Below are 288358 nucleotides of genomic sequence, written 5' to 3'. Positions count from 1 at the left end.
TGTTGTAACCTCCGTTCTGGTATCATGTCTATGTAGTAAGCTCCGTTCTGGTATCATTTCTATGTTGTAAGCTCCGTTCTGGTATCATGTCTATGTTGTAAGCTCCGTTCTGGTATCATGTCTATGTTGTAAGCTCCGTTCTGGTATCATGTCTATGTTGTAAGCTCCGTTCTGGTATCATGTCTATGTAGTAAGCTCCGTTCTGGTATCATGTCTATGTAGTAAGCTCCGTTCTGGTATCATGTCTATGTAGTAACCTCCGTTCTGGTATCATGTCTATGTAGTAAGCTCCGTTCTGGTATCATGTCTATGTAGTAACCTCCGTTCTGGTATCATGTCTATGTAGTAAGCTCCGTTCTGGTATCATGTCTATGTTGTAAGCTCCGTTCTGGTATCATGTCTATGTAGTAAGCTCCGTTCTGGTATCATGTCTATGTAGTAAGCTCCGTTCTGGTATCATGTCTATGTAGTAAGCTCCGTTCTGGTATCATGTCTATGTAGTATGCTCCGTTCTGGTATCATGTCTATGTAGTAAGCTCCGTTCTGGTATCATGTCTATGTAGTAACCTCCGTTCTGGTATCATGTCTATGTAGTAAGCTCCGTTCTGGTATCATGTCTATGTTGTAAGCTCCGTTCTCGTATCATGTCGATGTAGTAAGCTCCGTTCTGGTATCATGTCTATGTTGTAAGCTCCGTTCTGGTATCATGTCTATGTAGTAAGCTCCGTTCTCGTATCATGTCTATGTAGTAAGCTCCGTTCTGGTATCATGTCTATGTAGTAAGCTCCGTTCTCGTATCATGTCGATGTAGTAAGCTCCGTTCTGGTATCATGTCTATGTAGTAAGCTCCGTTCTCGTATCATGTCTATGTAGTAAGCTCCGTTCTGGTATCATGTCTATGTTGTAAGCTCCGTTCTCGTATCATGTCGATGTAGTAAGCTCCGTTCTGGTATCATGTCTATGTTGTAAGCTCCGTTCTGGTATCATGTCTATGTAGTAAGCTCCGTTCTCGTATCATGTCTATGTAGTAAGCTCCGTTCTGGTATCATGTCTATGTAGTAAGCTCCGTTCTGGTATCATGTCTATGTAGTAAGCTCCGTTCTGGTATCATGTCTATGTAGTAAGCTCCGTTCTGGTATCATGTCTATGTAGTAAGCTCCGTTCTGGTATCATGTCTATGTAGTAAGCTCCGTTCTCGTATCATGTCGATGTTGTAAGCTCCGTTCTGGTATCATGTCTATGTAGTAAGCTCCGTTCTCGTATCATGTCTATGTAGTAAGCTCCGTTCTGGTATCATGTCTATGTTGTAAGCTCCGTTCTCGTATCATGTCGATGTAGTAAGCTCCGTTCTGGTATCATGTCTATGTTGTAAGCTCCGTTCTGGTATCATGTCTATGTAGTAAGCTCCGTTCTCGTATCATGTCTATGTAGTAAGCTCCGTTCTGGTATCATGTCTATGTAGTAAGCTCCGTTCTGGTATCATGTCTATGTAGTAAGCTCCGTTCTGGTATCATGTCTATGTAGTAAGCTCCGTTCTGGTATCATGTCTATGTAGTAAGCTCCGTTCTGGTATCATGTCTATGTAGTAAGCTCCGTTCTGGTATCATGTCTATGTAGTAAGCTCCGTTCTGGTATCATGTCTATGTTGTAACCTCCGTTCTGGTATCATGTCTATGTAGTAAGCTCCGTTCTCGTATCATGTCTATGTAGTAAGCTCCGTTCTGGTATCATGTCTATGTTGTAAGCTCCGTTCTGGTATCATGTCTATGTAGTAAGCTCCGTTCTGGTATCATGTCTATGTAGTAAGCTCCGTTCTGGTATCATGTCTATGTAGTAAGCTCCGTTCTGGTATCATGTCTATGTAGTAAGCTCCGTTCTGGTATCATGTCTATGTAGTAAGCTCCGTTCTGGTATCATGTCTATGTAGTAAGCTCCGTTCTGGTATCATGTCTATGTAGTAAGCTCCGTTCTGGTATCATGTCTATGTAGTAAGCTCCGTTCTGGTATCATGCCTATGTAGTATGCTCCGTTCTGGTATCATGTCTATGTTGTAAGCTCCGTTCTGTTATCATGTCTATGTAGTAAGCTCCGTTCTGGTATCATGTCTATGTAGTAACCTCCGTTCAAAATATATATAAAATATAATGATTATTAGACAATGTAACCAGCGGTGTAGATTCCAAAATGGGGTCACTTTTTAACTTTAAAGTAACACAGGTCAGATTTGCAAAAAATGGCCTGGGCATTAAGGTGAAAACAGGCCTGCGGCCCTAATGGATTAAATGAATCGTAGTGCGGAAAGATCTGCAGCATATGAACAACGGTGCAGCTTTTAGTAGAATTAGGATGCTGAAATGATGCAGATTTGGAGTGGGATATACGTCAAAAGAACCCATGGTGTAATTCCGCGGTCTCAAAGCCTAAATGTTGAGTTGTACATTACTGTAGGTGGGCCCCTAAAATTAATTCCCTTGGTGGGCCCTAGACACCCCAGTCCGACCCTGCCTGGAAGCCACGTCAAGGCATTTCTCGTTTTCCAGGTCCCTATCCTATGCCAATCCTCACTATGACTGTAGTCTCCATCTGAATGGGAACCTATGAAAAATCCTCTGTTAGGACTGAAGTCTATATCTCTGTGGAGGGGAAATGGCCCTGGTTTGATTAAAACCGCCTACAGCTAACAGGTGGAATGCTCAGTCAGAAAGTAAATGAATACAATTTCAAAAACTGACCGTCACATCAGGGCCATTTCCCCTCCACAGAGATATAGACTCCAGTCCTAACAGAGGATTTTTCATAGGCTCCCATTCAGATGGAGAATACAGTCTTAGTGAGGACTGGCATAGAATAGGGACCTGGAAAACGAGAAATGCCTTAACGTGGCTTCCAGGTACACATAACTTGGCCATTTTATGCGCTAAACTTTCTCAATTTTTCATACTTCTAATGCAGTAATGCAAGTCATTATTCATTTTTCATGTTTGCATGGTTTGGCGCTACAGTGTGCTTCCTTTTTTGCTTGAGATTCCCTTTAAGTCACATGCTGTCCATTTCCTTGTGATCCTCCTTGAGATGGTTCTACTCCTTCACTGGAGTCCGGATGGGTTATATTAAACTGATATAAAGAAAAACATACTGAGGTATCACTTCTGCGCTGCTGAGATGGAATATCCTTAGAATAAAACATTTTTAGAACAGGTTAAAAGTCAACGCGTTTCGAGGTCACGCAGGACCTCTTCATCAGGACAAACCTGGTCCTGGTGTGTTTTATTTATTTTATTAAAAGTCTTTATTCTTAATGTGTGTGTGTTTTTTAACCCTTTTAGACTAGTGGATTAATAATGGATAGGTGTCTTATTGACAACTCTCCATTATTAACCAGGCTTAATGTCAACTTACAATAGCAAGGTGACATTAACCCCTTATTACCCCATATGCCACTGCTAAAGGGCAAAGGGAAGAGAGCGGGTAAGTGCCTTTTCTGGGAAGGCTGGGGGCAGGTTTTTTTAGCCAGGGGGGCAAAAACAATGGTCCCTCTCTAGGCTATTAATTTCTGCCCTCAGTCACTGGCTTGCCCTCTCTGGCGGAGAAAATTTCGCGGGAGCCCACGCCAGTTTTTTCCATGAATTAATCCTTTAATTTAACATCTACAACGCCCAAAATTTACACACTTACACTACTAACATTATTAGTGAGGGACATATAAAAATATAAAGGATATGCAATGGTTTACTGTATGTAAACCATGTCTCGTATCCTGTCGGGTTCTGTAATGATTTTACAGAAGCCGACAATTTAGTTATCGGCTATTTTGATATCTACCTCTGTACGAACTATAAATACATGTATATGTGTGTCTCACTATATATAGACTGTATATATTTTTCACGAATATTTGAGGCTATTATATGTCCATTATGCAAGTCGGTGAGAAAATCTCGCTGTATGGATGCCATACGGATGTCACATGGATGCTTAGATGCGAGAAAATCGCATCCTCGCATTGCGCATGGATGACATACGGATCAGGGAACATTTCTGCAATTCTCATCTGTTTAAAACGGACCGTATTTTTATGCGTTGTGTGTGACTCCAGCCTTAGGCTACTTTTACACATGCCGAGATTTTTGCGGCCTGTTTTTACGGGCCATATTGCCATGACTTTTGCGTTCTACTGCAAAAACGGGCCACAAAAAACCTTCTTGAATCGCCGTTTTTCCCTGTTGTAACAAATTGTAGGGAAAAAACAGCGATTCGTAAATACAGTGTACAGCAAAAACAAGTTACCGTCGTTTTTGCGGTACCATTGTTTTAAATGGAGGCCATGTACGTGAGACTTGAAAAATATCGAGCAAGCTCGATATTTTTTCACTGCCAAATATACGGCCCTCACGGCCAAACAGCACATGGAGCTCCTATGAATCTTTGCGGGACATTTTTGTAGCCCCGTAGAAATCTATTGGGGACACAAAAACGGCCCGCAAAAACACAGCAAGTGAAAAGCAGCCTTAGGCTTTCTCTCAGCATCTCTTCTTCTGGTGCCATTTTTCTGATGTGTTCCTGGATACTCCTTGTTTCATCCATGATGGTGGCCTGGATGCTTATCAAGCCTCGACCACCCTCTTTTCTGTTGGTATACAATCTTTGGGTGCTAGACTTAGGGTGGAGACCTCCATGCATTGTGAGGATCTTTCGTGTCTTCACATCTGCAGCTTCCATCTCTTCTTTTGGCCTGCACACAATGCCAGCAGGGTATCTGATAACTGGCAGGGCATATGTATTGATGGCACGGATTTTATTCTTCCCATTGAGCTGGCTCTTCAGGACCTGTCTTACCCTTTGATGGTATTTGGATTTTGCTGCTTTCCTTGACTCCTCATCATAGTTACCGTATCCCTGTTGGATACCGAGGTACTTGTATGTCTGTACATCTGCTACGTGTCCTGATGGTAATTCCACTCCATCAGTCTTGACTACCTTGCCTCTCTTTATTACCAATTTGCCACACTTCTCCAGTCCGAAGGACATCCCAATGTCTTCACTGTAGATCCTTGTCAGGTGGATCAGTGAATTGATGTCTCGTTCGTTTTTCGTATACAGCTTGATGTCATCAATGTAGAGGAGGTGGCTGATGGTGCTTCCACTCTTGAACTTGTATCTATAGCTAGACTCTGTAATTTTCTTTCTGAGGGGGGTTAAAGCCTATGCAGAACAGCAATGGGGACAGTGCCTCGCCTTGGTATATGCCGCATTTGATCGTCACTTGTGCTAGTTGTCTTGAGTTCCAGTGTTGTTCTCCATAGCCCCATTGAGTTTCTGAGGAATGTTCTTAATTTCATGTTGACATTGTAGAGAGCCAAGCATTCACAGATCCATTGGTGTGGCATTGAGGCATAGGCTTTCCCGTAGTCAATCCAGGCTGTGCTGAGATTGGTCTGTTTGGATCTTGAGTCTTTAGCCACTGCTCTATCTACTAGGAGCTTGTGCTTAGAGCCTCTGGTGTCGGTCCCAATGCCTTTCTCAGCTGGATTCATGTACTGGTTCATATGGTTCTGTAGCTTGGTGGCTATGATGCTTGACAGGAGTTTCCATGTTGTTGTAAGGCAGGTTATTGGGCGGTAGTTGGATGGAACTGTTCCTTTGTGAGGATCCTTTATGATCAGCACTGTTCTACCTTGTGTTAGCCAGGCTGGGTGGTGGCCTGCTTCTAGCATTTGGTTCATCTACTTTGCCATTTGTTCATATACTGGTGTTAATTTCTTTAGCCAGTAGGTGTGGATCATGTCTGGGCCAGGTGCTGTCCAGCTCTTCATGTTCTTGACCCACTGTTGTATGTCTGTTTCTGTAATGGTGACTGGTTCTTGCTCTAGGTGGTGGCTACATATATATGTGTGTCAGCCAGATACCCTTAGTTAAATAAAAGACACACCCACACAGAAAATTTGCATGAAACACAATATCTGTATATTATTCAAAAACTTTTTTTTTTTTTAAATTGCGTGGGTTCCCGTGTAATTTTCATAACCAGCAGAGGGAAAGGCGATGGCTGAGGACTGATGTTAATATTCCTGGAAGGAGCCAATAGTCAGAAAGATTCCCAGGCTATTAATATCAGTTCACAGATGTTTGCTTAGTCTTTACTGGCAAGTTTACAGGGCAACCCCCCAAAAAATTGACATGAGGTCTCCCTATAAAATCGAACCAATAAAGGCTAGGCAGAAAGCTGTGGGCTGATATTAATAGCCTGGGAAGGAGCCATGTATATTGGCACCCCTCAGGCTAAAAACATCAGCTCAGCCGCCCCAGAAATGGTGCATCTTATAGATGCGCCAATTCTGGCACTTAGCCTCTGTTCTTCCCAATTGCCCTGTAGCGATGGCAAGTGGGGTAATATTTGTGGGGTTGATGTGACCTTTGTATTGTCTGGTGACATCAAGTCCACAGATTAGTAATGGAAAAGCGTCAATAAGACACCTATAGTTATATGGTAAATAAAGACACAGCCCAAATAAAGTCCTTCATTTGCTATAATCACACAGATTCCTTTATTGAATCTTAATTTACCGTATTTTCTGCATCCACTAATCCCCGAATCCCTCTATCTCCTGCAACAAAAATAAAATAATAAACCAACACAAATACTTCCTGTCCGACGTAGTCCATTTACTAAGTGTCCCACGACAATCTCACATGTAGAACAGCCACATCAGGAGATGTGACCGCTCTCCACAGCTCCGGTGATACACTGACAGGAGATAATGGCTCCTGCAGTGCATCACTGAGAGTTTGTGCCCTCACTTACGGCACTACTGGTGTGTGAGAACTCTGGTGACCTCTGACGGTGACGAATAGATACAATGCGGGAGGATCACCTCCTGTCAGTGTGTCACCGGAGCCGTGTAGAGCGGTCACATCTCCCAAAGATCACCGTGGGACACTCATTATTAAATGGACTACGGCAGAAAGGTAAGTATATGTTGGTTTATTATTTTATTTTTGTTGCAGGAGATCGAGGGCTTCGGGGATTAGGTGTTTGGTGAGTATAAATGTGTTTTTTTGTTTTACAAGTGAACACAGTCGCCGAATGATGGGACTACTACTGTCCCATCATCGGCTCATGCTGTCACTGTAGCAGACATAGCTGGATGGGAGTAGTAGTCCCATCAGACGATGCCTGGCTACTAGTGTTGAGCATTCCGATACCGCAAGTATCGGGTATCGGCCGATACTTGCTGTATCGGAATTCCGATACCGACTTCCGATATTTTTTCAATATCGGAATTCGGCATCGGAATCGGAAGTTCAGTTGATTGACGGCCTGACGTCATCATGATGCGCGGTGTGTGCGCATCATGATGCGCCGTCATTTCGGGCCTTCCGGGGGTCTCTGCCGGCCTGCCGGGGGGCTGTGCCGGCCTGCCGGGGGGCTGTGTGGACTGCCCGGGGTCTGTACCGGCCTGCCGGGGGGCTGTGCCGGCCTGCCGGTGGTCTGTGCACCCTGTGGGGGTCTGTACCGGCCTGCCGGGGGGCTGTGCCGGCCTGCCGGGGGGCTGTGCTGATGTCCGGGGGTCTGTGCAAGCATCGTCCGATGGGACTACAAGTCCCATCGGGCGATGCCTGCTACCATGACAGTGATTGACACATTAGCCAATGATGGGACAGTAGTAGTCCCATCATCCGGCTAATGTGTTAAATGTTAAAAAAAAAAAAAAAAAAAAAATACTACATGCATGCTACATGCATGCTACATACATACTACATATATACTACATACATGCTACATACATACTGCATGCTACATACATACTACATACATACTACATGCATGCTACATACATACTACATATATACTACATACATACTACATACATGCTACATACATACTGCATGCTACATACATACTACATACATACTACATGCATGCTACATACATACTACATGCATGCTACATACATACTACATACATACTGCATGCTACATACATACTACATACTACATGCATGCTACATACATACTACATGCATGCTACATACATACTACATACATACTACATACATACTACATGCATGCTACATACATACTACATGCTACATACATACTACATACATACTACATACATGCTACATACATACTGCATGCTACATACATACTACATACATACTACATGCATGCTACATACATACTACATATATACTACATACATACTACATACATGCTACATACATACTGCATGCTACATACATACTACATACATACTACATGCATGCTACATACATACTACATGCATGCTACATACATACTACATACATACTACATACATACTGCATGCTACATACATACTACATACATACTACATGCATGCTACATACATACTACATGCATGCTACATACATACCACATATATACTACATACATACAATACATTCATACAATACATACATAGACATACAGTACATATAACATAGAGTAACATACTTACCAATACTTGTCACATTGTTCCCCGAAGCCATTGTCTTTTCCGGGATAAATATTAACATAACAAACCACAAAAATACTCACCCACGATCCGAAGCAGTCCACGAGTGTGTCCCACGACGATCTTGGGTAGAGAACTGCAGCATCAGATGATGCTGCCGTTCTCTACGGGCTGCAGGAATCCAATGACGGAAGGTAGGTATCCTTCCGCACTGTATTCCTCCGCCACTTAAAAAAAAAAAGTCCCTAGTCTCACTTTATGCCATTGCTGTGTGGGAATTTCCCACACAGCAATGGCATAAAGTGAGACTAGGGACTTTTTTTTTTTTTAAGTGGCGGAGGAATACAGTGCGGAAGGATACCTACCTTCCGTCATTGGATTCCTGCAGCCCGTAGAGAACGGCAGCATCATCTGATGCTGCAGTTCTCTACCCAAGATCGTCGTGGGACACACTCGTGGACTGCTTCGGATCGTGGGTGAGTATTTTTGTGGTTTGTTATGTTAATATTTATCCCGGAAAAGACAATGGCTTCGGGGAACAATGTGACAAGTATTGGTAAGTATGTTACTCTATGTTATATGTACTGTATGTCTATGTATGTATTGTATGAATGTATTGTATGTATGTAGTATATATGTGGTATGTATGTAGTATGTATGTAGCATGCATGTAGTATGTATGTAGCATGCATGTAGTATATATGTAGCATGCATGTAGCATGCATGTAGTATGTATGTAGTATGTATGTAGTATATATGTAGTATGTAGCATGCATGTAGCATGCAGTATGTATGTAGCATGCATGTAGTATATATGTAGTATGTATGTAGCATGTAGTATGTAGCATGCATGTAGTATATATGTAGTATGTATGTAGTATGTAGCATGCATGTAGTATGTAGCATGTAGTATGTATGTAGCATGCATGTAGTATATATGTGTTATGTATGTAGCATGTAGCATGCATGTAGCATGCATGTAGTATGTATGTAGTATATATGTGGTATGTATGTAGCATGCAGTATGTATGTAGCATGCATGTAGTATGTATGTAGTATGTATGTAGCATGTAGTATGTATGTAGCATGCATGTAGTATATATGTGTTATGTATGTAGCATGTAGCATGCATGTAGCATGCATGTAGTATGTATGTAGTATATATGTGGTATGTATGTAGCATGCAGTATGTATGTTGCATGCATGTAGTATATATGTAGTATGTATGTTGCATGTAGTATTTATGTAGTATGAATGTAGCATGTATGTAGTATGTAGTATGAATGTAGCATGTATGTAGTATGCATGTTGTATGTATGTAGCATGTAATTTTTTTTTTTTTTTTTTTTTTTTTTTTACATTTAACACATTAGCCGGATGATGGGACTACTACTGTCCCATCATTGGCTAATGTGTCAATCACTGTCATGGTAGCAGGCATCGCCCGATGGGACTTGTAGTCCCATCGGACGATGCCTGCACAGACCCCCGGAGCCTGCACAGCCCCCCGGCAGGCCGGCACAGCCCCCCGGCAGGCCGGCACAGCCCCCCGGAGCCTGCACAGACCACCGGCAGGCCGGCACAGACCACCGGAGCCTGCACAGACCCCCTGGCAGGCCGGCACAGCCCCCCGAAAGGCCCGTACAGACCCCAGAGAGGCTGTACAAGGGCAGGAAAGGGTTTTTCTTATTCCGATACCGGAAGTCCCATAGACTTGAATGGGACTTCCGGTATCGGAATCGGCGATACCGATACTTTTTTTAAAGATCGGCCGATACCATCCGATACGATACTTTGAAGTATCGGACGGTATCGCTCAACTCTACTGGCTACACACAAACACCCGCAGACAGACACTCACACAGACACAGACACCCGCAGACAGACCCACACACACACACAGACACCAGCACACAGACAACTGCAGACAGACACCCGCAGACAGACACCCGCACACAGACACCCGCAGACAGACACACACAGACACCTGCAGACAGACACCCGCATATTCTCCACTCACACATATTTTCCGCTCTTCCTCCTTCCTTTCTGCAGCGTTTTTGGCACGCAAATCCTGACTCAGTGTAAGTCAATGGGTGCAGAAACGCTGCAGATCCGCAAAAAGAATTGACATGCTGTGGAAAATAAAATGCTGCGAATCCGCGCGGAATCTTCCGCAGCATGTGCACACTAATTCTGGATTCCCATTGATTAACATTAGTTGGGCGCTATATTACGGATTTGGTGCAATTCCATGAGGAAAAAACGCGGCGGATCCGCATAAAAATCAGCAACGTGCGCACATAGCCTAAGAGATACAATGTGTGGGGGTCATACCCTGTATTTGACAGGGCGCACAGTGAGGGGCTTACTAACAAACAACCCTTATAAAATATAACTTCTAAAAAGTAAAATTAAAAATCCGACCCAAAATAAGGTGAAAAGTGCAACGTGCAAAACACATAAATATATATATACGTATGTAGAGGGCTGCCGCTGATATTTTTAATGGTGTTGTGTGGGGATGCGCTGCACAAGACTGGACTAGATGGGAGTCTGCTGTGGATGTGAAGAAAATAATGGAGAAGAAAATAAGGAGACTGACTCCAAACAGAAAAGATGTCACCTCTAAGGTACCTGGATGTAAATGTTTATTTGTGATACTGCCTGTGTCTCATCAGTTTTGTGGTTCTTGCACGGTCCATAGTCTGATAACAACAAGCATCTGCTTATTAATGTCCAGGGAATTCTGGGAATTGTAGGATCATGCAATACAATTGTCATGATACCAGTGCTGGGTGACCGGCACTTCAGGGGTTAATGTTCTGATCTCATTTCCCTACTTCGGGGGCCTCCACAGGCATGGGCTTTCTCTCTGTCTTCCTCTGCTCCTGAACGCATGTCTGTGAATTTGCTCTTTGAGGCTCTGGGGCACATTTATGATGAACCTGATAGAGTGCGATTGGCAGAGGACATGGTGATGAGTGTCTGTCAGGGGAAACACTCAGCTGAGTGGTTTTGTTCTGAGTTCCGCCGCTGGGCAGCAGAGGTCTCCTGGAACGATGCCGCACTCCGAGGACTCTTTCGCAGAGGCTTGTCCGAGCGGCTGCAGGATGCCTTGGCGTTACATCCCCCACCTAACTCTCTCGAGGACGCCATGACCCAGGCCGTCCGGATGGACCGCAGACTGCGGGCCAGAGGGGTGATGCAGGTGGAAACTCCATTGTTCCTCAGTGGAAAAGAGCTCATGGATGTAGGCGCCCTCTCCCTGAAGGATACGGAGAGGAAACGCCGGAAGGACAAGCAGTTATCCTTTTACTGCGGTAAAACGGGACATTGGAAAAGGGAGTGCCCGAATTGCCCGTCTTCAAACCCAGTCGGCGGGAAACGACTAGGTCTGGGTAGTCAACAGGGAGACTGCTCAGACCCTCAGGTACCCTTTTCCTCGTTTTCTAAAGTGTTACTGCCTGTGGAACTGTTTGTGGACGGTAGTTCTTTCTCCTCTACAGCCTTCGTGGATTGCGGATCATCGATTAATCTCATTGACTCCCAATTGGTCACACACTGCAAGATAGGGACAGTTAGGCTCAAGGTTCCGATCAAGGTGATGGCCATTGACTCATCTCCCCTCACTAAGGAGGGAATTTGCTTTATGTCTGATGTGTTTTCGCTCAGAGTGGGCGCTACTCATGTGGAAAACATAAGTTGTTTTGTGCTGGACAATCTACCTGCAAGGTTGGTGTTGGGCATGCCCTGGTTACAACGCCATAACCCAGTTATTAACTGGAAAACGGGGGAGATTGTTCAATGGGGGTTTAATGATTTTGAGTTATGTGATAAATCCGCACTGCTGGTTGAACCTGTTAAATCTGTGTCTGTATCATCTGTCGAGCTGGAAGGTATTCCGGAATGCCTGAAGGACTTCGAAGATGTATTCTCCGAAAGCGAGGCCGAGACGTTACCGCCACATAGACCCTTTAACTGCGCTATCGAGCTGGTCCCGGGGGCTAAATTACCTAAAGCCCGTCTGTTTAATTTGTCCGGTCCTGAGCGTTTGGCCATGAAGGAGTACATTGCTGAAAGTCTGCGAAAAGGACACATACGTCCTTCAGTCTCACCTGTTGCGGCAGGTTTCTTTTTTGTAAAGAAAAAAGATGGCGGGTTACGTCCCTGTCTCGACTTACGGGAGCTTAATCAGATTACTGTACGGAATATGTACCCCCTTCCGTTGATTCCCGATTTGTGTAACCAACTATCAGGGGCAAAGTGGTTTTCTAAACTGGATCTTCGGGGGGCATATAATTTGATAAGGGTCCGAGAGGGGGATGAATGGAAAACCGCGTTCCTCATGACCGAGGGACTGTTTGAAAATTTAGTCATGCCGTTTGGTCTTACCAACGCCCCCGCCATATTTCAGAATTTCATCAACGTGGCATTCTCAGATCTCATTGGTCGTTTTGTCGTTATCTACTTAGATGATATTTTGATATACTCCCCCGACAAGTATTCTCATTTGGAACATGTACGAACTGTTCTCCAAAGACTGAGAGAAAATCATCTGTATGCCAAATTGGAGAAATGTGTATTCTGTGTGCAAGAATTGTCTTTTTTGGGGTTAATTGTATCCGGTGAGGGTTTTCGCATGGACCCCAAGAAGGTGCAGGCCATTGCGGATTGGGTGCAACCCCGAGATTTTAAGGGTCTTCAGCGCTTCTTGGGGTTCGCCAATTATTACCGCAAATTTATCCAGGGGTTTTCGCAAGTGGTCAAACCTCTCACGGATCTAACATGCAAAGGTGCGGATGTGAGAAATTGGTCCTCGCTCGCAAAAGAGGCCTTTGCGACGCTGAAAAAATGTTTTATGTCTGCTCCTGTCTTGATACAGCCAGATCCTTCCAAACCATTTGAGGTGGAGGTGGACGCCTCCGAGGTGGGGGTCGGGGCGGTGTTGTCCCAAGGGCCTGCCACTCTAACCAACCTCAGGCCATGTGCCTTCTTTTCCAGGAAGTTCTCTGCTGCTGAAAGAAATTATGATGTAGGCAATAGAGAGCTTCTTGTGGTTAAGTTGGCGTTTGAGGAATGGAGGCACTTTTTGGAGGGGGCCAGTCACCCGGTTACTGTGATCACTGATCACAAAAATTTGTCTTACATCGAGTCTGCTAAAAGATTAACGCCCAGACAGGCCCGTTGGTCACTTTTTTTTTTTTTCTCGTTTCCAGTTTACTATTACATTCCGTCCAGGGTCAAAGAATGTCAAAGCTGATGCCTTATCTTGTAGTTTTCACCCTGTGTCTGTCACTGAGCCACCGTCCTCCATTCTGCACCCTGGGGTGGTGTTAGCAGGGATCTCGTCTGAATTGGAACGGGAAATTGAGGGGGCCCAGTCGCTGGCTCCTGCGGCCAAGCCAGCGGGCAAGTTGTTTGTCCCAGAGCAACTTCGCCTTAAACTCTTGCAAGCGTTCCACGAATCCAAGTTGTGTGCTCACCCTGGTATATCAGCCACGCGACTGGCGTTGGCTAGGATCTTCTGGTGGCCTACTCTGGGTTCTGATATAAAGAAATTTATTTCTTGTTGTGGGATCTGCGCTCGTTCTAAAAGCTCCCATAGCCGGCCGGCGGGGGAGCTGATGCCCTTGGAAGTTCCCGAAAGACCGTGGACCCATCTGTCCATGGATTTTATTACCAATCTTCCCTCTTCCAGGGGTAATACGGTGGTATGGGTAGTGGTGGACAGATTTTCTAAGCAGGCTCATTTTTTACCCCTTTCGGTTAAAAGATACATGGGCAGAAGTCCAGCGGCGTATATCTAGGTCTTAAGGCAGGTATAAGTTTTTCGCGGACAGGAGACGAACACCTGGTCCCATGTTTCGGGTGGGAGAGAAAGTTTGGCTCTCCACGCAAACCATTAAGTTAAAGATTCCGTCAGCCAAGTTGGGCCCCAAATTCATTGGCCCATACAAGATTGTGGAAAAAATCAACCCAGTAGCGTACAGGCTGTGCCTTCCACCCTCTTTCAAGATCCCTAACGTATTCCATAGATCTCTACTGAAGCCGTTTGAAGCAGTCCGGGGAGAATCCGAGTCCGCTGCTCCTCCGGTTTCAGTTGAGGGACATGTGGAATATGAGATTGGTCACATCGTAGATTCTAGGTTGGTACGGCGCTCAGTACAGTACCTAGTTCATTGGAAGGGGTATGGGCCGGAGGACAGGTCCTGGGTGCCGGCCCGATTGATGCATGCGGATCGTCTGGTTTGAGCTTTCCATGCTAGGTACCCGGGCAAGCCTGGGGGTCCAGAGACCCCCGTTGAGAGGGGGGTACTGTCATGATACCAGTGCTGGGTGACCGGCACTTCTGGGGTTAATGTTCTGATCTCAGTGCAGACTCTCACCTGCACACCTGGGACCTATTATGGTGGCCTCTCATAGGTTCTGGGGAGGCTTCTTATAGCCTCAGGACGCTCCCATCCCCGTCGGTTATACTTTCGCCCTTGGCATTGTGTGGTGACCCCTGAGTGTGTCTGTGCTGTGTTCTGGTTGCTTGATTCTCTGTGTATGACTCGGTCTGTTCTCTGGATATTGCTTTGGATTCTGCCTGGTATCTTCTATGTCCGTTTGGTTTTGATCTCTGCTTGGCCCTGACTATCCATTCTGTCTCATCCCTGGTGCTGTATTGATATCTTGTGTATGACCTTTGGCTTTGTCTGACCTCCCATCTGTTTATCCCTCCTGTACCTCGCTGGTCTGTACTGTGCATGACCTCTGCTTTGCCTGACTCTGAGTTCTCTAGCTTCTCTGAAAGCAGGACGCTAAGCCTTGCAGTCACATGACCATAGGTTCTATGCCGGCTTGCTGAACTTCAGCATCCACAGGTCCTGTGCATCGGTACTTTCTGGCTGTACCTGACCCCGGTACCCCTACATTGCGGGTGAGTCCCTGCTCAGCGGAGGCTGCACGCCGGCGCTGACAGGATCCTGACACTCAGGACACGCGCACTGGCTCAGTGAGCAAGTACAGTGCGGTGTTCATGACAACAATTGCATATGGAGCTGACCTGACATTACAGTTGATGTCTGTAGTAAGTTTGGTGCTGTATTCATGTACTGATGGTTGTTTTGGTGATGTTTTTCTTTTCTGATGCTGGTTCTTTTGATGTATTTCTGTACTGAAGGTGGTACTGATTACGTAATCCTGAACTGATGGTGATTCTAATGATGTATTCTTGTTATGATAGTGACTCTGGTGATGTATTTATGTACTGATGGTAATTCTTATGGTGCATTTCTGTATTGCTGGTGGTTCAGGTAATGTATTCATGTACTGATGGTACTGGTGCGTTGATGTACAGTATTCCTGTACTAATGGTGGTTCTGGTGATGTATTTTTGTGCTGTTATTGGTTCTGATTCTGCATATATTTAATAATCCATAACTTGTAAAATTACTTGATACATCGCTGTTATTAAAGTCTTGTGCTGCAGTAGTAGCATGAAGTGATTTTCTATGTATATAGAGGAGACAGTGATACTGCTGCACATTTGCATGATGCTCCTGCACCTGGCGACTGATGCTGACAGTGGACAGTTCACAGCTGTGATGAATGATGAATTGGCTGGTGACAGCGATTGTTCTCCTTTGTCTACTGATCATCGTGTGTCTTCTGCACCAGGAGGGGGCACAATCTCAGGTGGGTACAGCCTGATGAAGGCTGCTATAACATCTAAAGGATGGAGGGTTTGGGCTTCGTAACATTTACATATGGGATCGGCTGTAATGATGTAACATAAGATTCAATATCCTTCTCATGGTGCGTATTGTACTGATAGTACGGGAGCTTTACATTATAATGTCTGTGTTCATTCCCACACAAAATAGTCTGTCGTAGCAAATGAGTCCCAACTACATTTTTTAAAAACTGAAAAACAGTGAAAGCTCTAAAAAATAGTTTGGGAGCATAGTGGCTCAGTGGTTAGCACCGTATGAAGACTTGGCGGTTAGCACTGTATGGTGGCTCGTGGTTAGCACTGTAAGGTGGCTCATTGGTTAGCAATGTATGGTGGTTGGCACTGTAAGGTGGCTCTGTGGATAACACTACATGGTGGCTCAGTGGTTAGCACTGTATGGTGACTCAATGGTTCGTGCTGTATGGTGACTTGGTGGTTAGCACTGTAAAGTGGCTCTGTGGATAACACTACATGGTGGCTTAGTGGTTAGCACTGTATATTGGCTCAGTGGTTAGTGCTATATGGTGTCTTAGAGGGTCACACTGTATGGTGGCTCAGTGGTTAGTACTATATGGTGGCTCATTGGCTCACACTGTATGGTGGCTCTGTGGATAGCACTGTAAGGTGGATCAGTGGTTAGCATTACACAGTGTCTCAGTGGTTAGCACTGTAAGGTGGCTCTGTGGATAACACTACATGGTGGCTTAGTGGTTAGCACTGTATATTGGCTCAGTGGTTAGTGCTATATGGTGTCTTAGAGGGTCACACTGTATGGTGGCTCAGTGGTTAGTACTATATGGTGGCTCATTGGCTCACACTATATGGTGGCTCTGTGGATAGCACTGTAAGGTGGATCAGTGGTTAGCATTACACAGCGGCTCAGTGGTTAGCACTGTAAGGTGGCTCTGTGGATAACACTACATGGTGGCTCAGTGGTTAGCACTGTATAGTGGCTCAGTGGTTAGTGCTATATGGTGTCTCAGAGGGTCACACTGTATGGTGGCTCAGTGGTTAGTACTATATGGTGGCTCATTGGCTCACACTGTATGGTGGCTCTGTGGATAGCACTGTAAGGTGGATCAGTGGTTAGCATTACACAGCAGCTCAGTGGTTAGCACTGTAAGGTGGCTCTGTGGATAACACTACATGGTGGCTCAGTGGTTAGCACTGTATAGTGGCTCAGTGGTTAGTGCTATATGGTGTCTCAGAGGGTCACACTGTATGGTGGCTCAGTGGTTAGTACTATATGGTGGCTCATGGGCTCACACTGTATGGTGGCTCTGTGGATAGCACTGTAAGGTGGATCAGTGGTTAGCATTACACAGTGGCTCAGTGGTTAGCACTGTATGGTGGCTCGGTGGTTAGCACTGTTGCTTTGCAGCACTTGTGTCCTGAGTAACAGTCCCATCAAGGACAACATCAGCAAGGAGTGGGCTTCTTCCCATGCTCTAAAGACATACTCATAGGGAATGTAGATTGTCAGCCCCAATGGGGACAACTTTTCTTCCCCCAGAGCTCCGATGCCAGTGGCTTAAGGAGGAGTTTTCTTCATTTATTGATCTCTGTATCAGAGAAATGGAGCTCGCAGAGTTGTACCTAAAAAGATCATAATCTGCAGAATAGACGGACAGATCCTAGAGAAAGCTTTGTTTCATTACACCAAAATATACAGCAAGATCCAAAACCCGGGAAAATCTCTGATCCGACTGATTAAAGAGGATCTAACATCTATAAAGGAGACGAGAAATACTGTAGCAAGAGATTCATGGTTAGAGCCCACAAAGACATAGTAAGATTTAAGGAAAAACATTTATAGAAACCTATATATACTTTTAAAATGTTTAAGAGCAGAAACAACATATTATTTATTATTATTATAGCGCCATTTATTCCATGGCGCTTTACATGTGAGGAGGGGTATACATAATACATACAAGTACAGTAATCTTACACAATACAAGTCACGACTGGTACAGGATGAGAGAGGACCCTGCCCGCGAGGGCTCACAATCTACAAATGATGGGTAAGGATACAGTAGGCGAGGGTAGAAGATTAATGACGACCAATGCTTATACTAGTCTCACAATCCCTGTGCGGTTCAGAAGACTTTTCAGTACTCTCATTATCAGCACAGACAGCATTACAGTGACTAATAACACAGGATCCACCATTCACAAGGTGATGTCACAGCTCACCTCCTCCTCCTGTACAATGACTGATAACACCTCTATATACAGTAGATAACACAGGATCCACCATTCACAATAGGTGATGTCACAGCTCACCTCCTCCTCCTCCTGTACAATGACTGATAATACCTCTATATACAGCAGATAACACAGGATCCACCATTCACAATAGGTGATGTCACAGCTCACCTCCTCCTGTATAATGACTGACAACACCTCTATATACACTAGGTAATACAGGATACACCATTCACAATAGGTGATGTCACAGCTCACCTCCTCCTCCTGTACAATGACTGATAACACCTCTATATACAGTAGATAACACAGGATCCACCATTCACAATAGGTGATGTCACAGCTCACCTCCTCCTCCTCCTGTACAATGACTGATAACACCTCTATATACAGTAGATAACACAGGATCCACCATTCACAATAGGTGATGTCACAGCTCACCTCCTCCTCCTCCTGTACAATGACTGATAATACCTCTATATACAGCAGATAACACAGGATCCACCATTCACAATAGGTGATGTCACAGCTCACCTCCTCCTGTATAATGACTGACAACACCTCTATATACACTAGGTAATACAGGATACACCATTCACAATAGGTGATGTCACAGCTCACCTCCTCCTCCTGTACAATGACTGATAACACCTCTATATACAGTAGATAACACAGGATCCACCATTCACAATAGGTGATGTCACAGCTCACCTCCTCCTCCTCCTGTACAATGACTGATAACACCTCTATATACAGTAGATAACACAGGATCCACCATTCACAATAGGTGATGTCACAGCTCACCTCCTCCTCCTCCTGTACAATGACTGATAATACCTCTATATACAGTAGATAACACAGGATCCACCATTCACAATAGGTGATGTCACAGCTCACCTCCTCCTCCTCCTGTACAATGACTGATAATACCTCTATATACAGCAGATAACACAGGATCCACCATTCACAATAGGTGATGTCACAGCTCACCTCCTCCTGTATAATGACTGACAACACCTCTATATACACTAGGTAATACAGGATACACCATTCACAATAGGTGATGTCACAGCTCACCTCCTCCTCCTGTACAATGACTGATAACACCTCTATATAAGGTAGATAACACAGGATCCACCATTCACAATAGGTGATGTCACAGCTCACCTCCTCCTCCTGTACAATGACTGATAACACCTCTATATACAGTAGATAACACAGGATCCACCATTCACAATAGGTGATGTCACAGCTCACCTCCTCCTCCTCCTGTACAATGACTGATAATACCTCTATATACAGTAGATAACACAGGATCCACCATTCACAATAGGTGATGTCACAGCTCACCTCCTCCTCCTCCTGTACAATGACTGATAATACCTCTATATACAGCAGATAACACAGGATCCACCATTCACAATAGGTGATGTCACAGCTCACCTCCTCTGTATAATGACTGATAACACCTCTATATACACTAGGTAATACAGGATACACCATTCACAATAGGTGATGCCACAGCTCACCTCCTCCTGTTCAATGACTGATAACACCTCTATATACAGTACATAACACAGGATACACCATTCACAATAGGTGATGTCACAGCTCACCTCCTCCTCCTGTACAATGACTGATAACACCTCTATATGCAGTATTGGACTGGGGTACCAAGGGCCCACCAGCAACCAACTCCAGGGCCCCACTTTTCAGCTTCATACAAATGTTACATTATTCTTAATCACAAATTTATATAACAATGAACTGGGTAGATTGATAAATGAAAAATCTGCTGCCTCTGTCTGTACATAGTGATTCAAGTATATTATGCCAAGTACTGCTCATATAAGAGAGTGATGGCCTACTCATGCACAGGGGCCCACCGGTGAATTCTCCTGTTCTCCTGTGGTTCAGTCCATGCCTGTCTATATACAGTAGGTAGCACAGGATTCACCATCCAGAACAATATCCTCAAAAATACAATACATGATTGCAGTAATAGTATCCCTTAATTAGCCCCTACAGTAATAATATCCCCCATCCTGGCCCCCGTGTGTCTCATTCCTGGCTCCAGACATATGTTCTCTCATCCTGGCCCCATATGATCTCCCTATCCTGCCCCATCTGCCCCACGATACTGTCCCATCTGTCCCATGATCCTGCCTCATCTGTCCCATGATCTTGCACCATGTGTCTCCATCCTGCCCATGATCCTGCACCATCTATCTCCAACCTGCTCCATCTGTCTCATCCTGCACCCTCTGTCTCCACCCAGACCCATGATCCTGCACCATATGTCTCCATCATGCTTCGCAAACATATTGTGGCTTGCCACTTTCAATATAATAATAAAAAACACCTTTTACTTACCTGGCCATGGTTCAGCGACAATGTCCTTTCCTTGTATTTCAAGCGTGTACTCGCCGGCAAATGACAATGACTATTGCATTGCGGGACCGCAGTAATGCCCTGATGGCGGCCCTGCGTGTGTTCACAGCATAACAAATCAGAGGCCTGTTGTGTTGATACTGGTGCTGAAGCTGAGCCATCATACTAACAGACCTTCTAAGGCCTAATCATTTGTACCACATACAATCTGCATTTATCCTAGGGAGGGAGAGAGAGTTGCAGGAGCAGGAACAGTGACAGAATCCAGTCTATAGACAGAGATTAGGCCTGTGCAGTCCATTGGCAAATATATAGCTGCAGCTTTACTTGCGGGGGCTGGAAAAATTGAATACCGTATATAGTGCCTTCCAAAAGTATTCACCCCTTGGAACTTTTCAACCTTTTCCCACATATCATGCTTCAAACATAAAGATACCAAATGTAAATTTTTGGTGAAGAATCAACAACAAGTGGGACACAATTGTGAAGTTGAATGAAATTTATTGATTAATTTAAATTTTTGTGGAAATTCAAAAACTGAAAAGTGGGGCGTGCAATATTATTCGGCCCCTGTAACTTTCAGTGCAGCAAGCTCACTCCAGAAGTTTATTGTGGATCTCTGAATGATCCAATGTTGACCTAAATGACTAATGATGATAAATATAATCCACCTGTGTGTATTCAAGACTCCATATAAATGCACCTGCTCTGTGATAGTCTCAGGGTTCTGTTTGAAGCACAGAGAGCATCATAAACACCAAGGAACACAACAGGCAGATCCGTGATACTGTTGTGGAGAAGTTTAAAGCCGGATTTGGATACAAAATGATTTCCAAAACTTTAAACATCCCAAGGAGCACTGTGCAAGTTATCATATTGAAATGGAAGGAGTATCATACCACTGCAAATCTACCAATACCCGGCCGTCCCTCTAAACTTTCATCTCAAACAAGGAGAAGACTGATCAGAGATGCAACCAAGAGGCCCATGATCACTCTGGATGAACTGCAGAGATCTACAGCTGAGGTGGGACAGTCTGTCCATAGGACAACAATCAGTCGTACACTGCACAAACCTTACCTTTATGGAAGAGTGGCAAGAAGAAAGCCATTTCTCAAAGATATCCATAAAAAGTGTTGTTTAAATTTTGCAACAAGCCACCTGGGAGACACCAAACATTTGGAAGAAGGTGCTCTGGTCAGATGAAACCAAAATCGAACTTTTTGGCAACAATGCCAAACGATATGTTTGGCGTAAAGGCAGCACAGCTCATCACCCTGAGCACACCATCCCCACTGTCAAACATGGTGGTGGCAGCATCATGGTTTGGGGCTGCTTTTCTTCAGCAGGGACAGGGAAGATGGTTAAAATTGATGGGAAGATGGATGGAGCCAAATACAGGACCATTCTTGAAGAAAATCTGTTGGAGTCTGCAAAGACCTGAGACTGGGACGAAGATTTGTGTTCCAACAAGACAATGATCCCAAGCATAAAGCTAAATCTACAATGGAATGGTTCACAAATAAACGTATTCAGGTGTTAGAATGGCCAAGTCAACGTCCAGACCTGAATCCAATCGAGAATCTGTGGAAAGAGCTGAAAACTGCTGTTCACAAACCATCTCCATCCAACCTCACTGAGCTCGAGCTGTTTGCCAAGGAAGAATGGGCAAGAATTTCAGTCTCTCAATGTACAAAACTGATAGAGACATACCCCAAGCGACTTGCAGCTGTAATCGCAGCAAAAGGAGGCGCAACAAAGTATTAAGTTACAGGGGACGAATAATATTGCACGCCCCACTTTTCAGTTTTTGAATTTCCACAAATATTTTAGTAACCAATAAATTTCGTTCAACTTCACAATTGTGTCCCACGTGTTGTTGATTCTTCACCAAAAATTTACATTTGGTATCTTTATGTTTGAAGCATAATATGTGGGAAAGGTTGAAAAGTTCCAGGGGGCTGAATACTTTCGCAAGGCACTGTATTTTGATCCATCAAGTATTACGCGCTTTGCGGTCCTTTCTTGGTTTATCGTATTTTTCGGACTATAAAACACACTGAAACATAAGACACACCCCAAATTTTCAGAAGGAAAATAGGGAAAAAAATGAATGCGTCAAATGGGGGTCCGTCTTACAGTCTGAATTCAGCTTACTGGGAGAAATCAGTAGCGTTGATGGAACATGGTCCGACGATGCTATGACTCCCATCCCAGACCGGTGCGGCAGGTTTTGTGGTGTGGGGGCTCTGCTGACATTTTCTGAAAGCCCAGAGCTCCTGCACATCCATTGCTGCAGTGGGGGCCTCCGGGAAATCCCATCCCAGGCTGGTGTGGCAGGTTCCTTGGTGCTCAGGGGTGCGGGGGCTCCTCCAACATTTTGTGAAAGCCTGGAGCCCCGCACATCCCCACAGCTGTGATGCGGTGGCCTCCAGGAAAATGGTCACTGGGTCGGTGCATCTGCAAACTGAGATCTCGGCACCGAGATCTCATCTCCCGAGATATCAATCTGCACTTGCGCCGATGCGGCAGCCATATTTCCAGAGGCCATTTTACCATTTTAACGAAAAAAAAAGCATTTAAACATTTTTCTAGATTGAATTTGATTGTCATTCATACACTTTTGCGTTCTTTCTGTTACATTACAGTTGCATAAACCCACAAAAACCTCATTGATCGCTGCAGGTGACCAATTTTTTATTTGTATTAAAAATAAACTTGGTTTCCAGAGACCTAGTAATTACAAAATGCGTAAGACATGCATTAGGAGATGGGGAAGTGGAAGTGCTGATGATGGTACACGCAGATGCTGAGGACGTGTAGCAGGTGCGGCTGCGCCTGTTGCTGGAGCACAAGAAACACGCCCATACGTGACACGTAGGTTCCTGTCCCACTTTGCAGGGAGGCATGGGATACCACTTCTGAAGCCAAACCAGTGCAAACAGGTGGTCGGTAGGACAGCAAATAATGCTTCCAGCAGGCCTGGCAGCACCACCCAGTCTTCCACACTATCAAGTCTCACCAGCCTAAAGTCTGGAGAACTTAATCCTCACCCTGATCCTCCTTCTTCCCACCATGTTGAGTCCCAGGAGACTAGTGATCCCACATTAGGATACACTCCGAGGAGCTGTTTACAACATCATGTCTTGATTGTGGATGCTCAACCTGCATGCTCCAAGAGGGACAGGAGGACATGCTGTTTAGTGATGCATAAAACTTACAGCTGCCACTGCCACAAGAACATGATGGTGGGGAATGGCAGATTTGGGATAAGGAGGAATATGATGATGACACACATTTGCTGCTAAGTCTTGTTATTGTCAAGTCACAAAGTCAGAAGGACAGGGTGGCGGCGGTGGAAAATGAGGTGGTGGATGATGTCACTGACCCAACCTGAGAAGCTGGAATGCAGAGTGAGGACAGCAGCATTGAGGGGGAGAGAAAGATTGACAGCACGGAGACAGGAAGAGGCAGTGAGGTCACCAGAGGGAGAAGGTGGGAAACTGTTCAGCAGAGCACATACACTCCTGAATTTCTGTGTCAAAGTGTTAGGTGTTCACCAGGCAGTTTTTGAAAGAGAGTTCTGAGACAAAATGGCCATTTGCAACCTGTGCCATTCCAAGATCAGCTGGGTCCTGACCACTAAGAACCTCACCACCAACAGCATGATCAGGCGCATGTCAACTAAGCACCTGACTCAGTGGGCCGAATGAGTCACAGGACTGCAGCTTCCCCTCTGCTAGGAGCTTGCCAATCCCCTGTCCATGACACTGGTGCAGATGCCTCCTGCCCTACACCTATCCTTGCACATTCTGAAACACCATCATCAGGCACTTCCAAATCCTTGTTGCTGCATAGCATTCAGCTGTTCCTACCCCAGGGCTTGGAATTTAAAAGAAAGTTCTCAGCCACCCACCCATAGGCCCAAATGCCAAATAGGCATATTTCCAGGCTGCTTGCCACAGAAATATTACCATTTAGGTTGGTAGACACGTAGGATTTCCGACGACTCATGGCGACAGCTGTCCCTCGGTACTGGGTTTCCAGGCGCCACTTTTTTCCTGTTGTGGTGTCCCCCTTGTGCCAGCATATGTCCAGGAACATCACCCGTGCCTTTACCAATGCAGTTACTGGCATTGTCCACATTAATGACCGACATGTGGACAAGCGCTTCTGGCCAGGGACGCTACATTTCCCTAACGGCACACTAGGTGAACATTTTGGAGGTTCAGGCCAAGTCACACCCTGGCATGGCACGTGTGCTGCTGACGCCAAGGATTGCTGGCCCTACTTCTATTAGGGTTTCCTCCACCCCCTTCCTGCATCCCTTGCTGCTCCTATTGATCCTCCATCTCCGATGTGGTATTGTAAAGGGGAAAGTAGTTCTATGCAGTGAGTAACCGGAGACAGAGAAAGGATTAGCAACTATTTACGAAGCAATCAATAACAGTAATACTCCTTACAGGGAGGTAAAGGAAATGGCAAAAGATTATACAAGATAAACAAAACACTTATCGGTTGAAGTTCTGACAAGGGGAAGGCTGCGATTTCTCCCGACGGCGTCTCAAACGGTGCACAAAGTCTCTGGCTCTGCTACGAAGAAATGAATAACACTGCCACCTGACAATGCCGAAGGATTCAGTCCTCTTTGTCTTTGGTACTCTGGAACGTGGAAACAGTCCTTTGCGTGAATGTCCCAGAAATGGCGCCAGGCACGGGTCACGAGCTCGAGCACTAGCCGCAGCAGTCTGCAGTTTTTCGGAGTAGTCATTAAGCTGTTGTTCCGGTATCTTGGGCAAAACAGGGGCAGTAAGCGGTACAGATACAGACAGTAATTCAATAGCATCAAGTGTATTCTCAAAGTCAGCACGTGGAGGTCTGGGAACAGAGGAGTTGTCAGTAGGAGCTGTGGAAAGGGAGTCAACCATCTCTTGTCGCCATCCCACCAAGTCTGACCCGTTCCCCGTGCTCAGGCCGCCTTAAGTACCCCGTGCCCCCTGCTGTCTGATCAGATGGTCTTTCCTTCTCAGAGGAAATCTCCCTCGCTAGCAGTGGTGACAGCCCGATAGTTCCAGCCTTAAAGGGCACCGCACACCACTGACTCTGTCTTGTCAAACCTCCTTACAGTATCACAGAGCACATCGCTCACATCACTCAGAAGCTGGAAGCTCTGCAGTGCTGCCTCAGCGAAGTGGCAACAGGCTCTGCTGAAACTAATTTATCTAGGAGACAAACCGCACACTGCAGCAAACTTACTTAAAGGAATAACAGACCAGACAGATCTGTGGTTTTTGCCTCTAAACCTCCAACTAGGCATGGTCATGTGTAATAATGGGCGTAACCTAGTGGCGGCTGTGAGGCTTGACAATCTCACAGACATAGCATACTTGTCACTTGTGCTTATCTTGGTTGTTAAGCGGTTTCTGAAAGCATACCAAGATCTGCCAGTGCTTCTGGTCAAGGTACGCCACATCAGTGCCCAAGTCGGCTATGGCTGCCACCGCTCTGGCACTGGTGCAGCAGTGCATGCAAGTGCCAGCTCACCGACTGGTGAGCGATGTGACCATGCGCTGGAACTCCACACTGCATATGGTGGCAAGGCTTTGTGACAAGAAGTACCACTCCAACACACTCATCAGAATTCTGGTCAGCCTCCGCACATAACAGTGGGCGTGGCTGTCTGATTTGTTTGATTCTCCAACACTTTGAGGACTCCACAAAGATGGTGAGTGGCGATGACGCCATAGTCAGAGCAACTATCCAGCTTTGGTGCTTACTTAAACAGTAGCTGCTAACCACTAAACATGAAGCTTTGCATGCAGATAAGGTGGGGATGGACGAAAACATAACACAGAGAGATTGTAGCCAGCCCAGACTCATCTCATCTGCTCTGTACGGATTTGGTATCTATGAGGAGATGGACCCTGAGGAGGAGGAATAGGAACTGGTGGCTAACTCAACAGAGGCTAGTAATGACACAAACTTCGACGCTTCTCTCCTACGTGGATAGGCTGAGGATGGGATGAGGAGGAAGAGATGGAGGAGGAGGTGGAGGAGATGGAGAGTTGTTATCATTGTGGAGACAGGGAAATAGTGGCTGTTTGGAGCTTGGCACATATGGCTGACTTTATTTACCGCTGCCTTTCCCGTGACCCTCGTATTACATTCATCTTGGCCAAATGAGAGTACTGGTTGTTCACCCTGTTCGACCCATGCTACAAGGAGAACTTTGCATCTCTTCTTCCTAAGGGGGAGAGGTCATCTAAAATGGTGCTATACCATAAGGCCATTGTGGAAAATATGTTGAAAAAATTCCCATCAGACAACGCTAAGGGCAGGTGACAAGCTTCCTTGCCCAATCAAGGAGCAGAGGTGAGGGAGACACACAGCAGAGGCAGGAGTAAACTGTTAAAGGTGTGGGCCAATTTCATGACACCAGCCCAGTGCCCAGGGCCTGATGATGGGTATTTTTGTCAAGGAGGAAAAAGTTTTTAAAGATGGTCAAGCAATATCTGGTTACTCTCTAATTCCTCTGTGACTTTAAGCTATTGGGTCTCAAAGCTGGACACCTGGCATGAGCTGTCTCTCTATGCCTCAGAGGTGTTGTGCTGCCCTGCAACTAGCATCTTGTCTGAGCGGGTTTTTAGTGCCACCTGGGGGGTCATAACAGTAAGGTGCTTTCGCCTGTCAACAGAGAATGCAGAGAGGCCCACGCTCATAAAAATTAGCAAAGTTTGGATTAAACCCGACTTTTCCACACCACTAGATGACAGCAGCACTTAAAGTGTTCATGTTCAACATTTTAAAGAGGTCTGCCAGTTGTTGCCTTTCAGGTGGTCTATGGATGATCCTCCTCATAATTTCTATCTGGCTTTGCCCTTTCTGCAAAGCTTTTATGACTGCATAAGTATCAACTACACTTTCAAAATATTTTCATTCAGCATTTTTTTATGAATTCAATGACTCATCCATACTGTTTAATACTGTTATTGTATTATGGTGGTATGTAAAATGTACAAAAAGCGTACAAAAAAATAGCTCAGGATTACTCATCCATACAGTATTGCATACTTTATGTCACATTTCTGTGGTATATAACAGTAGAAAAAAGCGTGTGAAAATTTTGCTTGTTTCTTCACATTTTTCACCCATACACTATCCTGTGTTCTGGGGTACATTTTTGTGATGTATAACATTCAAAAAAAGTTTACAAATTTTACTGGGTTACATTTCTCAGCCATACAGAATTACGTGTTCTTGGGTACTTTTTATTGGTATATAAGCCTCAAAAAACTTGTTCAAAATTTATCAGTATTATATTTCTCACCCATAGACTATCCCTTGGTCTGGAGGACACTTCCTTGGTCTATAACCCTCAAATGTGCCTAGTCTTTATGAGTCTAGGAGACCAATACATGACAATGTGACCAGAATGCGCATGACGCCTCCTTTATGTCTAAAGCAGGGTGGATCTAAGTTGCTTACTTTTGGGACTTCTTGTTTTCGTCATAAACTAAACTGAAATTTCCTATTTTTTAATTAAAAAAAAACAATTACTTAAATTATATATTTTTTAAAATCCTTTCAAAATTTTGCCTTATATACAAGTCATTATTCAGTAAAGAACGTTTCTTAAAATTTTTTTTCCTGTATAATGCAATTTCTCGTCATTTTGGAATGTTTTATTGTCGCTCTTTAACCCCTTAACGACCAAAGGTATTTTTGTTTTTGCATTTTCATTTTTTGCTCCCATTCTTTGAGCGACACCATTGGTTTTAATATATCATGTACTAGAAAACGGGGAAAAAATTCCAAGTGCTGTGAAATGGAAAAAAGTGCAATCCCACACTTGTTTTTGTTTTTTTTAAACCATGTTCACTAAATGCTAAAACTGACCCGCCACTATGATTCTCCAGGTCATTACATGTTCATAGACACCAAACATGTCTACGCTCTTTTTTATTTAAGTGGTTAAAAAAAAAAATTCCAAAGTTGGTTAAAAAAAAAAGTTGCAGCCATTTTCCGATGCCCGTAGCGTCTCCACTTTTTGTGATCTCGGGTTGGGTGAGGACTTATTTTTTGTGTGCCGATCTGACTTTTATTAATGATACCATTTTGATGCAGATATGATTTTGTGATCGCCCGTTAGTGCATTTTAATGCAATGTTGCGGTGACCGAAAAAACTTAATTTTGACTTTTTTCTCATTACATAGTTTAATGATAGGGTTAATTCATTTTTTATATTGATAGATCGGGCGATTCTGAATGCGGCAATACCAAATATGTGTAGGTTTGATTTTTTTATTGTTTTATTTTGAATGGGGGGTGATTTGAAGTTTTATTTTTTTTATTTTATTAATATTCTTAAAAACATTTTTTTACTTTTTGGCATGCTTCAATAGTCTCCATGGGAGACTAGATGCTGCCATAACTCGATCGGCTCTGCTACATACAGGTGATAATCAGATCGCCTGTATGTACTGTAGCAGAAATGCTCACTTGCTATGAGTGCCGTCCACTGGGTGCTGCTCATAGAAATCTGGCTACGACAACCATAGAGGTCTGCTGGAGACCTCTGGTGGTCCTGCCAACCCACTGATGACTCGCGATCACGTGACGGGGTCACCGATGGGCAGGATTTCCAGTGCGTTCGCCGGAAGCGAGAGTTAAATGCCGCTGTCAAAGATTGACAGCAGCATTTAACAGGTTAACAGCCACAGGTGGATCGCAATTCCACCCACAGCTGTTGCAGGCACATCTCAGCTGTATATATCAGCTGTTATGTGCCCAGAAAGGTGCAAGCTCAGCGCCGGAGCCTGCACCAAATGGGGGGCCAACATCGGCGTACTATTACTCCCAATGTCGGAAAGAGGTTTTTAAAATGGAGTAAAAGAGTGACCTCATTGTTCTCAGCAGCAATCTGGGGGTCAGAGATGCTTCCAGGGGTCTTCTCAATGCTGTTCTCCTCCCATTCAGCACTTTTTCCATCCATTTGAACATTTTCACTGCCCCCCCAGACCTCTTTGTAGGGTCTACCGGAAAAAAGCTTGGCTTTCCCATTGACTCCCATTATACTCGTTACTGGAAACGAACATGCGAGTATTAAGAATTGCTCCGTTCAAGCAACGAGCGCCCAAACATTTTAGCGCTCGCTCATCCCTAATTGTAACCTCATCTTGGAAAACCCTAAAAACCACCTCTACTGCCAGCTGGTAATTTTCAGGCCTGATGAGGGTGATTGTTATTTATAATATTCATTCTTTCTCTTTATCTTATAGGACAATTTTGGTTTAGTAATGAAGCCCCCCTGGGATTTCCAGCAGCGGAGTCAGAGAGCTGCCTCCTGTAAGTGCAGAAAACGTCATTTATGGTCAATATACATCTCTTCCTTTTGTTCTTTTCCCATAAGACATGTACTCGTATCATAGTAGAGTCTGTGGGTCGAGGTCGACCATACAGGTGTGCAACTAGGAGGTTGGGGGCGCCTCAGATGACCTGGCGTCCAAGGCGTGTGATCACCCGCACTTTTTAACTTTATGGCTGTATTACCTCTACATTATTACAGTTTAATATTTAGCAACTGTACGGAAGTTGATTTTATCAAAAAATGTTTGCAAATTCTAGGGCTGTATGTTGTCGAGCACCGATAATTAGGCACAGAAGGATGTGGTTGAGTGTGCACTATATGACCATACACCACGTGTACAGGGCACGATACAACTGCAGGAGGGAAGGGGAGCTACGGATTACAGGAACGTTGGAATATGGGTCACTTTTTCCTTCTTGAGTTATTGGACTGGCGGCAAAAAAATGTGCAAAGAGAACAAAAGAGAAGACATACAGTCATGGCCAAAAGTGTTGGCACCCTTGAACTTGTTCCATGAAATGAAGTATTTCTCCCAGATTATTACAATTCCACATGTTTTGTTATACTCAGGTTTATTTCCTTATTGTTTATTGGAACAACACAAAAAAAAACAGAAGAAAAAGACAAATCAGTCAAAATTTCACACAAAACCCCCAAAATGGGCCGGGCAAAATTGTTGGCACCCTCAGGTTAATATTTGGTTGCACCCTTGGGAATAAATAACTGTAATCAATCACTTCCTGTAACCATCCACAAGTTTCTTGCTCCTCTCAGCCGGGATCTTGGGCGTCTTTTCTTACAATCTGCTCCCGGTCTCATATTTCTCCTTCTCCCGATAGCGATTGTAAGATCTCTCCACAGGTGATCACTGGGATTTAGATCCGGACTCAATTGCTGCCACTTCAGAGCTCTCCAGTGCTTTGTTTCCATTCATTTCTGGGGGTTTCTTGAAATATGTTTGGGGTCATTGTCCTGCTGGAAGACCCATGACCCAGGATACAAACTCAGCTTTCTGACACTGGGCCCTACATTGTAATCCAAAATCCTTTGGTAACCTTCAGATTTCATGATGTCTTGTACACAGTCAAGGCATTGGATGCCAGAGGCAGCAGAGCAATCCCAAAACATCTGTTACCCTCCACCATATCTGACTGTAGGTACTGTGTTCTTTTCTTTGTAGGCCTCATTCTGTTTTCAGTAAACAGTAGAATGATGTGCTTTACGAAAAGCTCTATCTTGGTCTCTTCTGTCCACAAGATGCTCTCCCAGAAGGATTTTAGCTTAATCACATACATTTTGGCAAACTGCAGTCTAGTTTTTTTTATGTCAGCAGTGGGTCCTCCTGGGTCTCCTGCCATAGCGTTTAATTTCATTCACAGTTCACGCTGACTCTGATGCCCCCTGAGCCTGCAGGACAACTTGGATTTCTTTGCACCTTGATTGGGGCTTATCCACCATTCTGTGTTGTAACCTTTCGTCAGTTTTTCTCTGCTGTCCACATCCAGGGAGATTAGCTACAGTGCGATGAGTTGTAAACATTTGGGTTATGTTGTGCACCATGGAAAAAGGAACATATAGATCTCTGGAGACGGACTTGTATACTTGAGATTGTTAATATTGTTCAACAATTTTGGTTCTCAGACAATTCTCTTCTCCTCTTTCTGTTCTCCATGCTTAGTGTGGCACACACAGACACACAATGCAAACATTGTCAACTTCTCCCCTTTTTATCTGGTTTCAGATGTGATTTTTATATTGCCCACACCTGTCACTTGCCACAGGTGAGTGTGAACGAGCATCACATGCTGGAAACAAAGTTGTTTACCCAAAATTTTGGAAAGGTGCCAACAATTTTTTCAGGACCATTTTTGGGCTTTTGTGTGAAATGATGTCCAATTTGCCTTTTTTTCCTCTTTTTTGTGTGTTGTTCCAATACACACAAAGAAAATAAACGTGTATAACAAAACTTGGGGGATTGTGATAATTGTCCTGGAGAAAAAATTAACTGGAACAATTTCAAGGGTTAAAACACTTTTGTCCATGACTGTATTATCTCCACCCGGGGCAGACCTCGGGACTATATCTGCAGCCTTGTGGATGGCTTGTCCAGTTTTTAGACACACAATTATTTCAAGTATGGAACATATTTCCAAGTGAAGCAGGGAACATTACTGCAGCTGCAGACCAGGCTCTGTCTCCTGTGCAGGCATTCATATTGTTTTCTGTTAGGTAAAGACGGCCATTAAAATTGAAGGACAGATATCCTAGTCAACAGGCTGGTTCTGAAGAGCAAGTGGAAAATGTGATATTACATAATGGTCTAAAACTGTCTAGTAATGGTCATCTTCAAATTAGAAGGATCGAACTTGATCCTGTTGCAATGTATGGAAGAAAAATGACAACACAATGAAGGTTCTGAAGGTCATCAACGTTGGGTTTCAGTGGAGTGCACTATTTTAGGGAAGATCACTAGAGTCTATGACTTTAGAAAGGTTCTCTGGAGTCCATAACTTTAGAGAAGATCACTGGAGTCCATAAATTTAGAGAAGATCACTGGAGTCCATGACTTTAGAAAGGTTCTCTGGAGTCCATAACTTTAGAGAAGACTACAACACTGCAAATCATGACTTGAGAAAAGATCACATCATCGGAGTTTATAAATTGTGAGATCACTGGAATTTATGACTTGTGAGATCACATCACTGGAGTCCATGTTTTGTGTGAAGATCACATCACTGAAGTCTATCGATTATGAAATCACTGGAGTCCATGACTTGTGAGAAGATCACATGATTGGAGACTATGAATTATGAGATCAATAAAGTCCATGACTTGTGAAAAGATCCCATGTCTTTGGAAAGATCATATCGATGAGTCCATTAGTCATGAAAACTATCAACCATTCCATTATGGAAATTTCTATATGGGATTAGAGTGCTAAGGAAGAATTTTTTGGTGATACCAATTGTTGTTGATGCCCCCTGTGGTCTCCTTGGGTTGGGAAACAGCGAAGACTGTAGTCCACCAACCCTCCCAAACACTTTTATGTTCAGAGACTTCTAGAATATGCCAGTATGGGTTGAATCTTCATGTTATTTGTCTTTCCAACTAGTCATCAACAAAATTGAAGACTTTTTTTTTTATTTTCAGCAAAGCCTCCTGCTTGTTACTTCCCGTTTATTGCTAATGGAGTCTCCTTCAGTGCATGCACTATGGAGGGTCAGACCCGGAGCTACTGGTGCTCCACCACAGAAAACTATGACAGAGATGGGAACTGGAGCTGGTGCACCGGCCCAGGTGAGACACATCATATTCTTACACGTAAATTTCAATCTGCTTTCCTTAGGTCCAATGTGCTGTGGTCACTTACATGTGGTTGACGGTTACTTACCGATTTCCGCCAGTGTGCCACCTGACTCTTATTTAGTAATGTGGTCATGTCTGTGCATAGAGGGAATAATGCCTGGGAACACATAGTATCTATAATATAATAAACCCGAGAGCTAACTGTAAACCAGCATTATTGTGATCTCAGTATATCCATAGGTGCTGGGAATGATCAGAGGAATGTCCGCGCTTCTTAGATCTTAGGTCTATGGATTTGCGACTCTGGATCTTGGCATCATCATCATGTTTGTGTCTTGCAGGAACCAGCAGCTACTTAGCCTGTGTATTTCCTTTTCTGTATAATGGGGTGCAGCAGACACAGTGTGTCCTGGACATCAAGGGGTACACCTGGTGCTCCTCTACAGCCAACTACGACAGGGACGGCAAAGCCATCTACTGCCTGGAAGTCGGTACAGTGTACCCAAGCAGATTCTAAGGACCAGATGCTCCCCGCCTGGATAGAAGAACTGTCAAAGCTGACTGATTAGCGCTTACGTTACATGAGCCTTCCTTCTTCACTTCCTTCCTTCTTATTTTATCCTCCATTTCTCCATTTAATCAAAACCTCTTTCATTTCACATTTATTTTCTCTTCTTTTATCTCTGTACTCCCTTCTGTTTTCTTTCAATAATATCTTCATTTTTTCCATTTTTCATCCATTATGTTATGTTTTTTTCTCCTTTCTTTTACAAGTTTCCTTTTTACGTTCCTTCTGTTTTTTTCTTTCTTTCTGTTATCTTTTCTTTTTTCCTTCCCATTGTTTTACTTTTATTCTTATTCCTCTTCTCTTTCTCCACTTCCTCACACTTTCCCTCTTTTAGTCTTGTTCTCCTCTTTACGCTCTCTTTAATCCTTTCTTGCCTTTTCCTCACTTGCTATTTACATTTAGCCAGCATTCATCTTATCTTTATATTTTTCCCTCGCTCCTTTTTTCTTACTTTCTCATTTATTTTTCCATTTTTCTTATTTCCATCCTGCCTTTCCTTTACCCCATGACTTCCTTCTCCTTCTTTCCTTACTCCCTTCCTTTTTTTGTCTCTTTTCTTCCAACACTTTCTTCTTCATTCTTTCTTTTTCCAGTTTTCTTCCATCCTTCCCTTTTCCTTCCTATATTTTTTCTTTTCATTTCTTTAGTTTCTATCCTTGCCTTCTACTCTCTTATTCCTTCCCCTTTTCTTTCTGCCTTTTTTCTTTTTTCATTCCTTCTTTCTTAGATTCTTTCTTTCTCACTCTCTCGCGTTTTACGCCTCTATTTCCTTGTTTCTCTCTCTCTTTCTTTGTCTTTTTCATTTTTTATAACTCTTCTTTCTTTTTCTCTACATTTTTTTCTTTAATATTCTCTTTCTTTCTTTCTTTGTCTTTTTCTTTCTTTCTTTGTCTCCCGGTTTTTTTCTTCTTTTTTTCTCTTTCTTTCCTTTTTTTCCTTTTGTGCTCTCTCTTTTTCTCTCTTTCTTTCTGTTCTTTCTTTCTTCCCTTTTACTTTCTTTTTCAGTCTATTTTCATCTATACTTTATTTTTTCCTCCTTTATTACTTTCCTTCTTCCATTCTTTTTCTCTATTTTTTCTTTTTATCTTTTTCTTACTTTTTTCCTTTCCTCTTTTTCTTCTTTTTTCTCTTTTTCTACTTTCTTTTTGTGTCTTTCTTTCTTTCCTAATCCTTCCTTTTGCTTTCTTTTCATTCTATTTTCTTCTACACTTCTTTCCTCCTTTATTTCACTTTCCTTCTTTCATACTCTCTCTTTTATCTGTCACTTTCATATCTCTCTCCCTTCCTTCAGGTCTTCATTCTCCATCCTTCTTCCTCCTTCTCACTCCTCTCATTTCAGTCCTCCCTTCTCTATTCCTTTCTCCTGTAAAGTCTTGTCATCACTGTGTGATGGTCAGAAGAACTGGCAGTGATTTCTGGATGATATTTCCAGATATTTCCCTCATAGATTAACCCTTTGTTGTATATGCATTTACAAGAAATAAAGACTTTCTGCAGCTGCAGACGTTGGCGCTGACAATCAGCGGCAGTCGAGGAACTGCAGAAAAAATGGCCGGAGGGGAAAATGATTTACGTTGTATTTCAGAAATACAAAATAATTATTATCTAAAAGAATAGAGTGTAACAATGGGACTCCTCGAGCTCTGAGTCTTTACAGATGTCTACCTATCTTCCTGACCTTTCTTTTACATTCCTTTGAAGATTTCAAGCTATCCACTGCCACCATATCGTCTGGCACCCTTGGACCGGGCATTCTGGCAGAAACGAGTCCTGTGGCCACTGAGTCAGACACCCTGGCTACTGCAGATTTGGACACAACCACAGCCTCACCTGGGACCACCCTGAGCGAGACCCACCAGGATGTCTCAAAATCAACATCACCAGCCCTGAAAACAAGTCCAACTACTGCCCAGACAACACTGCAGGGTTCCAGTCTACGGCCCATCCCAAGCACTTCCCAAGACTGGGGGTCCACTGACTCCCAGAGCACAGGGGGATCCTCCGGTAAGAGACGTCCTTTGTCCTATCGCCTTGTGTGGAGTGGTTACAGCCTTCAACAATCCCAGGACGGTCCTCTCCTGAAACACTCTGTGCCACTCTATATAGCTACATTATGAATGGGGTGAGGCCCAGAGATAGGTATTTTGGGAATTTGGAGGATATTTTACTTTTTTTTTTTTAATTTTCTTTAATGCAGGTATGACATTGGCAACAACGAATTCAGCTCAGCCAACAGGTAAGTGACGTTATATACTCACCTCCCAAACGGACAGATTTTTGTGCAATTGTCCTGACCTCAGATGGGTCTCATCCAAATGTGTCCTTTTTGAGATAACGAGAGGTAAAACACGTTTTAGGACAAAGTCAAGGACAACACATTACATATTTCACCCCTCTTGGGGAACCTTCCTCTCTGTACCTGCTTTTACCCCCCCGTATACCTGTGATATATTGTAATACTCTAATGTCAAGAATTATTTTGTCAGGACTTTATTAATCACACAAATTCACAATATCCCAGCCCGGGAAGGTCGCGAGTACCACCCACGGTGATCTTTGGCGCGAACAGCTCTCTGCGGCCCCCTATCGTCCGAACAATTACACGATTGACCAACGATGAACGGATAAGGACACAGCCTGTTTGCACCACTAGGACGGTTATCGGAAAATTAACCATGAGTGTATGGCATATACACCTCCGGATTCCAACACCTGGAATATGTATATACACCCCGGCACGGTCAACGCTAACTCTCCGATAACCCCAGACTACTCGCCGCCACCACCACTCTGTTTTGGCTAATTGGAAACCACTTACGGTAGCTTATGGCTTTGAGACGTACTTTACAGAACAGAAGGAACAGAACTATTACATTTTATATCTAATCCAAAGGGAGGTAGTGTTTATGAAAAAAATACAAAAGATGTACAAAGGGGAACAAAACAATACAGCATAAACAGTTAAATGAAATAAAAGGGATTAACAGGAAAACTCACTATACCGATCCCAGGGACGATTCAGTTTAGCCAAAGGAGAGCGCTTCGCTGGGGGCAGTCAACAAACTGGATTCATGCCCTCACGGGTGTGCAACTCTCTACAGGATCCCAGATCATAATTGAGCTAGATCTTTTATCAGACCCTGAGTCCCACCCACAACCTTCCCCCCGGTGATGACCTCACATGGGCCCGGTTGTGGGCTGGTCGCAGCCCTTCATGATTTTAGGAAATCCCAAATTATGCAATAACTCCTGTCGCAATTTCTTTTGCGGGGACAATGATTTCTAGTGTACATGTAAAATTTTTCCCTTGAGTGGACAGTGTATTTCCTGCGGTCAAAAGGTTTCCATCACTTTGTTATTTACGTGTAAATACCGGCATCCTTTTGTTGTCCAACTCCTTGAAAAAGACTTCTTCTGCCTTAATGACACATTCTGATTTAGTCACCTGGGCAGAGAGGACTCCTTGCATGTTAATTAAGATGGTTCACATCTCTTTGTGCACTGCAATATTACATAACGGCAGCTTTGAGTGCTATCTCCTATTTCCTTATGGCAAATGGGAGAGGGGAGAAAAAAGGGAAGGATGGGGGATATGAGTGACTTAGGATGGGGGATATAAGTGACTTCAAGGATTTTTAATATTTTCTGTGACATCTAAGATTAGGTATAACTAATGTACCATAATATTTAGGTTCCACCGGATCCTCCTCCTACAATTCCAGCGACAAGAGACAGCTGATGGAGTGGTTAAATCACACAACTACGGTAAGTCGTCAGTGGGGCCAAAACTGTTTAAAATTTGCAACTTGAACATTCTCAAATATTTGCAGACTTTGGGCATATTTATTCAAGTCCCCTCCAGCTAAGACAACCTTTTGAAAAAGTTTATTTGAAGAAATAGGTTAAGGACAGGGGCTCTATGGAATAAATATAGGTGGTGTACCATCGACTGGTCTTCTTAAATCTCCCCCTTTTTTGTCCGGGTTCCCATTGTATTCCTTACTGAATGAAGTAGTCATGTATAGCTGCTGTTCGAGCTTTCGGTCTTATGTCATCAGATGTTCTCGAGGAGCCACCACAATTCTGAATACTTTTATCTCTTGGTCTTACAGAACATGTCTACAGAAATGGGATTGGGCATCATTCCGGATTTACAGACATACGTCACTTCCATTGGCCCTTCTGGATTTCAGAAAAATGAGGAGGAATTAATCGTGTATATTCTAGGGAACATAACAGAAAACATTGCCCAGTCTAATCTGAGCTTTCCCTCAGGCGCTGTGATGGTGAGTAATGAAATTCCCAAGAGGAACAAATAGAATATGTTGTAAAGGTGCTCAGAAGATGCTGGGCCAAAATCGTACACAATGTGAAATGTCAAAAAGATGCAACCACATATGGACAATGGATATGGTTCCCCACCACTGAAATCTGGACAGTAGAACAAAGAGGTCTAAGGATGGAAAATTTCTTGTCCACCACCGATGGTGTGAAGAGAACTTCATGTCTAAGATGGAAAAACAATATGTTATTATGCAACAGGTCTACAGAAATCTATTCTTACCACGGTGATAGCGTTCCATCAAAGATCTGCTCACCTTGTAGATGTTGCCAATAGTAGATACTTGTATTCCATATAACACAGATGTTAATAACTGTCGGCCAGTCTTACTCATTGATTTTTTTGGTTTCTCGTTTCTAGGACATCCTGTACATTGTCAATGAAATACTCAACGAAACATCTTGGAAACAAGCATCCACCATGCTCAGCCCAACACTTTTACGCTGCTTTGAAAATCTCCTAGAAAGCATGGAGTTGGTGAATGCGTCTTATAATGTGTCCTACGAAAACATTGAGTTCCATTGCTTAGTAGCCCCTTGCGTGAACATGAGTAATGAGAATGCCCTTAGTATTAATCCTCATATCAGTTTAGCCCTGGCCCAGGAGGACAGTCAGCAAACCTTTCATCCAGCTTGTTTGGTCAACATTTTGTTATTGTCCTTCGCGACCCTGAATATGGACTTCCCAGGTCAATATGAAGCAGAAGAGCAATCTATTTACCAAGTAGACAGTAACATCATAACCAACGTCTTGCGAGTCCATGATAAAACTTTCCACAACCCGAATATCAACTTGACCTTCCAATGTTCCAATGGAAATTACTGTGACCCTACGACTATTTGTGCTTTTTGGAACTTTACCAAGAGCATTTGGTCTTCAGAGGGGTGCACCACTGAAATTGAAGATGGAGAAACCCACTGTTACTGCCATCATCTCACATCATTTTCTGTGTTGATTGCAAAATACATCCCCAGTGCCCTGAAGAACAACTCGGCACTTGACTACATCACCATGGCAGGTCTTGTTATCTCCATTCTCTCTCTCGTGTTGTGTATCACGTTCCAGGTGTACCTTCTAAAGTTTCCCATGAACCTTGTAGCTTATTACAGACATACCGCCATACTCAACGCTTCCATCTTTCTTCTTCTAAGCTACATCTCATTTATTGCCGCCAGTTATATCACACCTAAGCAATATCTCCGGCTTTGCGTAGGACTAACCTTCTGCACCCATTTTTCACTCCTAGCTTTCTTTTGCTGGACCTTAGTCCAAAGTCTGTTTCTTTTTTGCCGTTTGGTGTTTGTGTTCCATCATATCACAAAGAAGGAATTCATGAGTGTTTCTATTGGTCTTGGTTATGTATGTCCCAGCCTCATTGCCGTGGGAACCTTCTTGTACTACTCTCCTACCAATGATTATAGGAGGGACAATGTTTGCTGGCTGGACACTGATTCAGGGGCTTCAATGGCTTTTAACATCCCAACCATCATTATTCTGTCTGGAAACTTCCTCGTCCTTCTTGTGGTAATTCGTAAACTTCTCAGACCGTCCATTTCAGAAGGCTGCAATGAGGATGAAGAGGTCATCAAGAAACTGGTGAAGGCTGTAGTCTTCTGTACACCTCAGTTTGGATTGACCTGGGCTATTGGAATCCCATTATTGTCAGATGGGAGCTGTGTGGCGTTACACTATTTGTTTTGTATTCTAAATCCACTTCAGGTCAGTGTTTGCCAATTTTCTTTCTTGAAATTAGATTAGACATGTGTCTGAATTGGTGCAGAGAAGAACAGGAAGAATAATATGTGAAGAAATTAGTGAAGGTTCGAAAAGACTAATGTTCAAAGATGAAAATATTAGATGTCATTCTGACTGACCAAGAAAGAGCATTTTAAAATTCAGGTGTAGCACAGGAGGAGTATTACAGATATCAGGAGATTTACAGAAGACGGAGAAGGGTCTTGGGTTGTTGGTAAAATGGAAGGCGTGGGAGAGATGGTGAAGTGAAGGGGGCAAAGCTGAGAATTACTTTGTGGATATTTGGAATTGTGTAATAGTGATTGATATGGAGTCGATGACCTCCTAGTGAAAGAGTTAGAAGGTAAGAAACACCAGGCTGATCCATTCTGGATGGATTGAGATAGGTTTTGGCATTTAAGTATTATTGTTATTGTTTAAAAAATGTTGAATGTGAGTCTGGAATGAACCCAAGTCAGAACACCTTATTATTATTATTATTATTATTATTATTACTTATTTATATAGCACCATTGCTTCATGGTGCTGTACATGAGAAGGGGGGGTTACATACAAAGTACAGATATCACCTACAGTAAACAAACTAACAATCACAGACTGATACAGAGGGGAGAGAGGACCCTGCCCTTTCGGGCTTACATTCTACAGGATGGTGAGGAAGGAGTCAGTAGGTTGGGGGGTTGCAGCAGCTCCAGTGTTGGTGAGGCGGTAGCTCCAGTAGTGGTGAGGCAGCGGGGTCATTGCAGGCTGTAAGCTTTCCTGAAGAGATGGGTTTTCAGGTTCCGTCTGAAGGATCCGATTGGGGTTGATAGTCAGACGTGTTGGGGCAAAGAGTTCCAGAGGATGGGGGATATCCGGGAGAAGTCTTGGAGGCGGTTGGGTGAGGAGCGAATAAGTGTGGAAGAGAGAAGGAGGTCTTGGGAGGACCGCAGATTACGTGAGGGAAGGTATCGGGAGATTAGTTCAGAAACATATGGAGACAGGTTATAGATGGCCTTGTAGGTCAGTATTAGTAATTTGAATTGGATACACTGAGGGAATGGGAGCTAGTGAAGAGACTTGCAGAAGGGAGAAGCGGAGGAGTAGCGAGGAGAGAGATGAATTAGTCAGGCGGCACAGTTAAGGATGGACTGTAGAGGTGCGAGGGTGCTAGCAGAGAGGCCACAGAAAAGGATGCTGCAATAGTTAAGGCGGGAGATGATGAGGGCATGTACAAGCATTTTAGTAGAATGAGGGTTGAGGAAGGGACGGATTCTGGAAATATTTTTGAGCTGGAGGCGACAGGAGGTGGAAAGAGATTGGATGTGCGGTTTGAAGGACAGGGCAGAGTCAAGGGTTACTCCGAGGCAGCGGACCTCTGGTACGGGGGAAAGCGTGATGTCGTCAATTGTTATAGATAAGTCAGGTAAGGAAGATCTGTGAGATGGGGGAAAGATGATCAGTTCAGATTTGTCTACATTGAGTTTGCGAAAGGGAGAGGAGAGGAAGGAGGATATGGCTGATAGACACTTCGGGATTCTGGACAGCAGAGAGGTGACGTCTGGGCCAGAGAGGTAGATCTGAGTATCATCGGCATAAAGGTGGTACTGGAATCCATGGGACTTTGAGTTGCCCCTGGCCAAGTGTATAGATTGAGAAGAGTAGGGGTCCTAGAACAGAGCCTTGGGGGACTCCAACAGAGAGAGGGTGGGATGAGGAGGTAGTGTGGGAGTGGGAGACGCTGAATGTGCGGTTGGAAAGGTATGAGGAGATCCAGGATAGGGTGAGGTCTTTGATGCCAAAGGAGGAGAGGATCTGTAGTAGAAGGCAGTGGTCAACTGTGTCGAAAGCAGAGGACAGGTCTAGAAGGAGGAATATAGAGTATTGTCCGTTAGCTTTGGCTGTACAGTAAGTAGGTCGTTGGTAATTTTGGTCAGGGCTGTCTCAGTGGAATGATGGAGGCAGAAACCAGATTGTAGATTGTCAAAGAGCAAGTTAGATAAGAGGTGGGAGGAAAGGTCAGTGTGGATGTGCTGCTCCAGGAGTTGGGAAGCGAATTGGAGCAGCGATATTGGGCGATAGCTGAACATGGCTATTGGGTCGAGAGTTGGCTTTTTGAGGATATGCGTGATTGTGGCATGTTTGAAAGCAGAAGGGGAGGTACAAGAAGTAAGTGATAGGTTGAAGAGGTGGGTTAGGGATGTGATAAGAGTGGTGGTGAGGTTGGGGAGGAGGTGGGATGGGATGGGGTCGAGTGCACAAGTGGTGAGGTGTGATTTGGAGAAAAGATGAGCAAGCTCCCCTTCAATGATGTTAGGTAGGGAGTAGAGTTGAGCGACTTTTGCTTTTTTAGGGTCGTGTTTCGTTTCGTGAAACCCGACTTTTCCAAAAGTCGGGTCGAGCAAGATCGTCCGATTATAGGGAAAAGTCGGGGTCGTCCCGAAACACGAAACCCAATGTAAGTCAATGGGGAATAAAAGTCGGCAGTGAGAGGAGGACAGGAAACACACCTACAGTGCCCATTTGAATGCCAAAAGCATCAATTCTTCTTACTTAAGCTTGTCAACCTTAATTAACTTCATAATACAAGTTACGCACTGAAAAATGGGGGTTATTTGGCTAAATTTGTGGGGGGGAGGGCTGGCTGCAGGTTTTCATGTGCCCTGGGCGAAAGAGCGCCCCTTTAACACATACCACAACTCATCATGCTCCAATACGGCAGAGAAATAGCGGTATAGTACAATGAAAAATACCTCACTTTTTACATCTCATGACGAGGCCCATCTATTTCTCCATACAGAATCATTGGTCCCATATAATGTTTGAAACAGTATATGATGAGCTCCACATAATGCTACAGTATATGTTGGTCCCCATGGATGAAGCTCCACTGTCTTATGGGCCCAAATAATGCTCCAAACATAATGGGCCCCATTTCTACTGCTCTAGTGTATAATGGGCCCTGTAAATGCTGCTCCAGTGTCTGATGTCCACCTTTGGAATGTTCCAGTGTATGGTGGGCCCCATCTATCATTCTCCAGAGTATAGTGCTCCCCAAAAATTGCTGTCCCAACATAGAAAACAATCAAATAAGTCTCCTCGCTAGGGAATCCCTGTACTTGTCTGGACAGGTGCTGTAGCTTGCTTAACAGCTCGCCAGCCGTTCTCACGCCCAGTATGGATTGCACGTGATTGCACAAAGGTTAGAAAGGGTACCGTATCCCTGGATAACATGTATGGATAGCGTACACATTCAAAATATATGTCTATACAGCATGAGGCAGGCTCAGACGGTGTTAGGCCCAGTATGGATTGCACGTCATTGCACAAAGGTTAGAAGGGTTACCGTATCCCCGGATAACATGTATGGATAGCGTACACATTCAAAATATATGTCTATACAGCATGAGGCAGGCTCAGACGGTGTTAGGCCCAGTATGGATTGCACGTCATTGCACAAAGGTTAGAAGGGGTACCGTATCCCCGGATAACATGTATGGATAGCGTACACATTCAAAATATATGTCTATACAGCATGAGGCAGGCTCAGACGGTGTTAGGCCCAGTATGGATTGCACGTCATTGCACAAAGGTTAGAAGGGGTACCGTATCCCCGGATAACATGTATGGATAGCGTACACATTCAAAATATGTCTATACAGCATGAGGCAGGCTCAGACGGTGTTAGGCCCAGTATGGATTGCACGTCATTGCACAAAGGTTAGAAGGGGTACCGTATCCCCGGATAACATGTATGGATAGCGTACACATTCAAAATATATGTCTATACAGCATGAGGCAGGCTCAGACGGTGTTAGGCCCAGTATGGATTGCACGTCATTGCACAAAGGTTAGAAGGGGTACCGTATCCCCGGATAACATGTATGGATAGCGTACACATTCAAAATATATGTCTATACAGCATGAGGCAGGCTCAGACGGTGTTAGGCCCAGTATGGATTGCACGTCATTGCACAAAGGTTAGAAGGGGTACCGTATCCCCGGATAACATGTATGGATAGCGTACACATTCAAAATATATGTCTATACAGCATGAGGCAGGCTCAGACGGTGTTAGGCCCAGTATGGATTGCACGTCATTGCACAAAGGTTAGAAGGGGTACCGTATCCCCGGATAACATGTATGGATAGCGTACACATTCAAAATATATGTCTATACAGCATGAGGCAGGCTCAGACGGTGTTAGGCCCAGTATGGATTGCACGTCATTGCACAAAGGTTAGAAGGGGTACCGTATCCCCGGATAACATGTATGGATAGCATACACATTCAAAATATATGTCTATACAGCATGAGGCAGGCTCAGACGGTGTTAGGCCCAGTATGGATTGCACGTCATTGCACAAAGGTTAGAAGGGGTACCGTATCCCCGGATAACATGTATGGATAGCGTACACATTCAAAATATATGTCTATACAGCATGAGGCAGGCTCAGACGGTGTTAGGCCCAGTATGGATTGCACGTCATTGCACAAAGGTTAGAAGGGGTACCGTATCCCCGGATAACATGTATGGATAGCGTACACATTCAAAATATATGTCTATACAGCATGAGGCAGGCTCAGACGGTGTTAGGCCCAGTATGGATTGCACGTCATTGCACAAAGGTTAGAAAGGGTACCGTATCCCCGGATAACATGTATGGATAGCGTACACATTCAAAATATATGTCTATACAGCATGAGGCAGGCTCAGACGGTGTTAGGCCCAGTATGGATTGCACGTCATTGCACAAAGGTTAGAAGGGGTACCGTATCCCCGGATAACATGTATGAATAGCGTACACATTCAAAATATATGTCTATACAGCATGAGGCAGGCTCAGACAGTGTTAGGCCCAGTATGGATTGCACGTCATTGCACAAAGGTTAGAAGGGGTACCGTATCCCCGGATAACATGTATGAATAGCGTACACATTCAAAATATATGTCTATACAGCATGAGGCAGGCTCAGACAGTGTTAGGCCCAGTATGGATTGCACGTCATTGCACAAAGGTTAGAAGGGGTACCGTATCCCCGGATAACATGTATGAATAGCATACACATTCAAAATATATGTCTATACAGCATGAGGCAGGCTCACACGGTGTTAGGCCCAGTATGGATTGCACATCATTGCACAAATTTTAGAAGGGGTACCGTATCCCCGGATAACATGTATGGATAGCGTACACATTCAAAATATATGTCTATACAGCATGAGGCAGGCTCAGACGGTGTTAGGCCCAGTATGGACTGCACGTCATTGCACAAAGGTTAGAAGGGGTACCGTATCCCCGGATAACATGTATGAATAGCGTACACATTCAAAATATATGTCTATACAGCATGAGGCAGGCTCAGACGGTGTTAGGCCCAGTATGGATTGCACGTCATTGCACAAAGGTTAGAAGGGGTACCGTATCCCCGGATAACATGTATGGATAGCGTACACATTCAAAATATATGTCTATACAGCATGAGGCAGGCTCAGACGGTGTTAGGCCCAGTATGGATTGCACGTCATTGCACAAAGGTTAGAAGGGGTACCGTATCCCCGGATAACATGTATGAATAGCGTACACATTCAAAATATATGTCTATACAGCATGAGGCAGGCTCAGACGGTGTTAGGCCCAGTATGGATTGCACGTCATTGCACAAAGGTTAGAAGGGGTACCGTATCCACGGATAACATGTATGGATAGCGTACACATTCAAAATATATGTCTATACAGCATGAGGCAGGCTCAGACGGTGTTAGGCCCAGTATGGATTGCACGTCATTGCACAAAGGTTAGAAGGGGTACCGTATCCCCGGATAACATGTATGGATAGCGTACACATTCAAAATATATGTCTATACAGCATGAGGCAGGCTCAGACGGTGTTAGGCCCAGTATGGATTGCACGTCATTGCACAAAGGTTAGAAAGGGTACCGTATCCCTGGATAACATGTATGGATAGCGTACACATTCAAAATATATGTCTATACAGCATGAGGCAGGCTCAGACGGTGTTAGGCCCAGTATGGATTGCACGTCATTGCACAAAGGTTAGAAGGGGTACCGTATCCCCGGATAACATGTATGGATAGCGTACACATTCAAAATATATGTCTATACAGCATGAGGCAGGCTCAGACGGTGTTAGGCCCAGTATGGATTGCACGTCATTGCACAAAGGTTAGAAAGGGTACCGTATCCCCGGATAACATGTATGGATAGCGTACACATTCAAAATATATGTCTATACAGCATGAGGCAGGCTCAGACGGTGTTAGGCCCAGTATGGATTGCACGTCATTGCACAAAGGTTAGAAAGGGTACCGTATCCCCGGATAACATGTATGGATAGCGTACACATTCAAAATATATGTCTATACAGCATGAGGCAGGCTCAGACGGTGTTAGGCCCAGTATGGATTGCACGTCATTGCACAAAGGTTAGAAGGGGTACCGTATCCCCGGATAACATGTATGGATAGCGTACACATTCAAAATATATGTCTATACAGCATGAGGCAGGCTCAGACGGTGTTAGGCCCAGTATGGATTGCACGTCATTGCACAAAGGTTAGAAAGGGTACCGTATCCCCGGATAACATGTATGGATAGCGTACACATTCAAAATATATGTCTCAGGAGGCAGGCTCAGACGGTGTCAGGCACAGTATGGATTTGACGGCCCAGATTACACAGCGGAGGAGCAGGGAGAGGTAAAGATTGCAAATGCTGGGGCCCTGGCCAAGCAAGGGGGGCCCACTCGTGGGCGTCGGTACTGGCACTGGGCCCCTCATAGTACAGCGGTGTGTCTGACGGCGGGTGTGCACCACCACCGTCAGAGACACTTGATTGCACTATGAGGGACCCTGTGCCAGTGCCCGCGCCCAAGAGTCGGCCTACCCACCTGTCCAGGGCAACGGCACTCGCATGGTGTCGTGCGCTAGGTGGTGACCCCGGCCATGGGGGGGAGGCAGCACAGTTAGGGAGTTTTAGAAAGTGGCATATGTTGATGTTGGACATTCAACTGATGCAAAAGGCGAAATAGGTGAAGTACCAGGAAGAGGTGGACCAAAGCAAGCCATTTTTCTGTCACCCTATGTGTCATCAGGGGAAGGTGGGACAAAATCCTTGGAAACCCATGCGTGGTTCATTTTAATGAAGGTTAGATCATCCACATTTTGGGTTGACAGACGGGTCCTTTTTTCTGTCAGGATTGATCCAGCTGCACTGAAGACTCTTTCCGATAGCACACTTGCAGCTGGGCAAGCGAGCTCCTGTAAGGCATATTGGGCCAGTTCAGGCCAGGTGTCCAGTTTAGCGGCCCAATAGTCAAAGGGGAATGACCTGTGTGGGAGAACATCGATATGGGAGGAAAAGTAGTTTGTAACCATAGTTGACAACTGCTGTCCCCTGTCACTTTCCATCGATGCAGTATTACCAGTTGTGTGAGCGGTATTTGAAAAATCAGTCCACAACATTGTCATGAAACCCCTGTCTCCAACGCCACTTCTGCTGTGTGCACCACGAACACCTCTGCCAAGCTGCCCCCGGCCCGTACGGCTCGTGTGAGAACCATCACCGCTGCTGTTTGCTGGGAATGCCTCAAGCAACCGATTTACCAGAGTTGCTTGTTTATTAGCCAATATTAGGTCAAGGTTCTCCTGTGGCATGATGTTTTGTAATTTGCCTTTATAGCGTGGATCCAGGATGCTGGCCAACCAGTAGTCGTCATCGTTCATCATTTTGGCAATGCGGGGGTCCCTTTTTAGGATCCGCAAGGCATAATCTGACATGTGGGCCAATGTTCCCGGTGTCAATGATGCACTGCGAGTGCTGGGTGGAGGAGCACTTTCTGGCAAATCCACATCCCTCCAGTCACGCACAAATCCTGTACCAGACCTTGCCACGCCAACATTTTCACTTGCCCCACGAGATGCATCCTCCTCCCCTAAGTAATCATCCCCATCATCCTCCTCCTCCTCCTCCTCTTCTTCCTCCACCTCGTCCAGGAGAGGTCCCTGAGCAGACAATGGCTGAATGTCATCAAGGATTCCCTCCTCCTCTTCCTCCTCATCAACATTGGCTGCAGACGCCTGCTCCTTAAGGTGCGTCAAAGTTTGCATGAGCAGACGCATAAGTGGGATGCTCATGCTTAGGATGGCGTCGTCTGCGCTTACCAGCCGTGTGCATTCCTCAAAACACTGAAGGACTTTACAAAGGTCTTTCAGCTTCGACCACTGCACACCTGTCAACTCCATGTCTGCTCTCAAAGTGCCTGGCCGTGTATCCTCCCACAAATGCATTATGGCCTGCCTCTGCTCGCACAGCCGCTCCACCATGTGCAGGGTGGAGTTCCACCTTGTTGCAATGTCGATAATGAGGCGGTGGTTGGGAAGGTGGAGCAATCGCTGCAGCTTCTGCATACGAACGGAGTGTACAGGCGACCGGCGGATGTGCGCGCACAGTCTTCGCACCTTCTGGAGCAGGGCTGTTAACTCCGGATAATTTTTGAGGAAGCACTGCACCACCAGGTTCAAGGTGTGAGCCAAGCAAGGTATGTGGCTGAGTTTTGAAAGGGCTATGGCTGCCACAAAATTACGGCCGTTATCACTAACTACCTTGCCTGCCTCAAGATGTACACTGCCCAGCCATGACTCAGTTTGTCGCTTCAAGTACTCGGCCAGCACCTCGGCGGTATGTCTGTCGCCCAAACACATCATCTGCAACACAGCCTGCTGACGCTTTCCACTAGCTGCTCGATAGGGGGACACATCGTGTGCAACAGTGGCAGCTGCAGATGGAGTGCTCGTACGACTGCGCTCTGTGGACGAGCTGTCGCTTCTGGAGGAGGAGGAGGATGAGGGTCGAACGCCTACAGCCAACTGTTTCCTATACCGTGGGCTAGGCAGCACTGTCCCACCACCGCTGTCCCCTGTGGACCCTGCATCCACCACATTAACCCAGTGCGCAGTGATGGACACGTAACGGCCCTGGCCATGCCGACTGGACCATGCATCAGTTGTGAGGTGCACCTTTCCGCTCACTGACTGCTTGAGTGCATGGACAATGCGGTCTTTCACATGATGGTGGAGGGCTGGGATGGCTTTGCGAGAGAAGAAGTGGCGACTGGGTAGGTCATAGCGTGGTACTGCATAGGCCATGAGTTCGCGGAAAGCTGTGCTTTCCACCAACCAAAAGGGCATCATCTCAAACGAGATTAGTTTGGCAATGTGGGCGTTCAAACCCAGTGTACGCGGATGAGAGACTGAGTACTTTCTTGACCTACTCATAGTGTCTGGGAGGGTGAGCTGGACTTGAGAGCTGCATATGGTGGAAGTAGCGGTGGACAGGGCGGACTGAGAGAGGGTTGATGATGGTGATGGAGTTGGTGTTCTTTCTGATGGCCTAGAATCAGTCTTTCGTTGATATAACAGTGGGATTCCCTGACTGCTGTGGCCTTGCAACGACACCTCAACATTTGCTGCTGTGCTAACCGGTGGGCTTACAGTGGGGGAAACAATGTAGCGTTGCTGACTACCTTCGTTGTGATCAGTTGCACATGTGGCACTTGAGGTTTGGTGTTGTGTCCACGCTTGCAAGTGCATGCTGGTTAAATGTCTAAGCATGCAACTGGTATTCAAATTTTTCAGATTTTTCCCTCGGCTAAAGGTCTTTGCGCACTTCTTACAGATAACCTTGGCCTGATCATGAGGATTTTGTTCAAAAAAGTGCCACACTGCACTCTTCCTACTTTGGCAGACATTTTGCGGCCTAGCACGCTGTGATCTTTTGACCCTCTGGACAAGCTGTCCAGCAACTCTTTTGATGTTTGGAACCTGTCTTTGGAGTGCTCCGGGCCTGCCAGATAACAGCTGTTGCGATGTCGATGTCTGCTGTGGATGCTCCTCATCTGAGCTATTGGAAGCAGCACCCTCTTCCCCCAATGGATGCCAATCTGGGTCAACAACTGGGTCATCCATCACCTCCTCTTCTATGTCATGTGCACCTTCCTCTGTGTCACCGTGTATGGTGGTATAGTGTGCGGGAAGGGGCACCTGAGTCTCATCAGGGTCAAAATCTGGCTCTGTACACTGCGATGACAATGTAGTGCTCTGAGTGAATGTACCAGCAGAATCATCCATCAGCGGCTGTGCATCAGTGCACTCCATGTCAGATTCATCTTGGCCTGGGTAATTCACCATTTGACTTGATAATCCAGGCATGGTATGCGAAAACAGCTCCATGGCGTAATCAGTAGTATGGCCTGCGTCATCCTTCAATCTTGGTTGGGGTGAAGGACACAAGGAAAGGTGTGGTTCATGAACATGAGCCTCCAATGACGACTCAGTGCTTTTACTTTTTACAACTGAAGAAGAGGAGGCGATAGAGCTGGAGGCTGAGTCAGCAATGTAAGACAAAACTTTTTCCTGATGCTCTGCCTTTAAAAGCGGTTTGCCAACTCCTAGAAAACTAAGCGTTCGAGTCCTTATGTAGCCAGACGATGACGCAGGGTCAGCACCTCCTGCATTCGGTCCTATTTTGCTCTTGCCACTACCATCAGATCCACCACCAACACCATCATTACCAGCTGCCAACCCCCGCCCAATTCCACGGCCTCTTCCACCAGCCTTCCTCATTTTTGGTAGAAATGTAGACAAAATCCAACAAACTATATAGTAATGTAAAACAAGGTACAAGGTGTCTATAGGACAGGGGAGATTTTGAATCTCTGCGTACACTTGTGGACAGTGGACACTTGTGGATTGTGTGCGGCCCACTGATATTTGAGCGCTATGTGACACGCTCGATGGCACAGCTGCCTGTGACCAAAGTGACGAGAGGATAATGGAGATTTTGAATCTCTGCGTACACTTTTGGACAGTGGACACTTGTGGATTGTGTGCGGCCCACTGATATCTGAGCGCTATGTGACACGCTCGATGGCACAGCTGCCTGTGACCAAAGTGACGAGAGGATAATGGAGATTTTGAATCTCTGCGTACACTTGTGGACAGTGGACACTTGTGGATTGTGTGCGGCCCACTGATATCTGAGCGCTATGTGACACGCTCGATGGCACAGCTGCCTGTGACCAAAGTGACGAGAGGATAATGGAGATTTTGAATCTCTGCGTACACTTTTGGACAGTGGACACTTGTGGATTGTGTGCGGCCCACTGATATCTGAGCGCTATGTGACACGCTCGATGGCACAGCTGCCTGTGACCAAAGTGACGAGAGGAAATGGAGATTTTGAATCTCTGCGTACACTTTTGGACACTGGACGCTTGTGGATTGTGTGCGGCCCACTGATATCTGAGCGCTATGTGACACGCTCGATGGCATAGCTGCCTGTGACCAAAGTGACGAGAGGATAATGGAGATTTTGAATCTCTGCGTACACTTGTGGACACTGGACACTTGTGGATTGTGTGAGGCCCACTGATATCTGAGCGCTATGTGACACGCTCGATGGCACAGCTGCCTGTGACCAAAGTGACGAGAGGATAATGGAGATTTTGAATCTGCGTACACTTGTGGACACTGGACACTTGTGGATTGTGTGCGGCCCACTGATATCTGAGCGCTATGTGACACGCTCGATGGCACAGCTGCCTGTGACCAAAGTGACGAGAGGATAAGGGAGATTGGATTGCTTTTAAAAAAGCAGTTTGCGGAGCAGTGGGTAAACAGCAATGCCAGCGTGTCAGGAAGCCTTAAAAGGCAGCCCAACAACCAACACCACTGATACACCACAATATAGCCTCCCCTTGCACTGCACACACAGTGACTTGTGTGTTGTGCAGGCCAAATCGCTAGCAGCAGAAGCAGTTTTTTTGTCTTCTTCCCTGCCTAACGCTCTCCCTACAGAATCAGCAGCAACCTCTCCCTATACTAAGATCGGCAGAAGTAAGATGGCGGTCGGCGTGCACGCCCTTTTATACCCCCTGTGACGCCCACCAAAGCAAGCCAATCACTTGCATGCCCTTCTGAAAGATGGTGGTGACCCGTGCCTATGTCATCACGTTGCCCACAGTGTCCGTGGATCCTGATTGGCTGAAAAAGAGCGCAAAACAAACTTTTGAAACGCGACCTCGTGGCCGACCTCATCCTAGGGTCGGGTTTCGTTTCATGAAACCCGACTTTGCCAAAAGTCGGCGACTTTTGAATTTTTTCGACCCGTTTCGCTCAACTCTAGTAGGGAGGTTATGGGGTTTGTCTATCTTGTGTTTGAAGTGCGTGGCAAAGTCCTCAGCAGAGATTAGGGAAGTTGGAGGGGGCAGTGGTGGGCAGAGGAGGGATTTAAAAGTATTGAACAACTGTTTGGGGTTGTGGGATAAGGAAGATACAAGGGATGTGAAGTAGGCCTGTTTAGCAGAGGTGAGGGCAGATTTGAATGCATGTGTTGGTTGTTTGAGTGCAGTGAAGTCGTCTTGGGAATGCGTTTTCTTCCTGCGCCGTTCAGTAATTCTGGATGCTTGACGAAGCTTTTTAGTGGTGTTATTGTGTCAGGGTTGTCTACTGATTCGTCGCACTCTGCTATGCATGACGGGGCGACTGAGTCGATGGCTGATGCAAGAGTGGCATTGTAGAAACTAGTGGCAGTGTCAGTGTCATGGAGTGAAGCTATGGAGGACAGTGGTATGATAGAGTCAGAGAGTATGTGGGTGTCTAGATGTGCTAGGTTTCTGCGGGGGTGTGGATGTTGCTGGACATGGGTGACGGGTGAGGAGGACAGGGATGAGAAAATGAGTAGATGGTGGTCAGATAGAGGTAGAGGGGAGGTTGTGAAGTTAGATAGGGAGCAGAGACTGGTGAAGACCAGGTCTAATGTGTGTCCGCTTGTGTGGGTGGCTGAGGAGGACAACTGAGTAAGTCCAAAAGATGAAGTGAGCCACAGGAGTTTTGCGGCTGCTGACTGGTGGGTGTCAATGAGGATGTTGAAGTCATCCATGATGATGGCGGGAATGTCAGCAGAGAGAAAGTGAAGGAGCCAGGTAGATACTTGGTCAATGAAGGCAGTGGTCGGGCCTGGAGGTCGGTATTTGACGGCCACTTGGCGGTTGTAGGGAGAGTAGATGCGGACAGAGTGGACTTCAAAAGAGGGGAGGACAAGGGAGGGAAGAGGTGGGATTGGGTTGAAGGTGCAATTGTAAGAAAGGAGAAGGCCCACTCCTCCACCATGTCTGTTGCCAGGGTGAGGAGTGTGGGTGAAGTGGAGGCCACCATAGCATAGCACAGTAGGGGAGGCGGTGACGGAGGGTGTCAGCCATGTTTCCGTGAGGCCAAGGAAGGAAAAATTGTGGGAGGTAAAGAGGTCATGAATCACATGGAGTTTATTGCAGATGGAGCGGGCATTCCAGAGTGATCCAGAGAGAGGGAGCAGGGTGGTGGGCTTCAAGGGCAAGGATTTGAGGTTGGAAAGCTTTCAGGTGTTTGTGTTGGTTTGGGAACGATAGAAGGGGGTAATAATGGGACGTATGAGCTGTGGGGGTCCAGAGTTGGGAGATATGTTGCCAGCAGTGAAGAAAAGCAGAGAGAGGCAGAGCAAGTGGGAGGATGAGATTGGGTGATTACTTGTGTTATTAGGAGAGATCTGAGGTTGAGGAGGAGGTCAGCGGATGAGGTTAGGTGGGGGGGCAAGGGAAAAGAAGAGATTATTATTTGGTTAGAAGGTGCTGGGGTCTGTGGATAGCGAAGGAGAGTCAGGAGTAATGGAGCCAAAACCATTAGAGCATATGTCAGCATGGTGAGAGTAAGTGTGGAGCTGACAGAAAGAAATTTTGTATATTTTAACAGAGGTTAGGCGTACCTTCTGGTCACTTCTGGCTCATGTCTGAAGTTATCCTTATAAAAGACATCCTTGCAAAAGACAGCCCAAGGTCTCTGAATTTATAGCAACTTAACAGCACATGAAAAGGCCCAGGTGTGATCCAAAGGGAGGAGCAGCAGGAAGACTGGACACAAACACAGGAGATGATTAATTAGGAGTCAGAAGCGAAAATGCAAAAGGAGATTGATTCACATGGACAGATAAGGCCAAATTGTGTGTTAGAATCAAGGAAATAAGGTGAGAAAGCAGCCAGTGGACATACCAGTAATAGATACAGGGTGATTGGGATCCGGAAAGATGGGTTATAAAGCTGAAGGTTATCAGTGGTTGCTGCAGCTGTTGGAAACATTGTGATTTGATGACATTTTAGGGTTCATGTAACAAATATTATTTCAGATTTTCTTGGTTCATTTCTGTTCTGTAGAACCGAAAAGAGGGATCCAAGTGTTATAATTGCGATATGGATCCTAAAATGCTTCCTGATCTAACCAATTTGACCTATGCTCCTTACATTATTGACTAAGGATCCTTAGACTATTGTTGATGGGAATCAATGGGATAAAAAAAAACCACATCTAATCTATTTCATCGCAAGTTATACCTACATCCACCCAACCAACCACTGATCACATGAAGCTGATCAGGTAAAGTCCTGGCCAAAAGTCTTGAGACTGACAACAAGTTTTGGTAACCACATTTTGCCTCCTCCGTGTTTTCACTCTTTTAGGCGTTGTTTCTATGGTTACTGAAGTACAATTATAAACATTCCGTTCATTGTTACACTTTTCTTGACAAATCAATAAAGTTTCTGTAAAATTTCAATATTTCCAGCGCTGCCCCTTAGTCTCCACACTTCTCCTTCACCCTCCTGGCAGCTGGATATCGACTTCTAGGCAGATCCTGACTGTTGGCCGCCTGTTCTTGTCTCATCAATGCTGGAAGGTTATCACTCTTTCTGGGTTTTTTTGGATAATTGACCTCAGGTTCTCAATGAGACTGAGATTTGGGGAGTTTCCCAGCCGTGGACCTAAAATGTCAATGTTTTTTTCACCAAACCAATTAGTTCTCACTTTTGTCTTGTGACGTGGTCTACATTACATCATGCTGGAAAAAGCACCTTCACCACATTGTCCCCCCTATTTTTTAATAACCATCCAAAGGAAAGCAGACATATGTGAGCTAGCCAATATCCATGGACCTTCCCAGCCTATTAATATCAGCCCCAGCTGTCTGCTTTGCCTTTTGTTGGTTATTAAAAATGAGGGTACCCTAAGAAAATGATGTGGCATCCCCTCTATTTTTATAACCAGCTAAGGCAAAGCTTACAGCAGGGGGCTGATATTAATAGGTTAGGAAGGACCATGGATATTGGCCCCTTCCATGCCTAACAAAACCATCCTTCAGGCACCCCAGAAAAGGCTCATCCATTAGATGGCCAATTCTGGAGCAATATCTCGCCTCTTCCAGATTGCTCTGATGCGGTGTCAATGGGGGTAATGGGATTGTGGGATCAGCAGCAGGTGTTAACATCAAGCCCATGATTTAGTAATGGAGAGTCGTCTGTCAGACACCCTCAATACTAACCCAGTAGTCAGAAGAAATAAACACACACACAAAAAAATCTTTATTGGAAATCCATCCTATCTAATGAATGCACTATTTCTGGGGTGGCTGAGGGCTGGTCTTGTTAGGCTGGGAAGGGGCCAATATTCATGGACTTTCTCAGCCTATTAATATCAGCCTCCAGCTGTCTGCTTTGCCTTAGTTAGTTATTAAAAATAGTATTTCATAACCAGCAAAGGCAAAGCAGACAGATGGGGCAGATATTAATAGGTTGGGAAGATCAATGGATATTGGCTCTTTTCCCAGCATTTTAATACCAGCTCACAGCTGTCTGTTTTCCCTTGGCTGGATATTAAAAATAAGGGGACCCCCAAATCGTGTTATTTTTCATTCATTCATTTATTTATTTATTAGCAAGTTAAAATCTGTACTAAAAACATAGCAAGAGTGAATATTTATGTTATTCATTGGGAAATTGGTTAACAGCTCATCAGACCCTAAGATGTAAATACTTCACCATTCTATCTGCAAATGTAACCGATCGACGTTCCTGACTTTATGGAGATCTGTCGTCCTGATCTCTTCTTCTCTCCTGCAGGGGTTTTTCATATTTATTTTTGGCTGTTTGCTTGATAAGAAGGTAAGTGGCCTTATGTGATCTACTTTTACCTGTTTTACTTGCTGTATATTGTACTGACTTTCAGTTGTATCATGTTTTAGGCTCTAGTCATTCAGTGCCAAGATTATCATTTCATCACCTATCCATCCTTCTTCCCCATTCTCCAAATTATATTTTTGGAGTTTAACCAAAGCTCTTGATCATCTCTCCACCATGGGACTGCCAGTCTCTATGGCGCACACTTCAACAATACATTCCACTAGATTAATACTATAATAAATTAGATTAACCCCTCTCTGACATTAGACGTCCTATTCCGTCCCTGTGACCTGGGCTTTACTTCGCATGGACAGAATAGTACATCATAGCAATCGGCCGTGCACACGGCACTTTAACCCCGGCACACTGCGATCAAACATGATCGCAGTGTTCCGGTAGCATAGGGAAGCATCGCGCAGGGAGGGGGCTCCCTGCGTGCTTCCCTGAGACCCTCAGAACAACGCGATGTGATCGCGTTGTTCCAAGGGCCTCCTCCCTGCAGGCCTCCGGATCCAAGATTGCTGCGGGGTCCTTCCGGGCCCTGCAGGGAGGCGGCTTGTCAGTGCCTGCTGAGAACAGACACAGTCAAGCCTCCTGCAGTGCCTGTCAGATTGCTGATCTGACATAGTGCTCTGCAAAGTGTCAGATTAGCGATCTGACACTATATAGTGATGTCCCACCCTGGGATAAAGTAAAAAAGTAAATAAAAAAAATTTAACATGGGTAAAAATATATTTTTTTAAATTCCTAAATAAAGAAAAAAAATATTCCCCAATAAATTAATTTCTTTATGTAAATAAAAAAAAACAATAAAACATTAAAAGTACACAGTCCGTAACGACCCGCCCTATAAAACTGTCCCACTAATTAACCTCTTTAGTGAACCCCTTAAAAAAAAAAAAGGGGCAAAAAAACATGCTTTATGATCAAACCGCCAAACAAAAAGTGGAATAACATGCGATCAAACAGACGGATATAAATAGCCATGGTACCGCAGAGAGCGTCATCTTGTCCCGCAAAAAACGAGCCGCCACGCAGCATCATCAGAGAAAAAATAAAAAAGTACTAGCTCGCAGAATAAAGAGATGGAAAAATAATTATTTTTTATAAAATAGTTTTTATTGTATAAAGGCGTCAAAACATAAAAAATAACATAAATGAGATATCGCTGTTACCGTACCGACCCGAAGAATAAAACCGCCTTATCAATTTTACCACACACGGAACGGTGTAAACTCATCCCCCCAAAAGATATTCATGAATTGCTGTTTTTTGCTCAAAAAATGTCACGTGCCCCAAAATGGTACCAATAGAAACGTCAACTCGTCCTACAAAAATAAGACCTCACATGACTCGGTGGGTCAAAATATGGAAAAATTATAGCTCTCAATATGTGGTGATGCAAAAACTATTTTTTGCAATAAAAAGCGTCTTTTAGCGTGTGACATCTGCCAAACATAAAAACCCGCTATAAAAATCCACTATAACTAGTAATTTAGTATAGTATTTATTTCCATTTTCCCATTAGAGTTAGGGTTGGGATTAGGGTTAGGGGTGTGTTGGGGTTAGGGCTGAGAATAGAGTTAGTGGTGTGTTGGGGTTAGGGTTGGAGTTAGAATTGGGGGTTTCCACTGTTTGGGCACATCAGGGGCTCTCCAAACACGACATGGCGTCTGACCTCAATTCCAGCCAATTCTGCATTGAGAAAGTTAAACGGCGCTCCTTCCCTTCCAATCTCTGCCATGCACCGAAACAGTGGTTCCCCACCACATATGGGGTATCAGCGTACTCAGGACAAATTGCACAATAACTCTGGGGGGTTCAATATCTTACAATTTGGAAAATAAAAAATTGGGGGCGAAAATATAATTTTTGTGGAAAAAATATGATTGTTTTATTTTTATGGTTCTACTTTATAAACTTCTGTGAAGCACTTGGGGGTTCAAAGTTCTCACCACACATCTAGATAAGTTCCTTGGGGGATCTAGTTTCCAAAATGGGGTCACTTGTGGGTGGTTTCCACTGTTTAGGTACATCAGGGGCTCTCCAAACACGACATGGCGTCCGATCTGAATTCCAGCCAATTTTGCATTGAAAAAGTCAAACGGCGCTCCTTCCCTGCTGAGGTCTGCCATGAGCCGAAACAGTCGTTCTCCCCCACATATCAGGTATCAGCGTACTCAGGACAAATTGTACAATAACTTTTGCAATCCAATTTCTCCTGTTACCCTTGGTAAAATAAAAAAAATTGGACCTAAAATAATTTTTTTGTGAAAAAAAAGTTAAATGTTCATTTTTTTTAAACATTCAAAAAATTCCTGTGAAGCACCTGAAGGGTTAATAAACTTCTTGAATGTGGTTTGGAGCACCTTGAGGGGTGCAGTTTTTAGAATGGTGTCACTTTTGGGTATTTAGACCCCTCAAAGTGACTTCAAATATGAGGTGGTCCTTAAAAAAAAATGGTGTTGTAAAAATGAGAAATCGCTGGTCAACTTTTAACCCTTATAACTCCCTAATAAAAAAAAAAATTGGTTCCAAAATTGTGCTGATGTAAAGTAAACATGTGGGAAATGTTATTTATTAACTATTTTGTGTGCCGTATCTCTGTGATTTAAGGGCATCAAAATTCAAAGTTGGAAAATTGCTAAATTCTCAAAAATTTCACCAAATTTCCATTTAAATGCAAGTTATATCAAAGAAATTTTACCACTGTCATGAAGTACAATATGTCACGAGAAAACAATGTCAGAATCACCGGGATCCATGGAAGCGTTCCAGAGTTATGACCTCATAAAGAGACAGTGGTCAGAATTGTAAAAATTGGCCCGGTCATTAACGTGCAAATCACCCTTGGGGGTGAAGGGGTTAAACAAGACCAATCAGATTAGACTAAACTGCAAAGTAATTCAGATTAACGTTACTGCACTGGATACAATTAGACTAGATTAAATTATGCAAAACTAGATTAAAAAAGATTACATTAAACTTTTTTTCGTGCCAGACAACATTGGATTACCTACACTACTTGAAATAAAAATTAGACTAGACTAAAATAGACTAGATTACACTAGATTTCTGTAAAACACCCGGGATTACCTTGTGCCAGAACAAAGCAAAATACAACAGTTTAGACTATATTATGTTTATAGAGAAAACTAAACTAAAGTAGAATATATTTAACTAGACTAAGTTTAGATAACAACAGATAAAAAACAAAGTGGATTAAGTTAAAAAAAAATTCACTGAATTAGGTTAGACGAGGTATAAAATGTCATGATTCAGGTTGGATTATGACAGGTTTTTGTATAAGTAACCTTTTTTTTACATTGAGAAGTTTGCTCAGGGTTGGTTTTGCCCCTGGTGGCCATTAGAGTTATGCTCTCGTCTGGTTTTTGACCCTCGGCTCTCCTTTGACTACATCTACTTTCTGTGCCTTGTACTCCGCGTGCTCAGTTGCCTTCCCTGTACTCACGTGCAGTGACTCTGCCCCCTGGTCACGTGACTGCTTAGTTCCAGGTCCTGTGCTCACTGCTTAGTCTCAGGTCCTTGCGCACAGCGTACCTTGTTCCTTCACTCCCTGTGCTCATTCACGTGCCCCCTGATAACGCCCCCTAGGCTGCGCCAGAGACACCATTGGTGTCATCACACCGCCTATTTCCTTTCATTGTTCCTTTGGCTGAGCTTCATCAGCAGGACCGCTACTCGACACACAGATTTCAGCCTCTAATATCGGATGACATGGCGTGGTGAGCTTCAAAATCCCCCCTCTCTAAGGCTGGTTTCACATTAGCGCATTTTCAGCGCGCGCACGGCCGGGGGTAGCTCCGCCCCCGAGCCGGCTCTCTGCCCGGCGTGCCCGCCCCTTGCTTGTAGCGCCGCCTACTAGCGGACAGCGGCGCCTGCGATCGGCGCACCCTATCTTTAGCATAGGGTGCGCAGATCGTGCGCAGGCCGTGCGCTAGTTGCGCTTTGACCTGCGCTGCGCACTTTTGACGGTGCGCCGTGCGCGCCAAAATCAAACTTTTCGGATTTTGGCGCGCACGGCGCACCGTCAAAAGTGCGCAGCGCAGGTCAAAGCGCAACTAGCGCACGGCCTGCGCACGATCTGCGCACCCTATGCTAAAGATAGGGTGCGCCGATCGCAGGCGCCGCTGTCCGCTAGTAGGCGGCGCTACAAGCAAGGGGCGGGCACGCCGGGCAGAGAGCCGGCTCGGGGGCGGAGCTACCCCCGGCCGTGCGCGCGCTGAAAATGCGCTAATGTGAAACCAGCCTTAGATATTTTTTATAACCCAACCCTGACTTGTACTTCTCTGCAATTTTGTTTCTGCTTTGTGTGGAGATCTCCTTGGTCTTCACGGTGTTGTTTGGAGATTTCCTTAGTCTTCGTGGTGTTGCTTGGAGATCTCCTTGGTCTTAAATTTGCTGATGACACAAAGCTAGGAGGGATAGCTAATACTAGAGAAGAGAGAGAGAGGATTCAAAAAGATATAAATAAACTGGAGAAGTGGGCAGCAACTAACAGAATGGTTTTTAACAGGGAAAAATGCAAAGTACTACATCTGGGCAATAAAAATGAAAAAAGCATATACAGAATGGGAGGAATAGGGCTAAGTGACAGCACATGTGAAAAAGACTTGGGTATACTAATAGATCACAGACTGAATATGAGTCAACAGTGTGATGCAGCAGCAAAAAAGGCAAATGCAATTCTAGGATGTATTAACAGAAGCATACAGTCTAGATCACGTGAAGTCATTATTTCCCTATACTCCTCTTTGGTCAGACCTCATCTGGAATATTGTGTCCAGTTTTGGGCACCACATTTTAAAAAAGACATCAACAAACTGGAGCAAGTTCAGAAAAGAGCGACCAGAATGGTGACCGGTCTGCAAACCCTGTCTTATGAGGAAAGGTTGCAGCATTTGGGAATGTTTAGTTTGCAAAAGAGAAGACTGAGAGGAGACTTAATAGCTGTCTACAAATATCTAAAGGGCTGTCACATTGTAGAAGGATCAACTTTATTCTCATTTGCACAAGGAAAGACTAGAAGCAATGGGATGAAACTGAATGGGAAGAGACACAGATTAGATATTAGAAAAAACTTTTTGACAGACTGATCAATAAGTGGAACAAGCTACCACGAGAAGTGGTGAGTTCTCCTTCAATGGAAGTCTTCAAACAGAGGCTGGACAGACATCTGACTGGGATGATTTAGCGAATCCTGCTTTGAGCAGGGAGTTGGACCAGATGGCCCAGGAGGTCCCTTCCAACTCTACGATTCTATGATTCTATGATTCTATGATTCATGGTGTTGTTTGGAGATCTCCTTGGTCTTCATGGTGTTGTTTGGAGATCTCCTTGGTCTTCATGGTGTTGTTTGGAGATCTCCTTGGTCTTCATGGTGTTGTTTGGAGATCTCCTTGGTCTTCATGGTGTTGTTTGGAGATCTCCTTGGTCTTCATGGTGTTGCTTGGAGATTTCCTTGGTCTTCATGGTGGTTTTTGGAGATCTCCTTAGTCTTCATGGTGTTGCTTGGAGATCTCCTTAGTCTTCATGGTGTTGTTTGGAGATCTCCTTGGTCTTCATGGTGTTGTTTGGAGATCTTCTTGGTCTTCATGGTGTTGTTTGGAGATCTCCTTGGTCTCCATGGTGTTGTTTGGAGATCTCCTTGGTCTTCATGGTGGTTTTTGGAGATCTCCTTAGTCTTCATGGTGTTTGGTTAGTGGTGCCTCTTGTTAATGGCGTTGCAGCCTCTATGGCCTTTCAGAAAAGGTAAAGTGTATATACTGACAGACATGTGACACTTAGATTGCACATAGCGGGACATCCTGACACTAAGTATGGGACTTATGAAAGGAATTGCTTGAACCAGAAATTTATAGAGACTTCATCACAAAAGGGGTGAATAAATATGCACATGCCAATTTTGTGGTTATTTTATCCCATACATTTAATTTTTGCCTATATTTTTCTCACTTCACTTCACCAACTCAGATTACTTAGTGCTGATGCATCACACACAAATCGGATCACAAAGATATTTGCACACAGGATGTAATGTATTAAAATAGGTAAAAAGTTAAGGTGGGGGTGAATACTTTTGCACATATACTGTATAACATTAGTTTATATATGTCTACCAAAACTACACTAAATTACTCTAGATTAAGATAAATTACACTACCTTACACTAGACTACATTAGTCTAGAATAGACTGGTCCATATTAAATTAAACTAGACTACATTAAAAGACTAGACTTTACAAGAGTAGACCAGACTAGAATATACTGGTCTGTATTAGATTAGATTAAACTACACTAGATTTGACTAGATTAAAATGCACTAAATCAGGTTATCTTGATGACATTAGGTGATATGATATTACATTCGAATATATTATGCAAGATTGCACTAGACTAGTTTGGATTATCTTGTGTACACTTGATAAAAAAGCCTATACTACACAACATTAGACTAAACTATATGACACTAGACTAGACTGTACTAGATCAGATTATATTTGACTAGATCTGATTATCTTGGCTACACTTGATAAAATAAGCCTAGACTACACTAAAATAGACTAGATTATTTCAAAGCAAGACTAGACTACAATAGATCAGACTAGACGATATCAACTATATTACACTATATATAATAAACCTAGACTACATTAGGTCAGATTATGCTAAATACCCTGTATTATACTAGCCTACACTAGTTTAGACTAGATTACACTAGATTAGACTAGAATATATGTTTTTATTTTATTTAAACTTTTTTTAAAGATGAGATTACAATCAATTGATCTAGATTATACTAGATTTATCCAAATGATGTCACATTAAACTAAAGTATTTTAGACTAAACTAATTTAGTCTAGACTAAATTAGATTACATTAGATTAAACTAGATTATAGAACACTAGATTAGGCTACATTTTATTAATTTGTGCAGAAATAGCTAGAAATTAGGACGGACTGGAGGACCATGGTGACGGTCCTTGATGTGGGCGGAACTCCCAATACAATTATAACAATGAAAAAGAACATACGGAAGACATGTACCCCGAAATTAATGGAAACAGTCAAAAAGAAAACAAAAAACAAACCTTGAATATCATAAAATTTTGAAATTGTATTAAAATAATCTAAATATATGTAAAAACAAGTTTCCATAATGCAAAAGTATGAGGGCAGTTAAAAAAAATAATGTATTATAAAAATTGTAATGAATAGTTATGAAGAAGATACCTAGCAGGAAAAGAAAACAAGAAAAGGTAAAACAAAAATTGAAAAAAAACAGCATAAAATGAAAAAAATGTAAATACATAGACCAATGCAATGTAGCCAGAAATGAGGTGAGCAGCCCAGCAGCGTGTTGCACGTATGGTACACAAAAATAGCAGTAAAGGCAGGTAAATACCCATGTAACAAGGTACCTGAACATGCACCACGGGGGCGCTGCATGTATAACCCAATTTATTGAAGGAGCACCGGTCTGTGAACAAAGATAAGGAGAGGAGATGATGGTTTTTCTTACATAAAGTGCAGATGTGCCTGTGTGCATCAACAAAAGCCCCGACGCGCGTTTTGCATTGCCTTCCTCTGGAGGGGGAGGAGGGAGTATATTTTTCCTTAAATAATTTTCTCTTTTTGTAATTTTTAAAATGTAAAAGATGAAGATGTATATATTTTCTTTTACCAAAATACAAAAGAAATGTGGTATCTTTAACTTTAGGGTTTTTTTTAGAGATCATTTCATCTTTAATTTGCTTAACTGTTCACATTAACAGTCATTTTGACCAGGGGCGCCCAGACTTTTACACGCTTATGTACTTTAGACATTTTTATTTTAATCGAACAAAATAAAACTAGATTATATTAGACTAGCGTATATTGGATTAGATAAGAATACATTAGATTAGCGTATCGAAGGCATTCTTATCTAATCCAATATACTCTAGTCTAATATAATCTAGTCTAAATTAGTTCAGTTAAATAATCAGGTCTAGAGTACACCGGCATGTAAAAGTTTAAATTAAAATAAACTAGGCAACAGTAGTTTGACTAAACTATATTTATTAGACTAAATTAGACGAGACTATATTAGATTGGAATACACTAGATCATAATATACTCAATCTGATTTTTTAAACTGCACTATATTAGGCCAGATTTTATGAGACTAGTCTATCTTAGGTAAAATTAGACTGTATTAGATCATATGATACAAGACCTGTTTGTTTAACTGCACTAGATGAGACTAGATTATGTTAGACTAGACTACACTAGATTAGCCTAGTCTATAGTGGATCAGACTAGACTACACTAGATTAGACTAGTCTATAGGGGATCAGAGTAGATTAGACTAGTCTATAGGGGATCAGACTAGACTACGCTAGCTTTCGTTGCCTACGCAGTGATATGGTTATTATATCTCTGAGTTGTATGGTTTTTGCAATATGACTTGTTTTAATACTTCCCATATACTGGCATCCAGCCTCGGCCAGAACAAAGAGATCTTTTCCCCCTAGCTGTTCTTCGAGAGGAAATGCCCGGTATCAGGTTTCAGATGCCGGCAGAAAGCACACACACAGACAGCTGCTAAGGGGGGCAAAAGGAGGGGGCTGTAAGGGAGGGGGGAAGTGCTGCCAGCTGACAGTGGACAATGTCCTCAGTAGTGTGAAATGGGAGATTTCTAGAAGGTTCTAGAAACATCATACATTATAGACATTTTACATTACAGGCATCAGACTAGATTAGACTAGTCTATAGGGGATCAGACTAGACTACACTAGATTAGGCTAGTCAATAGGGGATCAGAGTAGATTAGACTAGTCTATAGGGGATCAGACTAGACTACGCTAGATTACATTAGTCTATAGGGGATTAGACTAGATTAGACTAGTCTATAGGGGATCAGTCTAGACTACACTAGATTAGACTAGTCTATAGGGGATCAGTCTAGACTACACTAGATTAGACTAGTCTATAGGGGATCAGACTAGACTACACTATATTAGACTAGTCTATAGGGGATCATACTAGATTAGACTAGTCTATAGGGGATCAGACTAGACTACACTAGATTAGACTAGTCAATAGGGGTTCAGAGTAGATTAGACTAGTCTATAGGGTATCAGACTTGACTATGCTAGATTTGACTAGTCTATAGGGGATCAGATTAGATCAGCTTAGTCTATAGGGGATCAGACTAGACTACAATAGATTAGACTAGTCAATAGGGGATCAAACTAGACTACACTAGATTAGACTAGTCTATAGGGGATCAGACTAGACCACACTAGATTAGACTAGTCAATAGGGGATCAGAGTAGATTAGACTAGTCTATAGGAGATCAGACTAGACTACGCTAGATTAGACTAGTCTATAGGGGATCAGACTAGATCAGCTTAGTCTATAGGGGATCAGACTAGACTACACTGGATTAGACTAGTCTATAGGGGATCAAACTAGACTACACTAGATTAGACTAGTCTATAGGGGATCAGACTAGATTAGACTAGTCTATAGGGGATCAGACTAGACTACACTAGATTACACTAGTCAATAGGGGATCAGACTAGATTAGACTAGTCTATAGGGGATCAGAGTAGATTAGACTAGTCTATAGGGGATCAGACTAGACTACACTAAATTAGACTAGTCTATAGGGGATCAGACTAGATTAGCCTAGTGTATAAGGGATCAGACTAGAATACACTAGATTAGACTAGTCTATAGGGGATCAGACTAGATTAGACTAGTGTTAGGCGTCGGGTTCCTGCAGCTGCACAGCAGGAATCCAGAGCCATGCAGCCAGTGGTCTCCCATTCTACTCCGACCCCTCAGGGACCTGCACAGCAATCTCGGCGATCTAGACTCTGCTCAGACCAGCTCTCTGGGTCTGGTTGTTGCTGCCACCTCTGGACCAGCAATGGTAGCGCAGCCTGCTCTGCAGGGAACCACTCCAGAGGCTAAGTCCTCTCGCCGCGCTACTGGGCATGCCCACGAGACGATCTCCCAGTGGAGATCGGGAGTCACGTGCTCAGGTCCTGCTCCTGATCTAATTGGTCCATCCCAGAGATCTGGAAGGTCCCAGAAGCACACGGCTATAAAAGGCCCGCATGGCTGCTCGGCCATGCACTAGTATATTCTCTAATTGCTACTGTGTGAATGATGATGGATGCATGTACCTGCGAATGACTCATTAAGATCCCCTCCCTCTGATATTACGTGTGTGGATAGGGACTTAACTTTAGAGTCAGCGCCAGTCAGTGGCGCGCCACAGGCCACAGTGCATATCATCACGGTACTAGCCGTTCAACAGTGTGCCAGCTACCGGGCATTGTCGTATAGCGGCAGTGTCTGTCGCCGCGCTGCAGTCAGCAGCACTTGTGGGCGTCCGCAGTAGCGACACCGCACGCACGGTAGGTTTAGACGGACACCGACCCTGTGCCTTGCGCCCGAGTCCTGTGACCATATACCGCATATACCATTGTAATGCGCACGTATGCGCAGAAAAAGCATGCGTTTTTTTCATGCGTTTGTGTGCACAAAAACGCGCAGCAAAAAAACGCAAGTGTGAAAGTAGCCTGAGACCTGTGAGGTCAACAGGCTCGGCATTTATGTTTATGCCTTAAGGCGCCTCTGTGAATATAACAGAGTGCGCCCAGTGCACACCAGGTGACGTTCATCCCGTGTGCGATATACCGCCATATTGTGCGTCTGCCATTATATAGCAGCAGTTTAACACCTCTGCACGGTGGACCCCGGGTGGTGAACGCACTTTCTATTTTTTTATATTTACTGCGTTCTGCAGTCCCTAACAACTAGTCTATAGGGGATCAGACTAGATCATCTTAGTCTATAGGGGATCAGACTAGACTATAGATCAGACTAGATTAGCCTAGTCTATAGGGGATCGGTCTAGACTACACTAGATTAGACTAGTCTATAGGGGATCAGACTAGATTAGACTAGTCTATAGGGGATCAGACTAGATTAGACTAGTCTATAGGGGATCAGACTAGATTAGACTAGTCTATAGGGGATCAGACTAGATTAGACTAGTCTATAGGGGATCAGTCTAGATTAGACTAGTCTATAGGGGATCAGACTAGATTACACTAGTCTATAGGGGATCAGACTAGATTACACTAGTCTATAGGGGGTCTGGCTAGACTACAATAGATTAGACTAGTCTATAGGGAATCAGACTAGATTAGACTAGTCTGTAGGGGATCAGACTAGATTAGACTAGTCTATAGGGGATCAGACTAGACTACACTAGATTAGACTAGTCAATAGGGAATCAGACTAGATTAGACTAGATTAGACTAGTCTATAGGGAATCAGGCTAAACTACACTAGATTAGACTAGTCTATAGGGGATCAGACTAGACTACACTAGATTAGACTAGTCTATAGGGAATAAGACTAGATTAGACTAGTCTATAAGGAATCAGGCTAGACTACACTAGATTAGACTAGTCTATAGGGGATCAGACTAGATTAGACTAGTCTATAGGGGATCAGACTAGACAACGCTAGATTAGACTAGTCTATAGAGGATCAGACTAGATTAGACTAGTCTATAGGGGATCAGACTAGACTACACTAGATTAGACTAGATTATTAGATTAAACTACACTAGATGTAATGACATTAGACTTCACTTAATTAGTTTAGGTTAGATTTGCTCAGGTTTGAGTAGAGTTAGACTAAAAGAGAATGAAAAATATTTAGTGTAATGTACATTTTATGTTCCAGGTGATGGATATGATAAAGAAGAGGATGTCAAAGACCCCCATATTCAGCAGCATGGTAAGCAAGATACTGATCCAATGTCAGACCCGGGGGGATTCTGAAAGAAATAACAATGAGTGAAATAAAGTATCACTATTCTAGTGGCTGCAAGTTCTCCGCGATATCATAGATGTGCACCCACCTCCCTCCAAGGGCCACATGTCACACCAGTGGTGGTTGGAGGTGCGCTTGTAGCGACATTGTATCTCGTACTGATATTTTTGTGACACTTTTTCCTCGCAGGCTACAACCGTCAGCTCATATTAAGGATCCAGGAGACGGTAAGAGAACCTCAATATACCACCCTCCCCCCTAAAATAATACAGAGGTGGACGTCCAGAAAGATCAAGAGATGCGAGAAGCTAGAGTTGGCATCCTGTGATTTCTTGGAAACTTTGTAATCCGAATTGATATTTTACTAGAACATTGACCTCAGTGCTTTTACTCCATCTCACTAAGGGCCAATAATGTTTAAGTCCCCAACAAACAGCGCCCCATGTCTCAGCTTCCCGGAAGTCCATGGGTACAGAGTGAGGACAGGTGGTTAGCTGGTGCAGATATTTCTGAGGTTTTTGGTGGTGTTAGAACCTAAACTAAAAATCCATGAAATGCTATATTCAGGAAGTCACCCACCCCTTCACCATCCACCCTTCACCATCCGCCCTTCACCATATGCCCTTCACCATCCGCCCTTCACCATCCACCATCCACCCTTCACCATCTGCCCTTCACCATCCGCCCTTCACCATCCGCCCTTCACCATCCGCCCTTCACCATCCGCCCTTCACCATCCACCCTCCATCCTTCACCATCCGCCCTTCACCATCCACCCTTCACCATCCGCCCTTCGCCATCCGCCCTTCGCCATCCGCCCTTCACCATCCGCCCTTCACCATCCGCCCTTCACCATCCGCCCTTCACCATCCGCCCTTCACCATCCGCCCTTCACCATCCACCCTTCACCATCCGCCCTTCACCATCCACCCTTCACCATCCACCCTTCACCATCCACCCTTCACCATCCACCCTTCACCATCCACCCTTCACCATCCACCCTCCATCCTTCACCATCCGCCCTTCACCATCCGCCCTTCACCATCCGCCCTTCACCATCCACCCTTCACCATCCACCCTTCACCATCCACCCTTCACCATCCGCCCTTCACCATCCGCCCTTCAGCATCCGCCCTTCACCATCCTACGTCCATCTAAAATCCCAATCTCTAAAATAAATGACCCTCCACCCGTGGGCCATCACCCTCTCCAGTATTTGCTAATATTGCAATATCTGTGATCAAAGGTGGGAAAGGTCTTAATCAAAGCCCGCTTCTCTTTTCCATACAACCCATATCTACCAAATGGGAAACTTCATGCTCCTTTCCCATCACTTAAAGCCAGCAGGAAGCGATGGCTTATTCTGCACCGAGGTGGGTGGGCAGGCAGTGGCGGGATCCGCCGCGTGTAGTCAGGCGGCGGCGGCGGGGGTCCTGGCGGGGGTCCGGCGGTGGGTCCAGCGGCGATAGCGAGGGGGAGGTCCGGTGTGGGTGTCCCGGCAGTGTCCCACTGGTGTTACTGCAGAAGGGCCTGGTACCCCAACGGGTGCCATATTGGAATACCCATCACATGGGTATTCCAATATGGCAGTCGGCAAACTTCCAGTGCAGCGAGTTGGATTGTGGGATTCGAGGACGTCCGGACGGAAGTGGATGACGGACAATTTTAGGTAAGTATGTAATAGATACATTGACCTAGGACATATTGAGCAAACATTGGGGTGTCAGGATTAGTGGCTACAGACTAAACTGAAATTAGATTAGACTAAAGTAGATTAGAATAGATTAGTCTAGACTACATTAGGTTAGACAAGCTTATTCTAGACTACAGTAAGTTAGAATAGACAAAACTAGAGTAAGTTAGAATAGATTAGTCTAGACTAGAGTAGGTTAGACTTCACTAAAATAAATTAAAACAGATGATGCTACAGTATGATATAATAGCTAAACTAGAGTAGGTTAGCATAGATTAGACTAGAGTGAATTAGAATATGTTATACTGCAGAAGGTTAAATAGATTAGCATAGACTTGGGTAGACTAGAATATATTACACTAAACTAGAGAAGGTTAAATTACTCTAGACTCGAGTAGACTAGACAAGCTTATACTAGACTACAGTACATTAGAATAGATTGCACTACATTACGATAGACTACTATAAATTAGAATAGATTAGGCTAGACTACAGTAGGTTAGAATAGATTAGACTAGAGTAGATAAGGCTGCTGTGTCAGGAAACAGTTTAGATTGATTTATTTTATTATTAGGGTTGTGGGCTACATACCCCCACCACTTTTGCTTCCACTTTCAGTTCCGGTTCGGAACTTGCAACTCTTTGGCACCCACCTTACCCTCAGGTCAGTCAGGGAACTGCACCTAGGATAAGTAGTCGCTGAAAAGGGTGCCTTGTCACATACTGGCTATCGGGCACTCTGCAGTGAGGGCGGTATGTATATCACCAGTCTCAGGCAGGAAATACACACATAAACCTCTGATTAATCACCAACAGGGTTTCCCAATACCACAGGACACTTTGCTACCACCAGTTCCTAGTTTGATACAAGGTCAGGAACCAACCCGCAGGTAGCGTAATTTAGCACAGAGTATGTGTCGGTTCGATCATAGAGCAAGGAAAACTAAGCTAGTAAATTTTTAAGTTTACTCCAGAAAATATAGGCAGTGTTTACAAAAATATAAAAGATATTACAAAAGGAAACAAAATACAGTATATACAGACAGTTACATATTAAAGGGATTAAAATAAGAAACTTACTCCATCTCAGTCACAAATATGACGTGTTGATAAAGGGAAAGAGAACCTTCCCAGGGCAAAGGGTCCTTCACCACAGCATTATGTAGCTGATTCTCCAGGTATCTGACACCTCCCTCATTGAGCGTCTGAGCTTTATGCTTTTCTCTTGCTGACCTCACTAGGTGGGCTGAGTTGGAGGATCTATGCCCCTTTTTTAAAAGTTCTTAAAACTTCTGCTTGCCATATCTCTGGCTGGAGAGCTCACAGAGTGACGATAGGAGTATTATATTTTCTATTACAATATTATCTTTCTTTTGAGACCAAATATGACACGTCTGCGTGTCACTGGGGGGCAGAAACCATTTCCCCCGCTTTCGGATGGGCGCGCAGGCTGCAAAGCATTGTTGTGTGTAACCTAAATTATACTGATTCTGAAAATATATGTTTCCTGTCTCTAGGATTAATGTGTGTTATACAATTCGAGCTTGAATAGACAAAGTAAGTTTTAAATCTTGGAGAGAGAATCCGCTCTGAAGTGGTCTGAGTAATGACCAGCTGCTGGAGGGGGAGGGTGGATAGGGTTTCACACAGGTAGAGCGAGAGAGAGGGGAAGTTTTTCAGCACTGTGGCTGCCTGTTCAAATACAGAAGTATAGTGCACAAACCAACTGGGTGTAGGGCAACAGGCAGCGCCAGAAGTGTACTTAGGACATTTAGGAAGTAACTCATATTTTCCTGACATACTGTAAAAAAGAATAGATTAGTCTAGACTAGAGAAGGTTAGAATAGATTCTAATAGAGTAGATTAGGCTACAGTAGGTTAGAATAGTCTAGTGTCAGGATCCTGTCAGCGCCGGCGTGCAGCCTCCGCTGAGCAGGGACTCACCCGCACTGTAGGGGGGCCCAGGGTCAGGTTGAGCCGGAAAGTACAGATACACAGGACCTGTGGACTCTGAAGTTTAGCAAGCAGACATGGGACCTACAGTCATGTGACTGCAAGGGGGCGGGGCTTAGCATCCTGCTTTCAGAGATGGCAGGACACTATGCAGAAATACTCAGAGTCAGGAAAAACAGAGGTCATATACAGAGATATCAGTAAAGTACCAGGGATGGGACAGAACGGATAGTCAGGGCCAAGCAGGGGTCAAAGCCAAACAGACATAGAAGGTACCAAGCAGAATCCAAAGCAATATCCAGAGAACAGACCAAGTCATACACAGAGAATTAAGTAACCAGAACACAGCACTAACACACTCAGGGGTCACCACACAATGCCAAGGGCAAGAGTATAACTGACGAGGATGGGAGCGTCCTGAGGCTATAAGAAGCCTCTCCAGAACCAGGGAGAGGCCACAATCATAGCCCCAGGTGTGCAGGTAAGCCTGCACTGGGATCACAACCTTTAACCCCAGAAATGCCAGTCATCAGCACTGGTTCCAGACATTAACCCCACGTGTGCGAGTCAAACCCACACTGAGATCATGACTTCTAGACTAGCAAAAAGTAGGATAGAAAATTTTAGACTAGACTATTATAGGTAAGAAGGTTGGATGGCTGGAGAACACTTCACTAAACTACTCTGAATTAGATTAGATTAAGCGATTCAACTTAAACTAAATCAGGCTGGGCTGAATACAATGAACTACACTAGATTAGGCAAGACCGATTGATTGAAAGGGAACTGGACTTTAAATAAACTTTGTATAAATCAGTAGTATACGTGAATATAAGAAAAAAGTAATAAATCTTATGTCACGCACTAGGGAAGCGGGGTGTGTAGACCCCTAGGCAGCTCTAACATCACCCTGTCTGTCCTAAGAGACCCTAAATAGGTTCCACACCTATCGCCGAGCAGAATACCTAATCCCTGTCAGACTCTAGCAATAAGCCCTGCTTAGGAAAGGAAGGGGTGGTGCACGCTGGTTGAACCCCACTAACACTAAAGACAGCTAAGATAAATGAAACAAAGGAGACACTTAGCTTGAGTAGACTCAGAGAGAAATGCCGACACCCTCCAGACTCCGAAGAGGACGCTAGCCGACTGCTACAGCACGAAGCCTCAACAGGGATGTGCAAATAGAAAATATCACCTGCAACTCCCAACAGAAAGTTGGGAGACGAGTTATAAACCACCAGATCCAGGTGTGGCCTTTAGCCGGGGAAGGTGACCACTGGATCTTAGCGTCAAAAGGACCAGGCAGAGTGTCTGCAAAACAAACTGCTGAGACCTTCTGCAGACAGATGCAGTGCAATGGTCTGCAGTCTCTGACACATCCATGACATCTTAACAGTGAAATCTGCTTCTTTCTGTGAGACACTTTTGTGAGACATTTCTTCCCCATCTGACTCCTGAACTTGAGGTGGCAGATTTTATAGTGTTCCTACAAGGAGGAGAGGCGAGCAGAGTAAGAAAACAAGCAGAGGGAGACAAACAAAGATCATGCTGAGCTTTCTAACAAGTGTTTTACCTAATGGATTCACATCTACACTGCTCAGTGCTGCTGTGTAATTTTCTCCATACTCCTTCTGCTTCTCTCTCCCTTATAGACCGGACGACTTATTCTGAAAAGTTACGATTTAGATTAGACTGGTCTGGACAGTTTTACATTTTGAGCCTTCTTACTATTTTTTTCTCTCCCCCCCTCCCTACAGGTTCTGCAGAGTGCACAGACCACAGCTCATTACAAGAGCACAGCTTTAACCCCTGTTCCTCAGGATTAGATGCTGCCACCCAGATGCTTGTCACATTGTCTCCATTTTGTCCAAGGCTCACTCTCTGCTACATACCTATACTGGAAAGGAGCAGCCTAACAAATTCACCTGGCACTGGGCACTAGGGTGACTGCAGATTGGTTCCTTGTCTTATCTTTGGTAATGGTGTCCTTCCCATAGGAGGTCAGGACAGCGCAATAAGGAGATGGGGACCATGGGAGGAACAATTTACCTTCAGCAGCCATTACAGTGCCTCCTACCCTCAGTGGGCACTGGCATACCTTTCTTGGCAATGGAGGAAGCTCCACGTTGTAACCTTTGTCATTTCACCCCTTATTTCTATCTCTGGCTATATATTGTTGAGTAGATTGTAAGCTCAGTGGGCGAGTCACCTCTATCCTTGTCTTGTGTTTCCAGGTTGTGACCTCTTTGCTGTAAATAAATCTATACAGACTCATTGTGACTTCTCCTTTCATTACATAAACCTTTTTTGACAATTTCATCCAGGATTTGTGTAGGTGGCCATGATATATTGGGAATGGCTTCCTACACCCCCTGCATTGTGCCTCTTGTGCCTTGAGGACTCGCTCTTTTACCTTGCCCCTCACTTTGGTCCCTCGACACAACAGATCATTATGCATGGCCAGATGCGGAAGCAATTATTGGCTCCTGGGGAACATCATTTAACACAGTTACATTTTCCAGAGTACGTATCACCGTTACATCCCTGCTGTAGGCAGCCCATACGTGTCCTGGGATTCCTCCAGGTCAGGGATATTGGCTTCAAGGGAGTCTTCTTCATCCTCCTCAGCCAGTAAATTGAACGGAATTTCTCCAGTCATGTGTTACCATAGCCAACTCTGGATGCCATACCGGACTACTGGGTGCTGCTACAGCTTCAGCCCATAAGTCCCAGAACAAAGGAAACTCTCAACCGATAACAGAAGCAAGAAACACGTGGACTCAATGTTTCATCATACAGTTGGCATCAAGGATCTCCTTGGTCTTTTGTTTGGTTCCAGGCCTCACCAAATGCAGCCATAATTGCTTAACAAAAGATAGAAGACAGGAGAACAAGAGAGGGCGGAGGGGTGTAAGGCCGATTTCACATTTGCGTATGGAGGGGCTGCGGACTTCTTCCGTGAAGCTCTGCCCACGGCCACACCTCCTTCGATCAGCTCCACCTCCATTGGCATGCGGACTGCGTACCCTATCTTTAGCATTAGGTACTCAGGCCGTGCCAATGTATGCGGATGCCTCCGCATGCGTCTTTTTGACGGTGCGGCGACCGCACCAAAATTCAACACGTTGCATTCGGCGCAGGTCGCCGCACCGTCAAAATGACGCATGCGGAGGCATCCGCATACATCGACATGGCCTGCGTACCTAATGCTAAAGATAGGGTACGCAGGCCGCATGCCGACGGAGGCGGAGCTTACCGGAGGAGATGCGGCCGTGGATGTAGTTTTACAGAAGTCCACAGCTCCTCCATACGCAAATGTGAAACCGGCCTAAATGCTATATGTACAGTATTGTTCCAGCTAAAAAAATAAAACACTGAGTCTGATCCTCAAAACTCTGCACAGAATCCTCTAAAGGACCATACAAGTTTTCAGTGACGAGGATGATTTCCCAAACCAGAATACTGATACTCTGTAATATCCCACCGCTGCCACCAATTGTCATAGATACATAGTTGGGAAGGGTCAAGCAGGCCCCACCACTGTTACCACTTGTCAAGGGAACGCAAGTCACTGCCTCCAATCGTCAGGACAATTATGCAATTGTTTGACAAGTGATGAACGAAGCCGCGGCTGCTTCCACTTGGAGAAATACCAGTGAGCGTATGGTATATACACCTCCGATTTCAATGCATGGAATGTAGCTATACACCCCATTACGGTCACTGTGACAGTAATACAAAGAAACTACTAGCTGCCACCACCAATCATTTATGCAGGCCTATTTGACACCTGTTGCAAGTAGCTTTAGGCTTCAGAGGTGCGGTTTAAAGAGCAAAAGGAACAGAGCTATTTAATTTTATATATTTAATCTAGAAGGCTAGGCAGTGTTTGCAAAAGAATGTACAAGATGATACAAAATGGAATAAAACAATACAATATACACAAAGATAAAAAGGAATAATGAAAGAAACTTCCTAAACCTGGTCAAAGTAATGGCTCACAGCTTAGCGGAGGAGGGCACTCCAATTGGAAAACGGGAAGAACCTACAGGGGACTATGCCTTCAAACTACTGACAATTGACTGTTATGAATGAGTCACCGTAGGAGGCAAAAACAGAAATACTAGCTAAGTCCAGAAAACCAGAGAAGTTGGCAGCTATCGGATTGCAGACCCCTGAACCTATCAACAACAACTAGCAGTAGCCGTGGGGGGTTCCTACGGTGCCCTAGACCCCTTGATCACAGCCAGAGAACTAAATAGCCTAAAGACAGAAAGGGAAATCTAAACTGCCCCAGAGCAGACCCCAAAGCAATAGGCAGCCCCCAACATATAATGACGGTGAAGCAAGATGAAAACACTCACACAGATAGAAAGATAGGCTGAGCAAATGATGGGGCCCAAGCTAACTAAATAGGACAGGATAGAAAACCTGCTGTCTGCAATCCGCCAAAACCCTATCAAAACAAGAGCCAACAGACTGATAGGGAAAAAAGCCCTGAAGACGCTAGGCTTCAAAAAGACTATATCAGTACTCAGGTATTTTCTGAAGACAGAGCAAAAAGGAATTCAGCTCACCCCAGCAGGGAATGGCAGAAATCCAGAAAAACAAGGCAAAACAAAACCAAAACACAAATGCAAAAAGCAGAGCAGAAAACTTAGCTTTTGAGGAGCAGGAATCAGACTGGTCTCCTAGAATCCCTCTGAGAAATCACCAGCAAGGCAGAAGGGAGTCGGCTGCCTTATATCCATTCAGCAATTCCAGTCACCCAGTCATCATCATCCTGCTCAGGTGCTTGGTAATCAGCCTCACTACCTTCCTTCACCAGAAGAGGGATTTCATCAGACCTCAATGGTGAAGGGGAAAATAAACTCACAACAATTGACCCAGACCCAACGACTGATTTTATTTGCAAACACATCTCCCCTTCATGAGCTCATGTGGGGGCAGATTGTAGGATGTGCAGGGTCTGCTAGAATCTTATGAGATCCCCAACTTGCAGGATATCTTTGCCCCTGAAAGTCCCCAGTGGTAGATATTGCCATGATACAGTGGGGAAATAAGTATTTGATCCCTTACTGATTTTGTAAGTTTGACAAATGAACAGTCTATAATTTGGTAGGTTAATTTTAACATTCAGAGATAGAATATATATAATTTAATGTGTGTGTGTGTGTATCACCAACCAATCACAAAGCATCTTTCATTTCACCAGAGCTGTTTAAAAGAAGCTGAGCTGTGACAGAAGTAGGGAAAAACCTGCTCTGGATGTGTTTGACACAGATTGCAGTATGATAGTGTTGCAGTCTGTTCCATTCCGGATCTAGGTTTTCCATGTGGCTGAAAGCTACAGGTTTCTGTGATAAAAGCCCTGCAGGAAAGGGTTAGTGAGATCTGAGGAGGTCTGAGTGAGTGCTTAGTCTCAGGTGTGTCAGGGCCAGAGTGAGGCCTGGCAACCCGCAGTATACACAGAGATGCAAGTCGTCCATGGTGATTGGTCTCAGATGTGGACAGTCCTGTGCCTGGAGGTGGATGTCCTGTGCCCGAAAGAAGACTGGCTTGTAATGATTGCAAAGCATATGGATATGGTGCCCGGCTGTGATCCGGAGGATATCCTGGACTGTGTATGGCTGTGTGAGTAAAGAGACTGTGATGCAGCGGTGCAAGACACCCACGAAACTAGTCAGAGGAGGACTAGTGTCTGCAGTGCCTGTAACATGTAATGCTGTGTGAATAGAGTCTTGGATACGGCGCATAGTCACCCACGGGAACTAGTCAGAGGAGGACTAGCGTCTGCAGTGCCTGCAACATGTAATGCTGTGTGAATAAAGTCTTGGATACGGCGCATAGTCACCCACGGGAACTAGTCAGAGGAGGACTAGCGTCTGCAGTGCCTGCAACATGTAATGCTGCATGAATTTAGTCTTGGATACGGCGCATAGTCACCCATGGGAACTAGTCAGAGTAGGACTAGCGTCTGCAGTGCCTGCAACATGTAATGCTGTGTGAATAGTCTTGGATACGGCGCATAGTCACCTACGGGAACTAGTCAGAGGAGGACTAGCGTCTGCAGTGCCTGCAACATGTAATGCTGTGTGAATAGAGTCTTGGATACGGCGCATAGTCACCCATGGGAACTAGTCAGAGGAGGACTAGTGTCTGCAGTGCCTGCAACATGTAATGCCATGTGAATAGAGTCTTGGATACGGCACATAGTCAACCACGGGAACTAGACAGAGGAGGACTAGCGTCTGCAGTGCCTGCAACATGTAATGCTGTGTGAATAGAGTCTTGGATACAGCGCATAGTCACCCACGGGAACTAGTCAGAGGAGGACTAGCGTCTGCAGTGCCTGCAACATGTAATTCTGTGTGAATAGAGTCTTGGATACGGCGCATAGTCACCCACGGGAACTAGTCAGAGGAGGACTAGCGTCTGCAGTGCCTGCAACATGTAATGCTGTGTGAATAGAGTCTTGGATACGGCGCATAGTCACCCACGGGAACTAGACAGAGGAGGACTAGCGTCTGCAGTGCCTGCAACATGTAATGCTGTGTGAATAGAGTCTTGGATACAGCGCATAGTCACCCACGGGAACTAGTCAGAGGAGGACTAGCGTCTGCAGTGCCTGCAACATGTAATTCTGTGTGAATAGAGTCTTGGATACGGCGCATAGTCACCCACGGGAACTAGTCAGAGGAGGACTAGCGTCTGCAGTGCCTGCAACATGTAATGCTGTGTGAATAGAGTCTTGGATACGGCGCATAGTCACCCATGGGAACTAGTCAGAGGAGGACTAGCGTCTGCAGTGCCTGCAACATGTAATGCTGTGTGAATAGAGTCTTGGATACAGCGCATAGTCACCCACGGGAACTAGACAGAGGAGGACTAGCGTCTGCAGTGCCTGCAACATGTAATGCTGTGTGAATAGAGTCTTGGATACAGCGCATAGTCACCCACGGGAACTAGTCAGAGGAGGACTAGCGTCTGCAGTGCCTGCAACATGTAATTCTGTGTGAATAGAGTCTTGGATACGGCGCATAGTCACCCACGGGAACTAGTCAGAGGAGGACTAGCGTCTGCAGTGCCTGCAACATGTAATGCTGTGTGAATAGAGTCTTGGATACGGCGCATAGTCACCCATGGGAACTTGTCAGAGGAGGGCTAGCGTCTGCAGTGCCTGCAACATGTAATGCTGTGTGAATAGAGTCTTGGATACGGCGCATAGTCACCCACGGGAACTAGTCAGAGGAGGACTAGCGTCTGCAGTGCCTGCAACATGTAATGCTGTGTGAATAGAGTCTTGGATACAGCGCATAGTCACCCACGGGAACTAGTCAGAGAAGGACTAGCGTCTGCAGTGCCTGCAACATGAATTGCTGTGTGAATAGTGTCTTGGATACGGCGCATAGTCACCCATGGGAACTAGTCAGAGGAGGACTAGCGTCTGCAGTGCCTGCAACATATAATGCTGTGTGAATAGATTCTTGGATACTGTGCATAGACACCCATGGGAACTAGTCAGAGGAGGACTGGCATGTTTAGTGTCTGAAAAAGGATGCCATATAATATATATTTTGGAAATGGTGAAATGGATACTAGTTATATGCACTGAAGTTATAGGCACTTGTGTGGTTTGGACCTTTAATGCTGTGAGGAAACACATTAAAGAGACTTTTGTGGGTCACTGCCTCTCCACTGCGTACGGTGCTACCGCTGCCTTACACTCCATAATAACAGTGATATCCACGGTGTCCCCATAGCGGTGTCAAACATGCTGTAATTTTAACCTATTATTCCTTATGGCAGTACAATATTACACTGCTCTGTGCGGCGCAGACATTTGATCCCTTCCTGTTATTATTTCATCCTGGTGTCTGATATTCAAATGATCCGGACTCCCAGTATCTCCCGTCCTGTGACTCTCACTGTCTGCACTGACCAGGATGAAGGTATCCAGATCCCGGCTCCAAATAATCCTCCTCATCTGCTTCATACCTTCTGCAGTAAGTATCAGCATTCATACAGAAAGGCAGCATGAGTGGGCTGAGAAAGTTATCACTGTGTTATCTGTGGTGTTACATAGGACTGCAGGTGACATCTACTACATTATCTGTACTCAGAGAGTTATCACTGTGTTATCTGTGGTGTTACATAGGACTGCAGGTGACATCTACTACATTATCTGTACTCAGAGTTATCACTGTGTTATCTGTGGTGTTACATAGGACTGCAGGTGACATCTACTACATTATCTGCACTCAGAGTTATCACTGTGTAATCTGTGGTGTTACATAGGACTGCAGGTGACATCTACTACATTATCTGTACTCAGAGAGCTATCACTGTGTTATCTGTGGTGTTACATAGGACTGCATGTGAAATAAATTACATTATCTGCACCCAGAGTTATAACTGTGTAATCTGTGGTGTTACATAGGACTGCAGGTGACATCTACTACATTATCTGTACTCAGAGCTTTATCACTGTGTTATCTGTGGTGTTACATAGGACTGCAGGTGACATCTACTACATTATCTGTACTCAGAGCGTTATCACTGTGTTATCTGTGGTGTTACATAGGACTGCAGGTGACATCTACAACAGTATCTGTACTCAGAGAGCTATCACTGTGTGATCTGTGGTGTTACATAGGACTGCAGGTGACATCTACTACATTATGTGTACTCAATTACATGATAAGATCTTAAATTAAAGAGATAAAAAAGTAGGAAATGGCTCTGCTGTAGAAATGAAGGTGTATAAGATATCTTCAAACACTTTTATTAGGCTATAAAAAGTATGGAGAGGACAACAATATGATCTGATGCCTTACTTTGGTCAGTGTACCTGGTCTGTAGCCACCACTAGGGGGAGCTCCCTGTATACAGATATACATGATAAGATCCTGTCTGCAGTCACCACTAGGGGGAGATCCCTGTATACAGAGATACATGATAAGATCCTGTCTGTAGCCACCACTAGGGGGAGCTCCCTGTATACAGAGATACATGATAAGATCCTGTCTGCAGCCACCACTAGAGGGAGCTCCCTGTATGCAGAGACACATGATAAGATCCTGTCTGCAGCCACCACTAGGGGGAGCTCCCTGTATACAGAGATACATGATAAGATCCTGTCTGCAGCCACCACTAGGGGGAGCTCCCTGTATACAGAGATACATGATAAGATCCTGTCTGCAGCCACCACTAGGGGGAGCTCCCTGTATACAGAGATACATGATAAGATCCTGTCTGCAGCCACCACTAGGGGGAGCTCCCTGTAATGGGATGTATACGGCTCCTAATAAACTCTGTATTCTAGTTGCTGCTGTGTCCCATTAGGTAGAGCAGTTGCGGTCGCACGCCAGGACTTAGGTTACCGTACTTGTAATGTTTCTGTTCTGTAAGATACGGACAGTCACAGTCCTGTCATTAAGATGATGGTTTTGCAGATGCAAATGATCTGTGAGTGTCCTCGGATATACAGTGAAGAGTAAATACAGGCATTTGTACAAATCCGTTCTGGAGGTTACAAGGCTTCTCCGGTTTCATTGACTTTTTGAGATGCAAATCAAAGTCATTACCGAGAAAATCCCCGACCTGTGTGTGCCGATCATTGGGTGCACACGGTGCGGACATCGCGCCTTCCCCATCAGCTCCAGGAGGGGTGTACTAATGATAGGACACAGGTGGAGAACATGGAGCGTCAGGATAAAGTGCAGCAAGTAAAATGGGGGATTATATTCTGCACGCACCGGATGGCGCTGACACATCGGATATTGTGCGGTTTAAGATGTATGTAAGAAAGCTCAGGTCAGCGCCGGCGCCATTTCACGGAGCCATCAATAGTCTAGAAAACAATATAAGGTCCATATGTCAGATCCATAGGTTCCTACAAGAAGGGATAATCCTCCGCACGGCTCCCTGTGCCCATAGTGACTGGAATGTCCTGTCCCCGACTCTTGTCGCCTTGTAGAGGCAAAAACAGACATTAAGATTGCTCGGATAATTGGTTTCCTAAATTAGGGTGGGTTTCAAATCCAATCTCCCCAAAATACTCGCAGTCACCTACAGTGGGTGCGGAAAGTATTCAGACCCCTTTAAATTTTTCACTCTTTGTTTCATTGCAGCCATTTGGTAAATTCAAAAAGGATTCATTTTTTTCTCATTAATGTACATTCTGCACCCCATCCTGACTGACAAGAACAAGAAATTTAGAAATGTTTGCAAATTTATTAAAAAAGAAAAACTGAAATATCCCATGGTCATAAGTATTCAGACCCTTTGCTCAGACACTCATATGTAAGTCACATGCTGTCCATTTCCTTGTGATCCTCCTTAAGATGGTTCTACTCCTTCATTGGAATTTCTTGAGTTCTCAAGGTTCCTAAGAGCACAGTGGCCTCCATAATCCTTGAATGGAAGAAGTTTGGGACCACCAGAAGTCTTCCTAGACCTGGCCGTCCAGCCAAACTGAGCAGTTGTGGGAGAAGAGCCTTGGTAAGAGAGGTAAAGAGAAGAACCCCAAGATCACTGTGGCTGAGCTCCACAGATGCAGTAGGGAGATGGGAGAATGTTACACGAAGTCAACTATCCCTGCAGCCCTCCACCAGTTGGGCCTTTATGGCAGAGTGGTCCGACGGAAGACTCTCCTCAGTGCCAGACGTATGAAAGCCCGCATAGAGTTTGCTAAATAAAAAAAAAATGAAGGACTCCCAGACTATGAGAAATAAGATTCTCTGGTCTGATGAGACGAAGATAGAACTTTTTGGTGCTAATTCTAAGCGGTATGTGTGGAGAAAACCAGGCACTGCTCATCACCTGCTCAATACAATTCCAACAGTGAAACATGGTGGTGGCAGCATCATGCTATTGAGGTGTTTTTCAGCTGCAGGGACAGGACGACTGTTTGTCATTTTATTTACAAAATTACTAACGACCTACTTACAGCCAAAGCTAATGGACAATACCCTATACTCCTTCTAGACCTGTCCTCTGCTTTCGACACAGTTGACCACTGCCTCCTACTACAGATCCTCTCTTCCTTTGGCATCAAAGACCTCGCTCTATCCTGGATCTCCTCATACCTTTCCAACCGCCCATTCAGCGTCTCCCACTCCCACACCACCTACTCATCCCACCCTCTCTCTGTTGGAATCCCCCAAGGCTCTTTTCTAGGACCCCTACTCTTCTCAATCTATACACTTGGCCTGGGACAACTCATAAAGTCCCATGGGTTCCAGTACCATCTTTATGCTGATGACATTCAGATCTACCTCTCTGGCCCAGACATCACCTCTCTGCTGTCCAGAATCCCAGAGTGTCTATCAGCCATATCCTCCTTCTTCTCTCACCTTCTCAAACTCAATGTGGACAAATCTGAACTCATCATCTTTTCTCCATCTCACAGACCTTCCTTACCTGACCTATCTATCACAATTAGCGACATCACGCTTTCCCTCGTACCGGAAGTCCGCTGCCTCGGAGTAATCCTTGACTCTGCCCTGTCCTTCAAACCGCACATCCAAGCTCTTTCCACCTCCTATCGCCGCCAGCTCAAAAATATTTCCAAAATCCGTCCTTTCCTCAACCCTCAATCTACTAAAATGCTTGTGCATGCCTCATCATCTCCCGCATCGACTACTGCAACATCCTTTTCTGTGGCCTCTCTGCTAGCACCCTCGCACATCTCCAGTCCATCCTTAACTGTGCCGCCTGACTAATTCATCTCTCTCCTCGCTACTCCTCCGCTTCTCCCCTCTGCAGATCTCTTCACTACCTCCCATTCCCTCAGTGTATCTAATACAAATTACTAATACTGACCTACAAGGCCATCTATAACCTGTCTCCCCCATATGTTTCTGAACTAATCTCCTGATACCTTCCCTCACGTAATCTGCGGTCCTCCCAAGACCTCCTTCTCTCCTCCACACTTATTCGCTCCTCACCCAACCTCCTCCAAGACTTCTCCCGAATATCCCCCATCCTATGGAATTCCCTGCCCCAATACATCCGACTATCAACCAAATTCGGATCCTTCAGACGGAACCTGAAAACCCATCTCTTCAAGTAAGCCTGCAATGACCCCGCTGCCTCCTCACCACTATCGGAGCTACCCCCTCACCAACACCGGTGCTGCCGCCCGCAACCCCCCACCCTACTGTCTCCTTGGTTACCATCCAGTAGAATGTAAGCCCAAAAGGGCAGGGTCCTCTCCCCTCTGTATCTTTCTGTCATCGTTAGTTTGTTTACTGTAATTTGTTTGTAACCGCTTCTCATGTACAGCACCATGGAACCAATGGTGCTATATAAATAATAAATAATAAATGAAGGAAACATGAATGCGGCCAAGTACAGAGATATCCTGGATGAAAACCTCTTCCAGAGTGCTCTCGACCTCAGACTTGGCCGAAGGTTCACCTTCCAACAAGACAATGACCCTAAACACACAGCTAAAATAACAAAGGAATGGCTTCAGAACAACTCTGTGACCATTCTTGACAGGTCCAGCCAGAGCCCTGACCTAAACCCAATGGAGCATCTCTGGAGAGACCTGAAAATGGCTGTCCACCAACGTTCACCATCCAACCTGACGGAACTGGAGAGGATCTGCAAGGAAGAATGGCCGAGGATCCCCAAATCCAAGGGTGAAAAACTTGTGGCATCATTCCCAAGAAGACTCATGGCTGCACTAGCTCAAAAGGTGCTTCTACTCAACACTGAGCAAAGGGTCTGAATACTTATGACCATGTGATATTTCAGTTTTTCTTTTTTAATAAATTTGCAAAAATTTCTACATTTCTGTTTTTTTTCAGTCAAGATGGGGTGCAGAGTGTACACTAATGAGAAATGAACTTTTATGAATTCACCAAATGGCTGCAATGAAACAAAGAGTGAAAAATTTTAAGGGGTCTGAATACTTTCCGTATCCACTGTACATCCATCAAATATGGGAAGGAAGATTCACCCATGGGAGTTAATGTTGCAGTAGAGCCGAGATAATTTTTTTTTCTAAAAAAAAAAGTCCTGAAAATGTATTTTAATTTGTCTATATTTCTATTTGTTTGCTTTTTTCAGGTGGAAATTACAGAGAAAATTACTGAGAGAAGAATAAGGAAATCATCAGGTAACTAAGTGACAAAGTTGTGGCCAAAAGTTTTGAGCCCGACACCAACTTTGTATTTTGCCTTTTGTTGTTTTCACTCTTTTAGTCAAATGTTTCTTTGGTTTCAGAAGTTTTTATACTTTTATTGACAAATCCATGAAGTTTCTGTGATGCCGTAATATTCCCGGCACCCTTGTTCTCAACGCTCCTGCCCCTTATTCTCCAGGCTCCTGCCCCTTATTCTCAATGCTCCAGCCCCTTATTCTCCACGCTCCAGCCCCTTATTCTCCACACTCCTGCCCCTTATTCCCCACACTCCCGCCCCTTATTCCCCACACTCCTGCCCCTTATTTTCCACACTCCTGCCCCTTATTCTCCACGCTCCAGCCCCTTATTCTCCACACTCCTGCCCCTTATTCTCCACACTCCTGCCCCTTATTCTCCACACTCCCGCCCCTTATTCTCCACACTCCCGCCCCTTATTCTCCACACTCCCGCCCCTTATTCCCCACACTACTGCCCCTTATTCCCCACGCTCCTGCCCCTTATTCCCCACGCTCCTGCCCCTTATTCCCCGCGCTCCTGCCCCTTATTCTCCGCGCTCCTGCCCCTTATTCTCCGCGCTCCCGCCCCTTATTCTCCGCGCTCCCGCCCCTTATTCTCCGCGCTCCCGCCCCTTATTCTCCACGCTCCCGCCCCTTATTCTCCACGCTCCCGCCCCTTATTCTCCACGCTCCCGCCCCTTATTCTCCACGCTCCCGCCCCTTATTCTCCACGCTCCCGCCCCTTATTCTCCACGCTCCAGCCCCTTATTCTCCACGCTCCCGCCCCTTATTCTCCACGCTCCCGCCCCTTATTCTCCACGCTCCCGCCCCTTATTCTCCACTCTCTCGCCCCTTATTCCCCACGCTCCTGCCCCTTGTTCTCCACGCTCCCGCACCTTATTCTCCACGCTCCCGCACCTTATTCTCCACGCTCCCGCCCCTTATTCTCCACGCTCCCGCCCCTTATTCTCCACGCTCCCGCCCCTTATTCTCCACGCTCCCGACCCTTATTCTCCACGCTCTCACCCCTTATTCCCCACGCTCCTGCCCCTTGTTCTCCACGCTCCCGTACCTTATTCTCCACGCTCCCGCCCCTTATTCTCCACGCTCCCGCCCCTTATTCTCCATGCTCCCGACCCTTATTCTCCAAGCTCCCGACCCTTATTCCCCGCACTCCTGCCCCTTATTCCCCACGCTCCTGCCCCTTATTCCCCACGCTCCTGCCCCTTGTTCTCCACGCTCCTGCCCCTTATTCCCCACGCTCCAGCCCCTTATTCTCCACACCCCTGCCCCTTATTCTCCACACTCCTGCCCCTTATTCTCCGCATTCCTGCCCCTTATTCTCCGCATTCCTGCCCCTTATTCTCCACGCTCCCGCCCCTTATTCTCCACGCTCCCGCCCCTTATTCTCCACGCTCCCGCCCCTTATTCCCCGCGCTCCCGACCCTTATTCCCCGCGCTCCTGCTCCTTATTCCCCGCGCTCCTGCTCCTTATTCCCCGCGCTCCTGCTCCTTATTCCCCGCGCTCCTGCTCCTTATTCCCCGCGCTCCTGCTCCTTATTCCCCGCGCTCCTGCTCCTTATTCCCCACGCTCCTGCCCCTTATTCCCCACGCTCCTGCCCCTTATTCCCCCAGATGGGAAAACATTTTAAAGGCAAAAATGGAAAACCAAAATTGTTCTCTTTAACTTCTGTTCTTTTAGTTTACATTATGAATAACTTAGACTTCCAATGTAAAACCTCTCTGGGATGATGGGTAAAATTAAGGACCTCACCTTTAATAATAATGCATGTTTTTGAACAAACGCAGCAAAACTAATATAATTACTATAAAGGTCGTAGATAATGAGCCTGAAGGGATGTGTGAAGGTCAAACTGACAGAATGAACAATGTATAGGGAAAGTCAGGAAAACTTATCAAACGTTTTAGAAATAAAAAAACACATAAAAGGTCTGTACTAGTAATACGGTACTGTAATAGTTTAAAAACTAGACAAATAAGCAATAAATCCCAAACAAAAATGTAAAAGAGCTGGAATAATACAATTGCAATTGTCACACTAATAAAACCAGCATCAAGCATAGGAAGCAAAAAAGTATTGGAGGGTTGGAGCGAAAAGGAGAAAATAACGAGGGGAAAAAGAAGGAGGGCAGGAGTAAAGGTGGAACTATTAAGTAGGCGAAAAAGGAGGGCAGGAGTAAAGATGGAAGAATAAGTAGGGGAAAAAGAAGGAGGGCAGGAGCAAAGATGGAAAAATAAGTAAGGGGAAAAAGAAGGAGGGCTGAAGCAAAGATGGAAAAATAAGTAGGGGAAAAAGGAGGGCAGGAGCAAAGATGGAAGAATAAGTAGAGGAAAAAGAAGGTGGGCGGGAGTAAAGAGAGACAAGGAAGGCGGGCAGGAGAAAAGGGGAAAAGGAGGGCAGGAGCAAAGATTGAAAAAGAAGTAAGGGAAAAAGAAGGAGGGCAGGAGTCAAGATGGAAAAATAAGTAGGGGAAAAAGAAGGAGGGCAGGAGTAAAGATGGAAGAATAAGTAGGGGAAAAAGAAGGAGGGCAGGAGCAAAGATGGAAAAATAAGTAAGGGGAAAAAGAAGGAGGGCTGAAGCAAAGATGGAAAAATAAGTAGGGGAAAAAGGAGGGCAGGAGTAAAGATGGAAAAATAAGTAGGGGAAAAAGAAGGAGGGCAGGCGTAAAGATGGAAAAATAAGTAGGGGAAAAAGAAGGAGAGCAGGAGTAAAGATGGAAGAATAAGTAAAGGAAAAAGGAGGGCAGGAGTAAACAGAGACAAGGAAGGTGGGCAGGAGAAAAGGGGAAAAGGAGGGCAGGAGAAAAGGGGAAAAGGAGGGCAGGATCAAAGATTGAAAAAGAAGTAAGGGAAAAAGAAGGAGGGCAGGATCAAAGATTGAAAAAGAAGTAAGGGAAAAAGAAGGAGGGCAGGAGAATAGAGAGGTAAAGAAAGAGGGCAGGAGAATAGAGAGGTAAAGAAGGAGGGCAGGAGAATAGAGAGGTAAAGAAGGAGGGCAGGAGAATAGAGAGGTAAAGAAGGAGGGCAGGAGTGAAGCGGGAAAAAGAAGTAAAAATAAATCAATTGAGTGCCTATAAACTTGCCCTCAAAGATAAACCCTATAGTTCACCTTAACGGACCACAGAAGTTAGCACCCTAAAAAAGACACACAAAAAGGCTCCCCCCTCTTACGTCATCTCACCCTGGGAATCCCTAGGGGACCCTAATTCACATAAGTACCAGTATAAGAAAAATGTCCCATGCTGAAAGGAAGAAGAGCAAATCACAGAGGAAAGATGTGTAAATTGCCTCTTCACAGACAAAGAGGAATAGAGCTCTATAGTGCCACCTGTTTGGAAGATCACACTGCAAGAGTCGTTAAAGGGTCGATAGTCACTTGTAGGATCTTGAAAAAATGGGAAAAGGGAAATAGATTTGTGCTCACCAAAAATAGTTCTGTAAGCCGGTCGTGCCTATGGATCAAATGGCTCCTGCCCCTTATTCCCCATGCTCCTGCCCCTTATTCCCCACGCTCCTGCCCCTTGTTCTCCACGCTCCTGCCCCTTGTTCTCCACGCTCCTGCCCCTTGTTCTCCACGCTCCTGCCCCTTGTTGTCCACGCTCCTGCCCCTTATTCTCCACACCTCTGCCCCTTATTCTCCACACTCCTTGTCATGGTCACGTGTGTCAGGTCGCAGATGATGCCGCAAGGCGAACCCATAACACACGTGACCCTGGATACACCGCCTCCAGTGGGGCGAATTTAAATAATAGAACGTGCAGGTGGATACACCGCCTCCACCCGGCGAATTTAGGTATTACACGTTATAAATATATTTCTGGAAACACCGCCTCCAGTAAGGCGCATTTAAATAATAAGGGGGGAACCTGGGAAACTTTAACAATGGTGGGCCCTGCGATAGGGAATGGGGACATGGAGACCTCCTAAGCTCCCCTGAGCCAGTGTCCCTGCACTCCTAACATTCCCCAAACAGGCTCCGCACCTGTCGCCGCACGCGTACCTTAACGCCCTTGCTCACCCTGACCCTAAACCCTCACTAGGGAATGGGTCGGTGCGGAGACTAATCCCACCACTGCACTAACAACACACATGAGGAAAGAGACAATACAGGGGAAACACCACTCAGCTTTGCTCTGTTGCGTACGCTCCTAGCAACAGAGCCCACCACCTGTGTGCATCTTCTCCTCCACCCTGATCCATCACCATCGTGCAGCCTGGGAGCAGAGTCCATCACCACTTGCAGCAGTCCAGTACACAGAGTCCCAAGATGAGTCCAGCCTCTGCCAAGAATCCAAGCATGCTCGAGTCCAGTTCTCAGCAACCAAGTCGAGCATGCTGAGTGCAACTCTCTTCCTAGTCGCCACTCCTCTAAGCCATGCCCGCACTTCCTGCCGACACCATAAACTGCGACTCCACCAAGCCATGCCAGTCCTTCCTGCAGACACCATTAGCTGGCACTCGTTCTCTCTGGCTGACTGCGCAGGACTCCAATCCAGCTCCATCCTTCCACAAGGCTCTCCAACAACTCAGCAAGAAATATCACCAGCAGTGAGTGAACACCCTGAGACCCATTTATAGAGTGTCACACCTGCACCATAAATAAGTGCAACCTAACCTAAGGTGCAATACCACAACCACCACCGGGGACAGTCAAAACACCTTTGAACTTAAACAAAGTAAAAAAAGTTCACTTTGTGCTTTTAATACCGCCAGATCCAACACTGGATCATGACAGTCCTGCCCCTTATTCTCCGCATTCCTGCCCCTTATTCTCCACGCTCCCGCCCCTTATTCTCCATGCTCCCGCCCGTTATTCTCCATGCTCCCGCCCCTTATTCTCCACGCTCCCGCCCCTTATTCTCCACGCTCCTGCCCCTTATTCCCCGCACTCCTGCCCCTTATTCTCCACACCCCTGCCCCTTATTCTCCGCAATTCCTGCCCCTTATTCTCCACGCTCCCGCCCCTTATTCTCCACGCTCCCGCCCCTTATTCTCCACGCTCCCGCCTCTTATTCTCCACGCTCCCGCCTCTTATTCTCCATGCTCCCGCCTCTTATTCTCCATGCTCCCGACCCTTATTCTCCACGCTCCCGCCCCTTATTCTCCATGCTCCCGACCCTTATTCCCCGCACTCCTGCCCCTTATTCCCCACACTCCTGCCCCTTATTCTCCACACTCCTGCCCCTTATTCCCCCAGATGGGAAAACATTTTAAAGGCAAAAATGGAAAACCAAAATTGTTCTCTTTAACTTCTGTTCTTTTAGTTTACATTATGAATAACTTAGACTTCCAATGTAAAACCTCTCTGGGATGATGGGTAAAATTAAGGACCTCACCTTTAATAATAACGCATGTTTTTGAACAAACGCAGCAAAACTATTGTGTCCACTTCAGAGGAATATAACTAATATAATTACTATAAAGGTCGTAGATAATGACCCTGAAGGGATGTGTGAAGGTCAAACTGACAGAATGAACAATGTATAGGGAAAGTCAGGAAAACTTATCAAACGTTTTAGAAATAAAAAAACACATAAAAGGTCTGTACTAGTAATACGGTACTGTAATAGTTTAAAAACTAGACAAATAAGCAATAAATCCCAAACAAAAATGTAAAAGAGCTGGAATAATACAAGTGCAATTGTCACACTAATAAAACCAGCATCAAGCATAGGAAGCAAAAAAGTATTGGAGGGTAGGAGCGAAAAGGAGAAAATAACGAGGGGAAAAAGAAGGAGGGCAGGAGTAAAGGTGGAAGAATAAGTAGGTGAAAAAGGAGGGCAGGAGTAAAGATGGAAAAATAATTAGGGGAAAAAGGAGGGCAGGAGCAAAGATGGAAAAATAAGTAGGGGAAAAAGAAGGAGGGCAGGAGTAAAGATGGAAAAATAAGTAGGGGAAAAAGAAGGAGGGTAGGAGTAAAGATGGAAGAATAAGTAGGGGAAAAAGAAGGAGGGCAGGAGCAAAGATGGAAAAATAAGTAGGGGAAAAAGAAGGAGGGCAGGAGTAAAGATGGAAGAATAAGTAGGGGAAAAAGAAGGAGGGCAGGAGCAAAGATGGAAAAATAAGTAAGGGGAAAAAGAAGGAGGGCTGAAGCAAAGATGGAAAAATAAGTAGGGGAAAAAGGAAGGCAGGAGTAAAGATGGAAAAATAAGTAGGGGAAAAAGGAGAGCAGGAGTAAAGATGGAAGAATAAGTAGAGGAAAAAGGAGGACAGGAGTAAAGAGAGACAAGGAAGGCGGGCAGGAGAAAAGGGGAAAAGGAGGGCAGGAGCAAAGATTGAAAAAGAAGTAAGGGAAAAAGAAGGAGGGCAGGAGCAAAGATTGAAAAAGAAGTAAGGGAAAAAGGAGGGCAGGAGCAAAGATTGAAAAAGAAGTAAGGGAAAAAGAAGGAGGGCAGGAGAATAGAGAGGTAAAGAAGGAGGGCAGGAGAATAGAGAGGTAAAGAAGGAGGGCAGGAGAATAGAGAGTTAAAGAAGGAGGGCAGGAGTGAAGCGGGAAAAAGAAGTAAAAATAAATCAATTGAGTGCCTATAAACTTGCCCTCAAAGATAAACCCTATAGTTCACCTTAACGGACCACAGAAGTTAGCACCCTAAAAAAGACACACAAAAAGGCACCCCCCTCTTACGTCATCTCACCCTGGGAATCCCTAGGGGACCCTAATTCACATAAGTACCAGTATAAGAAAAATGTCCCATGCTGAAAGGAAGAAGAGCAAATCACAGAGGAAAGATGTGTAAATTGCCTCTTCAAGAGTCGTTAAAGGGTCGATAGTCACTTGTAGGATCTTGAAAAAATGGGAAAAGGGAAATAGATTTGTGCTCACCAAAAATAGTTCTGTAAGCCGGTCGTGCCTATGGATCAAATGGCTCCTGCCCCTTATTCCCCACGCTCCTGACCCTTATTCCCCACGCTCCTGCCCCTTGTTCTCCACGCTCCTGCCCCTTGTTCTCCACGCTCCTGCCCCTTGTTCTCCACGCTCCTGCCCCTTGTTCTCCACGCTCCTGCCCCTTATTCTCCACACCTCTGCCCCTTATTCTCCACACTCCTGCCCCTTATTCTCCGCATTCCTGCCCCTTATTCTCCACGCTCCCGCCCCTTATTCTCCACGCTCCCGCCCCTTATTCCCCGCGCTCCTGCCCCTTATTCCCCGCACTCCTGCCCCTTATTCTCCACACCCCCGCCCCTTATTCTCCACACTCCCGCCCCTTATTCTCCACACTCCCGCCCCTTATTCTCCACGCTCCCGCCCCTTATTCCCCGCAGTCCCGCTCCTTATTCCCCGCACTCCTGCTCCTTATTCTCCACACTCCTGCCCCTTATTCCCCACGCTCCTGCCCCTTATTCCCCCAGATGGGAAAACATTTTAAAGGCAAAAATGGAAAACCAAAATTGTTCTCTTTAACTTCTGTCCTTTTAGTTTACATTATGAATAACTTAGACTTCCAATGTAAAACCTCTCTGGGATGATGGGTAAAATTAAGGACCTCACCTTTAATAATAACACATGTTTTTGAACAAACGCAGCAAAACTATTGTGTCCACTTCAGAGGAATATAACTAATATAATTACTATAAAGGTCGTAGATAATGACCCTGAAGGGATGTGTGAAGGTCAAACTGACAGAATGAACAATGTATAGGGAAAGTCAGGAAAACTTATCAAACGTTTTAGAAATAAAAAAACACATAAAAGGTCTGTACTAGTAATACGGTACTGTAATAGTTTAAAAACTAGACAAATAAGCAATAAATCCCAAACAAAAATGTAAAAGAGCTGGAATAATACAAGTGCAATTGTCACACTAATAAAACCAGCATCAAGCATAGGAAGCAAAAAAGTATTGGAGGGTAGGAGCGAAAAGGAGAAAATAACGAGGGGAAAAAGAAGGAGGGCAGGAGTAAAGATGGAAAAATAAGTAGGGGAAAAAGAAGGAGGGCAGGAGTAAAGATGGAAGAATAAGTAGGGAAAAAAGAAGGAGGGCAGGAGCAAAGATGGAAGAATAAGTAGGGGAAAAAGAAGGAGAGCAGGAGTAAAGATGGAAGAATAAGTAGGGGAAAAAGAAGGAGGGCAGGCAGGAGTAAAGATGGAAGAATAAGTAGGGGAAAAAGAAGGAGGGCAGGAGCAAAGATGGAAAAATAAGTAAGGGGAAAAAGAAGGAGGGCAGGAGCAAAGATGGAAAAATAAGTAGGGGAAAAAGAAGGAGGGCAGGAGCAAAGATGGAAAAATAAGTAGGGGAAAAAGAAGGAGGGCAGGAGTAAAGATGGAAAAATAAGTAGGGGAAAAAAGAAGGAGGGCAGGAGCAAAGATGGAAAAATAAGTAGGGGAAAAAGAAGGAGGGCAGGAGTAAAGATGGAAAAATAAGTAGGGGAAAAAGAAGGAGGGCAGGAGCAAAGATGGAAAAATAAGTATGGGAAAAAGAAGGAGGGCAGGAGTAAAGATGGAAGAATAAGTAGAGGAAAAAGGAGGGCAGGAGTAAAGAGAGACAAGGAAGGTGGGCAGGAGAAAAGGGGAAAAGGAGGGCAGGAGCAAAGATTGAAAAAGAAGTAAGGGAAAAAGAAGGAGGGCAGGAGCAAAGATTGAAAAAGAAGTAAGGGAAAAAGAAGGAGGGCAGGAGAATAGAGAGGTAAAGAAGGAGGGCAGGAGAATAGAGAGGTAAAGAAGGAGGGCAGGAGAATAGAGAGGTAAAGAAGGAGGGCAGGAGAATAGAGAGGTAAAGAAGGAGGGCAGGAGTGAAGCGGGAAAAAGAAGTAAAAATAAATCAATTGAGTGCCTATAAACTTGCCCTCAAAGATAAACCCTATAGTTCACCTTAACGGACCACAGAAGTTAGCACCCTAAAAAAGACACACAAAAAGGCGCCCCCCTCTTACGTCATCTCACCCTGGGAATCCCTAGGGGACCCTAATTCACATAAGTACCAGTATAAGAAACATCTCCCATACTGAAAGGAAGAAGAGCAAATCACAGAGGAAAGATGTGTAAATTGCCTCTTCACAGACAAAGAGGAATAGAGCTCTATAGTGCCATCTGATTGGAAGATCCTACGTCACACTGCAAGAGTCGTTAAAGGGTCGATAGTCACTTGTAGGATCTTGAAAAAATGGGAAAAGGGAAATAGATTTGTGCTCACCAAAAATAGTTCTGTAAGCCGGTCGTGCCTATGGATCAAATGGCTGACCACCATGTGTAACAAATGTAAGAAGAGAAGGAAGATCTGGCACTGAAGACTTGATAAAATCCACAGGAAACTTTATTCACATATTTTCATAATAAAAACAGAAAGGGGAAGAAGACCCCCACGCCTTACGCGTTTCGAACCCCACAACACGTTCTTCTTCAGAGGCATAAATTTATTTTTTGCTTTTATTATGAAAATATGTGAATAAAGTTTCCTGTGGATTTTATCAAGTCTTCAGTGCCGGATCTTCCTTCTCTTCTTACACTTGTAGGATCGCTGCTTCCAACAGGTGGCGCTATAGAGTTCTAGTCCTCTTCCTCTGTGAAGAGGCAATATGTATATTTAATTTCCCTGAGGAGCATTGCACAGTGAATAAGTCTCCTTACACTGGCATGTCACTCTCCACAAGGAGAAAGGTTACCCCTTAGATTATAGGAAAGATAGTAAGTGACTATTCCCTAAACTTAAAGCCAAAGATACATTGAGTACTAATATATATACAGATAGTTCCTAAATGCCAATTTTGATACACGTGACATCACAGCTACTCAGTAATTCCTTGGTGCCTTAGACAATATCATGGCTACTCAGTGATGGCTTGTTGGCCCGACATCAAAAGCATAAGTAGTCATTGGAAATTAAACATCGTGTATGTAATAAGACATAAAAGTGTCACTAGAAGTAGAAACAGATCGCATATAGCTACCAATCCAATGCAACCTCAACGCGTTTATCAGGTGGTAGTAATACATAAAAAGATGAAATGATGACGCATGGGTATCAGCGTGAAATATATACTTTTTATATATTTTTTTTCTGACGTCTGAAGTTCCCGGATTTCTTGAGGATGGTCCATAGAGACCTCTGATAGCGACTTATCCCATTGATGAGTTTTAGATTACATTAAGTCAAGGTTTATATACATTGAAAATTGTGCATATGATCCTCGTGTGACTGGTGTTTCCGCAGGTGGATCTACTGGGATGGCTTATATACAAGTCATCCCACTGGATGAAGCAGCTGACGACCTGCATCTGGTGAAGATGGTCCTGACAAGTGAGACCTTCCCATATAGAGGACCATTGGCTGAAATTACCAGTATAGCGGCCACCACAGGTCCGAGCCTTACTAGATCTGTATCGTATCAACCTACACATAGCAATAAGTCAGCAATCACCTAGACCATAAGACCCTATAAGAACATTGATAACCTATCTCTACTATACCCGCTCTGTCCTTTCCTCTACGTTGGCCCTCTGTCTGATGCTTTGTTCAGGCACATTGCTCCATGCTGTTCCCCACTTATTGTATGAGTTTTCACTACACCATTTCTATTACACTTTGTAATAAAATTATATTTGCTATTTACCTTTGAGTTATTATTTATTTCTTTATAGGCTTTTAGATCTCGACATACAATAGTGACTTCCCAGTCTTGTGTTCATAGGGCCCCCATTTTGGGAACACCAAAAACAATGCAGCAGCTGCCCGCATACTCCACCAAATGTTACAGGAAAATGTCCATGGTACAAGTCTACTCATATAAGTTAGATGCTGAAGCCTACTAGATACCTAAGGTTAACTAAGCCAACATCATCTGCTTTAGATCCCAAACCTTCTTGTCTACATTTTTCTGTATAATTTGGTGGAGTATGCGCGCAGCTGTTGCTTTGTTTTTACTCTTCTCATGGGCTCTAATGAGGGCCCTGTGAATACAAGACTGGGAAGTCATTATTATTTGTCAAGATCTAATAGCCTATAAAGAAATAAATAATAACTCAAAAGGTAAAGATCAAATATAAATTTCATAACGTAGTGTAATAGAAATGGTATAGTAAAAATTCATATAGTAAGTGGGGAGCAGCACAGAACAAAGCGTATGAAAATAGCATGAGGTAGGAGGACCAACGTACAGGGCAGGACATGAGAACACTAGAAACAATGAAACAGCTGCCCGCATACTCTACCAAATCATACCGGAAAATGTACACAACTAGGACTGGGACCTGAAGCAAGTGTTGTTGGCATAGGTACCCTAAGGTATATAGCAGACTTTAGCATCTAAATTAGTCATGGCCGAAAGTGCTGGAAAATTTCTGAAAATGTTCCAGAAAATGAAGTATTTCTCCCACAAAATTATTACAACTGCACATGTTTTGTTATACCCATGTTTATTTCCTTTATGTGTTTTGTAACAACACAAAATGTAAGAAAAAAATAGGCAAACTGGACATAATTTCACACAAAACCCCAAAAATGGGCCAGACAAAATTGTTGGCATCTTTCCAAAATTTTGGGTAAACAACTTTGTTTCAAACAAGTGAAGCTCGGGCAAACTCACCTGTGACAAGTAACAGGTGAGGGGAATATGAATATTAACTTGCAACCAGATAAAAAAGGAAGAAGTTGACTCAATCTTTGCATCGCATGTCTGTGTGTGCCACACTAAGCATGGAGAACAGAAGGAGGTGAAGAGAACTGACCGAGGACTTGAGAACCAAAATTGTTGAAAAATGTCAACAATCTTAAGGTTACAAGTCCATATCCAGATATCTTGATGTTCCTTTGGGCATGGAGCCCAACATATTCAAAAAGTTTACAACCCATGGCACTGTAGCTACTCTCCCTGGACGGCAGAGAAAAATTAATGAAAGGTTGCAATGCACAATAGTCTGGATGGTGGATAACCCCAATCAAGTTCCAAAGAAATTCAAGCTGTCCCGCTCAGGGGCCATCAGTGTCAGTGCGAAGTATTCGTCCACATGTGAATAAAAAGAAACGCTATAGCCAGAGACCCATGGGGACCCCACTGCTGGCACAGAGAGATAAAAAAAAAAAGCTAGACTGCAACTTGAAAAAAATGTACGTGAGTAACCAAAATCCTTAGGTGAAAGTGTCTTGTGGACAGATGAGACCAAGATAGAGCTTTTTGGTAAAGCACATCATTCTACCTTTCCGAAAACGAAACGAGGCCTACAAAGAGGAGAACACAGTACCTACAGTCAGATATGGTGGAGGGTCACAGATGCTTTAAGGTTGTTTTGCTGCCTCTGGCACTGGGGGCCTTGACTGCGTAGAAGGCATCATGAAATCTGAAGATTACTAAAGCATTTTGGGACACAATGTAGTGCCCAGTGTTAAAAAGCTGGGATTGTGTCCTTGGTCATGGGTTTTCAGCAGGACAATGACCCCAAGTATACTTCAATACACCCCCAGAAATGAATGGAAACAAAGCACTGGAGAGTTCTGAAGAGTCAGCAATGATTCCAGATCTAAATCCCAGTGATCACCTGTGGAGAGATCTTAAAATCGCTGATGGGAGAAGGCGCCTTCAAGTATGAGAGACCTGGAGCAGATTGTAAGAATAGTCATCCGAAATTCCATCTGTGAGGAATAAGAAGCTTTTTGATGGTTATAGGAAGCGATTGATTGCAGTTATTTATTCCAAAGGGGGTGCAACTAAATATTAAGCTGAAGGTGCCAACAATTCTGTCCGGCCCATTGCTGAATTTTTTGTGTGAAATTATGTCCAATTTGCCTTTTTTTTTCTCTTTTTTTTGTGTTTGTTCCAATAAACACAAAGGAAATAAACCAGTGTATAACAAAACATGAGGAATTGTGATAATGTTCTGGGAGAAATACTTCATTCTCTGGAACAATTTCAAGAGTTTTAGCCAGGACTGTATAAGAGTAGGCTTACACCACGGGCCATTGGAGTTTGGAAAGATTTACCTTAGTGGAATCAGAGCTTGGGGGGCTGTAAGCTGCCCCATAACGTCAATGCCACATTGGTTAATACAGACTTGCTGGTTTGACATGTGACCCTCAGCAACAACATGAACTGACTAATGTGCCATTCATTTAATGTACCGTATCATTTATTAGCGTGCACCAAGAGTGAGCGGAACATACAGTGCGAGTGCGAGCCCGGATTCGACTTTGACTTGGAGCAATGCAAATCCCACCCCTCGTGCTACATCCCAATGGATATTGAATCCTACTGCTTTTGCCCTCACCTGGATGCAAACAGCACAGTGTACTGCGAAGAGCCTCCAACAAGTAGGTGACATCCCAAATCCTCATGTATGTTTAGCCACAGTCATATCCTATAGTGTCATGTACGGTCCTCATCTTTCCATCTTCATCCTTCCATCTTTCTCTGATAGCACCAGTGGTTTCCATCCTAATGTTTTGCATTGCCCGAGTGGTCGGGATCCTAGGAACCTAACCAGCCTGTGTTGGATGGAGATGAAGTCTACTACACATCAGACACTTATTCCATTTTCCGTGATTTACTATCAGAACCATGTTTAAGGAGGCCCATTACGTCTCGTGTAAAGTGAAGGTCGCCATAAAACATTTTTACTCACGTTGGGTGGGGTCCAAAGTAGCAAAGGTCTTCAGAAGACAACCCTGTTAAGGAATAAAAGCCACTCAAAAGTTTCCATTTTTATCAGTTTGACAACTTAAATTTAATAATAGTCTCCATGAATGTGGGAATCGAAATTTCTGCATTTCTTTCATGAGTAACTGCTATAAAAACACAAGGAGTTTCTTGTTCCTTGGCTCTTTTCTTAACTCTTGGGTACTTTTTAGGTTTGGGCTAAGGCAAGAAGTGGACACTTTATTTGCATCTATCAGAATAGTTTAGATCTGTAGAGATAAACAAAAAAAGTGTCTTTTGGTTGTGGTGGAAGGTGGAGATGTCTCTCCTTCCAAGAACCCATAATTCTGGTAATTCATTTGTTTTTTCTATTTTCTTTTAGTTCCAGGTAATCTAACCTCATCTCCGGATCCAGCCAGAGTGGGGAGCGATCTCGTCTTGGAGTTCACATCAGTGGAGGATATCACGAACGTCCAGTGGATGCTGGTTGACATCTTATCCAATACGATGATGGAGGTTCACAATGGCACCAGAGCCACAGTGGTGACATCCAACAGAAAATCTACTCTAAGCATCAAGAACGTTCCCCGATACTGGGGAGGTAGAGTGACCTCTTCTATAATTTTCACATCATTGTTCATCCGACAGTTCTGTTATCTATGGTGCCTCTTAGTGTCCAGCAGTTTTGTTGTAATGGGAGTGGTGGAACCACTGTGCCACGGTCTGAGGAAAGCCTGGAGGGGTGTAACTATGTGAGCATCTGACTTTTCACTAGGTGTGTGCGGCTCCTTTAAGGAGGCAGCACGCACCCTAAGCACAATGCCCAGGGATCTGCGCGCCATGCGGGCACCCCAGGCAGCAGCCAACATTGAAGTAGGAAGTGTGAGACAGGGGGCGCAGTGGTGAGTGATTCGGCTTCAATGCCGGTCTACATTTATTACTCAGTATCTGGTGCTTAGTTATTTATTATCTCAGTCTCTAACCACTACTGGTTCTCTCTACTAGTCCTGGTTCCGGTGGTTGATTACCCAAGTCCATACTGAACATTGGTTTAGTGTCCTAGTCCCCATTCTCTGGAGTTCAGTCCTTTTAGAGTTCCATTCCCAGGTCTCTAATGGTTCTCTAAACCAGTCCAGGTTCTTGTGGCTGGTTTCCCCAGTCCATATGGTCCATTGCATTAGTTTAGTGACCTAGTCCCCATTCTCTGGAAATCAGTCCTTTTAGAGTTCCCTTCCCAGGTCTCTAATGGTTCTTTTAACCAGTCTTGGTTCTTGTTGTTGTTTTCCGGAGTCCATATGGTTCAATGATTTAGTTATCTAGTCCCCATTCTCTGGAGATCAGTTCTTTCCCAGGTCTCTAATGGTTATCTTCACCAGTCCTGGTTCCTGTGGTTGGTTCCCCCAGTTTATGGTTTCTATCAGGTTAGTTCCAGTTCTCTAATGGTTCTCTTCACCAGTACTGGTTCTTGTGGTTGGTTTCCTCAGTCCATATGGTCCAATGATTTAATGACCTAGTCCCCATTCTCTGGAGATCAGTCCTTTCCCAGGTCTCTATTGGTTATCTTCACCAGTCCTGGTTCCTGTGGTTGGTTTCCCCCAGTTCATGGTATCTATCAGTTTAGTTCCAGTTCCAGGTCTCTAATGGTTCTCTTCACCAGTACTGGTTCTTGTGGTTGGTTTCCCTAGTCCATATGGTCCATTGGTTTAGTGATCTAGCCCCCATTCTCTGGAGATCAGTCCTTTCAGAGTTCCAGTCCCAGGTCTCTAATGGTTATCTTCACCAGTCCTGGTTCCTGTGGTTAGTTTCTCCCAGCCCATTGTTTCTATCAGTTTAGTTCCTATCATCTAGAGATTTGACTCCTGATGTTGTGGGGTTCCATCATACAATGTCTTACACTCTGGTGTCTAGTGTTTTTATTAGTCCTGAGGACTTGTGATTTGATTTCCCAGTTGTTTAAGTACCACATACATATTAAATGAAAATGGCCTGACAAATAATCGGTTGTATATGGCACCAAACACGTCACAGACTACAATGGTCGTTAATTATTTTTTTCAGCCGATGTTGCAACCAGTGCTGGTCTTGACCGGATAGTAACGATTGTGGATCAGTTTGAGTTTTACCTAATGTGTAAGGACTCCCGTGCAACTGCAGTCTCTCCTATCCAGTGGTTTAGTTTCTCGGTCTTTGCTGTCTCCTGGTGTCCAGGAGACCAGACCACTCATACCCGGGACCTCGTGTATCCATACTCCTACATACAGGGTCCTGGTGTTCAGTGGTTGGATTGTCCTATCCTCAGCATTTCCTGGTTTGGTCCCCCAGTCTCTGGTCTCTAATGGTTTCATGTAGCGTTCCTGGTGTCCAGTTGTTCCTTATCCCAGTTTACTGTTCCAGTTCATAGAGTTTAGTGATAAAATTCACAATTCTCTAAAAATCGCGCCTTTAGAATAGTAGTCCTTAGTCTCTAGTGTGTATGATGACAAGGTAAATGATGTCCAGTTGTATAGGCTCATGGTCCCAGGTGTCCTGCAGTTCTGTGTACTGCTACCTGTCCTACAGGGATCATTTAATGCTTTTTTGCCATGGTTTCCATTGGATCATTGTTCCATCTTTTGGTTCAAGAGAATCCAGCGTTCCGGTGCTCTACAGTCCGGTGTCCGTGGTTTTAGTGGTTTATGTTAAAGAAAAGACATAGTGATGGAAGAAATGTCACCCATTTTATAGAAAGCCAGAAATCTAAGACGGGGAGCAGTGTCCCGACCGTACTAATGATTACCATTCTATGCTCTTCTTCCAGGATTATATTTGTGCAGATTTCTCTACCGGAATATTCATTGGCAGGTGAGACATCTGCTGGAGTTTCCCCTAAACGCCTCAGATATCATCCCAAACCCATCCTGGGTCTTTATATGGAATAACGTCACCAAGTTTCCTGGGATCATTGTGGAGTGCTGCATCCCGGACGATGAGGAGTCATACTATGTGATCTGGGAACCCGGACATGTCACCTCAGGTCAGAAGAAATGGAAATCGCATAGAGACATTAAGGGGATAAAAAAGCACCACTGTATGCCCCTATGAACTAAAATACTGCCCCTATGTACAAGAATATAACTACTATAATACTGCTCCTATGTACAAGAATATAACAACTATAATACTGCCTCCTATGTACAAGAATATAACTACTATAATACTGCCCCTATGTACAAGAATATAACTACTATAATACTGCCTCCTATGTACAAGAATATAACTACTATAATACTGCCCCTATGTACAAAAATATAACTACTATAATACTGCCCCTATGTACAAAAATATAACTACTATAATACTGCCCCTATGTACAAGAATATAACTACTATAATACTGCTCCTATATACAAGAATATAACTGCTATAATACCGCCCCTATGTACAAGAATATAACTACTATAATACTGCCCCTATGTACAAGAATATAACTACTAAAATACTGCCCCCTATGTACAAGAATATAACTACTATAATACTGCTCCTATGTACAAGAATATAACTACTATAATACTGCCCTTATGTAGAAGAATATAACTACTATAATACTGCTCCTTATATACAAGAATATAACTACTATAATACTGCCCCTATGTACAAGAATATAACTACTATAATACTGCCCCTATGTACAAGAATATAACTACTATAATACTGCCCCCTATGTACAAGAATATAACTACTATAATACTGCCCCTATGTACAAGAATAAAATTACTATAATACTGCCTCCTATGTACAAGAGTATAACTACTATAATACTGCCCCCTATGTACAAGAATATAACTACTATAATACTGCCCCTATGTACAAGAATATAACTACTATAATACTGCCCCCTATGTAGAAGAATATAACTACTATAATACTGCCCTTATATGCAAGAATATAACTACTATAATACTGCCCCTATGTACTAGAATATAACTACTATAATACTGCCCCTATTTACAAGAATATAACTACTATAATACTGCTCCTATGTACAATAATATAGCTACTGTAATACTGCTCCCTATGTACAAGAATATAACTACTATAATACTGCTTCCTATATACAAGAATATACTGTAACCACTATAATACTGCTCCCTATGTACAAGAATATAACTACTATAATACTGCTTCCTATATACAAGAATATACTGTAACCACTATAATACTGCTCCCTATGTACAAGAATATAACTACTATAATACTGCACCTATGTACAAGAATATAACTACTATAATACTGCTCCTATGCACAAGAATATAACTACTATAATACTGCCCCCTATGTACCAGAATATAACTACTATAATACTGCTCCTATGCACAAGAATATAACTACTATAATACTGCCCCCTATGTACAAGAATATAACTACTATAATACTGCCTCCTATGTACAAGAACATAACTACTATAGTACTGCCATCTATGTACAAGAATATAACTACTATAATACTGCCCCCTATGTAGAAGAATATAACTACTATAATACTGCCCCTATGTACAAGAATATAACTACTATAATACTGCCTCCTATGTACAAGAACATAACTACTATAATACTGCCCCTATGTACAAGAATATAACTACTATAATACTGCCCATATATACAAGAATATAACTACTATAATACTGCCCCCTATGTAGAAGAATATAACTACTATAATACTGCCCCTATATGCAAGAATATAACTACTATAATACTGCCCCTATGTACTAGAATATAACTACTATAATACTGCCCCTATTTACAAGAATATAACTACTATAATACTGCTCCTATGTACAATAATATAGCTACTGTAATACTGCTCCCTATGTACAAGAATATAACTACTATAATACTGCTTCCTATATACAAGAATATACTGTAACCACTATAATACTGCTCCCTATGTACAAGAATATAACTACTATAATACTGCACCTATGTACAAGAATATAACTACTTTAATACTGCCCCCTATGTACAAGAATATAACTACTATAATACTGCCCCCTATGTACAAGAATATAACTACTATAATACTGCCCCCTATGTACAAGAATATAACTACTATAATACTGCCCCTATGTAAAAGAATATATCTACTATAAGACTGCCCCTATGTACAAGAATATAGCTACTATAATACTGCCCCTATTTACAAGAATATAACTACTATAATACTGCTCCTATGTACAATAATATAGCTACTGTAATACTGCTCCCTATGTGCAAGAATATAACTACTATAATACTGCTTCCTATATACAAGAATATACTGTAACCACTATAATACTGCTCCCTATGTACAAGAATATAACTACTATAATACTGCACCTATGTACAAGAATATAACTACTTTAATACTGCCCCCTATGTACAAGAATATAACTACTATAATACTGCCCCCATGTACATGAATATAACTACTATAATACTGCCCCTATGTACAAGAATATAACTACTATAATACTGCCCCTATATACAAGAATATAACTACTATAATATTGCCCCCTATGTACAAGAATATAACTACTATAATACTGCCCCTATATGCAAGAATATAACTACTATAATACTGCCCCATGTACAAGAATATAACTTCTAAAATACTGCTCCTATGTACAAGAATATAACTACTATAATACTGCCCCTATGTACAAGAATATAACTACTATAATACTACCCCTGTGTACAAGAATATAACTACTATAATACTGTTCCTATGTACAAGAATGTAACTACTATACTGTTCCTATGTACAAGAATATAACTACGATAATACTGCCCCTATATACAAGAATATAGCTACTATAATACTGCCTGTATGTACAAGAATATAACTACTATAATACTGCCCCTATGTACAAGAATATAACTACTATAATACTGCTCCTATATACAAGAATATAACTACTATAATACTGCCCCCTATGTACAAGAATATAACTACTATAATACTACCACCTACGTACAAGAATATAACTACTATAATACTGCTCTCTATGTACAAGAATATAACTACTATAATACTACTCCTATATACAAGAATATAACTACTATAATACTGCCCCTATGTACAAGAATATAACTACTATAATACTGCCCCTATGTACAAGAATATAACTACTATAATACTGCCCCTATATACAAGAATATAACTACTATAATACTGCTCCCTATGTACAAGAATATAACTACTATAATACTGCCCCTATGTACAAGAATATAACTACTATAATACTGCCCCTATATACAAGAATATAACTACTATAATACTGCTCCTATGTACAAGAATATAACTACTATAATACTGCTCCTATGTACAAGAATAGAACTGTGAAGAACAGGCGGGCCGCTGCTACCAAATTGTGATGGACAGCGGACCCTGCGCCACCAATAGGTCATGATCCCACCATCGACACGGGTTTGTCAGCGGACGGAGGGACGTGACGCACTGCCGGCACACGGCTATTTCGGGCACAGTGGGGGCTTATATTAGTTATCCCACCACTGGCACCATGTAGCAAAAACACAGCAAGCTAATCTTGCTCTAACAATTTATCACAGGGGGGTATTTTGGTTGCCCCACCACTGCTAACAACCTTCCAAGAACTGCGGGAATTTATGTATATCCCACTTTCTAAGTTCCTCTTTGGAACGCGCAGCTCTCTGACGCCCCCCTTACCTTCAGGTCAGTCAGGGAACTGTACCTAGGATAATTAGTCGCCGGACGGGCTGCTTGTTGTGCACGGACCGCTAGACAACTTCAGTAAGGGAATTATCAATGCTGTGGCCTCAACCACTCATTCAGCAATATAAGACCCTTCTGTACTGCCAGCTAGCCTCGCCAGCCACACACACCACGCTGCCACCAGCTCCTGGTTTCTCCACTTAAGTTATAGACTTAATGGAGGGGTTCGAAGCCAACCCGAACAGTAGCGTAATTATCTAAAAAAGGCGCATAGTTTGTTTCTTAGAGCATGGAGACAGAGCTAATAGATTTTATCATTTATTCCCAAAAGAATGCGGGCAGTGATTACATAGATAAAAGTTGCTATAAAGTTGAGACATTACATATGTACAATACAAATATAACATAAAGGGGATTAAAAAGACAAAAAGTAACACTCACATATGCTTAGTCGGTATCAGGCAGACCATGTGGCTGGGGAGAGAAGGCGGAGCCACACGTCTCCACTCATCTGGTCATCTGGGTTCTGGTCGGCACAGACGCTGTAGCTACCACTTACTCATTGTAAGGGAGGGGTGCCTTATAGCCCAGGGTCTGTGACATCACGAAAGGGGCAGTCTGCAGAAGTTCATCCCCCCTTTCTCCAAGTTGCCAATTAACTAAAAAACTTATGATAACCATATCTCATCGAGGGAAGCTCGTATCAACACACTGAGGGCCTCATAGGTTGTAGTTCATCGAATGTAATAAAGCAACATCAGACATGCCATACTTAGGACACTCCGTTTGGGAGCAATCCATATCTCAGGATCTGGCGGTGATAGAACTTTTCAAGAGCCACCGTAGGGAAGCGGGGTCCGTGCAGATCACAGAAATGTCCATTTCGTTTTTCTGTCGTGATCGGAGCCCATGCTAGCCTATTTTAATATCTCTCATAGTTTTATTTCAGACAAATGAAATAGAAAACAAAGGACTGCCTTTAGCTCAACTAATTAACATTCCTTTCTGTGGAGATGGGCCAAATGCTATAGGGGAAGTGTCCTATTACCAGTGCGGACACAGGCTGTTAAGGAGGGGGAAGGAGGGAAGCTGTAGGAGCTGACAGGCTGTATTTCTCATCAGAGTGAAGTGGGAGATTTCTAGAAGGTTCTAGAAACATCATACTTTATAGACGTTTCACATTACACCTCCCCCTTTTAGAGGGCGTACGGAGGCATTACCTCTCGGTAATCGGCCATGCGCACCTCAGCGGGTTCTCCCCGGCTGGACAACCCATCGGCATTTCTATGTTCGCTGCCCTTTTTTGTTGTACTGTAAAGTCGTACTGTTGAAGGGCAAGGCTCCAGTGGAGCAACCTTCCATTGGTTCCAGACACTGTGTGCAACCAGCTCAGAGGGTTGTGAATGGTAACCACCGTGAAGGTGCGCCCGTACAGGTAGGGCTGCAAACGTTGCAGTGCCCACACCAAGGCCAGACACTCCTTCTCGATGGTCGAGTATGCTACTTCCCTTGGCAAAAGTTTCCGGCTCAGGTACAACACAGGGTGCTCCTGGTTCCCCGAGTCGACCTGGCTGAGCACCGCACCGAGGCCAAACTCGCTGGCGTCGGTCTGTACCAGAAATGGGCGTCTGCTGTCTACTGTTCTTAACACTGGAGAGTTGCACAGGGCTGCTTTCAAAGCTTGGAAGGCCGCCTCACAGTCATCTGTCCAGTTGACTGTTTGGGGTAGCCTCTGCTTGGTGAGGTCACTCAAGGGTTTTGCAAGGGCGCTATAGTCCTGCACGAACCACCTATAGTACCCTGCAGTGCCCAAGAAGGACTTCACCTGTTTCTTGGTCCTGGGGGTGGGCCAGGACACGATTGCATCCACCTTTTCTGGCTCCGGACTCATGGAACCCCCGCCTACCCGGTGCCCCAGGTAGTGGACCATGCCCATCTGGCACTTTGCCGGCATGATAGTTAGGCCTGCCTGGTGAAGACGCTTGAGCACCTCCTGGAGGTGCTGAAGGTGTTCCTCCCAGGTGGAACTGAAGATGGCGATGTCATCCAAGTACGCCACTGCGTACTCATCCAGTCCCCGGAGCAGGTGGTTGACCATCTGCTGGAAAGTGCAGGGGCATTTTTCATGCCGAAGGGCATGACTGTGGACTCGTACAGTCCAAAGGAGGTGATAAAGGTGGATTTCTCCTGCGCCTCAGGGCTCAAGGGAATTTGGCAGTATCCCCGACTCAGATCCATGATGGATATGTACCATGCTTTTGCCAACCGCTCAAGCAGATCCTCGATGCGCGGCATTGGGTGGCCATCAGAGGTTGTGATGGCGTTGAGCCCCCTGTAGTTCACGCAGAACCGGGTGGTTCGATCCTTTTTAGGCACGAGGACTACAGGTGAGGCCCACGCGCTTTTTGATCATCGAATCACCCCCAGCCTTAACATCTCCTTGATCTCTTGGCACATGACTTGTTGCACCGCCTCAGAGATCCGATAAGGTGTTCGCCGTAGTGGGGCGTGATTCCCGGTGTCCACCTCATGAACCACTAACTCCGTCCTCCCAGGTCGGTTGGTGAACACGGCCCGGAAGGGTTCCAGGGTTTCCACCAACTGCGACCGCTGGGATACAGTTAGCAAACCACTTATCTCCATGTCCTCAATGGACCCATTGGCCTTGGCTTGGGCCAGCATGTCCAGGAGGGGATCTTCCTCCCCATCCTCGGGCAGGTTGCAGACCGGTAGGACGCAAGCTTCACGCTCGTGGTGCGCCTTCAGCATGTTGACGTGAAAGGCCTTGCGCCTACCCCGAGCATGGTCAAGCATGACCACGTAGGTGACCGGGTTGAGCTGTTGGTGGACGACGTATGGGCCTTCCCAGGCTGCCTGAAGCTTATCCGTTGGTACAGGGACCAGCACCCACACCTTTTGACCCACCTGGTAGGTCCGCTCCCGGGCGTTCTGGTCGCACCAGTGCTTCTGGTCAGCCTGAGCCTGAGTCATGTTGTCATGCACCAACTGCGTCAAGGTCTGCATCTTGTCACGGAAGCGCATGACATAATCCACGATGGACACTTCTGTGGGGTTTGGCTCATCTTCCCAGGATTCTCTTATCAATCCAAAGGGTCTCCGGATTCGCCTGCCATACAGGAGCTCGAAGGGGGAGAACCCGGTCGAGGCCTGCGGAACTTCTCTGTAAGCGAACAGCAGGTGTGGGAGGTACCGCTCCCAGTCGCACCCTTGGGTCTCAACCAGCATGCGGAGCATCTGTTTGAGGGTACCGTTGAAGCGTTCACACAAACCATTAGTCTGTGGGTGATACACACTCGATACCAGGTGATTCACCTGCATTTTCTCACAGAGAGCCTCCATTAGGCGAGACATGAATTGGGTCCCTTGATTGGTAAGCATCTCCCTGGGAAATCCTACCCTGGAAAAGACTGTCACCAGTGCGTCAGCCACCTTATCTGCCCTGGTTGAAGACAGAGCTACTGCCTCTGGGTACGGGGTAGCGTTGTCTACCACGGTGATAATGTATCGCTTTCCAGAGCTGCTGGGGACGGCCAGCGGGCCTACAATGTCCACCGCAATTCTCTGGAAAGGCTCCTCTATCACCGGCAAAAGAATAAGGGGAGCCTTAAGAGCAGGCCCCGCCTTACCCACTTGTTGACAGGTGTTACAGGAGCGGCAGTATTGTGTTACATCTGTCCCCATCTTGGGCCAATAGAAGTGTTGAGACAGCCATGCCTTTGTTTTGCTGATCCACAAGTGTCCAGCGAGTGGAATCTCATGGGCAATCCGCAACAACTCAGTTCTGAACTGTAGGGGGACGACTAGCTGTCTTTCCCTCAACCACTCCTTTTGGGAATCTCCGGGTACTGTCTCCCGGTACAACCTTCCTCGTTCCCAGAACACCCTCTCCTTATCAAACTCGGAGGTGGGCGTCTTAGCGAGGTATCTCAATTTCTCCAGGCTGGCATCTGAGTGCAGAGCAGCCTGGAACTCCTTGCTGGAGGCTGCCAGAAGTGACATCAGGGTTCCTTCCTTACTGGGACCCTCTGGAACCTGCTCTGGGTTCACCTCTGGTTCAGTCTCTTCTGTAGCAGAAGAGGGTCCAGAAGGCAGGGCGCTACCTGCGATCTGGGCACTCTGACTGTGTGTGACAGCTGCTATGTATGCTGTTTCCCTGGGGATTTCTACAGACCGACCAATCGGCGCTGCTATGGGCCCTACCTCCCCATCCACCCCCAACACTCCAGGAGCAGTGCTACTTATGGGCCAGTTACCTTCCTCGGTGGCACTGGTCAGTTGCATGGCATTACCTTCCTCATGGTCCCCATGCACTTCCCCATTTCCTTGAGCACCGTTGCTTGCTCCTGCCAGGGGTTCCTCAGCCGTCTCACTCCGCAGAGTGACGGGGCTGAGCACGCACTTCGGTACCTGTGGATACATCTACAGTTTCAAAGAAAGGGTTAACAGGTTCAGTCGGCACAGATACAACAACATCATCATCATCATCATCATCATTCCTAGGAAAAGAATGGTTATCAGGTTTCTTTGGTACATTTACATCACCATCAGCATCATTCCTGGGGAAAGAATGGTTGTTAGTTGCATCATTACTCATCAAGTCATTAGCCGGTAACACATTGTTTCCCATCATCATCATCATCACCAGGGTTAACGTTACCCTTATTATCAGACTGGGGAGGGGTGTCAGGGACGTAGTATGCAACCATCCTCCCCAAGTCAGTCCCCAATAACACATCAGTGGGCAGGTTTTCAGACACTCCCACTTCCCTCACCCCCGCTCCCAGCACCCCAATCAAAAAATACCCGGGCCACTGGCAAGGGACAGCGGGTACCCCCCGATCCCGGTGACAGTCAGGGTTTTCACCTCAACAAACTCTTCAGGGGTCGCCAGTCCAGGACGGAAGAGGGTTCGTTCAGCCCCGGTGTCCTTGTGGCCTGTAGTAAGACGGGCCCCCACCTGGACGGGTTGAACGTTGTCGTCAATCCTCCCAACCACACCTCCCACCAAAAGAACAGAGGCGTTGGGCCCAGAGGCCTTGGCTGGGGGGTTCTTCAGCTTTTCCGCACAGGTGTAACTGAGGTGACCAGGCCGCTTGCAGTGGAAACACAGGCGACTGTCAATAGTAGGCCTGGTGTTGGCAATAGGGACAGGGCCTCCGGAGAGACGGCTAGCTGGGGCACTGGGGTTGGTTGCAGGCTTACTCCCTCTCTAGCAGGTGGTGACTGGCCTCCGCGTCTCTGGCTTCCGGTTGGCCTCGTATTTGTCGGCGATCTGCGCCGCTTTGTTCGCGTTCGTTGGTTCGCGGTCCAGGATGAACTGTCGGACCTCAGCTGGGCAAAGATGCAGGAACTGGTCTTTGATCATCAGGTCCCGTAGCTGCTCAAAGGAATCAACGGACAGTCCATGGATCCACTGGTCAAAGTGGGTCCTGAGTCCTTGCACCACATCACTATTGCTATCGTGTGGGCCACGTTGGAGGTTCCGGAACTTCTTTCGGTATACCTCAGGTGTCAGCCGGTATTTGGCGATCAGAGCCTGCTTGATAGCATCATAGTCGTCGTCTTCTGACGGCAGAGAAGCAAACGCCTCCAGAGCTTTGCCTTTTAGTCCTGGGGTCAAGTACCTGGCCCATTTGACTTTATCCAGCCGGTACTGTCGGCAGGCTTTCTCAAAGGCTCGCAGAAACTTGTCCAAGTCCCCGTCCTTTTCCATCACGGGAAAATGCTCTGGCCGGGGTTTAGGAGTCTGGACGCTGCTGGGCTCACTGCTTCGGGCTGTGGGGGCAATCCCCCCCGGTGGAGCACCTCCAGTTCATGGGCGCTCTGCGCCTTGCGCTCGGTGCTCAGCTCTCTCCGCCTCCCGCTCGGCTCGCTGCTCCGCTCTCTCCCGAGCTTGCAGGATCAGTGTCATACGTCCCTTGCGGTCTTCGGCAGGGAGTGCGTCCAAGGCCGCTTGCAGGCAGGGGTCCAGCGTGCTCTGGTTGAATGTGGGGCCAGCGCTCAGGAGTGGAGCCTCTGCTGCAGTCCCATTGTCACTTGGGCCAACTTCTGCACCCGCTGGACTCTGGTCGTTGTCCAGCTGCACCAGAGCCGCGATCAATTGATCTCTGGTTTTGCTTGTGACGTCAATGCCTTGGTACGTGCATACTGCAGCAAGGTTTTCCTTTTTCCGCTGTCTGTACCAGGGTTCTCCTTTTGCCGCCATGGTTGCCAAGTAAAAGATCAAAAAGAAACACGAAGAAAAGGGAGGGAATACTTGTACGTACACAAAAATGTCTCAGGACTAGTAACCACTGAGTCTGTTATCCAAAACCTATGAGGCAGGATTCCCGCAGGAACCGTGCAGGTCTTTAGTGAGAGGAATGATTGCTCAAACCAAATCACTAATGCTCTAGGATTATCCCACCGTTCTGCCACCAATATGTGAAGAACAGGCGGGCCGCTGCCACCAAATTGTGACGGACAGCAGACCCTGTGCCATCGATAGGTCACGATCCCACCGACACGGGTTTGTCAGTAGACGGAGGGACGTGACGCACTGCCGGCACACGGCTATCACAGACACAGTGGGGGGCTTATCTTAGTTATCCCACCACTGGCACCATGTGGCAAAAACACAGCAAGCTAATCTTGCTCTAACAATTTATTGCAGGGGGGTATTTTGGTTGCCCCACCACTGCTAACAACCTTCCAAGAACTGCGGGGATTTATGTATATCCCGCTTTCTCAGTTCCACTTTGGAACTCGCAGCTCTCCGGCATCCCCATTACCCTCAGGTCAGTCAGGGAACTGCACCTAGGATAATTAGTCGCCGGACGGGCTGCTTGTTGTGCACAGGCAATTAGACTACTGCAGTAAGGGAATTATCAATGTGTGGCCTCAACCACTCATTCAGCAATATAAGACCCTTCTGTACTGCCAGCTAGCCTCGCCAGCCGCGCACACCACGCTGCCACCAGCTCCTGGTTTCTCCACTTAAGTTATAGACTTAATGGAGGGGTTCGAAGCCAACCCGAACAGTAGCGTAATTATCTAAAAAAGGCGCATAGTTCATTTCTTAGAGCATGGAGACAGAGCTAATAGATTTTATCATTTATTCCCAACAGAATGCGGGCAGTGATTACATAGATAAAAGTTGCTATAAAGTTGAGACATTACATATGTACAATACAAATATAACATAAAGGGGATTAAAAAGACAAAAATTAACACTCACATGTGCTTAGTCGGTATCAGGCAGACCATGTGGCTGGGGAGAGAAGGCGGAGCCACACGTCTCCACTCATCTGGGTTCTGGTCGGCACGGACGCTGTCGCTCCCACTTACTCATTGTAAGGGAGGGGTGCCTTATAGCCCAGGGTCTGTGATATCACGAAAGGGGCAGTCTGCAGAAGTTCATCCCCCCTTTCTCCAAGTTGCCAATTAACTAAAAAACTTATGATAACCATATCTCAACGAGGGAAGCTCGTATCAACACACTGTGGGCCTCATAGGTTATAGTTCATCGAATATAATAAAGCAACATCAGACATGCCATACTTAGGACACTCCGTTTGGGAGCAATCCATATCTCAGGTTCTGGCGGTGATAGAGCAAGAGCCACGGTACGGAAGCCGGGTCCGCGCAGATCACAGAAATGTCCATTTCGTTTTTCTGTCACGATCGGAGCCCATGCTAGCCTATTTTAATATCTCTCATAGTTTTATTTCAGACACATGTCCCAGAAAGCAAAGGACTTCCTTTAGCTTAACTAATTAACATTCCTTTCTGTGGAGATGGGCCAAATGCTATAGGGGAAGTGTCCTATTACCAGTGCGGACACAGGCTGTTAAGGAGGGGGAAGGAGGGAAGCTGTAGGAGCTGACAGGCTGAATTTCTCATCAGAGTGAAGTGGGAGATTTCTAGAAGGTTCTAGAAACATCATACTTTAAAGACATTTTACATTACAATAACTACTGTAATACTACCACCTATGTGCAAGAATATAACTACTATAATACTGCCCCTATATACAAGAATATACCTACTATAATACTGCCCCCTATGTACAAGAATATAACTACTATAATACTGCCCCTATGTACAAGAATATAACTACTATAATACTGCCCCTATATACAAGAATATACCTACTATAATACTGCCCCTATATACAAGAATATACCTACTATAATACTGCCCCTATGTACAAGAATATACCTACTATAATACTGCCCCTATATACAAGAATATACCTACTATAATACTGCCCCTATGTACAAGAATATACCTACTATAATACTGCCCCTATATACAAGAATATAACTACTATAATACTGCTCCTATGTACAAGAATATACCTACTATAATACTGCCCCTATATACAAGAATATACCTACTATAATACTGCCCCTATATACAAGAATATACCTACTATAATACTGCCCCTATGTACAAGAATATACCTACTATAATACTGCCCCTATATACAAGAATATACCTACTATAATACTGCCCCTATGTACAAGAAAATAACTACTATAATACTGCCCCTATGTACAAGAAAATAACTACTATAATACTGCCCCTATGTACAAGAATATAACTACTATAATACTGCCCCTATGTACAAGAAAATAACTACTATAATACTGCTCCTATGTACAAGAATATAACTACTATAATACTGCCCATATGTACAAGAATATAACTACTATAATACTGCCTCTATGTACAAGAATATAACTACTATAATACTGCCCCTATGTACAAGAATATAACTACTATAATACTGCCCCTATGTACAAGAATATAACTACTATAATACTGCTCCTATGTACAAGAATATAACTACTATAATACTGCCCCTATGTACAAGAATATAACTACTATAATACTGCTCCTATGTACAAGAATATAACTACTATAATACTGCCCATATGTACAAGAATATAACTACTATAATACTGCCTCTATGTACAAGAATATAACTACTATAATACTGCCCCTATGTACAAGAATATAACTACTATAATACTGCTCCTATGTACAAGAATATAACTACTATAATACTGCCCCCTATGTACAAGAATATAACTACTATAATACTGCTCCTATGTACAAGAATATAACTACTATAATACTGCTCCTATGTACAAGAATATAACTACTATAATACTGCCCCCTATGTACAAGAATATAACTACTATAATACTGCCCCTATGTACAAGAATATAGCTACTATAATACTGCTCCTATTGTCGGGGTCGTAAACGACAATAAATCCTCATTCACCAGTCATTCCAAATCATTGTGCGAGCGCAGAACATCTGGTACCAATTAAGAATGACTCAGACACGCAGCTGATTCAGTCTTAGCTAATGTCCCGCATCCACACCTGTCAGGGGCAGTACAACAACTGGCTTTATTTACAAATACACAATACTATATTGAGTGTTAGGGGAAGGCGTGCATTAGGCGGGGTTTATGCAGTATACATCTAGTGTCCAGTCTCTCTCTGATTCGTCAAAAAGTCTCCCGATGGTTACTTCTTCTTCACATTCCTGAGTTATCTTTTTTTTAGGAGAAATGAAACTTAACTTAACTCTTTAGACACTGAATTTAAGTGAAAGTGAACACTGGCAGCCATCTTTAATACAGTTACATTTGCATTAGCAAGCAATTAGGAAAAACTTATTGTTTCACAGTATAAAAGTATAAAAGTTATATAAGAAAATATATTTTCACCTTGACAATCCCCCCTAAACACTAAGTTTTTCCCTTAATGAAAGATCCTTCGAGACTGTCCATGCGATGGGAAAAGGGGAGGTGGATTTCTTCATCCAGACACCTCAGAAGCTCTCCCCTAGCGAGAGGCCTCCAGGCAGCTGAACCCTTCACTAACCTCACATGGAGTTCTCCCGCTGTCCCTAAACTAAGTCTCTTAACATCATCTGAGAATGGGGGGTTTTGTCTACTCTCTTGAGGGGAATATACTTAGGGATCTCCCCTAGATCAGTACCATCGTACTCTGGTGGGTCTACTTCTTGATTGAGGAAGGTGCCAGTCGGAGTTGCTTTGGCAATAACCTTTTTATACAAGGGAATAACACAACAAAGAGTTATCGATCCAATTACAAGGAGGGCAATCAGTACTATACAAGCTTGTTGAAGGAATCCCTTGAGTCCACCCAACCAGCCGGAAAAGAAAGATGTGTCTACTCCAGCATTAGTTTTCAATTCTGCTGCTAACCCAGTTATCTTTTTAAGGGCTATCATGGTTTTTCCATTCACTCCAGAGTTCTGAGGGATATAGGTACAACACTCCTCTCCCACCATCCCACAAACTCCTCCTTTCTCAGCTAATATCATATCAAGGGCTAGTCGATTTTGGAGTGTCATTCTAGTGTTAGGGCCCAATTCTTCAACTATACCTTGGAAGGCATCTTGGCTGAAATTGACAAACCTTTGTTCACTGTAATATATGTAATTGATCCATTCAACATTTTTATTAATCTGCACCTGTGGGATTATAGAAGCAAAGCCAGCATAGATCTGGTTCTGGGCTTTAAATTGGTCAGGCACCCCCCTTGGCACTCCAATAGCATCAATATATACTAGTGGATCTTCTTCATAACTCATATGGAGCTGATCGAGGCTTCTCCTTTTCCTGGTAGGTTCATCAGGTATCTTTGGATCCCAGGGTAGAATCTTGAACTGCATAGCTAGTTTAACAAGGGTGCATTGGCCTGTCCAGGCATTTGGCAACCTAGGACGGAGCTTACCATCTCCACATAACCAATAAATGTCATACATATATTGTGTATGTTTGATTAACAAGTCAGTATCTAGAGAACTATTCTCTTTGCAGAAACCTGTCTCGAAGATCCCTACTGGTGTACCTGTGGTGTCGTGGGAATTATAGCAGGTGTAATTGTCAGCTAATACAGTTACTTCTCCTGGGACCTTTAGTTTGGGTTCCTTATGAATTAGTGGGACGTAATCTGGGCAATCAGTGGGCTTCAAACCTTTCAACAAATTCATGACACAGGCAGTGGTGTTGTCATCAGGGAAAAGCAATGCATGTGTGTATAGGTGTGTATTCGCAGCAGCACAAGCAATACATCCTACAGAGATATTCTGGACTTTTACATTGTACCTCACCCATTCTAACCACAAATTTTTCCTTGGGGCTGTTTGTGTTTCTATGGAGAAAACCTCTTGCCAACTGAGACCTGGAATGGGGATCACTTCATTAACTACATTTTGCAAACGCTCACCTGGGCCTATTTTAGGTGTACTGGTAACGGGGGCCTTGGTTGGTCTGAAGCTAATATCCTGAAGCCGTATATGGCCTAAATACGCATAAGGTCCAGCACTAAATACATAATTATAATGCCTTCCTAGTACGAACGTCTGCAGATCAGCAGATTGAGGGCTTTCAAGATTTAGGAGAAGGGGGTGACAGCTTCTACCCCATTTACAGCCCCTAAATGGTTGCAGAAGGGCTGTTAGATGCATTCTCTCACGAAGACTCCTACCCGTCCCATCCTTGGGGAACATGGCTTCGCTAGGTTTATATCCCCAATCATTCCCCGTACTCCAGGCAGCATCTGTCCAATAATGACAATTATTGTTGTCTTGTCTGGTAACACACATATAGAACTGGATGATCCCCTCTACCACCCGTTCAGTCTCAAGGCACTTGACTACATCACAGAAATCAAATCGCCAGATATTCACCGGGGCTGTCAGGTTTACCCAGAGAATAAAGGGACCAGAATTCTTATTTACAATAGGGGCCGAAGAGGTAGGGGCGAGGATGGCCCCCAGTCCCAAGGTCAAAAACAACAGCAACATTTCCCTTCAGTCACTACTGTGACTAAACACTGGTTCGGTCTCTTTTACAGTGTGAAGCATGAATCCAGGTGCTCTTTCCTTCAAGTTTTACTGCAGTGGGGGTGACCAGGATCACCGTGTGGGGTCCTTCAAATCTCGGCTGGAGACAATCTCTGCGCACAAACTTTTTCACATACACCAGGTCTCCTGGCACAAAGTCATGGACCACGTCACCTGTGGATTCTGGAAGAGAAGCAGAAACTGTAGAGTGGGTGTTAGACAGTTCCTTAGACAATGCAATCACAAATTGTACAACTTTATCATTTGTCTCAGACAACTCTTGTGGCCTAATGTCTCCTATTTTAGGTGGAGCACCAAAAAGAATCTCAAAGGGAGTCAGGCCGTGTTTTCCCTGTGGGGTGTGTCTGATATGGTATAGGACCACGGGGAGCAAATCTGGCCATGGGAGTGGGTGGTCCTGGCTCATTTTAAGCAACTGGGTCTTAATTGTGGAGTTCATTCTCTCAACTTTGGCTGAACTGGAGGGGTGATAGGGGGTGTGCAGACCCAAATCTGTCCCTAACATGTGCCACAATTCCTCGTAGACATTGGCAGTGAAGGCTGGGCCTTGATCTGATTCAACAACTTCGGGAATTCCAAATCTGCACGAAATTTCAGTGATGAGCTTCTTAGCTGTAGTTTTGGCAGTCATGTTGGTCACTGAGTAGGCTTCGGGCCATCCTGAGAACATATCCACAGCCACTAGGACGTACTCATACTTTCCTGACTTGGGCATCTGAATATGATCAACCTGGATTCTCTGCCAAGGGTAGTCTGGTTTGGCAAGATGCTGAAGTGGAACCTTGGCGGTGGCTGTTGGGTTACAGATGGCACAGACTGGGCAGGCTCTTGAGTAGGCTGTGACAGTGGTAGAGATTCCTGGGGCCCAGTAGAGCTTCTTGATACAGGCCAGAGCTTGGTTCTTTCCTCGATGAGTTGATCCATGAGCCCATGCTGCAACGGCTGGATACATTCTTTTGGGTAGACAGGGTTTCCCATCCACCTTATAGAGTCTAGGAAATTGGTATTGTCCGGCAGAACTACGATTCCCATGAATGGCTCCTGCAGCTTCCCACTGCTTCTTTTCTTCTTTAGAGGTCAACTTTTGTTCTTCCCACAATCTCTCTTCAGGTGGTCGGGCTGGCTTCCAGACAGATCCGGTGGCAGGGTATTCCATTTCCATGTCTTCTATCAACTCCCTCTTCTTTCTTCGGGCTTCGGACTTCTCAAAGTCTCGTTCTTCTTCGGCTTGGGTAGCTTCTTTGGTTGCCTGTTCTCTTGTTTGTGCTCTGGTAAGCACAGGCATCACAGGTGTATCAGTGCCTTCCCAACAGGGTTTTTCTGGTGCTGTTTCTTCTTCTTCCCACTTTGCTGAGACATTCTTTATGGCAGCAGCTTTGGCAGCTTGATCTGCTAAATGGTTTCCTCTAGTCTCCTTCGAATTGACTTTCCCGTGAGCTTTGACCTTGATCACGGCAATTTGTACAGGTAGCTCCAATGCCTTCATCAGGGCTTTAATCCTTAGTGCATGTTTAACAGGGGTTCCTGTAGCCGTAATGAACCCTCGGGACTTCCACAGGAATCCAAAATCGTGACAGATTCCATAGCCGTATCTTGAGTCAGTGTAGACATTGGCCGTCTTCCCTTCTGCTAGATAACATGCTTGTTGTAGGGCCACAAGTTCGGCTTCTTGAGCCGAAAGGTGAGGTGGCAAGGCTTCAGCCAGAAGGACTTCTGTTTCAGTGGTGACCGCATATCCAGTGTGGAACTTGCCATAAGAGTCTGCAAATCGAGATCCATCAGTCCATAGTTGCAAATCAGGGTTGAGAAGTTCTTGAGTTACCACATTTTGTGGTGCAGAGGCTTCTTGTTCCAGTGCTTTTACACAGTCATGCGGGTCATCAGGTGACCTCCCGTCTGGTAAGTCCTTATACCCGTCAGGGAACTCCCCCCTAGAATGTGGAAGCAAAGTGGCTGGGTTGATGGTAGTACATTTCTGGAAGGTGATGTTGGAGGGCAGAAGTAGAGAGCACTGAAGTCTGAGATGTCTTTGGCTCGTTAGATGCTTAGGAGATGTTTGTTGGAGGACAGCAGAGAGATCATGTCCAGCTTGAATGACCAAGTCATGACCAAGTGCTATGTCAGCAGACTTATCCAGAAGAACATGGGCTGCATGCACAGCCTTGAGGCAGGAAGGAGCAGTTCTGGCAACAGGGTCTAGCCTGGCTGAGTAGTAGGCCAGAGGACGGAAACGATCAGCATGTTTCTGTGCCAGCACACCAGAGGCATGTCCTTCAGATTCTGAAACAAAGAGATGAAACGGCTGAGTGTAGTCAGGGAGACCCAGAGCAGGGGCGCTGACAACAGCTTCCTTGAGAGCCAGGAAACAGTCCTTTTGCTGAGCATAGATATACGGATTTTCAGCATGATCCCAGTCCGGTCCTCCAGTCTTGAGGCAATCATACAAAGGTTGCATGAGTCTTGAAGCATCTGGAATCCACTGTCTGCAGTAGGTAATGAGTCCTAAGAAAGACTGCATAGCAGAGTATGTCTTTGGATAAGGGATATCCTCGATTGCATGTTTTCTGTCCTCGGTGAGGTGTCTCGAGCCTTGAGAGATGCAGTGTCCGAGGAAGACGACTTTCTCTTTGCACCACTGGACCTTGGCCTTTGAGACTTTGCAGTTGGCAGAATGAAGAAAAAGGAGCAAGGACTCAGAAGCAGCAAACAGATTCTCTTCAGTTCCACAGAGGAGTAGGTCATCAACATATTGGAGAAGCGTGACATGAAGATTCTGTAACACCCACGGATCCAGGGTCATCTTCATAGCATGAGTGAACTGGTTAGGGGAGTTCTGGGCACCCTGTGGTGTCCTGGCCCAGGTCAGCTGAGATCCTTGAAACGTGAAGGCAAATAAAAACTGTGAGTCTTCATGAAGCGGAACACTGAAGAAAGCATTAGCCAGGTCAATAACGGTGAAGAGTGTTGCTGAAGTAGGCACTTGAGAAAGCAAGGTGTTTGGGTTGGGTACCACAGGAGTTTCCAAGATGGTGGCTGAATTGACTGCTCTGAGGTCCTGTACAAGTCTGTACTTCGGAGGGTCTCCAGGAGCTGTCTTCTTCTTCACTGGAAACAGGGGTGTGTTACAGGGTGAAACACATCTGATTAGCACTCCAGAATGTAAGAGGGAGGTAATCTGAACTCCAAGGCTCCGCTCTTGGGCAGCCTTAAGCGGATACTGAGGTAGTCTGGGGTATGGGTGCCCAGGTTTGAGGTGGACTTTTACTGGAGGCACTTTGAGCAGACCCACATCCTCAGGTCCAGTTGACCACAGAGTGGTAGGTAGATTGGGCAAATCCGGGGAAGGTGTCGTTTGCAGAGTCATCATCATCAGAGGGAAAGCCTTAAGGACACAACGATCTTCAGTGCCTTGTTGTGAGGCAGGATCTTGTAATTGCAATTCCATCCCTTGATCACCGAAGATGATGGTAGCGTGAAGCCTTTGAAGGAGGTCAGCTCCTAAAAGGTTGACGGGGCAGGTTTCAGACACCAGAAATTTGGCAAAGACACCAGAGAATGGGCCAGCTGGGACGGGAACAGTGAGTGGTGATGAGGTTTGTTGACCTTCAACTCCAATACATGTGAGGAAATCTGAAGACAGGGAGATTGTAGGAGGCAGCTGAGATGACGAGATAACAGAGGTGGCCGCCCCAGTGTCCACTAAGAACTTGAGAGGTTGATTGTCCACTTCCAGGGTCACTGTACCACAAGACGAGGAAGTACAGGTGGCGGGAAAAGTGGGCACCGGTTGGCCTGAACTTCATGAGTGTGGAGGAGGAAGAGGTCTCTGAGGGTGCCCCCTGCGAGGACAACTTCTTCTCATATGACCAGGGCTGGCACACTCCCAACACAGAGGTCTCCCTTGGTCATCACGAACTGGTCTGTCCCTGTAGTTTTGGCCCTGGGACCCTCACGGCCTCAAGCGTGGTGATCCATACCGATCCTGAGCCTGATACACCATAACAGGTACTTCTGAGGCTTCTGCCATATACATGGCTGGTTTCTTCTTGCCTTTGTCCTTCTGTGCTTCCTTCTCTGCTTCCTTTTCTGCTTCTTTTTCTTCCCTTTGAAGCATTTTCTGATAACTCTTCACAACAGTGAGGGCCTGTTTTAGGGGACCATCAGGTAATTTGGGACGAAGCTTCATGACCTTATCCTTCAGTGGATCTTCCAGACCATCAATAAAAGCACGGACCAACAGGGCTGCCTGCGTCTTCACATGAGTTGAATAACCCAAGTCTTCAAACTGCATAGTTAGTCTGGCAGCGTATTTCTCCACAGCTTCACCAGATTCTTGTTGTATATCCTGTATTGATCCTGCTTCGTCACAGAGACGATCCTGGGCCCACTTTGTGAGTTGAGCGATAAACTCCTTTCCAGACTTGAACTTGTTGAGAGGTCCTGCTTTAGTGGGGTCCAATTCCTTCATGATGGTGGGGAGAAAATATTCGGAGGCTTTGATTGAGGTGATGCCTGATAGATCAGACCATGTAGCCCCGTAGATGCTCCTAGTCTGTTCCAGTTTCCTTACATACTGCATGGGAAATTTGTCCGGGTCAGGTAACTTGTTAACAATAGCATCAATTTGTACCGGAGTGAAGGGTTTGTATTTCAGCTTCAGCCCTTCTTCTTCTTCGTCATGTGTCACTGCCTCATCCTTCGGGGCAGTTGGGGGTGCTGTGGGTATTACCTCATCCAGGGGCTTTATACCTGTGTGCATCAGTGGTATCATGTATTCAGCTACCAAGGGCATGATGCCCTCTAATCCGGATTCATGGTAACAGACGATCCTAACTTCTTGTAAATCGAGATCTGGGGTTGATTGGAGACAATTCTTGATGACTTCAACGTGTTCCTTCATACAGGGGCCCAGTGGGTATCCAAAGAGTCCTGAAGATATCAATGGTATAGCCAAAGTTCTACAAGGAAGTGTATCTCTCCCTAGCCGTCCTGCAAAGATAAGCACTGTCTGTAAGGCGGTCTGCAATATTGTACGGCAATGCTCGGGTGTCCTGTAATCATATATAGGGCCTGCAGTGTGTAACACTATATCACAGGGCAAATTCCCTCCCTGGGTGGACATAGCGTCTCCTGGATGCAAGGGGCCATAATTGGTAAGGTAGGCCTGACACTCTTGGGTTATGGCTGGGCCTCCCTTTTTAGCTATCTGTTGGGCCAAACCACCTCTATGCGACAGGGTAGAGTTAGCTGGGTTCACTATGGCTCCTACCTGGTGGGTAACTATGTCCCCATACCCCACTGAGAAAAGAACCTGGGAGCCCTGAGGTGTGATGTAATAGCGTGAATGACAGGGGAACCAGATTTCAGGGTCATGGGGCAACCTAGAGGATTTGTTGAGAGGGGTAGGTAGTGGGCTCCTTCCGGGCCGGGGGGATTCGAACGGACCTAATAGCAGTGGCGGGGCAGGGGGAATTGTAGCAACCTGATTGTCAGAATCTTCTGATCCCTCATCATCTCCGATAGCTTGGCGCCTCATACGCATTACGGACCGGAAAGCCGTACTGCCGGTCAGGGCATCAAGAGTGAAGGGACCTTGACCAGGTGTATTTACAAATATCACAGTGGGTTGCACCGGGAGACTAGGCCCAGAGGCCGGAACAGAAACAGGAACATTAGAGGTGGGAACAGCATCGGTCGGTGCCGGAGGTTTCTCAGGAAGTGGTGGTCCCTGATAGTACTCGCCGGAAAGTGTTACCAGCGGACATAGTGGCTGGGGAGGAATTCCGGGTGCACCAAGATGGCTGCCGGTGGAGGCGTGGCATGCCCCACTTCCGTCCATGGTCTGGGCGGAACCCCAAGGACGGCCCGCCCCACACACACGGCAGGTTTCCACCCAGGTTGGATTCTGCACGCCACAAACAGGACACACCCACGCTTCTGGAGAGCTCGTCTTGTCGCCATTATAGGGCGGTGGTTGGGACTGCATTTTCATCATCAGTGGCACGGCGGCCATTTTACAATCTATAAGATCACAGTTCAAAGGCATTTTATAACCAAACACAGGTTCCGCATTGTCTGATCCTCCTTCCCCATCAATCTCTTTCCATCCTTCATTCTTCAAGCCTCGCGCAACTCGCAGATGAGCTTGTGCTTGTTCTAACAATCCTTTATCTTTCAACATGCCTCGTTTGTTCTCTATGAGATTATGCCACATAGCCGGCTGTAATCTCCCTGACGAGGGCAATCCTACATGCTTATACAATCTCTCAACATTCTTGACTGCCTTCTTGCCTTCCCGTGACGCTACTATTGCCATGACCTCCACAGCATCCTCATCTAACTTGTGGGGCACAGACTTCTTCTGCTTTAAGATACGCAGCATGACTCTTACAGAATACTATGGTTCTCTGCAGAAAAACCACTGGTAGCGATATCAACACTGATGTTCCACAGTACGGAGCCTCACGTTCGACGTACTAGGAAAAGAGCCTCGCGCTCAATATTTCCTTTCCCTAACCTTGAACAGCAGTGATTAACAGATTATCCTGCCACGATATTCCAACAGTCGGGAGGCGGTCTCCTAGTGAGAGCCCTCCACAGAAATACAGGTGGTCCCTTCTCGGGACGTCTTAATTACCTAGCTGGTACAATATCACAGAGGCTGCGTCTCCTATCCCTTCCTCTAAGTTGCCCCACAATCTGCAACTAGCTCAATTTATCACTCCACTTCACTACTAGACAATAGTCACGGGTAGGGTGGTTAAATGGAGTACAATGACCGGTGGAGGAGGTGTGGTGTACACGAGGACGCGCAGAATGCGACGTCTCTCAGTTGCTGGTTCAGAGCGTGGCACAGGATCGCACTCAGTCTCACCACTCGACCGGTCACCCCTCAGACCCAAGGAGACCACAGACAAACCAATAACGGCTGAGACACTAGCAAGTGTGACACATACAGTGTATATGATCTCACTTACTGTGTTTTGGAGGGTGATCAGTCCTCGAGGTCAGCCACTACAGGTATCATCCACAGACATCCAGGCATGGGTCCAGAGGAGCCTCGGATCACTGTCCACGCCCCACGTTGGGCGCCAAATTGTCGGGGTCGTAAACGACAATAAATCCTCATTCACCAGTCATTCCAAATCATTGTGCGAACGCAAAACATCTGGTACCAATTAAGAATGACTCAGACACGCAGCTGATTCAGTCTTAGCTAATGTCCTGCATCCACACCTGTCAGGAGCAGTACAACAACTGGCTTTATTTACAAATACACAATACTATATTGAGTGTTAGGGGAAGGCGTGCATTAGGCGGGGTTTATGCAGTATACATCTAGTGTCCAGTCTCTCTCTGATTCGTCAAAAAGTCTCCCGATGGTTACTTCTTCTTCACATTCCTGAGTTATCTTTTTTTTAGGAGAAATGAAACTTAACTTAACTCTTTAGACACTGAATTTAAGTGAAAGTGAACACTGGCAGCCATCTTTAATACAGTTACATTTGCATTAGCAAGCAATTAGGAAAAACTTATTGTTTCACAGTATAAAAGTATAAAAGTTACATAAGAAAATATATTTTCACCTTGACACTATGTACAAGAATATAACTACTATAATACTGCTCCTATGTACAAGAATATAACTACTATAATACTGCCCCTATGTACAAGAATATAACTACTATAATACTGCCCCCTATGTGCAAGAATATAACTACTATAATACTGTCCCCTATTTACAAGAATATAGCTACTATAATACTGCTCCTATGTACAAGAATATAACTACTATAATACTGCTCCTATGTACAAGAATATAACTACTATAATACTGTCCCCTATTTACAAGAATATAGCTACTATAATACTGCTCCTATGTACAAGAATATAACTACTATAATACTGCTCCAATGTACAAGAATATAACTACTATAATACTGCTCCAATGTACAAGAATATAACTACTATAATACTGCTCCTATGTACAAGAATATAACTACTATAATACTGCTCCTATGTCCAAGAATATAACTACTATAATGCTGCCCTATGTATAAGAATATAACTACTATAATACTGTCCCCTATTTACAAGAATATAGCTACTATAATACTGCTCCTATGTACAAGAATATAACTACTATAATACTGCTCCTATGTACAAGAATATAACTACTATAATACTGCCCCCTATGTACAAGAATATAACTACTATAATACTGCTCCAATGTACAAGAATATAACTACTATAATACTGCTCCTATGTACAAGAATATAACTACTATAATACTGCCCCCTATGTACAAGAATATAACTACTATAATACTGCCCCCTATGTACAAGAATATAACTACTATAATACTGCTCCCTATGTACAAGAATATAACTACTATAATACTGCCCCTATGTACAAGAATATAACTACTATAATACTGCCCCTATGTACAAGAATATAACTACTATAATACTGTCCCCTATTTACAAGAATATAGCTACTATAATACTGCTCCTATGTACAAGAATATAACTACTATAATACTGCTCCTATGTACAAGAATATAACTACTATAATACTGCCCCTATGTACAAGAATATAACTACTATAATACTGCCCCTATGTACAAGAATATAACTACTATAATACTGCCCCCTATGTGCAAGAATATAACTACTATAATACTGTCCCCTATTTACAAGAATATAGCTACTATAATACTGCCCCCTATGTACAAGAATATAACTACTATAATACTGCCCCCTATGTACAAGAATATAACTACTATAATACTGCCCCCTATGTACAAGAATATAACTACTATAATACTGCCCCCTATGTACAAGAATATAACTACTATAATACTGCTCCCTATTTACAAGAATATAACTACTATAATACTGCCCCTATGTACAAGAATATAACTACTATAATACTGCCCCTATGTACAAGAATATAACTACTATAATACTGCCCCCTATGTGCAAGAATATAACTACTATAATACTGTCCCCTATTTACAAGAATATAGCTACTATAATACTGCCCCCTATGTACAAGAATATAACTACTATAATACTGCCCCCTATGTACAAGAATATAACTACTATAATACTGCCCCCTATGTACAAGAATATAACTACTATAATACTGCCCCCTATGTACAAGAATATAACTACTATAATACTGCTCCCTATGTACAAGAATATAACTACTATAATACTGCCCCTATGTACAAGAATATAACTACTATAATACTGCCCCTATGTACAAGAATATAACTACTATAATACTGTCCCTATGTACAAGAATATAACTACTATAATACTGCCCCTATATACAAGAATAAAACTACTATAATACTGCCCCCTATGTACAAGAATATAACTACTATAATACTGTCCCTATGTACAAGAATATAACTACTATAATACTGCTCCTATGTCCAAGAATATAACTACTATAATGCTGCCCTATGTATAAGAATATAACTACTATAATACTGTCCCCTATTTACAAGAATATAGCTACTATAATACTGCTCCTATGTACAAGAATATAACTACTATAATACTGCTCCTATGTACAAGAATATAACTACTATAATACTGCCCCCTATGTACAAGAATATAACTACTATAATACTGCTCCTATGTACAAGAATATAACTACTATAATACTGCCCCCTATGTACAAGAATATAACTACTATAATACTGCCCCCTATGTGCAAGAATATAACTACTATAATACTGTCCCCTATTTACAAGAATATAACTACTATAATACTGCTCCTATGTACAAGAATATAACTACTATAATACTGCTCCTATGTACAAGAATATAACTACTATAATACTGCTCCTATGTACAAGAATATAACTACTATAATACTGCCCCCTATGTACAAGAATATAACTACTATAATACTGCTCCTATGTACAAGAATATAACTACTATAATACTGCCCCCTATGTACAAGAATATAACTACTATAATACTGCCCCCTATGTGCAAGAATATAACTACTATAATACTGTCCCCTATTTACAAGAATATAACTACTATAATACTGCTCCTATGTACAAGAATATAGCTACTATAATACTGCTCCTATGTACAAGAATATAACTACTATAATACTGCTCCTATGTACAAGAATATAACTACTATAATACTGCTCCTATGTACAAGAATATAACTACTATAATACTGCCCCTATGTACAAGAATATAACTACTATAATACTGCCCCCTATGTGCAAGAATATAACTACTATAATACTGTCCCCTATTTACAAGAATATAGCTACTATAATACTGCCCCCTATGTACAAGAATATAACTACTATAATACTGCCCCCTATGTACAAGAATATAACTACTATAATACTGCCCCCTATGTACAAGAATATAACTACTATAATACTGCCCCCTATGTACAAGAATATAACTACTATAATACTGCCCCCTATGTACAAGAATATAACTACTATAATACTGCTCCCTATGTACAAGAATATAACTACTATAATACTGCCCCTATGTACAAGAATATAACTACTATAATACTGCCCCTATGTACAAGAATATAACTACTATAATACTGCCCCCTATGTGCAAGAATATAACTACTATAATACTGTCCCCTATTTACAAGAATATAGCTACTATAATACTGCCCCCTATGTACAAGAATATAACTACTATAATACTGCCCCCTATGTACAAGAATATAACTACTATAATACTGCCCCCTATGTACAAGAATATAACTACTATAATACTGCCCCCTATGTACAAGAATATAACTACTATAATACTGCCCCCTATGTACAAGAATATAACTACTATAATACTGCTCCCTATGTACAAGAATATAACTACTATAATACTGCCCCTATGTACAAGAATATAACTACTATAATACTGTCCCTATGTACAAGAATATAACTACTATAATACTGCCCCCTATGTACAAGAATATAGCTACTATAATACTGCCCCCTATGTGCAAGAATATAACTACTATAATACTGCCCCTATGTACAAGAATATAACTACTATAATACTGCCCCCTATGTACAAGAATATAACTACTATAATACTGCCCCCTATGTACAAGAATATAACTACTATAATACTGCCCCCTATGTACAAGAATATAACTACTATAATACTGCCCCTATGTACAAGAATATAACTACTATAATACTGCCCCTATGTACAAGAATATAACTACTATAATACTGTCCCTATGTACAAGAATATAACTACTATAATACTGCCCCCTATGTACAAGAGTAGGTAATGTGTCACCAGTCACCACTATGCCAGATTTCAGGCCCTTTTTCTGATGTCTTCACAGTGTCCATGGTAGATCTAATGTCTGGGAAACGTTTTTACGCCTTCTCCTACTGATCACTTTCCACACTGAGATCCTTTGCTGTGTTGTCAGCTGTTTACTGACCAGAAAATGGCAGGAAAATCCACCTGGAGCAGCGACACTTTCTCTGGGGATAATCAGAGTTACTGTAAATGACGGCGGTCAAGCGCTGACTACTATGTAACATGGGGGGAAATGATTCGGAACACAACCACATCCCCAATTATAAGAGGGCGCTCACACTTATGCAACTACATTATTATAGTTTTGTCCTTTTTATTTTCAACTCGATATGGTTTGTTTCTCCCTGGATTTGTACAGATTATGGCGACATTAAAGGGTGGGGGGGGGAGCTCTGAATTGATTCTCCTGTGTAGTATTTTTTTTTTACATGACACAAATCTTACATTGTACGAAGGGGTGTGTAGACTTTTGATATCTACTGTATGTATAAACATATAATATTGTAACACTGCCCCACGTTCGGTTGTGTAGATGACGGTGTTTTTCCTGTAGATCCGGTGGACAGAGGTTATTATCGTTGTTATCCCTTATCTGTTAACGAGATTCCAGTGAACGACACGGATTACCGCTGCCTTTTCCAGGGCGACTTCGGTCCTGCGGTGGAGTCGAAGGTCCGGGTTTCTCTAATGAAAGGTGAGACATTTATGATTACTGACGTTGCTGGAGTTTTTTATGTCTTCTTCTTATACAATCATGGGTGGAGACTCCATTCAAGTCATTTTCATTTGACATCATCATGAGGCTTGGACGGCTTTTTGGTTTTTTTTTCTTCCATGCTTTACACTGCAGCTCTTCCTAATCGGACTGGCAGAGGGCGTCAATCGTGTTCCGTTTAACCTCGTGTATCTCTTGTGTTTTCTGTCCAGATACAGATAAGTTCTGTTCTGAAGACAATGATGCAATGTGGAAGGCGACCAAAGCCGGATACGATGCCGAAACCCTCTGTGAGAGAGGGAAGACCGGAAGAATTACCAGAAGATGCTCAACGAATGGTCAGTGGGCAACGCCAGAGTCCTCCTGTGTGGACACCAGGCTGCAGATGCTTCTAGAGCAGGCGCAGGTGAGAAAGAAGCCAGATTACTGTGGAGTAACACATATACTAATCTGGAGTCACATCCAGGCTTCATCTCCAGTCACATCCAAAGCTGCATTCACATGGAATGTGCTGACGGATACGGGTTAGCTGAGATCCCATGATGAGCTAAACTCTGTTACACTACACTACCATTCAAAAGTTTAGGGTCACTTAGAAATTTCCTTATTTTTTAAAGAAAAGCACAGTTTTTTCCAATGACGCTAACATTAAATGATTGAGAAATACACTCTATACATTGTTAATGTGGTAAATGACTGTTCTAGCTGCAAACGTCTGGTTTGTCATGCAATATCTTCATAGGTGTATAGAGGTCCATTTCCAACAACCATCACTCCAGTGTTCTTACGATACTTTATGTTTGCTAACTGTGTAAGAAGGCTAATGGATGGATAGAATACCCTGAAAACCCTTGTTGCAAGTATGTTAGCGCAGCTGAAACCAGTTTGGCTGATTAGAGAAGCTATAAACCTGACCTTCCTTTGAGCTAGTTGAGAATCTGGAGCATTACATTTGTTGGTTCCATTAAACTCTCAAAATGGCCAGAAAAAAAGAACTTTCATGTGAAACTCAACAGTCTATTCTTGTTCTTAGAAATGAAGGCTATTCCATGCGAGAAATTGCCAAGAATTCCTACAACGGAGTGTACTACTCCCTTCAGAGGAGAGCACAAACAGGCTCTAACCAGAGTAGAAAGAGAAGTGGGCGGCCCCGCTGCACAACTGAGCAACAAGACAAGTACATTAGAGTCTGTAGTTTGAGAAATTGACGCCTCACAGGTCCTCAACTGGCAGCTTCATTAAATAGTACACGCAAAACGCCAGTGTCAACGTCTACAGTGAAGAGGCGACTCCGGGATGCTGGCCTTCAGGGAAGAGTGGCAAATAAAAAAGCCATATCTGAGACTGGCTAATAAAAGGAAAAGATTAATATGAGCAAATGAACACAGACATTGGACAGAGGAAGATTGGAAAAAAGTGTTATGGACAGATGAATCCAAGTTTGAGGTGTTTGGATCACACAGAACATTTGTGAGATGCAAAACAACTGAAAAGATGCTGTAAGAGAGCCTGACGCCATCTGTCAAGCATGGTGGAGGTAATGTGATGGTCTGGGGCTGCTTTGGTGCTGGTAAAGTGGGAGATTTGAACAAGGTAAAAGGGATTTTGAATAAGGAAGGCTATCACTCCATTTTGCACAGGACAATCACCCAAAGCACACCTCCACATAATGCAAGAACTATTTAGGGAAGAAGCCGGCAGCTGGTATTCTATCTGTAATGGAGTGGCCAGCGCAGTCACCAGATCTCAGCCCCATTGAGCTGTTGTAGGAGCAGCTTGACCGTATGGTACGCAAAAAGTGCCCATCAAGCCAAACTGACATGTGGGAGGGGCTTCTGGAAGCATGGGGTGAAATTTCTCCAGATTACCTCAGCAAATTACCTGCTAGAATGCCAAAGGTCTGCAATGCTGGGATTGCTGCAAAGGGGCATTCTGTGACGAAAGCAAAGTCTGAAGGAGAAAATTATTATTTCAAATAAAAATCTTTTTTTCGAATCTTCTCAATGTCTGGATGAGATTTTACATTCATTTGGCAACTCATTGATTAATAAAAGTATGAGTTTTCATGGAAAACACAAAATTGTCTGGGTGACCCCAAACTTTTGAACGGTAGTGTATATTATGAAGACATTCTTTTACATTAAAAAATGCACAGGAAAAAATCTCACCCAAAAAAATCAAATAAAAGAAATCTATGGTTCTTGGCTATTGGCACGTTCCATGTCCTTCTTACTGTTCTGCGCACGGGTGCAGCAGGAGCCTCCTCCTTTAGCCTTGTTTGTAGTCAGAAACAAAGAAAGTGTCCTCGTCCAGACGCCCTCTTTTTTCCCAACTTTTCTGTCCTCTTTTCTTCCCTCCTCTCCTGTCACTTTTGTCCTCATCCCGAGTTTCCTCTTCCCTCCAGACTCTTCTGTCCTCTCCTAGAGTTTTGTCTTCCCTCCCGATTCTTCTGTAGTCTTTCAGAGAGTTTTCTTAACTCACCTCTTCTGTCCTCTTTTAGAGTTTTCTTGTCCCTCTCAACCCTCCTGACCTATTCCATTTTTTTCTCTTCAAATCTTGATTCTTCTGCCCTCTTCCAGAGTCTTCTATTCCCTCCCCACTTTTCTGTCCTCTTTCAGAGTTTTCTCTTCCCTCTATTTTGATACAGGGAAAGTATAGATTTTTGTACCGTGATAACCAGTAGATAGAATTTGAGAGTCCTCAGTGGTTGATATCTTTTAATGGCTGAGAAAATGGTAACAAATTGCAGCTTTCGAGACTCCTCGGATCTCTTCATCAGGCAAAAAATAATACAAAATGTGAAGAAACACATTTATACATAATAGGACACAGGAATAATGCATTAGATAAGACAAGTGACGTGAAGAACTATAGATTTACGGCCACAACGGTTTATCCCTCTCCTTTAATGATAGTTCTGCTTCACCCCACTTGTCTAATTTATTGCATTATTCCCGTGTTCTATTATGTATAAATATGTAACCTCAGATTTTGCGTTATTCAGTGCCTGATGAAGAGACCCTAGTAGTCTCGAAAGCTCTTCTCTCCAGGCTCTTGTCCTCTCCCATGGCTTCCTCTTCCCTCCAGATTCTTGTCCTCTCCCATGGTTTCCTCTTCCCTCCAGATTCTTGTCCTCTCCCATGGTTTCCTCTTCCCTCCAGATTCTTGTCCTCTCCCATGGTTTCCTCTTCCCTCCAGATTCTTGTCCTCTCCCATGGTTTCCTCTTCCCTCCAGGCTCTTGTCCTCTCCCATGTTTTCTTCTTCCTTCCAGGCTCTTATCGTCTCCCATGGTTTCATCTTCCTTCCAGGCTCTTGCCCTCTCCCATGGTTTCCTCTTCCCTCCAGGCTCTTATCCTCTCCCATGGTTTCCTTTTCCCTCCAGATTCTTGTCCTCTCCCATGGTTTCCTCTTCCCTCCAGGCTCTTATCCTCTCCCATGGTTTCCTTTTCCATCCAGATTCTTGTCCTCTCCCATGGTTTCCTCTTCCCTCCAGATTCTTGTCCTCTCCCATGGTTTCCTCTTCCCTCCAGGCTCTTATCCTCTCCCATGGTTTCCTCTTCCCTCCAGGCTCTTATCCTCTCCCATGGTTTCCTTTTCCATCCAGATTCTTGTCCTCTCCCATGGTTTCCTCTTCCCTCCAGATTCTTGTCCTCTCCCATGGTTTCCTCTTCCCTCCAGGCTCTTATCCTCTCCCATGGTTTCCTCTTCCCTCCAGGCTCTTGTCCTCTCCCATGGTTTCCTCTTCCCTCCACATTCTTGTCCTCTCCCATGGTTTCCTCTTCCCTCCAGGCTCTTGTCCTCTCCCATGGTTTCCTCTTCCCTCCACATTCTTGTCCTCTCCCATGGTTTCCTCTTCCCTCCAGATTCTTGTCATCTTTCAGACATTTTTCTTTCCTCCACTCTTCTGTCCTCTTCCCGAGTCTTCTATTCCCTCTCTATCCCTCTGACCCGCTTTCAGATTTTTGTCTTCAATCTCGACTCTTCTGTCCTCTCCTAGAGTTTTTTCTTCCCTCCCGATTCTTCTGTAGTCTTTTGTTGATTTTTCTTACCTTCACTCTTCTGTCCTCTTCCAGAGTCTTCTATTCCCTCTCGACCCTCCTGACCTATTCCAGATTTTTCTCTTCAATCTCGGCTCTTCTGCCCTCTTCCTAGTTTTCTCTTCCCCCCGACTCGTCTGTCCTCTTCCAGAGTTTTTTCTTCCCTCTAGCTTCTTCTGTCTCTCTCTAGATTCCTTTGTCCCCACCAGACTCCTCAGCTTCCAACAAAGATCTTTTTTACCCATCTGACTCCTGTGTCGTTTAGACTCTTATGTTTCTTCCAGCCTTCCCTGTCCTCAACCAGACTCCACATTCCCTTTCTACACTCCTCTGTCAACTCCAACCTTGATGAAGAGATTTGACATGTTGAAATTCAACTGGACCATTTTTCTCTTCCTCCTTTTCTCCTGCCATTGGGAAAATCAAGAGGCCCCTATACACCTGGTGCTTGGTCAGTCAGACAACTCAGGGAAAAATGAAGATGTGTTCGTACGTGAAGCTAAGATTTTCCTAAAGCATTGTGTCTTTGATCTCCCCTTTAGAGGCTCATTGATGGATTGGGAACACCAGATTGGGATATTCCGGTAACGATGGAGACGTTAAGGAATTACACTATGCCGAGCCTAAACTTTATCAGCCATCCATCCGATATGATTATTGTGGTGGAAACCATAAAGGTGCTCTCCATGACAGCTGTAGATAACAACATACAGCTCCAGACTGATACTATGGAGGTAAGTATGGAAAGGATGATACGATATATATACAGTCATATGTTAAAGTTTGGGCACCCCTATTAATGTTAACCTTTTTTCTTTATAACAATTTTGGTTTTTGCAACAGCTATTTCAGTTTCATATATCTAATAACTGATGGACTCAGTTATATTTATGGATTCGAATGAGGTTTATTGTACTAACAGAAATTGTGCAATCTGCATTTAAACAAAATTTGACCGATGCAAAAGTATGGGCACCCTTATCATTTTCTTGATTTGAACACTCCTAACTACTTTTTACTGACTTCCTGAAGCACTAAATTGGTTTTGTAACCTCATTGAGCTTTGAACTTCATAGCCAGGTGTATCAAATCATGAGAAGAGGTATTTAAGGTGGCCACTTGCAAGTAGTTCTCCTATTTGATTCTCCTATGAAGAGTGTCATCATGGGCTCCTCAAAACAACTCTCAAATGATCTGAAAACAAAGATTATTCAACATAGCTTTTCAGGGGAAGGATACAAAAAGTTGTCTCAGAGCTTTAACCTGTCAGTTTCCACTGTGAGGAACATAGTAAGGAAATGGAAGAACACAGGTACAGTTCTTGTTAAGCCCAGAAGTGGCAGGCCAAGAAAAATATCAGAAAGGCAGAGAAGAAGAATGGTGAGAACAGTCCAGGACAATCCACAGACCACCTCCAAAGACCTGCAGCATCATCTTGCTGCAGATGGTGTCACTGTGCATCGGTCAACAATACAGCGCACTTTGCACAAGGAGAAGCTGTATGGGAGAGTGATGCGAAAGAAGCCGTTTCTGCAAGCACGCCACAAACAGAGTCGCCTGAGGTCTGCAAAAGCACATTTGGACAAGCCAGTTACATTTTGGAAGAAGGTCCTGTGGACTGATGAGACAAAGATTGAGTTGTTTGGTCATACAAAAAGGCGTTCTGCATGGAGGCTAAAAAACACAGCCTTCCAAGAAAAACACTTGCTACCCACAGTAAAATTTGGTGGAGGTTCCATCATGCTTTGGGGCTGTGTGGCCAATGCCGGCACCGGGAATCTTGTTAAAATTGAGGGTCACATGGATTCAACTCAGTATCAGCAGATTCTTGACAATAATGTGCAAGAATCAGTGACGAAGTTGAAGTTACGCAGGGGATGGATATTTCAGCAAGACAATGATCCAAAACACCGCTCCAAATCTACTCAGGCATTCATGCAGAGGAACAATTACAATGTTCTGGAATGGCCATCCCAGTCCCCAGACCTGAATATCATTGAACATCTGTGGGATGATTTGAAGCGGGCTGTCCATGCTCGGCGACCATCAAACTTAACTGAACTGGAGGGGCGTGGCCTGCTTGCTAATGGCACCGGTCACTTAGCTGCTGAGCTCCAGCCACTTCGACTCCTAACCGGCTCACTGCGGCTTGCCAGCGGCACCAGTCTCTCTGCACACGGGGGGGGGGGGGGGTGCTGCGGAGGTATCCAGGATCGTGGCATGCCAAGGGGAGAATCCCAGAAGAAGCCGTCCCCGGCGAAAGTTACGGACTTCTTCTCCAGCACGGGGCGAGGGAAAGTGGCGGCAGCATCCTCCTCCACAGCTTCCTCACGCTCATCCAGGAGGGGATCCACAGCAGGCCCAGACTTGGACACAGACGCTGCAGATATACCGCTTACCAAAGGTACAATGCAGAAACTGCTCAGTGCCCTCCGCTCATCACTGCAGCAGGATTGGAAAGATATGGTGGCTGAGCTGAGGGGAGATATCACTGCCATAGGCAGCCGCACAGCACATATTGAATCTAAAATGGGGGAGCTGACAAAGTCACACAATAGCCTCATTGATGCCAATGCAGCACTGGAGGAACAAGTGCAAAAGCTCCATACCAAGGTCTTGGATTTAGAGGACAGGTCCCGCCGAAATAATATAAGAATCAGAGGAATTCCAGAGGCCATACCAGACAAGGGGCTGCAGAGTTTTCTGGGCTCCTTGCTGCAGGAGCTGCTCCCAGACCTGACTGCAACTGATTTCCTGGTGGACAGAATACACAGAGTCCCTAAGCCTAAATCCCTCAGTGCTGATGTCCCTCGGGACACTTTAGCTCGCCTGCACTTTTACAAGACCAAAGAAGCCCTGCTGCAAGCCCTGAGAAAGAGACCCCCTCTGTCTGAGCAATTCCGGCACCTGTCCATTTTTCCAGATCTGTCTGCAGGAACCCTGGCAAAAAGGAGGGAATTTGCTCCTTATACCAAAGTTCTCAGGGATGAAGCTATATCCTATAGATGGGGTTTCCCTGTAAAGATCCTGCTTTTCCGAGCAGGAAATACCCACGCCTGCCATTCCCCACAGCAGTTGGCAAAGCTCCTATCCTCATGGAACTTGGCAAATCTCCCGGCCAGATCTCCAAGAGCTACAGGATCATCCCAACAGGATAAAGTGAATGAAGATTGGTCCGTCGTGTGAGTTATGTGATATGTTTGAGTCGCGGCTGAGACTTAGTTGCTACTTTTAAGGTCCGCTGGTTCTGTTCAACCAGGACCCTGAACCCCCATGGCGGTAAATTTCCACCATACCGCAGGCCCCTTTTTTGGGCTTTTTTCTTTGTGGACTGATGCTCCCTACATCAGTAATGTTAGTGATGTCAATATTGTTAGTGTTATCTCTTTCCTGCCTGACCTTCCTTTTCCCCCTGCAGCTCTAGGCAAGAGACTTTTTTTTTCATGTACAATGGTACTGAACTGTATGTCTATAAATGTTAGGGGTCTGAACTCGCCAGCCAAGAGATCCATGTTTTGGCGGGAAGTGGTTAAATCCAAATGTGATGTAATATGTGGTCAGGAGTCTCATCTCCTCCAAGGGGACTCGCACAGGTTAAATAATGCTAAATTTCCTTTCATACTGCTGGCTTGTGGGAAAAAAAAAAAGGCTGGAGTATTCATTTGTGTAAAAAATACTGTTGCGTTCACACTACATTCACAACATTTAGACCCTGACGGTAGATACGCCATTATTAATTGCTCCATAAATGGATCTAAGTATACTATCGCAACCGTTTACGCCCCCAACTCTGGTCAGATCAGCTTTTTGCGGAGGTTTCTTTCCAAGCTTTCATCCGTTAAAGAGGGTAAGCAAATAATCTGCGGGGATTTTAACATGGTAATGTCCAGCACTCTGGATTGCTCCAATACTGCTGTAAAGAGGAAGGAGATGAGCACAATAATTTCAGAAAGGCATCTCCATGATATATGGAGATACCAACATGCAAATGAGAGGGACTACACATTCTTCTCGCCTCGGTTCACCTCTTACAGCAGATTGGACTACTTTCTGGTTGATAGCTCACTTATTATGGATTGCTCAGATTCAAAAATTGGACTTATAGCTTGGTCGGACCACGCCCCCATATACCTGACAGTTCAGGAGCAAAACCGCGCGCCTGTTTTTAGCCGGTGGCGCATGAATGACTCCCTCCTAGCCTGTAGACAAATCTCTGAGGAGTTGCAGGCCGACCTCGCAGAGTTTTTTAACTTTAATGATAACAAGGAGGTGACAGAGGAAACGCTTTGGTCTGCACACAAGGCCTATATTAGGGGGTCATTCATCAAAATTGCCACTAGGGAGAAAAGGAGGCGTCAGGCAACTTACAAAGCTCTACTGTCCCACATAGTACTTTTGGAAGCCCACAATAAATCTGCCCCAAACTTGTCGACATCTGACGAACTCAGGAAACTAAGAACACAGCTCCGCCAGGTGTTGATGGCAGACTATGAGAAAAACTTAAGATCCCTCAAACAGCGGTACTATGTGATGGGTGACAGGGCGGGTGCCTTACTAGCCAGGAGGGTTAAAAAACGAGAAATGCAAAATAAAATTGAATACCTCGTGACGGGTTCTAATGCCACAATACGCAACCCAACGGAAATAGCCAACGCATTCGCTGACTTTTACCAGTCTCTCTACAACCTTAAAAATGACCCCACTGCCCCAAAGCCTACCCAAACGGCAATTAATTCCTTCTTAAACAATATTAATCTTCCTCGGTTATCTGCAGTACAGCTGGAGCAACTAAATTCCCCTTTTTCTCTGGAAGAGGTTCGCCAGGCGGTGACCACAGCCAAAAGAAATTCAGCTCCAGGCCCAGACGGCCTCACTAACTCCTATTATAGGCAATTCACTGAAACCCTGTCTCCTTTCCTCCTGAGACTTTTCTCCTCTTGGCGAGCCACAGCAGATATTTCACCAAATAATCTAGAGGCCATTATAGCTACCCTGCCAAAACCAGGAAAACCCCCTATTTCACCAGGAAACTTCAGGCCAATATCCCTCCTAAACTGCGACTTAAAATTGTACGCCAAAATAATCTCAGCTAGAATACATAAAGTTCTTCCATCACTGATTTCCCCGGATCAAGTGGGGTTTGTGGCGGGGAGGCAGGCGAAGGATGGGACGAGACGTATGCTGGATCTGATTGCGGTGGCTGAGGGGAGGAATATCCCCAGTGTATTCCTGTCCCTGGACGCAGAGAAGGCGTTCGACAGGGTGCACTGGGGATATCTGAAATCTGTTCTGGGCAAGTTTGGTTTCAAAGGCCCCATACTTAATGCCATAATGGCGCTGTACTCTAACCCTAACGCCAAAGTTCTGGCATCCGGATTTATATCTCGGAGTTTTGAATTAACCAATGGGACACGCCAGGGGTGTCCGCTCTCCCCTATCATCTATGCCCTTGCTATAGAGCCTCTGGCGCAGACTATCCGTGAATGCCCTCGGATCTCGGGGATTCGAGTGGGGAGTATAAATCATGTGGTCAGTCTATATGCAGATGACGTGATTTTATCTTGCACTAATGTAGAGGTGTCCCTACAACACGTAATGGAGATCCTGTCCTCCTTCGCTCAAGTCTCGTATTACAAGCTTAATATTACCAAGTCCTTAATTTTTCCGCTCTTCTTGCCAGCCTCTACCAGAGCCACTCTTTCTCATCTTTACCCTTTCAAATGGGAAGACGAGGGAATCCCCTACCTGGGTATTATACTGGCCCCGCTACACTCCGTGATCCGGAAAAATCTGCTGACCCTGCACACCTCATTGGATAAAGAACTTACTCGCCTTTCTCTTCTCCCGCTCTCTTGGGTGGCGAGAATGCAGACTTTTAAAATGATCTGTCTCCCAAAAATTATCTACTTACTTCGGTGCCTGCCCCTAACAATTCCGCAACGGTATCTCACCAAAATTCATTCGCTAATGAGTAAATTTATATGGGCTGGGAAAAAACCTAGAATAGCCCTGAGATGTATGCATGCCCCGTTCAGTGGTGGAGGAATGGGTATTCCTAATATTCTAACATATCACAGAGCTGCTATCCTGGAACCGGCTCGAGATTGGTGGAAGAATGATTCAGACTTGAGATGGTTACAGATTGAGTACACCTGGGCACAGGCCCACTCCCCTAAACAATTCATAGACTCCCTGCTCCTAACCCCTTCGCCCCCCGGCGATCTTCTACCCACCACAGCAGCTCTAAAGAAAGCTTGGTCCTTATGGAGCAAGCCAGTGTCACAGGCTCTAGGTCCCAGCCTTCCCCTTAGATCGCTGGAAGCCTTCATTCCGAATTTGAATCTTGCCGCCTGGACACGTGGAGGTCCAATTACCCTAGCAGATCTCTATAGAGAAGGCGTCCTACTCCCGTACTCAGAAATGTGTGTTAAATTTAACCTCCCCCGACACAGTTTATTCCAGTTTTTTCAAATACGTCACTTCCTTCAGTCCGCTCCTCACCTACCGGTTCCCACAACAGCCGACCACGCCGCAATTAAAAAATTCTTTCAAAATAGCAAAATCAAAGGCCTTTCATACATCCATAACCTGCTAAACTCCCCGGAACCGGACAAACAATTGCCGTATATGCTCAAATGGGAAAAAGATCTAGCCTCTCAGCTTCCGTCGCAAGAATGGTTCGCGGCCTCAAAATGGATCCACAAATTCTCTTCATGTCTCAATCACATAGAGCAATTAAAAAAGGTTCATCTGCGGTGGTACAACTCCCCTACTAAACTGGCTTCTTTTTCCCCACATATGTCACCTTTGTGCTGGAGGGGATGCAACCACAGGGGCACCTTGTGTCATATGTGGTGGTTTTGCCCTAAGTTATCTAACTTCTGGCAGGAGGTGTTCAATCTAATCCATGAGGTTACTAGTCTCCGTCTTTCCCCAAACCCAACCTTAGCGGTGCTACACATTGGCCTAGATGGGATCCCGGATCTTTTAAAAAACATCATTTCTCACATTCTCATAGCCGGCAGGTACTGTGTGGCATACAAGTGGAGGTCGGTGAGCCCCCCTACAAAAACAGAACTAATTGAGAGGATCAACCTACACTGGCTATACGAAACCAACTTGACCCCCAATCTAGAGAAGAGAACGGTGAGACTTAAACAATGGCATCCGTGGGCCACTTCCCTTTATGCAACGGCCCTGCCCCAGATACAGACACCTACACCATAAATAAATTGATTGTGCCTAAGAATGCCATGCATGTAGAGCTGCTTCCCCTTCCCCCTCTCCTATGTTCAAGTTGTTGTTGGAAGGGGTATTTAATGTCCCAGATTGATATCCTAATAATGGCTCGAGGTTATTCCACCTCTTGCTACTCATTGCTCCTGTTCTTGATGTTTTTGTATGAGAAGTTTGTATTTTTTCTGAAAACTCAATAAAACCTTTATGATTAAAAAAAAAATTTAACTGAACTGGGATTGTTTTGTAAACAGGAATGGTCACAAATACCTTCATCCAGGATCCAGGAACTCATTAATAGCTACAGGAAGCGACTAGACGCTGTTATTTTTGCAAAAGGAGGATCTACGAAATATTAATGTCACTTTTATGTTGAGGTGCCCATACTTTTGCACCGGTCAAATTTTGTTAAAATGCAGATTGCACATTTTCTGTTAGTACAATAAACCTCATTTGAATCCAGAAATATAACTGAGTCCATCAGGTATTAGATATATGAAACTGAAATAGCTGTTGCAAAAACCAAAATTGTTATAAAGAAAAAAGGTTAACATTAATAGGGGTGCCCAAACTTTAACATATGACTGTACACACAGCCATTCTCTGAATTATTGAGTTGAGGGATTCCAGCTGCACGGGTCACAAAAAAGCTGTATATCATCAAGCACAAAGCCACGTAGACAAATATTGGTAGCAGTAGGGCCATAATGAATAAAGAGCTCATTGATTAGGAGGCCTGGCACAAAGTCGTCATTGCTGGGCAATGCATACAAGCTACTTATCAGAAGAATCACCAGGAATACCGGCAGATTGGCCAGATCCCTGCACGACACCTCCTAGGGCTACAGACTACCAACATGGCCACTGAAGGAGGTTCCTGTGAACATTTTTTTGTTCAGCTCTAAAAGGAGGCTACACACATTAGACTAAGGGTTTAAGGACCAGTTTGGCCAATAGGTGTCTGGAGAAGATCGAGGTCTCTGGTAGCAACAGCTTATTCTTCTTTTCCTGCTGAACACATTCGGATTTCTGCAGTTGAGGGATGTAGACAGATTTCCTGAGACTACATGCTGTGAGAGGAGAGAGGGAGCAGCTGAAATCTGAACCAAAGTCAGTGCAATTAGAGAAGTAGAGTCTGCCCACTGTATCAGCAGTCCCCTTCCCTCATTCAGACAAAGCTTTCATGTCCAATATTTCTATAAATTTTATTGTAGTTTTTGGATATCACTGATTGAATTTTCTCACTTCTGCTCACAGGATCTTGTTACTGTGTATAGTCGACTTCTCAGTTTTAATATAGAGACCTTCTGGACACCAGCTCTTGCAGGAGAACCTTCTCTCGGCTCTACGTTTCTGCAGTCAGTGGAAACAATTTCCAAACTTTTTGAAGTCGATTCAAAGTCCTTCGAGCTCAGCCAACATAATTTCCAAATGAGCGCCGAGGTCTTAGACCTTTCGGCATGGACTAACTACAACAGATCCTTCAACATGACTCCAGACATCGAACTTGTCTTAAAAAATATAGAATTGAGAGACAACCGTAGCAATGTCACTGTAATATCCATGGTCCTTAGGAACTTAGGCAGGATCCTACCTAAGAATTTCGGAGACAGCGTAAAAGGATACGGCCACAGTGTGGAAAGTCATATTGTAATAATCACCATTAAGGCTGGAAACCAGACAGTGAAACAAGTCAATCTAGATATGGTCTTCGATCGCATGAGAGAAACCAACAGGACGAACATCGGTACTGCTCAATGTGTATTTTGGGATAACAGTCTCTTTGAAGGAGTTGGAGGATGGTCAACAGAAGGATGCAAGACATTCAGAGTCAATGAAAGTGTTATGTGCAGATCTAGAAAAGATGGGGCCTTTTCGGTCTTGTCATCATCTGGCGTTTTCAATGACATATTGGAGAATAAGGTTTTGGAAGATGGTGTTTTGAAGACTGTCAGCCAGGTTGGATCTAGTTTGTCTATCTTGAGTCTAATCATTTGCATCATAGTCTACATCATAGAATGGAAGTCTGTGGTGAAGGACGACATTACCTTTTATCGGCAGGTGACCTTGATCAACATTTCTGTGTCCAGGCTCATTGCTGATGTTTGGTTCTTCGCCTCTACCTTCATAACCAAAAGTCATGCCAACAAGCTGTGCATCTCTGCAGCCTTCTTCCAGCACGTCTTCTATCTGGCCAACTTATCTTGGATGTTGGTCCAAGGCTTGATTCTCCTCTATGAACTTGTCTTCACCTCCCACGAGCTCAACAAAGTCGCTGTCCATGTGGCTATGGTAGGAGTTGGCTATGTCTGTCCGCTCATCATTGCCAGCGTGACGATAGTTATTGATTATCCTAAAGAAGCATACATTACAGACGGAGGTTGCTTTTTGAATCGAGAAGATGGAGCCGTTTTTGCTTTTTCAGGACCTGCTATTCTGGTTTCAGCACTGAACTTCCTCACTGTTGGTGCAATGGTATGGAAATTTTTACAACCTCCTGCCCCTGAAGAGACAGAGCAAGACATGAAATCCTTGGTGGCCAAAGCTCTTACCATCCTAACATCGGTGTTTGGTATAACATGGTTTCTGGAGACGGGAACATTGTTAGACAACGCGCATCAGTTCATTCATTATGCCCTTACATTCTTTAATTCTTTCCAGGTAAGGTTTGCTGAACCCACGAAGAGAAGGAATTGAATGTTTTCCTCAGTTTCACCTTAGTGATTGTAGATTTTTGTTATGTCTTGCGCCATTGGTTCCGATCATAAATACCATAAAAATGATACTTTTCATTATGTAGCTCTAAGGAACCGAGTCTATAAGAATTTTGCTCTTGCTAAAATTCACGTGAGTTAGAAATTGTAATATTGTGCAGATCTCTCAGTGACTGCATAGGCCACCTTTGTTCTTGGAAGTGCAAGTGATATTTACACAAGAAGATGCAGCACCAAGAGCAATGATCTTTTGGGTTGCACCTCCAAGAGCAATGATCTTTGCGCTGCACCTCCAAGAACGATAATATTTTGGGCTGTACGGCCAAGAGCAATGATTTTTTTGGGCTGCCTGCCCAAAGCAACGATCTTTTGGGTTGCACCTCAAAGAGCGATGATCTTTTGGGCTGCATCTCCAAAAATGATAATCTTTTGGGCTGTACAGCCAAGAGCAATGATCTTTTGGGCTGCCTGCCCAAAGCAACGATCCTTTGGGTTGCACCTCCAAGAACGATGATCTTTTGGGCTGAGCCTCCAAGAATGATGTTTTTTTGGGCTGTGCAGCCAAAAGCAATGGTCTTTTAGGTTGCTCTGCCAAGAGCGATGATCTTTTGGGCTGCACGGCCAAGAGCGATGATCTTTTGGGCTGCACGGCCAAGAGCAATGATCTTTTGGGCTGCACCACAAAGAGCGATGATCTTTTGGGCTGCACGACCAAGAGCAATGATGTTTTGGCTTGCACCACCAACAGTGATCTTTTGATCTGCACCGCCAACACTGATCGCTGCACAAAAAGATCATTTCACTCGATGAACAAGTACTTTGATAGGAAGATCAGCAGACTGTTTGCATTGAAAGATTATTGTGAAACGCTCTTTCACAATTATCTTTCAAGTCTCCGTTCATCTCCACTACAAGTCCCCTTTTGATTGTCCATCACACAATAAGTCCAACTGAATATCCTCCCGCTATTTTACTAATCCTTATCAAAGTCAACTTTTCTCTAATTTTAAGAACCCATCCCACGTGCAACCTGCGCTTTACCAAAAGCACCTTTTGGCATTCTTCATACTAAACTTCTCCGGTCTTCGGGAACTCTTTCACTCCTTCCATCATTCTTCCACCTTACTAATGTTCACTAACAACTTCTTACAAGTGTATAATGTACAAGCCTTAACCACCATCGGTATTCCAACACTACATCTACTGGAGATGTCTATAGCGGCTTACTCCATCCTCTTGTATTAAGTCTTTCGACACTATAAACTCATAAACTTGCAAAAATCAGTTAACTCGTATGTACCATATCATCATAACGTCATGTCTTTCATCCTCAGGGAGTGATCATCTTGATCTTCGGATGCCTCTTGGATAAAAGAGTAAGTGGCTAAATTGACTCGTTGAGATCATGAATTACATTTATCGACGTAAAACTGTGGATATTCAGCATCTCATTAATCTTTTCAGATTCGGGAAGCTCTGGCCAAATGGTTTCAAAAGCTTCGGTCTATGTTCTCATCTCCAGCCTGCTGTGAACACGGCTCGTACAACGTGGTAAGGAAATGGTCATCATTGAGGTGGGATAATGAGTGCGGGGGCACAAGTATTGTATCAGAGAATCTTTAATATATTAGTTTGGAGTTCATGGTCTTATGAAGTGCAATTGCACTTGGCAGTGTTTTGTAGATCCTACAAAATCCAACGACAACTAGTTACACACACGAGGTGTTATCGAATTCCTCTCACTCCATCACAAGACGACAGTCGTCTTCCAAGTATCAGCAGGTCATGTTAATGGCCGGCAGCGTCGGCACGTATTATTCAAATTATTAGGACAGGTGCAAGTGGGACCTTTATAATAATAATAATAATAATAATAATAATAATAAATTTTATTTTTATAGCGCCGACATATTCCGCAGCACTTTACATTTCAGAGGGGATTTGTACAGACAATAGACATTACAGCATAACAATAATCACATACAGTAGATTATAACAAATACCAAGAGGAGTGAGGGCCCTGCTCGCAAGCTTACAGTCTATGAGGAAAGAGGTAGACACGAAAGGTGGGTGGTAACAGTTGCCCTGATTGTATGGACCAGCCATAATGTTAAGTGTGTAACAGTACAGACACAGAGGGCTAATGGATGCATAAAGCATGTGGGAACATGATGCTGGGAACCTGGTTATGGTAAAATTTTTGGCTCTGCCACACAGGGATAGGTTAGGTTAATGTGTTGAGGCGATAGGCCAGTCTGAATAAATGCGTTTTCAGGACACGCTTAAAATTGTGGGGACTGGGGACTAATCGTATTGACCTGGGAAGTGCATTCCAAAGAATTGGCGCGGCACGTGTAAAGTCTTGGAGACGGGAGTGGGAGGTTCTGACTATTGAGGATACTAACCTCAGGTCATCAGCAGAACGGAGGGCGCGGGTAGGGTGGTATACTGAAACAAGGGAGGAGATGTAGGGTGGTGCTGAGCCATGGAGGGCTTTGTGGGTGAGGGTAATAAGTTTATACTGAATTCTGGAGTGGATGGGTAGCCAGTGTAATGACTGGCACAAGGTAGAGGCATCGGTGTAACGATTGGTGAGGAATATGATCCTGGCTGCAGCATTCAAGACAGATTGGAGAGGGGAGAGTTTTGTAAGAGGGAGACCGATTAGAAGAGAGTTACAATAGTCGAGACGAGAATGAATAAGAGAAACAGTAAGAGTTTTTGCAGAGTCCAAAGTAAGAAAAGGTCGAATTCTAGAAATGTTTTTGAGGTGCAGATGACAAGAGCGAGCCAGTGATCGAATGTGGGGGGCAAAGGAAAGCTCGGAATCAAGTATGACCCCAAGACAGCGGGCATGTTGCTGGGGAGTAATAGTGGAACCACAGACGGAAATGGCAATGTCGGGTGTAGGTACATTAGTAGCGGGAGGAAACACAAGGAGTTCAGTCTTTGATAGGTTCAGTTTCAGATATAGTGAGGACATGATATTAGACACAGCGTTTAGACAATCGCCAGTGTTTTCTAGAAAGGCTGGCGTGATGTCAGGAGAAGAAGCGTATAATTGGGTGTCATCAGCATAGAGATGGTACTGGAAACCAAATCTACTGATTGTTTGACCAATAGGGGCAGTGTACAAGGAGAAGAGGAGGGGGCCTAGAACCGATCCTAGAGGAACCCCAACAGTAAGAGGAAGGTGAGAGGAGGAGGAACCGGCAAAAGAAACAGTAAAGGAGCGGTCGGAGAGATAGGAGGAGAACCAGGAGAGAACGGTGTCCTTGAGGCCAATGGAACGGAGCATAGTGAGGAGGAGCTGATGATCCACAGTGTCGAATGCTGCAGAGAGATCCAAGAGAATTAGCATGGAGTAATGACCATTTGATTTAGCTGTTAGCAGATCATTAGAGACTTTAGTGAGGGCAGTTTCAGTGGAGTGTAAAGAGCGGAAACCGGATTGGAGAGGGTCGAGAACAGAGTTTTCTGAGAGATAGCGGATAAGACGGGAGTGGACCAGGCGTTCCAGGAGTTTAGAGATGAAGGGAAGATTAGAGACAGGTCTATAGTTAGCGGCACAGTTTTGGTCGAGGGATGGTTTTTTAAGTAGTGGATGTATGATGGCATGCTTAAATGAGGAGGGAAAAATACCAGAAGAGAGAGAGAGGTTAAATATTTTAGTTAGGTGAGGGGTGACAGCAGGGGAAAGGGACTGGAGGAGATGTGACGGAAATGGGTCACTGGTGCAAGTAGTTGGGCGAGAAGATGCAAGGAGCCTGCTTACTTCTTCTTCTGTGACTGGTTCAAAATCAGAGAGTGAGTTAGATGCAGTGGGGGAGGGAGGACAGTGCATGGTATGAGGGGATTTGGAGATAATTTCCTGTCGGATCTGGTCAATTTTTTCTTTGAAGTAATTGGCCAGATCGTCAGCTCGGAGCTCAGTGGTTGGGGCCTGTACTCTTGGATTGAGTAGAGAATGAAAAGTGTCAAAGAGACGTTTCGGGTTATTGGACAGTGAGGTGATGAGGGTGTTGAAATAGGTTTGTTTGGAGAGGTGAAGGGCAGTGTTGTATGTTCTAAGCATAAACTTAAAATGGATGAAATCTTCGTGTAGATTGGATTTTCTCCACAGACGTTCGGCGCACCTGGAGCACCGCTGCAGGAAACGTGTTTGCACCGTGTGCCAGGGTTGTCGCCGTCTGCGTTGTGGTGTTCTATTTATAGGGGGTGCAAATTCATCCAGGGCAGTTTGAAGTGTTTCATTGTAATGCTTCAATGCAGAATCAGGACATGAGAGGGAGGAGATAGGGGCCAATGAAGACTGCAAGTTCTTCAGAAGTTTCTGGGTGTTAATGGCCTGTGTGTTTCTATAAGTCTGGACAGTGGGGGTGACCTGAGCAGCCTGGCAGTTCTTTATAGAGAATGAAAGAAGATTGTGGTCAGAGAGCGGGAGAGGGGAGTTTGCAAAATCATCCACTGCACAAAGCCGAGAGAAGACCAAGTCGAGGGAGTTTCCGTCTTCATGCGTTGGAGAATTAGTAAGCTGCGAAAGGCCAAATGAGGAGGTTAGAGATAAAAGGTGAGTAGCAGATGGGGAGAGGGGAAGAGCAATGGGGATGTTGAAATCTCCCATGAGGAGGGTAGGGATGTCACAGGAGAGAAAATGTGGAAGCCAAGTGGCAAAATGATCCAGGAACTGATGGGAGGGGCCGGGAGGACGATATACCACCGCCACTCGCATGGAGAAGGGGGTGTAGAGTCTGACGGCATGGACCTCAAAAGAAGGGAAGACAAGTGAGGGTAGTTGAGGGATAACCTGAAAGGTACATTTTGGTACATTTTAAGACCTTTAATAAAGGACTTGCCCTGCCCTCTTAATGCCATGCCTTCAATCAAGCCACTATTGGGAGTGACAAGGGTCATTTGACCACCGATCTGTTGAGCATATCCTAAAGCTAGCCATGCCCGTGAGAGATCGCTCAGCCAACTTTCCCATACACATGAGCATCGGCCATGAGTTTTTCAATGTGCGGAGAGGAGGAAGCGCTACCATGAAACCAATAACCTCATGCATTGGCATACCAACAGCTTGATCACCCCCGATAACAGTCTGAGAGTTGGTCGGCCTCCGTACATATAAGATGGTCACTTTTATAATACTGGGGAAGTGTTGAATTTGCGTTTGGTTGCGGTTCATAGGAATACTCAAGGTGCCGTCTAAGTCAGGGTTCCCCAACTCCAGTCCTCAAGGCCCACCAACAGATCATGTTTTCAGGATTTCCTTAGTATTGCTCAGGTGATAATTGCTTCACCTGTGCAATACAAAGGAAATCCTGAAAACATGACCTGTTGGTGGGCCTTGAGGACTGGAGTTGGGGAACCCTGGTCTAAGTGACTGTCAATGCAAAAGAGAGAGCAGAAAAATAATAATGTGCTACATTCGTAAAAAGGAAGCAAAGTCCCGGAGAACTCATCAATATGAAAAGACGCGGAACGACAAAAAAACCGGACGATCGCAGAATTCTCTGCTCCACAACATCAGGACAAGTTAGATGCACACTCGAAATAAGAGTATCATCATGAATGGCTACAATCAAGAGACTCCATAGATGTGAATGCCGAGAGATTATGTCACAACGTGACCACTGGTAATACTACGGAAAGAAAGCCACATCAGACTAGGAAGCTAAAAAAAAGCCGCCGCTTGTGGAATGAGCCTCAATGAATGGAAGAAAGGAAACCGGACTTGTGCCAGACTGGTGGGAAGAGAGTAGTGTAAAGGAGTGAAGGCTCCTGACCAGAAGCTACTCCATGTAATCGATCACATGCGGACAAGGTGATGTTTTAGTACGGACATGTGTGTGTGGTGGCAGCGGTGTCTGGAGATTACGAATGATGTGCCTATAGATAAAACTTGCAGGATAAATTTCGAAGTGAACAGAGAGAAAAAAAAAATTATATATATATATATATATATATATATATATATATATACAGTACAGACCAAAAGTTTGGACACACCTTCTCATTCAAAGAGAATTCTTTATTTTCATGACTATGAAAACTGTAGATTCACTCTGAAGGCATCAAAACTGTGAATTAACACATGTGGAATTATATAATTAACAAAAAAGTGTGAAACAACTGAAAATATGTCTTATATTCTAGGTTCTTCACAGTAGCCTTTTGCTTTGATTTCTGCTTTGCACACTCTTGGCATTCTCTTGATGAGCTTCAAGAGGTAGTCACCGGAAATGGTCTTCCAACAGTCTTGAGTGTGTACTGTGTGCATGTATGTATGTATGTGTGTGTGTGTGTGTGTGTGTGTGTGTATGTGTATATATATATATATATATATATATATATATATACACACACACTAGCTGAAGAGCCTGGCGTTGCCCAGGCATAGTAACTAAATGCCGTTCCCATCTCCCTCCACAGCACCGCTCTCCGCTCACCATCCTGCTCTCTCCCTCCGCAGCCCCGTTGTCTCCCTCCACCATCACGCTCTCTCCTTACGCAGCCCCACTCTCCAATCGCCGCCCCGCACTCTACCTCAGCAGCCCGTCTCCACCCGCGTCCCGCTCTCTCCTTCCGCAGCCCTGCTCTCCGTGACCCGCTCTCCCTCCACAGCCCCGCTCTCCACGTGCTGTCCTGCTCTATTCTTCTGCAGCCCTGCTCTCCATGTCCCGCTCTCTCTCTCACAGCTCTGGTCTCCACCCGTGTTCCGCACTTTCCCTCTGCAACCCCGCTCTCCAGCCGCCATTGTGTGGTGAAATGTGTGCTGAGGGTGGTATATGTGGTGAAGCACGTGGTAGTGTGTGGCGCATTTTGTGTGTGTGTTCATATCCCCGTGTGTGGCGAGTATCCCATGTCAGGGCCCCACCTTAGCAGCTGTACGGTATATACTCTTTGGCGCCATCGCTCTCATTCTTTAAGTCCCCCTTGTTCACATCTGGCAGCTGTCAATTTGCCTCCAACACTTTTCCTTTCACTTTTTACCCATTATGTAGATAGGGGCAAAATTGTTTGGTGAATTTGAACGCGCAGGGTTAAAATTTCACTTCACAACATAGCCTATGACGCTCTTGGGGTCCAGACGTGTGACTGTGCAAAATTTTGTGGCTGTAGGTGAGACGGTGCGGATGCCTATTCCGGACATACACACACACAGCTTTATATATTAGATATATACATATACTGTATACACACACACACACACACACACACACATGTACATAGGTACATACACACGTGGTGAAAATTGTTGGTACCCCTCGTGTAACGACAGAAAACCCCATAATGGTGACAGAAATAACTTGAATCTGACAAAAGTAATATATCAAAAATCTATGAAAATGAACAAATGAAAGTCAGACATTGCTTTTCAGCCAGGCTTCCACAGAATTTAGAAAATAAAACCCATGAAATAGTCCTGGACAGAAATGATGGTTCCCCTGAAAATAATGTGACAAAAGGGACATGTTACATCGCGGTGTGTCCACTAATTATCATCACAGGTGTCTACAGTCCTGGAATCAGTGAGTGGCCTATATAGAGGCTACAGATCCTCACTGTGCTGTGTGGTGACATGGTGTGTAACACACTCAGCATGGACCAGAGGAAGCGAAGGAAAGAGTTGTCTCAGGAAATTAGAAAGAAAATTATAGACAAACATGTTACAGGTGAATGTTATAAGACCATCTCCAAGCAGCTCGATGTTCCTGTGACTACACATATTATGTAAGCTCCATGTGACTGTAGCTGACCTCCCTGGACGTGGCCGCAGGAGGAAAACTGATGACAAATCAAAGAGACGGATAATACGAATGGTAACAAACGAGCCCAGAAAAGCTTCTAAACAGATTAAAGGTGAACTTCAAGCTCAAGGAACATCAGTGTCAGATCGCACCATCCGTCGTTGTAGGAGCCAAAGTGGACTTCATGGGAGACGACCAAGGAGGACACCATTGTTGAAAAAAAATCATAAAAAAGCCGACTGCAAATTTGCCAAACTACAAGTTGTCAAGCCACAATGCTTCTGGGACAATGTCCTATGGACAGAGGAGACAAAAATGGAACTTTCTGGCAAGGCACATCAGCTCTATGTTCAGAGACGAAAAAATGAAGCATATCAAGAAAAGAACACTGTCCCTACTATGAAAAATGGAGGAGGCTCTGTTATGTTCTAGGGCTGCTTTGCCTCATCTGGCACAGGGTGTCTAGAATCTGTGCAGGGTACAATGAAATCTCAAGACTATCAAGGGATTCTAGAGAGAAATGTGCTACCAATTGTGTTGAAGTGTCAATGCGACCCTCTTCTCCCACTCTTGACACACTGATAGCAACACCGCAGAAGAAATGCTAGCACAGGCTTCCAGTATCCGTTGTTTCAGATGCTGCACATCTCGTATCTTCACAGCATAGACAATTGCCTTCAGATGACCCCCAAAGATAAAAGTCTAAGGGGGTCAGATCGGGAGACCTTGGTGGCCATTCAACTGGCCCACGACAACCAATCCACTTTCCAGGAAACTGTTCATGTAGGAATGCTCGGACCTGACACCCATAATTGATGGTATAGTGTGGTATATGGGGTTCAAAGATAGTGAGGCCATTCGTCATCCATGGAAACCTCAATGCCACTGGATATCTGAAATTGCTCCATGATGTGTTGCCCTCTTTATGCACTGAAGATAGTGCGTTCCCTGAGTTTTTCCAGCAAGATGGCGCACCACCACATTATTGGTGTCAGGTCCGAGCATTCCTACAAGGACTCTGACCCCCTTAGACTAGCATTTCTTCTGTGGTGTTGCTATCAGTGTGTCAAGAGTGGGAGAAGAGGGTTGCATTGACAATCCAGTTGATATCGCCAACCATTCCCATTTTAGGTGTATCCATATAAATGGTCCACCCTGTATAATGTCATATACTGGAAACCCGATCTGATTCACCACATAGATGGACAATGATCAAGACAGGACAAAAAGCCACAAACAAGCAAGTGAAGACGCCTGCAGTAAAAGGCACATGGAGGATAGTCAAGATTTGTTAAGAATTAAGACCCATTCATTCAAGACCTCACAAGTTCTACAAAAACTAATTGTTACTCAATTGTCTCTACTCCAGCGCTGGGTTTTACTTCCTTCCCCTATGAACGGCTGCTACTGTGCTAGTCCATGCCGGGTTGCTCCGGTAGTCCACCAATGATAACATTATTCTAGGTTTTTTCAGATGAATTCATACGGCAAACAACCAATTTAATACTCAGGAAGTAAAGCACCTGGCTAACGTGCATTTTCAAGAGTTAACTTGATCTTCCTGTAGGAACCTGATGGAGCAGAATAGCATCTTCCCAGCTACTCCAATCTGCAATTTAGCAACTCCTATTATTTCTAAGCTCAGTCCAGCAATTCCTGGTACTACTAAACTCTCAGCTCTCCGTCAAGTTACTTTAACTGCACCTCTGCAAGCAAGTTACCAATTTAGTAGTGTGAAGTCACTATGACTGATTGCCTGCAATCTGGCAAAGAAATCACCTTAGGCCTGTTTCACACATCCGTTTTTCTCCATCAGTCAAAATCCGCCGTTTTGCAAAAAAACAGAACCGCCATTTTTCTTGGCGGATCAGTTTTTTTCCCCATTGACTTTCATTAGCGGCGGATTTTGACTGATGATTGTCCGTATTTGTGCGGATCCGCAAAAATGTTGGCGTCCGCTGAGATGACCGAACGGACCATGCAACTTTTTTTTGCTGTCCGGATCCGCATTTTCCCCTTTTAACCCTGAATCAAGTCTCACTGCTGGATGAAAATTCATTCTCTCTCATCGCGAGATCTCCTCCCTCATGGTCTGACATCACGCGATCTTTCACGTCTCTCATCGCGCGATCTCCTCCCTCATGGTCTCACATCGCACGCTCACCCCCATCCCGCGAGATGATCGCTCACCGCAGATGCCCGCTCTCTTCCGGATACCACTAGATCCACCGGTATTAATTTTTTATTTTTTCCCAGGCGCGGTTCCTTTAAATTTTTACCATCGGCGGATCCGTACATCCGCCGACCCCCGTTTCTGTCAGTCCGCCTGTGGATACGTTTTCCGCTATTTTGGCGGATTTAGACTGACAGAAAAAACTGATGTCTCAAACAGGCCTAAGCTAGAAATGTAACCTGTTATTATTGTACTCCCATAATGAATCAAAATGGAGGAAACACCTTGGTAGATAGAGTAATGGGACTCTTCCTGTATTTAATGAGACTGTTACTTGTGGTGACAATGATAGTTTATTTTCTTCCCTGAAATTACTTAGCACATACAAATGATACCAAATTTATGCGGCTCATCTCTGCTTTTCCTGTGCTATCCGCTAGTGCTTTTAACTCCACTAGACCATCTGTCATCCTGCAATACTAATTCACATGTCACCCAGAAAATAACGCTCCATTGCATCGTCGCCTCTGGTCCGTGCTGCTCACCTTGCCCTACGGCTTAGAAAATTCACCTAAGCAGTTCAGCCCATAGCACTAATCATATTATATGGATGTGGGATTTCCAAATTTCTTTTGGACTGTGAAGGGACCAGGTAATGCTTAATACAATAATTTACTAGATCACTTGAATTAATCCTAAAAGTCTCCACTTCACATCTTGCTAGATTTGTTTCAATCTATTGTACAAATTATACAGTGGTGAAATTATGAAATTTGGTCACTATCAAATACTTTTGGGGCCAACTATGGAACCAAAACTTTTCTAGGACATTATATCTATCTGAGTAATGGAGGGGAAACATACTAGTTCATCGATGTGATGCTCCTCATTTAGGCTTAATACTTTTAAGCAAGGTTTCGGGTCTTCTTGTAAAGTGTCCAGAAAAGCTTCAGTCTCGTCATGATTAGAAGAGGAAGATTTGATACTTTCCTTGTGGTTCCAAGTGCTATTGCTAAGAAAGCAGGGAACCGCTATGGGTTCCTGCATATCTCCAGATTCAGGAATATACAACAGAGAAGCTAGTGGGACTTGCCAAGTGCTTCTGTACAAATCACTCTCTAATTTTCAAGTTTGTAGACAAAGTAACTAAGAAAAAAAAATTTAAGTTCTGCAAAGCGAGGAAAAATATTCAGGATTGAGAGTCCTCAGTAGTTGATACCTTTTAATGGCTAACTGAAAAGATGGTAACACATTGCAAGCTTTCGAGACTACTCAGGTCTCTTCATCAGGCTAGACTAATACAAAATCTGAAGTCACATATTTATGCACAATACAGCCTAGAAAAAATGCAATAGATAAGACAAGTGACGTGAAGCAGAACTATCAATATGGGAGAGGGAGAAACAAATATAAACATTGGACCAGTTCATAGATAAGGAGTAAACTTGAGCTTAAGAATGCAGCACGCTTCAGAAAAAGAGGGGTACTTGTCACTCAAAGTTATCACCTGTAGAACTGGTAGCCCCTCTGCAAATTGTCAAATTGCAGCCAAATGTAAAATAAAAAAAAGCCGGATTACTTACCGGTAATGCTCTTTTAATGAGTCCACGACAGCACCCACTGGAGGTATCGGATCCGCCCATTTGGAACAGGAAACCCTACAGGAAAGATAAAAGGGGCGGTCCGCCTTTCCTCCTCAGTTTTACGTTTCAGAGTACCAGAAGGACCGCCAAGGATTAGGCAATGTTCTCTTATTTTAACATCTTTCTTATCCATTATTTGGTAATACTTTAACTATTGATATCTTTAGGGGGGGAAGTGAACGGGTGCTGTCGTGGACTCATTAAAAGAGCATTACCGGTAAGTAATCCAGCTTTTTACTCTTCGCCACGACAGCACCCACTGGAGAGATTCCAGAGACCATCACCTGGGTGGGACCACCGTGCCAAGGATAGTCCTGCCAAAGCTTAAGTCAGAGGTTGATGAAAGATCAAGTCTGTAGTGGTTATAGAAGGTAGAAGGGGATGACCAAACTGCCGCCTTACATATAGTTTCAATCGGAACATCTCCCTTTTCCGCCCAAGAGGTTGCCATTGCCCTGGTGGAATGCGCCCTGATGTTCCCTGGAGGATCTTCGTTTTTTGCGGAGTAGGCTAAACGAATGGCCTCTCTGATCCACCGGGAAATGGTGCTCTTCGTGACTCCATACCCCTTCTTACAGCCCTGAAATGAAACAAATAGGGCCCTACTCTGCCTCCAACTGTTGGACCTCTCAATACATTTTAGGACAGTTCTTTTGACGTCCAGAGTATGAAACCTCTGCTCTTCCGGAGTAGAGGGATTTTTATAGAAGGTTGGGAGGAGTATCTCCTGAGATCTATGGTATTTTGTTGCCACTTTTGGCAGGTAGGCAGGGTCTGGTTTTAATACCAATCTGTCTTGGTATTCTTGAAAAAAAGGTGGATCTATTGACAAGGCCTGAATATCACCCACTCTTCTAGCTGAGGTTAGTGATACTAAGAGGGCCATTTTAAGTGCTAAGTATTTGAAGGGTATTGTGTCGATCGGCTCAAAGGGGTCTACCGTTAGGGCGTCTAAGACCAGATTTAGATCCCATGTAGGGACGGAGGGTATGTGGATTGGAGTTATTCGTTCACATGCTGTAATAAATCGAGTTATCCACTTGTTGCCTGCTATATTATGGCCATATAGTGCTCCTAATGCCGATATTTGTACTCTCAGTGTATTTACTGCTAAGCCTAAGTCTTTCCCCTTCTGCAGAAATTCCAAGATTGGGATTATCGGAACTTCTGTTGTATGAGGTACTGTATGGAATTGAAGAAATTTTTTCCATATTCTAATGTAAATCTGGGTCGTGGACTGTTTTCTACTTTGTAGTAGTGTAGCAATTAAGGACTCCGAGAATCCTCTTGTCCTCAATAACTGCCTCTCAAATTCCACGCCGTCAAGTGCAAGCTGAGCACTTGAGGGTGGAAAAAGGGGCCTTGGGAGAGTAGATTGGCAGTCGGAAGGACCCAAGGATCTGTTATCGACATAATCTGCAGCCACGAAAACCACGGTCTTTTTGGCCAGAACGGTGCTATTAAGATTATTCTTGCTTTGTCGTCTCTGATCTTCCGAATTACTTGAGGTAGGAGGATCAATGGAGGGAACGCATACGCTAGGTTGAAATTCCATGGAACTAGAAAGGCGTCCAGTATGTTTGGGTGATCTGACGGAGATAGGGAGGCAAAGGTTTTTATCTGCCTGTTCTCCCTTGTGGCAAAAAGATCCACCTCGGGTTGTCCCCATGCGGCTACTATGTCCCTGAAGACCTTCCGATTGAGGCACCACTCTCCTTGTCGTAGAGTGTGACGGCTTAGGAAGTCTGCCTTTTGATTGCTCTCGCCTCTTATATGAAGGGCCGAGAGGGACAAAAAATAGTTTTCTGCTAAGTTTAAAATTTTTGCCGCTGAAGACATCAGAGTCTCTGATCGAGTTCCTCCTTGTCTGTTTATATATGCCACTGTGGTGGTATTGTCCGACAGGATCCTTACATGCTTCTGTTGGAGCTGCAGAAGGAAGTTGTATAGAGCATAGAACACTGCAGTCAGTTCTTTTAAATTAGATGAGTAATCACATTCCGCTTTACTCCACCTTCCCTGATAAAACCCATTCTCCATGTGGGCTCCCCAGCCCTGGGGACTGGCATCGGTGGTTACAATACAGGATGGAACTATAACCCATGGGACTCCTGAACATAAATGGTCATCGTCTAACCACCACTCTAGGGAAGTCAAGACTTCTTGTGACAGGGTTATTTTGCTCTGTAAATGACCACTATGTCGCTTATCCTCCTGGAGGATCTGGTGTTGTAGTGTACGGACATGGTACTGGGCCCACCGGACTGCCGGGGTGCAAGAATTTAGTGATCCTAATAGTGACATTGCTCCTCTTAAGGATACACGTGGTTTATCTATAGCTGCTTGTATTTTTTGTTTTGTGAGGATGATTTTTACCTGGGGTAGTAGACATCTCTGGGTCAAGGAATCTAGTTGAAATCCTAGAAATGTCTGGAGAGATTGCGGATCGAGTCTGGACTTTTGGATATTGATGATCCAGCCAAGGCTCTGAAAAGAGGAGACTGCGTCAGTCACGCGTTCAGTACATTGTTTGACTGAATTCCCAATTACTAGGAAGTCGTCTAGATATGGTACAATTAGTGTGTCCTTTTGGCGAAGGTAGGCCATCACTTCTGCCATCACCTTGGTAAATATTCTTGGTGCCGTGGAAAGCCCGAAGGGCATGGCCGCGTATTGGAAATGACGAATCCTGCCCTCGACTTCCACTGCGACTCTTAGGTATTTCTGGAATCTATTGTGAATAGGGAGATGATAATAAGCATCTTTTAAATCAATCCCTGCCATTACGCAATTTGGGAAAAGAAGCTTTATAGTGGATCTAATCGATTCCATTTTGAACTTATAATTTTTTATAAATGAATTTAGCTTCTTTAAATTAATAATGGTTCTAAATGTACCGTCTGGTTTAGACACCAAAAACAGGGGAGAGTAAAAGCCTCTACCCTGTTGTTCCTCAGGGACGTCAACTAAAACTTTTTTAGCTAGCAGGACTCGAATCTCGTCTTCGAGAGCCTTTTGCTGAAGTGAGGAATTAAGGCGAGTTATAACAAAGAACTCATAGGGGATTCGAAGGAATTCAATCTTTATTCCTTCCTTGATTATATTCAAAATCCATGGGTTTAACGTAATTTGTTCCCATTTGGTAAAAAAAAATTTTAATCTGCCCCCAACCGGTGGGTCTAAACTTTTAATTTTTTTCTCTCCTATATGTTGGCCCTCTGAAGATGGTACCCTTCTGCTTTTCGTCTTTCGTGGCCCATCTCGTTCTGTCCGATTGTCTTCTTCTCCCGAATGGCCGTCTTTTAAAGGTTTTCCTATAAAACGGAATGGGAGAATCACTGAAGGCCTTTTTTCTTTCTTTTGCCTTGGCGAGAATTTCGTCTAAGGCTTTTCCGAAGAGGAACTCACCCTCGCATGGGGTTGCACTAATTTTGGATTTTGATTGTGCATCCCCTTTCCAGCTTTTTATCCAAAGCGCGCGTCTGGCGTTATTCACCAGGGCTGCCGACCTTGCTGCAAGTCTTAGGGTGTCCGCTGAAGCGTCTGCCATAAAGGCAGCTGCCCCTCTTATCAACGGGATGGCTGCACGCAGTTTCTCCCTTGACACTCTTTGCTCAATCTGCTGGTCTAATTGATCTAGCCATACCAGCATTGACCTAGCAGTACATGTGCTGGCTATTGCGGGTTTGAATACCCCGGTGGTGGACTCCCAGGACCTTTTGAGCGAGGATTCAGCCTTTCGGTCCAATGGGTCTGCTAACAATCCTGCGTCCTCGACCGGGATCGAGGTTTGTTTGGAAGTGGAGGATATGACAGCGTCCACCTTTGGTATTTTAGACCATTTTAATAGATCTTCATCAGTGAACGGGTACTTCCGTTTTGAAGCGGATGGGAGAAAACCCCTCTGGTCGTGTTTTTCCCATTCCCTTTTGATGAGATCTTTAATTGCCGGTATTACTGGAAATGATCTCCTCTTTTTTTCTGCCAATCCCGCAAACATAATGTCCTGCGCGGTCTGGGCTCCCCTTTCCTCTTCACACCCCATAGTATTCCTAACCGCTTTTACCAGGTTATCTACGCTGTCCAGAGGAAAACATGCGCGTCCTTCCACCTCCGAGGATGATGATGAGGACGTGGATGCGGAGCCTGAGTTTAACCCCTGTTCTTCCTCTGACTCTGAACTAACAATAACCTGTTTTCTATGCCTGGACTCTGCGGGAGTGCTGGCGCGGTTGATGGCTTGTATTTCCTCCCTAATTATGGCTCGGATATCCTGAGAAGATATCGTCGGCCCCTGCCTGGTCTCTTTCATGCATTGTTTGCAGAGTTTTTTGGGGTAGGAGTCAGGGAGAGGCTCTGAACATAATGCGCATTCTTTATGTTTTGTTTTTCCTTTTTTCTTTGACTGAAACGGGAGGTCAAAGGTAAAGAGAGGGGGGAGGAGAGGAGGTTAGCTTAATAGGTAGAGCATATGCTTTGCACACTCACCCAGTGAAGCTTAATACCGGTTCAGATGGCTGAGACGGTTTGGATCGGGTTTCTGCTGCCTCGCTCCTGCGGGCAGTCTCCGTCCTGGCGCTGCGGTCCCTGGTGGAGTTGCCCCCAGCTGAATCCCCTGCTGGGGTTTGCGACTCTGCGGGGGACGACATGTTCCAATGTTGCAGCGCTGTTTTATCTGTATCGTTGCCCCGGAAGTCGCCCTGTCACAGGGCGCATGCGCCGCGTCATCGCCATCTTACCCCGGAAGTTCAACCATTACTTCCGGGGTATGGGAGCGTCGGGCGCCGGCCTGCTCCCGCGCCACCGCTATTAACACACGCGGCTCGCGCGCACATGGCCTCACCATCCACGCTATACCCCCACCGATGGGAATGGGGGGGGGGGGGGGGGGGGGAAATCTCCCGGATGCCAGACCGGCGCGCTCCCTGGTAAGACCGGGCGGCCCTCCCCGGACCCGGCCATTACCACTATGCCACCAGACGAGGGGGGAGCCGTCAAACGGAGTCTCCCCCGACGCTGCCTCCGGACCGCAGCCCCTGCCGTTCCCGAAGAGACCGCACAGGCGGATGCATGGCCCAGGTAAGATCCTGCAGGATCCTGCTCCATTTGGAACAGGAAACCAAAACTGAGGAGGAAAGGCGGACCGCCCCTTTTATCTTTCCTGTAGGGTTTCCTGTTCCAAATGGGCGGATCCGATACCTCCAGTGGGTGCTGTCGTGGCGAAGAGTAAAAAGTTAGTGCTGATTATCTTCACATATCATAATACCCCAATTATTTGTGTCTTCTAGGAGCAGATCAATGAAGCAGAAGTTATAGAGGCCTACAGACAGATCTTTCACAAGTCATGTAATGACCGCCTCACGCTAAATCCCCAAACACTTGCTCTTCCCATCTTTGCTTCAAAACATGGAGGGGGAGAGGGTGTGTGTGAAGGAAAAATGCAACAGCTACATACCGACTGTAAATGTATTAACACGGTGAAATTATAAATCAGAACTTGGCTGTAAATCATCCTCAATTACATCACGTGGTCTAGCTACTCCATTCACATCCAAAGTCTTGTTAATAATTCAGCCTACTCTGACAGTGGAGCCTCCAACGATACCCTCCTGTCTCTTTGGTGTCCTTTGCTGCACTACATGCTCTCAATTATTAAATTAACATACCACAGTGCTAATAGACTTTATTGTATGTGCCAGGAATATTGATGGAAAAAAGTGACAAATTTATGCTCAAAAACTTAGACAGTTTTTTTTCTCTCATTTCTTTTTATTAATCCATGAAAAAAAGTCAGCTTCTCGCTTCACTTTCTCATTTACTCTCAGTCACAGAATTATTTTTTTTTCCTACAAGCTCTGAAAGCTTCTGCTGTTACAAGGGAACAAGTAGTTCTTTTGTACACTAATAATTGCTAAGTCCTTATCAAAAACACAGGGAACCGCAACGGGCTCTTGTTTAATCCCATATTTGGTAATACACGAAAGAGAAGCCAGTGGGATTTGCCATGTTCTTTAGTACTAATCACGTATTTCCAAATTTGCAGACAAGGCAACTAAGAAAAAAAATAGTTATTTACAGTGCTGCAAAATTGGCAAAAGACATTCTTAGGTATTAGTGCATTGCTCTGATGTGTTTGATGAGACAGTTATTTATTGAGGTCACATTACTGAGGATAGGCTTCCACAATCATTCCATGGCCCTAAAGGAGAGAAAATAGAAATGAATGATGGTATGCAAATACAAGTTGGTTCCAGGTAAGCCTTGGTGAATTCAACTAGTCTAGTTAGTCTACATTAAAAGAAACAAAAAAGTTTTCATAATTGAAAAATACACTGAAGGACATAAAACTGACATCCTAAAATAAAATAATGGAAATATTCATGACAAAAAATAGAGATCATGCAGAATATGTTTGATACATTATATTGCCAAATCCTTTAAATGACAATAGCATTAAGTCTTGAAATGGCAAAACGAGACCAATTTTGGAAGGCCGCTGCAGGGTAAAGAAAGCATCTTACCATGTCCTGTTTAACCCCTTAAGGCTATGTGCAGACGTATTTTTTGGAGCTGCAGACTTGTAGAAATTCGCAGGTAAGTTTCAGGTCAAAAGACCTGCGGATTAGGCTGCGGTTTTGCCCTGCGGTTTATCACCTCTACAATGGAGGAGATGGTAAACCGCAGCAGAATCCACAGAAAAGTAGTGACATGTCATTTCTTTCTGCGGATTTGAAACCGCAGCAAAACCGCGCGGCATGTGCACAGCGGTTTCCATTTTACGTAAAATGGTACTGTACAACGCAGCAGATTCTGCTGCGGACGCGCAGGGTCAGAAACACTGCGGATCCGCAGCAAATTCCACAACGTGTGCACATAGCCTAAGGATTTTCGTTCTCTTTTTTCCCCCCTCCACTTCCCGTCAAACTTTTATTTTTCCCGTCGGCTGTATGAGGGCTTGTTTTTTGAGTGACAAGTTGTAGTTTGGATTGACACTAATCATTTTACCATATAAAAAAAATAAAAAGATGAAAGCAAAAAAAAAAAAAAAAAAATTTCCATAATTGCTTTTTGGATTTTAAGCTGTTTATTATGCACTACAAAACAAACAAAAATGACCTGGTATCGAGATTGTCCAGGTCACTAGTCAGCATCTGTAGTAGTATAATAAACCGCGGTCAAAACGGAGCGCAGGACCTAGATTAACCAGGATTAAAAATAACCATCTTTAATTTTAATCCACAACACGGTTTGATGGTAGAACACAGTCCTTCATCAAGTGCAGTGCCACCTGAGGAAGTCTGTGTTCTACCGTCGAAACGCGTCGTGGATTAAGACTAACCAGGATTAAAAATAACCATCTTTAATCTGGGTCCTGTGCACTCCGCTTTGACCGCGGTTTATTATACTACTGCATTCTTTCCTCCATTGGAGGCACCCGGCTGGAGCTGCAGTGGACTTTCCCCGCACTAATTTCTTGTGGCCGCAACCTCAGCGCTCCCTTGTGACTGTTTACCCCTTTGTTCTTTACTAGTCAGCATCTGGGCATGCTGGGATATTATGTTAGAGTCCCTGCAGCTGCATGATTTACGGCTGTTAAAGCAATCACCGCACTTGTTGAGGCTGTCTGACAGCTGCAAGTTATGCAGCTGCGGGGACGTGAACATAATATACGAGCACGCCCTACGACTCGGATAAGATGTTACCAGAGCACGTTCGCTCATCACTAATCAGTAGCTTAAAAAAAAAAAAAAAAAAAAAGTCAGGACTGAAAAGGAATTTGGTCTGTGTTACAATTTTTCAAGATGTGCAATTTTTTTTCCTGCAGTTGGAGCTGTTTTTTTCATTTGCATTGCCATCTTCACCACCTTTCCTCGCAGGGTTAAACAATTTTAAAGTTACAATTAATCCATGATTAATGATGGGGTAAGTCTGCGTGTGTGACAAGTCTGTACTCGCCTGTCCTCCCGCTGCGCACGCTGCCACTAGTCCGTACTGTCCTCCCTCCTTCTTCAGTCGATGGGCGGCAGCCATGACGAGGCGGCAGCCTGTAGCTCCGAATGGGTGACCCAGTGACAGCGACCCACCCCAAGAGTTAAACTTCTCCAGGGCAGGAGCTCCGACCTGAAACACAAAACGGGTCACAAAATCCGGCCTGAAAAATTCCAATAATCTGGCGTTGTGCTGGATGGTCAGAATTCCTGAAGCGTCAGATGCTTCTACAACCACAGGTAGGCCTCTCACTGACGTGGGCACCGTGCACATAACAGGTCTCCTCAAAGTCATAGGCAAGTCTGATATGGGTCAACTCCTGATATTCCAGAATCTAACAGTGTTATTCTGGATTATCAGCATTTCTGCCAGTGTAGGAAGTTTTTCATTGCACATTGTAACCTATGAAGGTCACACTCACCTTTGCCTTCCGTCCCATGTAATTCTGTGCAAACCAGTCGGACTCCATTGCTTTGAGGTTGGCGAGGATCTGTCCCTGCAGAGGACACAGATTAGGATTACCCCCGTCATATGAGCGCACTGACCTCACACTATGGCGGCTGCCTGTGCCGGCAGAAGGCTGTACAATCCGTACGAGGACAGAACCAAAAGGAGAAATCGCACACGGGACGGATTTTGTTGCATATTTGTGCAAGGAAAATCCCCATCAGAATCCCGCGATGCGCGGGGACGGCACATTTAGCAGATCAGACGTGAGCACGCTGCTGTGATCTTTGTGCGGATTCCCTCCGGATCCGCAGGAAAATTCACAAGAGAATTGGGGACAATAAATCCAGACGATCTGCAGCAGGCGGCCCCTCTGACCAGGCCCCTCGCACCCGTCTCTGCAGCCGGCGGCCCCTCGCACCCGTCTCTGCAGCCGGCGGCCCCTCGCACCCGTCTCTGCAGCCGGCGGCCCCTCGCACCCGTCTCTGCAGCCGGCGGCCCCTCGCACCCGTCTCTGCAGCCGGCGGCCCCTCGCACCCAGCAGACTGTTCCGCTTTACATAGTAATTACCCTGAGCAAATGGATATTTTGTTCAAATACACGGCGGAGCCCAATGTGCCGTCTGTACCCGTGACCTCGCCACAACCTCACATTTACCTAGGTATACAGCTGCTTCGTATGGAAATCACGGGGGTGACTGGGAGAGGTTGGGGCTGCACAGGAAAACAGTCTTGTGTATTGCTTACTGTGAACCTGTGCCATCTAGCGACATCCACTGGCAAAAAACACCAGAAAAGCAAAAATTCTCTCCCTAATACAATGTAACACACACACAGCTGTGAACAGCACGGTCAGCGCTGAGCAGCTGGGGGAAAGCAGTGAGGATTTTGCCATTTTACATTTTTTGCTATTTGGAGTTGGAGAACCCATTTAAGGTTTTTAGCCTCCAGAAGTAACTAGGAAATACTGACATTTGTCTCTGATCAGCAGTAGATGGCGACACAAAGGGTGCTCCGCGCTATAACCTCCATGTAATGGAGAGGGAGATGCAGCAGAGGGAGAGCAACGCCGGCAATAGACAGTGAGGGGGGAGAACCATGAGAAGAGCGACGCAGGAACCGCAGAATAAGGCGAGCAAAGGAAACAAGCCAACAAGGGAAGGAGAGGAGACGAAGCGAGAGAAGGGAGATGTGGGGGGAGAGCAAGTAAAAGATGAGGAAGGGAACCACGGGAGAACGAGCAAGGAGAGCGCAAGTAAAGGAGATGAAGGGAACTACATGAGAGCGAGCAAGGAGAGAGCAAGTAAAGGAGATGAAGGGAACCACACGAGAGCGAGCAAGGAGAGAGCAAGTAAAGGAGATGAGGAAGGGAACCACATGAGAGCAAGTAAAGGAGATGAAAGGAACTACATGAGAACGAGCAAGGAGAGAGCAAGTAAAGGAAGAGAGGATGAAGGGAACTACATGAGAACGAGCAAGGAGAGAGCAAGTAAAGGAGATGAGGAAGGGAACCACATGAGAGCAAGTAAAGGAGATGAAGGGAACCACATGAGAGTGAGCAAGGAGAGAGCAAGTAAAGGAAGAACGGACGATGGGAACCGCAGGAGAGCGAGCAAGGAGAGAGCAAGTAAAGGAACAGAGGAAGAAGGGAACCGCAGGAGAGCGAGCAAGGAGAGAGCAAGTAAAGGAGATGAAGGGAACTACATGAGAGCGAGCAAGGAGAGAGCAAGTAAAGGAGGAGAGGACGAAGGGAACCGCAGGAGAGCACAAGTAAAGGAGATGAGGAAGGAAACCACATGAGAGCAAGCAAGGAGACAGCAAGTAAAGGAGGAGAGGACGAAGGGAATCGCAGGAGAGCGAGCAAGGAGAGAGCAAGTAAAGGAAGAGAGGACGAAGGGAACCGCAGGAAAGCGAGCAAGGAGAGCGCAAGTAAAGACGATGAGGAAGGGAACCACATGAGAGCGAGCAAGGAGAGAGCAAGTAAAGGAAGAGAGGACGAAGGGAACCGCAGGAGAGCGAGCAAGGAGAGCGCAAGTAAAGAAGATGGGGAAGGGAACCACAGGAGAGAGAGCAAGGAGAGAGCAAGTAAAGGAGATGAGGAAAGGAACAGCAGGAGAGCGAGCAAGGAGAGAGCAAGTAAAGGAAGAGAGGATGAAGGGAACCGCAGGAGAGCGAGCAAGGAGAGAGCAAGTAAAGAAGATGAGGAAGGGAACCATATGAGAGGGAGCAAGGAGAGATCAAGTAAAGGAAGAGAGGACGAAGGGAACAGCAGGAGAGCGAGCAAGGAGAGAGCAAGTAAAGAAGATGAGGAAGGGAACCACATGAGAGCGAGCAAGGAGAGAGCAAGTAAAGGAAGAGAGGATGAAGGGAACCGCAGGAGAGCGAGCAAGGAGAGCGCAAGTAAAGAAGATGAGGAAGGGAACCATATGAGAGGGAGCAAGGAGAGATCAAGTAAAGGAGGAGAGGACGAAGGGAACCGCAGGAGAGCGAGCAAGGAGAGCGCAAGTAAAGACGATGAGGAAGGGAACCACATGAGAGCGAGCAAGGAGAGAGCAAGTAAAGGAAGAGAGGTCGAAGGGAACCGCAGGAGAGCGAGCAAGGAGAGAGCAAGTAAAGAAGATGGGGAAGGGAACCACAGGAGAGAGAGCAAGTAAAGGAGATGAGGAAAGGAACAGCAGGAGAGCGAGCAAGGAGAGAGCAAGTAAAGGAGGAGAGGACAAAGAGAACCGCATGAGAGCAAGCAAGGAGAAAACAAGTAAATGGGGAAGGGAACCGCAGGAGAGCGAGCAAGGAGAGAGCAAGTAAAGGAAGAGAGGCTGAAGGGAACCACAGGAGAGCGAGCAAGGAGAGAGCAAGTAAAGGAGATGAGGAAGGGAACCACAGGAGAGCAAGCAAGGAGAGAGCAAGTAAAGGAGAAGAGGAGGAAGGGAACCGTAGGAGAGCGAGCAAGTAAAGGAGAAGAGGAGGAAGGGAACCGTAGGAGAGCGAACAAGGAGTGCAAGTAAAGGAAACGTAAGCGCAAGAGCAAACGCAAGTCAGAGGAGGGAGCAGGAACCTTCCATGGTAACAGCAGGTACGGCAGCTTCTTTCAGGACGCTGCCACTCATATTACAGCAGGTCTTAGGGCTGGAGAAAGATTTCATACTAACTTATAATGGACATTTACAATCACTGCAGCGCTACTGACTATGGTGGATTGTCCTGATATCACAGTCCATCTGCCATAAATAACCAGTGTAAAGTGAGATTTCAGTATCCACACCGTATTATATCTGATGGTTCATACACCGGCCCTCAAAAAGCCTGCAGACCACAATCCAATGCAGAACATCACCCTGCGCCCTCCCTATGTGCACACATATATACAGCAACTTGTGTCTTACTGCAAAGGCTTCATGGAACTCAAAGACGTCGATGTCAGCCAGGGTGAGGCCGGCCTTCTCCAGCACCTTGGGAGTAGCGTAGGTTGGGCTGAAACGTAGAACAAACATTTATCCTATCAGACGCAGGCTCTGCTGTTAGTCATATGGGTGCAGAATAGACACTGCAATATCACAGATCACCTGCAGGTTTCACTACAATACACCAGCAGAACAGTGAGCGCAGCTATGGCTCGCTTGCTCTGTAACGGACCTGCCTATCTTCGGTGTATTTTGCCACTGTGCAGTCAGGCGTACTCACCCCAGCAGGAGCTGATCTTTGGGGTCCTGTGATACGTACACAAAGTCCCTGTGGAGCAGACACAATCAGTCACTGGCTTCGGATCACTAGTTTCCCCCCTCTTGCTATACATAATAGGGGGGCACTTACCGCAGATAGGCTTTAGGTTTGTACCCCAATGCCAGGGCCTTCTCCTCAGACATAATTAGCACAGCGGAGGCTCCGTCAGTCTGAGGACGGGAAGCAAAGCACAAGTCACTGCACTGCTGCACTCAATCCCTCCCCAACAGCGCAGCCTCTCCCACCCAAAGACCGGAGCATTGACGATCAATGATGATTCTTACCAAGAAGGAAGAATTAGCCGCGGTGACCGTGCCGTGAGGTTTGATAAATGCCGGCTTCAGCTTTGCCATCTGTTCCATGGAGGACGGACGAATTCCGTTGTCTTTATCTATGGTGTCTCTACCTGGAATCAAAGTAGTCATTGATCCGGGGGTCTACGATAAATCCTCCAAAAATAACTAAGCTAAGACAAACAACATGGAGGGAAGCGTCCTAGAGCCGCATCATGAAAACATCAGATGTGCACAGAAAAATGATGAAAGGACGCGCCGCATGTCAAGCAACACAAAGCTGGCGACAGATGTAGAAGATGCTCATGGTTTGCGCTGGACCCTGCAATCTCTGACGCCTGCGGAGGAGCCGCGCTTCATCTATACCTACCTGGTACTTTAAAGGGGATGACGTCTGACAAGTGACCTGCGTTTTGTGCCTTCTTGGCCAGGGTGTGAGATCGCAGGGCGTACTCGTCCTGTTCCACGCGGGACACAGCGAAGGCGGCTGCCAATCTGTCCGCAGAGTGACCCATCGTCTCGCTGGTAGAAAATTCGGCCACTGCTGGGAGCTGGGGAGAGTGAAGGCACCCGATGTTACATGTATACATACAAGGTGTAAGTGTGATACACACCGTATCAGGACTCGGCTCTGTCCATCCCGACCTGTGGACAAACAAGGGCTGCAGGCACCGACCCCGATGAAAGGGGGGGGGGACGGACAACTAGCCCCCCCACTGCAGACTATCCACTCCAATTACAAGCTGAGGCCGGGAAGAACATCGATGCCCCCCAGAGCTGCTCCTCGTGGTAATCACTGACCGATGCCCACACAGGAGGTTAGAGGCCCAGTCTCAACGTACAGGGTTTGTCCATGACTAGGAACCTGGTACAGCACCACATCAGTCAAAAAAACAGCAGATAACCCAAGTGTGGACCCCGCAGAGTCGCCTACCTCTGGAGCAAAGTAGTTGGGTCGGATCCTGGAGATCACAGACAGCCTCTGTGCGAGGGTCTTGGCTTTGTTGAGGCTCAGCATGGTCTTCCTCATCTTCCTGCTGTGACGGATGGGAACGTCGGACATAAACTCCACCCCGCCGGCCACCACCACGTCACACTGACCGGAGGCGATAAGACCGACCGCTGCACACAAGACACCATGAAAGTCAATGCATCGTCACACCGAGGTGCTGGGCTTATTCACATGGCTCCATCACATCCAAAAATATGCAAAGCTTACAAATAACGCATGAACATACAGGGTGTGTGAGCGATAATGGATGGGTTCCGTGACTGAGAATGGAGGGTGTAACAGACAAGGTGGGTGAATGAGAATGGGGGTGTGTGAGACTAGGGGGGTCCAAGTCCTTTGTGTGAATGAAGCAGTAGTGAGTGAACTGCTGCTCCACTCACTGTCATATGGTGGCAACGCATGCTCACTACTGACCCCTAATGATCATACATGAGACACAAATTCAGAAATGAATCAAATTTTAAAGAAGCTCTGCAGCAGCTCTGGTTTGTTTTGGTCACATACCTGTGGTCATGGCTTGGTTTGAGGAAATGCACGCCATGGTTACTGTATGAGCCGGCGTCTTATCCGAGAATCCGGCACCAAGCGCAGCCTGGAGGACACAACGAGGGTCAGCAGACCATTCACTCTCTGCACGCTCGCCTTCAACGCCGCGTACCTGCCCGCACGCTCGCCTTCCCCGCCGCGTCCCTGCCCTGCACGCTCACCTCCCGAGCAACATTGCTGGTCTTCACCTCCTGGATGACGGTGCCGTACACGATGTAATCAACCAACTCACGGGAGATGTTTGTTCGGTTCAGTAAACCCCTGATTGTATCAATGACAAATGATGTAACGTGGAGCAAAACACAAAGAAGGCACAGAACAGGTTCAATCTACCTATGAAATATGCTCTAGTCACATTCAGATCTGCAATCACACCTGGCTCCCTGCTGTAGCCTGCAGGAGCTGGCATCTTGCTGCATTTCCCTCCATATGGTTTCTTACATGCTGCAGTCGATGAGGGTTAGTGTGTGAACTGGCCGAGGCATTGTAAATTGGGGGTGCGATGATTAGAACTGCCAACAGACAGGAACAATACAGATGGCGACTTACTGTAGAGCCGTCCTGGCCAGGTCATGGGGCATCAGATCTGCATACCTGCGGGCAGAACACACAGGGTTAATACGACACAAACAATCAGAGGTACTGCACAGAGATGAAACTCTGCTGTCAGCACTGAGGTCACCCTGACTCTTCGGAGCCCAGGTCGAGCAGGTACGTCACAAATCTCCAATATCTCTATTAAACCTTTAGTTTGCAGGTAAAATTACGCAGAATTTCCAGAAATCAGGAGCACAAACGACCAGCGTAATCCAGTGACTGAGCAACTGTGTCCTCATCTGTGGTGTAGCTACAACTCTCAGCATGTCCCGCGTCTGCTGGGAGCTGCAGTTCCCCACCTGCTGGAGCCGCACGGTGTGCGCCGCTGCTCTACGATTCACAGCTGGGGACAGCGGGGAGGAGGATGGCTGCGATGAATTGGCGGTCGTGCCGCTCTGCAGGGAGCCCCTATAGGAATATAAAGATGGAACAACACATTGCTGACTTACGTGGTTCCAGAGAGCAGGAATGGGGTGCGGACGCCATCTACAACCACCACGTTCTTTACCCCAGGTTTGGTCAGGGATTTCTTAGTCTTCGCCTGGACGGCTGGAACATGGAGAAAAAAACAACCGCAAATGGAAACTACATGGGCAGCAGCGAACAGCGCACCTTCACGAGCCACACAGGGACCACCAGCAGGGAGCAGCGCGCCTATGGTCAGATCGAGCCTGTGCTACCAGTAAGAGGGGAGCGAGCCACACGGGGACCACCAGCAGGAAGCAGCACACCTATACACCTGTGCTACCAGTAAGAGGGGAGCGAGCCACACAGGGACCACCAGCAGGGAGCAGCGCGCCTATGGTCAGATCGAGCCTGTGCTACCAGTAAGAGGAGAGCGAGCCACACGGGGACCACCAGCAGGAAGCAGCACACCTATACACCTGTGCTACCAGTAAGAGGGGAGCGAGCCACACAGGGACCGCCAGCAGTGAGCAGCGCACCTATACGTGCCTGTGCTACCAGTAAGAGGGGAGTGAGCCACACAGGGACCGCCAGCAGTGAGCAGCGCACCTATACGTGCCTGTGCTACCTGTAAGAGGGGAGTGAGCCACACAGGGACCGCCAGCAGTGAGCAGCGCACCTATACGTGCCTGTGCTACCTGTAAGAGGGGAGTGAGCCACACAGGGACCGCCAGCAGCGAGCAGCAAGCCTATGGTCAGAGTGAGGGGAGCGAGCCACACAGGGACCACCAGCAGCGAGAAGCACCTATGGTCAGAGCGAGCCTGTGCTACCAGTAAGAGGGGAGTGAGACACACAGGGACCGCCAGTAGCCACAACTTCCCTCACACTAGGATCGCACAGTTGACATTCAATGTGCTTGATCCGACATCATGAAGGTCAAACCACAGCAAAGTGCAAAGCCGGCATAAGGGTGGCATCAGAGTTGTGTACTGTCTGCTGTGGAACTACAAGTCCCAAAGAACTGATGTAACTCGCAGAAGGTCTGGACAGATTGAATGAAGTGACGTAAATTACCTGGAGACTGCAGAGGAGGAGAGCAGCTGATGGAGCGGATTGCTGAAAGACAAGGAGCACAATCACAAATGGCTGCCCAATGCAAACTGCAGGCCTGGCAGGGGAGAGAAGGGGCTGCCAGACACAGGTGATGCAATGCATGCTGGGAAAAATTATAGGACCGGACCCGAACAGTGGCCAAACACACAAGATCAGCCACCAGCTCGGTCGACCTCATACCATACCCACCACTGTGTTGCGCTGCATTGTGGGAGATGTAGTTTTTTTTCCGCTAGTGTTTGCCATTAAAGTTACATCTCCCACAATGCAGTGCAGCACGAGCCACAGAGTAAATATGGCGGTGTCCTCACCTAGTCTGGACGTCGTGGGCAGGAACCGGACACTTTCTCTCAACATGAAGGCCATTGTGAATCCTGCAAGAGGAGAGAGAAGGAGGTCAGAGAATACAGCGTTCCTGCGGGGCATGCTATGTACACACTGTGGGGGGAATGGAGAAGAGGAGCCAGCACTATCTGTGATGGTTAAGTGCAGCCCGCTCCGCTCTATGAGGACACAGAGCGCCAGGTCACCATGTGCTATGTACTCCTCTCCCAGCACATGAAGGGTTAATGGTGTCAGGAATGGACGACGTCTCCCCTCCCCCAGCCGGGATTATAATTCCTCCACTCTCTCCATAACCTTTCCCCTAATTCCAGGAGGATCTGCGGCTGCACGTGGGGCACTAATTGTGCAAGGACGGCGGGAGGCAAGGTCAGTGTGCTGTACCCACTGCTACCTAAGGGCAGGCACAACCCCCCGGGCACCCCCTGCCACTCCCGATGTACACAGGCACGCCACCTTGGGCACCAACCAGCACGCCCTTACACCCAGAGGCACGCCACCCCCTGCCGCACACAGGTACAGCCCCCCGGGCACCCCCTACCACTCCCGATGCACACAAGCACGCCACCCTGTCGCACACAGGCACAGCCCCCCCGGGCACCCCCTGCCACTCCCAATGCACGCAGGCATGCCACCTTGGGCACCAACAAGCACGCCCTTACATCCAGAGGCACGCCACCCTCTGTCGCACACAGACACAACCCCCCGGGCACCCCCTGCCACTCCCGATGCGCACAGGCACAACCCCTCAGGCACCCCCTGCCACTCCCGATGCACACAGGCACGCCACCTTGGGCACCAACAAGCACAACCTTACACCCAGAAGCATGCCACCCCGTCGCACACAGGCACAACCCCTCAGGCACCCCCTGCCACTCCCAATGCACACAGGCACGCCACCTTGGGCACCAACAAGCACGCCCTTACACCCAGAGGCACGCCACCCCCCTGCCACACACAGGCACAGCCCCCCGGGCACCCCCTGCCACTCCCGGTGCACACAGGCACGCTACCTTGGGCACCAACAAGCACGCCCTTACACCCAGAGGCACGCCACCCCTTGCCACACAGGCACAGCCCCCCGGGCACCCCCTGCCACTCCCGATGCGCACAGGCACGCCACCTTGGGCACCAACAAGCACGCCCTTACATCCAGAGGCACGCCACCCTCTGTCGCACACAGACACAACCCCCCGGGCACCCCCTGCCACTCCCGATGCGCACAGGCACAACCCCTCAGGCAACCCCTCAGGCACCCCCGATGCACACAGGCACGCCACCTTGGGCACCAACAAGCACAACCTTACACCCAGAGGCATGCCACCCCCTGTCGCACACAGGCACAACCCCTCAGGCACCCCCTGCCACTCCCAATGCACACAGGCACGCCACCTTGGGCACCAACAAGCACGCCCTTACACCCAGAGGCATGCCACCCCCTGCCGCACACAGGCACAGCCCCCCGGGCACCCCCTGCCACTCCCGGTGCACACAGGCACGCCACCTTGGGCACCAACAAGCACGCCCTTACACCCAGAGGCATGCCACCCCCTGTCGCACACAGGCACAACCCCTCAGGCACCCCCTGCCACTCCCGATGCACACAGGCACGCCACCTTGGGCACCAACAAGCACGCCCTTACACCCAGAGGCACGCCACCCCCTGCCGCACACAGGCACAGCCCCCCGGGCACCCCCTGCCACTCCCGGTGCACACAGGCACGCTACCTTGGGCACCAACAAGCACGCCCTTACACCCAGTGGCACGCCACCCCTTGCCACACACAGGCACAGCCCCCCGGGCACCCCCTGCCACTCCTGGTGCACACAGGCACGCCACCCCAGGGACCCACAGACATACCACCGTGTGCACCCACTCTGAGGGCATCTTAAAAGGAACTCACAGGTCACCCTCAGTGTTGTACCATTACCCTCCTGTGAGCGCTGACACCGGGCTGTGTGACCCCCGCGTTATCACTGTGGGGTCATTCTCTCCGCTTGCTATCAGTGAATGACAATTTTGCTTTCATCCAGAGAATAAAAACCTGCACAGACCGGATACATCTCCCAACTGAGGGTTTGTTACAATGCATCTGTGCAGACATCACACACCTCCTGTTATGACACTTCTGACATGTGGGAGGAATGTAAATACGAGTGACCCAACCAGGGGGATGAGACCCCACGTCACATGACCGGCAGGAAGCAGAACCTTTCCCCTACATATGGGAGCAGACGCCAGGCAGAGCGCCAGGAGAACGCCCGGCCCACACCAACGTCACAGCTGCAGCTCCGCTACACTAGCATGAAGACAGCCGACCTTCAGGAAATGGAAAGAACTCATCAGAGGACGGTGGCCCCCCCCTGCACACTACATCACCCCCATGCTCACTCACCACCTGCTGCAAAACCACAAATACCAGCATGTCCTGACAACCTGCTAGGAGTTGTGTCAGCCCCAGAGGGAGCGCCCGGGGGGGGGGGGGCAACAGTCAGCCCCAGAGGGAGCGCCCGGGGGGGGGGGGGGGCAACAGTCAGCCCCAGAGGGAGCGCCCGGGGGGGGGGGGGGGGGCAACAGTCAGCCCCAGAGGGAGCGCCCGGGGGGGGGGGGGGGGGCAACAGTCAGCCCCAGAGGGAGCGCCCGGGGGGGGGGGGGGGGCAACAGTCAGCCCCAGAGGGAGCGCCCGGGGGGGGGGGGGGGGGCAACAGTCAGCCCCAGAGGGAGCGCCCGGGGGGGGGCAACAGTCAGCCCCAGAGGGAGCGCCCGGGGGGGGGGGGGGGGCAACAGTCAGCCCCAGAGGGAGCGCCCGGGGGGGGGGGGGGGGGCAACAGTCAGCCCCAGAGGGAGCGCCCGGGGGGGGGGGGGGGGGGCAACAGTCAGCCCCAGAGGGAGCGCCCGGGGGGGGGGGGGGGGCAACAGTCAGCCCCAGAGGGAGCGCCCGGGGGGGGGGGGGGCAACAGTCAGCCCCAGAGGGAGCGCCCGGGGGGGGGGGGGGCAACAGTCAGCCCCAGAGGGAGCGCCCGGGGGGGGGGGGCAACAGTCAGCCCCAGAGGGAGCGCCCGGGGGGGGGGGGGCAACAGTCAGCCCCAGAGGGAGCGCCCGGGGGGGGGGGGGGCAACAGTCAGCCCCAGAGGGAGCGCCCGGGGGGGGGGGGGCAACAGTCAGCCCCAGAGGGAGCGCCCGGGGGGGGGGGGGCAACAGTCAGCCCCAGAGGGAGCGCCCGGGGGGGGGGGGGCAACAGTCAGCCCCAGAGGGAGCGCCCGGGGGGGGGGGGGCAACAGTCAGCCCCAGAGGGAGCGCCCGGGGGGGGGGGGGGCAACAGTCAGCCCCAGAGGGAGCGCCCGGGGGGGGGGGGGCAACAGTCAGCCCCAGAGGGAGCGCCCGGGGGGGGGGGGGCAACAGTCAGCCCCAGAGGGAGCGCCCGGGGGGGGGGGGGCAACAGTCAGCCCCAGAGGGAGCGCCCGGGGGGGGGGGGGCAACAGTCAGCCCCAGAGGGAGCGCCCGGGGGGGGGGGGGGCAACAGTCAGCCCCAGAGGGAGCGCCCGGGGGGGGGGGGGCAACAGTCAGCCCCAGAGGGAGCGCCCGGGGGGGGGGGGCAACAGTCAGCCCCAGAGGGAGCGCCCGGGGGGGGGGGGGCAACAGTCAGCCCCAGAGGGAGCGCCCGGGGGGGGGGGGGCAACAGTCAGCCCCAGAGGGAGCGCCCGGGGGGGGGGGGCAACAGTCAGCCCCAGAGGGAGCGCCCGGGGGGGGGGGGCAACAGTCAGCCCCAGAGGGAGCGCCGGGGGGGGGGGGCAACAGTCAGCCCCAGAGGGAGCGCCGGGGGGGGGGGCAACAGTCAGCCCCAGAGGGAGCGCCGGGGGGGGGGGGCAACAGTCAGCCCCAGAGGGAGCGCCGGGGGGGGGGGGGCAACAGTCAGCCCCAGAGGGAGCGCCGGGGGGGGGGGGGCAACAGTCAGCCCCAGAGGGAGCGCCGGGGGGGGGGGGGGGGCAACAGTCAGCCCCAGAGGGAGCGCCGGGGGGGGGGGGGCAACAGTCAGCCCCAGAGGGAGCGCCGGGGGGGGGGGGGGGGGCAACAGTCAGCCCCAGAGGGAGCGCCGGGGGGACTGTTGGTGAATAAATGAGTCCACAATGGAGCAAAAGTGCCCCTGGTAGTCAGTGACTGCTGTTTCGGATGCTAGGCAACATGGCCATCCCGGAGTGACAAGGTAGGAAGGTTATGGGGCCATCGTGCTCTGCAGCTTTGTAAGATAATTAGCTACAATTCCTTATCAGACACATGGGAGCTGTCAGTGACAAGACATTCGTAGTCACATCTGCCAGGACCCCACAGTCGCTGCTGCTCTCTCGGTCTGATATGAAGCCCACCTTATGACTGAGTTTCATACGAGAACAATGAGGCTATATGCCCACGTTGCAGAAATGATGCGGAATTGTCCACAGCATTTCCGCAACTCCCCACCGAGGGTAAAACGCATGTGGAATTGGCATGCGTTTTCCCGCAAAACACAAGCGTTTTCAGCTTGCAGAATGCTTGCGCTTTTCCAAGCGATCTGTAGCATCACTTGGAAATGTGATTGACATGTTGGTCACACTTATCAAGCATTGTGCCTGACAACTGTGACCAAGTTTTTACTATTGATGCTGCCTATGCGGCATCAATAGTAAAAGATAGAATGTAAAAAATAATAAAAAAAATAAAAAATATGGATATATTCACCTCCGGCGGCTCCCAATCTCCTCAGATCTCGGTCCTCAGCAGCGCTGCTGGCAAGTTCTGTTCCCAGGCGTGCTTTGCGAGAATGACCTCTGATGACGTAGCGGTCACGTGACCGCTACGTCATCAGAGGTCATTCTCGCAAAGCATGCCTGGGAACGGAACTTGCCAGCAGCGTTGCTGAGGGCCAGGACGACTCCAGGGGCCGATAGAAGGTGAGTATATCACTATTTATTTTAATTATATTTTTTACAGGAATATGGCACCCAGGGCATGGGGGACAGTCTCCTCTCCTCCAGACCCTGCGCACCATCCGCACATGAAGCGCTCACTTTACGCATGGTGGGCATAGCCACTTGTGTAAAGTAAGCGTTTCAATGCAATCCTACGGCGGCGGCATCGCCGCGATTCCGCAGAAATAATGAACATGCTGTGGATTTTTCCGCTATGCGATTCCGTAGTGGAGAAATCCGCAGCATGGGCACAGCAACTGCGGAATCCCATAGGATTGTATGGGGATGCGGTTTTTTAAGCATTTCCACAGCGGCGGAAACGCTTAAAAAACGCAACATGGGCACACAGCCTAACTCTACACGCTGCGATAATGGGGTACAAGTGTACATCGAGCAAGTGATCAAACAACGCAGGGTCAAGTCTCAGAGGGGAAAGGAACAAACAAAAGAATTTAACCAGAACTGTTGATTTATCAGTTGCTGCAGCCCTGAGAGAAGACGCTGCACGGACCCCAACATGGCAGCAAAGAAGACCGCGGACCACCCAGCAACACACAAAGGGGAAACACCCCACGCACCCTACACAGGGGCCACACAAATGTACAAAAAAAAGCAGATAGAACTTTTTTCTTTACCACTAAAACATAAACCCCCTCTCCCCAACTTTGGTGTCTCTGATCGGGGTGTCGGGCGTCAGACGGTTCAACGCCCAGCGATCGCCATAAAACAAAAACCTGATATTTTCTCCCCATTTTTCATCCACAACTCGCCCCCCAATAATTAGGACTCACAGAGCCCCCCCCCCCCGATGAGGCCTCAGCGAGCCCCTCCCCCCCGATAATGAGGCCCCACACTTCCCCCCCCCCCGATAATGAGGCCCCACACTTCCCCCCCCCCGATATTGAGGCCTCACACTCCCCCCCCCCGATAATGAGGCCTCACAGAGCCCCCCATAATGAGGCCTCACAGAGTCCCCCCCCGATAATGAGGCCTCACACGTCCCCCCCGATGAGGCCTCACAGAGCCCCCCATAATGAGGCCTCACAGAACCCCCGCGATAATGAGGCCTCACAGAGCCCCCGCGATAATGAGGCTCACAGAGCCCCCGCGATAATGAGGCCTCACAGAGCCCCCGCGATAATGAGGCCTCACAGAGCCCCCGCGATAATGAGGCCTCACAGAGCCCCCCCCATAATGAGGCCTCACAGAGCCCCCCCCCATAATGAGGCCTCACAGAGCCCCCCCCATAATGAGGCCTCACAGAGCCCCCCCATAATGAGGCCTCACAGAGCCCCCCCCCATAATGAGGCCCACACGACCCCCCCGATAATGAGGCCCCCCACCCGATGAGGCCTCACAGAGCCCCCCATAATGAGGCCCACACGACCCCCCCGATAATGAGGCCCCCCCACCCGATGAGGCCTCACAGAGCCCCCCATAATGAGGCCCACACGACCCCCCCCGATAATGAGGCCCACACGACCCCCCCCCGATAATGAGGCCCACACGTCGTCCCCCCCCGATAATGAGGCCCACACGTCGTCCCCACCCCGATAATGAGGCCCACACGTCGTCCCCCCCCCCGATAATGAGGCCCACACGACCCCCCCCCGATAATGAGGCCTCACAGAGCCCCCCCCCCCCGATAATGAGGCCTCACAGAGCCCCCCCCCCCCGATAATGAGGCCTCACAGAGCCCCCCCCCCCGATAATGAGGCCTCACAGAGCCCCCCCCCGATAATGAGGCCTCACAGAGCCCCCCCCCCGATAATGAGGCCTCACAGAGCCCCCCCCCCCCGATAATGAGGCCTCACAGAGCCCCCCCCCCCCCGATAATGAGGCCTCACAGAGCCCCCCCCCCCGATAATGAGGCTTCACAGAGCCCCCCCCCCGATAATGAGGCCTCACCCGACCCCGGGGGGGGGGGGGGTGTCGGAGTTACAGAACTTGGAAAAGTAGAAAAAAATTTTTAACAGCCCCCCCCGGGTCTTTACAGGGTTGACAACTAATTAACATCCTGCACCAACTGTCATGGCGGCCCAGAAGAGAGGCGTGGCCTCCTGTCACCGGTCACGGCCCCGTGGGGCATGCCTGAGGCCCGTACACACTGCTCGGACGCGTGCTGCCGGTATCTCCGCCCCGTTCCTCCCTGGTTACCCGCGGTCTCACTCGTGTCTCCGGCCCCGCGCTCTCCTGCACAGTCCCGGCTCTTCTCCGCAGGAGTCTGTCAGAGGCTGGTGACGTCACTCAGGCTCAGGCCCCCGAGTCTCCTCCTTCTCAGGCTGTCCGCCGCGCGCCTGTGTGTCCTCGCCGTCCCCACAGACGGTCTCTCGCCCTGCACGTGGCGGTGGTATCCATCATTGTCCCGTACCCGGGTTTATCTCTCGGTCCGCCTGCTTCTATCAGGCACTTTGCGTCAGGCAGTGCAGCGGACACCCCGGCGGCTGATAGGAGGAGGCCCGGCGGCAGCTCGCGGCCCGTCAGTGTCACCCAGGACAACATGGCGGCTGTGAGGAGCGTGGGAGCGCTGGCCCGGCTGGGCGGGAGCACAGGTACCCCGGGGGGCGCAGGCACCGGGGACGGCGGGCGGGATAGATGGGCCGACAAAGCTCACCCCACTACACCGCGTCCTGCCGGTCACCATTGGCCCCAGCAGCGGGGGCCTCTACTGCAGCCGGCTCTGAGGAGGCGTCACTCTGCAGGAGGGCTGTGTACCCTCCAGAGAGGACCCTCCACGGTGCCCCCTGCTGGCCTCTATATGCTCCCTATGACAACCCTTCCTGTCACATCTTGTCTGGCAGTGCCATAGGAACAAACCTCACTGATGCTGAGGAGATGACCAGAAGTGTTGTCATAGGGTCTGCACGTAGAAGACAACTCCGGATTAGAGGTGATGATTTGTGCTGTAGATCTCTTAGGTGGTGATACGGGGTCACGGACCGCGGCCGTCAGATTATAGGGAATCCGTCAGCAGGCTTCACTGTGTAATCTGAGGGCAGCATGATGTCGGGGCAGAGAGCCTGATTCCAGACGTGTTACTTGCAGGACTAGTTGTCCTGTGCCTCCTGGTCCAACCACATCCCCACCACCGATAGTGTGCGCAGGAGGCGGCCAATCGGTGGTGTGGGGGCGGGGTTATACACAGCTCAGCATTCTGAGCACCGCCTGATCTGCAGCAGAATGCGTTTTCTCGATCACAGCTGCTGCAATCAGGGTCTCTGCCCCCACATTGGGCTGCTGTCGGATTACATAGCACAACCTGCTGACAGATTCCCTGTAATCCAGTCTGCGGCACCATTCGCATCAGCTGACTACAACTCCCAGCATCTAGACCGAGCAGAGGATCAGATCGGTGACTTCTCTGGTGACCTGACGGGGGTTGTCGGCCTCCTCTGTCCTCATCTGTGACATTGCTGAGTGGTCAGCGGCAGGAGCTGCGCTGCCCCCTGCAGGCAGCAAGTGAAATGGATAAGAACCATTATCGCTTCCATTTCTGAGAACATTTATTAGGCTATGTGCCCACATCGCAGAAATGCTGCAGAATTGTCCGCCGCATTTCCGCAACTCGCCGCCACGGGTAAAACGCATGCGGAATTTGCATCCGTTTTCCTGCAAAGTACAAACGTTTTTAGCTTGCAGACTGAGCATTCCACGTGATTTGGAGCATAAGTTGGAAAAGTGATTGACAGGTTGGTTACACACAAGCATATGCCTGACGAGTGTGACCAACCATTTACTATTGATTAGGCGGCATAAATAGCAAAAGATAGAATGTAAAAAATAATCGGGATATACTCCCCCTCTGATGCCCCCGGAGTCCTCCGCGGCGCTGACAGCATCTCCGTTCCCAGGGATGCCTTGCACGAATGACCTTTGTGATGACGCGGTCGCTTGATGCTGTCATCAGAGGTCATTTATACATATTTTACAGGATTATGGTACCCACAGCCCGGAAGACAGTCTCCTCCTGACCCTGGGCACCAGCCGCACATGAAGCGCTCACTTTACACATGGAGGACATAGCCACATGCGTAAACTGAGCGTTTCAATGCAATCCTATGGTGGCGGAGTAGTCACGATTTCGCAGAAATAATGGACATGCTGCGGATTTTACCGCTATGCGATTCTGCAGCGGAAATATCTGCAGCATTGACACGGCAACTGCGGAATCCCATAAGATTGTGTGGCGGAACTGTGGCGAAAACGCGTAAACACAGCGTGGGCACACGGCCTGACCTTCCAGCACTTCTTCCTCACCGGCCTAAAACTTTAGTACAGAATTATAGATGAATAATTTCCAGTTCAGGACCGCTGAGCCCCGGACCCCCCCATGTTATGGGACCGCTGAGCCCCGGACGCCCCCCCCCCTCTTCTCTGCCCCCGCCTTCTCCTTGGCTTCTGCTGTGGCGGTGCAGCGAGTGTGTGCTACTGTTTAGCCTGCAGGGGGCGTCTACTCCTGTATGTAGAGGAAAGGTCCTGCTTCTCACATGGCGCGTTCCTCCTGGCTCCCCGGTATTATCGGCTCTGCTGTGCCCTCCAGGGCAGAGTGCAGCTGTGTGCGTCACCTGCTGTATGACAGAGGGCAGAGTACAGCCGGGACTGGGGGCAGCGCATCCGTGATCTACAAGCTCCGTGACTTCTGAGGAGGTGCGCCCCCTGCTGGCGGTGATTGCTGCTTCTTGTATCTGTCACTGATAATGGGGGCTGACCGGGGCATAGATCAGAGAGCGGTGACTGCACCGAGCGCGGAGGATGATGGGGGCTGACCAGGGCATAGATCAGGGAGCGGTGACTGCACCGAGCGCCGAGGAGAAGCTTCTATAACATCTTTCTGTTTTGCAGGTTTCACATCCAGGTCTTTCTCCATGTCTTCCGCCGTGCTGTGTAAGTAACGTCACCTGTCAGAGCGCAGCTTCTGCTCCAACTTATTCCCACTCGCCGTACAGATCCAGAGATCCGCGCCTTTATATTCAGTGCTTCATTTGTCTTTATCAAGGGGGCAGTGCAGCCTAGAGACATGACCCCTTCATAAAGAAAGGGCGTATGTATGTACAATGAGTGCAGCACTGGGGTATAATACAGGAGATAACTCAGGATCAGTATTGTATGTACACAGTGACTGCACCAGCAGAATAATGAGTGCAGCTCTGGGGTATAATACAGGATGTAACTCAGGATCAGTAATGTAATGTATATACACAGTGACTGCACCAGCAGAATAGTGAGTGCAGCTCTGGGGTATAATACAGGATGTAACTCAGGATCAGTAATGTATGTACACGGTGACTGCACCAGCAGAATAGTGAGTGCAGCTCTGGGGTATAATACAGGATGTAACTCAGGATCAGTAATGTATGTACACAGTGACTGCACCAGCAGAATAGTGAGTGCAGCTCTGGGGTATAATACAGGATGTAACTCAGGATCAGTAATGTAATGTATGTACACAGTGACTGCACCAGCAGAATAGTGAGTGCAGCTCTGGGATATAATACAGGATGTAACTCAGGATCAGTAATGTATGTACACAGTGACTGCACCAGCAGAATAGTGAGTGCAGCTCTGGAGTATAATACAGGATGTAACTTGGGATCAGTAATGTATGTACACAGTGACTGCACCAGCAGAATAGTGAGCGCAGCTCTGGATTGTAATGGAACACGATGGTGACCTGCTGTATTGATTGATCAGTTGTGATGCTGGCAGTCGGACCACAACATGTCTGTAATTTGTGGTCTGTGTCCTTGGGGTTTTCTGATCAGTGTCACAGTTCCAGATTTCATCTTTTTGTGTCTTTGCAGCGAGGACTCACGTGAACTACGAGGTGAAGAAAGATGTCGCCGTTGTCCGATTCAACTCCCCAAACTCTAAGGTTCGTTCCTAGTTCACTCTTGAACAAATGTACCCAGGAATTCACCCTGCTCTGGGCTTGTATACTTGTGCCTTGGTCACTGGACCTCCCTGCGTGGGGTGCATATACTTGTGCCTTGGTCACTGGACCTCCCTGCGTGGGGCGCATATACTTGTGCCCCAGTCACCGGACCTCTCGCTTCTGCTCCCTACAGGTGAACACATTGTCCCGACAGCTGCAGAGCGAGTTCACCGATGTGATGAACGAGATTTGGGCAAATGACGCGGTGAAGAGCGCCGTCCTCATCTCCGCCAAACCCGGCTGCTTCATCGCCGGAGCCGATATCAAGTGTGTAATACCGTGCAATAACCTGGGCGTTTAACCCCTTCCTGCTCGCGGTTTGTGCCCCGTGTGGTCTGAGCAGCTCAGACAATGACTTTTCTCTCCCCCCAGCATGATCGAGGCGTGTACGACATCCCAGGAGGTGACACTGCTCTCACAGTCCGGACAGAAGATGTTCGAGAAGCTGGAGAAGTCCCCGAAACCCATCGTGGCTGCAATCAATGGCACCTGCCTGGGCGGGGGGCTGGAGGTGCGTGCCTGGGGAGGGCGGGGGGCTGGAGGTGCGTGCCTGGGGAGGGCGGGGGGGGCTGGAGGTGCGTGCCTGGGGAGGGCGGGGGGGGCTGGAGGTGCGTGCCTGGGGAGGGCGGGGGGGGCTGGAGGTGCGTGCCTGGGGAGGGCGGGGGGGGCTGGAGGTGCGTGCCTGGGGAGGGCGGGGGGGGCTGGAGGTGCGTGCCTGGGGAGGGCGGGGGGGGCTGGAGGTGCGTGCCTGGGGAGGGCGGGGGGGGCTGGAGGTGCGTGCCTGGGGAGGGCGGGGGGGGCTGGAGGTGCGTGCCTGGGGAGGGCGGGGGGGGCTGGAGGTGCGTGCCTGGGGAGGGCGGGGGGGGCTGGAGGTGCGTGCCTGGGGAGGGCGGGGGGGGCTGGAGGTGCGTGCCTGGGGAGGGCGGGGGGGGCTGGAGGTGCGTGCCTGGGGAGGGCGGGGGGGCTGGAGGTGCGTGCCTGGGGAGGGCGGGGGGGCTGGAGGTGCGTGCCGTGCCTGGGGGGGGCTGGAGGTGCGTGCCGTGCCTGGGGAGGGCGGGGGGGCTGGAGGTGCGTGCCGTGCCTGGGGAGGGCGGGGGGGCTGGAGGTGCGTGCCGTGCCTGGCGAGAGCAGGGGGCTGGAGGTGCGTGCCGTGCCTGGCGAGAGCAGGGGGCTGGTGGTGTGTGCCGTGCCTGGGGAGGGCGGGGGGCTGGAGGGTTGTGACATGCCTGGGAGGGGCGTGCCCGGGGAGAGGGCTGGAGTTGTGCCCCTTTGGAGAGGGGCGTGCCCGGGGAGAGGGCTGGAGTTGTGCCCCTTTGGAGAGGGGTGTATGGTTGGCCGGAGGCGCAGGCCTGGAGGCGAGAGGGGCTGGAGGTGCGTGCTTGAGCTATGGTACCTAGTTTTGGGGGGGTTTAATGACAGCAAGCAGAGATTTTACGTGTCCTGTCTCGTTTCCAGGTGGCCATCGCCTGCCAGTATCGTGTGGCTACGAAAGATAAGAAGACTGTCCTAGCGACCCCAGAGGTGCTGTTGGGTCTGCTGCCTGGGGCGGGGGGCACACAGAGGCTCCCTAAGATGGTGAGTGGTCTCCGGTGAGACCCCCGCCTGCTCCGCTCATGGGTCCGGTTCTCATCTCCTCTTTCCCCCTGCAGTTGGGTCTTCCATCTTCCTTCGATATGATGCTGACCGGCAAGAACATCCGTGCTGATCGGGCCAAGAGGATGGGTCTGGTGGACCAGCTTGTGGACCCCCTGGGTGAGGGACGCAGAGCCGTGAGGCACAGGGAATGAGGAAGCTGACGGACGAGCTGAATGTCTTCTGTAACCGACAGGTCCCGGCCTGAAGAGCCCTGAGGAGCGAACTATGGAGTATCTGGAGGAGGTGGCCGTCAGCTACGCCCGAGACATCGCCGACAAGAAGATCTCCCTGAAGAAGCCGAAGGGGCTGATGGCAAGTAGGTGTCTCCGCCGGATTATAGGTTGTCTTCTGTATATGCTGCCCCCCCCACAAGGAGATCGCAGCGCTCCCATTTCTTTCCATGGGAGCCTGATGAAAGCCGGCTGTGTACAGCTGTAGCATTGGCACTGCATGGGGCACAGTTGGCTACAGTGGGTACGTCATGTATTCAGACCCTTTACATTTTTCACTCTTTGTTTCATTGCAGGTGAATTTAAAAAAGTTCATGGTTTTTCTCATTAATGTGCACTCTGCACCCCATCCTGACTGAAAAAAAAAAAACAAATGTAGAAATTTTTTCAAATCAAGAAAAACTGAAATCTCGCATGGTCATAAGTATTCAGACCCTTTGCTCAGACTCTCATATGTAAGTCACATTGTGTCCATTTCCTTGTGATCCTCCTTGAGATGGTTCTACTCCTTCATTGGAGTCCAGCTGTGTGTAATTACACTGATAGGACTTGATTTGTAGAGGCGCACACCTGTCTATATAAGACCTCACAGTGCATGTCAGACCAAATGAGAATCAGGAGGCCAAAGGAACCGGCCAAGGAGCTCAGAGACAGAATGGTGGCAAGGCGCAGATCTGGCCAAGGTTACAAAAGAATTTCTGCAGTACTCAAGGTTCCTAAGTGCACAGTGGCCTCCATAATCCTTACATGGAAGAAATTTGGGGCCACCAGAAGTCTTCCTAGACCTGGCCGTCCAGCCAAACTGATCAACCGTGGGAGAAGAGCCTTGGTGAGAGAGGTAAAGAAGAACCCCAAGATCACTGTGGCTGAGCTCCACAGATGCAGTAGGGAGATGAGAGAAAGTTCCGCAAAGTCAGCTATCACTGCAGCCCTCCACCAGTCGGGCCTTTATGGCAGAGTGGCCTGACAGAAGCCTCTCCTCAGTGCCAGACATATGAATCCCCGCATAGAGTTTGCTAAAAAACACATGAAGGACTCCCAGACTATGATGAATAAGATTCTCTGGTCTGATGAGACGAAGAACTTTTTGGTGCTAATTTTATGTGGTATATGTGGAGAAAACCAGGCACTGCTCATCACCTGCCCAATACAATCCCTACAGTGAAACATGGTGGTGGCAGCACCATGCTATGGGGGTGTTTTTCAGCTACAGGGACAGGACGACTGGTTGTAACTGAAGGAAACATGAATGCGGCCAAGTACAGAGATATCCTGGATGAAAACCTCTTCCAGTTGCTCAGGACCTCAGACTTGGCAGAAGGTTCACCATCCAACAAGACAATGACCCAAAGCACACAGCTAAAATAACAAAGGAGTGGCTTCAGAACAACTCTGTGACCATTCCTGACTGGCCCAGCCAGATCCCTGACCTAAACCCAACTGAGCATCTCTGGAGAGACCTGGAAATGGCTGTCCACCATCCAACCTGACGAAACCGGAGAGGATCTGCAAGGAAGAATGGCCGAGGATCCCCAAATCCAGGGGTGAAAAACTTGTTGCATCATTCCCAAGAAGACGCATGGCTGTACCAGCTCAAAAGGTGCTTCTTCTCAACACTGAGCAAAGGGTCTGAATACTTATGACCATGTGATGTTTGTTTTTCTTTTTTAATAAATTTGCAAAAATTTGTACATTTCTTTTTTTTTTTTTTTTTTTTTTTAGTCCAGATGGGGTGCAGAGTGCACATTAATGAGAAAAACATGACCTTCGTTTCATTGCAGCCATTTGGTAAATTCTATAAAGAGTGAAAAATGTAAAGGGGGGTCTGTGCTCCATAGAGTATACAGGACTCCTGAAAGACTATTAGGGCAGGACTGAGACAGACTTCTGGATGCCTCGTTGTCAGCCTGATGGGGCCGGGGATCTTACACACGTTGTGACAGTGCTCCAGACTGGACTCACACTGGACAGTGGTTACTAACACTATGGAGGGGGGGTATGACTGTAGAATGGAGTGGGATCCTGGGGTCTGTATTTCGGGTTATGTGGAGGAGATTCAAAATCAGTTCAAATTGGCGGCTAGTCTGTTATACATTGCACGAGAATTAGTAGGGAGGCACTGAATGAATGAAGGCCCGCCGGCGATACAAGGATTTATTAGACAATCAGACTCTATTGTAAATATGGAAAAAGGTATTTATGCCAAAAGAAAAAGGGGAAAAACGTTCAATTTATTGTGGACACGGTGGGTGGAGAGACGATGATCCCGAAAGGAGGAAGCACGGCCGGCTATGTACAGCTGTAGCGCTGACACTACAGGGGCACGGCCAGCCTATGTACAGCTGTAGCGCTGGCACTACAGGGGCACGGCCAGCCTATGTACAGCTGTAGCGCTGGCACTACAGGGGCACGGCCGGCTATGTACAGCTGTAGCGCTGGCACTACAGGGGCACGGCCGGCTATGTACAGCTGTAGCGCTGACACTACAGGGGCACGGCTGGCTATGTACAGCTGTAGCGCCGACACTACAGGGGCACGGCCGGCTATGTACAGCTGTAGCGCCGACACTACAGGGGCACGGCCGGCTATGTACAGCTGTAGCGCCGACACTACAGGGGCACGGCCGGCTATGTACAGCTGTAGCGCTGACACTACTGTGGCACGGCCGGCTATGTACAGCTGTAGCGCCGACACTACTGTGGCACGGCCGGCTATGTACAGCTGTAGCGCCGGCACTACAGGGGCACGGCCGGCTATGTACAGCTGTAGCGCTGGCACTACAGGGGCACGGCCGGCTATGTACAGCTGTAGCGCTGACACTACAGGGGCACGGCCGGCTATGTACAGCTGTAGCGCTGGCACTACAGGGGCACGGCCGGCTATGTACAGCTGTAGCGCTGGCACTACAGGGGCACGGCCGGCTATGTACAGCTGTAGCGCTGGCACTACAGGGGCACGGCCGGCTATGTACAGCTGTAGCGCTGGCACTACTGTGGCACGGCCGGCTATGTACGGCTGTAGCGCTGGCACTACTGTGGCACGGCCGGCTATGTACGGCTGTAGCGCTGGCACTACTGTGGCACGGCCGGCTATGTACGGCTGTAGCGCTGACACTACAGGGGCATGGCCGGCTATGTACACCTGTAGCGCTGGCTCTACAGGGTTACGGCCGGCTATGTACACCTGTAGCGCTGGCACTACAGGGGCACGGCCGGCTATTCATTAGATAGAGGATCGCTGTGGGTCTGACTGCTTGAACCCCCAGAGATGACGATAACGGTGCTGGCCCTCCCTCCAGTCATTGTGGATGCCAGAAATGGTGGTGCGCTGAGCTCTGCTTTATCCCGCAGTCCCATAGCGCCATGAGAGCGCACACATCCAAGATGGTTCTCAGCATCTCTGGGGGTCTCTGCGGTTGGACCCCCAGTGGTCAGCACATTATCCCCCACGCTGTATATATGGAGTCACTTGCAAGCTTTGGGGACCACTTTATGGGAATATTCTCGGACATTGATGGGTGGGATCCATGGACTGCGTCCCCTTCACACCGAGGGAATTGTGGAAATCCAGTGAGTCGCTCCTCACCCCGTCACCTTCTTTACGCTTCCAGAGATCACAGACTACGTCATGTCCGTCCCATTCGTAAGACAACAAATCTACAAGATGGTGGAGAAGAAAGTGATGAAACAGACGAAGGGCTTGTATCCTGCCCCCTTGAAAATCATCGAGGTACTGGGGCGTTCATACCCGTTGTACAGGGGACTGGTCACACTGGGGGGTCCTATCACATCACTTGTTCTCCCAATGTCCCCTCACAGGTGGTGAAGGCCGGCGTGGAGCAGGGCTCGGAGGCCGGGTACCTGGCGGAGTCTCAGGTATGAATTGTCTATTATGGAGAGTCTCACGTGGCGCCACCTGGTGGCTTCATTGTGCTATTGCATCACTTGGTGAAGATAGAATTTTAGGGCTTAAAATCAGTGCAGAGGTGCACCCCCATGCGTCAGGGCAATGCCCCCGCGATCTGTATCGTATCCTTACCATCGTGTCTCTGGCTCCTCTTTCCCTCTTCCTGGCAGAGGTTTGGTGAACTGGGCATGACCAGCGAGTCCCGAGCGCTCTTCGGCCTCTACCACGGCCAGGTCCAGTGCAAGAAGAACAAGTTTGGGACTCCACAGAGAGAGGTCAAGTGAGTGGATCACGGCAATCTGTTGTCTGTCTTGAAGGGATCTTGCGATCAGATTTATGGGGTGGACAGGGCCGGGTGACCCCTGTACTCTCTGCAGGATTTTATGACTCTTCCAGGAGCGTCATGGGCGGCTATTGCACTTCCTATTTATAGGTGCGCTGTTCCTTTAAGACCTCATCCTGAGATATGTGTACTATGTTGAGGCCATAAGTGATCCTCTGTAGCGCCCACACATACTGCAGCTCTGCACTCCCAGGGGGCCGCAGTCTCCCCAAATCCTCTGTTATTTGCCCCCAGCTCTTCATTTCCCCGACTTTCCTTGCAGGACCCTGGCGATCCTCGGCGCCGGGCTGATGGGGGCCGGAATTGCACAGGTCTCTGTGGATAAAGGTTTTAAGACTATCCTGAAAGACACGACGGTGGAAGGTCTGGGCCGAGGACAGCAGCAGGTGTTCAAAGGGTGAGGACGCTGATTGCTGTCAGTGATTGGAGTCAGTAAAGGCGGCGTCCTGTTTCTCACTGCTGTGATGTATGATGAGCTGCACGTCCCATTAGCTACAGCGCAATGAGTGCTGCAAAAACAGCGTAAAAGCGCGGCCTAATCTCACTACTGTTACTGCAAGTAAAATATACCAACCGGACACAACGGTAAGAAAACGGAGGTCTGACGCTCATGTATCATGGGCACTACAGCGACACAGCCGGCTATGTACAGCTGGGACACAGGCACTACAGCGGCACAGCCGGCTATGTACAGCTGGGACACAGGCACTACAGCGGCACAGCCGGCTATGTACAGCTGGAACACGGGCACTACAGAGGCACAGCCGGCTATGTACAGCTGGGACACGGGCACTACAGGGGCACAGCTGACTATGTACAGCTGGAACACGGGCACTACAGGGGCACAGCCGACTATGTACAGCTGGGACACGGGCACTACAGGGGCACAGCCGGCTATGTACAGCTGGAACACGGGCACTACAGGGGCACAGCTGACTATGTACAGCTGGAACACGGGCACTACAGAGGCACAGCCGGCTATGTACAGCTGGAACACGGGCACTACAGGGGCACAGCTGGAACGTGGGCACTACAGCGGCACAGCTGGCTATGTACAGCTGGGACACGGGCACTACAGCGGCACAGCCGGCTATGTACAGCTGGGACACGGGCACTACAGGGGCACAGCTGACTATGTACAGCTGGAACACGGGCACTACAGCGGCACAGCTGGAACGTGGGCACTACAGCGGCACAGCTGGCTATGTACAGCTGGGACACGGGCACTACAGCGGCACAGCCGGCTATGTACAGCTGGGACACGGGCACTACAGGGGCACAGCTGACTATGTACAGCTGGAACACGGGCACTACAGAGGCACAGCCGGCTATGTACAGCTGGGACACGGGCACTACAGAGGCACAGCCGGCTATGTACAGCTGGGACACGGGCACTACAGCGGCACAGCTGGCTATGTACAGCTGGGACACGGGCACTACAGCGGCACAGCCGGCTATGTACAGCTGGGACACGGGCACTACAGCGGCACAGCCGGCTATGTACAGCTGGGACACGGGTACTACAGAGGCACAGCTGGAAACAGTGGTACTACAGAGGCACAGCCGGCTCTGTACAGCTGGAACACTGGCACTACAGCGGCACAGCTGGAACGTGGGCACTACAGCGGCACAGCTGGCTATGTACAGCTGGGACACGGGCACTACAGCGGCACAGCTGGCTATGTACAGCTGGGACACGGGCACTACAGCGGCACAGCTGGCTATGTACAGCTGGGACACGGGCACTACAGCGGCACAGCCGGCTATGTACAGCTGGGACACGGGCACTACAGCGGCACAGCCGGCTATGTACAGCTGGGACACGGGCACTACAGCGGCACAGTTGGCTTTGTACAGCTGGGACACTGGCACTACAGGGGCACAGCCGGCTATGTACAGCTGGGACACGGGTACTACAGAGGCACAGCTGGAAACACTGGTACTACAGAGGCACAGCCGGCTCTGTACAGCTGGAACACTGGCACTACAGCGGCACAGCTGGAACGTGGGCACTACAGCGGCACAGCTGGCTATGTACAGCTGGGACACGGGCACTACAGCGGCACAGCTGGCTATGTACAGCTGGGACACGGGCACTACAGCGGCACAGCCGGCTATGTACAGCTGGGACACGGGCACTACAGCGGCACAGCTGGCTATGTACAGCTGGGACACTGGCACTACAGGGGCACAGCCGGCTATGTACAGCTGGGACACGGGTACTACAGGGGCACGGCCGGCTATGTACAGCTGGGACACGGGTACTACAGGGGCACGGCCGGCTATGTACAGCTGGGACACTGGCACTACAGGGGCACGGCCGGCTATGTACAGCTGTAGCACTGGCACTACAGTGGTACGGCCGGCTATGTACAGCTGTAGCACTGGCACTACAGTGGTACGGCCAGCTATGTACAGCTGTAGCACTGGCACTACTGTCGCACGGCCGGCTATGTACAGCTGGGACACGGGCACTACAGGGGCACAGCTGACTATGTACAGCTGGAACACGGGCACTACAGAGGCACAGCCGGCTATGTACAGCTGGGACACGGGCACTACAGAGGCACAGCCGGCTATGTACAGCTGGGACACGGGCACTACAGCGGCACAGCTGGCTATGTACAGCTGGGACACGGGCACTACAGCGGCACAGCCGGCTATGTACAGCTGGGACACGGGCACTACAGCGGCACAGCCGGCTATGTACAGCTGGGACACGGGCACTACAGCGGCACAGCCGGCTATGTACAGCTGGGACACGGGCACTACAGCGGCACAGCCGGCTATGTACAGCTGGGACACGGGCACTACAGCGGCACAGCCGGCTATGTACAGCTGGGACACGGGTACTACAGAGGCACAGCTGGAAACAGTGGTACTACAGAGGCACAGCCGGCTCTGTACAGCTGGAACACTGGCACTACAGCGGCACAGCTGGAACGTGGGCACTACAGCGGCACAGCTGGCTATGTACAGCTGGGACACGGGCACTACAGCGGCACAGCTGGCTATGTACAGCTGGGACACGGGCACTACAGCGGCACAGCCGGCTATGTACAGCTGGGACACGGGCACTACAGCGGCACAGCCGGCTATGTACAGCTGGGACACGGGCACTACAGCGGCACAGCCGGCTATGTACAGCTGGGACACGGGCACTACAGCGGCACAGTTGGCTTTGTACAGCTGGGACACTGGCACTACAGGGGCACAGCCGGCTATGTACAGCTGGGACACGGGTACTACAGAGGCACAGCTGGAAACACTGGTACTACAGAGGCACAGCCGGCTCTGTACAGCTGGAACACTGGCACTACAGCGGCACAGCTGGAACGTGGGCACTACAGCGGCACAGCTGGCTATGTACAGCTGGGACACGGGCACTACAGCGGCACAGCTGGCTATGTACAGCTGGGACACGGGCACTACAGCGGCACAGCCGGCTATGTACAGCTGGGACACGGGCACTACAGCGGCACAGCTGGCTATGTACAGCTGGGACACTGGCACTACAGGGGCACAGCCGGCTATGTACAGCTGGGACACGGGTACTACAGGGGCACGGCCGGCTATGTACAGCTGGGACACGGGTACTACAGGGGCACGGCCGGCTATGTACAGCTGGGACACTGGCACTACAGGGGCACGGCCGGCTATGTACAGCTGTAGCACTGGCACTACAGTGGTACGGCCGGCTATGTACAGCTGTAGCACTGGCACTACAGTGGTACGGCCAGCTATGTACAGCTGTAGCACTGGCACTACTGTCGCACGGCCGGCTATGTACAGCTGTAGCACTGGCACTACAACGGCATGGCCGGCTATGTACTGCTGTGAAACGTAGGTTTGATATCCATCTCCTGACGACTTCTTTCCTCCCGCAGCCTGAATGACAAGGTAAAGAAGAAGAGTGTGACCTCATTTGAGCGGGACAGCATCATGAGTAACCTGACTGGTCAGCTGGATTACGGAGGGTTTGGGGCCAGTGACATGGTGGTTGAGGCAGTGTTTGAGGACCTGAAGATTAAGCACAAAGTCCTGCAGGAGGTGGAAGCCGTAAGTGTCTCCTGCAATACCTGCTCCCATACTGTGCATAAGGCCGGGGTCAGACTTGCATAGACATATATGCGGCCGCACGCTCCGGTCCTCAGTGCCGGGTATTGAGATGCGAGACTCGTGCGAGTTTCTCGCAAGTGTGACCCCGGCCTAGCACTGACACAACTCATTCTATAATATATGAGGACTGTTGCAACTAATGGCCAGTTATTGGAGAATGGACAGTGACAGTGAAGAGGGTATGGTATACAGTTGTGCTCAAAAGTTTACATCCCCCGGCAGAATTTTTGCTTTCTTGGCCTCTTTTCAGAGAATAGGAATGATAACATTAAAACTTTTTCTCCACTCATGGTTAGTGGTTGGGTGAAGCCATTTATTGTCAAACTACTGTGTTTTCTCTTTATAAATCATAATGACAACCCAAAACATCCAAATGACCCTGATTAAAAGTTCACATACCCTGGTGATTTTTGGCCTGATCACATGCATAGAAGTTGACACAAATGGGTTTGAGTGGCTACCTAAGGTAACATCCTCACCTGTGACCTGTTTGCTTGTAATCAGTGTGTGTGCATAAAAGCTGAGTGAGTTTCTGGGATCCAGACAGACTCTTGCATCTTTCATCCAGCCACTGACGTTTCTGGATTGTGAGTCATGGGGAAAGCAAAAGAAATGTCAACGGATCTACGGGAAAAGGTAGTTGAACTGTATAAAACAGGAAAGGGATACAAAAAGATATCTAAGTAATTGATAATGCCAGTCAGCAGCGTTCAATCTATGATTAACAAATGGAAAATCAGGGGCTCTGTAAAAACAAAACCACAGTCAGGTAGACAAAAATGTCGTCCACAACTGCCAGGAAAATTGTTGGGGATGCAAAGAAAAACCCACAATTAACATGAGCTGAAATACTGGACTCACTGAAAACTAGCCGTGTGGCTGTTTCAAGATGCACAATAAGGAGGCACTTGAAGAAAAATGGGATGCATGGTCAAGTCGCCAGAAGAAAGTCATTACTGCACAAATGCCACAAAGTATCTCACCTATAATACGCAAAACAGCACAGAGACAAGCCTCAAAACTTCCGGAACAAGGTAATTTGGAGTGATGAGAGCAAAATCGAACTTGTTTGCCACAACCATAAACGTTACATTTGGAGAGAGGTCAACAAGGCCTATGATGAAAGGAACACCATTCCTACTGTAAGGCATGGAGGTGGCTTGCTGATGTTTTGCAGATGTGTGAACTGCAAAGGCACAGGAAACTCGGTCAAAGTTGGAGGAAATATGAATGCAGCATGTTATCAGCAAACACTGGAGGCAATTTGCAATCATCAGCCCAGAAGCTGCGCATGAGACTTACTTGGACGTTCCAACATGACAATAATCCAAAATACAAGACCAAGCCAACCTGTCATTGGCTACAGCAGAACAAAGTGAAGGTTCTGGAGTGGCCATCTGTCTCCTGACCGAAATATCATTGAGCCACTCTGGTGAGATCTCAAGCGCACAGTTCATGCTAGACAGCCCAGGAATCTACAGGAACTAGAGGCTTTTTGCTAAGAAGAGTGGGCAGCTTTACCATCTGAGAAAATAAAGAACCTCATCCACAACTACCACAAAAGACTGCAAGCTGTCATTGATGTTAGAGGAGGCAATGCACGGTATTAAGAAATGGGGTATGTGAACTTTGATCAGGGTCATTTGGATATTTTGAGTTGTCATTATGATTTATAAAGAGAAAACACAGCAGTCTGACAAATGGCTTCACCCAACCACTAACTTGAGTGGAGAAAAAGGTTTGGTGTTATCATTCATATTCTCTGATAAAAGGCCAAGAAAGCAAAAAACACAACTGTATAACCTCCAATTCCAAAGCATGGTGTGTGTACAGTATATGTATATACATAAATATATATATATTTATACAAGCTGCCTGGCGGCCTGGTTCTGGTGGCGTATGTCTTTGAGGGGTGGTTTACAGAACAAAAGGAACAGGACTATTACATTTTATATTTAATCCAGAATGATAAGCAGGGTTTGTACAATCTTTTCTATATTTTTTGTATAAACGGGACAAACCATACAGCATATACAGTTGCATAAAATAGATTCAGAGAAGCGTATTATGCTGGTCAGAGATGGCTCAGCTTAGTAGATGGAAGCTATCCGATTAAAAACGTCTTGTTAACATGGATCTAGCCTACACTGACCTGCATCTTCCTTAGCATTGAAAACCGATCCTAATTCGCCTTGTCCTTTTTATCAGCACCCAAATTACACTCGCGCACCTCCCTGTGATGACTCGCAACAGGGCTGGTCATGGGATGTGGGTTTTGTTTCTTAAAACTGATATTCCCAACATTCATGATATCTTCACTCCTGACGATTGCAGGAGTTCGATATCGCCGCCATATTTTTTTAAAGGGATTTTACCTTTCCATAGATGGTAAATATGGCATGGCTGTTGTCATTGATCTGGCCACTATTGATTTGGGGCTAATAGGCAGGTGTCGCCGTTACGAGAAAATATACATGTTCTTCCCCTATTAGTCCTGAAATTGAAGATTTCTGTCCCATCACTAATCAGATCTATACAAACGCCAATATTCATAACTTTCCATCTGAAAGACAAAGCATGGGGAAGTTCTTTCATCATAGCGGCTGATCCTGGAGGGGCGCCTACTGATCCTCTAATCAGACAAATGCCAGACATCATGTCCGTTCCCACCATAGATGTCCTTCCTTAATTGTTTGTTCACCGTAGGCCATCCTGGCTTAAAAGGGGGTTTAAATTATTTTGTCATTCCCAGCCATATGTAACTTCAGCTTACCTATGTTAAACTAGATAATTCTACTACAAGGAGTGTTCTCTCTTGTCCCTCTATAGCGATTCTGTGTGAGAGAGGAGGGGGGTGAATGCCCCTTTCCTGGAGCGGTCTTGGGGGACTTTTATTTATTTTTTTTATGACAATATGACACTGATACAGCTCTGCTCCTCCTCTCCAGGTCATCCCTCCACACTGTATATTCGCCAGTAACACGTCTGCACTCCCAATCTCTCAGATTGCTGCTGTCAGTAAGAGACCAGACAAGGTAAGCAATGATGATGATTTTTTTTTTTTTTTTTTTTGACGTTTGGTGGTCATGTTGCGTTGCTCCAAGTTTAATCTCCACCTGATCGTTAATTTTTAGCCCCCTTAGTCATCCAGCCATGTACAGGAGTTGTATGGACTCTGCCGCTGCACAGCCGGCCATGTACAGAAGTTGTATAGACTCTTCCACGGCACAGCCGGCCATGTGCAGAAGTTGTATGGACTCTGCAGTTGCACAGCCGGCCATGTGCAGGAGTTGTATGGACTCTGCAGTTGCACAGCCGGCCATGTGCAGGAGTTGTATGGACTCTGCAGTTGCACAGCCGGCCATGTACAGAAGTTGTATAGACTCTTCCACTGCACAGCCGGCCATGTGCAGAAGTTGTATGGACTCTGCAGTTGCCCAGCCGGCCATGTGCAGGAGTTGTATGGACTCTGCAGTTGCCCAGCCGGCCATGTGCAGGAGTTGTATGGACTCTGCAGTTGCACAGCCGGCCATGTGCAGGAGTTGTATGGACTCTGCAGTTGCACAGCCGGCCATGTGCAGGAGTTGTATGGACTCTGCAGTTGCACAGCCGGCCATGTGCAGGAGTTGTATGGACTCTGCAGTTGCACAGCCGGCCATGTGCAGAAGTTGTATAGACTCTTCCACTGCACAGCCGGCCATGTGCAGGAGTTGTATGGACTCTGTAGTTGCACAGCCGGCCATGTGCAGGAGTTGTATGGACTCTGTAGTTGCACAGCCGGCCATGTGCAGGAGTTGTATGGACTCTGCAGTTGCACAGCCGGCCATGTGCAGAAGTTGTATAGACTCTTCCACTGCACAGCCGGCCATGTGCAGGAGTTGTATGGACTCTGCAGTTGCACAGCCGGCCATGTGCAGGAGTTGTATGGACTCTGTAGTTGCACAGCCGGCCATGTGCAGGAGTTGTATGGACTCTGCAGTTGCACAGCCGGCCATGTGCAGAAGTTGTATAGACTCTTCCACTGCACAGCCGGCCATGTGCAGGAGTTGTATGGACTCTGCAGTTGCACAGCCGGCCATGTGCAGGAGTTGTATGGACTCTGTAGTTGCACAGCCGGCCATGTGCAGGAGTTGTATGGACTCTGCAGTTGCACAGCCGGCCATGTGCAGGAGTTGTATGGACTCTGCCGTTGCACAGCCGGCCATGTGCAGGAGTTGTATGGACTCTGCCGTTGCACAGCCGGCCATGTGCAGGAGTTGTATGGACTCTGCCGTTGCACAGCCGGCCATGTGCAGGAGTTGTATGGACTCTGCCGTTGCACAGCCGGCCATGTGCAGGAGTTGTATGGACTCTGCAGTTGCACAGCCGGCCATGTGCAGGAGTTGTATGGACTCTGCAGTTGCACAGCCGGCCATGTGCAGGAGTTGTATGGACTCTGCAGTTGCACAGCCGGCCATGTGCAGGAGTTGTATGGACTCTGCAGTTGCACAGCCGGCCATGTGCAGGAGTTGTATGGACTCTGCAGTTGCACAGCCGGCCATGTGCAGGAGTTGTATGGACTCTGCAGTTGCACAGCCGGCCATGTGCAGGAGTTGTATGGACTCTGCAGTTGCACAGCCGGCCATGTGCAGGAGTTGTATGGACTCTGTAGTTGCACAGCCGGCCATGTGCAGGAGTTGTATGGACTCTGTAGTTGCACAGCCGGCCATGTGCAGGAGTTGTATGGACTCTGCAGTTGCACAGCCGGCCATGTGCAGGAGTTGTATGGACTCTGCCGTTGCACAGCCAGCCATGTGCAGGAGTTGTATGGACTCTGCAGTTGCACAGCCGGCCATGTACAGAAGTTGTATAGACTCTTCCACTGCACAGCCGGCCATGTGCAGGAGTTGTATGGACTCTGCCGTTGCACAGCCAGCCATGTGCAGAAGTTGTATGGACTCTGCAGTTGCACAGCCGGCCATGTGCAGGAGTTTTACAGACTTGTTCTCCAGATAGTAGATCTCCACCTATAGTAAAAGTACAACTCTCAGAATGCAGTTATAGACTGAGTGCACACTGAGCGTATTACTGGTATTCGACAGCTTGCATAACTCCTGTCCTCTCCTTCCAGGTCGTAGGAATGCACTACTTCTCTCCTGTGGATAAGATGCAGCTATTGGAAATCATCACCACAGATAAGACGTCTCAGGACACGGCGGCCTCAGCTGTAGCTGTTGGGCTCAAGCAGGGGAAGGTCATCATTGTGGTCAAGGTAAGTTTCCCTGAAAATGAGGATGGATTTGAGATCGGCCAACAGGTCTAAGCTCCAGGCGCCTGCAGATGTGCAGTAACCCTTTACCTCCCCATGGTGGAATAGTACTGTGATAAGGCTCCTGTCTCTCCTCTTACAGGATGGGCCAGGATTTTACACCACCCGGTGCTTGGCTCCTATGATGGCGGAGGTTGTGCGCGTCCTGCAGGTAAGTGACATCACAGCACCTACTTGGATATCACCTGTGGGTTATACACCTGATCAGTGGGGCTCTACTCTGTTTTTAGGAAGGTGTAGCGCCAAAGAAGCTGGATGCCCTCACCACTGGCTTTGGGTTCCCAGTGGGCGCCTCCACTCTGGCTGACGAGGTGGGCATTGACGTGGCTGCCCATGTGGCCGAAGACCTGGGCAAGGCTTTCGGGGAGAGGCTCGGAGGAGGCAATGTTGACTTCCTGAAGGCAATGGTGCAAAAGGGATTTCTGGGTGAGTGGTTGGGAAACTAACAGTGCGGATGTGGACACTCGGTCATCCCTCCATCTGTTGCTCCCGGTTATCAGCCATTTCTCTTTCAGGAGAGGCTGATTGGGTCCCTGCACATTTAGGAGATGTGCCTCTGCTTGAAATTTTGAACGTTTTTCTTTTTTCAGGACGTAAATCTGGGAAGGGTTTCTACGTGTACCAGCCGGGGCAGAAGGAAAGAACTGTGAACTCTGGAGCCGAGGAGATCCTGGAGAAATACAAGCTGCAGGCCAGACCTGATGTGTAAGTGCTCTGCAGGTGGGAGCGTCCATCGCCCGTCCTACACACCAGAACGTTTTCATTCACTGACTGCAAGCATAGATTTTAAGAATGGAAAATTGAAGTTATAAAAAAAAGACCTCCTTACTTGTAGCTCACATTGCGGGCCGTATGACTGCTACTATTGGCATTATTTTGGCAAGACGTGGTCAGGGCTCGTACTTCCATGCAAGAAGTCACCCTGTTTGCATTCGATGCTGTGTGTCACGTAACTTTCTCGTTTTGGGTACGCAGTTCCTCTGATGAAGACGTCCAGATGCGTCTGGTCACCCGATTTGTGAATGAAGCCGTCCTATGCCTGCAGGAGGGGATCCTTAGTAACCCGGTGGAGGGCGACATCGGAGCAGTGTTTGGGCTCGGCTTCCCGCCGTGTCTTGGAGGTGAGTGGATCGCCCACGAGTTGATCGGCTCCAGACAAGATCACCAAGTTGCCGCATGTGGGGCCGAATTAATTTAAGAAAGTTGCATCTCTTAGAGCGACAACAAATATCGATCACCGTTCTGCTTTTCGTCTGTCGGATTCCTCCGTGGCTTTTGTTCTGTTTTCTTGCTCCAGTTTTCTGTCCTCTCCTCGTCTCATAGGTCCCTTCAGATACACCGACTTTTTGGGGGCAAATCGCATTGTGGAGAAGATGAGGAAGTATGAGAGCGTGTATGGGAGCCCCTTCACCCCCTGCCAGCTGCTGCTGGACCACGCTAAGGACCCCAGCAAGAAGTTCCACCACTAGTCCCCGCCGCCGCTCCCCGGTGTTGGAGCACTGTGAGACCGGAGAATGTACAGAGGAGTAGCGGCGGTCTGCATCGCCTCGTGTGCCTTAGAACTACATTGGCACGGAGTTCCCGCCATGTCGACGCTTTCGTGAAGAGTTTATTTTTTTGCACTTAACGCTCAGAGACTTTTTAACTCTTTAATGTCCCGTGGACAAGCAGACAGCGCTGCAGCAGCGCAACCATTCCTCTGTCACATGGATGTCATCAATAAACTGTTTTCAGACATCTGTGTCGCTGCCATGTAGTTTTTTATAGAGTGTGTGTGTGTGTATATGTGTGTGTGTGTGTATATGTATGTGTGTATATATATATATATATATATATACACGCACATACATACGCTGAAGAGCCCGGCGCTGCCCGGGCATAGTAACTAACTATGGTTAGTTGTAGCAAATTATAATTATCCTCCATCCCATAGTCCAATGCCCATATTCCCATCATACATATCCTCCATCCCATAGTCCCGTGCCCATATACCCATCATACATATCCTCCATCCCATAGTCCCGTGCCCATATACCCATCACACATCCACCATCCCATGCCCATACACCCATCATATTCGCCATCCCATAGTCCAGTGCCCATATACCCATCATACATCCTCCATCCCATAGTCCCATGCCCATATACCCATCATACATATCCTCCATCCCATAGTCCCATGCCCATATATCCATCATACATATCCTCCATCCCATAGTCCCGTGCCCATATACCCATCACACATCCACCATCCCATGCCCATACACCCATCATATTCGCCATCCCATAGTCCAGTGCCCATATACCCATCATACATCCTCCATCCCATAGTCCCATGCCCATATACCCATCATACATATCCTCCATCCCATAGTCCAGTGCCCATATACCGTCACACATCCTCCATCCCATAGTCCCGTGCCCATATACCCATCACACATCCACCATCCCATGCCCATATACCCATCACACATCCACCATCCCATGCCCATATACCCATCATACATATTCGCCATCCCATAGTCCCGTGCCCATATACCCATCATACATCCTCCATCCCATAGTCCCATGCCCATATACCCATCATACATATCCTCCATCCCATAGTCCCGTGCCCATATACCGTCAAACACATCCTCCATCCCATAGTCCCATGCCCATATACCCATCACACATCCACCATCCCATGCCCATATACCCATCATACATATTCGCCATCCCATAGTCCCGTGCCCATATACCCATCATACATCCTCCATCCCATAGTCCCATGCCCATATACCCATCATACATATCCTCCATCCCATAGTCCAGTCCCCTTATACCGTCAAACACATCCTCCATCCCATAGTCCCATGCCCATATACCCATCACACATCCACCATCCCATGCCCATATACCCATCATACATATTCGCCATCCCATAGTCCCGTGCCCATATACCCATCATACATCCTCCATCCCATAGTCCCATGCCCATATACCCATCATACATATTCTCCATCCCATAGTCCAGTGCCCATATACCCATCATACATCCTCCATCCCATAGTCCCATGCCCATATACCCATCATACATATTCGCCATCCCATAGTCCCGTGCCCATATACCCATCATACATCCTCCATCCCATAGTCCCATGCCCATATACCCATCATACATATCCTCCATCCCATAGTCCAGTGCCCATATACCGTCAAACACATCCTCCATCCCATAGTCCCATGCCCATATACCCATCACACATCCACCATCCCATGCCCATATACCCATCATACATATTCGCCATCCCATAGTCCCGTGCCCATATACCCATCATACATCCTCCATCCCATAGTCCCATGCCCATATACCCATCATACATCCTCCATCCCATAGTCCCATGCCCATATACCCATCATACATATCCTCCATCCCATAGTCCCGTGCCCATATACCGTCAAACACATCCTCCATCCCATAGTCCCATGCCCATATACCCATCATACATATCCTCCATCCCATAGTCCCATGCCCATATACCCATCATACATATCCTCCATCCCATAGTCCCGTGCCCATATACCGTCAAACACATCCTCCATCCCATAGTCCCATGCCCATATACCCATCATACATATCCTCCATCCCATAGTCCCATGCCCATATACCCATCACACATCCTCCATCCCATAGTCCCATGCCCATATACCCATCACACATCCTCCATCCCATAGTCCCATGCCCATATACCCATCACACATCCTCTATCCCACAGTCAACATGAGCGGCGGCGGGGCTTGCGACCTATGATGACATCAGCGTCGCCATGGCAACCGTTGTGACATCCTAATGAGGGGCGGGGCTTGACACGCACACACTTTTTCCCCAGTATGTAGATAGGTCCCGGACATACACACACACACCCCCCACACACGATGGCATCTGGGATTCATCACACCAGGCCGTAGTGGTCTAGTGTCCCGTAGGTCTAGTTTTGATGCTCGTGCCCATTGTAGGGGCTTCCTCTAGCGTATATGGGGTGTAAGGTAGCACTTATTGTTCGTGCTGGGGGACACTCGGCAGCAGATTAACAAGGTCCGGCATGGTTTTTTCACATAAATAGTCCATACGGTTTATTTTTATACGGCATAAGCCATGGAAGCATGAAGAAAAGTCAGTCTTAGACAGAAGAATGTTCATACTAGAGCTCCGCTCTTAGCCCTGTGGTTACACAGGCTCTGCTATGTCCAGCAACCTGGCTCTATAGCCTCAGCACAGTTATTTCACCCTGTCCGGGGTTACGTCTTAGGAGCTCCTTATTCAGGATGTCCGTCCAACACACACACAGGCCTCACCGTGTCCAAAGTCTCGCCACGTTCTCCAGGGATCCGATCCTCCTTCCAGGATCTCCCAGCACAGGCCTTAGAGGACCTTGCAGTCTGCACCATTCAGGTACACACACACTCTCCATGTGACCCACCCTGGTCACATTATATGGTCCATAACCACACCCACAGGTGAGATATGGATCACATGGTCATGACCTCACTAAAGGTCCTATTCAACACAGCCACACACATACAGGCTTTACTTTGGGCGTTCAGACACACACCCCTGGGTGGGTTTGTAGGTGACTGGTCCCACCCATCTCAGTCACCTGGAAGCTTCCCTATTGTAAACAGAAACCATCAGCAGTACCTCTGCTGATCAATACACATTCCAGCTTCCGTCACAGGGACACCAACCCTGTGATACATATCGGTCATTTAAAAATCCTGCCGCTCATAATTTCCCCATCACAATAATGGAAACGCCTGTATGCATGTCCTGGGAGGCCCATACAGCGCCCCCTAGCTGTCACAGGGGTCACTGCACCACAGGGGTCAGTATGATCTTTCTAACTATGCTGTGACTAGACAGCCTCAAGCTCTGTCCTGACCCCCCTACAGTGGCAAAACTGACGCTCTACGCGCCCTGACCCTTTTCTGTTGCTGCTCCGCACACCCTGTCCTTTTTTTTTTTTTTTTTGCCTATCGCCATCCTGCGTGCTGACCTGCCCGTCACCGCTCTGCATGCTGACACTTTTTTTTCTGCTTGTCGTTGCTCTGCGTGCCCGACCCTTTAGCCTGTCACCGTTCTGCATGCCCTTACTTTTTTTTCTCCTGATGCCGCTCTGCGCGCCCTGACCCTTCTGCCTGTCACCTCTCCGCGCCCTCACCAATTTTTTTTCTTGATGTCACTCTTCACACCCTGACCCATTTGCCTGTCGCCGCTCTGTGCATCCTGCCCTTTGGCCTGTCTCCTCTCTGCGCGCCCCCGACCCTTTGGCCTGTCTCCTCTCTGCGCGCCCCCGACCCTTTGGCCTGTCTCCTCTCTGCGCACCCCCGACCCTTTGGCCTGTCGCCACTCTGCGCACTGTCATTCTGTGGCATCAGACCAGAAACCCTTCACCCTCTTTGGATGGTGACGGCCTTCGGTGATTTTCTGTCTGTTCTTTTTTTTTTTTTTTTTTTGAGGGGGAATATCTTTTTCGTTGGTTAGACCCCAAATACCGTATGGCCCGCCGCTGTAAATGCTTTCATGCTTGTCAGTTACTCAATTTTCTGCTCCAAACCCTAGAAATTCTAATGTTCTGTCACCTGGGTAACTGCCCTCAGCCCCTGGCATCCATGCCTGCCCCTCAGGCACCTGGGTGTTCCTCTTCAGACCCTGGCACCTGTACCCTCCCTCACTCGGGCACCTGGGACATAATTGCTGGGGAACTTCAGTTTTTCTGCACACTTTGCCTTCAGCACTTTCAGCTCTTGTCCTTATGTTACTTCTACATTGTCACCTACAGGCACTTCCCACTGTGCGACTTGCGTACAACCTCTATTTATGTCGGCTGAGGCCAGAGAAGCGAGTGCGATTGTGTATACCAGTAGTTGTGACACCTGCCCACCTGTGTACTGATGTCAGTGATGGGTAAGGGGCCATTAACAACCTTTGTTCCTCCCTGCAGGGGCTGGAGTCTGCCTGTGACATGGCCTCTCCTGGGCGTTCATGCACACTCTGAGATGACTTGTATGTGGCCAGACATCCCCCGTGACGTCCGGCCGGGCCCCTTGGGACCTCGGAGCTACTGCAGGCATCATGCTGTGACAATAGAAGTGTAACGAGGCAAATTCATGATAAAACATAAGACGTGAGTTGACCCCGAGCTGTGAATTTATACATTTATTACTCAGCTCCCATACTAAGCTTTCCAGCAGATCATCACGGGACCTTAGTGTTATAACTCTGTGCAAATTGTGCTATGTGAAGTGTGGACGGGATCTATCCAGAATCGAAAAGAAACCCAAAAAATAGAGAGTTCATGGATTGATAAAAAATAACCCTGAAGTCTCTGGCGCAGGCTCATCTTCTCAGACCTCAGGCACTTGCCTTCGATCGTTAGATCTTCGGCCTCCAACCTTTTATGAACTGCATAATCTTCTTGACTTGGAGCTTGGTCAGCTTGAAGTCGTCCAAAAGGATCTCCTCCGTCAACTGTACAAAGATGCTGCCGTCTATACGTTCCCTAACGAAGAAAGTCACTACGTCTTCCGAAAGACCAATGAACCTGAGACACCTTGAGACCTCTTCTACAGACAGAGCCGAAAGATCAGGAGGAGGGTGCCATGCACTAGGGTCTCCCACCAGTCCCCTGGGACCTCCAGGTGTGTGAGGAGAAGAGGCATCTATGGTGCTTCTGGATGAGATTGGTGGCACCTCAATGACTCCTTGTGTGAGGTATACTCTGGTGATGCCACCTTCTGCCCCCCGTACAATGGTGGGTGATAATGGGGTTGTGCTTCTGATTACAATATTCTCAGTCTCAAACCCTTTGGTCTGTCGGGGTGTAGGGGCCGGACACGTCCCTGTTCCTCCACCACTTTTGAATATGGACTCGGGCATGAACCGCAGCTCAGACCCAATGGAGGAGGAATCTGGAGATGTGCCTTGACTGTTAGTAACATCAAAGGGGTCAAGAACATCAGAGACGGGGGATGAGGATGATTTTAGCTGCTCTGGTGGGTCTAACCAATCCCCGGAAGATGAGGGAGTGGAAGCGAAGGCCGCGTTGGCAAATGGGTTCAAGGCTCCGAATGGGGCAAAGCGTTTTTGGGTATGAGGAGGCTTCAACCTGGGACAACTGTAATAAGTCTTAATGGTGGTGTCTGTGCTGAGAAGAGGAGTGGAGTGCCCAGTGGCCACACTTTGCCCCTTGTCCGCGTAGGCCCAAGAATCTGACCAAGACGTCTGGGTGGGTTGAGCTGTGGAGGCCATACTGCTAGACATCTGACGAGTCGATGCGTCTCCAGATTTGCAGTCTCCCCATGTACAAGGATAGCAATATAAGGAGTAGGAGTCTGGGGAGGGGGAGCAGCTGCCACTGCGGTTTCCTGATCTGTAAGGAAGAGAAGATCGTGAGAGGAGACTGCGTGGTCGGAGGTGTCATGTCCCAGCATAGGAACGTAGTTCCAATGGGTGTAATCTAGGAGCCTCATGTAACTGGTGAGAATAATCTCTAGATTATGATTCACTAACGGGCACTTTACAGATCTTAACCAAAAATGGAATAAGTTCTGCACGTTAGGTTTCATTTTTTACTATTTTTTATTAGATCCGCGATTGCTCTCAGGAAATTACTTACATGTCATGGAGTCCCGATGAGTAGTAGGACAGACCTGAGCTCGGAGTTTGAGTTTGAGGGAGCTGGGATTTCGGGAGGCGAGGCGGGACTGGTGGGCTGGAAGATGAAGAAAAGTATCTGCCACCACGAGGAGGAACAGGAGGGGCATTGAGGAGACGACATTCCTCCCTCACCTGCAAGACACAAAAGCTACTATCATCCAGGGGCGAGCAATCACCAGTTATTGGCTATAGAGTCTCAGTGACCCATTTATCCAGAACTCCCCAGTCCACAGAACTTGTTCCACCACTAAATGCTACATGTAGCAAAGATTTCCCTCTGAGCACCAGGTCAGACTGGAATACCCAGGCTCCACACATAATGTCATGGCCCTGCCGTGTGGGGCCCACTGAACGTGACGAGTTGTTGAGGGCGGGCGAGGAAATCTCCTCTTCAAAATTCTACTTCCTATCAATATTGACTTTAGATTGTGAGATATTATAATCTCCAACCCAACTCCGCCAGGGAATGTCTACCTACAAATATTCATAATCTGCACCCACCCCTGAGGTCTTAAGTCCAATCCCATATTTGCTTATTTTCTTACTGACCTAATACTGAAGCATCACCGAATCTGAAGAACCACAACACCTCATTTCAAAGAACTTGTAAAACCTTTTACGTTACTTTTGATTATAGAATTTCCATATAACAAAACATTGTTCCTGGATATTCCCCGGCCCTCAGAGTGAGAAAGAACCCACCTTTCTCAAGCATTTGAAACTCCTGTACCCTAGCAATCTGCAAAGACTCTGGACTGGATGGTCCTGTAGTGATGGAGATTATAGGGAGCAGAAGGTGCAGATCCTGATGAAGGTCTGGACTTACCGCTTCTGATTTGGGCGGAACTGGTGGCGGTGTGTCTGTCTTTGCTTCTTCAATAGTTAAGGCTGGAGGAGGAGAACATGATTTCCCCTCTAAGGGAGAAGGAGAGGAGGCGAAGCAGATGAGGTCTTGCTGAATTTTGTTGCCACTTTCTAAGCCAACGGGCTTACTGCTGGGCTCGGAATAGTTCTCAAAGTTCTGGTTTGTCCAAAGCTCTTCATACGGTATCTCTAATTGTTCCTGAGTCCTAAAATCATGGTCCAGCCAATCTGGGGTCATGTACTCTCTGTCTAAGTCTGAGTTATCTGAAGAGGACCCCAAGACTTGGGTTGAAAGCTCGTTGGGGCTCGTGTCCCCAGGGATGGTCCCACTGTAAACACACAAGGAAAGTCGCTGTAGACCTTGGCTGAGCTCCTCTCGGGTGTAGTTGATGGAGCCGGCTGAGAAGCCTTGCAAACAGACACGGATTTTCCGTGGACTGGCGCACTCCTCTGTAAAATCTGTCTTGGTCTCTCGGACGGCCTTGGAATAATCATCAGGGTTGAATCTTTGCTCTTGGCAGTAATGAGCACAATCTCTCACAAGCTTGTCAAAATGAGGGTCTCCACACAGAAGACCCTCGGGTAGAGAGAATCGAGGCATGTCTGTCAGTAGCAGAAAGTGGAAGGGGTTCACCTCCTCCTTACGTAGAAGACAACACAGAACCACAGTCTTTGAAATGATACTGACCAGCTTGTACCGATGTCCTTCACGGATAACATGAAGGTCGTAGGGGTTGCGAGGAGGACGGGTGGGGACCACAACATTGACGGGTAGGCGCACCTTCTCGATGATGCTTCGGATGGTGTGCTCTCCCTCCTGCATCTGAAGCTCCAGGGGGCTGCGCGTACTAAAGCTGCCCTTACACTGGAAGGGGAGGCTCAAGCTCTCGTTTGTGCGGTGGTTCATGCAGATGAGGCAGGGCATTTTACCCTTCACCTGCTTGCCCAGGGTGCCGGTTTTACCTAGCTTTCTCAGGATAGTGTTAAATCGCGATTTCTCCTTGACAGTCTTAGCGCACAGGATCTCTGCCTGTCCCATAAGCGTCAGTTCATCCCCAGTATGGAGGGTGAAGTTATACACTTCGCTGTCCTCACTGAACTCCCCCGAGACCACCTAGAATGAAAAGACACAAAATACCAGATTAGAGATACCCACTACTATTAATCTGTGAGTTTCAAAGTCAATTCATTTAATGTATGTTTCATCTGCCATTAGATCCTGTCTGCAGTCACGACTATAGGGAGCTCCCTGTACACAGAGATACTTGATAAGATCCTGTCTGCAGTCACCACTAGGGGGAGCTCCCTGTACACAGAGATACATGATAGGATCCTGTCTTCAGCCACCACTAGGGGGAGCTCCCTGTACACAGAGATACTTGACAAGATCCTGTCTGCAGTCACCACTAGGGGGAGCTCCCTGTACACAGAGATACATGATAAGATCCTGTCTGCAGCCACCACTAGGGGGAGCTCCCTGTACACAGAGATACATGATAAGATCCTGTCTTCAGCCACCACTAGGGGGAGCTCCCTGTATACAGAGACACATGATAAGATAGATCCTGTCTGCAGCCACCACTAGGGGGAGCTCCCTGTATACAGAGATACATGATAAGATCCTGTCTGCAGCCACAACTAGGGGGAGCTCCCTGTATACAGAGATACATGATAAGATTCTGTCTGCAGTCACCACTAGGGGAGCTCCCTGTATACAGAGATACATGATAAGATCCTGTCTGCAGCCACCACTAGGGGGAGCTCCCTGTATACAGAGATACATGATAAGATCCTGTCTGCAGTCACCACTAGGGGGAGCTCCCTGTATACAGAGATACATCTACCTATTGTACCTATACCTGACCCCATCTCTTCCAGCCGTTCCCCATTACAGACCCCAATTCTGACCTTAACACTGAATGTGATCGCTTCCATAACAAAGATCCGATCTGGGAAGACACTCGCCACCTCCTCCACACTGCTGAAGTACTGCACCGGCTCCCGCACGTCTCGGTCCTGATCCAGAAGTTTAAACTTCCCTGGAGAGAAGAGGAAAATAACGTCACTGACCATCGGGTCACACAGATCACGGCACGGATTACTACTGAGCCCGAAAGCAGAGTAGCACCGGCTGCAGAGCAACCCCGGGGGCAAGAGCAGCACCGGCTTCCAGAGCAGTACCATCCGCCAGAGCAACATCCGACGCCAGAGCAGTACCGTACGCCAGCGCAGCATCGGACACCAGAGCAGCATCGGACGCCAGAGCAGCATCGGACACCAGTGCAGTACCGGACACCAGAGCAGCACCGTACGCCAGAGCAGCATCGGACGCCAGAGCAGCACCGTACACCAGAGCAGCACCGTATGCCAGAGGAGCATCGAACGCCAGAGCAGCATCGGACGCCAGAGCAGCACCGTATGCCAGAGCAGCATCGGACACCAGTGCAGCATCGTACACTAGAGCAGCACCGTATGCCAGAGCAGCACCGTATGCCAGAGCAGCATCGGACGCCAGAGCAGCACCGTACGCCAGAGCAGCATCGGACGCCAGAGCAGCATCGGACGCCAGAGCAGCACCGTATGCAGAGAGCAGCATCGGACGCCAGAGCAGCATCGGACGCCAGAGCAGCACCGTATGCCAGAGCAGCATCGGACACCAGTGCAGAATCGTACACTAGAGCAGCACCGTACGCCAGTGCAGCACCGTACGCCAGAGCAGTATCGTACGCCAGAGCAGCACCGTACGCCAGATCAGCATCGGACGCCAGAGCAGCACCGTACGCCACAGCAGCATCGGACGCCAGAGCAGCACCGTACGCCAGAGCAGCATCGGACGCCAGAGCAGCACCGTATGCCAGAGCAGCACCGTATGCCAGAGCAGCATCGGACGCCAGAGCAGCATCGGACGCCAGAGCAGCACCGCCAGAGCAGCACCGTACGCCAGAGCAGCATCGTACGCCAGTGCAGCACCGTACGCCAGAGCAGCACCGTACGCCAGAGCAGCACCGTATGCCAGAGCAGCATCGTACGCCAGAGCAGCATCAGACACCAGAGCAGCATCGGACGCCAGAGCAGCACCGGACGCCAGAGCAGCACCGTACGCCAGAGCAGCATCGTACGCCAGAGCAGCATCGGACACCAGAGCAGCACCGCATGCCAGAGCAGCATCGGACACCAGAGCAGCACCGTATGCCAGAGCAGCATCGGACGCCAGAGCAGCACCGTATGCCAGAGCAGCATCGGACGCCAGAGCAGCACCGGACGCCAGAGCAGCACCGTACGCCAGTGCAGCATCGGACACCAGAGCAGCACCGTACGCCAGAGCAGCACCGTATGCCAGAGCAGCATCATACGCCAGAGCAGCATCGGACGCCAGAGCAGCACCGTACGCCAGAGCAGCATCGGACGCCAGAGCAGCATCAGACGCCAGAGCAGCACCGTATGCCAGAGCAGCACCGTACGCCAGAGCAGCACCGTACGCCAGTGCAGCACCGTACGCCAGAGCAGCACCGTATGCCAGAGCAGCATCGTACGCCAGAGCAGCATCGGACACCAGAGTAGAATCGGACGCCAGAGCAGCACCGTATGCCAGAGCAGCATCGTACGCCAGAGCAGCATCGGACGCCAGAGCAGCACCGTACACCAGAGCAGCACCGTATGCCAGAGGAGCATCGGACGCCAGAGCAGCATCGGATGCCAGAGCAGCACCGTATGCCAGAGCAGCATCGGACACCAGTGCAGCATTGTACACTAGAGCAGCACCGTATGCCAGAGCAGCACCGTATGCCAGAGCAGCATCGGACGCCAGAGCAGCATCGGACGCCAGAGCAGCACCGTACGCCAGAGCAGCATTGGACGCCAGAGCAGCATTGGACGCCAGAGCAGCACCGTATGCCAGAGCAGCATCGGACGCCAGAGCAGCACCGTATGCCAGAGCAGCATCGGACGCCAGAGCAGCACCGTATGCCAGAGCAGCATCGGACGCCAGAGCAGCACCGTATGCCAGAGCAGCATCGGACACCAGTGCAGAATCGTACACTAGAGCAGCACCGTACGCCAGTGCAGCACCGTACGCCAGAGCAGCACCGTACGCCAGAGCAGCATCGTACGCCAGAGCAGCACCGTACGCCAGATCAGCATCGGACGCCAGAGCAGCACCGGACGCCAGAGCAGCATCGGACGCCAGAGCAGCACCGTATGCCAGAGCAGCATCGGACGCCAGAGCAGCATCGGACGCCAGAGCAGCACCGTATGCCAGAGCAGCATCGGACACCAGTGCAGAATCGTACACTAGAGCAGCACCGTACGCCAGTGCAGCACCGTACGCCAGAGCAGCATCGTACGCCAGAGCAGCATCGTACGCCAGAGCAGCACCGTACGCCAGAGCAGCACCGTACGCCAGAGCAGCATCGTACGCCAGAGCAGCACCGTACGCCAGTGCAGCACCGTACGCCAGTGCAGCACCGTACGCCAGAGCAGCACCGTACGCCAGAGCAGCACCGTACGCCAGAGCAGCATCGGACACCAGAGCAGCATCGGACGCCAGAGCAGCACCGTATGCCAGAGCAGCATCGTACGCCAGAGCAGCACCGTATGCCAGAGCAGCATCGGACACCAGAGCAGCACCGTATGCCAGAGCAGCATCGGACGCCAGAGCAGCACCGTACGCCAGAGCAGCACCGTATGCCAGAGCAGCATCATACGCCAGAGCAGCATCGTACGCCAGAGCAGCATCGGACGCCAGAGCAGCACCGTACGCCAGAGCAGCACCGCCAGAGCAGCACCGTACGCCAGAGCAGCATCGTACGCCAGTGCAGAATCGTACACTAGAGCAGCACCGTACGCCAGTGCAGCACCGTACGCCAGAGCAGCACCGTACGCCAGAGCAGCATCGTATGCCAGAGCAGCACCGTATGCCAGAGGAGCATCGGACGCCAGAGCAGCATCGGATGCCAGAGCAGCACCGTATGCCAGAGCAGCATCGGACACCAGTGCAGCATCGTACACTAGAGCAGCACCGTATGCCAGAGCAGCACCGTATGCCAGAGCAGCATCGGACGCCAGAGCAGCACCGTACGCCAGAGCAGCATTGGACGCCAGAGCAGCATCGGACGCCAGAGCAGCACCGTATGCCAGAGCAGCATCGGACGCCAGAGCAGCACCGTATGCCAGAGCAGCATCGGACGCCAGAGCAGCACCGTATGCCAGAGCAGCATCGGACGCCAGAGCAGCACCGTATGCCAGAGCAGCATCGGACACCAGTGCAGAATCGTACACTAGAGCAGCACCGTACGCCAGAGCAGCACCGTACGCCAGAGCAGCATCGTACGCCAGAGCAGCACCGTACGCCAGATCAGCATCGGATGCCAGAGCAGCATCGGACGCCAGAGCAGCACCGTATGCCAGAGCAGCATCGGACGCCAGAGCAGCATCGGACGCCAGAGCAGCACCGTATGCCAGAGCAGCATCGGACACCAGTGCAGAATCGTACACTAGAGCAGCACCGTACGCCAGTGCAGCACCGTACGCCAGAGCAGCATCGTACGCCAGAGCAGCATCGTACGCCAGAGCAGCACCGTACGCCAGAGCAGCACCGTACGCCAGAGCAGCATCGTACGCCAGAGCAGCACCGTACGCCAGTGCAGCACCGTACGCCAGTGCAGCACCGTACGCCAGAGCAGCACCGTACGCCAGAGCAGCACCGTACGCCAGAGCAGCACCGTATGCCAGAGCAGCATCGGACACCAGAGCAGCATCGGACGCCAGAGCAGCATCGGACGCCAGAGCAGCACCGTATGCCAGAGCAGCATCGTACGCCAGAGCAGCACCGTATGCCAGAGCAGCATCGGACACCAGAGCAGCACCGTATGCCAGAGCAGCATCGTACGCCAGAGCAGCACCGTACGCCAGAGCAGCATCGGACACCAGAGCAGCACCGTATGCCAGAGCAGCATCGAACGCCAGAGCAGCACCGTACGCCAGAGCAGCACCGTATGCCAGAGCAGCATCATACGCCAGAGCAGCATCGTACGCCAGAGCAGCATCGGACGCCAGAGCAGCACCGTACGCCAGAGCAGCATCGGACGCCAGAGCAGCACCGGACGCCAGAGCAGCATCGGACGCCAGAGCAGCACCTTACACCAAAGCAGCATCAGATGCCAGAGCAGCACCGTAAGCCAGAGCAGCATCGTACACCAGAGTAGCACCGTAAGCCAGAGCAGCATCGTACACCAGAGCAGCATCGTACACCAGAGCAGCATCGTACACCAGAGCAGCATCGTACACCAGAGCAACATCGGACGCCAGAGCAGCATCGGACGCCAGAGCAGCACCGTACACCAGAGCAACATCGGACGCCAGAGCAGCACCGTACGCTAGAGCAGCACCGTACGCCAGAGCAACATCGGACGCCAGAGCAGCACCATCCGCCAGAGCAGCACCGTACGCCAGAGCACCATCGGATGCCAGAGCAGCACTGTACGCCAGAGCACCATCGGATGCCAGAGCAGCACCGTACGCCAGAGCAGCATCGGACGCCAGAGCAGCACCGGACGCCAGAGCAGCATCGGACGCCAGAGCAGCACCTTACACCAAAGCAGCATCAGATGCCAGAGCAGCACCGTAAGCCAGAGCAGCATCGTACACCAGAGCAGCACCGTAAGCCAGAGCAGCATCGTACACCAGAGCAGCATCGTACACCAGAGCAGCATCGTACACCAGAGCAACATCGGACGCCAGAGCAGCATCGGACGCCAGAGCAGCACCGTACACCAGAGCAACATCGGACGCCAGAGCAGCACCGTACGCTAGAGCAGCACCGTACGCCAGAGCAACATCGGACGCCAGAGCAGCACCATCCGCCAGAGCAGAACCGTACGCCAGAGCACCATCGGATGCCAGAGCAGAACCGTACGCCAGAGCACCATCGGATGCCAGAGCAGCACTGTACGCCAGAGCAGCACCGGACGCCTGAGCAGCATCGGACGCCAGAGCAACGTCGGACGCCAGAGCAGCATCAGATGCCAGAGCACCACCGTACGCCAGAGCAGCATCGTACACAAGAGCAGCATCGGACGCCAGAGCAGCATCGGACGCCAGAGCAGCATCGGACGCCAGAGCAGCATCGGACGCCAGAGCAGCACCGTACACCAGAGAAGCATCGTACGCCAGAGCAGCATCGTACGCCAGAGCAGCATCGGACGCCAGAGCAGCATCGTACGCCAGAGCAGCATCGTACACCAGAGCAACATCGGACGCCAGAGCAGCATCAGACGCCAGAGCAGCATCAGAGGCCAGAGCAGCACCGTACGCCAGAGCAGCACCAAACACCAAAGCAGTATTGGATATAGAGCAGCACCACCCACCAGAGCAGAACTATCCGCCATAGTAGCACCATTCGCCAGGGATGCAACAACCATCATCCACCCGAGAAGCCGACAGCAAGCAGCGATACAATGTAACATCCCTCATCTGCCCGAGACACTGACAGCAAGCAGAGATACAATGCATAACCATAATCCACCCGAGACGTCGACAGCAAGCAGAGATCCGCCTGAGACGCCGACAGCAAGCAGAGATACAGTGTAACAACCCTCATCCACCCGAGACACTGACAGCAAGCAGAGATACAGTGTAACAACCCTCATCCACCCGAGACACTGACAGCAAGCAGAGATACAGTGTAACAACCTTCATCCGCCCGAGACACTGACAGCAAGCAGATACAGTGTAACAACCTTCATCCGCCCGAGACGCTGACAGCAAGCAGAGATACAGTGTAACAACCCTAATCCACCCGAGACACTGACAGCAAGCAGAGATACAGTGTAACAACCTTCATCCGCCCGAGACGCTGACAGCAAGCAGAGATAGAGTGTAACTACCTTCATCCACCCAAGACACTGACAGCAAGCAGAGATACAGTGTAACAACCATCATCCTCTTGAGACGCTGACAGCAAGCAGAGATACAATGTAACAACCTTTATCCGCCCGAGACACTGACAGCAAGCAGAGATACAATGTAACAACCATCATCCATCCGAGACACTGACAGCAAGCAGAGATACAATGTAACAACCCTCATCCACCCGAGACGCCGACAGAAAGCAGAGATACAATGCAACAACCCTCATCCACCCGAGACACCGACAGCAAGCAGAGATACAATGTAACAATGCTCATCTGCCTGAGACACTGACAGCAAGCAGAGATACAGTGTAACAACCATCATCCTCTTGAGACGCTGACAGCAAGCAGAGATACAATGTAACAACCTTCATCCGCCCGAGACGCCGACAGCAAGCACAGATACAGTGTAACAACTTTCATCCACCCGAGAAGCTGACAGCAAGCAGAGATACAGTGTAACAACCTTCATCCGCCCGAGACACCGACAGCAAGCAGAGATACAATGTAAAACCCTCATCCACCCGAGACGCTGACAGCAAGCAGAGGTACAATGTAACAACCCTCATCCACCCGAGACACCGACAGCAAGCAGAGATACAGTGTAACAACCTTCATCCGCCCGAGACCCCGACAGCAAGCAGACATACAATGTAACAACCTTCATCCGCCCGAGACGCCGACAGCAAGCACAGATACAGTGTAACAACTTTCATCCACCCGAGAAGCTGACAGCAAGCAGAGATACAGTGTAACAACCTTCATCCGCCCGAGACACCGACAGCAAGCAGAGATACAATGTAAAACCCTCATCCACCCGAGACGCTGACAGCAAGCAGAGGTACAATGTAACAACCCTCATCCACCCGAGACACCGACAGCAAGCAGAGATACAGTGTAACAACCTTCATCCGCCCGAGACCCCGACAGCAAGCAGAGATACAATGTAAAACCCTCATCCACCCGAGACGCTGACAGCAAGCAGATACAATGTAACAACCATCTTCCACCCGAGACAGTGACAGTGACAGCAAGCAGAGATACAATGTAACAATCCTCATCCACCCGAGACACTGACAGCAAGCAGAGATACAATGTAACAACCCTCATCCACCCAAGACGCTGAGAGCAAGCAGAGATACAATGTAACAACCCTCATCCACCCGAGACAGTGACAGCAAGCAGAGATACAGTGTAACAACCCTCATCTGCCCGAGACGCTGACAGCAAGCAGAGATACAATGTAACAACCCTCATCCGCCTGAGACGCCGAAAGCAAGCAGAGATACAGTGTAACATCCCTCATCCGCCTGAGACGCCGACAGCAAGCAGAGATACCGTGTAACAACCTTCATCCACCCGAGACACTGACAGCAAGCAGAGATTAAATGTAACAACCCTCATCCGCCCGAGACGCTGACAGCAAGCAGAGATACAATGTAACAACCTTCATCCACCCGAGACACTGACAGCAAGCAGAGATACAATGTAACAACCCTCATCCACCCGAGACACTGACAGCAAGCAGAGATACAGTGTAACAACCTTCATCCACCCGAGACGCTGACAGTAAGCAGAGATACAATGTAACAACCATCATCCACCCGAGACACCGACAGCAAGCAGAGGTACAATGTAACAACCCTCATCCACCCGAGACACTGACAGCAAGCAGAGATACAGTGTAACAACCTTCATCCACCCGAGACGCTGACAGTAAGCAGAGATACAATGTAACAACCATCATCCACCCGAGACACCGACAGCAAACAGAGGTACAATGTAACAACCCTCATCCACCCGAGATACCGACAGCAAGCAGAGATACAATGTAACAACCCTCATCCGCCCGAGACACCGACAGCAAGCAGAGATACAATGTAAAACCCTCATCCACCCGAGACGCTGACAGCAAGCAGAGATACAATGTAACAACCCTCATCCACCCGAGATACCGACAGCAAGCAGAGATACAATGTAACAACCCTCATCCGCCCGAGACACCGACAGCAAGCAGAGATACAATGTAAAACCCTCATCCACCCGAGACGCTGACAGCAAGCAGAGGTACAATGTAACAACCCTCATCCACCCGAGACACCGACAGCAAGCAGAGATACAGTGTAACAACCTTCATCCGCCCGGGACCCCGACAGCAAGCAGAGATACAATGTAAAACCCTCATCCACCCGAGACGCTGACATCAAGCAGAAACAATGTAACAACCATCTTCCACCCGAGACAGTGACAGCAAGCAGAGATACAATGTAACAATCCTCATCCACCCGAGACACTGACAGCAAGCAGAGATACAATGTAACAACCCTCATCCACCCGAGACGCTGAGAGCAAGCAGAGATACAATGTAACAACCCTCATCCACCCGAGACAGTGACAGCAAGCAGAGATACAGTGTAACAACCCTCATCTGCCCGAGACGCTGACAGCAAGCAGAGATACAATGTAACAACCCTCATCCGCCTGAGACGCCGAAAGCAAGCAGAGATACAGTGTAACATCCCTCATCCGCCTGAGACGCCGACAGCAAGCAGAGATACCGTGTAACAACCTTCATCCGCCCGAGACACTGACAGGAAGCAGACATACAATGTAACAACCCTCATCCACCCGAGACACTGACAGCAAGCAGAGATACAATGTAACAACCCTCATCCACCCTAGACACCGACAGCAAGCAGAGATACAATGTAACAACCCTCATCCACCCTAGACACTGACAGCAAGCAGAGACAATGTAACAACCCTCATCCACCCGAGACATTGACAGCAAGCAGAGATACAGTGTAACAACCTTCATCCGCCCGAGACACTGACAGCAAGCAGAGATACAATGTAACATCCCTCATCCGCCCGAGACACTGACAGCAAGCAGAGAGACAATGTAACATCCCTCATCCACCCGAGACACTGACAGCAAGCAGAGATACAATGTAACAACCCTCATCCACCCGAGAAACCGACAGCAAGCAGAGATACAGTGTAACAATCATCATCCGCCCGAGACACTGACAGCAAGCAGAGATACAGTGTAACAACCTTCATCCGCCCGAGACGCTGACAGCAAGCAGAGATACAGTGTAACAACCATCATCTGCCCGAGACACTGACAGCAAGCAGAGATACAATGTAACAACCCTCATCGACCAGAGACGCCAACAGCAAGCAGAGATACAGTGTAACAACCTTCATCCGCCCGAGACAGTGACAGCAAGCAGAGATACAATGTAACAACCTTCATCCGCCCGAGACGCTATCAGCATGCAGAGATACAATGTAACAACCCTCATCCACCCGAGACGCCAACAGCAAGCAGAGATACAGTGTAACAACCTTCATCCGCCCGAGAAACTGACAGCAAGCAGAGATACAGTGTAACAACCTTCATCCGCCCGAGACAGTGACAGCAAGCAAAGATACAATGTAACAACCTTCATCCGCCTGAGACGCTGACAGCAAGCAGAGATACAGTGTAACAACCCTCATCCACCCGAGACGCCAACAGCAAGCAGAGATACAATGTAACAACCTTCATCCACCCGAGACACTGACAGCAAGCAGAGATACAATGTAACAACACTCATCCACCCGAGACACTGACAGCAAGCAGAGATACAATGTAACAACACTCATCCACCCGAGACACTGACAGCAAGCAGAGATACAATGTAACAACCCTCATCTTCCCGAGACGCCGACAGCAAGCAGAGATTCAGTGTAACAACCTTCATCCGCCCGAGACGCTGACAGCAAGCAGAGATACAGTGTAACAGCCTTCATCCGCCCGAGACAGTGACAGCAAGCAGAGATACAATGTAACAACCCTCATCCACCCGAGACACTGACAGCAAGCAGAGATACAATGTAACAACCCTCATCCACCCGAGACACTGACAGCAAGCAGAGATACAATGTAACAACCCTCATCCACCCGAGACGCTGACAGCAAGCAGAGGTACAATGTAACAACCCTCATCCACCCGAGACACTGACAGCAAGCAGAGATACAATGTAACAACCCTAATCCGCCCGAGACACTGACAGCAAGCAGAGATACAGTGTAACAACCCTCATCCACCAGAGACACTGACATCAAGCAGAGATACAATGTAACAACCCTCATCCACCCGAGACACTGACAGCAAGCAGAGTTACAATGTAACAACCTTCATCCACCCGAGACACTGACAGCAAGCAGAGATACAGTGTAACAACCCTCATCCACCCGAGACACTGACAGCAAGCAGAGATACAGTGTAACAACCCTCATCCACCCGAGACACTGACAGCAAGCAGAGATACAATGTAACAACCTTCATCCACCCGAGACACTGACAGCAAGCAGAGGTACAATGTAACAACCCTCATCCACCCGAGACACTGACAGCAAGCAGAGGTACAATGTAACAACCTTCATCCATCCGAGAAACTGACAGCAAGCAGAGATACAATGTAACAACCCTCATGCGCCCGAGACACTGACAGCAAGCAGAGGTACAATGTAACAACCTTCATCCTCCCGAGACACTGACAGCAAGCAGAGATACAATGTAACAACCCTCATCCTCCCGAGACACTGACAGCAAGCAGAGATACAGTGTAACAACCCTCATCCACCCGAGACACTGACAGCAAGCAGAGATACAATGTAACAACCCTCATCAGTCCGAGACTGACAGCAAGCAGAGATACGATGTAACAACCTTCATCCACCCGAGACACTGACAGCAAGCAGAGATACAATGTAACAATCCTCATCCGCCTGAGACACTGACAGCAAGCAGAGATACAATGTAACAACCCTCATCAGCCCGAGACTGACAGCAAGCAGAGATACGATGTAACAACCTTCATCCACCCGAGACACTGACATTAAGCAGAGATACAATGTAACAACCCTCATCCGTCTGAGACACTGACAGCAAGCAGAGATACAATGTAACAACCTTCATCCATCCGAGACACTGACAGCAAGCAGAGATACAATGTAACAACCCTCATCCACCCGAGACACTGACAGCAAGCAGAGATACAATGTAACAACCCTCATCAGTCCGAGACTGACAGCAAGCAGAGATACGATGTAACAACCTTCATCCACCCGAGACACTGACAGCAAGCAGAGATACAATGTAACAATCCTCATCCGTCTGAGACACTGACAGCAAGCAGAGATACAATGTAACAACCCTCATCAGCCCGAGACTGACAGCAAGCAGAGATACGATGTAACAACCTTCATCCACCCGAGACACTGACAGCAAGCAGAGATACAATGTAACAACCCTCATCTGCCTGAGACACTGACAGCAAGCAGAGATACAATGTAACAACCTTCATCCATCCGAGACACTGACAGCAAGCAGAGATACGATGTAACAACCTTCATCCACCCGAGACACTGACAGCAAGCAGAGATACAATGTAACATCCCTCATCCACCCGAGAAACTGACAGCAAGCAGAGATACAATGTAACAACCCTCATCCGCCCGAGAAACTGACAGCAAGCAGAGATACAGTGTAACAACCTTCATCCACCCGAGACACTGACAGCAAGCAGAGATACAATGTAACAACCCTCATCCACCCGAGAAACTGACAGCAAGCAGAGATACAATGTAACAACCCTCATCCACCCGAGACACTGACAGTAAGCAGAGATACAATGTAACAACCCTCATCCACCCGAGACACTGACAGCAAGCAGAGCTAAAATGTAACAACCCTCATCCACCCGAGAAACTGACAGCAAGCAGAGATACAATGTAACAACCCTCATCCGCCCGAGACACTGACAGCAAGCAGAGATACAATGTAACAACCCTCATCCGCCCGAGACACTGACAGCAAGCAGAGATACAATGTAACAACCTTCATCCACCCGAGACACTGACAGCAAGCAGAGATACAATGTAACAACCCTCATCCACCCGAGACACTGACAGCAAGCAGAGATACAATGTAACAACCCTTATCCACCCGCGAAACTGACAGCAAGCAGAGATACAGTGTAACAACCCTCATCCGCCCGAGACACTGACAGCAAGCAGAGATACAATGTAACAACCCTCATCCGCCCGAGGCACTGACAGCAAGCAGAGATACAGTGTAACAACCCTCATCCACCCGAGACACTGACAGCAAGCAGAGATACAGTGTAACAACCCTCATCCACCCGAGACACTGACAGCAAGCAGAGATAGAATGTAACAACCCTCATCCGCCTGAGACACTGACAGCAAGCAGAGATACAGTGTAACAACCCTCATCCACCCGAGACGCTGACAGCAAGCAGAGATACAGTGTAACAACCTTCATCCGCCCGAGACACCGACAGCAAGCAGAGATAAAATTTAACAACCCTCATCCACCCGAGAAACTGACAGCAAGCAGAGATACAATGTAACAACCCTCATCCGCCCGAGACACTGACAGCAAGCAGAGATATAATGTAACAACCTTCATCCGCCCGAGACACTGACAGCAAGCAGAGATACAGTGTAACAACCCTCATCCACCCGAGACACTGACAGCAAGCAGAGATACAATGTAACAACTCTCATCCACCCGAGACACTGACAGCAAGCAGAGATACAGTGTAACAACCTTCATCCGCCCGAGACACTGACATCAAGCAGAGATACAATGTAACAACCCTCATCCAACCGAGACACTGACAGGAAGCAGAGATACAGTGTAACAACCTTCATCCGCCCGAGACGCTGACAGCAAGCAGAGATACAGTGTAACAACCTTCATCCACCCGAGACACTGACAGCAAGCAGAGATACAATGTAACAACCCTCATCCACCCGAGACACTGACAGCAAGCAGAGATACAATGTAACAACCCTCATCCACCGGAGACATTGACAGCAAGCAGAGATAAAATTTAACAACCCTCATCCACCCGAGACACTGACAGCAAGCAGAGATACAATGTAACAACCCTCATCCACCCGAGACACTGACAGCAAGCAGAGATACAATGTAACAACCCTCATCCACCCGAGACATTGACAGCAAGCAGAGATAAAATTTAACAACCCTCATCCGCCCGAGACACTGACAGCAAGCAGAGATACAATGTAACAATCTTCATCCACCCGAGACACTGACAGCAAGCCGAGAAACAATGTAACAACCCTCATCCACCCGAGAAACTGACAGCAAGCAGAGATACAATGTAACAACCCTCATCCGCCCGAGACACTGACAGCAAGCAGAGATACAATGTAACAACCCTCATCCGCCCGAGACACTGACAGCAAGCAGAGATACAATGTAACAACCCTCATCCGCCCGAGACACTGACAGCAAGCAGAGATACAATGTAACAACCCTCATCCACCCGAGAAACTGACAGCAAGCAGAGATACAATGTAACAACCCTCATCCGCCCGAGAAACTGACAGCAAGCAGAGATACAATGTAACAAAACTCATCCACCCGAGACACTGACAGCAAGCAGAGATACAATGTAACATCCCTCATCCACCCGAGAAACTGACAGCAAGCAGAGATACAATGTAACAACCCTCATCCGCCCGAGAAACTGACAGCAAGCAGAGATACAGTGTAACAACCTTCATCCACCCGAGACACTGACAGCAAGCAGAGATACAATGTAACAACCCTCATCCACCCGAGAAACTGACAGCAAGCAGAGATACAATGTAACAACCCTCATCCACCCGAGACACTGACAGCAAGCAGAGATAAAATGTAACAACCCTCATCCACCCGAGAAACTGACAGCAAGCAGAGATACAATGTAACAACCCTCATCCGCCCGAGACACTGACAGCAAGCAGAGATACAATGTAACAACCCTCATCCGCCCGAGACACTGACAGCAAGCAGAGATACAATGTAACAACCTTCATCCACCCGAGACACTGACAGCAAGCAGAGATACAATGTAACAACCCTCATCCACCCGAGACACTGACAGCAAGCAGAGATACAATGTAACAACCCTCATCCACCCGAGAAACTGACAGCAAGCAGAGATACAGTGTAACAACCCTCATCCGCCCGAGACACTGACAGCAAGCAGAGATACAATGTAACAACCCTCATCCGCCCGAGGCACTGACAGCAAGCAGAGATACAGTGTAACAACCCTCATCCACCCGAGACACTGACAGCAAGCAGAGATAGAATGTAACAACCCTCATCCGCCTGAGACACTGACAGCAAGCAGAGATACAGTGTAACAACCCTCATCCACCCGAGACGCTGACAGCAAGCAGAGATACAGTGTAACAACCTTCATCCGCCCGAGACACCGACAGCAAGCAGAGATAAAATTTAACAACCCTCATCCACCCGAGAAACTGACAGCAAGCAGAGATACAATGTAACAACCCTCATCCGCCCGAGACACTGACAGCAAGCAGAGATACAATGTAACAACCTTCATCCACCCGAGACACAAACAGCAAGCAGAGATACAATGTAACAACCCTCATCCACCCGAGAAACTGACAGCAAGCAGAGATACAATGTAACAACCTTCATCCATCCGAGACACTGACAGCAAGCAGAGGTACAATGTAACAACCTTCATCCATCCGAGACACTGACAGCAAGCAGAGATACAATGTAACAACCCTCATCCACCCGAGACACTGACAGCAAGCAGAGATACAGTGTAACTACCCTCATCCGCCCGAGACACTGACAGCAAGCAGAGGTACAATGTAACAACCGTCATCCACCCGAGACACTGACAGCAAGCAGAGATACAATGTAACAACCCTCATCCGCCCGAGACACTGACAGCAAGCAGAGGTATAATGTAACAACCTTCATCCGCCCGAGACACTGACAGCAAGCAGAGGTACAATGTAACAACCTTCATCCATCCAAGAAACTGACAGCAAGCAGAGATACAATGTAACAACCCTCATGCGCCCGAGACACTGACAGCAAGCAGAGGTACAATGTAACAAACTTCATCCTCCCGAGACACTGACAGCAAGCAGAGATACAATGTAACAACCCTCATCCGCCCGAGACACTGACAGCAAGCAGAGATACAGTGTAACAACCCTCATCCACCCGAGACACCGACAGCAAGCAGAGATACAATGTAACAACCTTCATCCACCCGAGACACTGACAGCAAGCAGAGATACAGTGTAACAACCCTCATCCACCCGAGACACCGACAGCAAGCAGAGATACAATGTAACAACCTTCATCCACCCGAGACACTGACAGCAAGCAGAGATACAGTGTAACAACCCTCATCCACCCGAGACACTGACAGCAAGCAGAGTTACAATGTAACAACCTTCATCCACCCGAGACACTGACAGCAAGCAGAGATACAGTGTAACAACCCTCATCCACCCGAGACACTGACAGCAAGCAGAGATACAGTGTAACAACCCTCATCCACCCGAGACACTGACAGCAAGCAGAGATACAATGTAACAACCTTCATCCACCCGAGACACTGACAGCAAGCAGAGGTACAATGTAACAACCCTCATCCACCCGAGACACTGACAGCAAGCAGAGGTACAATGTAACAACCTTCATCCATCCGAGAAACTGACAGCAAGCAGAGATACAATGTAACAACCCTCATGCGCCCGAGACACTGACAGCAAGCAGAGGTACAATGTAACAACCTTCATCCTCCCGAGACACTGACAGCAAGCAGAGATACAATGTAACAACCCTCATCCTCCCGAGACACTGACAGCAAGCAGAGATACAGTGTAACAACCCTCATCCACCCGAGACACTGACAGCAAGCAGAGATACAATGTAACAACCCTCATCAGTCCGAGACTGACAGCAAGCAGAGATACGATGTAACAACCTTCATCCACCCGAGACACTGACAGCAAGCAGAGATACAATGTAACAATCCTCATCCGCCTGAGACACTGACAGCAAGCAGAGATACAATGTAACAACCCTCATCAGCCCGAGACTGACAGCAAGCAGAGATACGATGTAACAACCTTCATCCACCCGAGACACTGACAGCAAGCAGAGATACAATGTAACAACCCTCATCTGCCTGAGACACTGACAGCAAGCAGAGATACAATGTAACAACCTTCATCCATCCGAGACACTGACAGCAAGCAGAGATACAATGTAACAACCCTCATCCACCCGAGACACTGACAGCAAGCAGAGATACAATGTAAGAACCCTCATCAGTCCGAGACTGACAGCAAGCAGAGATACGATGTAACAACCTTCATCCACCAGAGACACTGACAGCAAGCAGAGATACAATGTAACAATCCTCATCCGTCTGAGACACTGACAGCAAGCAGAGATACAATGTAACAACCTTCATCCACCCGAGACACTGACAGCAAGCAGAGATACAATGTAACAACCCTCATCTGCCTGAGACACTGACAGCAAGCAGAGATTTAGTAAATATTCAGGATTGGGAGACATTTGTGCCATTTTCTGCTCCGTTTTCCTCCATTTGTGGATTTTTCGGCTCTTTGCGCCGGTTTCGGTGTTTCTGCGGCTTCGTCCGTTTTCTGATCATTTTTTTTTTGCTCTAGGTTCATGAATCTGCAGTTTGAAGAATTTAGTGCGAAAAATTGCAACAAGTACAAAAATGGGAAAGAAAAACTCAGAAATGATGAATCTGAATCTTCTATCAGAAAGTTGCAGAAATGTTTTGTATAATGATGATGAAACTTCCCACAACCCTGGCTGTGCTGCATTTCCCCATGCAACCACCGGGGGGCGCAGCGGTTCCTGTGCTCGGGTTGGCGCTGTCCTTCAGCACCAGTCACTGATCAGACAGGGCTGAATCTGGGGGTGAAGGCTCTGACTGTGTCCGGGGGCGGATGCCTGCCTGACATGGGGGGCAGCGCACATCCATCTTCCTACAAGCCGATGCTACAAATCACAGGCCGTCTCCGCCATTCAGCCCCAGGACAAGGGGCCCCATTGTCGTCGTCCCCTTCTTGGCCGCTTCCCCCGCTGTCGCTGTGATGCATTTGGAGCAGGTATTGAGCAAACCCCTCATTAGAGAGACCCCAATTACTGCAGCCTGGCAACCAAGTCGTGTTTTCAGCACCGCTCATCCTGCTCCTCCTGGTTCACGAGTGGAATATGACCGAATCAGTAACTGGCACCCAGTAACGTCCCTTACATTGAACTGGTGGTCGCAGTATCATTTCCCCCACTGTAGCACACAATGGCCTCCATATTCCCTCCACGCCCACTGTAGAACCACAAGTCCCAGCAGGATCCAGAGATGCTCTTCAGACCCTGAGAACAGTAACGCAGAGGCGGGTGAGATATTTCACGCCCCCCCTATACATGCCCACACCTGACACTATGGAGAGATCTCTGATCCCCCCATTATGTATCAGTCTTCTGGAACTCTACTCATGAAGCAGGGGGCTCAGGATGAGCCGTGATGGGCTGCATCGCTGCTGACATTGGGGTCCCTCCGGCTGTGATCTATAGGAGTTTATCCGTCAGTTCCCGCTGCCCCCCATATAATCGGCACACTCCAGTATATCCCCGGCCCGGGCTCCTGCCACCCCCCATGGAAGACAATACTCAGCCCCGGGGGTCTCAGTGTGAGGGGCGACGTCACCTCATTCATGGGGGTACAATAACCCCCCCAGCACGGGGCCCCTGGCGGGTCCATGAAAGGTCAGACACCCGCTGTGTCTGCCAGCGAGCAGCCGTCAGGGCTTCGTCAAGCAGCGGAGGACACTGCGGGGGCGTCCTGTAGGGCTCGCACAGTTTTGTGAGGTTGTCAAAAATGGTCACTTTTCCTAGTGGAGTTTTCTGGTTTCCTGCAGAGTTTGTGAAAGTTTTTGGACTTTTTTTTGTAGAAGATCGTCTGCAGCGTTTTGATCGGATGGCGCCTGCTCGGGGACTCTCCTGCAGGACCCTCTTTACGGACCGAGCGGCACTTGTCTTTGTCCCATAGAGATGAGTGAAGACATTTCCAAGAGTTCTTCAAGAAGTTTTTTTTCTGGAGGATTTTGGAGAAGATCTGATTTGAAAATCTGGGTATGTAAGACCCCTCACACAACGACGGACCCCAGCAATAACACGGAGAGGTCGCCTCCTCCTTGTCCCGGTGGGAGGGGGGCCATTTACAACCAGACAGCGATTGCCAGGAAGCGCCCCCTCCCCCACCCGCTGTATGGACGTGAAGTGTCATAGACGATCCCGGCCACTCAATCAATCTGTTTCCGATCAGCTGCAGGCCGGACCCCCGGGAGACCCTCGGGGCCGCCGATAATGGAGTCTCCTGGCCTCTGCTCTATTACGGAATAGGAAGGCGAATCTGCAGACACATTAATCCTCCGCCAATATAAAGACATGGCGGTGTTAACCCCTTATACACTGGAGGGGGAGGAGGGCGGCCGCCGGTCAATATTAGGGTCAATAAACTTTCACTTAGGCCCCTTCACACGTCCATTTTTAAAGGGCCGCCAATACGGACACATTGTACTCAATGGTGGTGCGCACAGGTCCGGTTCTCACATAGACCGCGCGCCATTGTGAATACCCCGCAGACATGCTTCCTGCACACGTGAACCCTGATAGCGCACGGATGACACACATCAGTGCCTGGGAGGAAGCGGTACAATTTTCGCTGATCCCAGGCGCCGGCTGCTGAAGGCCGCACTCATCATTGTCATCCGTGACATCAATGTGACCAGGAGACAATGATGGGAGATGTATTCGGCACCCGCTGTCTACATCGTGCGTAAAATAAAGAATTACATTTTAAAAAATCGGCGTTGGCTTCTGCGTTATTTTTTTGAACCAGCAGAGGAAAAGCCAACAGCTGGAGAGGAAGGGGCCAATATCCATAATTGTTCCCAGGCTATCAATGCTCACAGCTGTTTGTTTAGCCATTACTGGTTATTATACGGGGTCCCCCTATAATCCAAAAACAGCAAATGATAACAACCAGGGGAGGAGTCGGGAGGAGATAAGTGAAGAGTCTCCGCGAGCTCAAAGAACACTGGATTCTGGCCGTTGCAGCTGAAAGGAGGACGTCGGTAAACCGTGCGCCAAATTTTGGCACGTTTTTCACAGCTTTCATATCTCTTTAACAAGAAGAACAAGGAAGTAGCCATTTGGTGAGCTGCATTTCATGCTACATGTTCACAGACTTACCAGTGGAAAAGCCAAACTTCACATGCCACAAATGCAAGCTTGTGTCCCTGCTGGAGGAAAAGTTGCAAAATCTCGAAGAGAGGTTAGCTACGTTGAAGATCATTAAGGAAGGTGAAGACTTCTTGGACAGAGCAGAATTATCTCTTCATGTTACAGAAAGAGAAGAAATTCGAAGTGCACCTGAAGAAACAGAGGAATGGAGACATGTGACCCAGAGAAGCAGGAGGATCAGGAGGCAGTCAGCACCCATACTGCTCAGGAACCAGTACCAGGCTCTCACGCAGGAAAATGATGAAGAAATACATCAGGATAAGACTTTGCCAACAAACAGCAACCTTGTACGCCCTCAGAGTCCTCCTGGACGGAGAAAGAAAAATGTTGTGAAGAAGAAACGGAGAGTGGTGGTCATGGGGGATTCCCTGCTGAGAGGAACTGAGGCCGCTATCTGCAGACCGGATATAACTTCAAGAGAAATGTGCTGTCTTCCAGGTGCAAAAATTAAAGATGTGTCTGACAGGATATCAGGACTCTTCAGACCTACAGATGACTACCCATTCCTGCTACTACATGTGGGGACAAATGACACCGCAAGAAACGACCTGGAAACCATCTGCAGAGACTTTGAAGACTTAGGCAAGAAAGTGAAAGAACTGGGAGCGCAGGTGGTCTTCTCTTCCATCCTCCCAGTGGATGGCCATGGAACAAGGAGGTGGAATAAGATTCTGCAGGTGAACAACTGGCTACGTCGATGGTGCCGTCAGCAACGATTTGGATTTCTGGATCACGGAGTGAACTACTTATACGATGGACTACTTGCTAGAGATGGGGTGCACCTTACGAAGACTGGAAAGCAGGTATTTGGAAGTCGCCTTGCTACACTTGTAAGGAGAGCTTTAAACTAGAACAACATGGGAAGGGAAGCAAAAGACCAGAAAAAGCCATACACCTGATAAATGCTACTGAGAACTCTGCTATTAGAAGTGGAAAGGAAGAACAAAGACGAAAGAATCTAATTAATAAAAATATTGGAGAAAGAGAAACCAATCACAAACTAAAATGTTTCTATACTAATGCACAAAGCATGGGCAACAAACAAGGAGAATTGGAACTACTAACACAGGAAAAGAAATATGATGTCATTGGAATCACTGAAACTTGGTGGGACAATACACATGATTGGAATACAAGACTAGAAGGCTACAACTTATTTGCAAGAAACAGACTTGATAAACGAGGAGGGGGTGTCGCATTGTATGTTAGAAACGCGTATATCTGCACAGAGACTGAAGCTTCAGAGACTGGGAGTTCTGTGGAAACTGTTTGGGTAAGAATACAAGGACAGAACAATGGAAAGGACACCATTGTAGGCATTTACTACAGGCCGCCTGTGCAAGCCGAAGATATGGATGAACTCTTTATGCATCAAATGGCCAAGTTCTCCAAAAAATATGACATAGTTGTCATGGGAGATTTCAACTATCCTGACATTTGTTGGGAATCTCTCTCAGGCAAAACTAACAGGTCAAGGAAATTCTTATCCTCTCTTGCTGACAACTTTATCTTCCAAAAGGTAGGGGAGAAAACAAGGGGAACTGCTACCTTGGATCTAATCCTTATAAACAGGGAGGAAATGGTTGAGGAGGTAAAAGTGGCTGGGACCCTAGGAGGTAGCGACCATGCTATTTTAGAATTTTGGATAACTAGAGGCAGAAGACCTGTGAAGACTCAGACGTCAAGGTTAGATTTCAGAAAGGCAGATTTTAAGGGATTCAGAAAGAGAATTGGAGGGATCCAATGGCTGGATATCCTTAAAGACAAAAACGTCCAGGAAGGATGGGAAATCTTGAAAAATGAAATTCTCAAAGCACAGTTGTTAACAATTCCGAAAAGAGGGAAGAATAGGAAGCATTTAAGGAAGCCCGGATGGATGAACACTGAACTTAAGCACATGCTAAAAAGGAAGAAAAAAATGTTTATAAAATGGAAAGAGGGAGGCATATCTAAAGAAGAATATAATGCTGTCTGCAGAACCTGCAGGGCACAAATCAGATTAGCTAAAGCTGACAATGAATTGAGGCTTGCAAGAGATGTCAAAAGCAATAATAAAGGATTTTGGGGATATGTCAAAAGTAAAAGAAAAGTCAAAGATGCTATAGGATTTGTACAGGATGAAAATGATGAAATGGTAAGACAGGATGTTGAGAAGGCCGAACTTTTACATTCCTATTTTGCATCAGTATTCTCTCAGAAAGGAAATGTAACATCAACTGTTCTTCACTGTCCTATTAAGGGAATAGAAGAATCCAGGATATCTATAAACAGAAAGATAGTGAGGAAACATTTAGCTAACCTAAATGAATTCAAGTCTCCACGTCCAGATGTATTACACCCCAGAGTACTGAAGGAGATAGCAGAAAAATTTAAAATTATGTTCTTGTACATAGGAGCAGTATTATAGTAGTTATATTCTTGTACATAGGAGCAGTATTATAGTAGTTATATTCTTGTACATAGGAGCAGTATTATAGTAGTTATATTCTTGTACATAGGAGCAGTATTATAGTAGTTATATTCTTGTACATAGGAGCAGTATTATAGTAGTTATATTCTTGTACATAGGAGCAGTATTATAGTAGCTATATTCTTGTACATAGGAGCAGTATTATAGTAGTTATATTCTTGTACATAGGAGCAGTATTATAGTAGCTATATTATTGTACATAGGAGCAGTATTATAGTAGTTATATTATTGTACATAGGAGCAGTATTATAGTAGTTATATTCTTGTGCATAGGAGCAGTATTATAGTAGCTATATTCTTGTACATAGGAGCAGTATTATAGTAGCTATATTCTTGTACATAGAGGGCAGTATTATAGTAGATATATTCTTGTACATAGGAGCAGTATTATAGTAGATATATTCTTATACATAGGAGCAGTATTATAGTAGTTATATTCTTGTATATAGGGGCAGTATTATAGTAGTTATATTCTTGTACATAGGGGCAGTATTATAGTAGTTATATTCTTGTGCATAGGGGCAGTATTACAGTAGTTATATTCCTGTACATAGAGAGCAGTATTATAGTAGTTATATTCTTGTACATAGGGGCAGTATTATAGTAGTTATATTCTTGTACATAGGAGCAGTATTATAGTAGTTATATTCTTGTACATAGGAGCAGTATTATAGTAGTTATATTCTTGTACATAGGAGCAGTATTATAGCAGTTATATTCTTGTACATAGGAGCAGTATTATAGTAGTTATATTCTTGTACATAGGAGCAGTATTACAGCAGTTATATTCTTGTACATAGGAGCAGTAATATAGCAGTTATATTCTTGTACATAGGGGCAGTATTACAGTAGTTATATTCCTGTACATAGAGAGCAGTATTATAGTAGTTATATTCTTGTATATAGGGGCAGTATTATAGTAGTTATATTTTTGTACATAGGAGCAGTATTATAGTAGATATATTCTTGTACATAGGAGCAGTATTATAGTAGTTATATTCTTGTACATAGGGGCAGTATTATAGTAGTTATATTCTTTTATATAGGGGCAGTATTATAGTAGTTATATTTTTGTACATAGGAGCAGTATTATAGTAGATATATTCTTATACATAGGAGCAGTATTATAGTAGTTATATTCTTGTATATAGGGGCAGTATTATAGTAGTTATATTCTTGTACATAGGGGCAGTATTATAGTAGTTATATTCTTGTGCATAGGGGCAGTATTACAGTAGTTATATTCTTGTGCATAGGGGCAGTATTACAGTAGTTATATTCCTGTACATAGAGAGCAGTATTATAGTAGTTATATTCTTGTACATAGGGGCAGTATTATAGTAGTTATATTCTTGTACATAGGAGCAGTATTATAGTAGTTATATTCTTGTACATAGGAGCAGTATTATAGTAGTTATATTCTTGTACATAGGGGCAGTATTATAGTAGTTATATTCTTGTACATAGAAGCAGTATTATAGTAGTTATATTCCTGTACATAGGGGCAGTATTATAGCAGTTATATTCTTGTACATAGGAGCAGTATTATAGTAGTTATATTCTTGTACATAGGGGCAGTATTATAGTAGTTATATTCTTGTACATAGGGGCAGTATTATAGTAGTTATATTCTTGTACATAGAAGCAGTATTATAGTAGATATATTCTTGTACATAGGAGCAGTATTATAGTAGTTATATTCTTGTACATAGGAGCAGTATTATAGTAGTTATATTCTTGTACATAGGGGCAGTATAATAGTAGTTATATTCTTGTACATAGAAGCAGTATTATAGTAGTTATATTCCTGTACATAGGGGCAGTATTATAGCAGTTATATTCTTGTACATAGGAGCAGTATTATAGTAGTTATATTCTTGTACATAGGGGCAGTATTATAGTAGTTATATTCTTGTACATAGGGGCAGTATTATAGTAGTTATATTCTTGTACATAGAAGCAGTATTATAGTAGTTATATTCTTGTACATAGAAGCAGTATTATAGCAGTTATATTCTTGTACATAGGAGCAGTATTATAGTAGTTATATTCTTGTACATAGGGGCAGTATTATAGTAGTTATATTCTTGTACATAGGGGCAGTATTATAGTAGTTATATTCTTGTACATAGGGGGCAGTATTATAGTAGTTATATTTTTGTACATAGGAGCAGTATTATAGTAGATATATTCTTGTACATAGGAGCAGTATTATAGTAGTTACATTCTTGTACATAGGAGCAGTATTATAGTAGTTATATTCTTGTACATAGGGGCAGTATTATAGTAGTTATATTCTTGTACATAGAAGCAGTATTATAGTAGTTATATTCCTGTACATAGGGGCAGTATTATAGTAGTTATACTCTTGTACATAGGGGGCAGTATTATAGTAGTTATATTTTTGTACATAGGAGCAGTATTATAGTAGATATATTCTTGTACATAGGAGCAGTATTATAGTAGTTACATTCTTGTACATAGGAGCAGTAATATAGTAGTTATATTCTTGTACATAGGGGCAGTATTATAGTAGTTATATTCTTGTACATAGAAGCAGTATTATAGTAGTTATATTCCTGTACATAGGGGCAGTATTATAGTAGTTATATTTTTGTACATAGGAGCAGTATTATAGTAGATATATTCTTGTACATAGGGGCAGTATTATAGTAGTTATATTCTTGTACATAGGGGCAGTATTATAGTAGTTATATTCTTGTGCATAGGAGCAGTATTATAGTAGTTATATTCTTGTACATAGGGGCAGTATTATAGTAGTTATATTCATGTACATAGGAGCAGTACTATAGTAGTTATATTCTTGTACATAGGAGCAGTATTATAGTAGTTATATTCTTGTACATAGGGGCAGTATTATAGTAGTTATATTCTTGTACATAGGAGCAGTATTATAGTAGTTATATTCTTGTACATAGGAGCAGTATTATAGTAGTTATATTCTTGTACATAGGAGCAGTATTATAGTAGTTATATTCTTGTGCATAGGAGCAGTATTATAGCAGTTATATTCTTTACATAGGGGCAGTATTATAGTAGTTATATTCTTGTACATAGGAGCAGTATTATAGTAGTTATATTCTTTACATAGGGGCAGTATTATGGTAGTTATATTCTTGTACATAGGGGCAGTATTATAGTAGTTATATTCTTGTACATAGGAGCAGTATTATAGTAGTTATATTCTTGTACATAGGAGCAGTATTATAGTAGTTATATTCCTGTACATAGGGGCAGTATTATAGTAGTTATATTCTTATACATAGGAGCAGTATTATAGTAGTTATATTCTTGTACATAGGAGCAGTGTTATAGTAGATATATTCATGTACATAGGAGCAGTACTATAGTAGTTATATTCTTGTACATAGGGGCAGTATTATAGTAGTTATATTCTTGTACATAGGAGCAGTATTATAGTAGTTATATTCTTGTACATAGGGGCAGTATTATAGTAGTTATATTCTTGTACATAGGAGCAGTATTATAGTAGTTATATTCTTGTGCATAGGAGCAGTATTATAGTAGTTATATTCTTGTACATAGGGGCAGTATTATAGTAGTTATATTCTTGTACATAGGAGCAGTATTATAGTAGTTATATTCTTGTACATAGGAGCAGTATTATAGTAGTTATATTCTTGTACATAGAAGCAGTATTATAGTAGTTATATTCTTGTACATAGGAGCAGTATTATAGTAGTTATATTCTTTACATAGGGGCAGTATTATAGTAGTTATATTCTTGTACATAGGAGCTGTATTATAGTAGTTATATTCTTTACATAGGGGCAGTATTATAGTAGTTATATTCTTGTACATAGGGGCAGTATTATAGTAGTTATATTCTTGTATATAGGGAGCAGTATTATAGTAGTTGTATTCTTGTACATAGGGGCAGTATTATAGTAGTTATATTCTTGTACATAGGGGGCAGTATTATAGTTGTTATATTCTTGTATATAGGGGGCAGTATTATAGTAGTTATATTCTTGTACATAGGGGCAGTATTATAGTAGTTATCTTCCTGTATATAGGGAGCAGTATTATAGTAATCTTCCTGTATATAGGGAGCAGTATTATAGTAATCTTCCTGTATATAGGGGCAGTATTATAGTAGTTATCTTCCTGTACATAGGGGGCTGTGTACATTCTCGCTGTCAGACACCAGTTCTACGTTGCTTTCCTCATTGCCATGACGCAGTATGGTTTCGGTGTTAGTTATTAGCACCGCCTGTGCACAGCTGTGCTGTCGCTCTCGTCTCGCTGTGGTCACGTTATTATATGACCCTTACTGGTTATTTGCACAGATCTTCATTATATTCGCGGTTCAGAGACCGCTTTCTCCTTGGTTACTGATTCTGTCGTCTCCATCCTTCTCTTTTTCATTCTCGCCATATCCCTGTCTTGCAGATGTTTTCACACCCATGATGGACTCCGGGTCATTATAACTTGTGTTGATTTAGACGTGAAATGTCTTCTTTCCTGACACAAAGATTGGGGTGATAATGGAAGATGAGATTTATCTGGAGGCCCAGAGACTTGGCTGGTGAAATGTTGTGTTACCGTGACAATGAGCCGGGGGCCTAACAAGCAGGGGCTGCCGTCGCTTCTAATATACTCTGGGCCTCAATTGTCAAAACTGTCAGTTGCCCACAGCAACCAATCAGAACTCAGCTTTCATTTCTAAAACCGGTCTGGAGAAATGGAAGCTGAACTCTGATTGGTTGCTACGGGCAACAGAGACCACTTTGAAGTTTTAATAAACCAGGCCTAAATTTATCTTCTATTTTCGAGATCTCGGCTTCCTGTCATTGACAGGGAACATTGTAGATTGCCTGTAGAGGTATTTACATCGCCCTCCGTCTACGGCAGCCATCGATACGCCCCAGCTTCATCATTAATCAGCCCTCTCGGAGCATCCAGAGGCCAAAACATTTACCGACAGGGTCTATGTGCCGGGAGATGGGTATACCGGGAACGTCAACCCTCACACATCATGGCATAGGACGGATGAGGAGTATCCCCCTCAAAATACTCCAAGTAGATAGAAATCAGTGTGCTTTCCTTTTCTTTTGCTAAGAAAGATGAGTGACCATTAATATGGCCGCCATTAGTGTATCTCCATACTTATTGAGCCTCTTCTGTGGACGTTCATGGTGATTTCCAACATGGGCATCTTGTTACCTCCATAAATTTGAGATGGTGCTTGAGGCCAATGTCCGGTCCGCCATTTCCAGGGCCCCCTGTACTGAATGAGACTATGGTATAGGGGCTGGTATACTATTGGTGCACCCTGTGTAGCCGCAAAGGGGTCCAAGAGGTAAGGGGGCTACTACCATATCCAAAGCAGAAGACAGCTCCAGTCAACTACTGGACTGCAAAGGTCCCATAAATTGTTCTTGCACAGGGGCCCTCTTCTGTCTGTGTCCACCCTTGCTATGGTGGTCTCCTACAGGGGGCATATTTGTTCTGGTGCTCGGGGCCAGTGTCCAGCTACCAAACGAGACGCACCCTGTACTCTATGAGTCTTTGATGGTCCCCAGCAGGGCATATTTGTTCTGGTACTCGGGGCCAGTGTCGGCCCCCATACCCAAAGCCCCCCTGTGCTCTGAGCCTTTGGTGGTCTCCAGCAAGGGGCTCTTCCTCCATATATTCAGACTGGTGCAGTGTGTCCCCTCATACCTAGGCCCCCTGCACTATGTGAGTCCATGGTGGTCTCCAGCAGGAGGCTCTTCCTCCATATATTCAGACTGGTGCAGTGTGTCCCCTCATACCTAGGCCCCCCTGTACTATGTGAGTCTATGGTGGTCTCCAGCAGGGGGCTCTTCCTCCATATATTCAGACTGGTGCAGTGTGTCCCCTCATACCTAGGCCCCCCTGTACTATGTGAGTCCATGGTGGTCTCCAGCAGGAGGCTCTTCCTCCATATATTCAGACTGGTGCAGTGTCCCCTCATACCTAGACCCCCTGTACTATGTGAGTCCATGGTGGTCTACAGCAGGAGGCTCTTCCTCTATATATTCAGACTGGTGCAGTGTCCCCTCATACCTAGACCCCCTGTACTATGTGAGTCCATGGTGGTCTACAGCAGGAGGCTCTTCCTCTATATATTCAGACTGGTGCAGTGTCCCCTCATACCTAGGCCCCCCTGTACTATGTGAGTCCATGGTGGTCTCCAGCAGGAGGCTCTTCCTCTATATATTCAGACTGGTGCAGTGTGTCCCCTCATACCTAGACCCCCTGTACTATGTGAGTCCATGGTGGTCTCCAGCAGGAGGCTCTTCCTCCATATATTCATACTGGTGCAGTGTCCCCTCATACCTAGACCCCCTGTGCTATGTCAGTCCATGGTGGTCTCCAGCAGGAGGCTCTTCCTCCATATATTCATACTGGTGCAGTGTCCCCTCATACCTAGACCCCCTGTACTATGTGAGTCTATGGTGGTCTCCAGCAGGAGGCTCTTCCTCCATATATTCAGGCTAGTGCAGTGTGTCCCCTCATACCTAGGCCCCCTGCACTATGTGAGTCCATGGTGGTCTCCAGCAGGAGGCTCTTCCTCTATATATTCAGACTGGTGCAGTGTGTCCCCTCATACCTAGGCCCCCTGTACTATGTGAGTCCGTGGTGGTCTCCAGCAGGAGGCTCTTCCTCTATATATTCAGACTGGTGCAGTGTCCCCTCATACCTAGACCCCCTGTACTATGTGAGTCCATGGTGGTCTCCAGCAGGAGGCTCTTCCTCTATATATTCAGACTGGTGCAGTGTGTCCCCTCATAACTAGGCCCCCTGTGCTATGTGAGTCCATGGTGGTCTCCAGCAGGAGGCTCTTCCTCTATATATTCAGACTGGTGCAGTGTGTCCCCTCATAACTAGGCCCCCTGTGCTATGTGAGTCCATGGTGGTCTCCAGCAGGGGGTCTTAATCCATATATTCAGACTGGTGCAGTGTCCCCTCATACCTAGGCCCCCTGTACTATGTGAGTCCATGGTGGTCTCCAGCAGGAGGCTCTTCCTTCATATATTTAGACTGGTGCAGTGTGTCCCCTCATACCTAGACCCCCTGTACTATGTGAGTCCATGGTGGTCTCCAGCAGGAGGCTCTTCCTCCATATAGTCAGACTGGTGCAGTGTGTCCCCTCATACCTAGGCCCCCTGTACTATGTGAGTCTATGGTGGTCTCCAGCAGGAGGCTCTTCCTCTATATATTCAGACTGGTGCAGTGTCCCCTCATACCTAGACCCCCTGTACTATGTGAGTCCATGGTGTTCTCCAGCAGGGGGTCTTCCTCCATATAGTCAGACTGGTGCAGTGTCCCCTCATACCTAGACCCCCTGTACTATGTGAGTCCATGGTGTTCTCCAGCAGGGGGTCTTCCTCCATATATTCAGACTGGTGCAGTGTCCCCTCTTACCTAGACCCCTTGTACTATGTGAGTCCATGGTGGTCTCCAGCAGGGGGGCTTCCTCCATATAGTCAGACTGGTGCAGTGTCCCCTCATACCTAGACCCCCCTGTGCTATGTGAGTCCATGGAGGTCTCCAGCAGGAGGCTCTTCCTTCATATATTCAGACTGGTACAGTGTCCCCTCTTACCTAGACCCCCTGTACTATGTGAGTCCATGGTGGTCTCCAGCAGGAGGCTCTTCCTCCATATATTCAGACTGGTGCAGTGTCCCCTCTTACCTAGACCCCCTGTACTATGTGAGTCCATGGTGGTCTCCAGCAGGGGGTCTTCCTCCATATATTCAGACTGGTGCAGTGTCCCCTCATACCTAGACCCCCCTGTGCTATGTGAGTCCATGGTGGTCTCCAGCAGGAGGCTCTTCCTCCATATAGTCAGACTGGTGCAGTGTCCCCTCATACCTAGAGCCCCCTGTACTATGTGAGTCCATGGTGGTCTCCAGCAGGAGGCTCTTCCTCCATATATTCAGACTGGTGCAGTGTCCCCTCATACCTAGACCCCCTGTGCTATGTGAGTCTATGGTGGTCTCCAGCAGGGGGCTCTTCCTCCATATATTCAGACTGGTGCAGTGTCCCCTCATACCTAGGCCCCCTGTACTATGTGAGTCCATGGTGGTCTCCAGCAGGAGGCTCTTCCTCCATATATTCAGACTGGTGCAGTGTCCCCTCATACCTAGGCCCCCTGTACTATGTGAGTCCATGGTGGTCTCCAGCAGGAGGCTCTTCCTCCATATAGTCAGACTGGTGCAGTGTCCCCTCATGCCTAGGCCCCCTGTACTATGTGAGTCCATGGTGGTCTCCAGCAGGAGGCTCTTCCTCCATATAGTCAGACTGGTGCAGTGTGTCCCCTCATGCCTAGGCCCCCTGTACTATGTGAGTCCATGGTGGTCTCCAGCAGGAGGCTCTTCCTCCATATAGTCAGACTGGTGCAGTGTCCCCTCATGCCTAGGCCCCCTGTGCTATGTGAGTCCATGGTGGTCTCCAGCAGGAGGCTCTTCCTCCATATAGTCAGACTGGTGCAGTGTGTCCCCTCATGCCTAGGCCCCCTGTGCTATGTGAGTCCATGGTGGTCTCCAGCAGGAGGCTCTTCCTCTATATATTCAGACTGGTGCAGTGTGTCCCCTCATACCTAGGCCCCCTGTACTATGTGAGTCCATGGTGGTCTCCAGCAGGGGGCTCTTCCTTCATATATTCAGACTGGTGCAGTGTCCCCTCATACCTAGGCCCCCTGTACTATGTCAGTCCATGGTGGTCTCCAGCAGGAGGCTCTTCCTCCATATAGTCAGACTGGTGCAGTGTGTCCCCTCATACCTAGGCCCCCTGTACTATGTGAGTCCATGGTGGTCTCCAGCAGGAGGCTCTTCCTCCATATAGTCAGACTGGTGCAGTGTGTCCCCTCATGCCTAGGCCCCCTGTGCTATGTGAGTCCATGGTGGTCTCCAGCAGGAGTCTCTTCCTCCATATAGTCAGACTGGTGCAGTGTGTCCCCTCATACCTAGGCCCCCTGTACTATGTGAGTCCATGGTGGTCTCCAGCAGGAGGCTCTTCCTCCATATAGCCAGACTGGTGCAGTGTGTCCCCTCATACCTAGGCCCCCTGTACTATGTGAGTCCATGGTGGTCTCCAGCAGGAGGCTCTTCCTCCATATAGTCAGACTGGTGCAGTGTGTCCCCTCATGCCTAGGCCCCCTGTGCTATGTGAGTCCATGGTGGTCTCCAGCAGGGGGCTCTTCCTCTATATATTCAGACTGGTGCAGTGTCCCCTCATACCTAGGCCCCCTGTACTATGTGAGTCCATGGTGGTTTCCAGCAGGGGGCTCTTCCTTCATATATTCAGACTGGTGCAGTGTCCCCTCATACCTAGGCCCCCTGTACTATGTGAGTCCATGGTGGTCTCCAGCAGGAGGCTCTTCCTCCATATAGTCAGACTGGTGCAGTGTGTCCCCTCATGCCTAGGCCCCCTGTGCTATGTGAGTCCATGGTGGTCTCCAGCAGGAGGCTCTTCCTCCATATAGTCAGACTGGTGCAGTGTGTCCCCTCATGCCTAGGCCCCCTGTGCTATGTGAGTCCATGGTGGTCTCCAGCAGGAGGCTCTTCCTTCATATATTCAGACTGGTGCAGTGTCCCCTCATACCTAGGCCCCCTGTACTATGTCAGTCCATGGTGGTCTCCAGCAGGAGGCTCTTCCTCCATATAGTCAGACTGGTGCAGTGTGTCCCCTCATGCCTAGGCCCCCTGTGCTATGTGAGTCCACGGTGGTCTCTAGCAGGAGGCTCTTCCTCCATATAGTCAGACTGGTGCAGTGTGTCCCCTCATGCCTAGGCCCCCTGTACTATGTGAGTCCATGGTGGTCTCCAGCAGGAGGCTCTTCCTCCATATAGTCAGACTGGTGCAGTGTCCCCTCATGCCTAGGCCCCCTGTGCTATGTGAGTCCATGGTGGTCTCCAGCAGGAGGCTCTTCCTCCATATAGTCAGACTGGTGCAGTGTGTCCAGTCATGCCTAGGCCCCCTGTGCTATGTGAGTCCATGGTGGTCTCCAGCAGGAGGCTCTTCCTCTATATATTCAGACTGGTGCAGTGTGTCCCCTCATACCTAGGCCCCCTGTACTATGTGAGTCCATGGTGGTCTCCAGCAGGGGGCTCTTCCTTCATATATTCAGACTGGTGCAGTGTCCCCTCATACCTAGGCCCCCTGTACTATGTCAGTCCATGGTGGTCTCCAGCAGGAGGCTCTTCCTCCATATAGTCAGACTGGTGCAGTGTGTCCCCTCATGCCTAGGCCCCCTGTGCTATGTGAGTCCATGGTGGTCTCCAGCAGGAGTCTCTTCCTCCATATAGTCAGACTGGTGCAGTGTGTCCCCTCATACCTAGGCCCCCTGTACTATGTGAGTCCATGGTGGTCTCCAGCAGGAGGCTCTTCCTCCATATAGTCAGACTGGTGCAGTGTGTCCCCTCATACCTAGGCCCCCTGTACTATGTGAGTCCATGGTGGTCTCCAGCAGGAGGCTCTTCCTCCATATAGTCAGACTGGTGCAGTGTGTCCCCTCATGCCTAGGCCCCCTGTGCTATGTGAGTCCATGGTGGTCTCCAGCAGGAGGCTCTTCCTCTATATATTCAGACTGGTGCAGTGTGTCCCCTCATACCTAGGCCCCCTGTGCTATGTGAGTCCATGGTGGTCTCCAGCAGGAGGCTCTTCCTCCATGTAGTCAGACTGGTGCAGTGTGTCCCCTCATACCTAGGCCCCCTGTGCTATGTGAGTCCATGGTGGTCTCCAGCAGGAGGCTCTTCCTCTATATATTCAGACTGGTGCAGTGTGTCCCCTCATACCTAGGCCCCCTGTGCTATGTGAGTCCATGGTGGTTTCCAGCAGGGGGCTCTTCCTTCATATATTCAGACTGGTGCAGTGTCCCCTCATACCTAGGCCCCCTGTACTATGTGAGTCCATGGTGGTCTCCAGCAGGAGGCTCTTCCTCCATATAGTCAGACTGGTGCAGTGTGTCCCCTCATGCCTAGGCCCCCTGTGCTATGTGAGTCCATGGTGGTCTCCAGCAGGAGGCTCTTCCTCCATATAGTCAGACTGGTGCAGTGTGTCCCCTCATGCCTAGGCCCCCTGTGCTATGTGAGTCCATGGTGGTCTCCAGCAGGAGGCTCTTCCTTCATATATTCAGACTGGTGCAGTGTCCCCTCATACCTAGGCCCCCTGTACTATGTCAGTCCATGGTGGTCTCCAGCAGGAGGCTCTTCCTCCATATATTCAGACTGGTGCAGTGTCCCCTCATGCCTAGGCCCCCTGTACTATGTGAGTCCATGGTGGTCTCTAGCAGGAGGCTCTTCCTCCATATAGTCAGACTGGTGCAGTGTGTCCCCTCATGCCTAGACCCCCTGTACTATGTGAGTCCATGGTGGTGTCCAGCAGGAGGCTCTTCCTTCATATATTTAGACTGGTGCAGTGTGTCCCCTCATAACTAGGCCCCCCTGTACTATGTGAGTCTATGGTGGTCTCCAGCAGGAGGCTCTTCCTCCATATATTCAGACTGGTGCAGTGTCCCCTCATGCCTAGACCCCCTGTACTATGTGAGTCCATGGTGGTCTCCAGCAGGGGGCTCTTCCTTCATATATTCAGACTGGTGCAGTGTCCCCTCATACCTAGGCCCCCTGTACTATGTCAGTCCATGGTGGTCTCCAGCAGGAGGCTCTTCCTCCATATAGTCAGACTGGTGCAGTGTGTCCCCTCATACCTAGGCCCCCTGTACTATGTGAGTCCATGGTGGTCTCCAGCAGGGGGCTCTTCCTTCATATATTCAGACTGGTGCAGTGTCCCCTCATACCTAGGCCCCCTGTGCTATGTGAGTCCATGGTGGTCTCCAGCAGGAGGCTCTTCCTCCATATATTTAGACTGGTGCAGTGTCCCCCCTCATGCCTAGGCCCCCTGTGCTATGTGAGTCCATGGTGGTCTCCAGCAGGAGGCTCTTCCTCCATATAGTCAGACTGGTGCAGTGTGGCCCCTCATGCCTAGGCCCCCTGTGCTATGTGAGTCCATGGTGGTCTCCAGCAGGAGACTCTTCCTCTATATATTCAGACTGGTGCAGTGTCCCCTCATACCTAGGCCCCCTGTGCTATGTGAGTCCATGGTGGTCTCCAGCAGGAGTCTCTTCCTCCATGTAGTCAGACTGGTGCAGTGTCCCCTCATACCTAGGCCCCCTGTACTATGTCAGTCCATGGTGGTCTCCAGCAGGAGGCTCTTCCTTCATATATTCAGACTGGTGCAGTGTGTCCCCTCATACCTAGACCCCCTGTACTATGTGAGTCCATGGTGGTATCCAGCAGGGGGCTCTTCCTCCATATATTCAGACTGGTGCAGTGTCCCCTCATACCTAGGCCCCCTGTACTATAAGAGTCCATGGTGGTCTCTAGCAGGGGGTCTTCCTCCATATATTCAGGCTAGTGCAGGGTCCCCTCATAACTAGGCCCCCCTGTACTATGTGAGTCCATGGTGGTCTCCAGCAGGGGTCTTCCTCCATATATTCAGACTGGTGCAGTGTGTCCCCTCATAACTAGGCCCCCTGTACTATGTGAGTCCATGGTGGTCTCCAGCAGGAGGCTCTTCCTCTATATATTCAGACTGGTGCAGTGTCCCCTCATACCTAGGCCCCCTGTACTATAAGAGTCCATGGTGGTCTCCAGCAGGGGGCTCTTCCTCCATATATTCAGGCTAGTGCAGGGTCCCCTCATAACTAGGCCCCCCTGTACTATGTGAGTCCATGGTGGTCTCCAGCAGGGGTCTTCCTCCATATATTCAGACTGGTGCAGTGTGTCCCCTCATAACTAGGCCCCCTGTACTATGTGAGTCCATGGTGGTCTCCAGCAGGAGGCTCTTCCTCTATATATTCAGACTGGTGCAGTGTCCCCTCATACCTAGGCCCCCTGTACTATAAGAGTCCATGGTGGTCTCTAGCAGGGGGTCTTCCTCCATATATTCAGGCTAGTGCAGGGTCCCCTCATAACTAGGCCCCCCTGTACTATGTGAGTCCATGGTGGTCTCCAGCAGGGGTCTTCCTCCATATATTCAGACTGGTGCAGTGTGTCCCCTCATACCTAGACCCCCTGTGCTATGTGAGTCCATGGTGGTCTCCAGCAGGAGGCTCTTCCTCCATATATTCAGACTGGTGCAGTGTCCCCTCATACCTAGGCCCCCTGTACTATAAGAGTCCATGGTGGTCTCTAGCAGGGGGTCTCCCTCCATATATTCAGGCTAGTGCAGGGTCCCCTCATAACTAGGCCCCCCTGTACTATGTGAGTCCATGGTGGTCTCCAGCAGGGGTCTTCCTCCATATATTCAGACTGGTGCAGTGTGTCCCCTCATAACTAGGCCCCCTGTACTATGTGAGTCCATGGTGGTCTCCAGCAGGGGTCTTCCTCCATATATTCAGACTGGTGCAGTGTGTCCCCTCATAACTAGGCCCCCTGTACTATGTGAGTCCATGGTGGTCTCCAGCAGGGGGCTCTTCCTCCATATATTTGGGCTCAGCTGCTGCAGCACGTTCCCGTCGCCATGATGACTTATTTATCAGCTCTTCATTCACTATTGATGACTTGGACGAGTAAAACCCCCCAAATCCCGTCTCTGAACAGATGGGGCCCCGTAATAAGGGAAGCGGCTGTGACAAGCACAGATAGAGTGGGGCCTAAGGCCACAGCAACATGCGGATCCCATCGCCTCCACCACTCCCTGGCAGTGAATGGGTTAAGCGTGGAGGCGTTATTTTACATCCAGGAGGGTCTTCTTGAGCCGTGACGGTGCCATCGGTAAATTCTGGTTGCTCCGGACGGTCCTCCTCAGTCCCATGGTACCAAGCAACGCTCTGCAGATTTCTGGCCATTTTTCTCATCTTTCTTTATTACGCACTGGTGGATTTTGTTCCAAGTTTCTGTTTCATGAATTTGGCACAAATGCAAAGATTTTTTTTTTTTTTGCTTTTTAACTTTATTTTTGACTACTTTTAATTACATTTTCAAACATTTATCTGCAGCTCGTGCAAAAATAATAAAATAAATATTTTGTTCTCCACTAGAGAATTCATGAACGGAAGCACAAAAATTTGCGACATTTCGAAGAGTCTGAAATGCTGAATTTGCCGAAAAAAACTCAGGTCCATTGTCGAGCAAACCGAAATATGACAAGGAATGAAAAAAAACAACAAGAAAATGGAGCAAAAGCCTCGGGCACAATTGTAAAAATGCCTAAAAAAGTAGGGCAGAAAAACAAGGATGATTTGGGGGCCACAGTCATTCCGTTTCCTTACACTTTCGAGATCTCTGCTTGCAGCCTGAGACGGGACCAGTCTCACAGCTGAGGGACTGTTACACTGTGTCTAGTCTAGTCAGTCCTTTAGGATCTGAGCATTTCAAACACTACCAGAGCAGACATGATGTGAGGATTGCCCAGACTGGATACAATGTAGCAAACACTCAGCTGTGAGGACACTCTGATAACGAGGAGAATCAGACTATCTGGACAGCAGGATGGCAGCTACAAAGAAAAGCACATTCATGTGGCACACGTTACAAAATATATCTAGAAGCGGGGCCCCTCAAGATCCCCCCAGCCCCCTGTAAGGCCAAAGTAACGGCTGTTTGCTGCTCAGTTCCTTCAATCACATGCCACTGGTCATTTTCTAGATGTAAGGCCTACCTAACCCCTCTCCTGAAGCCACGCTCAAATCACACTCCTGCTTACCCAAGCCACACCCTAATCACAGCCCTGCTTACCCAAGCCACACCCTAATCACAACCCTGCTTACCCAAGCCACACCCTAATCACAAACCTGCTTACCCAAGCCACACCCTAATCACACCCCTGCTTACCCAAGCCACACCTCAATCACAACCCTGCTTACCCAAGCCACACCCTAATCACAACCTGCTTACCCAAGCCACACCCTAATCACAACCCTGCTTACCCAAGCCACACCCTAATCATAGCCCTGCTTACCCAAGCCACACCCTAATCATAGCCCTGCTTACCCAAGCCACACCCTAATCACAACCTGCTTACCCAAGCCACACCCTAATCACAACCCTGCTTACCCAAGCCACACCCTAATCACAACCATGCTTACCCAAGCCACACCCTAATCATAGCCCTGCTTACCCAAGCCACACGCTAATCACACTCCTGCTTACCCAAACCACACCCTAAACACAACCCTGCTTACCCAAGACACAATCTAATCACAGCACTGATTACACAAACCACACCCTAATCACACCCCTGCTTATCCAAGCCACACCCTAATCAAAACCCTGCTTACCCAAGTCACACCCTAATCATTACCCTGGTTACCCAAGCCACACCCTAATCACACTCTTGCTTACCCAAGCCACACCCTAATTACAACCCTGCTTACCCAAGGCACACCCTAATCACACCCCTGCTTACCCAAGCCACATCCTAATCAAAACCCTGCTTACCCAAGACACAATCTAATCACACCCATGCCCAAGCCACACCCTAATCACACCCCTGCTTACCCAAGCCACCCCTTATGCACACCCTGCTTACCAAAGCCACACCTGAATCACACCCCTGCTTACCTTGGCCACGCTCTAGTCCAGCCCCTGCTTACTCTGACCTCGCCCATGCTTTCTTTGACCCCACTAACAGCACCCATTTTTACCCTCACTACACATTTTTACCCCACCCCTAATTACCCTGACTACACACTAAACCCACCTCGGCCTCCCGCTGATCCTGCCCCTGCTTACCCTGGTCACACCCTCAAAGCAAATACTGGCCCCCAAGACAGAGTCCTAAGAATTGACGGTCCAATGATGAGTCACTTGGTGCCCGCGCGGCATCCCCACATTGGAGGTATTCGCCGTTTTAGTGGTCACGCGGCAGTGAAGGCTTTATAGTAATGTCACAACATTTTCCCAACTACAGAGAGAAACACAAGGACCTGTGCCGCCGCTGTAGTCCCAATCACACATGTGCCACAGGCATTTGGCTTGTCCGTCTTTCAATGCGGCAGATTGGCTACCCCACAGTAATAGTGATGCCCCCCGGGGATGATGCATGTGCCCGCGGGTGGACGCTGCACGTGTCCCTGCTTACCACCGGTACGATGCCAGGGAGGCGCAGTGCACAGGCAGCTCCTTCACGGCTTCCATGGCATCGATTCACTTCCACCCACTGATGAATTTCCATTAATTATAAAGCTGGTCGTCACATCGCAGCTTCCTGTTCTCAGTGACTGTGCCCGGGTCTGACAGGCGACGACCAGAGCTCGATAACTGGTGGAATGTAATTAATAGGCAGCCATTGAGTCGGGCGCTGCGATTAATTACTGTGATTCGGAGCATGTGGCGCTTTGTGCTGACTGTACCGGGGACGCGGATATGGCAAAATCTGGTGCCAAGTGAATCCGGGCCAGGTGATCACCCACGTCTGCTGTGAGACCTGTAGAGGGCGCACTGTTCTAATGTGACATACACTAATAGGCAATGTACCGCTGGGTGGGTTATGGGGGGGGGGCAATGGCTTCTCTGCCGCACAAGTAAGCACTGGTGTTGTGAATGGCCCATGGTAGGAGGGGGACAGTTGCAGATCTCACATTGAGGCCCAGGAATGGTGCACGTTGGACTGGTTACGAGCTGTCCATCAACCATGCAGAGGTCTGGGGTCACTCAGCGAAGAATGCTCCAGCCATAATGGAGACATGCACGGGGGTCACTCTCCATTGGAATGGATGGAAGATGCAGAAATGATTCGTAGACCAGGGCTCTGGTGTCCCCCAGCGGTCAGACCCCAGGGATTGGCAACCTACCACCTGTCCTTCTTCTTAAGAGTCAATTCCTTCAACCATCATTAAGAATAGTTGGCCATAATGCCGGTCTATGTTTAGGGCAGGATAGGCCAGTCTCATAAAGATGGGCCAAAATTCAGAAAATTGCCTCTATGGAAAACCCAGATCCTGGCACCACAGATGGAAACTGCAATGTCCATGGGCAATATCTCAGTGGGAAGAGACGGCATCCGCCGGGCCCATGGTGGGGCCCTAATGACCCCAATTATACCCAGAATTCCCAGCTGGGCCCCGGATAGAGGAGATGCCGTCTCCCGCCATCACTGGGCAGAATCTGGAGATTCCGGATTGTCTCCATCAGTTTGGGCCCGGAGCTGAGCGCAGAGATACAACGCACCTCCTCCCTGGATTGCAGCTGTTTCTTCCTGTGACCCCGGCCTCTTCCCCTCCCCCATGGTTTTACCTGCTCCAGCAATTATCCTGCGCCCTCCCCTGGGGATCCTGTAATAATCCCGCTATCATCTGTCTTCCTTCCGGAGTAAATATTGGATTTTACTGAGCTCACATCCTCTGGATGTCTGCACTCTGCCTTCCCCGAAGACCAGGGATCCTCCAGTGTAAGGGACACGTCCCGCAGACTCAGGGACATCGGGCCCCAGAGGGACCTGCTCAGAGAGGAGGACGACCACCCCCAGTATACAGCAGTGCCATGAAAAGAGCGGACATGTTCTCCAAGACTTTGTGGTCCCATCCATCTCTGCTTGCTGACTGTGAATGGCACATACTCGTCTAAATCCAGAGACTGAAAACCCATCTGACAGATGCAAAGGCTGCTACAGTTATATCCCATCCCACAACCCTATGTGACATGGATGCAGACTGACCCACTGTAACAAACCAGAGAAACGAGGAGGAGAGTGAACACAACTCCACTGAGGGAAGATGCTGGCTTCTAATGCTGTCAGTTAATCCCTGTGGTGGGTGCTGGTAATATTAGAGGATTTCAATGGTGGGTGCCAGGAACCTCAGTGGATCCTTATGGTGGGTACCGATAACTTCAGGAGATTCCTATGGTGGGCGCAAGTGACCTCAATGGATGTCTATGGTGGTTGACAGTGACATCAGTGGATTTCTCCAGTAGGTGTAGGTGACTCAGTTGATATCTTTTGGGTGCTGGTGACCTCTGTGGATCTCCATGGTGGGTGCTTGTGACCTCTGTGGATCTCTATGGTGGGTTATGCTGACCTCAGTGGATCTCCATGGTGGGTGCTGGTGACCTCAGTGGATCTCCATGGTGGGTGCTGGTGACCTCAGTGGATCTCCATGGTGGGTGTTGCTGACCTCAGTAGATCTCTATCGTGGGTGTTGCTGACCTCAGTGGATCTCTATGATGGGTGTTGATGACCTCAGTGGATCTCTATGGTGGGTGTTGATGACCTCCGTGGATCTCTATGGTGGGTGCTGGTGACCTCCATGGATCTCTATGGTGGGTGCTGTTGACCTCTGTGGATCTCTATGGTGGGTGCTGGTGACCTCAGCATATCTCTATGGTGGGTGCTGGTGACCTCCGTGGATCTCTATGGTGGGTGCTGGTGACCTCCGTGGATCTCTATGGTGGGTGCGGGTGACCTCCGTGGATCTCTATGGTGGGTGCTGGTGACCTCCAAGGATCTCTATGGTGGGTGCGGGTGACCTCAGTGGATCTCTATGGTGGGAGCTGGTGACCTCCGTGGATCTCTATGGTGGGTGCTGGTGACCTCCGTGGATCTCTATGGTGTGAGCTGGTGACCTCAGTGGATCTCTGTGGTGGGTGCTGGTGACCTCAGTGGATCTCTGTGGTGGGTGCTGGTGACCTCAGCATATCTCTATGGTGGGTGCTGGTGACCTCCGTGGATCTCTATGGTGGGTGCTGGTGACGTCCGTGGATCTCTATGGTGTGTGCTGGTGACCTCAGTGGATCTCTGTGGTGGGTGCTGGTGACCTCTGTGGATCTCTATGGTGGGTGCTGGTGACCTCAGTGGATCTCTGTGGTGGGTGCTGGTGACCTCTGTGGATCTCTATGGTGGGTGCTGGTGACCTCAGTGGATCTCTATGGTGGGTGCTGGTGACCTCCAAGGATCTCTATGGTGGGTGCTGGTGACCTCCAAGGATCTCTATGGTGGGTGCTGGTGACCTCCAAGGATCTCTATGGTGGGTGCTGGTGACCTCCAAGGATCTCTATGGTGGGTGCTGGTGACCTCCAAGGATCTCTATGGTGGGTGCTGGTGACCTCCAAGGATCTCTATGGTGGGTGCTGGTGACCTCAGTGGATCTCTATGGTGGGTGCTGGTGACCTCAGAATATCTCTATGGTCGGTGCTGGTGACCTCAGTGGATCTCTATGGTGGGTGCCAGTGACCTTGGTGGATCTCTATGGTGGGTGCTGATCATATTAGAGGATCTCTATGGTGGGTGCTGGTGACCTCAGTAGATCTCTATGGTGGGTGCTGGTGACCTCCAAGGATCTCTATGGTGGGTGCTGGTGACCTCAGTGGATCTCTGTGGTGGGTGCTGGTGACCTCCGTGGATCTCTATGGTGGGTACTGGTGACCTCCGTGGATCTCTATGGTGGGTGCTGGTGACTACATAGGATTTCTGTTGGGTGCCAGTGACCTTGGTGGATTTCTATGGTGGGTGCTGGTCATATTAGAGGATCTCTATGGTGGGTGCTGGTGACATCAGTGGATTGGGAGGGGTAGAGGTATAATCCAGCACCACTGCTTGGTCCACCTCTGGTCCTCACTCTGCAGCTCTGGATGTAACTGGAGTAGAAGACTTCATATTGTGCAGAGTGTGGGCTGCAGCCAGGGACGCGTATATATCCTTGGCGCTCCTGACTCCCGGTTGTGGGGGCTGCTCTGGAGCGCAGAGCCACGTATGACTGGCTGGAGGTTTCTGAATGAGAGGATGGGGTGAGGTTAACACGTTCTCCTGGTCGCGGCCTCGCAGAGCGCAGCACATCCCTTTCAGGATACAATTCACATTAGTAATTCATGAGGGCGAATCAATGTCAGAATGAAATACTCTAAGAACCTTCATTAAGTCCCCGCTCAGTGGAGATGATCTCAGATCCCTTAACTACCAGAGGCGACGGGCAGACAGCGATCCGAGCTAAGTAACCCTCATCCCAGAAAGCGATGAGTCCACAGGACGGGCGGCGGTGGCCTCACATCGCCTCTTCCTGCGGCTGGGCGGTTAATATCGGAGGCTGGATAGTAAAGGGACCAGAGGCTGAAACTCTTCTTACACCTCCAGGATTTCTGCTCCTTTCTAGCTGATACATTGTGTAAACTTTCATTATTCCCTTTCCCCTCACGATACACAGTGAGGGAGTCATCCGGGACTTGAATTTTGATGACGTATTGAGCCTCACCTGTCCTCTCTGCCCGAGGTCTCTCCCATCACCTCCTCCCGGGGCTCTCCCATCACCTCCTCCCGGGGCTCTCCCATCACCTCCTCCCGGGGCTCTCCCATCACCTCCTCCCGGGGCTCTCCCATCACCTCCTCCCGGGGCTCTCCCATCACCTCCTCCCGGGGCTCTCCCATCACCTCCTCCCGGGGCTCTCCCATCACCTCCTCCCGGGGCTCTCCCATCACCTCCGTCCCTAGGTCTCTCCAGTCCCCTCCGCCCACGGTCTCTCCCGTCCCCCTCCGCCCACGGTCTCTCCCGTCCCCCTCCGCCCACGGTCTCTCCCGTCCCCCTCCGCCCACGGTCTCTCCCGTCCCCCTCCGCCCACGGTCTCTCCCGTCCCCCTCCGCCCACGGTCTCTCCCGTCCCCCTCCGCCCACGGTCTCTCCCGTCCCCCTCCGCCCACGGTCTCTCCCGTCCCCCTCCGCCCACGGTCTCTCCAGTCCCCTCCACCCACGGTCTCTCCAGTCCCCTCCACCCACGGTCTCTCCAGTCCCCTCCACCCACGGTCTCTCCCGTCCCCTCCGCCCACGGTCTCTCCCGTCCCCCTCCGCCCACGGTCTCTCCCGTCCCCCTCCGCCCACGGTCTCTCCCGTCCCCCTCCGCCCACGGTCTCTCCCGTCCCCCTCCGCCCACGGTCTCTCCCGTCCCCCTCCGCCCACGGTCTCTCCCGTCCCCCTCCGCCCACGGTCTCTCCCGTCCCCCTCCGCCCACGGTCTCTCCAGTCCCCTCCACCCACGGTCTCTCCAGTCCCCTCCACCCACGGTCTCTCCCGTCCCCTCCGCCCACGGTCTCTCCCGCTCCCCCCCACGGTGTCTCCCGCTCCCCCCCCCCCCACGGTGTCTCCAGTCCCCTCCGCCCACGGTCTGTCTTGTTCCTTCTGCCCACGGTCTCTCCAGTCCCCTCCACCCACGGTCTCTCCAGTCCCCTCCACCCACGGTCTCTCCAGTCCCCTCCACCCACGGTCTCTCCAGTCCCCTCCACCCACGGTCTCTCCAGTCCCCTCCACCCACGGTCTCTCCCGTCCCCTCCACCCACGGTCTCTCCAGTCCCCTCCACCCACGGTCTCTCCAGTCCCCTCCACCCACGGTCTCTCCAGTCCCCTCCGCCCACGGTCTCTCCCGCTCCCCCCCACGGTGTCTCCCGCTCCCCCCCCCCCCACGGTGTCTCCAGTCCCCTCCGCCCACGGTCTGTCTTGTTCCTTCTGCCCACGGTCTCTCCCGCTCCCCCCCCCCCCCCCACGGTGTCTCCAGTCCCCTCCACCCACGGTCTCTCCAGTCCCCTCCGCCCACGGTCTCTCCCGTCCCCTCCACCCACGGTCTCTCCCGTCCCCTCCACCCACGGTCTCTCCAGTCCCCTCCACCCACGGTCTCTCCAGTCCCCTCCGCCCACGGTCTCTCCCGCTCCCCCCCACGGTGTCTCCCGCTCCCCCCCCCCCCACGGTGTCTCCAGTCCCCTCCGCCCACGGTCTGTCTTGTTCCTTCTGCCCACGGTCTCTCCAGTCCCCTCCACCCACGGTCTCTCCAGTCCCCTCCACCCACGGTCTCTCCAGTCCCCTCCACCCACGGTCTCTCCAGTCCCCTCCACCCACGGTCTCTCCAGTCCCCTCCACCCACGGTCTCTCCCGTCCCCTCCACCCACGGTCTCTCCAGTCCCCTCCACCCACGGTCTCTCCAGTCCCCTCCACCCACGGTCTCTCCAGTCCCCTCCGCCCACGGTCTCTCCCGCTCCCCCCCACGGTGTCTCCCGCTCCCCCCCCCCCCCACGGTGTCTCCAGTCCCCTCCGCCCACGGTCTGTCTTGTTCCTTCTGCCCACGGTCTCTCCCGCTCCCCCCCCCCCCCACGGTGTCTCCAGTCCCCTCCACCCACGGTCTCTCCAGTCCCCTCCGCCCACGGTCTCTCCCGTCCCCTCCACCCACGGTCTCTCCAGTCCCCTCCACCCACGGTCTCTCCAGTCCCCTCCACCCACGGTCTCTCCAGTCCCCTCCACCCACGGTCTCTCCAGTCCCCTCCGCCCACGGTCTCTCCAGTCCCCTCCGCCCACGGTCTCTCCAGTCCCCTCCACCCACGGTCTCTCCAGTCCCCTCCACCCACGGTCTCTCCAGTCCCCTCCACCCACGGTCTCTCCAGTCCCCTCCACCCACGGTCTCTCCAGTCCCCTCCACCCACGGTCTCTCCAGTCCCCTCCGCCCACGGTCTCTCCAGTCCCCTCCGCCCACGGTCTCTCCCGTCCCCTCCACCCACGGTCTCTCCAGTCCCCTCCACCCACGGTCTCTCCAGTCCCCTCCACCCACGGTCTCTCCAGTCCCCTCCACCCACGGTCTCTCCAGTCCCCTCCGCCCACGGTCTCTCCCGCTCCCCCCCACGGTGTCTCCCGCTCCCCCCCCCCCCCACGGTGTCTCCAGTCCCCTCCGCCCACGGTCTGTCTTGTTCCTTCTGCCCACGGTCTCTCCCGCTCCCCCCCCCCCCCCCACGGTGTCTCCAGTCCCCTCCACCCACGGTCTCTCCAGTCCCCTCCGCCCACGGTCTCTCCCGTCCCCTCCGCCCACGGTCTCTCCCGCTCCCCCCCACGGTGTCTCCCGCTCCCCCCCCCCCCCACGGTGTCTCCAGTCCCCTCCGCCCACGGTCTGTCTTGTTCCTTCTGCCCACGGTCTCTCCATTTCCTCCCACATTTTACTCCCTAGCTTTCATGGATCAGGCACTACACTCACTGTAGGGTAAAACTTAATGGTCTGAGCTTGAGGTGCACAGAATGGGGTGCGGGAAGGACTCTGCCTCTCACCAGAACCTGGGTGACCTGGTGACTAACATAAAGCTCCATAGCTGATGGAAATGGCTGCTGTAACTGAGCTAATCATTGGGAAAGGCTACAAGAGAAAGATTAGGAAAAGAAATGGCTACCCAATGGAGAACACAGAAGAGATTTCTATGACTTTAGCGCTAATAAGTCGGCTCCTCTGGAGGTTCTTGTTATCCCATCATCCTCTGGAGGTTCTTGTTACCCCATCGTAAAATAGAAGAGAAAGAGAACCAGCCATGTTTGTACCTTCACTTTCCAAGGGCTCCACCATGTCTACATGCCTCTATAGTATGTAGTGATAACTAAAGCAGATCCCTCATAGTAAAGACACAACAAAGGACAATCATCTTCTATGGCTGCTTCTTGAGCATAGGAGGGGCTTGGTAAACTGCTAATCTTCAATCCCGCCCCTGCTTATTTCCTGTATTTACATATAAAATATCCTATAGTTAAACACAAACGTTCCAGGACAATCATCAGGGCGTGGGATGAGGGTGGTGACGAGATGTCACACAGGGGTAGTGCCGGTGGATGCGCTAGACTCAGAGCAATCATGGGGCCGGTATTCCGCTCAGTGAATGAGAATATTCGGGAACGTCACGTTTATGGCCGCGGCTTCGACAACTGTTCCCGTTCTGTTTCTCCAACATAAAACCGTCTCCTGGGTAGAAGATTAACAGCGATAATATGATTTTTATTATGTCACAGTTGGAAGGTGTAATTATCGGGGGCGTCCGTGTCGAGCGCCCGGCACAGCCTGTAATTACTGTCACTGGAGCGACTGCCGCTGTAAAGCTTCCTTCCCATGAATCAGAATATAAAGCGGCAGAGTTCAGGGATGGGGTCTACAGAGACATAAAGTCATCAGCACAGTAAAGGACAAATGGAGGTAAAACAGGATGAAGGATTATAGAAATGGAGACTGTGCCTCATGGGGAGCTGTCGGGGCGTCAGAGGGGGAAGTCGCAACCTGACACCAGAGCCTAAATGTCAAATACAGGGCACCAGAGCCTAAATGCAACATACAGGGCACCAGAGCCAAAATGTCACATACAGGGCACCAGAGCCTAAATGCAACATACAGGGCACCAGAGCCTAAATGTCACATACAGGGCACCAGAGCCAAAATGTCACATACAGGGCACCAGAGCCTAAATGCCACATACAGGGCACCAGAGCCAAAATGTCACATACAGGGCACCAGAGCCTAAATGTCAAATACAGGGCACCAGAGCCAAAATGTCACATACAGGGCACCAGAGCCTAAATGCAACATACAGGGCACCAGAGCCAAAATGTCACATACAGGGCACCAGAGCCTAAATGCCACATACAGGGCACCAGAGCCTAAATGTCAAATACAGGGCACCAGAGCCTAAATGTCACATACAGGGCACCAGAGCCTAAATGCAACATACAGGGCACCAGAGCCTAAATGTCACATACAGGGCACCAGAGCCTAAATGCCACATACAGGGCACCAGAGCCTAAATGTCAAATACAGGGCACCAGAGCCTAAATGTCACATACAGGGCACCAGAGCCTAAATGTCACATACAGGGCACCAGAGCCTAAATGCAACATACAGGGCACCAGAGCCTAAATGCCACATACAGGGCACCAGAGCCTAAATGCCACATACAGGGCACCAGAGCCTAAATGTCAAATACAGGGCACCAGAGCCTAAATGTCACATACAGGGCACCAGAGCCAAAATGTCACATACAGGGCACCAGAGCCAAAATGTCACATACAGGGCACCAGAGCCTAAATGTCACATACAGGGCACCAGAGCCAAAATGTCACATACAGGGCACCAGAGCCTAAATGCCACATACAGGGCACCAGAGCCTAAATGCCACATACAGGGCACCAGAGCCTAAATGCCACATACAGGGCACCAGAGCCTAAATGTCACATACAGGGCACCAGAGCCTAAATGTCACATACAGGGCACCAGAGCCAAAATGTCAAATACAGGGCACCAGAGCCTAAATGCAACATACAGGGCACCAGAGCCAAAATGTCACATACAGGGCACCAGAGCCTAAATGCCACATACAGGGCACCAGAGCCTAAATGCCACATACAGGGCACCAGAGCCTAAATGTCAAATACAGGGCACCAGAGCCTAAATGTCACATACAGGGCACCAGAGCCTAAATGTCAAATACAGGGCACCAGAGCCTAAATGCAACATACAGGGCACCAGAGCCAAAATGTCACATACAGGGCACCAGAGCCTAAATGCAACATACAGGGCACCAGAGCCTAAATGCCACATACAGGGCACCAGAGCCTAAATGCCACATACAGGGCACCAGAGCCTAAATGTCAAATACAGGGCACCAGAGCCTAAATGTCACATACAGGGCACCAGAGCCAAAATGTCACATACAGGGCACCAGAGCCAAAATGTCACATACAGGGCACCAGAGCCAAAATGTCACATACAGGGCACCAGAGCCAAAATGTCACATACAGGGCACCAGAGCCTAAATGCAACATACAGGGCACCAGAGCCAAAATGTCACATACAGGGCACCAGAGCCTAAATGCAACATACAGGGCACCAGAGCCAAAATGTCACATACAGGGCACCAGAGCCTAAATGCCACATACAGGGCTCCAGAGCCTAAATGCCACATACAGGGCACCAGAGCCTAAATGTCAAATACAGGGCACCAGAGCCTAAATGTCACATACAGGGCACCAGAGCCTAAATGTCACATACAGGGCACCAGAGCCAAAATGTCACATACAGGGCACCAGAGCCTAAATGCCACATACAGGGCACCAGAGCCTAAATGCCACATACAGGGCACCAGAGCCTAAATGTCAAATACAGGGCACCAGAGCCTAAATGTCACATACAGGGCACCAGAGCCAAAATGTCACATACAGGGCACCAGAGCCTAAATGCCACATACAGGGCACCAGAGCCTAAATGCAACATACAGGGCACCAGAGCCTAAATGTCAAATACAGGGCACCAGAGCCTAAATGTCAAATACAGGGCACCAGAGCCTAAATGCAACATACAGGGCACCAGAGCCTAAATGTCACATACAGGGCACCAGAGCCTAAATGCAACATACAGGGCACCAGAGCCTAAATGCCACATACAGGGCACCAGAGCCTAAATGCAACATACAGGGCACCAGAGCCTAAATGTCAAATACAGGGCACCAGAGCCTAAATGTCAAATACAGGGCACCAGAGCCTAAATGTCAAATACAGGGCACCAGAGCCTAAATGTCAAATACAGGGCACCAGAGCCTAAATGTCACATACAGGGCACCAGAGCCTAAATGCAACATACAGGGCACCAGAGCCTAAATGTCACATACAGGGCACCAGAGCCTAAATGCCACATACAGGGCACCAGAGCCTAAATGCCACATACAGGGCACCAGAGCCTAAATGTCAAATACAGGGCACCAGAGCCTAAATGTCACATACAGGGCACCAGAGCCAAAATGTCACATACAGGGCACCAGAGCCTAAATGCCACATACAGGGCACCAGAGCCTAAATGCAACATACAGGGCACCAGAGCCTAAATGTCAAATACAGGGCACCAGAGCCTAAATGTCAAATACAGGGCACCAGAGCCTAAATGCAACATACAGGGCACCAGAGCCTAAATGTCACATACAGGGCACCAGAGCCTAAATGCAACATACAGGGCACCAGAGCCTAAATGCCACATACAGGGCACCAGAGCCTAAATGCAACATACAGGGCACCAGAGCCTAAATGTCAAATACAGGGCACCAGAGCCTAAATGTCAAATACAGGGCACCAGAGCCTAAATGCAACATACAGGGCACCAGAGCCTAAATGCAACATACAGGGCACCAGAGCCTAAATGCAACATACAGGGCACCAGAGCCTAAATGCCACATACAGGGCACCAGAGCCTAAATGCAACATACAGGGCACCAGAGCCTAAATGTCAAATACAGGGCCCCAGAGCCTAACTGTCACATACAGGGCAGCAGAGCCTAAATGTCACATACAGGGCCCCAGAGCCTAAATGCAACATACAGGGCACCAGAGCCTAAATGCAGCATACAGGGCACCAGAGCCTAAATGTCACATACAGGGCACCAGAGCCTAAATGCAACATACAGGGCACCAGAGCCTAAATGTCAAATACAGGGCCCCAGAGCCTAACTGTCACATACAGGGCACCAGAGCCTAAATGTCACATACAGGGCACCAGAGCCCAAATGCCACATACAGGGCACCAGAGCCTAAATGCCACATACAGGGCACCAGAGCCTAAATGTCACATACAGGGCACCAGAGCCTAAATGTCACATACAGGGCACCAGAGCCTAAATGTCACATACAGGGCCCCAGAGCCCAAATGTCCCATACAGGGCCCCAGAGCCCAAATGTCCCATACAAGGCACCAGAGCCTAAATGTCACATACAGGGCACCAGAGCCTAAATGCCACATACAGGGCACCAGAGCCTAAATGCCACATACAGGGCACCAGAGCCTAAATGTCACATACAGGGCACCAGAGCCTAAATGCCACGTACAGGGCACCAGAGCCTACATGCCCCGTACAGGACACCAGAGCCTAAATGTCACATACAGGACACCAAAGCCTACATGCCCCATACAGGACACCAGAGCCTAAATGCTACATACAGGGCACCAGAGCCCAAATGTCACATACAGGGCACCAGAGCCTAAATGCCAAATACAGGGCCCCAGAGCCCAAATGTCCCATACAGGGCACCAGAGCCTAAATGTCCCATACAGGGCACCAGAGCCTAAATGCCACATACAGGGCACCAGAGCCTAAATGCCACATACAGGGCACCAGAGCCTAAATGTCACATACAGGGCACCAGAGCCTAAATGCCACATACAGGGCACCAGAGCCTAAATACCACGTACAGGGCACCAAAGCCTACATTCCCCATACAGGACACCAGAGCCTAAATGCCACATACAGGGCACCAGAGCCCAAATGCCACATACAGGGCATCAGAGCCTAAATGTCACATACAGGGCACCAGAGCCTAAATGCCACATACAGGGCACCAGAGCCTAAATGCAACATACAGGGCACCAGAGCCTAAATGTCAAATACAGGGCACCAGAGCCTAAATGTCACATACAGGGCACCAGAGCCAAAATGTCACATACAGGGCACCAGAGCCTAAATGCCACATACAGGGCACCAGAGCCTAAATGCAACATACAGGGCACCAGAGCCTAAATGCAACATACAGGGCACCAGAGCCTAAATGTCAAATACAGGGCACCAGAGCCTAAATGCAACATACAGGGCACCAGAGCCTAAATGTCACATACAGGGCACCAGAGCCTAAATGCAACATACAGTGCACCAGAGCCTAAATGCCACATACAGGGCACCAGAGCCTAAATGCAACATACAGGGCACCAGAGCCTAAATGTCAAATACAGGGCCCCAGAGCCTAACTGTCACATACAGGGCAGCAGAGCCTGTCACATACAGGGCCCCAGAGCCTAAATGCAACATACAGGGCACCAGAGCCTAAATGCAGCATACAGGGCACCAGAGCCTAAATGTCACATACAGGGCACCAGAGCCTAAATGCAACATACAGGGCACCAGAGCCTAAATGTCAAATGCAGGGCCCCAGAGCCTAACTGTCACATACAGGGCACCAGAGCCTAAATGTCACATACAGGGCACCAGAGCCTAAATGCCACATACAGGGCACCAGAGCCTAAATGCCACATACAGGGCACCAGAGTCCAAATGTCACATACAGGGCACCAGAGCCTAAATGTCACATACAGGGCACCAGAGCCTAAATGTCACATACAGGGCCCCAGAGCCCAAATGTCCCATACAGGGCCCCAGAGCCCAAATGTCCCATACAAGGCACCAGAGCCTAAATGTCACATACAGGGCACCAGAGCCTAAATGCCACATACAGGGCACCAGAGCCTAAATGCCACATACAGGGCACCAGAGCCTAAATGTCACATACAGGGCACCAGAGCCTAAATGCCACGTACAGGGCACCAGAGCCTACATGCCCCATACAGGACACCAGAGCCTAAATGTCACATACAGGACACCAAAGCCCACATGCCCCATACAGGACACCAGAGCCTAAATGCTACATACAGGACACCAGAGCCCAAATGTCACATACAGGGCACCAGAGCCTAAATGCCAAATACAGGGCCCCAGAGCCCAAATGTCCCATACAGGGCACCAGAGCCTAAATGTCCCATACAGGGCACCAGAGCCTAAATGTCCCATACAGGGCACCAGAGCCTAAATGCCACATACAGGGCACCAAAGCCTAAATGTCCCATACAGGGCACCAGAGCCTAAATGCCACATACAGGGCACCAGAGCCTAAATGTCACATACAGGGCACCAGAGCCTAAATGCCACATACAGGGCACCAGAGCCTAAATGCCACGTACAGGGCACCAAAGCCTACATTCCCCGTACAGGACACCAGAGCCTAAATGCCACATACAGGGCACCAGAGCCTAAATGCCACATACAGGGCATCAGAGCCTAAATGTCACATACAGGGCACCAGAGCCTAAATGCCACATACAGGGCACCAGAGCCTAAATGCCACGTACAGGGCACCAGAGCCTACATGCCCCATACAGGACACCAGAGCCTAAATGTCACATACAGGACACCAGAGCCTAAATGCCACATACAGGGCACCAGAGCCTAAATGCCACATACAGGACACCAGACCCTAAATGTCACATGCAGGGCACCAGAGCCTAAATGTCACATACAGGGCACCAGAGCCTAAATGCCCCATACAGGGCACCAGAGCCTAAATGCCCCATACAGGGCACCAGAGCCTAAATGCCCCATACAGGGCACCAGAGCCTACATGCCCCATACAGGACACCAGAGCCTAAATGCCACATACAGGGCACCAGAGCCTAAATGCCCCATACAGGGCACCAGAGCCTAAATGTCACATACAGGGCACCAGAGCCTAAATGTCACATACAGGGCACCAGAGCCTAAATGCCCCATACAGGGCACCAGAGCCTAAATGCCACATACAGGGCACCAGAGCCTAAATGCCCCATACAGGGCACCAGAGCCTAAATGTCACATACAGGGCACCAGAGCCTAAATGCCCCATACAGGGCACCAGAGCCTAAATGTCACATACAGGGCACCAGAGCCTAAATGTCACATACAGGGCACCAGAGCCTAAATGCCCCATACAGGGCACCAGAGCCTAAATGTCACATACAGGGCACCAGAGCCTAAATGTCACATACAGGGCACCAGAGCCTAAATGTCACATACAGGGCACCAGAGCCTAAATGTCACATACAGGGCACCAGAGCCTAAATGTCACATACAGGGCACCAGAGCCTAAATGTCACATACAGGGCACCAGAGCCTAAATGCCACATACAGGGCACCAGAGCCTAAATGTCAAATACAGGGCCCCAGAGCCTAAATGCCCCATACAGGACACCAGAGCCTAAATGCCCCATACAGGACACCAGAGCCTAAATGTCACATACAGGGCACCAGAGTCTAAATGCCCCATACAGGGCACCAGAGCCTAAATGTCAAATACAGGGCCCCAGAGCCTAAATGCCACATACAGGGCACCAGACCCTAAATGTCAAATACAGGGCCCCAGAGCCTAAATGCCCCATACAGGACACCAGAGCCTAAATGTCACATACAGGGCACCAGAGCCTAAATGCCACGTACAGGGCACCAAAGCCTACATTCCCCATACAGGACACCAGAGCCTAAATGCCACATACAGGGCACCAGAGCCTAAATGCCACATACAGGGCACCAGAGCCTAAATGTCACATACAGGGCACCAGAGCCTAAATGTCACATACAGGGCACCAGAGCCTAAATGCCACATACAGGGCACCAGAGCCTAAATGCCCCATACAGGGCACCAGAGCCTAAATGCCACATACAGGGCACCAGAGCCTAAATGCCCCATACAGGGCACCAGAGCCTAAATGTCACATACAGGGCACCAGAGCCTAAATGCCCCATACAGGGCACCAGAGCCTAAATGTCACATACAGGGCACCAGAGCCTAAATGCCACATACAGGGCACCAGAGCCTAAATGTCAAATACAGGGCCCCAGAGCCTAAATGCCCCATACAGGACACCAGAGCCTAAATGCCCCATACAGGACACCAGAGCCTAAATGTCACATACAGGGCACCAGAGTCTAAATGCCCCATACAGGGCACCAGAGCCTAAATGTCAAATACAGGGCCCCAGAGCCTAAATGCCACATACAGGGCACCAGACCCTAAATGTCAAATACAGGGCCCCAGAGCCTAAATGCCCCATACAGGGCACCAGAGCCTAAATGTCACATACAGGGCACCAGAGCCTAAATGCCCCATACAGGGCACCAGAGCCTAAATGTCACATACAGGGCACCAGAGCCTAAATGCCACATACAGGGCACCAGAGCCTAAATGTCAAATACAGGGCCCCAGAGCCTAAATGCCCCATACAGGACACCAGAGCCTAAATGCCCCATACAGGACACCAGAGCCTAAATGTCACATACAGGGCACCAGAGTCTAAATGCCCCATACAGGGCACCAGAGCCTAAATGTCAAATACAGGGCCCCAGAGCCTAAATGTCACATACAGGGCACCAGAGCCTAAATGCCACATACAGGGCACCAGACCCTAAATGTCAAATACAGGGCACCAGAGCCTAAATGCCCCATAGAGGGCCAGCGGCTTTGGTGGTAGAGCTGACAGCTCATCTGGCCGGCAGTTGGGGGTCTCAACTCCCCCAGATTTCTCCTGCACACAATATCTAGTGATTCACAAGAGGGGTCCGGACGGACGCAGTACCTGGATACTGCAGCGGAATATCGATCTTGGGCCCAATCACGTAGTGTCCCTCCTCCAGGCTGTGCGCTGTCACCGTCGTCCATTGTCGGCAGGAGTGAATCAGGATGACATCTTGGTCGCTGACTCCATCCACGTACTCCCCTGCGAGGAGACAGAGAGTTAGGGGCTCTATCAGCGATACACCATTAACACTGATTGCAAAAGCTCTAGAGCCCATGAAGAAATAATCAGCCTGACAGGAGCCAGGACGCCACAGACCACCAACAGTACTCATCAGATGCCGGGTGCACTACTACTGCCCCAACATGGAGCAAGGGGACCCAGGTACAAATATGGGTGAGGTCCCCCTCAGGTTGTTGGTAACACAATGTCCATAGACAGAGGGCAAAGGACGGGTCACAGTGAGAGGCCGAGCGCAGGCGGCATTACCAGAGCCCCCCAACACCCGAGCACCCCAACACTAGAGCCACACAGCACCCCAGTACTGGAGACCCCGAGCACCCCATGACCGGAATTCCCCAATACCCGAGCACCCCAACACCAGAGCCACACAGCACCCCAGTACTGGAGACCCCCATCACCCGAGCACCCCAAGACCAGAATCCCCCAATACCAGAGCTCCCAACACCAGAGCCACGCAGCACCCCAGTACTGGAGACCCCGATCACCCGAGCACCCCAAGACCAGAATCCCCCAATACCAGAGCCCCCAACACCAAAGTTTCTTGGAAAAGACCCAAAATATTCACAGTGGAGCAGAGAAGAAAGTGCAACGAGAAAATAAGAAATAGAAGAATTCACCAGAGACTGAGACTAGTGTAATGTAGTAGATGTCACCAGCAGTCCTATGTATCACCACAGATAACACAGTGATAACTCTCTGACTACAGGTAATGTAGTGGATGTCACCTGCAGTCCTATGTAACACCACAGATAACACAGTGATAACTCTCAGAGTACAGGTAATGTAGTACTGTATATGTCACGTGCAGTCCTATGTAACACTATTGATGACTGGGTACTGGGAGGGCAGACAGATTAGATGGAGAGTAGATATACATGGGGCCCATCTCTCCTCGGTGTCCGGACCGTCTCTTCCTCCTTCCATTAGTCGCTGACTGTCTGCTGGACACAATATTTGATCTGTCACATTACTGACGTATCATTCCATGAATAAAGAGAGGAGATAAATCTCCCGGAATCCTCGCCGCAGTCTGCAGCATTACACTGTGGATCTCATTCACTGACCGGTCAGTACTGGTGGGATTCTGCCCTCACCCATCTCGTGTCATTCACATGGTCGGTGTCCCCCAGTTTGGTGTTGGGGCTCAGGAGCCACGTGGGACAGACCCGAGTGCGTGTACACCGCCGGATAAAAATCTGTGAGAAAAAGTTTCTATTTGGAGCTTAAAGTTCTAGAAGAATAAATGAGAGTCCGTAGAATAAATAGGGCACAATTCTAACATGGAAGCGCAGCATTCCGAGATAAGAGATACAATCAAACTAAGAATCCAGAGATCGCAAAAGATAAAAAAAATACAATTCCTAATAAAAGTTAAAATGCTAAAATGGATAAATCAGAATGTTAAGGAAAAGTCAAACATCAGGAGGTAAAGAAGTGAAAAACAAGGCTAGCCATAGTCCTAGAGGACCAAACATGGGGAGAAATGTGATCCATGAGAACCATACATGGGGAATAGATAAGAAGCGTGGTCCATGAGGACCATACTTGGAGGAATTGATGAGAGAAGCATTGTCACAAGGACCCTGTATGGTGAAAAACAAGGACAAGTATAGTCCATGACAACCAAGCATGGGGAATAGGTGAGGAGAAGCGTGGTCCATGAGGACCATGTATGGTGAAAAACAAGGACAAATATAGTCCACTAGCAGAAGATCCCGATGTTGCCCGGGCATAGTAACTAATTGCCGTCCCGTTCTCTCCCGCCAGAGCCCTGCTCTCCACTCGCTGTCCCGCTCTCTCCCTCTGAAACCCAGCTCTCCACCCGCCATCCCGCATTCTCCCTCAGCAGCCCCGCTCTCCATCCACTGTCCCGCTCTCTCCCTCCGCAGCCCTTGACTCCACTGGCCGTCCCGCTGTCTCCCTCCGCAGTCCAGCTCTCCATCCATCGTCACGCTCGCTCCTTCTGTATCCCCACTCTCCAATCGCCATCCTGCATTCTCCCTCCACAGACCCGCTCTCTCCCTCAGCAGCCCGTCTCCACTGGCCATCCCACTCTCTCCCTCCACAGCCCCGCTCTCCGCTGGCCATCCCACTCTCTCCCTCCATATCCTTGCTCTCCAGTCTCTCCCTGCGCAGCCCGTCTCCACTGGCCATCCCTCTCTCTCCCTTAACAGCCCCGCTCTCCACCCGCCATCCCGCTCTCTCCTTCTGCAGCCCCGCTCTCCATGCCCCGTCCCGTTCTATCCCTCCGCAGCCCCATTCTTTGTCTGTGTCCCGCTCTCTCCCTCCACGAGCCATCCCGCTCTGTCTCTTCGTAGACCCGCTCTCCATCCGTGTCCCGCTTTCTCCCTCACAGCTCCGCTCTCCACCCGCGTCCTGCACATTCCCTCTGCAACCCCGCTCTCCACCCACTAGTGGGTGGGGCTATGTGGAGTGGGCGTGGCTTGCTACATACACACTCACACATAAATACATTCAGCTTTATATATATAGATGAGGATCAAGCATGAGGAATAGAAGAGAAGTGCAGTCAAAAAGACCATGTGTGGTGAAAAACAAGGACAAGTATAGTCCATCGGGACCAAACATGGGAAATAGTTGAAATGAAGCGTGGTCCATGAGGACCGTCAATAGGGAATAGATGAGGAGAAACGTGGTCACAAGGACCATGCATGGTGAAAGACAAGGCAAGTATGGTACATGAGAACCAATCATGAGGAGTGGATGAGAAGTGTGGCCACAAGGACCATGTATGGTGAAGAACAAGTACAAGTGTAGTCTTGAAGACCATACATGGGGAATAGATGAGAAGTGTGGTTCACAGGGACCATGTATTGTAAATAAATTAGGAAAAATGTGGTCCACATCCTCCAAGATCAGAGACAGCCATCACATATCATCTAACAGCCGCTCCATCATCCAAGATCAGAGAAATTCATAACTAATCATCTGACAGCCGCTCCATCTTCCAAGATCAAAGATCAGAGACAGTCATCACCTATCATCTGACAGTGGCTCCATCCTCCAGGATTAGAGACAGCCATCACCTATCATCTGACAGTGGCTCCATCCTCCAGGATTAGAGACAGCCATCACCTATCATCTGACAGTGGCTCCATCCTCCAAGATCAGAGACAGTCATCACCTATCATCTGACAGCCGCTCCATCCTCCAGGATTAGAGACAGGCATCACCAATCATCTGACAATGGCTCCATCCTCCAGGATTAGAGACAGCCATCACCTATCATCTGACAGTGGCTCCATCCTCCAGGATTAGAGACAGCCATCACCTATCATGTGACAGTGGCTATATCCTCCAAGATCAGAGACAGTCATCACCTATCATCTGACAGCCGCTCCATCCTCCAGGATTAGAGACAGGCATCACCTATCATCTGACAGTGGCTATATCCTCCAGGATTAGAGACAGCCATCACCTATCATCTGACAGCCGCTCCATCTTCCAGGATCAGAAACATCCATCACCAATCATCTGACAATGGCTCCATCCTCCAGGATTAGAGACAGCCATCTCCTATCATCTGACAGCCGCTCCATCCTCCAAGATGAAAGATCAGAGACAGCCATCACCTATTGTGACGACTCCTGGAGTGGACCCTCTGGGTCGAGGCACCAACCCTCCCAGGGCGAGCTGGCCTAGTGAGGACCACCCCCTATACAGGGAGTGTCAGGGGCAAGCCCCAGGGGGTAAGGTACCACGGCTGCTGGCACCAGGTGGCCGGCTCACCAATCATCTCACAGCCGCTCCATCCTCCAGGATCAGAGACAGCCATCACCTATCATGTGACAGCCGCTCCATCCTCCAGAGACATGTATCACCAATATTTTGATTAACAGAAGACAGAGAATATGAGACCCTCTGCTGACTGGACATATTGGGGGGCCCTGGCCTTTTTCTGATAGTAAAGTATGTACACCCCCCGCCTCCCATTTGGATGTGACCGCAGTCATGAATATATAGATGTGCACTGCAATAAAGGATGTGAGAAGGCGGGTGACAGCTAATTCGGACACCAAATGAGCCCTGACAACCAAAGGAAAGCTCGGTAACAGCCATTGCAGGAGTTGTAGCGTCAGCCCTATTAGTGTCACCCAGCTTTCCCAGAAACAGATGGTAAGAAACGTCTGAAGGGTTAAAGATGGAAGGACGGGTAGAAGTTTGCACTTTGTAAACGTGAAGGGAACGGCTGGAGGTTCATCCCTGTGCTCCTGCAGAATGACCCAGCTTTCCCGAGGCCAGACAACCTCTCCGGCTGGATTTCCGCAGATTATCGCGTCCGTAGTTTCAGCCTTACTGGATTTTATTTCTATTGATTTTCTACTTCTAAAAAGTCCCGAAGCCAACTTCAGAGAGTCACCATGGCAACGAGCGGAGCCCGCGGTACCCGGTGTCACCGCGCCAGGCAGCGCAGCCGGCCGAGCACATGGGGGAGGGGCGAAACACTGTACATATAGATCTTTTATCCTCCCATCATGCACCGCTGCGATGGCCACGACGCGCTGCTGCTGCTGCAGAACATACTCTTTCTACAAGTCCAAGGACTTACAATCATTACTGACCTAATTCTGCTCACAGCTGAGGGTTTGGTACAGTCGTATCTGGTCTGGATTCCAGACATTTTATCTGCACCAGTGGCATGTAAAAGTTTGTGCACCCATGGTCAAAATTACTGTTATTGTGAACAGTTGAGTACACTGAAGATGAAATGATGTAACAGGACTACAGTTACATTTCCTTCGTACTTTAGGCAAAAAATATATACGGTAGATATTGTTATCTTTTATATATAAAACATTACAAAAAGGAAAATGGGCTGATGCACAAGTTTTGGCACCCTGCATGGTTAGTAGGTAGTAGCATCTCCTTGTGAAAGTATCACAGCTTGTAAACACTTTTCGTAGCCAGACGACAAGAGCCTTTCAGTTCTTGTTTGAGGTTATTTTCCTCCATTCTTCCTTGGAGAATTTATCCAGTTCTGTGAGATTCCTGGGTTCCATCCTCCGCTACATTCATTGTGGCCAGAGAGTTCTATTCTAACCTCATCGGTCCACAGAACTTGTTTCCAAAATGCATTGTGCTTATTTAGATGTTCTTTTGCATACTTCTAATGCTGAATTTAATGGTGAGGACGCAGGAGAGGTTTTCTTCTGATGACTCTTCAATGAAGGCCATATTTGTGCAGGTGTCTCTGAACAGAAGAACAATGTACCACAACTCCAGAGTCTGCTAAATCTTTCTGAATGTCTTCTGCAGTCAGGGGGGTTCTGATTTGCCTCCCTAGCAATCCTAATAGCAGCTCTGACTGAAATATTGCTTGGTCTTCCAGAACTTATTTTGACCTCCACTGTTCCTGGTAATAGCCATTTCTTAATTACATTTGGAACTGATGAAAGGGAAACTTGAAAACACTTTGCTATCCTCCTGCTTTGTGGGCCTCCACCATTTTCATTTTCAGAGTGCAGCTGCATAGAAGATCTCATGGCTGCTGTTTTTTGGCACAAGGTTAAAGGAGGCTGGGTTTTTATAAAGCCGGATAAATTTCATCACCGGACTTTTCCAAATGATTATAGTGAACAAGTCATAACCCTAACAGGCTAATTAAGGGCTGAAACCTTGGTCAAAGTTATATGAGCACACAAATCTCCCAGGGTGCCAAAACTTTTGCATCGGCCTACTTTCCTGTTTATAATTTTTAAAATGTAAAAGAAGAAAAAAAAATATAGTGTAAATATATGAGAGATATATATATATATATATACACATATATATATATATATATATATATATACACACAGTATATATATATTTATTTGCCTAAAATACTAAGGAAATATGACATATTTATAACTTTAGGACTTTTAGAGATCGTTCCATCTTCAATTTACTTAGCTTAACTTTACAATAACAGTAATTTTGACCAGGGGCGCCCAGACTTTTACATTCCACTGTATCAGGGTTGCAGAGAACTTTGTGTGGCTCCCATAGGAATGTCCAGGCTGGATACAATGTATCCGGTCAGGGAATGTGTCTGGGATTGGGGTTAATACATAGCAGACTGCTACCTGCACGAGATACACGGAAACAAACCCTCAGCTGTGAGTCACTGTTACATCCACTATCATCAGCTCTGGATGGTGATTTATACTGATGGATCCTGCTCCAGATAATAAAGGAAAAAAGGAAACCTGATAGATTCACATCGGAAGTCGTTACCCCGCAGAGGAATAATGATCCCCCGCCTGCTGTGACCGCGACAAAAATAACCACTCACTCCCACACAGGAGGAAGAAGCAATAACCACTGGCAAAGACCCCCTAATACAGCTCTACAGCATGAATGGGCAGAGAGATCCCCCATAAAGCGCCCCCATACACAGGCTCCATACAGCGACCCCTTACAGCACCCCCATACAGAGCCTCCATAGAGCAACCCCATACAGTGACCCCACACAGCGCCCCTATACAGAGCCTAACAGAGACCCCATACATTGCCTCCATACAGCGCCCCTATACAGAGCCCCCATACAGAGCGACCCCATACAGAGCCTCCATACAGCGCCCCTATACAGAGCCCCCATACACAGGCTCCATACAGAGACCCCATACAGAGCCTCCATACAGCGTCCCTATACAGAGCCCCCATACAGAGCCTCCATACAGAGACCCCATACAGAGCCTCCATACAGAGCCCCTATACAGAGACCCCATACAGAGCCTCCATAAAGAGACCCCATAAAGCACCCCCATACACAGGCTCCATACAGCGACCCCTTACAGCACCCCCATACAGAGCCTCCATAGAGCAACCCCATACAGTGACCCCACACAGCGCAGAGCCTCCATACAGCGCCCCTATACAGAGCCTCCACACAGAGACCCCATAAAGCATCCCCATACACAGGCTCCATACAGTGACCCCTTACAGCACCCCCATACAGAGCCTCCATAGAGCAACCCCATACAGTGACCCCACACAGCGCAGAGCCTCCATACAGCGCCCCTATACAGAGCCTCCACACAGAGACCCCATAAAGCATCCCCATACACAGGCTCCATACAGTGACCCCTTACAGCACCCCCATACAGAGCCTCCATAGAGCAACCCCATACAGTGACCCCACACAGCGCCCCTATACAGAGCCCCCATACAGAGCCTCCACACAGAGACCCCATAAAGCATCCCCATACACAGGCTCCATACAGTGACCCCTTACAGCACCCCCATACAGAGCCTCCATAGAGCAACCCCATACAGTGACCCCACACAGCGCCCCTATACAGAGCCTAACAGAGACCCCATACATTGCCTCCATACAGCACCCCTATACAGAGCGACCCCATACAGAACCTCCATACAGCACCCCTATACAGAGCGACCCCATACAGCACCTCCATACAGCGCCCCTATACAGAGCCTCAATACAGAGACCCATACAGCAACCCCATACAGTCTCCATACGGCGCCCCCAAACAGCACACCCATACAGAGCTTCCATAGAGCGCCCCCATACAGAGCCTCCATGCAGAGACCCCTTACAGAACCCCCCATGCCAGGCGAAAATGATTACATGTGTTGTGATCAATAAATTATAAAACACTGACCTCTCTATTCTCCTGAAACTTTTCTGCATAGTAGAGGAATATCAACAGATCAGGACTGTGGGGCGTCCATTTATTATAGTAATTCTTCACCTTTTATCATTCTACATTGTGTGCTGATATTTACAGTGGGGAAGCAATGACCTGATACAGAGCTCCAAACCAAACACCACTAGGGGAACCCCCTGCATAGAGAGACAAATGATAAGATCCTGTCTGCAGCCACCACTAGGGGGAGCTCCCTGTATACAGAGATACATGATAAGATCCTGTCTGCAGCCACCACTAGGGGGAGCTCCCTGTATACAGAGATACATGATAAGATCCTGTCTGCAGCCACCACTAGGGGGAGCTCCCTGTATACAGAGAAACATGATAAGATCCTGTCTGCAGTCACTGCTAGGGGGAGCTCCCTGTATACAGAGATACATGATAAGATCCTGTCTGCAGCCACCGCTAGGGGGATCTACCTGTATACAGAGATACATGATAAGATCCTGTCTGCAGCCACCGCTAGGGGGAGCTCCCTGTATACAGAGATACATGATAAGATCCTGTCTGCAGCCACCGCTAGGGGGAGCTCCCTGTATACAGAGATACATGATAAGATCCTGTCTGCAGCCACCACTAGGGGGAGCTCCCTGTACACAGAGATACATGATAAGATCCTGTCTGCAGCCACCACTAGAGGGAGCTCCCTGTATACAGAGATACATGATAAGATCCTGCCTGCAGCCACCACTAGGGGGAGCTCCCTGTATACAGAGATACATGATAAGATCCTGTCTGCAGTCACCACTAGGGGGAGTTCCCTGTATACAGAGATACATGATAAGATCCTGTCTGCAGCCACCACTAGGGGGAGCTCCCTGTATACAGAGATATATGATAAGATCCTGTCTGCAGCCACCACTATGGGGAGCTCCCTGTATACAGAGATACATGATAAGATCCTGTCTGCAGTCACCACTAGGGGGAGTTCCCTGTATACAGAGATACATGATAAGATCCTGTCTGCAGTCACCACTAGGGGGAGTTCCCTGTATACAGAGATACATGATAAGATCCTGTCTGCAGCCACCACTAGGGGGAGCTCCCTGTATACAGAGATACATGATAAGATTCTGTCTGCAGCCACCACTAGGGGGAGTTCCCTGTATACAGAGATACATGATAAGATCCTGTCTGCAGTCACCACTAGGGGGAGCTCCCTGTATACAGAGAAACATGATAAGATCCTGCCTGCAGCCACCACTAGGGGGAGCTCCCTGTATACAGAGATACATGATAAGATCTTGTCTGCAGTCACCACTAGGGGGAGTTCCCTGTATACAGAGAAACATGATAAGATCCTGCCTGCAGTCACCACTAGGGGGAGCTCCCTGTATACAGAGATACATGATAAGATCCTGCCTGCAGCCACCACTAGGGGGAGCTCCCTGTATACAGAGATACATGATAAGATCCTGTCTGCAGCCACCACTAGGGGGAGCTCCCTGTATACAGAGAAACATGATAAGATCCTGTCTGCAGCCACCACTATGGGGAGCTCCCTGTATACAGAGATACATGATAAGATCTTGCTTGCAGTCACCACTAGGGGGAGTTCCCTGTATACAGAGATACATGATAAGATCCTGTCTGCAGCCACCACTAGGGGGAGCTCCCTGTATACAGAGATACATGATAAGATCCTGTCTGCAGCCACCACTAGGGGGAGCTCCCTGTATACAGAGACACATGATAAGATCCTGTATGCAGCCACCACCAGGGGGAGTTCCCTGTATACAGAGATACATGATAAGATCCTGTCTGCAGCCACCACTAGGGGGAGCTCCCTGTAAACTGTATATACATTTAGCTCTATAATAACTGTATGCAGAGAGCTTCCCCTAGTGATAGCAGCAGGTACTTAGAATTCTGTAGAGTGCACATATACCCAGAGATGCTGCGGTCCCATGGGTGGTGTAGAGCAGACACTGGCTGGAGAATGTTTTACTCTGCAGCACTTTGGGGACTAGAAGTATCAGCTGTCAGGTTCTATTTATGTCTTTATGTCGTTTGTGATTTCGTCTCCACCATCTCTAGGCTCTTCCCATCCTGCCCCGGTTTTGTCTGGGACCAGGTGGACTTGTGCTGCAGATGGACGAGGCTCAGAGAGGAGGACGCTGCCCCTGTCAGTCAGTGTGCGGGGTCCGGCCATCGCCTCGTCCTATCACCCAGTCCTATATTGGGCTCCGCTATCCCCTGTGATATATAAAGCAATGATCAGCCGCAGGTGGGAGGCGGCAATTATGGAGTCAACGCTGCTTGTCAGGAAGGTGTCAGACTGGTGGGGGCTGTAATTACAGCAAAGGAAGCGGAGAAGTAGGTCAGAGCGGGAGCAGCCCCCATATGAGTGTCAGCTCCTGCGCACACTGCGGCGGGGGCACCGTGGATATCACTGTTATTATGGGGGACACTGTGGATACCGCTGTTATTATGGGGACACTGTGGATATTACTATTATGGGGGCACTGTGGATATCGCTGTTATTATGGGGGCACTGTGGATATCGCTGTTATTATGGGGGACACTGTGGATATTACTATTATGGGGGCACTGTGGATATCGCTGTTATTATGGGGACACTGTGGATATTACTATTATGGGGGCACTGTGGATATCGCTGTTATATGGGGGCACTGTGGATATCGCTGTTATTATGGGGGACACTGTGGATACCGCTGTTATTATGGGGGACACTGTGGATATCACTGTTATTATGGGGGCACTGTGGATATCGCTGTTATTATGGGGGCACTGTGGATATCGCTGTTATATGGGGGCACTGTGGATATCGGTGTTATTATGGGGGCACTGTGGATATCGGTGTTATTATGGGGGCACTGTGGATATCGCTGTTATTATGGGGGCACTGTGGATATCGCTGTTATTATGGGGGCACTGTGGATATCGCTGTTATTATGGGGGCACTGTGGATATCGCTGTTATATGGGGGCACTGTGGATATCGCTGTTATATGGGGGCACTGTGGATATCACTGTTATTATGGGGGACACTGTGGATACCGCTGTTATTATGGGGGCACTGTGGATATCACTGTTATTATGGGGGCACTGTGGATATCGCTGTTATTATGGGGGCACTGTGGATATCGCTGTTATATGGGGGCACTGTGGATATCGCTGTTATTATGGGGGCACTGTGGATATCGCTGTTATTATGGGGGCACTGTGGATATCGGTGTTATTATGGGGGCACTGTGGATATCGCTGTTATTATGCGGGCACTGTGGATATCGCTGTTATTATGGGGGCACTGTGGATATCGCTGTTATTATGGGGGCACTGTGGATATCGCTGTTATTATGGGGGCACTGTGGATGTCTGGCGAATAGGGGCAGGGCTCCTGGGAATATTGAGGCGTCACAGAAACTTCCTGTATTTGTCAATAAGTGTAAACCTTCTGTAAACCTAAGTCGTCAGTTACCATAGGAACGTTTGTGAGTTTCTTCCCTTTGTTCTCAGTGTGCACAGTCCTCCATCACCTCCTTTTGTGACACTTCTGACTGCACTGACAAAGAGTAACAAACACTCCGGACAGGGTGGGTTTGCGCTGCTGATACTTCCGCTCTGTGTTCCACGATAGTTTTCCCTTTTTGCATTGGATTTAGAATCCGCTCAGCCCGATCGCCCACCAGCCGCAGCACCCGCGCTTCCAGTAATCGCCCCCTGGAGCACATTAGCGGCCCCCTCCTCAGGACCTGAATTTCTGTAAGAGCAAACCACTAACCTAATAAGAGAGCGCAGCAGTGACCGGGCAGTGATGGGTCTGGGGGGCACAGACGGCCCGGGATCATCGGGAAAATACATTGTCTGCTTTTCTATTGAACTGTCCCTGAGTGACGGCGTCCTGCACCGGACAATGGTGGGAGCAACGGCCTGTGGGAACAGACTGCACGCGCAACGCACTAAGCATGGGCGGGGACTCTCAGGACGTGGGCGGGGACTCTCAGGACGTGGGCGGGGACTCTCAGGACGTGGGCGGGGACTCTCAGGACGTGGGCGGGGACTCTCAGGACGTGGGCGGGGACTCTGACAGATGATAAATCTCCCTCTGTAAGGAGAGACAGCGGCTGCTCCCCTGTAGACTGTGAGCCCTCGCGGGCAGGGTCCTCTCTCTTCCTTGTTTTGCTCATGTTTATTATATTTGCCCCTTTCACATATAAAGCGCCATAGAATAAATGGCGCTATATAAATGTATAATAATAATAACAACAGAGAGGCATAGGATGGAAGCTCCTAAGTAATAGTTAACCCTCTGCTGGCCCATTTTGTGGATGAGCGGGCGTCCTCTGGTCATAGTTTTTCTCCTACTTATCCTGAGTCGGTCAGGGCATTCTGGGAGTTGTAGTTTTGCATCAGCTGGAGATCAGTGCATTCCCTGCATGTCCAGATCTGTAATAACGAGCTGCCAGGACCCCACACCAGGAATCACTCCCAGACACTGCAATAATGATCCCATTAGGAGCCCTCCTCCTGTCACTGCCCCTCTCTCCTCCCAAGACTGCCTACTTCTCCCATCACTTTCCCCTACCCTCCTTCTGGCACTGCCCTCCCCCCATCACTGCACTCCTTTCCTCCTCCTGGCACTGACCCCAATTACTTCCCTCCTCCTGGCACTGCCCCCCCTTCACTAGTCCTGGCACTGCCTCCATCACTCCCCCCCTTCACTAATCCTGGCACTGCCTCAATCACTCCCCCCTTTCCTCCTCCTGGCACTGCCCCCCCTTCGCTCCTCCTGGCCCTGCCCATCTGAATGGATTCTGGATTTAGTAATGGTGATGTCAGCTCTGTGCCCCTTGGAGCAGATAAGTGCCATCTTTGTGGGCAGCTGGCGCCTTCAGTGTGGGGGAAGATTCACACAACACATCCCGCCCCGCAGTCCTCAGTGCAGCAGACATTGACCGCCAAGAAGAGCTGCACTTCACATACTGACCTGTACTCTGGTGAGATCCAGAGCTGCATTCACAGTTCTGCTCCCTCCCTGCCGAGCAGGACACAGCAACACAGCTCAGTCCTCAGTAACTGTATGGTCACTGTATAATAAGGAGAAGTTCTGCAAATCTCTAACATGTTCTACTCCAATCCCCAAAACATACAGAGCGAACACTTCTAGTCATGGATGTATTCATACAATGTTATCAGCCTGGAGCTCAGGTCAGGAGAAGAAGCTTTGTTACAATGTGTCAGTCCAGAGCCAAGACCACGTCATCTCATAGATCAATCTCTGGATGGAAACAATTGTCCTATATGCCATGGGCCCTCAATGGGATCTGTGTCTCCTGATGAATCCTGTCACCAGCAGGGAGGAAACGCATCGAGACTGGGAGCCAAGACTGGAACCAGGGACATGAAGCCAAGACTGGGACCCCGAGACTGCGAGCTGTCACAGGAAGCCGAGACTGGGAGCCGAGACGGGACCGGAGACTGGGAGCCGAGACGGGACCGGAGACTGGGAGCCGAGACGGGACCGGAGACTGGGAGCCGAGACGGGACTGGAGACTGGGAGCCGAGACGGGACCGGAGACTGGGAGCCGAGACGGGACCGGAGACTGGGAGCCGAGACGGGACCGGAGACTGGGAGCCGAGACGGGACCGGAGACTGGGAGCCGAGACGGGACCGGAGACTGAGAGCTGACACTGGGAATGGGGACTGGAAGTAAGACTGGACCGGAGACTGGGAGCCGAGACTGTACCTGAGACTGGGAGCAGACACAGGAAGCTGAGGAGACTGGGACTCCGAGACTGGGAGCCAAGACTGTACCTGAGACTGGGAGCCGAGACTGGGAGCTCGAGACTGGGAGCCAAGACTGTACCTGAGACTGGGAGCCGAGACTGGGAGCTCGAGAGTGGGAGCTCGAGGCTGGGAGCCAAAACTGTACCCAAGACTGGGAGCCGAGACTGGGAGCTCGAGACTGGGAGCCAAGACTGGACCGGAGACTGGGAACCGAGACTGGACTGGAGACTGGGAGCCGAGACTGGACCTAAGACTGAGAGCTGACACTGGGAATGCGGACAGGAAGTAAGACTGGAAGCCGAGATTGGACCTAAGACTGGGAGTGGGGACTGGACCTAAGACTGGGAGTGGGGACTGGACCTAAGACTGGGAGTGGGGACTGGAAGCCGAGACTGGACCTGAGACTGTGACCCTGAGTCTGTGACCCCGAGACTGGGAGCCCTTCTATATGGACTGAGCTTTTCCATTGAGGGCTTTATCAGTGTCCACACGCTCAGTGTTCCCTGCTTTTCTGATGTATGTTTTCTGCTGATAATACCATGTTGGGTGATACTTAGGGTTGTGTATGGGGGCAGCCATCGGTGAGTGGGGGCGCCATATCGATCAGTAGGGCGCCCGCCTCCATGGTTAGGCAGGGAGAGAGTATTAGGGCTGAACTAAGGTCATTATATTGGTTCCCCGTCCCACTCCTCGTCCTTATATTTGTGCCTCTTCCGGTATTGGATCTTTGAGCTCCTCACTCCCCTCCCACTCTGCGTTACGTCACCGTTGCGCTCTTCTTCTATGGGGGGGGGTTGCTTTAAATGAATAAAATGAAATAATATTTATAAGATCTTTCTGTACGGACTCCGGACAGATACGATGTGACAATGATACAATGTGGGCAGCGTGCGGAGCTGGGTCAGGGGTTCAGATCTGCATGGAGTTTGTATGTTCTCCCCCAAGTGACGGGTGTCTCAATATGGAAACTGCTGCTGGTACCAACCCATTGCGCAGTACCAGCACCACAACACAGTCGCACCACACACACACTTTACACGCCGTACACACCACACACACAACTTCTTGCGCAGTACCACCAGCGGAACACCGTCACACCACACACACACTCTACACGCCGTACACACCACACACACAACCTCTTGCGCGGTACCACCAGCGGAACACCGTTCCACTGCGCCTGTGCAAATTCCGCGCAGGCGCAGTGAATCATTCGGCTGATCCCGGCGGCAGATGTGCGACGTGTCTACAGGCAGAGGAAGCCGGTCACATTAAAGGGGTTTTGCCACAAACAAAAGTTCATTTTAAAAACTGTCTGTGTGTCACCGTGTACGGAGCATACCACAGCTCCTGGGCAGGGGAGGAAGCAAAAGACAATACTGACATTACAGCAGGAGATCGCAGAGGAGACATTTTGTGAGGTAAAATATTTTACTGACTGTTTTTAAACAATATTTTACCTCACAAAATGTATCCTCTGCGATCTCCTGCTGTAATGTCAGTATTGTGTTTTGCTTCCTCCCCTGCCCAGGAGCTGTGGTGTGCTCTGTACACGGTCAGACACAGGGGAGAGAGACAGAGCACAGGGGGAGACAGCTCAGACGGGACAGCACATGAGGGGAGAACACAGCACAGGACGGAGAGAGACAGCAGACAAGGAGGAGAGCACATGGGGGGAGAGAAAGCCTGCCCCCATCGTGACATTACCGCCGCATCCGGCCTCCATCTAGTAAATAAATAACAAAGCCTCAATTACAATGTGTGGCGGCTGCTCTGGATGTGACTAGAGCTTTAGCCATGATATAATAGCAGAATTGTGAGCGCAGCTCTGGACGTGATTAAAGAATGACACTGCACAGCATGTTTGATAGCAGCTCTGGATGTGACTGGAGGACAGGACAAGCAGATGTTGGCGGCTCAGAACCCTGGAGATAGCAGCTCTGGATGTGACTGGAGGACAGAACAAGCAGATGTTGGAGGCTCAGCACCCTGGAGATAGCAGCTCTGGATGTGACTGGAGGACAGGACAAGCAGATGTTGGCAGCTCAGCACCCTGGAGATAGCAGCTCTGGATGTGACTGGAGGACAGGACAAGCAGATGTTGGAGGCTCAGCACCCTGGAGAGCGGAGGACGATCATCAGATCAGGCGGAAAGGATACAGGATCTACAACCGGATGACAGAATCAGGCTCCACTTCTCCCCACATTCACTATGTGTGATACTGACTGCTGAGCCGTGTATCTAATCCTATCCTGTGTGATACTGACTGCTGAGCCGTGTATCTAATCCTATCCTGTGTGATACTGACTGCTGAGCCGTGTATCTAATCCTATCCTGTGTGATACTGACTGCTGAGCCGTGTATCTAATCCTATCCTGTGTGATACTGACTGCTGAGCCGTGTATCTAATCCTCTCCTGTGTGATACTGACTGCTGAGCCGTGTATCTAATCCTATCCTGTGTGATACTGACTGCTGAGCCGTGTATCTAATCCTATCCTGTGTGATACTGTCTGCTGAGCCATGTATCTAATCCTCTCCTGTGTGATACTGACTGCTGAGCCGTGTATCTAATCCTCTCCTGTGTGATACTGACTGCTGAGCCGTGTATCTAATCCTCTCCTGTGTGATACTGACTGCTGAGCCGTGTATCTAATCCTCTCCTGTGTGATACTGACTGCTGAGCCGTGTATCTAATCCTCTCCTGTGTGATACTGACTGCTGAGCCGTGTATCTAATCCCCTCCTGTGTGATACTGACTGCTGAGCCATGTATCTAATCCTATCCTGTGTGATACTGACTGCTGAGCCGTGTATCTAATCCTATCCTGTGTGATACGGACTGCTGAGCCGTGTATCTAATCCTATCCTGTGTGATACTGTCTGCTGAGCTGTGTATCTAATCCTCTCCTGTTTGATACTGACTGCTGAGCCGTGTATCTAATCCTCTCCTGTGTGATACTGACTGCTGAGCCTTGTATCTAATCCTAACCTGTGTGATACTGACTGCTGAGCCGTGTATCTAATCCTCTCCTGTGTGATACTGACTGCTGAGCCGTGTATCTAATCCTCTCCTGTGTGATACTGACTGCTGAGCCGTGTATCTAATCCTCTCCTGTGTGATACTGACTGCTGAGCCGTGTATCTAATCCCCTCCTGTGTGATACTGACTGCTGAGCTGTGTATCTAATCCTCTCCTGTGTGATACTGACTGCTGAGCCGTGTATCTAATCCCCTCCTGTGTGATACTGACTGCTGAGCCGTGTATCTAATCCCCTCCTGTGTGATACTGACTGCTGAGCTGTGTATCTAATCCTCTCCTGTGTGATACTGACTGCTGAGCTGTGTATCTAATCCCCTCCTGTGTGATACTCTCAGAGAAGCAGGGTACTATATTCCCATCAGGTGATGTTTCGGGCCTCCGGGGGTTAATATCCCCCCATTCCCAGGCTGAGTGGTGCAGGGGGCTGGGGCTGAGGATAAAGGTTTGGGAGGAGGGGAGCGATGAACAGGGGTCCTGTGTGTGGGGATAATGCCAGTGATGCCAGCTGCTCGCTGCTCCTGCATGCTAATGAGGCGGCACCATAGGAGCGGGCACCGAGGACCAGCACCAGCCACAGGGGGTCCGAGACCTGATTCTCCACCACAGACCCCCAGCCTGGACATGGAGGCTTGTTATTAAAAAGCCTACAGAAAATTTGTCCTACAGGGGGCGCACTCACAGCACAGAAGGGTCCGAAGATGATGTGGGGGAGGGGAGAATCCCACCATGTGTAGCCCCAGAACAAGACCCCCCCACACCTCCATGTGCAGCCCCAGCACAGGACCCCCACACACCTCCATGTGCAGCCCCAGCACAGGACCCCCCACACCCCATGTGAAGCTCCAGCACAGGACCCCCCACACCTCCATGTGCAGCCCCAGAACAAGACCCCCACACACCCCATGTGTAGCTCTAGCACAGGACCCCCCACCCCTCCATGTGCAGCCCCAGCACAGGACCCCCCCACCCCTCCATGTGCAGCCCCAGCACAGGACCCCCCCACACCTCCATGTGCAGCCCCAGCACAGGACCCCACCACACCTCCATGTGCAGCCCCAGCACAGGACCCCCCACACCCCATGTGAAGCTCCAGCACAGGACCCCCCACACCCCATGTGAAGCTCCAGCACAGGACCCCCACACCCCATGTGAAGCTCCAGCACAGGACCCCCCCACACCTCCATGTGCAGCCCCAGCACAGGACCCCCCACCCCTCCATGTGCAGCCCCAGCACAGGACCCCCCCACACCTCCATGTGCAGCCTCAGCACAGGACCCCCCACCCCTCCATGTGCAGCCCCAGCACAGGACCCCCCCACACCTCCATGTGCAGCCCCAGCACAGGACCCCCCACCCCTCCATGTGCAGCCCCAGCACAGGACCCCCCACACCCCATGTGCAGCCCCAGCACAGGACCCCCCACACCCCAAGTGAAGCTCCAGCACAGGACCCCCCCACACCCCATGTGAAGCTCCAGCACAGGACCCCCCCACCCATCCATGTGCAGCCCCAGCACAGGACCCCCCCACACCCCATGTGCAGCCCCAGCACAGGACCCCCCACCCATCCATGTGCAGCCCCAGCACAGGACCCCCCACACCCCATGTGCAGCCCCAGCACAGGACCCCCCACACCCCATGTGCAGCCCCCCACTTCCGCTGCAGACACAGGACCCCTTTTCTGCCTCCTCTGTAGATGTAACATCTCAGTTTTCTTTCGTTTTTACAGGATATTATTACACCTGGAAACAGTCATCAAGTTGCTTTTGCTGGATCTGATGCACACGTGGTGATAACTGTGGGCACCGCTCGTGTAATAAGACAAAAAGCCACAATGGTGACAGAAATAACTTGAATCTGACAAAAGTAATAATAAATGAGAAATCTATGAAAATCTATCTTGCGGCTAGCAGTGAGTGAGAGCAGTGAGTGCAGTGAGAGTAGTGAGTGAGAGCAGTGAGTGCAGTGAGAGTAGCGAGTGCAGTGAGTGAGAGCAGTGAGCGCGGGAACAGTGAAAGCAGTGAGTGAGAGCAGTGAGTGCAGTGACGGCGAGAGCAGTGAGGGCAGCGAAGGCGAGTGCAGGGACAGTGAAAGCAGTGAGCGCGGGGCCAGTGAGAGAAGTGAGCGCGGGGCCAGTGAGAGAAGTGAGCCCGGGGCCAGTGAGAGAAGTGAGCCCGGGGCCAGTGAGAGAAGTGAGCCCGGGGCCAGTGAGAGAAGTGAGCCCGGGGCCAGTGAGAGAAGTGAGCCCGGGGCCAGTGAGAGAAGTGAGCCCGGGGCCAGTGAGAGAAGTGAGCCCGGGGCCAGGGAGAGAAGTGAGCCCGGGGCCAGGGAGAGAAGTGAGCCCGGGGCCAGGGAGAGAAGTGAGCCCGGGGCCAGGGAGAGAAGTGAGCCCGGGGCCAGGGAGAGAAGTGAGCCCGGGGCCAGGGAGAGAAGTGAGCCCGGGGCCAGGGAGAGAAGTGAGCCCGGGGCCAGGGAGAGAAGTGAGCCCGGGGCCAGGGAGAGAAGTGAGCCCGGGGCCAGGGAGAGAAGTGAGCCCGGGGCCAGGGAGAGAAGTGAGCCCGGGGCCAGCGAGAGAGGTGAGCCCGGGGCCAGCGAGAGAGGTGAGCCCGGGGCCAGCGAGAGAAGCCAGCGCGGGGACAGCGAGAGCGGCCAGCGCGGGGACAGCGAGAGCGGCCAGCGCGGGGACAGCGAGAGCGGCCAGCGCGGGGACAGCGAGAGCGGCCAGCGCGGGGACAGCGAGAGCGGCCAGCGCGGGGACAGCGAGAGCGGCCAGCGCGGGGACAGCGAGAGCGGCCAGCGCGGGGACAGCGAGAGCGGCCAGCGCTGGGACAGCGAGAGCGGCCAGCGCAGGGACAGCGAGAGCGGCCAGCGCTGGGACAGCGAGAGCGGCCAGCGCAGGGACAGCGAGAGCGGCCAGCGCAGGGACAGCGAGAGCGGCCAGCGCAGGGACAGCGAGAGCGGCCAGCGCAGGGACAGCGAGAGCGGCCAGCGCAGGGACAGCGAGAGCGGCCAGCGCAGGGACAGCGAGAGCGGCCAGCGCGAAGACAGTGAGAGCAGGGACAGTGAGAGCAACGAGCGCAGGGAGTGCTAGGCCAGAGAGCGCGGGGACAGTGAGAGCAGTGAGCGCGGGCACAGTGAGAGCAGTGAGCGCGGGCACAGTGAGAGCAGTGAGCGCGGGCACAGTGAGAGCAGTGAGCGCGGGCACAGTGAGAGCAGTGAGCGCGGGCACAGTGAGAGCAGTGAGCGCGGGCACAGTGAGAGCAGTGAGCGCGGGCACAGTGAGTGCAGGGACAGTGAGAGCAATGAGCGCAGGGAGTGCTAGGCCAGAGAGCGCGGGGACAGTGAGAGCAGTGAGCGCGGGCACAGTGAGAGCGGTGAGCGCGGGCACAGTGAGAGCGGTGAGCGCGGGGACAGTGAGAGCGGTGAGCGCGGGGACAGTGAGAGCGGTGAGCGCGGGGACAGTGAGAGCGGTGAGCGCGGGGACAGTGAGAGCGGTGAGCGCGGGGACAGTGAGAGCGGTGAGCGCGGGGACAGTGAGAGCGGTGAGCGCGGGGACAGTGAGAGCGGTGAGCGCGGGGTCAGTGAGAGCGGTGAGCGCGGGGTCAGTGAGAGCGGTGAGCGCGGGGTCAGTGAGAGCGGTGAGCGCGGGGTCAGTGAGAGCGGTGAGCGCGGGGACAGTGAGAGCGGTGAGCGCGGGGACAGTGAGAGCGGTGAGAGCGGGGTCAGTGAGAGCGGTGAGAGCGGGGACAGTGAGAGCGGTGAGCGCGGGGACAGTGAGAGCGGTGAGCGCGGGGACAGTGAGAGCGGTGAGCGCGGGGACAGTGAGAGCGGTGAGCGCGGGGACAGTGAGAGCGGTGAGCGCGGGGACAGTGAGAGCGGTGAGCGCGGGGACAGTGAGAGCGGTGAGCGCGGGGACAGTGAGAGCGGTGAGCGCGGGGACTGTGAGAGCGGTGAGAGCGGGGTCAGTGAGAGCGGTGAGCGCGGGGTCAGTGAGAGCGGTGAGTGCGGGGACAGTGAGAGCGGTGAGTGCGGGGTGAGCGCGGGGTCAGTGAGAGCGGTGAGTGCGGGGACAGTGAGAGCGGTGAGCGCGGGGACAGTGAGAGCGGTGAGTGCGGGGTCAGTGAGAGCGGTGAGCGCGGGGTCAGTGAGAGCGGTGAGCGCGGGGACTGTGAGAGCGGTGAGAGCGGGGTCAGTGAGAGCGGTGAGCGCGGGGTCAGTGAGAGCGGTGAGTGCGGGGACAGTGAGAGCGGTGAGTGCGGGGTCAGTGAGAGCGGTGAGTGCGGGGACAGTGAGAGCGGTGAGCGCGGGGACAGTGAGAGCGGTGAGCGCGGGGACAGTGAGAGCGGTGAGCGCGGGGACAGTGAGAGCGGTGAGCGCGGGGACAGTGAGAGCGGTGAGCGCGGGGACAGTGAGAGCGGTGAGCGCGGGGACAGTGAGAGCGGTGAGTGCGGGGTCAGTCCCAGATGTCAGCCCGGGGTCCCCGCTCCCTCTGACTATACACATCATGGACAGTGGGGTCGGGTCGGGGCAGGAGGGGCCCCAGTAATGTTCTCATCGACCCTGGAGACCCCACATGGAACCATCCATCAGGACCGGCACCTGCGCGAGTCTCGGCCGATCAGAGCAGACTATTCACAGGTCGCACACCGATGACTGGACGATCGCCCGCAGCCCGGACTCCTCTCCCGCCGTCTCTCCACCGCTCGTGCTTTACCTTTTCCCAGTTTCACCAGTGTCGGCAGCCGGAATTTACTGACGATCACATCCAGGGGCAGCGCCGCCGCGCTCCAGCCGAGCCCCGACACTCCGGGCGCCGCTTTCTCCATGCCCGCCCCGGGAGCTCCGCATAGCCGTCCACACCGCGGAGCCTCAGGGGTCCCGAGGTCCCAGGACGACCCCCATCATCTGCTGCAGAGACCCGAGCGGCGCCCAACAACTCCGCACCGAGGACGGGAGAGAAGCGAGCGGAGCATCCGCGGCCCCGGGGAGACCATCCTGCCGGTCCCCGAGCTCCTCCCCCGCCGGAGCCGCCACCGGGAGCTGCTGCTACAGAGCAGGAGGAGGAAGAGCGCCCCCTGCAGGAGCCGAGCCGCAGCCACTGTATCTAATCCTATGCGATACTGAGCCGTGTATCTAATCCTCTCCTGTGTGATACTGACTGCTGAGCCGTGTATCTAATCCTCTCCTGTGTGATACTGTCTGCTGAGCCGTGTATCTAATCCTCTCCTGTGTGATACTGTCTGCTGAGCCGTGTATCTAATCCTCTCCTGTGTGATACTGTCTGCTGAGCCCTGTATCTAATCCTCTCCTGTGTGATACTGTCTGCTGAGCCCTGTATCTAATCCTCTCCTGTGTGATACTGTCTGCTGAGCCGTGTATCTAATCCTCTCCTGTGTGATACTGTCTGCTGAGCCCTGTATCTAATCCTCTCCTGTGTGATACTGTCTGCTGAGCCGTGTATCTAATCCTCTCCTGTGTGATACTGACTGCTGAGCCCTGTATCTAATCCTCTCCTGTGTGATACTGACTGCTGAGCCGTGTATCTAATCCTATCCTGTGTGATACTGACTGCTGAGCCGTGTATCTAATCCTCTCCTGTGTGATACTGACTGCTGAGCCGTGTATCTAATCCTCTCCTGTGTGATACTGACTGCTGAGCCGTGTATCTAATCCTATCCTGTGTGATACTGTCTGCTGAGCCGTGTATCTAATCCTATCCTGTGTGATACTGTCTGCTGAGCCCTGTATCTAATCCTCTCCTGTGTGATACTGTCTGCTGAGCCGTGTATCTAATCCTCTCCTGTGTGATACTGACTGCTGAGCCCTGTATCTAATCCTCTCCTGTGTGATACTGACTGCTGAGCCGTGTATCTAATCCTATCCTGTGTGATACTGACTGCTGAGCCGTGTATCTAATCCTCTCCTGTGTGATACTGACTGCTGAGCCGTGTATCTAATCCTCTCCTGTGTGATACTGACTGCTGAGCCGTGTATCTAATCCTATCCTGTGTGATACTGTCTGCTGAGCCGTGTATCTAATCCTATCCTGTGTGATACTGACTGCTGAGCCGTGTATCTAATCCTCTCCTGTGTGATACTGACTGCTGAGCCGTGTATCTAATCCTATCCTGTGTGATACTGACTGCTGAGCCGTGTATCTAATCCTATCCTCTGTGTGATACTGACTGCTGAGCTGTGTATCTAATCCTCTCCTGTGTGATACTGTCTGCTGAGCCGTGTATCTAATCCTATCCTGTGTGATACTGACTGCTGAGCCGTGTATCTAATCCTCTCCTGTGTGATACTGACTGCTGAGCCGTGTATCTAATCCTAACCTGTGTGATACTGACTGCTGAGCCGTGTATCTAATCCTATCCTGTGTGATACTGACTGCTGAGCCGTGTATCTAATCCTATCCTGTGTGATACTGACTGCTGAGCCGTGTATCTAATCCTCTCCTGTGTGATACTGACTGCTGAGCCGTGTATCTAATCCTCTCCTGTGTGATACTGACAGCTGAGCCGTGTATCTAATCCTAACCTGTGTGATACTGACTGCTGAGCCGTGTATCTAATCCTATCCTGTGTGATACTGACTGCTGAGCCATGTATCTAATTCTATCCTGTGTGATACTGACTGCTGAGCCGTGTATCTAATCCTATCCTGTGTGATACTGACTGCTGAGCCGTGTATCTAATCCTATCCTGTGTGATACTGACTGCTGAGCCGTGTATCTAATCCTCTCCTGTGTGATACTGACTGCTGAGCCGTGTATCTAATCCTCTCCTGTGTGATACTGACTGCTGAGCCATGTATCTAATCCTCTCCTGTGTGATACGGACTGCTGAGCCGTGTATCTAATCCTATCCTGTGTGATACTGACTGCTGAGCTGTGTATCTAATCCTATCCTGTGTGATACTGACTGCTGAGCCGTGTATCTAATCCTCTCCTGTGTGTTACTGACTGCTGAGCCGTGTATCTAATCCTCTCCTGTGTGATACTGTCTGCTGAGCTGTGTATCTAATTCTATCCTGTGTGATACTGACTGCTGAGCCGTGTATCTAATCCTATCCTGTGTGATACTGACTGCTGAGCCGTGTATCTAATTCTATCCTGTGTGATACTGACTGCTGAGCCGTGTATCTAATTCTATCCTGTGTGATACTGACTACTGAGCCGTGTATCTAATCCTATCCTGTGTGATACTGACTGCTGAGCCGTGTATCTAATCCTATCCTGTGTGATACTGTCTGCTGAGCTGTGTATCTAATTCTATCCTGTGTGATACTGACTGCTGAGCCGTGTATCTAATCCTATCCTGTGTGATACTGACTGCTGAGCCGTGTATCTAATTCTATCCTGTGTGATACTGTCTGCTGAGCTGTGTATCTAATTCTATCCTGTGTGATACTGACTACTGAGCCGTGTATCTAATCCTATCCTGTGTGATACTGACTGCTGAGCTGTGTATCTAATTCTATCCTGTGTGATACTGACTGCTGAGCCGTGTATCTAATCCTCTCCTGTGTGATACTGACTGCTGAGCCGTGTATCTAATCCTCTCCTGTGTGATACTGACTGCTGAGCCGTGTATCTAATCCTATCCTGTGTGATACTGACTGCTGAGCCGTGTATCTAATCCTCTCCTGTGTGATACTGACTGCTGAGCCGTGTATCTACTCCTATCCTGTGTGATACTGACTGCTGAGCCGTGTATTTAATCCTATCCTGTGTGATACTGACTGCTGAGCCGTGTATCTAATCCTCTCCTGTGTGATACTGACTGCTGAGCCGTGTTTCTAATCCTCTCCTGTGTGATACTGACTGCTGAGCTGTGTATCTAATCCTATCCTGTGTGATACTGACTGCTGAGCCGTGTATCTATTCCTATCCTGTGTGATACTGACTGCTGAGCCGTGTTTCTAATCCTCTCCTGTGTGATACTGACTGCTGAGCTGTGTATCTAATCCTATCCTGTGTGATACTGACTGCTGAGCCGTGTATCTACTCCTATCCTGTGTGATACTGACTGCTGAGCCGTGTTTCTAATCCTCTCCTGTGTGATACTGACTGCTGAGCCGTGTATCTAATCCTATCCTGTGTGATACTGACTGCTGAGCTGTGTATCTAATCCTATCCTGTGTGATACTGACTGCTGAGCCGTGTATCTACTCCTATCCTGTGTGATACTGACTGCTGAACCGTGTATCTAATCCTATCCTGTGTGATACTGACTGCTGAGCCGTGTATCTAATCCTATCCTGTGTGATACTGACTGCTGAGCCGTGTATCTACTCCTATCCTGTGTGATACTGACTGCTGAGCCGTGTATCTAATCCTCTCCTGTGTGATACTGACTGCTGAGCCGTGTATCTAATCCTATCCTGTGTGATACTGACTGCTGAGCCGTGTATCTAATCCTATCCTGTGTGTTACTGTCTGCTGAGCCGTGTATCTGATCCTCTCCTGTGTGATACTGACAGCTGAGCCGTGTATCTGATCCTCTCCTGTGTGATACTGACTGCTGAGCCGTGTATCTAATCCTCTCCTGTGTGATACTGACTGCTGAGCCGTGTATCTACTCCTATCCTGTGTGATACTGACTGCTGAGTCGTGTATCTAATCCTCTCCTGTGTGATACTGACTGCTGAGCCGTGTTTCTAATCCTCTTCTGTGTGATACTGACTGCTGAGCCGTGTATCTAATCCTATCCTGTGTGATACTGACTGCTGAGCCGTGTATCTAATCCTATCCTGTGTGTTACTGTCTGCTGAGCCGTGTATCTGATCCTCTCCTGTGTGATACTGACAGCTGAGCCGTGTATCTGATCCTCTCCTGTGTGATACTGACTGCTGAGCCGTGTATCTAATCCTCTCCTGTGTGATACTGACTGCTGAGCTGTGTATCTAATCCTATCCTGTGTGATACTGACTGGTGAGCCGTGTATCTAATCCTATCCTGTGTGATACTGACTGCTGAGCCGTGTTTCTAATCCTCTCCTGTGTGATACTGACTGCTGAGCCGTGTATCTAATCCTATCCTGTGTGATACTGACTGCTGAGCCGTGTATCTAATCCTATCCTGTGTGTTACTGTCTGCTGAGCCGTGTATCTGATCCTCTCCTGTGTGATACTGACAGCTGAGCCGTGTATCTGATCCTCTCCTGTGTGATACTGGCTGCTGAGCCGTGTATCTAATCCTCTCCTGTGTGATACTGACTGCTGAGCCGTGTATCTACTCCTATCCTGTGTGATACTGACTGCTGAGTCGTGTATCTAATCCTCTCCTGTGTGATACTGACTGCTGAGCCGTGTTTCTAATCCTCTCCTGTGTGATACTGACTGCTGAGCCGTGTATCTAATCCTATCCTGTGTGATACTGACTGCTGAGCCGTGTATCTAATCCTATCCTGTGTGTTACTGTCTGCTGAGCCGTGTATCTGATCCTCTCCTGTGTGATACTGACAGCTGAGCCGTGTATCTAATCCTCTCCTGTGTGATACTGACTGCTGAGCCGTGTATCTAATCCTATTCTGTGTGATACTGACTGCTGAGCCGTGTATCTAATCCTCTCCTGTGTGATACTGACTGCTGAGCCATGTATCTAATCCTATCCTGTGTGATACTGACTGCTGAGCCCTGTATCTAATCCTATCCTGTGTGATACTGACTGCTGAGCCGTGTATCTAATCCTATCCTGTGTGATACTGACTGCTGAGCCGTGTATCTAACCCTATCCTGTGTGATACTGACTGCTGAGCCCTGTATCTAATCCTATCCTGTGTGATACTGACTGCTGAGCCCTGTATCTAATCCTATCCTGTGTGATACTGACTGCTGAGCCGTGTTTCTAATCCTCTCCTGTGTGATACTGACTGCTGAGCCGTGTATCTAATCCTATCCTGTGTGATACTGACTGCTGAGCCGTGTATCTAATCCTATCCTGTGTGTTATTGTCTGCTGAGCCGTGTATCTGATCCTCTCCTGTGTGATACTGACAGCTGAGCCGTGTATCTAATCCTATCCTGTGTGATACTGACTGCTGAGCCGTGTATCTAATCCTATCCTGTGTGATACTGACTGCTGAGC

General features: G+C 48.1%; 5 protein-coding genes across 9 annotated transcripts; 3 read left to right on the top strand and 2 right to left on the bottom strand.

The window, feature by feature from the left end:
* The first annotated feature begins 29818 nt into the window (after positions 1-29818).
* LOC141074365 (adhesion G-protein coupled receptor F1-like) lies at positions 29819-73963 on the top strand. The gene is made up of 12 exons (XM_073562017.1): positions 29819-30141; positions 33314-33460; positions 33811-33960; positions 35739-36041; positions 36235-36273; positions 37729-37802; positions 38150-38323; positions 38740-40098; positions 56118-56159; positions 67954-68007; positions 68233-68270; positions 73447-73963. The coding sequence occupies exons 1-11, from the start codon at positions 30093-30095 to the stop codon at positions 68254-68256; spliced, it is 2415 nt and encodes an 804-aa protein (XP_073418118.1). The 5' UTR covers positions 29819-30092; the 3' UTR covers positions 68257-68270; positions 73447-73963.
* A 3147-nt stretch (positions 73964-77110) lies between these two features.
* LOC141074360 (adhesion G-protein coupled receptor F3-like) lies at positions 77111-160411 on the top strand. The gene is made up of 14 exons (XM_073562008.1): positions 77111-77323; positions 79595-79695; positions 84770-84818; positions 95012-95158; positions 97928-98101; positions 98809-99027; positions 101224-101439; positions 128949-129089; positions 129323-129516; positions 133691-133882; positions 141642-143045; positions 144433-144474; positions 144563-144649; positions 159957-160411. Exons 2-14 carry the CDS (start codon positions 79636-79638, stop codon positions 160155-160157), a joined length of 3126 nt encoding a protein of 1041 aa, XP_073418109.1. The 5' UTR covers positions 77111-77323; positions 79595-79635; the 3' UTR covers positions 160158-160411.
* On the bottom strand, positions 160335-178418 carry HADHB (hydroxyacyl-CoA dehydrogenase trifunctional multienzyme complex subunit beta). Of its 4 annotated transcripts, none has more exons than XM_073562012.1 (16): positions 178237-178418; positions 171102-171164; positions 170752-170793; positions 169721-169820; positions 169224-169268; positions 168836-168935; positions 168633-168720; positions 168051-168238; positions 167487-167667; positions 167108-167229; positions 166914-166993; positions 166785-166832; positions 166487-166574; positions 163079-163153; positions 162625-162789; positions 160335-160867 (listed from the first exon to the last, which is right to left on the bottom strand). In XM_073562012.1, exons 2-16 carry the CDS (start codon positions 171154-171156, stop codon positions 160832-160834), a joined length of 1413 nt encoding a protein of 470 aa, XP_073418113.1. In that variant the 5' UTR covers positions 171157-171164; positions 178237-178418; the 3' UTR covers positions 160335-160831. The 4 variants fall into 4 exon arrangements, with proteins under 4 accessions (XP_073418113.1, XP_073418114.1, XP_073418115.1 ...); XM_073562013.1 differs by having other exon boundaries at positions 178241-178418; XM_073562014.1 differs by having other exon boundaries at positions 178249-178418.
* A 57-nt stretch (positions 178419-178475) lies between these two features.
* HADHA (hydroxyacyl-CoA dehydrogenase trifunctional multienzyme complex subunit alpha) lies at positions 178476-199289 on the top strand. Its single transcript, XM_073562011.1, has 20 exons — positions 178476-178631; positions 180922-180963; positions 181881-181951; positions 182145-182278; positions 182384-182522; positions 183467-183586; positions 183661-183763; positions 183840-183962; positions 187487-187605; positions 187695-187751; positions 187953-188062; positions 188388-188522; positions 192013-192184; positions 195193-195279; positions 197355-197495; positions 197635-197703; positions 197783-197978; positions 198143-198257; positions 198528-198673; positions 198876-199289. Exons 1-20 carry the CDS (start codon positions 178580-178582, stop codon positions 199019-199021), a joined length of 2277 nt encoding a protein of 758 aa, XP_073418112.1. The 5' UTR covers positions 178476-178579; the 3' UTR covers positions 199022-199289.
* Positions 199290-203736: 4447 nt separating this feature from the next.
* GAREM2 (GRB2 associated regulator of MAPK1 subtype 2) lies at positions 203737-283309 on the bottom strand. 2 transcript variants are annotated; one of them, XM_073562009.1, is made up of 6 exons: positions 282984-283309; positions 261623-261763; positions 208024-208154; positions 206078-207229; positions 205211-205383; positions 203737-204964 (listed from the first exon to the last, which is right to left on the bottom strand). In XM_073562009.1, the coding sequence occupies exons 1-6, from the start codon at positions 283093-283095 to the stop codon at positions 203968-203970; spliced, it is 2706 nt and encodes a 901-aa protein (XP_073418110.1). In that variant the 5' UTR covers positions 283096-283309; the 3' UTR covers positions 203737-203967. The 2 variants fall into 2 exon arrangements, with proteins under 2 accessions (XP_073418110.1, XP_073418111.1); XM_073562010.1 differs by lacking the exon at positions 261623-261763.
* Positions 283310-288358: the final 5049 nt, after the last annotated feature.

This window comes from Dendrobates tinctorius, unplaced genomic scaffold, assembly GCF_039654945.1.
Source record: "Dendrobates tinctorius isolate UK_male_01 unplaced genomic scaffold, ASM3965494v1 ptg000332l, whole genome shotgun sequence".
Taxonomy (NCBI): Eukaryota; Metazoa; Chordata; class Amphibia; order Anura; family Dendrobatidae; genus Dendrobates; species Dendrobates tinctorius.
This window is presented reverse-complemented; position numbering and strand designations above follow the sequence as displayed.

Coding starts and splice junctions, on each gene's coding strand:
- LOC141074365 (XM_073562017.1), top strand. CDS start 30,093: ATGAAGCCCCCCTGGGATTTCCAGCAGCGGAGTCAGAGAGCTGCCTCC. Junction 36,042..36,234: donor GAGCACAGGGGGATCCTCCG/GTAAGAGACGTC, acceptor TCTTTAATGCAG/GTATGACATTGGCAACAACG. Junction 37,803..38,149: donor GGTTAAATCACACAACTACG/GTAAGTCGTCAG, acceptor TTGGTCTTACAG/AACATGTCTACAGAAATGGG.
- LOC141074360 (XM_073562008.1), top strand. CDS start 79,636: ATGAAGGTATCCAGATCCCGGCTCCAAATAATCCTCCTCATCTGCTTC. Junction 129,090..129,322: donor CCGGGTTTCTCTAATGAAAG/GTGAGACATTTA, acceptor TTTTCTGTCCAG/ATACAGATAAGTTCTGTTCT. Junction 129,517..133,690: donor TGCTTCTAGAGCAGGCGCAG/GTGAGAAAGAAG, acceptor TCTCCCCTTTAG/AGGCTCATTGATGGATTGGG.
- HADHB (XM_073562012.1), bottom strand. CDS start 171,156: ATGGCCTTCATGTTGAGAGAAAGTGTCCGGTTCCTGCCCACGACGTCC. Junction 169,821..170,751: donor TCCTCCTCTGCAGTCTCCAG/GTAATTTACGTC, acceptor TCCATGTTCCAG/CCGTCCAGGCGAAGACTAAG. Junction 163,154..166,486: donor AGTTCCATGAAGCCTTTGCA/GTAAGACACAAG, acceptor TGTCCTCTGCAG/GGACAGATCCTCGCCAACCT.
- HADHA (XM_073562011.1), top strand. CDS start 178,580: ATGGCGGCTGTGAGGAGCGTGGGAGCGCTGGCCCGGCTGGGCGGGAGC. Junction 183,587..183,660: donor CACAGAGGCTCCCTAAGATG/GTGAGTGGTCTC, acceptor TTCCCCCTGCAG/TTGGGTCTTCCATCTTCCTT. Junction 197,979..198,142: donor GGTGCAAAAGGGATTTCTGG/GTGAGTGGTTGG, acceptor TTCTTTTTTCAG/GACGTAAATCTGGGAAGGGT.
- GAREM2 (XM_073562009.1), bottom strand. CDS start 283,095: ATGGAGAAAGCGGCGCCCGGAGTGTCGGGGCTCGGCTGGAGCGCGGCG. Junction 261,764..282,983: donor ACTGGTGAAACTGGGAAAAG/GTAAAGCACGAG, acceptor GTCTCCTCGCAG/GGGAGTACGTGGATGGAGTC. Junction 205,384..206,077: donor TTCCGCCCAAATCAGAAGCG/GTAAGTCCAGAC, acceptor TGTGTCTTGCAG/GTGAGGGAGGAATGTCGTCT.